At 40.3% G+C, this 287242-nt stretch overlaps 9 protein-coding genes, 3 long non-coding RNA genes and 1 other non-coding gene across 24 annotated transcripts; 8 read left to right on the forward strand and 5 right to left on the reverse strand.

The window, feature by feature from the left end:
* Window positions 1–8888: 8888 nt before the first annotated feature.
* On the forward strand, window positions 8889–21893 carry LOC101485335 (ras-related protein Rab-37). The gene is made up of 9 exons (XM_004569706.5): window positions 8889–9247; window positions 16026–16136; window positions 17195–17236; window positions 17391–17457; window positions 17542–17594; window positions 17685–17750; window positions 18467–18523; window positions 18610–18686; window positions 19163–21893. The coding sequence occupies exons 1-9, from the start codon at window positions 9092–9094 to the stop codon at window positions 19266–19268; spliced, it is 735 nt and encodes a 244-aa protein (XP_004569763.1). The 5' UTR covers window positions 8889–9091; the 3' UTR covers window positions 19269–21893.
* Window positions 21894–23223: 1330 nt separating this feature from the next.
* nherf1a (NHERF family PDZ scaffold protein 1a) lies at window positions 23224–45378 on the forward strand. Of its 2 annotated transcripts, XM_004569705.6 has the most exons (6): window positions 23229–23930; window positions 35617–35787; window positions 41432–41585; window positions 41701–41732; window positions 44338–44436; window positions 44523–45378. In XM_004569705.6, exons 1-6 carry the CDS (start codon window positions 23475–23477, stop codon window positions 44682–44684), a joined length of 1074 nt encoding a protein of 357 aa, XP_004569762.3. In that variant the 5' UTR covers window positions 23229–23474; the 3' UTR covers window positions 44685–45378. The 2 variants fall into 2 exon arrangements, with proteins under 2 accessions (XP_076743319.1, XP_004569762.3); XM_076887204.1 differs by lacking the exons at window positions 44338–44436; window positions 44523–45378 and adding an exon at window positions 41978–44329 and having other exon boundaries at window positions 23224–23930.
* On the reverse strand, window positions 39324–42279 carry LOC105941366 (uncharacterized). The gene is made up of 3 exons (XR_001167969.4): window positions 42240–42279; window positions 41069–41102; window positions 39324–40835 (listed from the first exon to the last, which is right to left on the reverse strand). It is a non-coding gene; the product is annotated as an uncharacterized LOC105941366 (long non-coding RNA).
* A 1865-nt stretch (window positions 45379–47243) lies between the features above and the next one.
* On the reverse strand, window positions 47244–104689 carry LOC101484206 (caskin-2). 4 transcript variants are annotated; one of them, XM_004569702.4, is made up of 22 exons: window positions 104620–104689; window positions 101345–101801; window positions 79068–79119; window positions 73780–73877; window positions 72460–72605; window positions 71602–71697; window positions 69174–69307; window positions 65269–65377; window positions 64930–65038; window positions 64709–64803; window positions 63573–63690; window positions 59979–60107; window positions 59632–59718; window positions 58716–58843; window positions 58459–58534; window positions 55832–55905; window positions 55634–55744; window positions 55133–55234; window positions 54898–55036; window positions 52425–54680; window positions 51911–52148; window positions 47244–49587 (listed from the first exon to the last, which is right to left on the reverse strand). In XM_004569702.4, exons 2-22 carry the CDS (start codon window positions 101436–101438, stop codon window positions 49491–49493), a joined length of 4488 nt encoding a protein of 1495 aa, XP_004569759.3. In that variant the 5' UTR covers window positions 101439–101801; window positions 104620–104689; the 3' UTR covers window positions 47244–49490. The 4 variants fall into 4 exon arrangements, with proteins under 4 accessions (XP_004569759.3, XP_076743320.1, XP_014267162.3 ...); XM_076887205.1 differs by lacking the exon at window positions 59979–60107; XM_014411676.3 differs by lacking the exon at window positions 59632–59718.
* A 1192-nt stretch (window positions 104690–105881) lies between these two features.
* On the forward strand, window positions 105882–115543 carry mettl9 (methyltransferase 9, His-X-His N1-histidine). Of its 6 annotated transcripts, none has more exons than XM_012924251.4 (6): window positions 105882–105962; window positions 108325–108480; window positions 109487–109677; window positions 109748–109957; window positions 114146–114330; window positions 114421–115543. In XM_012924251.4, exons 2-6 carry the CDS (start codon window positions 108391–108393, stop codon window positions 114645–114647), a joined length of 903 nt encoding a protein of 300 aa, XP_012779705.1. In that variant the 5' UTR covers window positions 105882–105962; window positions 108325–108390; the 3' UTR covers window positions 114648–115543. The 6 variants fall into 6 exon arrangements, with proteins under 6 accessions (XP_012779705.1, XP_012779707.1, XP_012779706.1 ...); XM_012924253.4 differs by having other exon boundaries at window positions 105932–105962; window positions 108347–108480; XM_012924252.4 differs by lacking the exon at window positions 105882–105962 and adding an exon at window positions 107990–108145.
* Window positions 115544–118178: 2635 nt separating this feature from the next.
* Window positions 118179–125124, forward strand: kdelr2b (KDEL endoplasmic reticulum protein retention receptor 2b). The gene is made up of 5 exons (XM_004569696.6): window positions 118179–118470; window positions 120455–120555; window positions 120787–120945; window positions 122973–123225; window positions 124082–125124. The coding sequence occupies exons 1-5, from the start codon at window positions 118380–118382 to the stop codon at window positions 124114–124116; spliced, it is 639 nt and encodes a 212-aa protein (XP_004569753.1). The 5' UTR covers window positions 118179–118379; the 3' UTR covers window positions 124117–125124.
* A 1583-nt stretch (window positions 125125–126707) lies between these two features.
* LOC101487620 (uncharacterized) lies at window positions 126708–134736 on the forward strand. 3 transcript variants are annotated; one of them, XM_012924257.3, is made up of 8 exons: window positions 126708–126954; window positions 128578–128780; window positions 130398–130499; window positions 130602–130697; window positions 130927–131037; window positions 131129–131252; window positions 131731–131745; window positions 134537–134736. In XM_012924257.3, exons 1-8 carry the CDS (start codon window positions 126903–126905, stop codon window positions 134620–134622), a joined length of 789 nt encoding a protein of 262 aa, XP_012779711.2. In that variant the 5' UTR covers window positions 126708–126902; the 3' UTR covers window positions 134623–134736. The 3 variants fall into 3 exon arrangements, with proteins under 3 accessions (XP_012779711.2, XP_076743323.1, XP_012779710.3); XM_076887208.1 differs by having other exon boundaries at window positions 128578–128626; window positions 128716–128780; window positions 131731–134736; XM_012924256.3 differs by having other exon boundaries at window positions 131731–134736.
* A 1544-nt stretch (window positions 134737–136280) lies between these two features.
* On the forward strand, window positions 136281–143666 carry LOC105941367 (uncharacterized). Its single transcript, XM_012924266.3, has 7 exons — window positions 136281–136447; window positions 137334–137536; window positions 138862–138963; window positions 139064–139150; window positions 139321–139431; window positions 139913–140036; window positions 140138–143666. The coding sequence occupies exons 1-7, from the start codon at window positions 136420–136422 to the stop codon at window positions 142204–142206; spliced, it is 2724 nt and encodes a 907-aa protein (XP_012779720.3). The 5' UTR covers window positions 136281–136419; the 3' UTR covers window positions 142207–143666.
* A 1566-nt stretch (window positions 143667–145232) lies between these two features.
* LOC143419939 (uncharacterized) lies at window positions 145233–147574 on the forward strand. Its single transcript, XR_013099965.1, has 3 exons — window positions 145233–146370; window positions 147031–147112; window positions 147291–147574. It is a non-coding gene; the product is annotated as an uncharacterized LOC143419939 (long non-coding RNA).
* A 1259-nt stretch (window positions 147575–148833) lies between these two features.
* On the reverse strand, window positions 148834–148906 carry trnar-ccu (transfer RNA arginine (anticodon CCU)). Its single transcript has one exon. It is a non-coding gene; the product is annotated as a tRNA-Arg (tRNA).
* A 259-nt stretch (window positions 148907–149165) lies between these two features.
* On the forward strand, window positions 149166–161682 carry wdr45b (WD repeat domain 45B). The gene is made up of 10 exons (XM_004569694.5): window positions 149166–149422; window positions 150463–150537; window positions 151964–152065; window positions 152552–152639; window positions 152912–153006; window positions 153279–153469; window positions 153577–153662; window positions 156154–156255; window positions 156387–156508; window positions 158569–161682. The coding sequence occupies exons 1-10, from the start codon at window positions 149356–149358 to the stop codon at window positions 158673–158675; spliced, it is 1035 nt and encodes a 344-aa protein (XP_004569751.1). The 5' UTR covers window positions 149166–149355; the 3' UTR covers window positions 158676–161682.
* Window positions 161683–162242: 560 nt separating this feature from the next.
* Window positions 162243–180098, reverse strand: foxk2a (forkhead box K2a). Its single transcript, XM_004569692.4, has 9 exons — window positions 179607–180098; window positions 178329–178523; window positions 178097–178238; window positions 177636–177782; window positions 169447–169640; window positions 169133–169335; window positions 168626–168883; window positions 168350–168547; window positions 162243–164672 (listed from the first exon to the last, which is right to left on the reverse strand). The coding sequence occupies exons 1-9, from the start codon at window positions 179900–179902 to the stop codon at window positions 164458–164460; spliced, it is 1848 nt and encodes a 615-aa protein (XP_004569749.1). The 5' UTR covers window positions 179903–180098; the 3' UTR covers window positions 162243–164457.
* An 83570-nt stretch (window positions 180099–263668) lies between these two features.
* Window positions 263669–266485, reverse strand: LOC143419940 (uncharacterized). The gene is made up of 4 exons (XR_013099966.1): window positions 266261–266485; window positions 265206–265348; window positions 264340–264504; window positions 263669–264262 (listed from the first exon to the last, which is right to left on the reverse strand). It is a non-coding gene; the product is annotated as an uncharacterized LOC143419940 (long non-coding RNA).
* Window positions 266486–287242: the final 20757 nt, after the last annotated feature.

Genomic DNA, 287242 nt, shown 5'->3' on the forward strand with positions numbered 1-287242 from the left:
AAAAAAAAAAAACTGCCCAGTAATTGAAATCAGCAGGAAACACAACTATGTAGGAAGACCATGGATAACTAAAGGACTACAAAATGCCAGCAAAAAAAAGAATACCCTATATCGAGAATTCATAAAAAAAGAGAACCATAGAAACTGAAAGGAGGTATAAAACTTACAAAAATAAATTAACTAATATAATGAGATCCTGTAAAAGAGAGTATTACATTAAAAGGTTAGAGCACAAAGATAACACAAGAGGTATATGGAATGTATTAAACAGTATTGTAGGGGTGGCAAGACAATGTGAAGGGGACCAAATGGAAAAAAACAACCACACGAGCCTTCAATTGTTTTCTAAGCTTTGAATATATTCTCTCTTTTTATGGTACAGAGGTTTTCCATCATGCTCACCAGCAACACATCAAAAAAATAACCACACAAGCCTCTCAACAAACCCCTCCTTAAATAGATGCTGGTCATACCATCACCAATAAAATGTAAAAGGTCTTCCCACCCACACAGCCCAGCTACAAAAGCCTATACAGTGAAATACTGCGGTTATTTTTGACACACCTCACAAATATCTGATTACAAAACACCCCCCAGCTAAGCAATATCCCAACTAACTAAATCAAATCAAACTGAAAATTCAACCCACTGTCCCCCCCGCTCTCATCAGATGGTTCAACTCCATTCAGGTGAACATCATTAGGCATAATCATGTGTGCACTCCATGACTAAGGCCTTCAGGAAGTTGACTTCAAGGGAGGGAGAGAGAGAGGTTAACGGACTTCAAAACAAAAACATAACAAAATCAAAACTTCCTATCAGACACTGTGAGTGCCTACATCACTTAGTGAGGGAGATGCTCCCAGGACCCTCACAAGTATAATAATAATAATAATAATAATAATGGATTGGATTTATATAGCGCTTTTCAAGGCACCCAAAGCGCTTTACAATGCCATTATTCATTCACTCTCACATTCACACACTGGTGGAGGCAGCTACAGTCAAAAATGAATCAAGGAATAATGATTACCCTGGGTACTTTATAGAAGGGACAAGAAGTATTAATAACATGAAAGAGATAGTAAATGGTTTTAATGTATTCTTCGTAAACATAGGGCCAAAACTGGCAGAAGAAATAAAGGTTGATGGAACAGAAAGGGACACTGGTGAAAATATTGAAAGGAATAGAATAGTGTTGTAGTGCTATTTTGGGTTTTTTGGTTTTTTGTGGGGGGGGGGGGGTTTCCATAACTTGTGAATCTGCAAATTTACACATTCTGTATTTTTCATATGAAAGAAACTATACTGTGGCGGGGCTTGCTTATTTCTTGTTTTTGATTTATGTATGTTTTGTTTTGTTTTGCTTTACTTTTATTTCATAAGTTGTTTGTTTAATTTAAGACTAAAAGAAAATTAAATGAATGAGAGGTAAAACTTGAGGGGGTACAACATTAAAGTCAGGCTCAAGTCCTTGAAGGAGTATGTCCTTAATATGATAAGGTTTCAGGAAAAGTGGGTCTGGGCCACATGACAACAACCCACAACATATATCACTCCTAGTGAAGAAGTACCTCCAGTGAACATTAGCAAACGGCCTGCACGAAGCAAATAGACTAAATGATTGACAATGATTATGGTTATGGAGGCTAGTATTTTTGGGAGTGGTAACTTTTTGTGAAATAATTTTGCTACTGTGCGCAAAGTAATCTGTTCTCCATGTACTTTGATTTAAGCCCACGATGGTCCAAATTGAACAAATCATGGTGTAAACCAGTCATTGATGCACCAACTTTTGCTGACCTACAGAAAATGGTTTTGTTTGTTTGGGGGAGGGGGAGGTTTCATTCTTATGGGAAAGCATTTTATTAGCAGAGCAGGTGGTGTTTTTTTAAATTACTGATTTAATCTAATAAGTGAACACAATGCTGCAGTCATTAGCGCCCTCATTTCACAGCAAGAACCTTCTAGACTCAAACCTTAACCAGGGCTTTGCTGTGTGGAGTTTGCATGCTGCCCCTTTGGGGATACTCTGACGTAATTAGTGAGACTAAATTGGCCCTATTGTGTACTCTGTGTCATACTCAGTGTCTGCTGCAATAGCCCTCCCCATAACTGGATAAGCAATTTAAAAAATTAAGCCAGAATGATCTCCCACCACCAGTATCATTTCCTGCACAGTCCTTCAATAACTGATGAATTTATTCCCTCAATGGCACTTTGACATCACCAAGCATTTTTAAATCCAGTGGCAAACCATATAAATAACAACAACAACAACAACAACAACAACAACAACAATAATAATAATAATAATAATAATAATAATAATAATAATCCATCCATCCATTTTCATCCGCTTTGTCCGGGGCCGGGTCGCGGGGGCAGCAGCCTAAGCAAAGAGGCCCAGACCTCCCTCTCCCCAGCCACCTCCTCCAGCTTATCCGGGGGAATACCAAGGCGTTCCCAGGCCAGCCGAGAGATATAATCTCTCCAGCGTGTCCTGGGTCTGCCCCGGGGCCTCCTCCCGGTGGGACATGCCTGGAACACCTCACCCAGGAGGCGCCCAGGGGGCATCCTTATCAGATGCCCGAACCACCTCAGCTGGCTCCTTTCGATGTGGAGCACCAGCAGCTCTACTCTGAGCCCCTCCCGGATGGCCGAACTTCTCACCCTATCTCTAAGGGAGAGGCCAGCCACCCTTCGGAGGAAGCTCATTTCTGCCGCTTGTATCCGCGATCTCGTTCTTTCGGTCACTACCCACAGCTCGTGGCCATAGGTGAGGGTAGGGACGTAGATCGACCGGTAAATTGAGAGCTTCGCTTTTACACTCAGCTCCCTCTTCACGACGGACCGGTGCAGCGTCCGCATTACTGCAGCTGCAGCCCCAATCCGTCTGTCGATCTCCGGCTCCCTTCTCCCATCACTCGCGAACAAGACCCCGAGATACTTGAACTCCTCCACTTGGGGCAGGAACTCATCCCTAATAATAATAATAATAATAATAATAATAATAATAATAATAATAATAATAATAATAATAATAACACATGATAATGTACAAAATAAATGTGCATCTATATCACACAGACTGTACAAACTGTTATAAATATGGACAATGCAACTTAGCACAACCAGTTTACTTTTTTTCTTCTTTTAGCTGCTCCCTTTAGGAGTCACCACAGTAGATCATCTGCCTCCATTTCTGTCACACCAACCCTGCAAGTCCTCCTCACTACATCTATTAACTTTTACTGAGGTCTTCCTCCTCCATATTCAACATCTGTTGGCCAGTAGATCCACTGTCTTCTCTGTGCACATGTCCAAACCATGTGAACCTTGCCTTATTAACTCTGCCACCTTCAGTTCTGGCTCTTGTTATTTGTGTCTTTTTGTTAATTTCACCATCTCCAAACCAAACCAGATAATCTGAGTCACAGCAGATGACTCAGATCTCACCCTATTCTTGCACTGACTTCTGTCACACCAGTCTTCTGCATATTCTCCTTTTTTACATCCATGCAATTTCTATGTGGTCTTGGCAGCTCCAACATTAAAATAAGACCCAGATTTCAATAACAACAATAATAACTGAGCTTATTATTATGTAAGCTTATGTAAACTCTCTTGCTTAAATAATTTGCTCTGGGATAAATAAAATATTCTGATTCTGATTAATTATTGTTTTAGCCCATTTACAGACTTACAAGCACCTACGCATAATCCACCTAATCAAACCCATGTGCAGTCATAAACATATATAAACAATTCAATACTTAATTTACAGGAGAGTAAGAAAACAGGAACTAATGAAACAATGCATTGTCCTCATACTTTTAATATTTGTTTCTAAATCTTATAAAAGAAGATATTTCCTCCATTATATTAAAAACATTGTTCAGTTTTAAGGTTGGACTCACTACACCCACAACTAGAGCTTTGTCTGGTGTAGCCAAGTGGTAGAAGGCTTCCACTTTGGTGGTCTCAGGATCTCATCTGTACTTTTTGCAGATTACGTGCCCTCCAGCTCGTACTGGGATTGTTTGCAGCTGAGTTTTACTCATTTGCCAAGACCCGTTATTCCTTCACATAAAAGCCAGCTGCCATTATGACCCGGTTATGGGCACTTCCTGGGTAGGGTGTTCTGGGCATACTCAACACTCATTGGAGGACAGCCCAATGATCATTTTTTGAATTGATTATCCCATATCTTGCTTAGCTCTGCACCTTCATATCCTACATTTCATTTTTAACCACATAAGTGCTTCACTAATCACATGAAGGGGCTTATCTGGCTCTAACTGAAGATTTGTCCACACACTCATGCAATCTTGTGTATGCTCCACAGCAATGTACACAAGGCTTGGTACTTAAACTGCACACGGGCATAAAAGATCTCTTTTTGTTTATATACATTGGCATTTACAATGCAAAGACTTTTCATCTTAATTTTTTTATTTAAAAAAAAATCTTTACAGATAAATAAATATCATGTTCTGTGCCAGATCAGTTGTGAATAATCTGGATTAATCAGGAAAACAGTTTGTCTCTTGAGTTTTTAAATGAGTTAAACAGGAACAGCTGTATTTTAGAGGTTTCTGAACAAGTGAGCGTAATGTGTGGTCCACTGAACAGGAGCTGGAATGCTGTCGTATGAGACAATGTGTGACGAAACATTTCTCCCACTGAAAACACTACATCCAGATGAACAGAATCAACCTTTTGGTATCCACTGCTTACTCTGACAATGCACCAGAGAAGTTTACTTTTCAAAGCATAGCACTGTATATGTATTTGGATTTAAAGTATAGATGATCCTCCTAATAAAGAGTCTTACAGTTTCTGAATACCCAAAGTTCAGGTCAGTATGGACCATTCTCAATATATGTAAAAACATGCAAGTTTCAAAGTGCATCTTTGAGATGCTCTGTGGTTTTTTATTTCTATGGTAAATGTTTGATCTAGTTAAAGATCAAACATGCATTCATACCTTCCTCTCAAATGGAACTAACAGTCACTGGTGAACTCAGAACAGTTACTATTTGGAAACTGATGTTAAAGGAATAGACAATTCTGACAATGACAAAGTCATTCACATCATTAAGGAATGTACTGCTTGAGTCATGGTCATTATCATGAGAATACTCGAGAATCAGAGAGCTCAATCAGCAGTCTCAAAGCATAAGTACTCACTTCCCACAACTCCTTTCCTTTCTCTGATGGCTCTGTTGTCGATCTACCAGCTGCAAAAGATGGAAAGTGCCCTCATGTTGTGGCTTGATGAAGAGCCTCCTCAAACAGCATAATCCTTGAGGCCTGTGCAGTACGTGGAAGTTGGCCTCTGGAGCCTTGCATATGATTGACTCTGCCATTGTGTGTCTTCAGCTGTCCTTCCAAGTGTGGTTTGACAGGTGAATATCCAATGACTGCTCATCTGTCAGACGCCCTATTGTAATGCCACCACTGGACTCTGGAGTGACAAATCACGCTTCTCTGTCTTGCAGTCTGGGGAATGAGTCTGGGTTTGGCGGTTGTCAAAAGAACGGTACTTGTGTAAAGTTTGGTGGAAGTGGGAATATGATGTAAGGTTGTTTTCAGGAGCTGGCCTCGACCCCTTAGTTCCAGTGAAGGGAATTCTTAATGCTTCAGCACACCTAGACACTTTGGACAGTTTCGTGCTCCCAACTTTGAGGGAACAGTTTGGGGATAGTGCCTGTATTCCAACATATAGACACGGATAAGCAGGTTTGATGTGGAAGAACTTGACTGGACTGCACAGAATCCTTTGTGATGTTCAACAGCAGGTCAGATTTGCTGTTAGACCCCACTTCCAGTCTTTATGCTAAGTGAGGCTAATTATCTCCAGCTCATCTCGTCATGGCAGCCTATACGGTCAAAGTACCGGCCGATCATGCTCTAGATCTGTCTCTGCCTGTCCTCCTTATGAAAAAGCTCTTGGAAAGACATTGGTGGGAAATGTCCATCTAAGTGATAGTTATTTGGTATCCTGATGATGAACAGCCTTCTAGGAAGCTCGGTTTGACACACACAGACTATCCTTACCTTGGTCCAATAGTTCTCAAGTTCTGGGCAGCATTGTGCCCATTGTTGGCAATGCCGATCAAAGAATGCCTGCTGTTTTGGTGGGGAAGATATTCAAGAGAAGGCAGATTTAACAAAGTTATTACGAAGTAATGGCTTGATTTGGACCCACAGTGGTGAGTTTGTTTTACTCGTTATCTACTCACTCTTCACCAGATAAATTTTTATTTGTCTATACACCTACAATTTAGACAGTGCTAACCTCCTAAGCCCTAATCTAAGGCCCAATTGAATAACCTCTGTCTTATTTCATAAGACAAGCTAAATAATTAATAGCAGTGTAAATGGACTGAGTCTTATATAGCCCTTCTCTACTCTCCCAGAGTACTCAAAGCGCTGTAAACAACATGCCTCATTCACCCAATCACAAGAACTTGCTTATATACTTAAGTGCAATCTAACCAACATTCACACTCCTATTGGAGAGCAACTTGGGGTTAGTATCTTGCCCAAGGATATTTGGCATGTAGCCTGGGGAAGCCAAGGATCAAACCACCAGCCTTCCAGTCAGTGGCTGATCTGCTCTACCACCTGAGCTACAGCCACCCCGGTGGTAGTTGGTACTCCTTACTGTGTACTCCTGTCTTCTATATGGTCTAAGCCTGCAACAGAGAGGTTCTTTTCTATAGATGACCACCACCATCATCAGGATCACCAAACAAAACACTACAAAGAGGTTTAGGACAGAGACAGAACAACAAGCTGTTACTGTTTCAGCTGTTTCAAGCTGCACATATAATATAGTTCATGCAGTGAACACAGCCATTTGGTACAACCAAGTTATTTACAATTCCTAAATATTGAACCTACAGACTTCTGCTTGTAAATTTTACTTGACCCAGTTCTCTTCATTTTTATTTAAAGATTTTGTGTTTTCATAAATGTATTAGCAGTACATCTCACAGTACTTGATTTAAATTATAAGCCAAAATAATTGAAAGCATTAAAAGAAACCCACTGCTATGTAAACGCGTAATATAGAAGAAGGATTATATTACTGTATTAATGTATTGTTACCTTAAACTTTTTAATGTTATACACAGTGATGCCAAAGCAACTTCAACTCAGAACAAGTAATTGCTCTCTGTTGATGTCAGGGAAAATTCAACTATTAATGAATCCATGTTACTCTGTTATGTTAATGCCTGAGTGTTGCAATGTGCTATTAAAAAGGCTCACGCATAAATGTCAACAACAGAGACAGCTTGTCATCTGACAGTAAATACTGTTTTGTGTTCTGCATATCATACGGGTCAGCTGTTCCACACTTCAGTTTCATACGGTGGAACAGTTTGTAATGAACCTTATGCGAAGTATAATAGCGAAGTTCTATGGTCTCACATCTGTCCGCTCCCTGGTGTTGCCGACTAAATCTAAGCTTGACATCACTTCCACTTTCCCGCACTGTCAAGCTGTTTGTGACATCCCTGGTCTAGTCCAATCATCTTCTCCCGGCCTTTTTCAGGCCAATCAGCATTCGTGCCACATACTTTGAATCTGTCATTCTCCTTTGCAGATGCCTTCATGCAGCCCACCCCCTCCTCATCACCACCTCTCATCACTTAGGTTCCATCTAAGCCACTGTCTTCATCTCCACCACCAGCGTCTAGACTCTGGGGGGTCCTCCTCTAATCCCTATCACACCTGGGGTTCTGTTCCACTGAGTCAGGCCATTGGAGTCTAACCACCAAATATCTCTATCTTTATTCTCTACATCAATAAATCATGTTCATTCTTTCTAATGGCCTCTCCTTATTGAAATAATAAAGCCCTCCTCTGGATAAATTACACAGAACCTTTTGCACTGTGCCCATTGATTATATCAGAAAAATTAGCCCTTAAATCAAAAGCATATTGATTCTCCTTTATTCTCCTCTCATGCTGTTTTCAGAGGGAAACATATGTTGAAACCTGAATTTACACTGGATTATTTGGCTAGTAGGCCTTCCACTCCCTTCCTTACATTTCCCCTTCAGGTCTGCTGAATTTTGAGCTGCTAATATGTGCAGCTCTGGGCAGAATGCTGTTTATTTCTAAAGTGAACTGGCTCCATCTTTGTAAATAAATTATAGTGCATTATTAGTAGATCTCAGTGTGATATTGCAGAAAATTTGCAATATGCAGTATCACAATAATTTGCCCTGCCTGTTGTGATCCAATTGACCAACTCATTTCCTCCTCCCTAGGATTTCTATAAATGCAATAACAGTCACTGAACTGAATAATCCTAAAGCCTACAATACAAAAACAAACATTATTAATTGATTATAATTAACCTTATAGATTTATGTTCTTCAGGGCAGACAACATCCTAACAAGTAGGGTTTTTTTCATGAACTCAGGGACATCACAATGAATTATGGCATTTTTCGCCTCTCCTTTCATAAGGGATGAAAGGAAATGAATGAATAATAATAACACTAATAATAATAATTTTCAACTACTTTAACAGAATTTCCCAAATGAAACATTTGTTATCTTATCCTGTCTCATTGTTATTTCTACTAAAACAACTATAATTAAACGGAACATACATTCGTCTCCGTTTTTTAATATCATAGTATAATATCATTGTTTTGGAAATATACACAGAGATCCAAAGCACTGGGTAAAATAAATGATGTCGAACTTTATAGATCGAATATCTGAACTCTTGAAAGAAAAACCACCACAACAAAAAAAAGTGACAGCCATTCAATCCTTCTCGGTCCATCCTCTGACCACTCATGCAGCGTGATGTGCGTGAATCACGACATACCATCATGTGGAGTGATGTAGGCAGAAGCCCACAGACTGTGATTCACTGTAAAGGAGGAGCCAGTTAAACAGCGTGGACTGTCGGAGAAGAGAGGAGGAGAGAAGAAAGCGAGCTGAGGGCTGTGAGACGACGAGTCGGCTGAAGCGAGAGTGCGAGGTTTACCAGCTTTTTATTTCCTCCGGAACCCTCGACGCTGTCATAAAGAAGCCTGTGAAGTGAAGGACTCTCAGGATGGAGCGGATGGAGTCAATGGAGCCGATCTCGGCATACTACACCACGGATTACCCGGAGATCCAACCAGACAGTACTTACGGATCCAAAGAGACAACCGAGAGCCAGGCAATGACTCCACCACCTCCAACATATGACGAGGAGTTGGTGCACAAGGTACGACCATATGGTCATCATGATACAACAACAGGTTTCATAGCCAGGAGCACTTTTATGCACTTACTTGCTGCGCGTTTTTTTCACGTGATTTTGCTTCTTGTTTATTTCTTCTTGTTTATTACTGGTGAAATGTGAGGAAACGTTTCTAAACCCCGCAGCATCCCGGTCCTTGACCGGATTTGCGCTCACGTGGTGCTGATTTACATTCAGATGCAATTTATAGTTGGTCTGTTTCCAGCCCTAATGTGTGTCAAATCACTTAATTCCTTCTGAGATGAGCTGTCAGCTTACAAGAAGGTCCCCCTTCACATATGAGCCGATTACTTCCTGCTGTCAGGGCAGGAAAGCTTTAAAAGAGGTCACTTTCTTTGAAAAAATGTCTTAACCAAACGCCAAATTCCCAAAGCAATCCTCACATTTAGGTGTTGATCACCAAAAAGTGCTGTAGAATAAAATTACATTTCAAACTCAAATTTTAGTTGACAAGTACACTTTCAGTTTCTCCTTACTGCGACCCAAAGCTCAAATAACCCATAAATACAACAGTAAATACACTAATTTATTTCTGACACCTTAAATTCCATAACTCAAACACACTAAAATACACAAACACACTAAAATGTCAGAGTGAATGTGATCCTGTTTTGACTGTTGTCACAAAAACTGTACAATATAGCCATTTGTCATTCAAAAAGCTTAATTGCGCTCGCAGCAAGCAGTTAAGTTACATTAATGTCTGGATTTAAAGAGAACCACTGAATCCTTCCTGGTGCTCCCATTTGACCTCACTGTTGATGGAACAAAGATAAAAGAGGAGCTCCCTTTAGGCTTCAGTGAAATGTCACATTGTATTTCAGAGCTGTGTTGCAGAAACCATTTCCCTTCAGTCTGGAGGAGTCATGTCATTCAAATGGCATATCTTTCTTCTGATAAGCATCTGGCCTCCAGCCTGCTATGTTCTAATTTCTCTCTTTTTAGATATAGCAACTGAGCAGAATTAGCACATCAATACTCTGATTCAACTGATAAGACATAAACTTTAAAATAAAACTATCCGGTAAAGTCAAAAATGTATTCCCTTTAACTAGCTGCCTTTAATTGCCTTAGAAATTTATTATAATCTTGCTACTTATTTATTTATGTTTGCACTCATAAATGTCCCAGATCATTGGGTGCACCCTTGGTTTAGGTTCAGGGTTATTGGCAAGGTTAGGCATACACTTATTTTTAAGTTTATAGAGAGAGTCTCTGGGAAATTAACAGAATCAAATTCACTTCATCTCTCTGAAGTCTAAAGGCATGTGTATGTGTCATCTTAGTGTGGAATGTGATTGGTTGGGACCAAAATGCAGACCCTAAAGGAAGGTAGAATTAAACATGAAATGAATTAGAGCAGGCCGGGCCCTGCCATTGACTGACCTAGGTGGAAGCACTGCTGCAGCACACAAAGCATTGATATCTCCACCAAGCTGGGTGCAGAGGTGGTGATGGACAGCATTACGGAGGACCAGGCTTACTCTTTGAAGATGGCGGGCTCAGACAAAGCCTATCTTTTAAATGCAATTCAGAGTTTCCTTACATAGACTTGGGCTGGGAAGCAGCCGATTATTGTTCAAACAACACAATTATAATTTGTGAAATTGAAAATGAAATAACTTTTTTATTTTATATATATTTAATATTTTTATTTTATGAAAAGTCTGGATGTACCTCTTTACCATTCTCATGCATGTGCACACACATGCACATGTGGTCTGCGTCACTGCCATAACAAATACATTCTGTGCACTGCCAGCTATAAGACCTTATGCAGAAACGTTTGTGATTTTCCTAGTAATTTCAAATGAATTTCAATCATAAAAAAGGTTGTGAATACTTGTGTAAAAAGATATTTTAAGTATTTAAGTTTTAATAAATTTACTCCCAAACACTCCAAAAACCATCATCACTGTCATGGGGTGGATTTTGTGTGTAGATTTACTCGGCATTGTTTGGCTGTAAAGGGCTAAGGAATGCAGTGCGAGTCTTCACAAAGATAGATGCAATTCTAACATGTGACTGTTATATCAGCTCACACATATACACACCACACACAGACTTGTAGTGTCAGGGAAGCAGGTGCACTGAAAGGGGTCATATTCTAAGAATACACCGTGTTCTTTGTGTCTAAATCAAGAAGAGTAATTTCAAGTGAACTTGAAAAAGTCAGTCTTGCCTTTTTGCCCTTCCTTTGCCAATATAAATAATAAAGGGACTAAAAAAGGTTTATCCTATCTTTTGTACTCACTCTTCTCAGGCTTTCACTCTGCCTTACTTTTTCCTCCCAGGAGGAGTTCTAATTACACAACAAAAAAGGCTCTTTTTAAGAGCTCGTTGGTGAGGCCAGTACTTACTCATGAAGCTGAAATGGTTACAGTTGCTTTGTGGATTCCGTTCTGTTATTAATTCTCCCTTCAATACTCACAGTTGTCCCAGATGACATTTTTAATAAAGTCAACCTAATACTGCTTTTGTAATATTTTTGGAAAGATTAGCTTAGAGACATCTTTACAGACAGAGTGGTTTTGTATTTTTTCTTACTGCCAATATTTCACATTAATACCCACAAAAACATTGCATTCTTTTGTATCTCGCAGTGGTTTCCTGTTTTTTCCATTCTCTCCATGGCCCTCATCCAAAAGACACATTTTTAAAGCTGCAAAGCACTTTTTTTTTTCTTTTTTTTTTCATTTTAAAAAAGTCTGTAAGTGTAGTAAAACCATGGTAGCTACCTGTCCACCACAAAAAAGCAGACATCACTATCAACTAGCTGGTTGAGTGTTTAGCTAAATAGCAGCAGACCAAAACAGAACTAAAAAGGTGGATACAGGACTTTAATTTGTCTAAAAAAAACAAACACTTGGTCTTACAGATTGCAGGGCACATTGACTTTTAGTATTGGAAACAGTGACTTTATCGCCTGTTGTTCTGTGGTTTCAAACCCCAGCTGTGCAGTATATCAAAGCTTAAATCAGTGGCAATTTGGAAACTGTCAAGCTAAATTACATTCTGGTCAATACTGCACATGCTCCAGGAAGAGAAAAGTGACATTTCAGAGAACTGTATCACTCTAAATTCACCACATCCCCTAATGCTGTTACTCCAACGACTTGTAAAAAGACATCCCATGCTTATTGCCTCAGTAACCTCCACAGAAGCTCATACTGAGGCTAGAAAGGAAATTTGCAGGCACTTAGCAATCTGCCTGTGAACCACAGAGATGAGAGAAATCTAATTCTTCTTTCTCTCGCGCACTACAACACATATACACAATATACATCATCAGTGTGTAATTCCCAAACATCTGTGGTGCATTCGCCTCATTACCTCCTGTCTCTAGAGGGGTTTCATGAGACAGTCTCACTTCTCGGCTAACTACAATTTAGTAGCATCACCATATGTACGTGTGTAGTGAGTACAATGAGTATGTTTTTTTTTTTCTCAGCACTAATTCCATCTTCACATGTACACATGGAGGCATTATGTTACACACTCTCAGTTATGTCCAGTAAAGAGGGAAGTGATACAGCTGAATCACAGCAGGATCAGATCAAAATATTTAAATAAATTATTGTCTTCAGATTTAGATGCAGTCAGTGGCTTATGTGATCACAGACTGCATGTAAAAGACAGATGTATCTTCCACATCCCAAAAAGTTAATTCTGTTCATCTGGACGTGGCGTTTTCAGTGGGAGAAACATTTCCTCACTCATCCAAGTGACTTCTTCAGTCTCAGCTGACTGCAGATTTCCCCAACTTTATAAACAGTACATGTGCATAATGACCGAAACTAGAATCAATGGTGAAAAATGGACTGTCAGGTCAGTTTCTTGATCGTTAATGTGATCAACAACCACTGATCAAAAACCATTGATTAATGGCCATGAGTACCATTCACAGAGAGTTGGGGAATGGCTGCAATCACAGCATTATAAGATGGTCAAAGATGTACCCTTAGGCACCCTCTTCAATTCAGAGATATCTGTATCTGTGGGGATGGTGTTCGCTCTGCGTTGTACCATCCTGATGACACCCAGTTTGTGCTTCAGTGGATGAAGCAGAAGCACAAGCCTTAAATAATGATCCGTAAGCGTAGGTTTATAGTACACATCAACTTTCAAATGTCCCCATTACTGATGGAAATCTCACAGTCTAAGAAGGCTAACCTGTCATTTTTCATATCATCTGTGGTGAGCCTGAAATAATTTTTCTACTGAGTTAATGTGATCAGTGAAATGTGGTATATCCAGTACACCACTTCCTATGTCCCTACGAAGTAGTGTACTGGCAGATGTTAGAAAGTTTGACCTGCAGTCTTACCAACAGCCATCAGGAGTAGACTTCCACTCTTTAGAAAAAGAGCCCTAATCAGGCACCAACTGGGTACCTGGTTATCAGCACCTGGAGTACCAGAAACTCAAAATAAGAGTCAATAGCAGAATAATCTGTTTGACGTTGGCAGAGAAGATTTGGTTTTTGATGTACACAACCCACACACTCAACTCTGCTACTCAAAATGCATATGCATTTTTTGTGGCACTATTTAAGGAGAAATAAACAGATTTTTCAAAGCTATCAAATTTATTGCCTAAAAGCATTATTACATCAAAGAAAAACCAGATACAAATTTCCTTAGGTTTATGCTGTGAGTTTTACTGTGCGGCTCCCCACCTTTCAGGACACAGTAAACTGGAAAAGCAGAATACATGTAAAGCCTCTCTGTACAAGGTGTATTTCAAAGGAAGAATAAGGAAGTGAATTTGCTGGTGACTCCTGAGTAAAGCTGATATGAAAATTCACTGGATGACTGATGAGGCAGTATCCATATTTAATCCAGCACACTGGGATGTAACTCTTTTCTAAAAATCCTCCATATGCTGAAATCAAATGAGGCTACAAAAGCTGCTTTAGCTTCTCAGCTCTAATCCTTTCCTCCATTCCCCCCACTTCTTTTATTTATCCCTGATCATTCATAAAGCCTTGAGGCAAAATTGAGTTCAACCACTGCCTGGTTTATCTGATGAGTGTCATGCCTTCACTTTTTTCTTGATTTGTCTTAGTTCTTTACAAACTGCTCATCATCAGATCAAGTTCAAGTTCAAGAACTTTATGCATTCTATCCCAATTTATGAACCTTTTTCTATTAGTTTAGCATGCCAGAAAACTCACCTGCTATTATTAAAGCAGCACTGAAAAACTCAGCGCTTTAACCCCTGGGCCATTTGTCATTCAGTGCAATTTTAAGGCAGGCCTACTTGTGCATATCTGACCAAGAGCGATAATCACATTTACTGTCTTTTCACACAATATTTGGCCACAATGACAATGAGTACTCCTGAGTTTTATCAAGACAGGACTGGTTGAAAGTTTTGTTGCCTTTTTAAGACCACTTTATTACATTTCCATGGTTACTATTACTAGACATCAAGTGAAGACCACTTCTGACAGCACATCTGCATTTGAATCATAAAGCAACTGTAGTGGATGCTCCAGCCCAGTAGCTCTTCTAGTATTCTACCCCAGTGATTAACGGCCACTGCAGCTAATTAGTGCATAAAATACATTACTGAATGTGTATTAAGGTGAAATCTAAGAGTGTGAAGATGAAGGTTCTTTCATGAGAGTTAATGAATGGAAGTCTATTTTTTATGCCTAACTTTCTTTCTATAAACATAATTAAGATTTTTATTGTCTCAACCTGCCACTCTATAAAATGCATTTGGGTGTAAATGAAGAACTACCCTGGTGCCACAGAGAGGAAAGAATGTGAATTTGGCAAAGAACAAAGATTGGCATTGATTTCGGCACTGAGTTTCTTAAAGATGGCATTTCCTTTGCCTTGCAAAGGGTTACCAAAATATTTACATATATTTTATTCAAAACTTATATGTAGCCAATATACCCTAACCTATGCTTAAAAAATTTAGGTTTAGCCTTTCTGCGATTTTTAAAGCTTTCAAGAACAAACGTTCAAACACAGGTCTTTTCATTGCCTGTCTTTACAATCTACAATCCTTTTAGTTGTCTCTTCCTAAACATAACCACATAATGATTGAAGAAATCCATCATTCTTGTGGCTTACTGCATTATTTACTGCATTTTTCTTCTGGCAATAATATTTATAATATATTTCACTACAGGATAAAATGAAGTCATTTGGCTGTCACAAGATAAAAGCCACATAGCCTGCATCAAAACTCCCAGATCACTCCTTGAAGAGAGCAGAGAACAGCTTGACTGTGTCGCACTTACTTAATCTGCCACAGTTAAAGGACACTTTGTGGGTGTGGAGGTGGTGGGTACCCTGGTGTGACTGAAATTAAAGCGCAGTAGACAATGAAATATTGACTGATGGTCCTGGTGACTAAGTTGGATGTGTGAATGCTGCCTTTCATTGATTCCATTGTCTTGAAGGTTATCTCCTCTGGCTTGTGAGTCATGCGGTAATAGTGGTACACTGCCAAGCTCTTAGAAAAGAAAATGTCGGTGCTGCTTGGAAACAGAATTGTCGACCATGACACAGATGTTGACTCACAACTGAAAATTATGAAATGATTGCAAGCATTCAACCATAAAGAGATTTTCAAGGCCAATTGAGACTGCAGCCAGGCTACTTCCTGCTGCTCCCGTATCACTAGGGGTCACCACAGCTTACTCTGTGCCTCTACCATATACTTAGACCATATATATAGAGGTAAGAAATTTAACTGTGGGATTTTATGTGTTTTCCTACAGACAATCCTGGTTGGGGACAGTGGTGTGGGGAAGACATCTCTGCTGGTGCAGTTTGATCAGGGCAAGTTCATCCCTGGCTCATTCTCTGCCACAGTGGGCATCGGATTCACAGTGAGTGCTTGGAACAATTTTTTTTTTTTATGAAATTGGACTGGCTTTTATTTATCCATGGTTTTAGATTTGCCTCTGGCATTTCAGACATTAGCAGTGTGGGAGGAGGCAACCTAAGTGTCATTGTGTGAGAGGTGGGGTACACCTTGGACAGGTCACCAGTCTGTCTCCGTTTTATATATATATGCAGATTATACAACTTATATGTATAATCTGCAAATGAATACTTTCCATCCTCTTTAGAGTTTGCTCATTTCGATAAAAAGCTGATGATTCACATTTGCCACTCAGTGCCATTAAAATCAATGCAGAAGAGAGGTTGTAATGAGCACAGGCAGTAGCTAGTGTGACGTCACTCACTGGTTTGTAAGTTCTTATTATCAAGCCTCAAGATGACCCTTTCTGTCTTGGTGTTTTGAAACCAGATGTGATGAGAAAGGGATGGTTCTCATTGGCTAATGACTTGTGATTGAAAAGTAATTCACCGGGAGTATCCTCCTTTGTGAAACTTATCACTTGATTGATGAAAATTTACAAAATGGGCCAAGCAGATTATTCAATATAGGACGTCAGGGCCAGGGAAACATTTCCTTACAGTCATTGGACTTAGATGTGTTTTTGCACCTACATGTTTCACTTTCCAAGCCTTAAAGCTACATCTATCTTTAATACTATCTACATTAATGACATGAGAATGTAATTAGAACCACCCCGCTGAAATCTTAAATGGTGAAATTTAGAAATATTTTTTAAAACAATTCTGAAGTTTGCAACGATTTAATATAGTATTAAATGAAGCAAGTGGGAGGGTTTTCTTTCCCATAAGTTTTTATACGTTGTGACTTCTTTTTGCAACATGAGTCACCCCCTGCTGACCATTAAAAGGAATGGAGGTTTGAGGTAGTTGTACATTGCCTCTCTCACTAAACATATATTTCAAAATCTGAAGAAATAAAGCCACAACTATCGACAAACATAGATAACTTGTCTTTGTACTTTGCATTTTTAATTTGTTCTACTAGCTGCTCGTACTGTTCTTCTGTTTCTACCTCTCTCAGAATAAAGTGGTGACTGTGGATAACGTAAAGGTCAAACTGCAGGTCAGTAAGTAAATCAGTTCCAGTGCAAAGTTGATGTGCTTACACAATAGCACTCTATTTTTAGAGTAGTGGCTGGTTTCCTCTTGGGCATCACCATTATAAGTGAAAATAAGAAGTAGCCAAGTGGAAACAGGCCAGTTCTTTTCTGTTTCAGATATGGGACACAGCAGGACAGGAAAGGTTCAGAAGCGTGACACATGCGTATTACAGAGATGCACACGGTGAGGCGATACAAACCCTAATCCATATCACAGCATCACAGGTGTTACACTGGCACTCAATTTTTGTTGGTTCTCTTTCCAAAGCTTTGCTCCTTTTGTATGACATCACCAGCAAATCATCTTTTGACAACATTAGGGTAAGTCTGTGTTTGTACCCTGGGAAAATATGAAAATGTGCTACAGTTAAAGATTTATTTATGAGTGTGTTTGTATGTCTCTTGCTTCAGGCTTGGTTAACAGAGATCCACGAGTATGCACAGAGCAATGTAGTCATCATGTTGCTGGGCAACAAGGTAAGAGGAAATTGTTTGAGAAGCTTAGCATGTGGAGCAAAAAGTGCAAAAGAAGGATATGATCTGTGCTGAAGACAGAGCAGTTTCTGGATCAGGGCATTTTGTAAAGATAATGTAAACGAGTTATAAAAGAGTTAGAGCAAAGTGATAGTGCTGCTTTGGGTTCAAGTGTCGGGTTTAAGTATATGTAACAATATGAATGCAATGATAAAAATGTGAGTGGCGCCACATCGTAGGTAGCTTAGTAATAATAACATTTTTAAAAGCTATATATAACATATATGATGCTGTATCACATTTTGTTATATATTAAATTTACAAGTCCTCACAAAAAACAGTGTAAATTTAATCAAATGTACAGTCGCTGCACTACTTCAATCACTATGCGTGTATAAAAGTATCTGAACTACCAGCAAACTACTACAAACGTGTTAGACTATTAGTTTTATTACATGATCTACTCTTCAACATTGAATAGTGGTAGCAAACACTGAAAATTCCACAAGATATGTTTTCCTTTAGAAATATCCTGATTGATCTTGTATATTATGAAGTCTAAAAATGTAAATACTCATACCTGTGCATGGTTTTGTTCAGCTTTAAAAAAAAATAGCTGTATCAAGATGTACATTGTTTTTTTTACTTAATAGTTTAAATGTGTTTATTTTTCTGCACCAAGTCTTTCCTAAAATCCTAAACTAATGTGTGTTTATCAGGCCGACATGAGCAGTGACCGAGCGATCAGGAGAGATGAAGGAGAGAGGCTGGCCAGAGTGAGTATTTTATTTACTTCCATAAAAACAGAACTGATAGCGTTTAATCTGCTACTTACTGTGTTGTGCTCTCTTTGTGTGTTCAGGAGTACTCAGTTCCTTTCATGGAGACAAGTGCCAAGACAGGGGTCAATGTAGATCTGGCCTTCACTGCTGTGGCCAAGTATGACACAGATGCCACACAGTAGCTTTTGAACAGTCCATAAACTATAGATGTGTATGATCTGAAATGGTCCTTGTTTGAGCCAACAAGAAGTCATGTAATGGGACTAAACAAAGATAAATTATTATCATTTGCTTTGCTTTTCTTCTTCTGCCACTAATTTCATTTTCATATGACAGCAGCAAAGTTGTTACTACTGAATTTGAGATTGTTTTTTCACATCGCTCAATTTTATCTCACATCTTTGCTGAACATAGTATATATTTTCAGAAAATTCCAGGATTCATTATAAAGAAATGTTTCAATTCCCTTAGTACTATATAATTTAACGTATTTATTGCAAGGGATTTATTCTTAAGTAGTCCACTACTATTTTCATGATGCTATCTGTGTTTTCTTACCACAATCCTCTGCAGTAGAATAATTCTATCAATATCAGTGTTATCTTCTAAAATATGCCTTGTTCTGTTCTTCAGGGAGTTGAAGCATCGGGCCATCCAGCATCCCAGTGAACCCAAGTTCCAGATTCATGAATATATTGAGGCACAGAAGGAGAAGTCAGGTTGCTGCAGCTACTTTTAAAACTTATCTCCCAACTCTTCCTCCTCCCATAGCTCTGGGCGAACAGACTGTCAGAGACACATTACTGAGTGGGAGGAAGCCCTGTATCTCACTGCTGCTCACAAAATGTTACACTGCCATTCATTCAAGACTAAAAGCCAAACGTACATCAGTGGATTAACCATGCTACAGACCCACACAAATTTTCTTTAGCTGAATACCTCCAACTCTCCAGACGTCAGTTTGCACTACTGATGCTTTCTAAAGTACATTCAAGGAAAGAGTAGTTATTTATTTGATATGTTAAAAAAAAATTCCTGAGGGAATATTTTGTAACTTAGATGATCAATATTAGTCTCTTGTATTTGTTTGTTTTTTTTTTTAATGCAATTGCAGTCAAGAGTTAGTAAATCTGGAGGCAGGAGCAAACAGCTAGCCTGACCCTGTCACAAACCACCTACAACTCCATAACATAGTTTTCTCATTTGTTTAACATGAACCATGCTAACAGACAGTGTATCCTAGCCTGTTAGCATGAGAACTTTTACTAATTTTGATTAAGCGCAGTGCAACCGATGCTAAAGGAGCCTTTCATTTAGAGAATATTTGGTTATAAATCCAATTAAAAACCTTTTCATGACATTTACATGCATCTTCTATTTTTAAAATTGTATTTATTTATTTATTTATTTGTAAGTAATTATAATAAATTATAATTATCTATATAAAATGTATTTTCTCTTGGTGAAGTTATATGATTCATGTGTCTTTGGAACAGTTATTTTTGTTAATATTTTCTGTTGTTTCCTCACATGTGGACGGTAAGGCGCTAGGCTGGTTAGCGCTTTTGCCTCACAACAACAAGGTTACTGGTTTAAGCCCTGGTTGGGATCATTGTGTGTAGAGTTTGCATGTTCTCCCTGTGCCTGTGATGATTTTTCTCATGCATATTGGGTTAACTGGTGTTTCTAAATGAACTGTAGACCGTATGTAAGGAACTTAAACTACTTGGAGCATGTAGAATAAACATTGGCATGCAGAGCAATGCATCTGTGAACTGTGTCTCTGGGAGAAGGATTACTGTGAAGAGCGAACATTCGATACTAAGTACTTGAGTTGTTGTCTGTTATTTAAGGAGGCGTTATGTACATACAGCATGAGTTGAATAATTTTATATGGTGTTATACTGTGCAAAAGTCTTGGGTCATCCTTGTAATAGTTGCAGCATCTCTTGGGGGGGGGGGGTGTCAAACCAAGTGCTCCATTGTCTGTTTTTCTATCCAGGTGTGCTTTTATTGTACATAAAGTGTGTTTGGGATCATTGTCATGCTGAAGAATTAGGCCATTATCAATCTGCTGCTTGCCCGATGGTATTGAATGTTAGTTCAAATTCTGACCATACTTATCTGCATCCGTAATTTGATCAAGTTTTGACAATATCCCCAACATCACTGGGTGAAACACAGCCTCAAACCATGAAAAGGTCTCCACTTACAGATGGCTGTTGAAACTCAACCTCTACTGGCAACTCATTGAGCCAAATTTGAATTTATCACTGCATAAGACCTGTTAGCACTGATTTTCACTCAAGTTCTTGTGTAATTTGGCACAGGTAAGCCTTTTCTCCCTGTTCCCATTCCTTAACAAGAGCCTCTTGACAGCCATCTTTCCACTGAGACCATTTCAGCACTGTAAGATCTAATGAGATGACAGTATTTAAAAAAATTATGCAAACTTGTTGCCTTAGAGAAACTAATTACAGTTTATTTAAGATATACGCAGTACTTTGAATAATCAGATTTTTCTGAGAATGAATTAATGAAAAAGTCAACTGATGAATATGTCAGTTGAAATAAATAATTCGTTTTTAGCACTTTATATAGTTTGTTTTTGCTCTACAGGCCAATTAAAAGCTCAGTTGCACATGCACGCTGAACATGCATTTGAAAGTGCCTCCATTTTTATTTTTGTATAAGAATACACTAATATGAACAGTAAATTTGGGTAATCAGTTTTTAAATGCTCAGGGCTGAATTTAGATCCTCCAACAGATATTTTCACAAAGCTGCATTACATTTTTTGGTTCCTCCTCTCCTGGCAGTAGCATGTATCTTAATGCTACACTGTGTTATTTGCTAACGCTGTAAGAGACATTCTGTACAGAGCATACAGGAGTTTTACCAAAACCTTTGAAATCTGAAATAAAAGAGTGGGAGTACAAGTTTTTATTGACCAGAAAACCATAATGAGCTGAAGAATGCCAAACTGCTACGTAAAGAAGAGGGGAAGTAGTGAGTGGTATTTCTCTCTGTGTCTGTCCCTCCAGGTTACACATTTTAAATAACACGAGTTAATACATTAAGGAAAGGTTGCTTTTGTGACATTTGTTTTGGACAGTAGTCTACAATGCTCTTCTGCAAATATTACTGCTTGATGAGTGTATGTTTGCTGTGTTACTAAGTTTGGACAGGTTTGATATACTTCTAAATTATTCAGATTGTGGTCAGCAGACCTTTTGTCTATTGAGCAGCTGTTTTGTTTTGACAACACCACTGCCACAAGCAGTGTTTTATGTGCTGTATGCTGGATAAAAATAAATAAATAATTTTTACCTGCAGGGGTGCTCTCTTACCTGCAGACAACCACCATAGCCGCAATGGTGTGTGTGTGTGTGTGTGTGTGTGTGTGTGTGTGTGTGTGTGTGTGTGTGTGTGTGTGTGTGTGTGAGAGATTACCATACCCCCGATGGTAATTGGTTGCAGTAAGTCACAACGAGCAAGGACAGATGGACTGAACCAATAATTTACAAAAACTAACGTCATTACTTTGATCTGTTTGTCAGAATCACCATCTAGTGCAGGTGCACAGTTGTAAAAACCCAACAGGAATTAAAAAAAAAGAAACTAATTTCCTGTTTGTAGGCCTGGCCTTCAAAATAATAGCATGGGTTGTCTAACAGTCATCGTAGCCGTTCTAGTACAGCTAAAATAATCTACTCACTAAATTCAGTCCAGATCAAATGAAACATAAACTCCACCTGTTAAGCAGATGGACTTAAGAGAAGAAATTTTGTTGAGAAAGTAGGATAATTACTTTAAACTTTCAGACTTATCAAGTATGTGATGAAACCATCCTGTTCCAAATTTCATCTCATAGTATTTTATTAAATATCTGAATTTATGCTGTTAAAGCATTTCAAGTAACTAAGCTAGGTCATTTTTGTGGGGTCCCATTTTATCTCATATTGCAAGGTTTCATTGATTATTTACTTATTTATTTATCATTTTTATATCATGTATAATTTCATATCGTACAATTTTCTTAAAATTTGATTGGACATTATGTGAGGTTTGGTTAGACCATATGATTTTTATATTTTAAATACTGTGACTGAATATTGTATGGGCTATATAACAGTAAAACTATCCAATCAGGCTGGTTTACTCTAAACATTTAAAATGCTCAATTTGTATAAAGACATGTAACAGTTTTCTAACACCACTTTTTAAAATTATGATATGTCCCTGTACTAGAAAAATACAGGTTCAATAATACATTTATTAAGGTAGTGTGTTTGACTGTACAGATAAAGTCTTAAAGGAAATAACAGTATCATTCTGTATTATGTATTTTCTTTTGACCAGCTGACTGCTAGAGGTACATTTGATTTTATTTTTTTAAGCATGCCTCTTATTTTTTGTGAACATTAAAAACGAACCACTCTAAGGACTAAACATATACTTGCAGTTATCTGGTCTTTGAAAAATGCAATGTATTACCCTGCCTACTAAAATATGTATCTGATTATTATTATTATTAGTAATAATAATAATAATAATAATAATAATAATAATAATAATAATAATAATAATAAAGAAGAATGATGATGGTTTACGCTATGTGTTTTATTTTGAAAATTTGATGGCGGATGTTCATTTGAATGCGTTAACTTGACTCGTGGTAGAGCCACTGAAGACGGGACCGTGTTAGGTTGGAGTCGGAAAAAAAACCCCAGACGTTGCAACATAGTGCACAGGGGTGGATCTGTGAAACGAGTCAAAAGGCAACATTAGCAGCGGAAATCTCACTGAGACTTAGTTCAACGGAAGTAGAACTGTAGCAAAGTCACTGTGCGCAACAGGTGTCAGTTTCTTTTCGTAAGCTCACTGTTTGAAAGTTGTTTGAATAGGGGGGCTAAAAGTTTTCGTTGGTTAACAAAACGCCAACATGTCAAAACTTCGACCCAGGCTTTGTGTGTTGGAGAAAGGACCCAGCGGGTATGGGTTCCACCTGCACGGAGAGAAGGGCAAGATCGGGCAGTTCATCAGGCTCGTGGAGTCCGACACTCCCGCCTCCGAGGCCGGGCTCCTGGCTGGAGACCGATTGATGTTCGTGAATGGGGAGAACGTAGAGGGGGACAGTCATCAGCAAGTGGTCGCCAAGATACGGGCAACCTCTGGGGCTTTAGAGCTTATTGTGGTGGACCCCGAGACCTCGGAGCTGCTGAAAAAACACAACCTACAATGTCGGAAAGAATTCGTCACAGAAGGAATTCCCATACCAGGCAGTGACAGCGACTCAGACCGCGGGGACACTCAGAGCAACGGCACCCCTGCCCCGCTTGAGAACGGGGATTCTTCCTCGGAGAGATCCGAGAGGCATAGTGTCAGCTCAAGCAACAAGGTACAGTAAAGCGCAGAAACTCACTTAAGTGAGTACTAAACTTTATTTAATGTACCCTGAACTTTCCTTTCTTTTTTAAAGTGTTGTTTTTAGTTTTTTCTTTTCTAATTAAACCCACACTGGTAGACACGTGGAATTGTAAGGTCGAACGTCAAAATGGTCAGCTGTTAATTTCTTGACTAGGAGTGAGTTGTATTTCTTGTATCATTATTATTATTATTCATTACTCCATTAATCTTAAAGGTTGTTTTTGGCATAGTTTTAGTTCATGAAAATACATGAAAGTATATGCACTGCTATCTATGACAAAGATGTGGCACACTGCGGTAATAACGGGTGTCTGCTCAACAGAATGTTAGTGTATCAGATCCTGTCTGCTTTCTGTACTGAATTTCTTGTCAGGTTTGTCCAGGAAATGTGTCACAATTGATACATTCTGAGAATGAGCGTGTCTTTTTTTTTTTTTTCATTTTTAATATTATCTAAAATGATCTCACTGAGAGCTGAGACTGCTGTGAATGTGGTTATTACTCAAACACTCAAAATATTAAGGTATGTTAGAGGTTTTGTGACGTCATTTGGTGCAATGGTAATGTTCAGGGACCTGTCAACGTAACTGGTGGAGTACTATGACATGTTTTCTTTCATTTGTTCACCACAATCATGCCTCTTTGTAAGGCAGAGCATTTTCTGTCAGTTATGAAAGCATTTTATAAGGTTATGGTTTGAAGCGGTCACAAACATGGCAAGAATTTGTTTGCTATGTAACTGTTTAGCCAGTGCAAAGTCTGGACCCAGATTTAAATGTTGTGTAAGAGCATTGCAAAATAGCCTGGAGGTGTGTTAAGCTGTGTTCAGGTCTCAGAATGGAGAGCGGTTTTTATTAAGGATTCTCAGGAAAAAGTGGATTTATTTTATTTTATTTCCAGAGCAAGTGGAAAATGTGTTTACTATAAGCAGGTTGAAAGTTATAAAGAGGGGGGGACTTACAAAACAAGTGTGTTTTCATGTTTTCTGCTACTCAATGAATAATTAATTACTTTTAAAACAAGTTCTTTGTTTCTCACACAATAAGGCCTAGTCAGAGGCTAGCCTCATGAAGCCCAGAACACCCGGTTCACGTAGGAAGAGACTAGCATCACTATAGAACTTATTCTTCATTCAAACTTCATCTTTGAGCTGACTGACCGAAGCGACTACTTGTGGAAACAAAGGACATTGCTGACTGTGGCGTAATCTGGTGAGAAATACATAAACAGTTACATAAGCAACCAGAGCACGGAATGTCCATCCTAACTAAAGTGAGTTGATATTTTGCACAGCAATAACTGCTAGCTGTTCTAACTTTTTTATATGGAAATGCAGTAGTAGCAGTGTTAGCTAATCTCACTCGTGGCCACCTATGACAAATAGCTATGACAAATAGCTAATGCTACACTGTACAATTTTAAAAAAAAATGATTTAAATAGATAACGGATTAGCTGTCCAAACTCAGAGGCGAAGCTCAGTTAGAGGACCATTACGTCAAGCGCTCATTGAGCTAATGTTTGTAAAGCTAGCTCTTGGGCTACGTAACATTAGGTTAAGAGCTAGATGTTGCTGGCCTTGACTATCGGATTTCTGAGTCTTGTGTTTTGCATGGTGCAGCCACTGCCACCATAATTGTAATCATCTGGCAGAAACCCTGTCAATTTGATATTCTTGTGTAAATTCTTACTTATTGCCTGTTTGTTAAAGTGAGCTTCCAAATGTACTTTTCCTTTTTGCTTGTGTAATACCACTGGTTATCTGTTATCACAAAAGCATTCATTGCACCCATTTGTTATAACATAGTTTCTAATCTTTGGACTTGGCAAGGATTTAAGAAGTTACTCCAGTGGCCCTCTAAATCATTATTGTTAAAGTTGCAAAAGTATCTCATTCATCAAACATACAGCATTTCTACATTCCATGTGAACCAAGTTCCCACCTTTTGCTGTGCTTCTATTTAACTGGAATTTTTATCTGCCTGTATCTTTGCCCCTTGACTTTACACTACGTGTAAAGTGTGTATTGGCTTGTCTGTATTGCTACAAACCATCAGCGAAATTCCTGCCTGATGGGAAACTTGGCAGAGCTTTTCTGATTGTGTGATATTGGCCATTCAGTGGGATACACTTGGGTAGCCTTGCTTGTGGTGAAACGATACATGATTTCAGTTTTCCTAAAATTCCATGACATACTTGGATATCTTCTTCTTGTTCTGCAAATATTTTTTTTTCATGTCACATAAAAGCACAAACTAAGTGAGCATGTTAGCATGTACCATTCGAGCTTCCAGAGTCTTCACACTACACTGAGGTTGTCTGTTGGTCACCATAGAGATCCCCGGCAGCAAAAAGAGGCTTTGTCCACAGTGATTGCCTGTGGAGAACAAGGCTTTGAGTAGACATTTAAGTCATTTCTGAGGGAAAATGCAGGTGGATGTAATCACACATAGACTTTATTTTGTGTGCATTGAAAAGTTCATGTATTCCTCTGCGCCTACTGAAGATTATAGTTTTCTTCTCATTGTTTTATTAGTGCTACAACCCTGAGTCTGTTAATAGGTGGATTTTTGAACTTTCACTGAACCATTTATAGGAGTGTGAGTGTTGCATGGTGAGTAGATTATGAGATAATGAGCTCAAAGTCTATGATATTTCTGCTGCAGTTTAAACGTCGACCAACAAACAATATATTCTCATACTGATATAACTGTGATAGGCATATGGGTGTTTTACCACTTACTAATTTTATTATCTCCACTCGATAGGTAATCTCTCTTGTGTAATGACTGTTGAGGTCATTTTATCAAACAAAAAAATGACAAACAGGACAAATGCAAAGTACTGGAGACAGTAGATAAAATTATGTACATGCAAAGATGTATATATAAAAATACAAGAATGGAGTGGAAAGGATTGCACAGTACATTACTGGAAATCCCTCTGCAACCTGAAGGCTCTGTATACCTGCTGTGTTGGTTACTTTGCACAGACATAGTCATCACATAGCCACATCAATTTAGCCTATGGCTATGGCTATTTATTCTCAGAGTTTTGGCACAGGTAGACACTTTTTCTGCAGTTGGTCAGTACTTGGGTTGAATACCTGAGTACTCAACAATACTGCAACAATACTGCAACATCAGCACCCAGGAGAAGTCTAAGAAATTGTCACATTTTAGTTTGTTGTTTTTTTTTAATGGTTTTTCCAAAGTCTTTTCAGGTTGTTGCAAAATCCCCCTCTGTATAATCTCCGACTCTCTAAGCTTCTGTGCTAATATTTCATTAAAATGGCAACAACAACCAACTCAGTCGTAAAAATGATTGATAGCTACTAATAGCCAAGCTGCCTATCAACTTCAGTTGAAAGGGATGGGTAGGACTTAGGATATTTATACCCATCTATTGCTGGAACTGCACATAGTAAACTACCTTTTCTATTGTCTAAGTAGATTTTTGAGGAATTAATAGTGTGGATGGTAGAAATCGTTTGGACCTCTCAGCAGTGATCATGTAATGCATCAAATGGGTCCCACGTATTGCAAGTTATAGCTTGCAGAACATAGAAAACATCTCGAGGAGTGTGTAGTATTTTGATTCTCCTTGTACAGAGTGTATGCTAAAGTTATAAATTTGTGATTGGGACCAGAATTTGAATACTTTGCCATGGGGAGCAATTTTCTCTCAGAGGATTCTTTGTATGGACTGCCGTCCAAAACAAACTCCATTAAACTGCTGTTGGTATCATCTGACTGAGCACATTCCCAAAGTTTACAAAATACTGTGTTTATTATCCAAGCTTCTCTCCTTCATTCGTAACATTGAAGAACATGGAGACAACCATTCACTTTAGGCGTTTTAGGCTATTTAAGGACCTTCCAAAGTAGAGGAGACTTTCAGCCTCTGTCATCATTTTGTTGGCTCAGGCTGTGGATGAACTGTATAGTTAAGCTGTCTGGAGAAAGCCTTTTATATCCACTGCTCAGGCTTTTTGGTATTACAGAGATTATAATTACATTTGTTGCAACCAATTAGGAAAGCATCTTTGATATCTCTCCCTCTTTTCAACTCTGAGTGGATTGATACTTTGGTACATATGGGCTCCTGTGTCACCAAGCTGTGGGCTCAGCCTGTTTTCAGCTCTGATCAGTCAGCAGTAGCTAAATTGGGCATTCAGTATGACAAAACAGACTGAGTGTGCACATAGACCAAAACATGCTTGAACTGAAATATGTTGCTACTGCTTATCTGTATCTGGTTGATGGTGGCATGCGGCTTAACAAAGTAATGCTTCTCCCAACCACCTCCATCAGCTCCTGGTAGGATGTGGTAATTCTTCCATAAATCCCTGGGCCCTCCTCAGAGCATCCTTCTAATGGGATATTTCAGGAAAACCACAAATGGGTTCACAAGGTATTCTGCCGGCTCCACCTCAGCCAAATAATAAAATTAGCACAGAAGAACTTCATTTGCTCGCCTATCTAACAAAGAGGAAGAACAATTGGCTCAACTAACTCAAAGACTTCTAGTTCCTCTCCAAGCTCTTGCAAAAACTCACGAGCTACTCTGAAGGCCTCAGTTAGCATGTTACATGTTAAAATTAATAGAAATCCGGTTGTTAAGTGATGACGTGATGAATCCTATTTCCGGGCCTAAAGTAGTCTGCGTTTAATATGGCTTTTGTGTTGTTAACATGTTTAATGTTTTGTATTTTCTTCTATTTAATCTCAAAAAGCTCCTAAAACAGTCAGTGATCACTGTTGACCTCCCTCGGCTTTTATTACCGCTAATCATTTATTTAAGCTCAGTTTTTAAAACCTTAGGATGTAACTACAGCCCAGCCCATGCAGCAGTATATGAATGACTAACCTCGTATTGTGGATGGATTATCTCAGTTGTTCTCCTGGCTGAAGTTTGGTCCTTTTACAGCATCCTGGAAGTGATAACAAAGCTGTACGTTTTAATTTGTTTCCAAAACCCCGCAGTCAGGACATGCTATATTGTATTTAGATAGAAGCTAGCGAGCTAACTTCCTGCTAACCTCTAACTCCGTTAAATGTCATAAATTCCGTTTTCATGGATGCCTGGATGTTGAACTCAATTGTTACACCTGGTAGAGCAGAACGCTGATCATTTTATTAAAGATGAAAGACTTTAGACAGTTTTTCAATTCTCAGTAATGCCATATGATCGTTTGATATATGGACCTGCAGCGGAGTTTAGGCCCAGACACGGCTAGTGACGTCAGACTGAACAACCGGATAGAAAAAGACTGGACAAGTGGCTCTTTTGGAAGAATTCCCAGGACAGAAAGCTTCTTTCTAAAAAATATAGCAGCACAGGTTAGCATATAAACAACTGTAGGTGGCTTAGACCAGGGGTGTCGAACTCCCGGCCTTCAAGGGCCATGTTATGCAGGTTTTAGATCTCACCCTGGGTCAACACACCTGAATCAAATGATTAGTTCATTACCAGGCCCCTGAACTTCAAGACATGTTGAGGAGGTCATTTAGCCATTTGAATCAGCTGTGTTGGATCAAGGACACATCTAAAACCTGCAGGACACCGGCCCTCGAGGCCTGGAGTTACCCACCCCTGTGGTAGAGACGGATGATTTAGGCTTGTTTTGTAGCAACAGAAGTGGTACCCAGCAGTCACTGGGTGACCATGAACTCCCAAAAAGGTATTGAATCACGGGGTGTAGTTTTTCACAGGACTAAATAGAATCCAATCAAAGGTTTCTTTTTTTTATAGGACTGTATATGTAATGTTTTTGTTTTTAATTCCTGTGAGCTCATTTTGATATCATGCTACCATGTAAAGCTAAGCAAGTTAGTTCAATAGCCACTAGAGAAAATAAGTAAAGGACATACTTGGTCTTGACAAAAACAACAGTTTCAGTAGCGGATTTTCTAAATATAAACATACAACCAGAGCAAATGTGTGTTCATATACACACAGACTGACACAGACAGCGGGTTCCTCTGCAGAGTTGTTCGGGTGTTGGGGTGGAACAGGCGAAGAAACCACTTCCTGCCCTTTTAGCTAGTTGCTATAGTGCTGAAACATCACTGTTTGTTTTTTGTCTCAGCCGATTAATGATAACCATAAAGCTGTGTACAAAGGCATATATGTTTGGTTTTGATTATGTAAGCAAATAAGCTTGTCAGGCAAAACTAAATATTAGTGCATATATCAGGAAGTAAAGTCAGTTTGTGGCTGAGCAGTTTGAAATAACTGGATATCAGGCACTAAAGCACTGACTCCTTTTTCTAAAGTGCACAAACATAGACTGTAAACGCCTTTGAAATCCTACCCCCTAAGCTACAGCATAGTCTCACATGCACTTCTCTAGGAATATAACTACATGTCAGGTCAGCGTAGCCCACAGCTTCTGTGGCTAATTGGCCTTTTCAGTACTGTTGATTTCTACTTTAATTTCCAGATAATTTTTTGGCACTGTTTTTGAATTTTAACAATCATCCTCAATATAAGTAATAATAATCATAGCATCAATATAAGGATTCACAAATGTCATCAAATTCCTGTAGGAAGATTGTTGAAACTGGAGGTAATGGACCAAAGAAGACCAAAGATGTGGTAAACCTTGGGGGATAAATGTGTTTGCCTCCAAAAAAACCCCAAATAAACCACAGCAAAGACTGGAGACCCAGACTGGGAAAAAGTCCCATGTTTTTTTGTTTTTTATGTGCTGACACGACATGTAGAACACCAGGACGTGACCACAAGGTAAGTAAGTTGTAACGTACCACCACAAGCACAAGTGCTGGCAACAACATAGACCACTAATGTTGGTTACATTGTAACCACAGAAGTTTAAATCCTGGTTAAATCAGTTATTTAACTCTGGCTGTTAGCAGAGGTAAGAGGGGCTGTTGGTTACATAATACTGACAAACCTGGTATGTACAGTTCTGCAGAAACAGGTTAGTGCAGTTCAGAATTTCCATTTACACCCTGTTCGAGGAGTAGCTTTTATCTGTGTGGCATAGATGGTCATAAAGTTTTCACATCACTCACTCCCTCAGTACAAGGTCCTCCCAGCTGTCATTATGATGAGGTTAAAGCACAGGATTTGATGTTTAACTATAGTCAGCTGTAAAACCATTAACCTTTGATATTGAACAAGCTTAGAGAATGTTTATCATGGCTGCTCCATGCCTCTTGTACCATCACACCAACGCTGGGTAATCCTACGTTTACGCTGCAGCTGCTTATGGCAGATCACACACCAGATATTTTTTCTATGCAGGCACAAAATTAGATTATATCACAAGTAACATGTGCAGATGAAACATGCACACTGATACCAACCAGTACAGTGCATACCCCCTGTCAATCAGCAACACAATACAGCCAACCAATTAAGCTTAGAGATATTGATGATATTGATGCCTGTTGGTCACATTTAATATTGTTTTCCTTGTTGTCTGAGATTTGTTAGCATGGATTACATTTCTTTAAATCTAAAAATTGTATGATTTTAATGCTGCCAGTGTACTTAAAGTAAATGGACTGATTCTTATATAGCGCTTTTCTACTCTCACGGAGTACTCAAAGCGCTCTATACCTGCTCAGTACATAACATGTGTAATGAAGTTATGCATGGATGTATTATGCAAATTATGATTGAGTTTACAAGGCACAGTAGATGCTTATGTTAGTTGGGTTGAGGCATCTAAACATTACAAGTAGCCTGCTGGCTAACGTAAATAGTAGCTGATGGACGCAACTTTGGTTTTTCTCCTTTAGTGTTAAGAAATTGGAAAAAAATTGCCTAAGCTTTTCTATGATGTGGAAACCCCTTTTTAATGGTTCGCTAATGAATAATGAAAATGCATCCTGATTGGTTAGCATCAGTGTGTGTAAAAAGGGCACTGCTGGACTTTACCCAGCACTTTTATTATCATACAAATCTCACTGTCACTGCAGTGTGAGTGTGTACGTGTCTGTGCGAATTTGCTGATGCTGTATTTCCTGCACATGAAACAAAATCATCTGAAAAGTTGAGTCGGACTCAATGCACTCAAGAAATCAGACAAAAGCTGAGGGAGTTCATAACATGACATTCTCTGTGCTTCTCATATATTTTTCTGTCTATATTTACTCAGTTCCCTGCTTTAGCAAACAGTCTCCAGCCTGTTCATACAGAGAGGGAGAAAACAGTGCAGAGACACCTGCTGACCTGCTTGCTAACAGACCCAGTAGTTTGAAAACAATACAATGATGAGGATTTTACTCATTCCAGGCACAAAGTGTCCAATCCAATTTTGAGTCTAATCTAAAGGAAAGCTAGCCTGGCTTTGAGTTTCTGCTCTCCGTCCTCCATTTCCCTGCTGAGTGTTGTCACCACGCCTAGACTTTGGGCTTTTGGGGCCTCTTAGAGTCCAGTTTGACAGAAACAGCAGGGCTGTATTAAACATTTAGGAACAAAAAGTGGTCTGACGACAAACACATGCCTGGCTTGTGAAGTCAAAGCCTGTGTTTCTCTTCCCCTCGCTGTGAAGAGTCACTGATGTCAACAGAGAGACTGAAGTATGAGGGCTGGCAGTCTATTCCTGGTCACCTGCTGTGCTGCTCTGCCATAGGTTGATTCTCAGGCTCACCTATGGTGCAGTAAACAGATTAAACTGTGCACTGTTTCTACCAGCTAGTCTAGTACCTGATATATACCTGCAGTTGCCTGCTGTTTGAAATGAGACTGATGTGATGTTTGTGAATATTGCCCTGTTATTTAGGCAAATAGAATATATCCATGTCAGTGTCTGAAAATTACCCATTGTCAATTTGGTGCTCACAGAATATTCATAAAATGCAGCTTTGTTTGGTTTTTGCAAATATATTTTCAACTAATATGCCAGTTTTGCCTTTTGTAAATATTCAGTTTCCTGTTTATCTAATAAGGCAACAATTGTAGCTTCCCCTCGAGCAATAACTTGAATCATTATTTTAAAATCAAACTATGTGCCATATCAGCCAGCTGATTTGTTATCTGATTGTTGCAGCTCTAGGTGGTACTTATAACCAAAGGTGTGATTCTGCCTTTGTGATATAACCGTTGCTCGCAGCATTCCTTTGGTGTAACTTTCCACCTCAGTTACTTTGTCATCCTTATCATCATTAACAGACTGTGTCATAAATGTGTGATTCCATCCAAAGGTTGCACCTGACTATCGCCTCAACCCATCATTTTTCAGCAATCATCAACCGGCCTGATTTCAGGTCATTCATTCCTCAGAGACTTTGGTTCATGTTGACATGTTACCAGTTAATACAGTTGCTGAAGATTTGCATGGTGCAAATATGCCGTTTCACCACATCCCAAAGGTGCTCAATTGTAACTTGTTTTGTTTGAGCTTGAGGTTTCTGACAAGGCACAATATCCTGCTAGAAGCCTCAGAAGATTCAGTTCAATTCAACTTAATTTATTTAGCTCCAAAGCACAACAACAGTCACCTCAGGGTAGGGCTGGGCGATATATCGAGTTTTTTAAAAATATCGAGATATGAATTTTGGGTCATATCGCCCAGCCCTACCTCAGGGTGCTTTATATTGTAAGATAAACACCCTACAATAATACGGAGCACTCGCTTGGTGACAGTGGGAAGGAAAAACTCTCTTTTTAAAAAGAAATCTCCAGTATAACCACACTCAGGCAGGGCTATCCACTGCGACTGGTTGGAGGTTGGGCGATGAAACAAAAGCCAGAGATAAATAATAAATCTTCATTACATTCGCAGTAACATGTAAAGACACAAGAGTGAAAAGAGGTGAGTGAAGAAGGAACACTTGGTACAAACTAGGCCTATTGCAGCATAACAAAAGGAGGCTTCAGGGTCACATGATCCAGCCCTAACTATACACTATAACTGTTTATCTAAGAATAAAGTTTTAATCTTAATTTTTAAAGTAGAGCCATGTCTGTCTCCCAAATTCTGGTGCTACAGAAGAAGGGCCTGAAAGCTGAAGGCTCTGCCTCCCATTCTACTTTTAATTACTCTTGGAACAACCAGAAAAGCTGCAGTCTGAGAGCCAAGTGCTGTTATTATTGATCATGGTGATGTGATTTTATGAGGTCTCCAAGATAAGATGGGGCCTCATTATTCGAGACTTTGTATGTGAGTATTTTATGTTTTATTTGCATCACAAATAACAAAATGGAGTCTGTTAGATAGATATGATTCAAAGTGCTGTGGCGGAGTATCTTTAAGACCTACACATGCTCTGTTCTCTGTAATAAAATATCATCAGTATCAAAGTCTCTACTGAGGTGCAAGGATGGGGGCACTGTGGTCACGAAGGGGTGGACATGGCCAGCAACAGTTCTAAATTAGAATAATTTAGTTGAAGTTTAAATTAAGTATATAAAAGATTTTCTTAATTAATATGTTGGTATTGTGGCCTATGCTATAATTAGGACTTTGAAAATGAAATAAATAAGTAATAAAAAAAAGTCTATATACAAATGTTCTGTTAATTAAGTTTACTAACAGTGAATGTTTAGAAGAGAGAAAGTGAGGTATTAGAAAATCTGTAATCATTTCCAAGAGCCTTGTAATAAAGATAAAGTTCATGATGTCAGCACAGGAGCACATGTGTGATTACAGTATTATAAGAACATATGTTGGATTAAACACTTAACTAGGCACAGGTCACAGCAGGATTAGCCTGAGCAGCAGAGCCAGGATGCTGCTGCTTCATTCGGTTACCCATCTTACCTCATTATATACATGAACATTTAATGTACTTGACGTTATTTGAAGAAGCTTCATGTCTACAATATGTTAATAGGGACTTTGCATGATGTCCAAACCTTGCAGCGTAGAACAAACATGTAGGAACTGTTGATGTGGCATCTCAGGTTGACATAAGACATAAACCTCGTCACACACTCTAATCACAAATAGATGATTTCCTGCATTCTGCTTTTACTGATTCACTGCAAAGAATAACGAGATTTAAGAGTGTCACCCGTGTGCTAGACTGATGTACAGTTTCAATAAAAAATTAAGTCCGAATTCTAAAATAATATATAAAAAAGAATTGGCATTGTACTAAATGTTAAAATGTGATATCATTATTTATTTATATCAAGTTGTGCAGCGGTGGAGCTGTGACTAGCACTGTTGCCTCACAGCAGCAAGGTCCTGGGTTTGATCTTTCTGTGCATGCTCTCCACATGTTTGCGTGGGTTCTCTCTAGCTTCCTCCCACAGTCCAAAGAGATGTAGTTAGTGGGGCCGGGTTAGTTGGTGTTTCTAATAAGCGGATGATAGTACATGACTTTGAGAATGTGCTAGAAATGGTACCATTTTTATTTTTTTTGATAATTTTATCATTGTAATGTTGTTTTTTAGTTTTTATCAGTATCTCCTAACTTTCTGTTTTGAGTCATGACCTGTGATTGTTTTGATTTAAATAGTCTTAAATATAAAGTATTATGTTAAATACTTTGTGTCTTGCTCCGAGTATTATAATTATGGTTTCTTCATAACTGTGACAGGTTTATATTTAAAATTAGAAGAACAGATTAATAATTTTGACGAAGCACCGATGTGTATGAATATGTATGTTATGAGAGTAAAATGTTACACTTTAGGCTGAACTCTCACACTGAGTTTCATGTGTGATCCTGTGTAGGAGGAGAGAGATGGGCGCCGGCCTCGTCTCTGCCGCTTGAAAAAGGGCCCCGGTGGCTACGGCTTTAACCTGCACACCGAGAAGTCAAGACCAGGCCAGTTCATCAGAGCTGTGGATGAGGACTCTCCAGCACACAGCGCCGGCCTCAGGCCGCAGGATAAGATCATCCAGGTACACACTCACTTTTTCAGATATCCCTGTGCTTTGACAGCAGCTGCTGTTGATAAACAACACCCATTACGACAAGAGATGATGGCACAGTTCAGTATTGTGGCCATTGCTTTTTTTCACCTGTCGTTAAAAACGTCACACAATAAGAAACCAAATATGTTGTTATTATTGTTATTATTATTTTTTAAAATATTATTATTATTATTATTATTATTATTATTATTGTTAAATAGCAACAATAACCAAGAAGATCAAAGACAATTATGTTTGAAAATTAGTGTGAAACTTTGTGATCAAAGTTGGATTTTATTACTGAGTGTAAGGAAAGACGATATAAGAAGAAGAAGAAGAAAACAATGTGACATTCAAAGAATATTGAAAATAATACTGAGGGAAGTATAACATTAGGGGAAGAAAGATTTTTGACATGATTCAGTAAAGGACTAGATGTTACAATCCCAGACAATGCATTGCTTTTAATGGAGAAAATCTTGAGGGATGGCTGTTATGAGGAAAGCAGCCCAGAAACTTTACCAGCAGCGTACATTGTTGTGTGCCTCAACTTTTGTTCTTTTACCCAACCTAACCTGCCATTTTCCCTGGTTAGGGTTAGGGATTAGAAATCAGATCCAAATTGTTCAAATGTGGGACACATCATCAGTAGTGGACCTTGGATTCATCAGGTGTTTCGGCCATTATCACTAGACACCCTCATACAAGGAGGCTCTGCCAGGGTTGATCAGACCCTGGAGTGTGTCACTGGTTTATGTTAAAATTGTTTTTGTCTTCTTCTTTCTCCTGTTTAATTTTCTACAGTTTATTCTATCTATTCACTGCAACTGAGAAATACTTACCTCTTTAGCATTTATGGAGCCTCGTTTCTTCAAAGAGACAGAAAAGGTGACAGAGAGGAGTAAGACAAGTAAGATAAGATAGGAGAGAGCAGAAAGGAGAGCCGGAAGGGGGCGCCCGATCTGGCTTCCCACACCTCCCCACCGGATCAGGCTGTACGCTCTACCTCCCCACTGCCTCCCAGAAAAGGGGAGAAGAGCAGAGGGGAGAAGAGCGGAACATTTTTCAGTCTTCTTTTTAGTTTTACTACCATGAGGTTAACTGCACAGTCCCCAGGAGGCCCTGAGACTGTAGCAGTCAACCACCAAAAATTCTAATGTTATGTTTTACCCTTTCGACGCCCTCTGTTGTGGCAGGCCCACCACCAGTCGATCAATCCTTGGCATGTGTATCGCGGTTAGCTGACTGCCTTAGATGCCCAAGTGATGTCAGCCCGTTTTAGCCATAGCCAGTGACTGGTCCTCTCAGCAGTGTTAGCTAGTTCTCTTATAGCCTGCCGTTGTGCCTGTCCTCTGATCCAAATCTCTCTAAGAACTTTTGCTGTTGTACTGGCAACAAAGCCCCTGCACCCCACTTCCACCGGGCGCACCTTGATCTTCCAGCCTCTGTCCTCTGCCTCAGCTGCCAAGTTGGCATACCGCAGCTTCTTACGCTCAATTGCTTCCTCCCATGGTACCATCAGCTCAATGACATACGCAAGTTTATGGGAGTTAGACCAAAGGACGAGGTCTGGTCGCAGAGTTGTTGTTACGATCTCTGTAGGAAAAATTTGCCTCTGATCCAAGTCCACTTGCATTTGCCAATCCCTGGCAACCTTCAGCGGGCCCAGGTCTGGGGTTGAGGGGTTCGACCTCGGCTCGTCTCCCTCCCGGACAAATGCTGATGAAAATTGACGGTCCTCTTGCTTCGTGAAGGGTTGAGCGTTGATGGATTTCCTTTTGCGCTCAACTTTCTCAGCCAGACACCTGAGAACCTGGTTGTGTCTCCATGTGTATCTGCCCTGAGTAAGGCTAGTCCTTCAACCAACCAAGATATGCTTGAGTGTGGCTGGGACTGTACACAGGAGGTAGGCTGGGTCCTTTCCAAACCACATCTGCAGATTTATTGGGGAAGGTAGCACATCGTACGTGGCTCGGATGATGAAACTTAGTCTATTAGACTTCATTCCCCAGATTTCACTCCATGAGTTTCCTCTTTTCAACACTCTCCCAATTCATCCAGCGACCCTGCTTGGCCAGCGCTACGGCTCTAGCATGTCTGACTGTTTCCTCCTGTCGTCGCACCTCCTCCACTACTTTCGACATTCGGTTACAGATGCCTGTTGTCACCGAGGTGTTACTGCTCCAAGACCGAATCCTCCTCTGCCCTTTTGGATGTGACCCACCACGTCACGATGTCGAAGAGGAGATTTGGCCTGTAGCACAGATGTGGCTGGGTCGACTTCCTCCCCGTTGCTAGAGTGGGAGCAGTACCTCTCATTATGGGGTCCCGGCAGTCTGTGAGTGACATCTCAAGCTTCACTTTTGCACATTTAAACTCCTCTACCAGGCTAGGGATAGGCAATGCCAGTATCCCGTCGCTATAGAGTGCAACGCTGCTGAGACATTTGGGAAGTCCAAGCCACAATAATTTTGGTGCAAAATTAAAACACCAGTAAGCTCAGAAAGTTAAAGGTATTCTACGTAATTGTAGGATTTGCAGTCAAAAACTTAAATTGATAAATTGTGATAAAGCTCTTTGAGATGGCATATTAGGAAAAGTCTGAAAACAAATTCTTAAGGAGAACCAGTCACAGTCACAACCGCAGATTAAAAGGGCTCGTTTTATGGTTTAAAAGTGCCAAACACAGCAACAGTTGCCTTAAGGTGACTATAATGAAAGTTAAACAACTTTCGTGTGTGTGTGTGTGTGTGTGTGTGTGTGTGTGTGTGTGTGCGCGCGCTGTGTTAGCCATATATATATCAGCTGTAATCCTATTACTTCAGTGTGAAAATGAGAAACTGAATGAAATATTAGCAGAAGCCGAACTATTAAGAAGCTTCTTTGTTTACATGTGGTGTAAAGGAGAAATCGGTATTCTCTGCCTCATTAAGTGTGTGGGAGAGACAATAATCCTTTAGAGTTAATCTGCTTAACATGTCTGTCGGCTGAATTAGAAGCTTTCAAACTGTCCACTCGGGCTTCTCCCATGCATGGGAGAGAAAGGCTACATTTGGGATATTGTAAAGATTTAAAAGCTGAATTTTAGTGTAATTTGAGTCTTGTGGGCAGTCCTGGAAGTTCATGTCAAGGTTCTGAAGCAGGGTGTTCTGTACCATCTCCTGATGTTCCAGTGTGGGAGCTGGTGAAACTTCTCCGATTTTCCTCCCACAAAAATTCCTCAGTGACTTATCTCCCTGGGTGCTTAATCAGTTTCAACTCTGGGAGTATTCTAGTACAACACTCCTCGTAGTATGACACAATATTAGCCATCACCAGTGCCATTAATCTCCTTCAGGGTGTCCATTCCATTGTCATGACAGTTCACTGACTTGATATGTAGTCCTCTGTGTGAATGGGCAGTGACAGCCTACAGACAATGGATCTGAGTATTTCCATTTGTCCAAAGAAACTCTTTGCCAAAGTAAGCCGGTTAACTTACTGTTAGATGAATGCAAGAAAAAGGAATGATGCTCTCCACCATGTGTTAAATATCCTGATTCGTTTTATTCAGTTTTATTTATGTGGCTCCAATTTCACAATAGCACTCATCTAAAGATATGTATATATTCTCCCAATATTAGAGACAGAACACCAGCAATCAGTCTCCTTTTACCAATAACTTGGCAATTGTGGGGAGGAAGAACCCTCTTTCCATGTTAAGCGACCTGCACCAAAAAACTTCTTAGAGAATGTAACAAGTGACTGGGGCGATGAAGAGAAATATAAAGAAAATAAGTGCATAGATTTCCAAACCAAGAAATATGCTTTTAACATAGTCATGCTCAACAAAAAGAAGTTGTTTAAAGCATCTACCCTACGTTCTACCAACACACTCTCTTGGGCACTTCAGAGATTTTGCGACATTGTCAGTGATGACATAAAATGGTTGGTACTAACTGCTATGCACTCACAGGGAGTTCTGATCGCAGAATGAGGTAAACCAATCAGTTTGTTTAGTTAGTTAAATAAACAGTAGCTTTTCATTCTGCTTTGTTAGTATTACCAATATCTTTGATAACAGACAATAGTAAAAGCTCACACACAATCTAGGTAAACACGTACATGTTTCAGATTTTTGCTAAACTATAATAAAGGGTTCGTTTTCATGCTGGTTTTAGTAACTGCATCAGCTGGCTAAATTCTGTCGCTGTCATTGAGCACGCCAAGTCAAGTTGAAACATTCTGTCATTAGAAGTAAATCAAGAGTAATAAAAAGTGAGTAATAATGTTGTACTAATAAAGAATGAGCATGGTAAAAATTGGATACTGAAACTGAAAGTTAAATCGAATTCATATATGCATCGTACTCATTGAATCATTGAATAAAGAACTTTAAAAAAAAAAAAAAAATTTAAAATAAATAACATGTTTGGAATCAAAGAATGCCACATCGTTTGATGGAAGTAAAAAATTAACTTACTTCAAAGCTGAATTATAGACACCCTGAAAATCCAAGTGTAAAAATGATGTGGCAGGCTAGTATAGTTTGCTGAAATTTCATTGCAGCAACTTAGAATGGTACTCAGTAGTTTGTGCTTGTATGCATGCCTGACAACATAAGGACATGCTCCGAATGAAGAGATGGATGTTGTCCTGCAGGATGTCCTCCGAGATCTGGACCAGAGCTCCTGGACTCTCTAAGATGCAACCTGGCGGCGTCGGATGGATCCAAATATAATATCCCAGAGTTGTTCTATTGGGTCTATTGGTCAGGCGAACATGGGGGCCAGTCAGTGGTTGGGTATGAACATCCCGCACACAGGATGTTGGGCACAAACACTTCGCATGAACATTCTGTCCGAATAGTCTGTGCACAGAATGTTGGAACCTTGCATCTACTGCATCGCTGTAGCATCTGACGGTCGGTCCAAGGATTTCATCCCAATACCTAATAGCAGTCAGGGTGCCGTTGCCTGGCCTGTAGAGAGGTCTTTGCATCCCTGCAGGGATATGCTTCCCCAGACCGTCACTGACCCTCCATCAAATCACTCGTGCTGAATGACATTAAAGGAAACATTCTCAGTGACTTATCCAGACACTTCTAAGTTTGTCACATGTGCTTAGGGTGAACCTCTCTCTCATCTGTAAAAAGCACAGTGGGGGGACCTGCCAGTTCTAGTATTCTATGGCAAATCCATAGTCCACCATACCAGACAGTTAACACAGGGCTAAGGACGCTGGGTTCTGTCTGTCTCCTGGAACGTCCTCAGAGACACAGCAAACCTACCTGTGAAACAGCCGAGCGTCAATCCAAGTGTAACCTTCAATAACAGAAAATTAGAGAGCAACAATTTTACACTCAGATCATTTCTGCTTCCCTTTGGTTATACAGTCACTATTTATTCAGTCTTTGTGTTTAAGTTGGACACAATAAAATGTTTCTGCTTATTTACTGATTTATAACACGTAAAAATCATGATCAAAAATACAAAGATAAGGTTGTTCTCCAAACCGTTAACTGAGAAAATAATAAGCAGGCTTTAGTAAAATGGGCCATGCTATAACTTTCGGTCTCTGGAGGGAAACATTGAAAATGGATCATTTTAGAATTTAAGAACTTTTTCCTAAGTTTCTCCTGTTGTCTCTTCAGGTTAATGGTATGTCTGTGGCTGGGATGCAGCACTCAGAGGTGGTGGCAGCCATAAAGGCCGGAGGAGACGAGACTAGGCTACTGGTGGTTGACATTGAGGCAGAGGAATTCTTCCAGAAATGCAATGTTATGCCCACTGAGGAACACATCAGTGGTACCACACTTTTTACTATGTTTCCTTAATATTTAGAAGTACAAAACATAATACTGAGGAAAATTATTTGAAACAGAGTGAAACGAGGACTTTTCTGTTTTGTTTGTTGTTGAAGGACCTCTTCCAGAGCCAATGGCAGAAAACAAGGTAAGGACCCCTTGCATGCGTACACACACAGACAATGCTAATACATTTTGTTCTCACCACTAGATGCCCTTTAAAAGGCTATTTTTTCTACATTTACCAAAATAACGGATCATTATCACAGTTAAACAACCTAAAGAACAGTAAGAAAGTGTCGTCTACTTCAAAATTCTGACTACAAACTAATGAATGAAACCAGTGAGCATGTGACTCAAAGTTATTAATGTTTGTCAATCATTCCAAACTAGACAGTTTGGAGTCACACCAGTCACACCCCCAAGGATGCTGTTTTGAAGGAAGGTTCAGAGGAGGTTGCAGATTGTTACCATCATGGGCTCATCCGGTCAGGATGAGAATGAACAGTCAGTAATCACTTGCAGGGTTTTTTGTTTTATTAAATAATGAGCAAAAGGAAAGACACACATGGACTCTATCTCTGAAAGGAAATAAAGTATGATTTAAGTAACTCAAAATAATACATGAACTCAGAAGACTTGAACAGAAACTCACCTCAGCTGCCGCCCCATGTGGCAGTGAAGAAAGAGTGAGCTGTAGGTGAGTGCAGTCCTTATATAACGAGTTACAGGTGAGTTCAATTAAGGGCAAGCACCACACCCAATCAAAGGTGAGGAAAAGAAACAAGGTGCATCTAGTGAAGTGAGTGTGCTGAGTGGTGAGCCTTTACAAAAGATGCTGTCTTTGAGGTCTACTATCTACCTGATTATAGCATAATGTTGAAAGTGATCATCATCACACAAACCATTAGGACCAAAGCTGAAAGAAAAATCACATACACATAATGTTATAAACAAAATATATTTAGTACTTCATGGAAGTAAACTGGCACTGTGCAGGGGTTCATATATTTGATGGCAAGTGAAAGCTTGCTGGTTTGAATCCAGTGGCAGAGACATTTTTGGGGTTGCATCTGGCATGAAAATCTGCCAACTGAAAATAGCCCCCTAGTGGCTGTCTGTGGTCCTACACTTTAAGATGCTTTTGCATTGAGTTCCATTTAAAGCTCTGATTGTTTCTTCTTTGTCCCATCATGATTTGCATTACTTCAATTATGCATGCTACTTTGTACATGTCTGTATTCATAGTAGGGTTATTTTAAAGGATTTTGAATTTCCACATTAAATTGATCACGGTCGTTGCATTGACATTAATATTAACGAGTCTTCTGCAATTGAAGAGATAACATTAAGCAGCCCGAGAGAGTGAAGCAGGATGCAACTGTGTGACATATACTTAAGTAACAAATGTCACATAAAGAGTTCAAAATGTAGCAGACTCACTTCTCCTCAGCCTGAGAAAACCAGTGCAATGCCCCTTTAATTAGCACAGGCTCAGTCATCAAAATAAACACCACCCACTACGTCTATACACACGCACACACACACACCCAGTGACAACATGGGAATTGTGGATTGGCCCCTCTAGTGACATTGTGGCTGACCTCTTCACCATGGCAACAGGAGTAGAAGATCATGGGATTGCAGTGGCTTTAATTTGAGGATTATGCTAATGAGCAGCATTCACACACTCTCGCATACAGCCAGACTTCTGTAGTGAACAATCAGTCATTCACCAGCTGTTATATAACATGGCGGCATGAATCCATACCCTGACCTCTGACCTCCAGTGTGCCTTTTATCATCAGGTGGCCAATAGTCCTGCTTAGATATTCAGTAACTTAAAAGGCTTTTAAGTGGCATTAGTGCAAATGGAATACTATTAGAGGCGTCTGATGAAGACACCTTACAGCAGAGGGCTCATGCTCGTGTGCAGCATGGGGCTGGGGTTATTTTTAGAGAAACAGCTGCTTCCACACTGGAGGCCAAATTTTCATAGATGAGGTGAGTTCCACACTGCATATCAGATAGGAGCAGGGCTATGTGCCGATCCCTGAACGGTCTGCTCAGAGAGAGGACTGCTCACACTGAGCCTCTGAATGACCAGCCCCCCCTGCTGGTGACACTCCCCTCTCTCTGCCTGCACATTTGGTCTTGATAATTAAAAAGAAATGTTTGTGTGACTCTCGTAGAAGAAATACACCACGTCTGTGTTCTTGTACTTCGCTTCAGATTGTTTGATGTAAAAACACAGACTGTCTTATATAGCACTTTCCTACTCTCCCACAGTACTCAAAGCGCTCTATACAGCATTCACCCATGCACACAAGCACTGTCTTCTATGTTTTAAAGTGCTTTATATCTACCATTCTCACTCCAATGGATGCATCAGAGAGCAACCTGGGGTTAATATTTTGCCCAAGGACATTTGGCTTACAGACACCACCAACTGTCCGATCAGCAGATGACCTGCTCTACCTCCTGAGCTACAGGTGTTGGACTCTAACATTGAATGAGCTTTTATTTTTGCTTTTTTGGTGAAGTTTCCTTTCTCTGGAAATTCAGAAAGGCTTCTAATGAGCAGCTAGTTGAAATGAGCTACCGCTAAACTTTGAGTTTCCACTGGGTTTTAAAAGAGTCTAGTTCTGCATAATCGAAATGTTCATGTCCTTTGAAGCTGAGATGCTTTCCGGATGGTGTTTTGTACTTTGGATGAATTGACCCTTTTGAATGTGTGTTGTGTGTTTTGGCAGATAAATGCAAAGCCTAAAGTATCTGCGAGCTCTTCCGCCTCCAGTGCCTCTTCCAGCAGCTCCCTACCAGCAGCAACAAACAACTCCTCGCCTTCAGAGGTACTGTCTCCATGCCACTGAAAGATTTGGAATAGTTTTAAAGCTCAGAGAAAAACGAACTTGTTTGAATATATGTGTGTTTCTAGATTGAAAGGGCTTCGAGGTCAGAACCGGCCCCAGCCATTGACAACCTGGGTCTTGCCTTGACAGTAGCTCAGGCCAAAGAAAGAGCCCAGCAGAAGCGTGGCGCCAAGAAGGCCCCGGCCATGGACTGGAGCAAGAGGAATGAACTGTTTAGCAACTTATAAACACCACGGGCGTCCTCATGTCCTCCAGGTGGTTCTGTACTGCCATCCAGAGGCCAATCCAGAGAAATAATCAACCCACGCTCTGAGTGAAAAATAATGTGGCATCAAGCTTATTTTAAACTCCCATGTTAAACAGTATTATATGATGATTTGTTTGTTTTAATTTAGGGTTTCTGTGACTTCTTAACTTTTGAATGACGTTTGAAATGTCAGCATCACACACAGAAATGAATGTTAATAATATATCAAGAAGAGAACTAGCAGTGTGCACTTTCTCATACGAAAAGGAGCGTGAAAGGAATTTTGGGGCATAGGAACGAGAAATTATTGATTATTTTTGAGTCGTGATTTTAAATCTGAACATTTTAGAAAGAATGTAGCACCTCTGTCTACTCTTCTTTACCTTGTTTTTTTTTTCAGTCTTAATTTGTGATTCAAACGAGATTATTATTTTTCTTTTTAATGTGGCTTTTGATAAATTTGTATATACACACAAATGTATTCTCAAGGAAAAGAAATGTTCTGTGTTTTGTTGATTCTGCTGAAGTCTGTTCAATTTTAAAGCTGCATCTTTTGGCTCGAGCGTCACTTACACACTTTCACTCCAATGGAAATATACAGAATGTACTGATGGCTCTGTGCTGTAGAATGTCTTAATGAACATTGATAAACATAGCATATCAATAAAATGGAACCCAGTCTGGTTTTTAATGCACATGATCAACCTTGAAAACACTGATCTGAAAGCAGCGTTCCTGAAATTCCTGTTATAACTGAGGATCCAATGCTACTTGGGGTGATGAACCTGTGCTTGGTGAAGTTTTACCTGTTTTATACTCAGTGCACAGTCTGGTGCTCCGTCAGATCAGTCCAAAAATTCCCTTTTTAATGGAAAATGTCATGAGGTGAAAGAAGAATGTGAAGGAGAATCCATAAGCACTGAGGCAAAGCACGGTGAAAGAATGTGATTGCACTTATACTAAGCTGCTTTATAATGTGACAGCAGATGTTGGTGTTGCAGATGTCCAACAAAGCACATCTTAGATATTTCATCTTTATGTCTTCAGTCTGTCGTGGTGAAGAGAGAGCAGAGTGTAAAAGCAAAGCTCTCGATTTACTACGTCCCTATCCTCACCTATGGTCACCAGCTGTGGGCAGTGACCGAAAGAACGATATCGCGGATACAAGCGGCAGAAATGAGCTTCCTCCGAAGGGTGGCCTCTCTGGTCCTCACTGTGTTTTATACAGGCTGTGAAAGCATACGCAGATCAGTGGGAATCACTTAATTCCTGAGGTAGTGGGATGTACTAGGTTTTACACGTCTGTTCATCTCTGTCTGTATTTACCACATTTGTAGAGTACTAAGGAGCCGACTATGAAGCAAGTTTAACAGGAGCACTCAGAGAGAAGGGCTATCCTAAAACGTTGATGTTCCACAATTTTATATTACAACGTGCTGACGTCAGCCTGTTATGGACTCATAGTGATGTCACAGGACGCTGTTGTCAACTTTGACTTTGGGCAAATGCTAGCTGTGCATAACATTGGAACTGGAATGTGCATGTATTTAGCTGGTGGTGCAAAAAAATCTATAAATGTATCTGCACTTGATTTGAATATTCTGCCAAGTCTATTTTGAACTGCTAAAATTGCATCTACTGGGGAAAAAACACATAGTTTAGATTTGCCGATAAACTAAAACAATGTCTCCGCCTCTATTAGGCTATGGGACAATAACCTTTAATGTTTAAATGTATCCAGTTTCAGAGCTCTAATGTGCAGCCATTACCTTAAACATCAACAAAAGCACACTCAATGTTTCAATGATTCATTTGAAATAAAGTGTTTATTTTACTGCTCAGTGAGCTGAGCTGCAATGATCTATTTTTATTCCTAACTGCCCATTATTCTGTTGTTTGATATTCTTTTTAATCCATTCTAACAACATCCTCTGATTCAGTCACTGATTGGAGGAGGCAGAACTCAGAGATCATTTTGTGCAGAGGAGTCAAATGATGCATATAATGAACCTTTTCATGGTGATTCCCATCATATCCAATCAGGGTTTTTGTTTGTTTTATTAAGCCTCTTGGCCACAGAAAAATAACATAATGGTGGAGAAAGACAACAGTGGTAATAATTGTGTCTTTACCCAACAATATAAAGGGATATGAGGTGACTGTTGTGTGAACTGCCTTGTAAGTTCACACTCCCTTTATTGCTAACAGCCAAACTATATTACCTACATATATTACTGTTATCACCATATCAACTTTTTATGGTGATGATGTACTTACAGCTGCTTCTACAGCCCCAAAAGAAAAAAATATTACATATTCCTTCAATTATCTTATGCAAATTAAAGCCATTTGATGTGACTGAACACAAAAAGCTGCTAAATGTACAGAGAGGAGGTTATGGATCAGCTGTAAACTGTAAACAATGTATGCATCAACTATATGGCACATCAAAAGCTCTGAATGAGAATGGCAAAAACAAATGAAAAATCTTGAAATAGTAATGCATATTTTATATTGACAAGCAAAACAACAGCACCCGGTCAGTACAAATCCCTTTAATTATTTCTGGTTTGACACAGAATTCAGAAGGAAACATTAATAAACAAAACAGAAGATCGAAACCACAGAGAAAAAAGCTGTTGCATGAATTTGAACATGCTTGGTATCTTAAAAAATGTAAAAACATGCCAGCTTCCATTAACCAGATCTTCCCAGAAAAGGTTTGGGAGAGAGATTCGACTCCATTTTTAAAATGAAGGCGTGCAGAGGAGTAAAAGAAGGAAGCCTAAAGATGGCTGAAGGTAATGACTTTTCTAAAAGAGCCCAATTAAAAAAAGAATGGCTCAAAAACAGATATTCCACTGGATAGTAAGCGAAGTATTGAGTCATGCAACAGCTTTTTTTTAAAAAGAGAATTTTAAAGTGAATTGGTACAGGAGTAACTGTCAGTGCTACAATAGATTTAGCATCTGCTGACAAATGTCTTCAGTGCAGCAGGAACAAGCGAAGAACAAAAATCCAAAGTGAAGTTCTTATCAAACTTTGCTGGTTATTTACAGTTATGAGACTGGTCCCTGCTCTCTACGGAGGCTGAAGTATGCCAGAGTAATTTAACTGATACAAAACTCAAAGTAATCATTTTCTCAATTTACAACTCAGTTCTACAAATCAAACCAGTTTGATCCCACAAACTAAGTCTTCTATTTTCTTCTTTAACAACAAACAGTTTCTCCGGCCCCGGCTGAGCAGGTGAGTGAGCTGGTGGTGGACGCGGAGGTTGCTCAGCGGCCCTCCTCCGGGGAGCAGGAATGGGTGCAGGCACCAGCATGCACCAGCTGCTTCCACCTGAGGAGTGGGCACGGGTGTGGAGGCAGACGGCATCCTGGCTGGCCTCACCCTGGGGACCGGAGCAGATCGGACACCTGCCACTCCCATACAGCTGTGGTGCGCCGGCAGCGGTGTTGGCCAGGAATGGAGCCGAGCCGCCAGAATCATAATCACGTGCACTCGGTCTGGTCCTGCAGTTCATCCACTTCTCAGCGCGACACCGCCGCCTGCTCCCTCCGTGTGGCCACCAGCTCAGCCACCATTTGGGCCAGCCCCTCCCCTGCCCCGCCACAGAGTGTTTGTGACATATTTTGTGAGCCTATACTGCATTCAAAGACCTATAAGAGTGTAAGACAAAAGCAACTAATTGCTAAATGTTGTCAGAAATCTGGCACATAAAACCTCTGTGGGATTTAGTCTGAACACTGCTGGAACAACATTTAACACTGAACGAAAAAAATGGGAACAGGAAATGCTAAACGACTGATTGTGAAATTAAAATGGGAGAGACAATGTTCTAAAAAATTTAAAGCCTCTTAAAAATTTGATGTCAAATTCACATCGAGTTTGTTCATTTAAATATATAATCAAATATATAACTATCAGTTAATACGCCAATTAAACATTTTGGCAGCAAATGAAGACTCCATGTTCAGTCACTCTGAGTTCATTAACATGTTGCCTTCCACGAAATGTTTTGGCCACTGCTGAAATGAAACAGCGTGCTGACGGTACCATACCAACCTGAGATGAGCTCTGTTACTAAATAACTTTAAAACCAATAAGCATCTGTTTTTACTGACAGTAACAGTGCTTTAAAGAACAACAACAACAAACACTTGTGTTAAAACAGGTCCACGCCAATCCATCGTACATTTATGAAATATAATTCTTTCCCTATATTAAACACTCATTTCCCCACGCTACAGACCATAAGCAGCAAAATATACATATTAGATCATCTTGCTAATATACAATAGAATGGGTTAAAGCAGCCAATAGGAACTCTTTTGGTTAAAAAACCCCCAACATATATAAGTATAAATATAATCACAGGTCAATATGTTAAGTATAAAGATATTTGACTACACACATAAACACGTGTCTGTATATACACAGGTTACATGGATACAATGGACTCTTATTCCCTTTTAGTGATACTGAAGATACTGAACAACATCGGGAAGCTCTTCTGGCGGCTGTTTGTACTCCCTCCAATAACTTTCCCAGGTGTGTGTCCTAAGGCGAAGTGCTCAAAAACAGAGGAAAAGCTGTGCAGGAAAGTCCTCAAATATTCACAAACTGATTGATCTTAAACCCCAGGAAGTGCTGAGCTCCACACTCTCTGTTCTTCCCAGCATCTAAGGTTCCCTCTGACCCCGTGCTCACTGTTTGGATTTCTGTCTGCTGCTCCCTTGAGACAGAAACTTTTTCTGTGTGCAGGACAGAAGTTGGGAGGTCACTCCAACATGGCGTCCAGTTGGTCGGCCAGGTCATCAAACATGTTGCCAATGTCATCCAGAATATTGCCTGCTGCCTTCACTGTGGTGCCCCCACTAGGAAACAGATGGGACAATGTGAAGTAAAAAAAGAGTTAAGCTAACTGTCAAATTAACTGGTGATTCAGAACAGCTATGAATGTGAGACAAAGTGTTTGTATAGAGAAAAAAGCACTATATGAATGCATGGTATCGTGTAGCTTGTAGTCAAGCACTCTGGCATGCACAATCACAGAAGCTCCACTACAACCATGTCTGTCTAAAACAGACCAATCACTTTAAGGACATCTTAGCCCCTGTCCCCACATCAGGCATGTTTGCTTTCTTTCCTGTGAAGATCACTAAAGCTCCTCGGCGGTCCTGGAACAGGATTATCCATTTAACTGTTTGCTGATCCTCAAACATTAGCTTTTCTTGTTTCAGGAATTTTATGACACTGTAATATTTTCATCACAAGATTTAGCGTCAGACTGGCGTTGTGTCCAGGGTGTATAACACCTTTCACCCCATGGTTGCTGGGATATGCTTCCTGTGACCCTGATAAGGATAAGTAGAAGAGAATGGATGAATAAATAGGTGGAAAATATATTCTTCTACGAGCGGTTGTGACATTATAACACGTGGGTCTGCAACAAAGCTAGCACGTCAAGGAAGCTTGTGTTTGTATTTGTGTAGCTATAGCTAGCTCTCAAGGCTGAGTATTAGTGATTATGGCTAAAACTAGACCCTCGGGAATGCTGCTGTATTCATTTCCTCAGCATGCCCTCAGTACTGAGCTGGGTGAGGCACTGAAACAGCTTGGCCATGGATGGCGGAGCTAGCTTGTCTGCTCCACAATCATTCATGGCCACTGCCTTGTGCAGTGACTAGGCCTTGCAGACAGATTTGTCATCAGCATTTGAGTTAATTTTCTCAGCCTGACATTTGAAATGCTAAATTTAAATGAGTCTGGTCTCCCTTTCAGGCTGACTGAGACCACTCATGGTGTAAGACTTCTTTCCACATGCTGACCTTATGATGGCAAATAGTGTGTACTTCAGAGATAAACCCAACTATAGTAAAGTGGTTCTGCGCCTTAACCCAGCCTCTGTGCCTAAGGTTAGGGAGTCTACCTATTGTTACCTCGCTCTCAGGCTATAAGCCCCTGCCATCTGCTGATGAGAACGAGAGGCGGCTTAATTCGCTGTGGCCTGTCTGAGAATTATGCATTTATGTAGACAGAAATAAGGGAATTGTAAAAAGCAATCAGCTCTCTGTGTTCCAGGCTCCTTGGCACATAGGGAAGCCTATACCAGCTGTCACAGTGGGTGGTAGACGATATTGTGATGGCATATGAATGCCAGGGATAGCAACCTCCTGCGCACCTGCGTGCACATTCTACCTCATGGGCCCTTTTTAAGGGTGTTTCTTGGCAGGAGCATCTGTGCAGCTGCTAGTTGGAAATTTCTACATACATCTGTTAGGTTTTACTGCCTTAACATTAACCTTCACTGGCACACTCAGTGCTTACTGTGGGCTCTTAAATTTGTGTGAGGTGGTGCTCTTCCTGGGTGGAGAAGTTATAGTGTTTGGACCATGCAATCTCAGAGGGGTCTACATCTACCATAGTGAGCTACCAAGAGAGGTTTGACAGACAACCTTGGCTACTATCATAACTTTGCAAACTGAGTTTGGCTCATTGCAGCGCCCATTTGCATGGACATCAGGAAGAACTACTTTGGGTATGGGTTCAAGGGCTGTTTTAAAGGGGGTCATGCCAAAGGGCGCTTTTCAAAGTGGAATACCAAGCGAGGTTTGAAAGAGAACCAGGTTTACTCTAGTAACCTCTCTTTTCATCAGTGTGGAGCAACAAATAACTAGAGAACTAAACAAAGGACAAAGTTAATGCTCGAGGACCTTCACTGAATTCTGCAGATGTTTTTGGCATTTTCCCTGTTGCTAAATTTAGAGTTAGCATGAGCAGTGCAGTGCCAACTACACTGAGACTACATGTTTCTATCAGTGATAACATTTGGCCTTCTCTCAATTTTAGAAACTTGAAAAAAAGAGGGCAGGTGCTAAAACAAAGAAGACAAAAGAAAAACTGAAAAAGAAATTTTGTTTTGTTTTTTTCTTTGGAGATTCATGATTTCAAGTTTTCCACAGGTTATATAGACTGACAACAGTAAAGCTTGTAGACGGTGTCCTCACTAGGGACTTTAGTTACAGCCCAGCAGCTGATCTGTCAGATCTGCTGCATGTTCACAAGGAACAGTTCAAACAACCAGTGCAAACCAACGGTTACCGCGGTACCACAGCTCAGCAATCAGTATGAAGAGCACAATATTATCATTCCAGGTAAAGCACACCACCCCAACTACACCAATACAATACTTCTTACCCGTCCACATTGCTCCCCTGTGCCAGTTTGGTCTCCACTACTTTGAGAGCAGCTTCCAGTGATGTACTAGTTTGCTCTAGTTTCTTCTGGGCCAGCATCTCCACACTGGCCACACCAGGCGGAGTTACCCATCCTTTTCCTGGCTGACTGGGTAGTGCCGAGGGTGGGCAGCAAGAGTTCAGCAATGGTGACGGTGGAGCAGCAAAGGCAACACTTTGAGCCATGCTGAGATTCGGACCTGAGGAACAATAAATATTATGTAACCATCAAAAAGAAGCTCGCTGTTAGGAAACAAGTTTAACCTCTTAACATCCACCAGATCACTGGTCGCCCATCTAGAATTGGTGTAGGGACTGGATTATGTTTACACCCGGCCATTTTTATAGCAACTTTAAAAGCTTTAACAAGAAAACCGTCATGCCAAAATTAATCTGAAAGAGTGGATTTGAAAATGTGGCTAAAACAAAAGCCAACTGATGGCCTTGTTGGTATTATATCTTCTTTTCATTGTTACCTGCTGTTGCTGCATAGGTGTTCTGAGGGAGTCTTGACACAGCGACGGCTTTCTGTGGACTCTCAGGTTCGGACGTGAAGGTCTGTCTGTGTTTCGCAGGTTTTGGACTGGACATACAAGTCTGAATGTACATGTTGCTTTTCAGCTTTGGGGAGACTGTGTGAATCTGTACGCTCGTGAGGTTAGGGATGGCTGTTTGTCCACTTGGTTGCAATGGCGAAACAGTTTTTTGAGGAGTTGTTGGTTTGCTGTTGGGGGTTTGTTTGAGGGGACTGGGAGGTTTTGAGGACACTGGAGGCTTTGGGCCTTTGCCCATTGATCCTATCCTCTGGAAAACATTGTGTGGCCTCTGAGCTTCATCGTCACTCAGTGTACTGATGTTATTTTGCATGTGGAGGCTGTTGGGTTCTGGGTGCTTGTTGTTTCTGTGTGGGGTGCTAACCTCTTCAGGAGTGGACGCGTCTTTGTCTTTGGGTTTGTGCCGTCTTTTCACCGTGTCAGACTCCTTTAGATTGAACTCTGGGAGTTCAAGGCTGTCTGGGGTCTGCACCGCCTCTGAAGGAGTTTTAACTTCAGCACCCGGCTGACTAATGACTGCTATCCTGGGTCGCTGTTTGATAGTCAGGTTGCCTTCTTCAGCAAACGGTAGATGGTCCTTGGACCTGTGCTTGGGAGATGCAGCAGCACTCTTTGATATATGTTCAGTTTTCTTTGCTTTCACTTCCTCACCAGAGTCTCTCTCTGTACTTCTACCTCTTTGTCTATTGAAGTCTCCTTCTGTCCTTTCACTTCCTACCCTCCTAAGGCCCCCGAGACCCAAGGCTGGGACAGGTTTGGAGTGCTGAGTGATGGTGTGAGAAGGAAATCCACGTGGGATCGGTGAGGAAACAGGGCTGAATGCAGGTGAAACAGGGAGGTGGGCTGGTGGTATATCTATTCTTCTAGATGGGCTACTGCTGCTGCTGCCTTCAAGCCTGGCTGCGATACTCCTCACACTGCCTGCACTCTCCATCTCTACCCCTTCCTTCACCTCTGGCTCCACTCCTTGGTGGTTTCCTGGTTGACACACACGGGTGTCGTTTACCGAGCTCATCCTCTTAGGTGGGGGTGGAGGTGGACCTTTGCGTCGAGAGCGCACAGCAAAGGAGTGGCTACGGTTGATGTGACGTTGGGCCCCTAGAGGACTTGCATGGCCACATCCCGGCCTGCGTGACATGGTGGCATAAGATGGCATGACCGCAGAGGAAGCAGAGGTACAAGGGGAAGTGGGATTGTCGTCTTCATCTGGCTCACCATCTGACAGAGCATAGCGATTCAGGCTTTGCGAGCGCTTCTTTTGTGGGCCTTTTTGAGTTTCATTGGCTGGGCCCTGTACAAGTAAGGGCCCCAGCAGCGGGACAGCCCCAGGCAGTGGCTTGGAAAGTAGTCGTGGAGCCCCACTGACTACTTCTGCTTGAGCTTGGATATAACTGAAAGCCTTCTGTGTCGGAGAAGCTTGCGGGGATGGTGAAGATGGGGAGGAGGGTGGGTGTTGTTGAGGCTGATAAGGGCGGTTAGGAGACTGGAAGTGTTTGGCTTTAGGTGGGACAGCTGGGTAGGCAAAGCGGGGCATCTTGCTGGGGGTCAGTGGAGGTGTGAGAGGGGAGAAGGGGATTTTATTTGGGATAGCAGATTGACTCTGATACACCCATGACTCACTGGGTCTCTGTCTACTTCTGCCTCCAGGACTGCTTCTTCCACTCTTCACCTCCTCCCCTGCTCCACTACTTAAACTCTCCTCAGACCGGCTCGATGTCCTGGCTGAAGACAGTACGGCCTGCTGATCCTGACAATGAGCCAAATTTACATTTCCAGAGTTCCCAGATTTCCCTGAGCCCCGCGAACGCATGCCAATGCTCTCTTGACTGACTGACATGGCAGTCCCACCTGCAGCAGAGGACACACCTTTAATGCTGAACATCTCAGCGGGACCTCCACCCGCCTTTCCCATCATTGCACTCTGTAGCTCCACGCTTAGCTCGCTGTCCTGGAAGGAAAGGAGGGCTCTGGGAGTACGAGGGGAGGAGCAACAGTCATTGGATGGAGTGTCAGCGTGTGCCTGAGCATTGTGTGTCGGCGCGTGTTCGATAACCACCAGCTCGAGAGCAGCAGGCAGCTTTCGTCTGAGAGTTTCGCCTCCGGTTCTGTCGGCATGGTTACGAGAGCGATGCAGGTCACACAGTCTCTTCACTGCTAACATTAGTTTCTTCTGATGACCTGAAACACACAGATTTATTTATTTATTACAGAGCTCAAAAAGATTTAATAAAAGTGATCAAACATTCCCCTTCTGTGCTTTGACAATGTCACAAGCAGTCACAGCACACAAAAGATTCAGTTTCAAAGCCTATGAGGCAGAGTACACCCCGGACCAGTCACCGATCAGAGAAGTTATTAGCAGAAGTTATTATAGAAAATTATAGAAATTCCTCACCCAGTTTAGTAATGCCTATCTCCTGCAGGTCCTCCCAGGTGATGTCCTTGACAATGGCAATGGAGTCATAGCCATTGTCACACAATCTTTTCTGGTACTGAGGCAATCCAATCACACTCAGCCATTCCCCCAGGTCCGACTGAACACGACAACACAGACAAAATTTACAATGGCTGCAAGAGCCAGCTGTTTACATGATGTATATGGCAAATAAGAGGGAGGACTGATTTCTCACAGGAATGTAATCTGGGAGCCACTCAGGAATGCTCAGCTTGCTAATCTCCATCGATATCTTCTTCCTGTGGCCTGGTTTGGTCACTCCGATAGCTGTAAGATCCTGAAGAATATCCACGCAAATAATGAGTGAATCATTAACATAACCAACAAATGAAAGAATCAACAACAAATCAATTAAATAACTGTACTTTAGCCAAGAGAAATCATTTTTTCATCTGTAAAAAAAGAGTGTAAAAAAAGAGTGCTTTAGTTGCAGTCATGTCAAGTTTTCAATGGACTTCTTAAACCTTTTTTTTTTAAACATACATATCAGGCTCAGAGGGTTTCAGGCTGAAATGGAACCTATTCATTTTCATATTACTTCACAAAACAGTCATCCCAAGGTTTTATGTAAAAAAAGAAGAAGCAAAAAACAAACACAACTTTAAAGTACAAAGAACAAAGAAAAGTCTAACGGCATAGAGCTAAAAATGCTGAAAATTGTAACATAAATACACACCTCGGGGGTCATTCTGCTGATGGTGGGTACATCATATCCTGCACTGATGAAGCTGGACGTGTACTGCTCGAGCTGGAACCCACACAGCCACTGGTAGATAGCTTCTGAATCCTAACGACAGAGAGGAGATTCATTTCCAAAACCTCTGTGTGTAGAAAACATTTACGCAAACTTGGACAACTCTAAAACTCAGCTCACCTTGCCTTCCAAAAGCTGTTCAGGCCTCACAAAGTCTTTCTGAGGAGTGCCGTTAACCTGTTGGCGGGAACCACCTAAAAAACACACACAATTAATCCTGTGGGATGTGTTTTGTGATGAGTGCGTGGAGGAAGACAGACACTGGAGGAAAAACAAGACGAACCCAAAAAAAGACAGCCATGTTTTCAAAGTAACAAGATTCTGCTTTGTGACAGCAAGAGATCAATCCGGTCTGCATTAGTTGAGTCATGTTAAATCGTTCTTTTCCAAGCAGCTGTGTGACTGAGTGGGGCCGTCACGTCTCTCCGGGTGAGTGAAGCTGTGCCATCTACCAGATCTCATACACCCCTCACTCATCTTATTTACAGTCATTATATACTCAGATCTCAGAGGAACGATACTTTGTTGCCAACTGCTCCAATTTCACTTCTCTTCTTGCCCAAGGCTGAGTCTTTTTTTTCCACTCTTCTAGTCCTTTCTCACAACAACATTTGATCTTTTCATTTCTCAATAACTTTTATTTAAGACCTCTTACAGACACGCAGATACACCTTGTAACAGGGCAATAAGTAATATAAGACACTGCACTGTCAAGATGTTCCTGGGAGATGAGTTAACTTATTCAGCATGATAATCACCCATCAAAACAACGCAGTCGTGCTTCTTGCGACATGCTCTTTGTACAAGATGGAAAGAGATGAGGAATTTGTGTCATTGTACTGTGGAAAAGTACAACTACAATTCAAATACAGTCAGTTACATTTCTAGGTTAGTGATCGCCCATCAAATCAAGAATGGTTTTAAAGGTGGAGGCAACTGACATTTTTTTTTCTCTCCTCAGCCTTTCTGACTGTTTTTCACTAGTTTTGCATTTGGATAGGAATAGAGGTTGTGCAGGTAGTCCAACTCAATACATGCTATTGCCAGAAGGTTTGCTGTGTCTCCCGGCATAGTCTCAAGAGCATGGAGGAGATTACAGCAGACGGGCAGTCACTGTAGGAGAGCTAGACAGGGCTGTAGGTCCTTAACCCATAAGCAAGATTGGTATCTCCAGGCTTCCTGAAGGGCTTTCACGTGTTTTCCAGTCTTTGCACCCAACTATTTCCAACTGTTTGATTTTTTTAAGCCACTTAAGTCTGACCACGACTCATTCAAGTACAGCATAAGAGGAACTCAGTGATCAAATGTAAAACAGTTTTTCATCTTATTATTTATTTATCTTTTATCTGCCCACAACAGACAACAAGCAAAGAAAGAAAGGTTGAAATATTGACAATAACTATCAGACTGTGGCAAAAACACAATTTCTTTCCCATTTCTTTAGCTGAATCTATCAAAAATGTCGAAGATAACAAAGTTTGGCAGGCATAAAATTATATTTCTGCACCAATAAGGTGATTCCCAATGAAATATTAACCAAAAATTTGGAATGCAGTGGGTCCTTTAAAACAGGATCGAACCCTTTCTCCTCTGACAAAACGTCAAACATCATGTCAAATTATAACAACGGTCTTACCCCTGAGAAAAAACGAGAGCCGGAGAGCTCCTGATGTCTCACACTTCATCCTTCCCTCCACCTATCCTTCGTGCAGGGCAGACATCAGCTCCTCTTCCCTGTCTTCCTTCCTCTTTCTCAGGCATTTAACAGATGTCTTTTGCTCCTGATGCTCCCTGTCTCCTCCCTCTTCTCCTGCACTTTAACCCCCCCTTCCGATTCACCCTGAGGTCAACGGGAATTCTCTGCTTCTTTGAGTGTTAACATTTGAAAAGCCTTATCTCAGCAGAATGAACTTAAGTTCTGAAAATACTGTAAACATGCAATCCTGCACCTGCCATTATACCTGACAGCAGAGCACATTTCTCCAGGCCTTTAGTGTTTCTTGTGAAGTAGTGATCTGGGCTTTTATGGCTTGCGTAGATGAAAGAAGATGCTGGTTTTATTGGCTTCAGTGGTGAAGTAAAGTATGGTAAGCATTTACTGTCCCCCTCCATCTCATTTCCTTTCAGACCATCAACAAAAACAGCAGAACAATGCTCTATGATCCCTGCACACAGCAGCCCCGTGGTTTCTAAAGATACAACCCTTTTATGGTTGAAAGATTCATAGGCCAGTATTAAGTAGATAAAGAAACACATTATAACATTCTTCTGTAAAAGAAGAATCGGGTGGCTGTAGCTCAGGAGGTAGAGCCACCCCCGATCTACTGATCGGAAGGTTGGTGGTTCGATCCCTGGCTCCTCCAGTCTGCACGTCAAGTATCCTTGGGCAAGATACTAACCCCAGGTTGCTCTCTGATGCATCCATCGTGTGAATGTACCTAGAAAGCACTATGTATAGAGAAAGTGCTCGTGAGAATGGGTGTGATTGGGTGAATGTGGCATGTTGCATACAGCGCTTTGAGTACTCCGGGAGAGTAGAAAAGCGCTATATAAGAATCAGTCCATTTACCATCTACCATTTAAAAGGTCAGGTAAAACAACTGGACTGAAAAAGCAGCCAACCCGCAAAAGAAAAACTCTGAAAGACCTTCAGAAAGTCTGGGACCTTGGAAGAATCACAGCTAACAGAATTATTATTATTGTCAAACAGAGTCACCGAATGAAACATCTGTCATCTTCTTACTAACCTGTGGATCCATCAACCTGTGTGCTGTGGTCCACTCCTATAACGCGGTCCCTTGATTCGCCAGCAGAGGGAGCCAGCTGCACACACAAAACAAAGGCGTACTCAACGATAGAGAAAAGTACTTTAGTGCATTACTGACATCCTCCACACTTTGTTCATTTCTGTTACTATTAGTGAAACTGTCTGCTGTCGACATATGAAGCAGAGCATCTCCTTGTTTTTTAGTGTCCACCTTGGTTGTCTCTGTGCATATCTGACCTTGCCAGCGTCATTGTTGTGGCAGCAATGAATCCCATTCTGTTTGTGGCCGCTCTCTGAGCTCTGACCACTCCCTGCACTGCGGCTGCTACCAACACTGCCGGCGCTGCCGACACTGTTTCTGTCACCTGAGAAGAGCAAAGAAAGCAAAACAGAGAGAGATGACAGACTGACAGGAGACCTGTGGAGTGTCTGAGTTAGGAGACAATTGTAGCCGGCAGTTTATAGGTTATATATTTATATGTGCTGCCTACTGTACTAAAAATAAGTAAATAAATAAATACATAAAAACTATTAAGTCCTATTTATTACTGAAGGATTTATTGCCTCACCATACAGATTGAATCGATGCAAGGTGTTTGTTAGTAAGTTGTTTTATGCTAAGCAAGGCTAATCACGCTCTGCCACTAGCTCCATATTTAACAAAAAGATGCTAATATCAAGCTTCTTATGTATGTAAAGAATTTTCAACGTTTATGAAATTATTAAAACATTATGTTTTAGTGGAATCGACATTCTCTCTGTTCAGGAAATAACTGAATATATATTACATAGTAGAAGAAAAACATTAATATGTTTGCGGAGATTCTCAGAGAATAAGAGGAAGCTCCAACATGCTTAAAAGAAGAAGAACTTAAAAAGAGACCTTCATGCTGCTCCCTCATAGTAATGTCCTGCTGCAAGAGAACTGGTTATGGTTGCTGGATTGTTAGATGTGTATAAAGCAGAGGGTGGGATTTGAAGGGTTAGCATGGTAAGGTCAAAACTCTGGTATATAAAAGGATAAAACAGGAATAAGCTTCTTTAAAAAGACCCAGTTTATCAAAAATGTGGTGACTTGACTGGTCTACAAGTTCACCGGCGATTGGGGTTTCGGTGGGTGGGGTATTAGGGGTTTAGGACCACACACTCTTACCAGTGGGAGAGCTCCTGAGGACCCAGATTTCCTGAGTGGGGCTAGCAGAACTAGCTGGGGTTGAGAGCTGACTGCCCAATGGAGCACCTAATAAACACACACACTTTAGACAAACGTTCACGGTACACTCTGCCTACTGCAGAACCGGAGCTGGGACTGGATCTATCAAGCTGACACAGCATCAGGGAAAGTTTTTTCATCAAGAAAAAACTGGGATTGGGGTGCTGTTTGGGAGCATATGGACAGAAACATTCCTGTCCAACAATCCTTGCCTTGCCTGGGATAACGTGAATCCACCGCAGGTGGTAAAACAGGGAAAAGGTTGGTGAGTGCATCTGTGTGTGTACCTGCAGGGTCATAGCCAAGGATGTATAAGTCATCAGTCTGAGGGGCAGGGCCGTGACTCGAAGGAGGAGCTCCGGACACAAAGTGTTGTCGTTTGCAAGGCATTGAAGCTTGGCGGAAGAGCGTGCCTCCTACGGCCAGGGAGACAGGTTTGGTTTGAGGTGGACATGCATGAGTGAGGGAAAGCAGATAATGCACATGCGTGTTCGGTGGCAGTTTGAAATGCATGCACAGGCATCGAAAGCCCTTTAACCATGCAATGAAGAGCTATGAATATCATCAACTTTAACATTTGTCTCCGTCATGTATTCTTTTTCATTGAGTACATGGAACAACAACTAAAAACAGACAGATCCCCTCTCGGTAAATCCCCTCTACAGTTACATAACAGGCTGCTGAATGGAAGTTTAAGATCACCAAAGACACTGAGAAGGCTTACTCTTCCTTAGTGTGGTATTGGTCTCTGTTTGCTGACATCACTGACATTATCACAGAGCTCAGACACACTATTGCACAGGTGCACACAACCTGCTGAGTTTGCCTCATAAGCAAAGAGCCCATCACCAACTTTGAGGCGAACTCTCTTCTTTCGTCTCTTTCCTCAAGCATGAGCAGTCTCACACACACACGCCCACACACACAGAATACCCCGATGTAGGCTGTGAAGGCTTTAACACTGAGCTGACACTTTGCAATCTGGCCATAGTAATCCTATTAATGTGTTTCTCCGTGAGACTGTCGTGTGTGTGTGTGTGTGTGTGGACTGGCTTGTTGAAGACACAGAAGTGTGCACTCATGTCTGGAGCTGTTTTTGGAGCCCTGACTGTGCTGGTCTCTCTGTGCTAGAAAGTCGGGGGTTTTACAGCTGCAAACAAGTGAGGAGCTCATATTCACAGGGATTAAATTTGTTGATTTACAAGCATGCTGAATTCTCCAGCGGCCATGTCTGCAAACATGATAGATCCTGCTCGTGTACAAGTGTGGAGATATTTTGGTAGCCCAGATATATAAGAGTCGTCATGGGTCAAATTAGGTGTTATCAACACCAAAATACAGTTGTCTGAATTCATGTCCACAATAAATGTGTTTGCCCAGGCTGGTGGTACTTCAGGGGTCCGTTCTTCGTACCTCGCTTACTACATCCAAGATCAAATCATCGCGCTAACTTTGAGATCGCTATCCCGGTTCTCCGAACACACCTGTTGTTGACGATTAGTATAGCTGGATGAAGTAATGTGAGATCACTGGGTGTCGTAAAAGGGGCTACGCATCGATAGTAGAAACATTGATCGGCAACCCTTTGATTGGTCGGCGAAAATGTCGAAGGAGCGCGCTCGGTATTTTTCAGTAGCAGAGCAGGAACTCTTGATTGAGGGATTTCAGGAGTTTCAGAGTTTAATTAAAACGCAAGGGAACACTGCAAAGGCTGCAAAAGCAAGGAGAGAGGGCTGGCAGGAAGTTGCTGACAAATTAAACTGGTAAGTAATTTAATAATAACAATAATAATGGATTGGGTTTATATAGCGCTTTTCAAGGCACCCAAAGCGCTTTACAATACTACTATTCATTCACTCTCACATTCACACACTGGTGGAGGCAGCTACAGTTGTAGCCACAGCTGCCCTGGGGCAGACTGACAGAAGCCAGGCTGCCATATTGCGCCATCGGCCCCTCTGGCCAACACCAGTAGGCGGTAGGGTAAATTCATTATATTATATTACATTATATATTATATTATAATATGTTATATTATATCCTCTTTCACATTAGAGCCACAAAACAGGACCCACTAGAACATGGGAACAGGTAAAAGTGAAATATAAGAATATTCCACAGAATGGTAATATTTATCACTTATATTGCTTTTAGTCTCTTGGAAAGAGACCCTGAAATAATCTGTTTGTTTGTTTATAACAGCAACCAAGAAAAGGGCAGAGCAACAAAAAGACAGGTGGTGGTCCTGCACCCCCTTGTCAACAAGTTGGTTAAGTAAATAATACCCTCACGGGAAAATCGACATCTCTCTATGAGCACACTGTCGCGCTGAGCTAAAGGATCCTGTCTGTCCCGCAATATACGCTGAATCTGAAAACTCTCCTTATCAATCTTGCACCTTCCGCAATGGGTGGCTCGCGTAAACGGACAGGACATGGCTGCAACAGACTTCCCAAATCCACCTTCGCTTTTATAGCCGTGGTCTCTCATCTTGATTACACAAAGTAATTTGCAATTGCTACTCTGAAATATGAATTACATCTGTAATAATCACATACATGTAATAGAATGTTAATAGTACATTTCCCTTTTTTAGGAAATGACCTGTATGTATCTGTGTGAAATCAATAAAAGGATCAAGTGCTGCATTATCTTTAGTTACATTGATGTTATTTATTTATGGTGAAACAGTGGTGGAATATCGCTGTTGCTTTCGTATAAATGAAGCGGACATACCTGCGTGGCCGCGATCTAATCCTGTTTACATAAAGTAAACCTGCTCCCGAGCAGATTTACGCTTACGGCTCTGTTGCTATGGCAGCAAGTCCCGGATGAGCTTCGGGGAACCGAACGATCCAAGATCACGCGAAATCGTCAACAATCTAATCCAGCTAACCTACTTAGCGAGGTACGAAGAACGGGCCCCTGGACTACAAAAATAAACAAGTAAACAAATAAATAAATATGAAACTTGACAGATATTTTCATGTCTCAGATAATTATATGAATATGAGACCTGGCACTTCCTCTTATTTCTCAGCAGTATTTCTGAGCCCTTTTAGTATGTTTTAGTTCACTGGGGTTTTTTTGTTTGTTTGTTTTTTTAACATTTTGTAAAACTATTGGGAATTTCTATTGAAATGACACAAATTAAATGAAAAAGGTAGGCTTGGTATTTCATGTGAAATTGTACAGTGCACATGTACACTGTTCAAAAAAATTAAAGGAATACTCTGAAAACACATCAGCTCTCAACAGTGAAAGAAAATCATGCTGTATGTCTACACTGATATGAAATGGGTAATGTGTTAGCAATTAAGGGATGGCACATAGTTTGATGGAAATGTTCTTGTTAAAAGGGGGGTTTTCCTTTCCACTGTCGCCAAACAGCCGCTGTATAAATAAAACTAAATTGAACTGAATTGAAGTTGAATTCAAATGAAAATGATTATCCAGATGTTGTTAAGCATCCATTTAAGCACATAGGATAGCTTAGTGTTCTAGAGGATCTCCTCCCAGATGTGGACCAAAGCATCACTGAGCTCCTGGACCATCTGAGGTGCAACCTGGCGGCGTTGGATGGATCGAAGATAATATCCCAGCAAAGAGACACAGCAAACCTTGTGGCAATGGCATGTATTGAGTTGGACTGGACTGGATACAGGTTGCCATGTACACAAAATTCAAAGTATGCCACTGTAAACTGAAGATGCAAACCAAGGTGCCGTCCTCTCTGTTCACCGTCTTGCTAACTGGATAACTCTACAACTACTGAGAGGAGCACAACTATAATACTTGCATAAATATTCTGGAGTGTATTAATGTTAATTATTAATAAGGTAACTGATGTTTATGCAGGTGTGAATAAGCTATTTATTTACCTGCTCTTTTGCTGAGGACCTCCACCACTGAAGGGGGGAAAAAGCCCACCCGGTCTGTCCCCCGCTGGGTGTCATGGATGTGACCTTTCCACCGGCCGTCTGAGTGCTGCTCCAGGACCTGTCAGCAAGAAGCCATGAGAACACTTCATTACAAATGGCATTAGTCTTGGTATACTTCACAGTCCCAGCAATTGATACAGTTATATGAACACTATGGGCGTTGATTAAAACAAAAAAATGCTATGTGTTAGCAAAAATACAATAGCTTTAAGCATGCATGTTGTGTGCGACACCCACAGGCATGCACTTAAGTCCATAATGAGTGGGCCAGTAGGCTGGAAATACACTATCTATTCATTGTGAGTATTAGCAAAGCGCCTCGAGAGAAGAAAAACAAACACCTCTGCTTTCTGGCAGAGTAAGAGACAACAGCATACAAGTTCAAACACAACTCTCAGATGTCCCTATGACTCACATAAATATATCAAAATACACAGCAGAGAGCACATAAAGACATGAACACACGAATTAGAGCAAACTGTGATAATGATGCTGATAATGAGAGACACAGCAGCAGCAAGTTTGTGCCTGTTCCTCTGCTGTGGTCTCCTGCTTTGGAGTACATGAAATTACCCTGAAACATACCACACAAATCCGAACAACAAGGCTTCACTATAACTTCACCTAACAACTTCATCTCATTTTCTCATCTCAATCAAGCCGATTCCGATGTTTGTGTTGGCTCTTCTTTGTAAGAATTATATATGTCAGCATATACAAACAAAAAAACACTTTTCTTGAAATTTTTAGAATAAAATAAATGATTCAACTTCTCTTCTTTAAACAATTTGCAAAATCTTACCAAACAGAAACTGCTGCTACTGATTGATAAAAACAAATGTCGGCTACATTTTTGTTCAGTAGGTTTTTAAATTCATTAAATAAGGAAATCTTCTCCTTTCATAATTTTCCCAGGCAATGAATAATAATGACTGTTTTAAATGTGATATTAGGGATTTTCAAATTAATTTCATTTAATTACATTTTTCTATAAACAAGGACAATGAAAATAATGAACAAAAACAATATGACAACCATAAAACAACATTTTGAGACTTTTACACACAAAACAGTACCATGATCAGATCTCCCGCCCGCAGGTTAAGTGCAGTGGGATCATGGAGATTCCAGTAGTCCTTCACTGCTCTAACTTGAAGGGAGCTTGATGCTTCTGCAAAAAAAAGAAAGAAAGAAAGAAAGAAAGAAAAAGACACCTGATCACATTTCTAAACCAGAGAAGCCAAATTACCCAAATGTATCAGTGCAACATCAAGACACCATTTCATGAGCTACCGACCTCTCAGCAGCTGTTTGATTTCCCTGCTGGCTGTGGAAGTGGTGAACTGATTGACAATGTCCAAAGCCGTCTGGTTGTAGGTGTTGCGCATGTTCACGTTGATGCCCGCCTAGACACACACACACATACAGATCGTAAAACGGCTACGTGGGAGTCGGACTTTTAAAAACAAACCCTCCCTTAAATTCCAATCTGCTTTATTAAAGAATAATACTGAGCAGGTGAAAACATAGTGTGATGTTTCCGTGAAGAGTCTTTATGTTGACACTTGTTGTAAAAAAGCAGCCTTCCACATGGCTCATAAGGCTAACAGATACAATGTTTCTCTTCTTTCCTTACGTCAAGGAGCAGCCGTACTACATCCGTTTTGCCATAGAGGGCAGCCTCGTGCAAAGACGTCCCCGCTTTGGTGGCTCTGTTAATGTCAATGCCAGCTTTGAGGAGCAACCTAGGAAGTCCAATCAGAAACACCGTGTTAGTGTGCAGGTGTGTGCAGACATCTGCAGCAATTTATGAAGTCATATAGTCACAGTCAGCAATTGCAAATTTAATTGGGTTGACGTCTGGACTTTAACTGGGTCATGGCAAAACCTTGATTCTTTTTGTTTCTGTTTTTGTTTTCAGCTGTTCTGTGTGCTTAGGCCACACATCTTACTCCACCTACAGCATCTCAATTGGTTTGAGGTCTGAACTTTGACTCTAGAAAAATTTGGTATACAGAAGGCATGGGTTGGCATGACAACCCTTCCATACAAGTCCATCTTGTTCAGTTTAATAGATAACTATCATATCTGATATCATATCTCACAGTACAATAATATTGAATGGGTTGCATTGTTGTATTTTGTCATGTTTCTCAGGTCTTTGTCTGAATTTCTACGAACATTATTGCTAAGGATTGTCTTATTGCATTGGAGTCACACTGGGTTAAATATGTACACTTGGGTTTTAAGGGGTATTTATTATTTTCTTCTTTTTTTTGGGTTGTATGGAAGCCCCAAACGCAATTTCATTGTTCTTGACAATGACAATAAATAAATAAATACTAAATACTAAATACTAAACTGTACTATCAGGAACTTTAATATTTAGCATGCTAACTGAGGCCGGTAGTGTCTAAGAGTACATCTTTTGCAGTTTCTCTGACCATTGGGGAACCTTAGGGTAAATTTGCTCCCTCTCCTGGGAAGACTGTGGTATTTTTTTTGATAATATTATAAGTGGTGACACCTCCTGATGATCAATTAAACAAGTGCATTTGAGTAGCAGCACCTGGCTGCTACTTATTCTCTTATCCTCACCATTACTGCTTAGCTTTTTGCAAGACTGAACACAGTCCTTTAAACTCAAAAATGTTGCAACTTATGAGCAAAAAATGTTTGTAATTATTCTATCAAAAGTAGACATTTATGGAATATGGAATAAAGGTGCAGCAACAAAATTATTTTATTTTTGATCTTTTTTTTAATCACATACTTTAAGAACATTCATGAAATGTTTTAATGAATAGAACCTTAAATAATTATCTAACAGCTTATTAAAAATAATTTAAAACATTTCCTTGTGAGTGTAGAGTTTTTAAACCAAATGCTGCAGATAGTACTGACAGGAGAAATACCAAGTTGTAATTTGTGAGGATAAAAGGTTCCTATTGTAATCTTCTTGCACCACTTTTAACCTTGATGGTATGAAATCTTGAGAGGGCTGAATGTCTGAAAACCTTCACAGAGTTTAGACTTTTCTGTCCTCCATAGAAATGTTATTCTCAGATACTCCATTCAATTTACACTGTACACAGTACAGAATGTGCTAGAGCAAAGATTCTGAACATGAGGTGTCATGATCAGAAATGATCTCTGAATGAATTGCTAAAGCGTAGTTTCTAACACAGGCAGATGTATATGATACTAAAACAACAGAAAGTTCCCATCTTTCCAGGCACAAAGTCATATCCTGTTTGCATAAAGCTCCTCCAGTTATTGCAAAAAGGGAGAAGTTACAAATACATTTGCAGCTTAGGTATGGCAGTCTTTGAAGTGCCATAAATCCCTTAGTATCATATTCCAAATTCTGCTGTGTAAATTCTGAATAAACTTATGCGGTTGTCAGTGAAGTGTAGGAGTGTGTGTGTGTGTGTGTTATTTTTCAGTTCATGTTTGTGTTGAGCATAGGCTTCTCTGCTACCAAGGATATCGCAGTATGACATTTTTGTATCATGCACAAACTTCCACCAGTATTATCACGGGCGGTATGATGTTGTACGGACTTATTACTAAGTATTCACTTTCAACTCCAGGAGAGGGGGAGATGGATGGTGTTGCATGAGATATTTAATAATTTAGACGGGATGGGAATAGTTGGCAGCATGTCTAAAACAGCGGGATGGGATTACATGGCAAAGACATTTTTAGGCTGAAACAGGCTGAAAGTGCAAAGTCGATTGGGATTAAACCTCATAGTACAATGTTTTCTTTTTGGTGCTGGACAGATTGTTACAAAGTTACAGAATTAATTCAAATGGTAACAGTTCTTGTTCAGTCTTGACACATGCTCGAACATCCACGTAAAGAAATCCCAGAAAGTTGATTCTGTTCATTTGGACATAGCGCTTTCAGTGGGAGAAGCGTTTTGTGACTCATCTGAGCTAGCACCATTGCTTAACAATGGGCCGTGAGGTCAGTTTCATGATTGTTAATATCCAAAATGTCATGACCACTGATCACTGGCTATGAGTACCATTCACAGAGAGGATATGACTGCAATAACAGCATTTTAAGCGATAAGAGGGTTGCTTCCCTACCCTTCAGGTCAGAGAATGTCACTCCACTGGGAGACTTTACCGCTCACGTGGAGGCCAGTGAAATCTGGAGGGGCGTGACTGGCAGGACTGGTCAGTCTAATCTGAACTCAAGTGGTGTTCTGTTATTGGACTTCTGTGTTAAGTTTACCCATTACAGTTTGCCTACAATAAACACCATGTTAAAGAAGCAGCATTTATAAGGTGAAGGTCATTTTGCATCCTTTTTTTTAAATGATGCCAGCAGCAGCAGAATTATAGTACAGTAGTAGTGACAGTAGTTTTATTATTTCCTTTAGGGGACCTCCCCAAGGGATTAATAAAGTTCTATTCTTTTGCACAGCATAAGTGCAAAAGTAGTTTAGGCAGTTTTTTTCTTTTGATTATCCAAAGTGAGGTCTTGGGGCAGTAGCAGAAGCGGGGGAAGACTTCCCTCAACCCAGCCAGCTCCTCCAGTTTATCTGGGGAAATGTCGGTGCATTCTCAAGCCAGCTGAGAGATATAATCTCTCCAGCGTGTGCTAGGTCTACCCCGCGTCCTCCTTCCAGTAGGACAATCCTGGCTGGAACACCTTACCCAGGAGGCAAACAGCTGGCTCCTTCAATGTGGAGGAGTAGCAGGTCTACTCTGAGCCCTTCCTGAATGACTGATTGGCTCACCCTGTGTTGAGGAAGAGTCCATCCACCCTTCGGAAAAAGTATTTCTGCCACTTGTATCTGCAGTCTTATTCTTGGCCTTTTAAAGAACTAACAATAATAGAGTTAACAAAAAAAAGAGACAGAGATCAACACTTTTATGGCCCTTCTCTACAACGATGCTCCAGCAGAAAACTGCTCCATCAGAATTGGGCATCAATTAAAATGTGAAACAATTAGATTAAATGACTAGTGTGCCTGGTACTGACTAGTGACAATATTGACAATTAGTCATCTAGTCGCCTAATAAAATATTTTCTACTTGGGCTCAAGCTTTTAAACCAGCTGTGTAGCTGCACCGGTAATTCCCATCCCCTGTTTGCGCTTCCTGTCATGTGGAGTGCAGCTAGCGATTGTTCTAGTGACATTCGTTGGAATGATTCAGGGTGCGAATCTCCTGTAGCGTACTTAATGGTGTGTTTTTGCCTGCAGTGGGCCTGCTTTCTATTTCCCATGACTGTAAATACTAGTTCTTTAACTAGTGGGCATAAGTATCAGTTCAACAACAACTTTGTAGCTAAACTATTCGTGCATACTATACGTATTTTATATTCCTTTGAAAATTAAGAGTTTATTTTTTCAATTTTAAGGGCTGAACTACAACAGTGTGCAAATGCTGGCTGTGAACGCAGATGCTCAGACTGTCAATCAAAGGAAAAGCAATGCCTGGATATTGAATCCAGAATCCACTGTGTTACATGATACTGTATCATAATGTTTAACATTTAATGCCACTCTGAGCTGCTGTTTACTTGATGATGTCTTTGTGTCCATTCCTGGCTGCTAGGTGGAGTGGGGTGGTGGAGGGAGAGTCCAGGCTGCCGTTTCCTCTTTCTCCTTCTAACAGGGCTGCAACCATATTACTGCTCAGCAGTAACTGAGTCACCTAACAAAAAAATTGAGATGAAATAGCTGAATCAGGACAGGAATTACAGCCTTAGTAACACACACACATATATATATATATATATGTATATATGCTAAAAATATATATTGACGTATTAGAGTGTAAATGGTGACTTATATATAGGGTTAAACGAGCACAGAGGCTTATCCACTACTCAGCAGTCGTCTAAAGATACCACAGCCTCTGCATACACCCACAAATACTGTGTGACAAAAAACAGCCCAAAGCTTACGATTTTCTTTCATAGCCAAACTGCAAACTCAGAGCAGACGAGCGAACGTTTAACAAGCATGGGAAGTGTGCGTCTGTCTAATTCTTAATAACAGAGCCAGCTATACATCTCACAGCTGGGCTTATCCACTGATGTGGCAGAGGCACTGCAATATGCAATCTCTTCACAAAGTCTAAAAGGAGCTACTGAAGCCTCTTCTGCTTTCACAGAAATGAGCTCGATTTAGCTCAGCCTTGTTGTCTCAGCAAAGGTTTGTGTTAGGCCATTCACATTAAAATAAAAAAAAAGCATGAAAAACACGTGTTCTCATATGCAAACAACTGGATTGCACATATGAAGAAAACCTATATACATCTCACTAAAGGGCTAACTTTAGTACTCTTTTTGTTTAAAAAATAACCCCGGGGTTCCTGTGACCTTTGTAAAACATCAATAAATAAACTGTTTCCATCAAGTTTCTTCCACTTATCCAATTCAGGGTTGCAGAGGGGGTGGGGCCTATACTAGGCGTCATAATGTGAGAGGCGGGGTACAACTCGAGCACCTTCTAGTCTGTCACTATAACACAGAGACCACCATTCAGCTGATTCATTCGAAACCAGGACCTTCTTGCTGTGAGGCGACACTGCTGACCATCGCACCACTGTTCCACCCTCATTCAGTTAGATTAAACTCAATTAAAAGGTCAACATTAAAAGAAATTACATATATTATTTGGACTATGATGGTACACGACATTAAAGTGAAACTAACTGAACTGGAACTAAACAGACTCTTGGAGCTGAAGGCTGTTCATGGTTATTGAACATTACTCCCGCTGCCTCTCTCGTTGTCTCTCCTATTTGTACTTTCATTTTTTTTTCTTTACATCAGTTAACAGGTAGTGTAACGTAAGTGCATGGGCCTCTACTGTGAAGTTGCTAATGGAGCAGTCATAGACTGCATATGAAAGATGGGCTTAACTTATGGCTCAGAAAACTGGGGCATTTTAAACTTCAGTTCCTTCTAACAGCCACTAAGGGTCATCTGTAGGTTTCATGAATAACTTCAGGTGTATGGAGCTCCTCACCACCTTCGATCTTTCGAATGAGTTTAAGGTCTCGAGGTCTTACTAAATGAAACATGTCCACATTATGGTCCACATTAGAGCGCAGAGAAGTGCACAAAAAGCATAGACATGTCTACTTTGTAAATAATACCATATAAACAGGCAACAGACCTCGATTTTAAAGTCAGATCTACCGGCACTGTGGTTTTAATAAGCTAGCGTGCTGGGGAGAAAGCGATCGGTGAAGTCACAGTGTCTACATCCATCTGTCACCTGAGCAAGTGACATTACTGTAATAACTATGGATATAGAAAATGACCCACATTATATAGAAAATAACCCACATTATAACCCACATCATGGGGCGATCGTGGCTCAAGAGTTGGGAGTTCGCCTTGTAATCGGAAGGTTGCCGGTTTGAGCCCCGGCTTGGACAGTCTCGGTCTTTGAGACACTTCACACGTTGCCTACTGGTGGTGGTCAGAGGGCCCGGTGGCGCCAGTATCCGGCAGCCTCGCCTCTGTCAGTGCGCCCAGGGTGGCTGTGGCTACAATGTAGCTGCCATCACCAGTGTGTGAATGACTGGATGTGTAAAGCGCTTTTGGGTTCTTAGGGACTAGTAAAGCGCTATACATTGATTTTTAACTTTTTTTTGCCAGCTGTAAAAACGACTGAACATTTAACAACTACAGTATTTCTCTTAAAAAACGTTCATTTTCAAACTTTGAGACTTTTTCAGGCTTTTTTTGACCTGCAGCAACCCTGTGCTGAGTACATATCATGATCTCAGAAATTATTTTATTACTTAAAATAAAGTAATGGATAATTTTCATTTTGAGCAGATGTGTGAACTTTTCATGTGATGTCATAATCAGTTTTAATCCAGGGAATATTTTGGTTTATAAGCAAATACCTGCAGAAAAAACAACCTCATTCTTATTTTGGAAAAGAAGACATCAAAGATATGGAACTTCCACAAAAATCTTTTCATACCTTCAGTCTGCCAAACTCACAGGCCAAATCTAGTGGTGTCTTCTTAGCCTTGTTCATGAAGCAGGGATTAGACTGATGCTGCAGCAACATCTCAGACTGAGAGCCAAGAAGAGGGAGAGAATGTAAAATTAGTGCAATCAACTAATATATTACGCACTCATGGCCCAACTCGTGGCTCAAGAGTTGGGTGTTCGTCTTGTAATCAGAAGGTTGCCGGTTTGAGCCCCGGCTCGGACAGTCTCAGTTGTTGTGTCCTTGGGCAAGACACTTCACCTACTGGTGATGGCCAGAGGGGCCGATGGCGCGATATGGCAGCCTCGCTTCTGTCAGTCTGCCCCAGGGCAGCTGTGGCTACAACTGTAGCTGCCTCCACCAGTGTGTGAATGTGAGAGTGAATGGATAGTGGTATTGTACAGCGCTTTGAGGGTCCCGAAAAGCGCTATATAAATGCAATCCATTATTATTATTATTTTTACTTGCTTTCACATGTCAGTCTTCCCAACATGCTCATTAATGTGTGTGTGTGTGTGTGTTTGTCTGAACGAACATAAAACAGGTCGGGTGCAGCCTCGGTGTTCTAAAGAGGTCAGGCATGGGTAGGGGTTGTATGACGTAACAAGTTCTGTATGTGCACGGTATACGCAACTGTCATTTCAAACATTCCAGCAAGCACGTAGAAAGGAATATTCGTCGTTACTGCCTGTAGGCTCTTTAATGGTATGCATTAATGGTATTACTGCTATTGTTGCTGGACAATACCAGCTGAGGCACAAAAGGGGATCGATTTCAGTGAAATGGGAGGACAGGTAAAACCTTGGAACTTTGCCTTTAGCCTCTGGTGTTTGTCTGCTTACTCACCACCTCATAGTGTCCGTACTGTGCAGAGAGATGCAATGGTATCTGTCCATCATTGGAAGGGGAGTTGACTGCAGCGCCGGCTCTCAGCAACAATAGAACAGAGTCAGCTTTACCCTGCCACGCTGCGTAGTGGAGGGGACGCATGCCTAAACGTGGAAATGAGAAAGGTAAGAAGAGGTTAGGAGGCAAGAATAAAAAAGCAATCGTTTTAAAATGTTATTAGATACAGGGACTGCTACTTAGGCATGACCTCTTAAAATGAAAAATTATTTTATTTCATAATAACTATCAGTAATACACATATACTAAGGCTGTCACTGTTATTTTTGTAGGCTCGCGCACCACCTCCCTCCACTTGAATTATCATCCAGATCATTATGCAATCATATCTTTTGACAAACTAAGGCATACATTTAATTGGAATATGCTTTTTATTGTAACTGTTCCTCACAAACACTTATTGAAATAATGATGATGATAAGAAAGTGGATTTACATTCTGTTTACTGGAGGAGTCCACATTAGAAGTTAAACACATGGAAAGAAGATCTGAAAACTGAATTCTCAGCTAAAGGTTGGAAATTAGTCAGTGCTGCAGTTCATACTCAGATGTGGTTAATGTGTTAAAGTTAACTTCTAATGACAATATAACAGTAGTAAGTGTACAGAGGCTGGAGCAACAGTTTTTGTTTCACAGTACAGAAAGACTAAAGCTTTTTCATATTTGAGAAGATATTTTCATGTCCCATAAGATCCAGCACTATCTGTAATTAATGATTTGGAAGTATTATGCCATGTTGAATAAGGAGAGCAGTTTTATTGTTTGTTTGTCTTTCACTTCCTGTTGTTTTCTGGTTAGGTGAATTTGTTTGATTTTGTTTGTTTGTCTGATTAGGATATAGAGCTATTCTGTTTCCATGCACTGGCTGTCAATAATGCCCAAAGGAGGGTTGACGCCCCCTGCTGAGGCCAGTGGATACAACAAAACTGAAAAGCTGGCAGGACATGCTTCAAGAGCTCTACACACCTCTGGTTTCAGGAGCCAAGCTGCCAAATTCAACTGTATGTGTTCCACTTGGAGTCTGAGGATATCTACATTAGCACTGCAGCCACTTCAAAGTGAATCATATTTATTCATATGGGTCAAATTTATTTTCAGCTGAGAGTGTCAGAAAACTTGTGAAGAGGTTTCATGCTCAATTTAACCTCAACTGACTTCTTCATCATGAACATTTGGGATTTCCCCCCCCCCCCCCCCTAAATTGTGGGTTTGCGTGGTGACACTGGGTTAACCGGCAAAGCTGTTCCGCCATCATGATACCGTTTATGTCCTTGATATCCACCGTGGCCTGGGCCTCCAGCAGCAGAGACAGCAGCTCGATGGTCCCCGTTAGAGCTGCATGATGCAGGGCCGAGAAGCTGCGAGAGGAGACAGAGGAAAAACATGAAGACAAGACAGATCAAGAGTAGGGACAGGTGAGGGCATGAGAGAGTTAGAAATCATCCTGTTGCCTTTACAGTGAGACCTTTTGCAAAAAAACAGTAAACTGATGTGTATGTGTGTGGTCACATCAAACCTGATCTAATTCTGATAAAGTGGGTGTGACGGTTTATGTGTGTGTATAATTTGAAAATGTGTGAGTGTGTTTGTTCATCACAGCTTCAGAGATAAAATCTAAAGTGTTTGTCTCTGGGTGTCTGTCAGGTCACGATATAGATGACTAAGGGAGAAATTAAAGACATAAATTCTTTGGTGATGAGTTTTGCTTTTTCTGGGGGGACAGAAACACAGTGAACACTCCACAGTTGAAGCTGTGACACACTCGTCTGACATGGGGATTAAATATCTGCTTCATTCATGCTTTCAGGTGATTTGTCACAGCCTGATGCAGTCATTGCGAAACAAAACTTACGTAGTCACAACAGATAATTTTTTACCGATACCTCACATTAAGCAACAGGTTCATGCAGATCTGACACACAGCTTCCTGGCACACAAAGTGACCCACAGACTTTCATGTCAAAAGGTTGAACTTTACATCATTAAAAGGCAGAAAATGTCCAGGTTTCAAAACGTTCAGTTCAGAACAAATAGATGACCTATGTCCCATCTTCTATCCAAGATGTGTATTTAGAAACATCGATATAAACTATTATTATAAACTATAATATATACATTCCTTTGATCCAGAGTTATTAGGTACAGTTAGCTTTAAAGAGGCCAGGTACACCAAAAAAAGAAAACAAGACGAAACTTGAGTTGTAAGGTCTTTTAGAGTTTAGACCAGACCCGAAGCTCCAACTGTATCTGCAGACTGTGAGATGGCGTATCTTATCACTCACATTATTCAGATGTCTCCTCAGCACACATATACCACCATTTATTCTTTCACATTCCTGTCTACTCATCTTGAGTCATCAGTTACGGTGACTTTCTACAAACACGTCTGAAAATGTCCTCCTGGGATAATTTTGACTTGGTGACAGCAGACGATTTGTTCACCTTCTGCACTCGTCTTGTCGCAGTCGTGCATGTTTGATTTCAGCACCCCTATTGTATGTCGCCTCCCACACACTGAACTGACCTTGCATGTAGACACACGCAGCGGGTCTAAGTCAACACAGAATCACATCACACGTAGACTGAGACTCAGACTGCAGTCTGGAAAGGGAGATTCTTTGCGTGTTTTAAGGCCTACTGAAATAAAACTACAAAAGTACATCTGAAGGGAAAAACAGTAAACGTCTTACATAAAATGTGCATTCTTGAAGCATATCTACACAGGATGAACAGAAGAGCCAAACTGAATCAAAAGCGGTTACTTTATACCAAAAAATCTAAATAATAAAAGAGTACAATACTGACTCACAGCTGCCCTAATGGGAGCAGTTTATTTGTCTGCAAATGTATTCAAACAAGACTAAAACATATGTAACCAACCAACACTGGCTGATCACAGAAGTATAACCAGGCAACACGTGGACACAGTGGAGCACGGACATCATTTCATATTTTCATATTCTTTTTGCTTAAAGATGACATAGAAATAGGCCTTAAAAATATCTACACAGTGCAGTCAGGACAGTGGTGCAACAATGGCACCGCGTCTTCCAGCTCCATGAAAGCCAATTCTGAATGCTACATCATAAGAAGTTAGGCTAATGTTGGCACCATTGTCCTATCTATACTATTTGGAACACGGCTCATCAGGTAGCAAAGATGCTTTATTTCTCTGCCTTCATAACTTCCTGCTGCCTCAGCCACACTAAAGGAAAAAAAGCTGGTAACCATCATGGGACCATGAAAAGTGATTGCATTTAAGTTTGGCTGTCTGGGATCACCTGTAACTAGTTACAACGATTAACTGGTCACCCAGAGAGCATGCAGCACCCTCAACCCCTGGGACAGCAGTTTAGGTCACAAGGTGACTGCAAAGGTAACCTGTCTCCAAACTATCTCGGTTGGACAGCTTGCCAACACACTGCGATCAGTCACTGTGCCAAGGAGCAACTCGTCTGCTCCATCATTTATTTCTCCAAGTCGAGACACAATGAGTTACTAATGTTTGTGGCATTCAATTTTGTATAAATTACACTAAGTTTAACACAGAAAAGCACTCAGAAAACCTTATTGTGCATCTCATATGTGAGTAAATGCCGCTAAGTGTTCGTTAAAATTCAAGGGGAGATCAAATGTATCAAAACAAATGCATAATCCGCTGGATGGCTCAAATCTGTAAGTGCATTGCCAAAAGTTTTGGTTCTGTCTCTTACTCTTTACTCAACTCTCAATTCTCACTCAGAGTGTTTTGAGCCAAACTCCACATATTCCTTCTCTGCAATAATACTTAAAATGAAGATAAGATTTTTCATTGAAACAGAGCAGAACTGAGCTAAACAGAGCAAGCTGAAGAAGAGAGGAGGCAAATCCCAAAACACAATGATATAGTACACCTTGTTTTCCTTTCTTTTCCAATGTTTTAGGCTTTTAGTTTCATTTATACACAGAGATCAGCACACAATGAAAGCAGCTTTGTGTGTCTTTTCTCAGCAGTGCACACACACAAAGCAACATTCACATTTCTTTCCCTTCCCTTCCTCAATAGGTGCTAGTGCATAACAAATATCTCTTGCTGGAATAATGTCTGAATGTTAAGTTAAAGATTAGCCAAATCAATATGGGCAATATTCCCTGTCCTATTCTTTCCTGTTCAGACACTCAACAGTAAATGCAACAACACAAACGGTTTAATATATAGAATCATCCCTATAGTACTGTTTAGTGAGTTGTGCCACTTAACTTCAATAATTAACACCGACAGGTGTCCAACTTGGTAGATGACACAGGATGCAAACTAACATGTCACCCTATGTACTCTATATGTCGCTCTATAACATGTCACTCTATGTACTCTATATGTCGCTCTATAACATGTCACTCTATGTACTCTATATGTCGCTCTATAACATGTCACTCTATGTACTCTATATGTCCCTCTATAACATGTCACCCTATGTACTCTATGTGTCGCTCTATAACATGTCACTCTATGTACTCTATATGTCCCTCTATAACATGTCACCCTATGTACTCTATATGTCGCTCTATAACATGTCACTCTATGTACTCTATATGTCGCTCTATAACATGTCACTCTATGTACTCTATATGTCCCTCTATAACATGTCACTCTATGTACTCTATATGTCCCTCTATAACATGTCACCCTATGTACTCTATATGTCCCTCTATAACATGTCACCCTATGTACTCTATATGTCCCTCTATAACATGTCACTCTATGTACTCTATATGTCCCTCTATAACATGTCACCCTATGTACTCTATATGTCCCTCTATAACATGTCACCCTATGTACTCTATATGTCCCTCTATAACATGTCACTCTATGTACTCTATATGTCCCTCTATAACATGTCACTCTATGTACTCTATATGTCCCTCTATAACATGTCACTCTATGTACTCTATATGTCCCTCTATAACATGTCACCCTATGTACTCTATATGTCCCTCTATAACATGTCACTCTATGTACTCTATATGTCCCTCTATAACATGTCACCCTATGTACTCTATATGTCCCTCTATAACATGTCACCCTATGTACTCTATATGTCCCTCTATAACATGTCACTCTATGTACTCTATATGTCCCTCTATAACATGTCACCCTATGTACTCTATATGTCCCTCTATAACATGTCACCCTATGTACTCTATATGTCCCTCTATAACATGTCACTCTATGTACTCTATATATCGCTCTATAACATGTCACTCTATGTACTCTATATGTCCCTCTATAACATGTCACTCTATGTACTCTATATGTCCCTCTATAACATGTCACCCTATGTACTCTATATGTCGCTCTATAACATGTCACTCTTCTTTCAGTATCCTGCTCTGTTTGCACACTATCTGTACGCTAAATTTAACAACTGTATTGTACTCTGCTCTGTAGCTATTGTCCATGATGTAAACATGTAAAAATTGTGTTTTCTGTTCTGTGTCCTGTTCTTTTTGTGTATGCGTGTTTTTTTGCTGCTGATACAACCAAATTTCCCCTTGTGGGACAATTAAAGGATTATTCTATTCTATCTACTCTATTCTACCTCCAGACATATATGCATGAGACCTCCCCTCCAAAAAAACATGAAAATGAAAATAAATAAATAATAAATAAATAAATGTTTTGTGTCAGTCAGCATCTCATACATGTCACCAATGACACATAGATTTCATGTTAATATGGAGGAATAGTAATAAAGCAACTCGTGCTCCACCTCAGTCTCAGTTCTCAGAGCAACACAGTCCCCGGCATTTTCAGAGTTCATCCTTCTATCATAAACATATTCAGTTTTCCTCAGCCTCTTCTTATTGTTTTCATTTTTAGTTTGTCAATACGCTGACAGTGGCAAGCCTGCCCCTGGCTCTGTACCGCACTGCAGCTGTGATGCAAACAGAAACAGTGAGCAACAGATTTGAGGTTTTTCACATTTAATTATGGTACATTTAGTTGGTACTTATATGCAATAAACATATTGCATATAAGTGCCAACTTAACCCTATTCATTCATAAGCTGATAATCCATCTTAACACAGTTTTATTTCTGATTCATCGCCATCATGATGCACCAAAGTCACTTTGAAGGCAGCAACTGAATAGGAGCGGTCTCAGACCTGATGCAACCACTTCGACTGGATATGGTTGCAATAATGTTGCTCGGTGGTCTCCAGTCACTGTTTTCCGTAGAGTGTCTGTAGCCTTAAACTGCAGGAATAAAGGTAACATCTTCTATAAACCTCTGAAAGAAGTCAGAATGAATCTAAGTGAATATAAAGAATCATTTTACTCCAAGCTCTAACAGACATTATCGGAAAACAAAGAGTGAGGTAAAAACTGAAGGACACTCTGTCAGCACATGCGTGTGATTCTACTGTGAGTCATTCTGTGAAGACTGAACACAATCTGCACATCAATCAAGAAACAATGACTCTTCCATTGCATTCCACTGACTCAGCTTCGTGTTCATCTCTCGCTGAGACGCACATAAACACGTACACACATGCACGCCTCTTACCCATCTGAGTCTTGGTAGTTGATGTTGAGCCTCTTGGTAGAGCCCAGCAGCTCTGGAAAAAGACAGACATGGACAAAATGACAAGAGGGTCAAAAACAGGTCATTGCCGACATATTTGATTCTATTTGTTTTTATTCAGAGCGCTCTGCCAATCCCTCAAACCTGTGTGTGCCTTCAAAATGTTTCTCTTTCCTCTGCACTTCTCTCTGTCGTCACTCCCTTTATCAAACAACGTGACATCCCTGACAGGATGGAGAGCTTTCCTCGCCTCCCGTTGCCTCACCCTTCCCCATCTCACAGCGAGTCTGACACCCTCACAGCAGCCAAATGATTCAACCTTGCAGAAATGTATGATTTGCCCTCATTTACATCGGCATCTTATCACAGCTCTTTAAAATTGAGAGTGACAGCTTAAAAAACTCGAGCATGCACGGATAAAAGATATACTTGGTGCAAATATACCAGTTCAGTCTTCCTAACTGACTACAGGTTGTTGTTGTTTTGTTCCCCACTCTCCTCGGAAGAGACAGTGCTTCTTATTCCATGTCTCACTCATTCATTCAGCACTCCAAGACAGACTACACTGCAATGATCTTTTGTCTTGCAATCATCCTGACTCACAACAACTGAGGTGAACTCAAATTGAAGAGTAGTTGCCAACAAACAGGTTTAGCGGTTATGAAATAAATACATTTTATTCAGGAACCTTTAAAAAGTTTGATAAAATATCAAAGTCAGACCTTTCAGTGTGACAGAACTAAATCTTGTACGTGCATATTTCTCTTTTCTTTAACTATCCAACTCACATCTTACATCATCCCAATGCTTCACTCCACCCTTAATGCCACATTTTAACTAATACCAAACTACACTCCGATAGCAAATATAATCCATCTTCAGCATCTAAAAAGAAATGAAAATGCTCCTCACATAGCTCTATTGTTTCTCATCCTACAGCAGAGACTGGCAAAGTAAAGGCTCCACTGTCTACCAAGGACCCACACAGGAACCAGATTACCAGGCCCTCTAAATCAGCACCATTCATCTGAGTCAATTCCTTTCATTGTGTTTTCCCACACAGGTGTGGAAAATCACATGTGACTGTGTGTGTGTGTGTGTCTGTAGAGGTGTGCAGAAGTGTGGAAAACTTGTTGCACTTGTAGAAACACAAAATTTTGCACAACTCTGTTGCATTTTGCACAACTCTGTTGCTTGTGGAGCTCGCACACAAGAATTTCACTCACATGTGCTGTACCAATGTACCTGCACATGTGATGTGACAATAAAAGTGATTTGATTTGATTTGAAACACTGCCAGCATCAACTCAACAGTCCACTGTTTCTACAGCTATGATTACAGCTGACATGTTGATCATTGCAAACTGTGACATCCACCCTTGCTGCAACCATTTTTATTAGTGCTTGAGCCAAATAGCAGACTGCAGACGGATGGATAACAGGTTTCATCGCTTTAAAAAATGGCCGCATTGTTGATGAACACGGTATAGATTAGGGATGTGTGCGACAACACAATTAATCGTTGTTATCACTATTCGGTACCAGACGTACAAGTCGTTTAGTGTAACTGTTAACATTTTAATTGTGATTAATGGTTTCAAATGCCTTTGTCTGAGTTTTTGACATTGTCCTATTCAAGGTTCACAAATGTAACTCAGTGTCTGAGTGTTTCTTAGACGAGCTGGTTAGCCTCATTTTTTTCCTCATGTAGTCGACTAAGAAATTAGTTGCCAGGAACATCCCCAGGTCTGAAAACTGAACCCAAGGAAGTGCATTTGGACTTGACCTCAAAATTCTTTAACTTTTTGGTAGGCCACTGTTCACCACTGTTACAAGGTTTCTCCATTTGTGGATAATGGCTTTTATCGTGGTTCGCTGGAGTCTGGCCACTGCTACCCCTCAGCCTCCTAAACGATAGACCTATGGAGCAATGATTAAATATTATTTCTGTCTTTCTTTCTGATATATTGATTTTCCAGTCCACAAAAGTCATCAAGAGAAAATGACTTGGATTTAGATTTTTAAAGTGACACGATCCTGTAATGACTCGTGTGTAAAACTTAAGTTCGTTAATGATCCAATTTAACCTTTACAGACTTATGCGGGTCAATTTGGGTAACTTCTAGGAAACTTCAGTGAATTCAGTGGATAAATTAGAAATTCTCACTTCATGTGAGGAAATCAGTAAGAGTGTTTGAACACTTGTGCATAGAGAATAAATACAGTCACGCCTAACGTTGCTGTGTTCATTTTACAGCAGTTCCAGGCCTTTTGTAGAGCTGATGTTGCTGAAGACATACATAAAAACAAGAGTCCAAAGACACAAAAAGGCACATTGATAATTAGACAGAGGGGCTGGGCTCAGTGCCAAAGCGGGGTCTGAGATGTCCCAGCCACCAGGAAAGAACAGAGCCTTTCAGGAGTTCTAGTTACAACATGAGTTGGAATTCCTAACATAGCACGCCCACCATGAAATCCTACATGTTAGCTCTCTATGAACTGTGGCCTCCCGACTTTTCTGCCCTAGCTCTTTATCTCTTTACACAAAAGCAGCAAGGGCCTCCTTTTCACATTAGCATACATCCAATTAGCAGCATCTTGACTCAACGTCATTCCTAAGAGTTGGTAACAAGGGATGTAGTAAATCTCTAATATTGTGTTTTCTTGCAGAGATGGAGAAATGACGGGGTCTGCTCTCCTCTGAAAGCTGATGTGTATAGACCAAATGAAAAGATTAAACACTAAGATATGAGACGATGTTGATGTGAACACTCTCTGCCAGAACAAAGAGCCAAAAAAAAAACCCCAACCCACAGTGCTGTGTTTTGATAGCATCACCAGATGCATTAGCAGTTTGCAAAACTACTGTTGCTCAAGCATCCCGGACAGAAAAAACGGATCTCGACTCTGATGTGGAGAGAATGCAGATGAAGGAAGAGGAACAATCAGAAGAGATGAGATGAGCAGGAGGAGAAATGAGTTTCAGGTAATATGAGGGGGAAGTTTCTTTTTAGTGTATATGTATGTGTGAGGTGAAAGAAAACATGTAAATGAGTTGTGGAAAGTCTTGCTGCAAGATCAGACGAGTACGGCTGTGAACCCTCTTCATGTTGGGAAAAACCTGCTGGAAATATATAAATTAAAAAGAAAGAGCAGAAAAAAAGCTGGCCTGCTTATTTTTGTCTCCTTCAACAAGACTGGAGCTGACAGAGATCCGTGTTGGTTTAGTTTATACAGCTGCAAAACTCTGTTTAAAATGGCTTTGATCATCATCTACTTGCGTAAAAAATAAATGCATAAAGCCAAAATACACACTTGTGTATAAAGGCCTACTGTTTATCTCTGTCTCTATGCTGGCACGAGATAACTCGTTGATGGCAACAACCAGAACCTTCATTTAAAAAAATTACTAAAATGCTGCAGTTTTCCTCCAGGTCCCAAGAGTATGTCATTATACACTACACTGTCTATGAGCTACACACATTAGCAATATAAAAGATGGAAGCATGAAGTCATCCACTGATTTCTTAAATCCCATTTTGAAGCCTTGATATTAGCATTTTCACCATCTCTGCTCCATAAAAGTAGACTTGAGGAAGCAGCGCGTCTGACTGCAAAACCGCAAGCTCACTGGGTAATGACTTGTGATCGAAAAATAATTATTCATTGAGCCAATGAAACACAGTATGACCAAGACTTCTAAAACAGACAATTTTGTAGTCAATATGACCCACAAGCAAATCCCATAAACTCAATAGGAAAGAGTACATTTGTATTGCCAAATGGTGGCCTTCAGATAGAATAAAGATTTGAGGGATGTTCGCATTGGCTTAATTCTTCTCACTTGGAAATAACATCATGTTTTATGCTGTTTGTTGCCATTTTGTACACTGTACAAGAAAATAGCAAGTACTGCTACCTAACTAATTAGTTTTTCTTCATTTTTACATTTTAAGCAAGCAGCAGCAAGTACTAAGGTGCAACTCTGCAATGTAATATGTCAGATAGCCAATTATGTAATTTGTAGTGTCTGTATTTTCAGTATGATATCAGAAAGACAGAAAAGTCTTTTAAATGCCTTTTGACAAAAACATAGCATTAATCCCAGTGTTTACTTGCAAGCTAGTCTCTTTGGAATGTCATTATAGTTTTCCCTCTATATCTGGAAAACAGTCCATGGACTTATCCCACAGAATATGCAAACCCAATTACGCCCTAACAGACTTCTCATTTACAACAGCAGAGAAGGACACTTGATTTAGGAGTTGTGGGCTGGGACAACCGCCCCCACCATGGGTTGTGGTAAAGACCTCATCAAGGGAAACACTTATCTGAGGAGCACATCCATCTAAGTGCACTGATTACTGAGAGAGTAAATACAGTCCCTCAAACCAAACCACCAAGGGAGAGCAGAGACTAACCCTGCTTTACTCTGGCTCCATAATGTATGTATGCATAAAGGCAAAAAAGCTGAAAAAAGCTTTATTTTTTGACACAACAGTGACAAAATATGATGCAGTACTGCAACTTAAACCACCCAAAAGTACAGTCATTCAAATAAACTCATCTTTAAACACTTGTACTTTTCATAGATGTGTGGCCTTGTTTGTGGATAAAAATTTAAAATACAAGATGGTAGAAAAAATGACGATGGCGGTAGATAATATATTAGAGTGTGTAACAATAGAAATTAGTATGGGAAAAGAGAAAAATGTCATTGTAAGCTGTATATATAGAACACCAGGTTCTAATATTGAAATTTTTAAGGAGTGGGTAGATAAAACATTCATTAGGACAAATCAAAAAGTCATGTTCATTTGTGGGGATTTTAACATAGATCTACTAAATCCAAACAAGCAGAGAGCGACAGAGGAATTTATTAATACAATGTATAGCTTGGGACTTTTTCCAGTGATCACTAAGCCCAGCAGGATTACAGCACAGTCGGCAACCCTAATAGACAATATATTTACTAATGAAATAGAAAATAGAACCATAAGTGGTCTCCTAATTAATGACATCAGTGATCATCTACCTGTTTTTATAGTGTATAACAGCAATTACAGGAAGGTTAAACAGCAAAACACAATAAAATATGCTGTATAAGGAAAAAAATATTGATAAAGCTTATGAGATTTTTTTAGGAAAATTTAAACTGTTATATAATAGTCATTGCCCAGTAAAGAAATATAGTAAAAAACAAAAATATGCAGAGTGCCCATGGATTACAAAAGGATTGCAAAATGCATGTAAGAAGAAAAATACCTTATACAGAGAATTTATATTGAACAGAAGTACAGAAGCTGAAAATAAATACAAGAAATATAAAAATAAATTAACGAGTATTTTAAGGTCATGTAAAAAGGAATACTATGAAAAATTACTGATTATGAATAAAAATAATATTAAAGGGATCTGGAAAACATTAAATACCATCATCAAAAAGGGCTCGGGGCAGGCAGACTATCCTTCGTATTTCGCAAATAATGATAGAAATATTACTAATATGAGAGATGTGGTAAATGAGTTCAATAAATTCTTTGTAAGTGTTGGGCCAGACTTGGCTGAAACAATTCCTGATATAACAGATTCTGTAGAGAAAGAAACTAGACTCATTGACCGCAATCCTCATTCAATGTTCTTAACGGTGGTGGAAGAAATGGAAATCATTGATATTGTTGGGAAATCACAAACAAAAAACTCTACAGACTCTGACGACATTGATATGGAAATCGTTAAGAGAGTGATAGAGGGCATTTCCAAACCCTTAACACACATTTGCAATTTGTCCTTACAAACTGGTACATTCCCAAAACAAATGAAAACAGCTAAAGTCAAAGTCAAAGTCAAAGTCAAAGTCAACTTTATTTGTCGATTCTGCCACATGTACAGGACATACGGAGAATAGAAATTGCGTTACTCTTCACTCCCTAGATAAATAGCAAATGAACATTTAAATATATTTAAATATAAAAGTGATTAAAAAATGCAAGTAAAATAATTAAAAAGTAAAAATTTAAATAAATACAATTTTACATATAACAAGAAAGCTATATAATATACAATATAATGGGTAAAGTAACACCACTGTTTAAAAATGGTGACAGACACCAATTCACAAATTATAGGCCTGTCTCTCTACTTTCTCAATTTTCAAAAATACTGGAAAAAGTCTTTAGTAATAGACTTGACAAATTTATAGATAAACACAAAATAATAATGGATAGTCAGTATGGTTTCAGATCAAATAGATCAACATCATTGGCATTAATGGAACTGATCGAAAATATCACCAACAATATAGATAAAAGACAATGTATAGTTAGTGTATTCATTGACCTAAAAAAAGCTTTTGACACAATTAATCATGACATATTACTTGATAAACTGGAGTACTACGGCATTAGAGGAGTGGTGTTAGAATGGGTAAAGAGTTATTTGAGAGACAGGCAGCAATTTGTGAAAATTGGTGAATATCAATCAGAGTGTATGGACATTGTTTGTGGAGTTCCGCAGGGGTCAGTATTGGGACCAAAGCTGTTTATCCTCTATATCAATGATATATGCAGAACATCAGATATACTACAGTTTATTCTATTTGCAGATGATACAAATATTTTTTGTACTGGAGAGAACTTACAGCAGCTTTTGGAAATTGTCACACAAGAAATGATTAAACTGAAAACATGGTTTGATAGAAATAAGCTATCATTAAATTTGGAAAAAACTACATTTATGTTATTCGGAAATTGTAAAAAAGATGCAGGAGCAAAATTATTAGTAAACAATGTTGAAATAGAGCAAGTTTCGGATACAAAATTTCTGGGTGTGATAATAGACAACAAAATCTGCTGGAAACCTCACATAAAGCATATACAAGCCAAACTGTCAAGAAGCATCTCCGTACTAAGTAAAGTTAAATATTTTTTGCCTTCCAAATCACTCCGGGTACTTTATTGTTCACTTATATTGCCATATTTGGAATACTGTGTGGAAATTTGGGGAAACACATATAAAACTGCACTTCAACCAATATGTAAAATTAAAAAAAAAGTAATCAGGATGATTAATAAAGCAGGATTTAGAGACCATACTAACATCATGTTTTTGAAATTAAAAATACTGAAGTTTATGGATCTTATAAAATATAAAACTGCAAAAATTATGTACAAGGCCAGATACAATATGTTACCAGGAAATATACAGAGGATGTTCTATGACAGAGAAGGAGACTATGAATTGAGGGGGAAATTGAATCTAAGGATTCTTAAAGCACGGTCAAAGGTTAAAACCTTTTGTGTCACTATTTATGGGGTAAAACTGTGGAATAGTTTTACTATAGATCTACAGCAATGCTCAGGAATTAGTAAGTTCATGAAAATACTTCGAAAACTGATTTTGGAAGAATATGATACCGATAAAGATGATCACCCATTGTATGTATAAAAATATCAAATTATATCCAAATTATATCAATCACGGTAGCCAAGTTTATATAGGTTCTCCTCGTGTATCGTGTGGAGTATGTGATGATGGGAATTAGGTGAATTATGTGGGATCAATAAGATGTTGAGCAGGGGTAGGAATTAATAAGTATGTTCATACTTCTTCCTACTCCTTTTCAGACCAAACATTGTTACATTATGTCAGACGATTTTGTTTTATTTCATTATATATTTTTTGTTTATCTGAACACATACGTGTGTGTGTGTGTATATCTACATATATATTCGTATCTGTAAATGAAAATATATGTAGTGTGTATATATTGTTTTTTGTTTTATATGTCTGAAACAAATAAAGATACAATACAATACAATACAATACAATAGATGAGGAACTTGCATATTTTTACTTGAATTGAATTCCTGGCGGCGCAGTTTCTCTTCTAGACTGTTCCCCTACTATTGCTGGGATAAATACACTTACCAGTTACACACCAGAGGATCGCTGTAGTAAAATGATGCTATCAGCAAGTGGAAAAGTTGAATCTTTCTGCCATATTGTTCAAAACTCTTTCCAAAGTTATTACTAGTTTCACCTCAGATTTTACTAAATATCCTCATTCAGCTTGACATTTCATTCAATTTGAAACTTCAAATTTGGAATTGACCAAAGTGTCACTGTGTGTCCATTTAATATGCCTCAGAGAACAGCAGCTTGTCAGGTGTAATAAGGTATAATCCTGCAAAGGCATAGCTCCACAGCCCAGCATGTAATGCATATTAATGCAGCTGGCTGAGCAGAGGAATATACATCTGCCTGCACAGACAAACAAGCCCTACAGCAAGAGCACCATGAGTCTTTAAATACATAACTGAGTGGCAGCCAAATGGGGTTTCCTAGCAGACTAACACCTGCAACAGAACACCTTTTGTTTTACCCCCAGTTGTGCAGGGACGCAATGTAGCACATGAGCTGTGAATGAAAATGAGAACTGCATGTTCAAGTGAGTTGCAGAGCTTACTAAAACTACTCATTAAAGACAGGACCGTAAACAGCACACGGCACACACCCGAGGGCATGCACATACACCAAACTTGCAAAGTGACACACTTTGGCTTCATCAATTCTTTATCAATTGCTCCAGCGCTGTATCGCTTGCTATAAGAATAAGCGCTTGAACTGGGTCTTGAGAAAAACCCTTAATATCAAAACAGCTCCGGGCTGCATTATCCAATAAATTTGCTCCATTGTTAAAAATGAAGAAAGTAATCTCCCATGGTGCTGCTGGCAACTAGGTCAGACACACTCAATATTCTCTGCCAATAAGCCAGTATGGAAATGAAACAGATCTGTTGTGCAGCGTGCACATGAACCAGTGTGAATGTACACAGGAGACATGCGCACAGCTGTACATTTCATATTACATAACATGTCAACCTTGCACCCTAGCAACTAAACACTTTACATACCATTCAAATCATGTTTACCCAAGTCACTTTGCTGCCCCTCCTTCATTTTTCATGCATTCTTCCACAATTATAAGACCCGAAGCTCTGTTAGACTGTTTTAAAAATAACAAAAATATTGGTCTTGGAGGAATGATTACTTCCTGGGTGTACTTTGGTAGTACTTTTGTATTCTCTAGTGAATCACCATACTCTGAGATCAGGTTTTAAGGTTTGAATTACCTCTGAATGACAAAACGTCATCTTGTTTTGAACCAAACACAGTGAATTTCTTGTTCACTTGTGAGAAGCACATAAGTAAACACTAGCATTACGAGTACATTGTGTACCTATCTGCTTGGGTGGAATAGAAAAAACCCATAATCAGTACCTATGCTTTGAAAGAGGCTATAATTTTTGTGAAAATGAACCTGATAGCTATACAAATATATCCAGCACAATACGCTTTAAATGTAACTTTAAAGGAATTGATCCAATACACAGGCGATGGACAAGTGTGCTCTCAGACATACATAACTGCTGTATGTGGTTAGGTGTGTGTCCCCCACATGGCTTGTGGCAAACTGCAAACGGGACTTCTTATGGTTTTCTGTTAACAATGGCTTTCTTCTTGCCACTCTTCCATAAAGGCCAACTTTGTGCAGTGCACGACTAATAGTTGTCCTATGGACAGATTCCCCCACCTGAGCTGTAGATCTCTGCAGCTCGTCCAGAGTCACCGTGGGCCTCTTGGCTGCATTTCTGATCAGCGCTCTCCTTGTTCGGCCTGTGAGTTTAGGTGGACGGCCTTGTCTTGGTAGGTTTACAGTTGTGCCATACTCCTTCCATTTCTGAAAGATCGCTTGAACAGTGCTCCGTGGGATGTTCAAGGCTTGGGAAATCTTTTTGTAGCCTAAGCCTGCTTTAAATTTCTCAATAGCTTTATCCCTGACCTGTCTGGTGTGTTCTTTGGACTTCATGGTGTTGTTGCTCCCAATATTCTCTTAGACAACCTCTGAGGCCGTCACAGGGCAGTTATGGAGCTGTTTTGCAAAGAAGAATGGGCAAGGATTTCAGTCTCTAGATGTGCAAAGCTGGTAGAGACAGACCCTAAAAGACTGGCAGCTGTAACTGCAGCAAAAGGTGGTTCTACAAAGTACTGACTCAGGGGGCTGAATAATTACGCACACCCCACTTTGCATTTATTTATTTGTAAAAAATGTTTGGAATCATGTATGATTTTCGTTCCACTTCTCACGTGTGCACCCCTTTGTGTTGGTCTTTCACCTGGAATTCCAATAAAATTGATTCATGTTTGTGGCTGTAATGTGACAAAATGTGGAAAAGTTCAAGGGGCCGAATACTTTTGCAAGCCACTGTAGTAATCTCTGGATTGTAGGGGGAAATTGTTCCTTGGACATGCTAAAAGGATGCAGGAGCAGTGGCTTAATTTCAGTTAAAATAGGTCAGTGGACATTCTTGCTCCTTGTGCTATGGTTTGGGTTCAGTTAACAACCCTATATAAGGTATATGATATTTCATTTCCATGAAGTACCATAATTTAGCCACTAATACAGAATGCTAATACATTACACCTCTCTAAATTATCAGTCTGGTTACACAAACACATCACGGCAATCACAGATTATTTTCTCTCTTATGAAAGCAACGATTGCAACCGGCCTCCCATATCAATGGCGCAGCCACGACTAGAAGGATTTTACAAAGCAACATTATTTAAGTAATGTAATCTTGTTTACATAGGATAAATCTGCTTCCTAGTAAGGTTGACCTTCCGGATATGTTGCTCTGACAGCCAATCCAACAACTGTTTCAAAGTAGCAAGAAGCTGGGATCACACCGACAATTTAATCCAGCTAAAACGTTAATCCACAAATGGAGAACAGATATACCACTGAAGAGGCAAAGGAAGAGCCACATACCAGGATTGAAACACCTCTTAATAACAAAAAACATTATGATAGATCGACTAAGGAGACATTCCTTTCTCTTTCTTTTGTCTTCACTGAGTGGCGAGGCAGTCATTCCAAATACTAGAGGAAATATGAGACCGGTCACCAAAAGTTCACCAGCCTGGAAAACTTTTGTGTATTGCTTGCACAACTTGTGCTGGCTCATAACCTCATAATCAGCTCTTTGATGATGTGGAGTTGTCTAAGGAGTCTGCTGTGTGCACCCGTTTTTGCAAATCGTATTTATTTTTTAATTGTATGCTCTATATTTGGTTTATTTCATTTGTACTTGGGTTACAGCCTCGAAGGTAACTTACCTGGGTCATTTGTTGTGTATTTACTGTTATCAAGCAAAGACACAAAGTACAGTTTGAATGACTCATCTTCCACCAGCTGTTTGCTCACTCCACTTTCAAAATCGTGCCAGCAGCACAGCCTTGAGGCTTTTTCCAATCCAGCTGCTGAGGTGTAAAAAACAAAAATCAATTGACCATGAGCTACTGACCCCCTCCACTAAGTTAACTATCAAATGATTATTGAACTTGCAGCTACAGCTACATGAAGCCCGACTCTACTACACAGATGGAAAAGCTGTAATATTTCTTTCTAGCTTAAGAAGAGAGTTCAGTTTGTCCTCTCTGCAAATTAGGCATAAGATCCCAAACTCTTCTTTTAGGACACAAACCAGGACAGAAGCTACAACACCACGGACTGCTCTAATCAAACAAAACGTAACAGCCATGACACAAACCCCATCATCCATACTAATTAACTGACATTTTATTTGCTTTGATATTAATCAATATATCAAATAAGCACAGAAGGCATGGGAAAAATTACTATTTCATATGACCTGAATTGCATTTGCAAGCTTAGAGGTAACCTGACTAAAACACAAATGTATCTAAGCTACAATGTGACGCTCACGTTACTATCTCTGCTTCGAGTGCCTATGTAAATATCTTTAAAACAGTTATCAGCATTATTATTATAAAGAAGCGAATCATCTCCACATTCAACTACAGGCAAATATAGAAACAACGTGGGGAAAAGAGTTTTTGACAGCCACTCAAAGCATTTAAGGCACTGGAATAAAGGGATAAAGTTCTAATAATGTTACACTTTAAGTCTCACATCGTAGAAACCTCACATCCTTCTGCATCCTTGTTGGGCTGTTGAGAATCCAGAATTTGAAAAACAACTAAAATGAAAACCTAAAAACATCAGATCCGCTTGTTCTTTCCATGTCACAGATGCCTAACATAGACACACTGATCTGTTCATCCAAGACACTGTTATCCTGTTATCCTGGCAGTTCTTCTTACAATGAACAGAGTACAAAGTCAGCACAGGATGGGATTTTTATTTGCATTCAAATCAGCGGAAGAGACATGAAGAGTTGCAAATGATAAAATGTAAATGAATGTGTTAAAAAGAGAAAAGAATGAGAAAATGAGAGGATCAAAGCAACATAAACAGCGTCTCCTGCTGATGCTCATTAGCTACAAGATGCATTTGGAAAGTATGCTCCTCGTCCATACACGTTCCAGTAAATAAACACTGAAACACCTCCATGTCAGACAATCACATGTCCTTGTCTATACAAGCACGCAAGTAATTCCACAAAGTCAAACTACGCTGCCTACAGATACAGATTTGTTCTCTTTCATTGCATCACAGATTCATATCCAAACACAAGAAAACTGTTCCAGGGCATGTGGAGGCAGCGACACCGTAGCCACAATCTGAATGCCACAATCATTCACCTGCCTGACTGGCAGCTTGTTCTTTTTAGCAAGAAATACATAATAGACCTGAAGATAGCCCTGAAGATGAGTTCCAATTCCAACTATGTGTTGCCTGGAGCATGTAATAAAAGCCTAGTTGTGCTAGATTAAGTGGTGCTGTCTATTGGAACCACACACATGCTACTTAATTACTTTAGTAATTAAATAGCAATCCTAGACAGGCTATCCCATCTGTCAGGGAAGGAAAGGGGTCAGGATTAATGTGTGTAGAAGAGTAGGTGAACTCCAGAGCTTGTCACACACTACTTGGCTGCCACCCAGCTGTCTGGGTAATAAAGTAGAAGACTGATTAGCCCAGTTAGCCGGTTAGCTAATGGGCTAACTACAGCACCCTGCTGCTGAAGACTCAAAACTAATGAGACGGGACAAAAGTTAAAGAAGTGAAATGCATTCATGTGCTACTACTGGATACTCAAGAACACAGCACACATGTGGCAGTCTGCACAAAGACACTTAATTGCATGCAGACACAGACACTTAGATTCGTTCAAGTCTAACAGACTTCTAATCTGACATTTAGCCAGATGGGTTATCCCTAAATCAAGGTACAGGGATGAGGGAAGTGTAAGTGGGGGTTGTTTTTAGAAAAGACAAGCTGAAACCAAGACTTTTATAGCTAAGCATTAGGTTTGGATTCTTCTGACTTAACTTTGGCATGCTAGAGACATTTCTTGACATACGCACTACACTTCTTTACAATACCTCTAGCAGGAATTATTACATAAAGGTTGTCTGAGCAGGTTTTTGCATAGATCTTAGTTGTAGCTATGGAAATTATTGTTCATCTTAAAATAGATCTAACTCTATAAGGGTTGTAGCAATGCTAGAGTTTCCAACTTGATGCCGAAACCCAGGAAATACTCGATATTCATTAGCATTTTTAAGGAAAATTCTGACACCATCCTTGTCATTTTTTGAAAAAGTTACATTTTTAATTTTCATCTAATTTAAGACTACATTTTAGAAAGATAGGACTCCGGAGAACAGCAAGTGAGAACGTCTGTAGTGACTGAAAACCCCTCTCTGCTAACTGGACAAATGGAAACCTGTTCACCTGGGGTGTCCAACTCCAGGCCTCAAGGGCCAGTGTCCTGCAGGTTTTAGATGTGTCGTTGATCCAAAACAGCTGGTTTAAATGGTTAAATGAGCTCCTCAATATGTTTTGAAGTTCTGCAGAGGCCTGGTAATGTCTAACCATCTGATTCAGGTGTGTTGACCCAGGGTGAGATCTAAAACCTGCGTACACAGATGGACAAATTTCTGGTACCATAAATTACACTTCAGTTTGCAGCCCTTCACGTCCTCAACCCTGCTCCTCAGGCCTGAACGACTAACATTTAACTATGAACTAACTTCTGATAACTGTGTTGTGCAAATTATTATCTAATCCTACGTTCACTTTTGGTAGCCTTTAGTATTTAGAGTTTTTTGACTGGTGTTTTAGGTATTTTCACACCTAACCTTTGCAGTTAAATATTGTAGTTAAATGTTAGGGTTAGATTGATCTGTACATCTGTAGGTTTAACTTTGTATGTAAAGAGCCAGTTTGACTGTAAACCAGCCCAGAACAAAAAAGAAAACATGTCAAAATGAGATGCAATACTACCAACAGACCTTAAAATAAGACCACAGTATTGACACAATACTTAATGAGACTATACTGTAGGTTTGCTGTGTGATGTGAAAGATGTGAAATCCCCACATTTGTTTAGAAAACTAGTGTTTAGAAATTATATAGTTTTGTAGAAAGGTCATTAATGATTAATCAGTAGGAAGCCTGGTATGAAGTGTGAACTTCTTTTTGTAGTATGAGCAGAATTTTTGAGCAAGCACCCAATCAGAAAGCCCAATTTCTTGCAATAAATTTCACTGTGCTTTTCCGCAGCAGAGAAACAAGTGGTCTCGTTAGCAGCCATAAAAATCTTACAAATCTTACAAATCTCAGTGGAGCGCACATAACTCACAAAATGTCACTGTTTTTATAGTTTTGTGTTAAAAAGTAGTTTGTGTAAAGTGGCAAACTTTCTATACTTCCACCTTCTAAAACATCAAGAATCACAACTTTCTTTAAAATGTAGTTTGTGCAATATTGTCTGATCTTATTTAGAGTACACTGAAAAAGATTAGATCATTTTTCAATAGCTTTTCAGCAATGTAGCTCACAAGCTATTTCTCAGCTTACCTTGACTTGTGCTCTAATACACTAATATGCTTAAAACAGCTAATGTGTAGACAATATTTTTTGATTGATATTTATTTCCACCTTTTGTTACATGGAATTGTTTTAATAAAATAAAAAGTGACATGTTTAAAAGTCTTTTAGTGTTTCATCAAATTGATTCTGAACATTTAGCCCATGAAAAAGAAAAGCGACTCATCAAATAAACACAGACCTCCAAAGAAGTCAACGTACACATTAAGGCAAGCCTTTTATACCACAAATAATAATAATCACAAATATTATTATTTTGGTCAACTCTTATCTTAGCTATGTGTTAACACTGTTAAAACTTAACGAACTTCATGTAATTTTTTGAACATCAGTCTTTTTACAATGGAATTCTTTCAACTTTAAATAACTGAAACACACAAAAAAACAGCTAACCCCACTAACCCACAGCCCCCATTATGGGTGAAGACGGCCCAGTTAGCAGCCTTGGGAGAGCTGACCGCAAACTGTTACACACTGCACAGAGAGGACCATGTCAGAGAACCTCTGTGATCATGAGCAAGTGCAATTAAATTTTACTTTTTCTACATACAGTGGGGCAAAAAAGTATTTAGTCAGCCATCGATTGTGCAAGTTCCCCCACTTAAAATGATGACAGAGGTCAGTAATTTGCACCAGAGGTACACTTCAACTGTGAGAGACAGAATGTGAAAAAAAAATCCATGAATCCACATGGTAGGATTTGTAAAGAATTTATTCGTAAATTAGGGTGGAAAATAAGTATTTGGTCACCTCAAACAAGGAAAATCTCTGGCTCTCACAGACCTGTAACGTCTTCTGTAAGAAGCTTTTCTGTCCCCCACTCGTTACCTGTATGAATGGCACCTGTTTGAACTCATCATCTGTATAAAAGACACCTGTCCACAGCCTCAAACAGTCAGACTCCAAACGCCGCCATGGCCAAGACCAAAGAGCTTTCGAAGGACACCAGGAAAAGTATTGTAGACCTGCACCAGACTGGGAAGAGTGAATCTACAATAGGCAAGCAGCTTGGTGTGAAAAAATCAACTGTGGGAGCAATCATCAGAAAATGGAAGACATACAAGACCACTGATAATCTCCCTCGATCTGGGGCTCCACGCAAGATCTCATCCCGTGGGGTCAAAATGATCATGAGAACGGTGAGCAAAGATCCCAGAACCACACGGGGGGACCTGGTGAATGACCTGCAGAGAGCTGGGACCAAAGTAACAAAGGTCACCATCAGTAACACACTACAACGGCAGGGAATCAAATCCCGCAGTGCCAGACGTGTTCCGCTGCTGAAGCCAGTGCATGTCCAGGCCCGTCTGAAGTTTGCCAGAGAGCACATGGATGATACAGCAGAGGATTGGGAGAATGTCATGTGGTCAGATGAAACCAAAGTAGAACTTTTTGGTATAAACTCAACTCGTCGTGTTTGGAGGAAGAAGAATACTGAGTTGCATCCCAAGAACACCATACCTACTGTGAAGCATGGGGGTGGAAACATCATGCTATGGGGCTGTTTTTCTGCCAAGGGGACAGGACGACTGATCCGTGTTAAGGACAGAATGAATGGGGCCATGTATCGTGAGATTTTGAGCCAAAACCTCCTTCCATCAGTGAGAACTTTGAAGATGAAACGAGGCTGGGTCTTCCAACATGACAATGATCCAAAACACACCGCCAAAGGAGTGGCTCCGTAAGAACCATTTGAAAGTCCTGGAGTGGCCTAGCCAGTCTCCAGACCTCAACCCCATAGAAAATCTGTGGCGGGAGTTGAAAGTCCGTGTTGCTCGGCGACAGCCCCAAAACATCACTGCTCTCGAGAAGATCTGCATGGAGGAATGGGCCAAAATACCAGCTACTGTGTGTGCAAACCTGGTAAAGACCTATAGTAAACGTTTGACCTCTGTTATTGCCAACAAAGGTTATGTTACAAAGTATTGAGTTGTATTTTTGTTATTGACCAAATACTTATTTTCCACCCTGATTTACCAATAAATTCTTTACAAATCCTACCATGTGGATTCATGGATTTTTTTTTCACATTCTGTCTCTCACAGTTGAAGTGTACCTCTGGTGCAAATTACTGACCTCTGTCATCATTTTAGTTGGGGGAACTTGCACAATCGGTGGCTGACTAAATACTTCTTTGCCCCACTGTAGATCTTGTTGACCGAAGGCTCTTTAAACATCTTGGCTTGAGCTGAACAAGTCGGAACCATGCTGTTGGACAAACTCAATTTTACACCAATGATCTTTTTTTTCATTATTATGTATAAGGTCTAAATCTATATTAATGTACCCGTGACAGGTCTATACCAATATAGTCAGTGTGTGGAGATTTTTGACCACATGCCTGCCAAAGAACAATCCACCCAACCTCACCTTGGTGATAAATATATATATATATATTCTAGGGTAAATATATAAATATAGGTTTCACTCTAAGATATAATGGTGGTATAATTTATTGCTGATATTTGGAGATTATTAGCTAAACTAGGGCTGGTCAATTAATCAAAAATGAGTGAAAAACAACCTCTAATTAACATAATCCTGCAACTTGCAGACTTTTTTTGGCATAATATCTGCTGGGTGAGCTATCAGTATATTATATACACATCTAAAAGTGCATGCAATAGCACAGTACCGGTATACTCTTTTGCCTTTGTGTTGCTGCTCTTTGCCCAACTATAACCTTGTATTTAGTACTTGTGACAAAAGGGTGGGCTGGACCAAGGGTCAAGATAAAAGCAAGCATGTGTTACAATGAAAGACATTATAATCATGGAGGCCTGTGAAAAACCTCTAGTAATAATTTCCAGGGTGAGGCAAACAACACCCACATAAAAATGACTTTACGGGTCAAGCTGTGAATCTGAGTTGCTACCCACAGCCTACAGCCTTCTGTGTATCTATATACACTTTGCTTGCAACAGCTAAGCAAAAAGAAAACGGCTGTGGTGATTCCAGCTAAATTGACTGAGCACCTAACCTGAAGTCAGCAGATGGCTGATCGAGAGAAGAAACCTCCCTTCTCAGCTCATCATCCATCAAGACAGCCACAGTGCCATCGCTAATCCCCTTCAGGACAAGCCCTCACTGGCAGAGGTCCCTAAACCCAGCACTGAGAGAGATAACGCTGAGAGTAATGCTCATATTCAGACTTTTAACATATTTGACAAATGTTTTGAGATGAATCTTTGAATTTAAAAAAATTGAATCTAGTTAAATACCCACTAATAAACAGTTATAGCAGTAGCTGAGGCTGAGAGGCTGGGACACACAGCTCACAGAGGCAATAAAGCTATTATAATATCCTTAGCAGCAGATTACTGTAATTTGTTTCAAAACAGCACTGCTTTTCAGTCGCAACTTACTTAAAAGACATGATGCTTGTTTTGAGCTTCAGTGTTATTTGCACCAGGTCATTATTACCTCGTATGTGTATCGCTAACTAACTCTGAAAAGATATGTAAACAGAACAGCTTTAAAGCAGGATTCAGGTTTCAGCGAGGTCTGTGTGGAGGGCAGGGTGTAACAGCATCACAATATGAAAAACTCCTCACTCAAACTGTTTGGTCAACTAGCTGTCAGCTTCAAAGTGATGCACGACAAGCAAATTAATTCCAGTGTAGGCACAGCTTAAGTTGTACCTGTGTGCCCATTTTGGTCGCCAAACTCCTAAAGAATAACCAAAAGGAGAGAAGAGGAGACATCCTCCTGCACTGTTACAAACTAAGCACTTATCTCTTTGCTGAAAAGCAGACAGTTTATCCATTCTCCCTGTTTTGTCTTTCACTGTATGTCAGGTGCTGTTGCGTTAGTTTGTGTACAAGCTGAGGCTCGTTTGATCTGTGCAAAGGGGAAAAAAATTACACTTGTTGCATCTTAGTTGTGGTCCATTATTTTGAAAACTGTAGTGTTTAGTCCCTTTGCTTTTAGACAGAAATCTGACTCCATTGAGGCGCCAGAGCTCATCACACCCACCCATCTGTGTTTCTACCAGATGTATCACAGTGTGTTTTGGAACAATCCCATGATCAGTTCTCTGCTTTGCATCCATTTCTTTTACAAAAGCATTTTTAGGCTGCAGGGAGAAGTAAAAGTGAGACACAGGAACAGCACAGCTCCTACTGTGTCTTACAGTCAGATGAAGGATGGAAAATAACAGTCTAAATATAAAGTAAAAATGGCCAACTATATCTCAGAATTGCTACATTTGGTAAAAACAATAATCTCATAATTTTAGAGGGAATTAATATGATTGTCAAAAAGATCACATTGTACCCAGTATTTACTGGGTACAATTTAATTTTCTTTAATTAATTTTTTTTAAATGTTTCAAATGTTTAAAAAGGGAAAACAAGGAACACCATAAATGATAAAATAATAATGATAATCATAATAATGAAGACATCCAACCACCTCTGGCCAGGTTACCGGAATAAATCCAACTTTAGCCTTGATAAGATATATTTTGCTGCTGCAGACAAGTATAGAAGATGGAGAGAAGGACTTACAACAAACTGCACCACAAAAGTCTATATTTTGGAGATATTCCTCTCCATCATTAATATGATGGAGAGGAATATCTATTATACTGCATTAGGTATGCAGTGTGACAAATTTCACCAATGGTAAATGAACAAGTTCCTTTATAGTGCCTTTCTACTCTATCTGAGCAATCAAAGCGCTTTACACAACTTGCCTCATACATCCATTCGCACAAGCACTTTTCTCTACACTCTTCTATCTAACATTCACACACATTCATACTCAGATGGATGCATCAGAGAGCAACTTGGGGTTATTATCTTGCCCACAGATATTTGCCATGCAGACTGGAGCAGACAGGGATCGAACCACCAACCAGTTTGTAGGTGACCTGCTCTACCACCTTAGCTTCAGCCACCCAAGCAATTGTCAAACTTTTTGAAACTTGAATTCCAGCAGAAATGACCATTTTAATAAGGTTTATAGCAATATGTTTAAGTATTTTAGCATGAAACCTGAGTGCCTCTGATGATCCCCTGATTTACTATCCAGCACCAATGGCAACTATCTAATCTAGTATTATCATAGGGAGTTTCAAAGCAGGTCACTAAGAATTCAGATTGATTTGTTCATATCGATAAGCAGTTGTGTAAATGTTAGCTAATTCAGGTCAACATCAGAGAGCTCCCTGCTGCTCCAGGGATCTGCGTAGCTGCTGTCAGACAGTGGAGGCTCTGACAAAAATGACAAACAACTCCATCACTGATATTAAATTGTGAGTCCTGATCCCAGCAAACACAATTTTCAGTCCACTGGTGCAACAGATACACACTTTGTTGAACAGCAATATCACACTCGTGCTCTTATTGTGCTGGTGGAAAGCATAAAAGTGTGCAAATTCTCCCATCAGGTCTAGTACAGCCTGAAGTTTTACTTAGCACACAAGCAAATGAGTAATGAGAGTATTTTTTTTTCACTACACAAAACCAGAGGATATGCTGCAAAGAATACACGACACTAATACATTTGTAAAGCCTAACTGTGCTTAAAAAAAGCATATACCAAATTAAATATTGCACATTAAAACATACTGTTAACATGGATATAAAAAGGTAATTAATTTGATCAATTTAATTCTACTTTTTATAGATTTACACCTCTGTTAATATACATATTTCTATGCATTCATACATTTGTTTGTCTTCTTTATATATTTTTGTGTCCTTATATAGAGTAGATTGCTTGTTGAACACTTATTCAGTATTTTAGCTAACACTTTACATATGTACAACTTCAGTTTGAAATTTGTAACTGCACATGTAGTTTAACGTGGAGTTTCTAAAAATTACATGAATACTTTCTTTCTCTGATGTCAGTTTAAATGCTGGATTGCTTTCACCTTTTTTTAAATACAAGAAATGAAAGAGTTGCCTCGACATGGACTGCCACATTCAGTCAAAGGAGTGTGCTGTTGCTTTATTGCTGCTGTTGTCTTTAAAATATTAATAGAGATGTTGCTGACAAAAGCTGTCCCGCTGTTTGCATCTTTTTGCTTTCACTCTCTGTGAACCCTCGCTCTCCCCTCCTCTCTAAATTAACCCCATGTTCATCTCATCAATGCAGGCAACTTGAGCAACTTTGCAACTTTCACCTAATTTTGCAACTTTTCAAACCCCTTTCGCTAAAAAAAAACCCATCTACTATTTTCAATCATCCCCCACGAGCACATGGTCGTTTTTAATGCCGGCAAACATCAATCGGCAGCTGAGTTGAAAGGGCACTTGAATTTTTCTCAGGGTGGTATTTATACACATATATATAGCATCTACAGATATAGCATCTACAGCTGGCATCACAGAATTTAACCATATACTAAATTGTCATAGAATTTGCAGTTAAAATAAGTTAATTGCAGTTCATTTAAATGCAACTGATTTCAGCATTGCAGGGTAGCTGCTTTGAAATGACTGGTTAACAGTTTAGCCTACATGGGCTGCTTGTATGTAACCATTTCATACTTCATAGCAAAAACAGAAAAATGTAAATGAACATCCACAGTTTTGTATTTTGCTCCAAAGCTGCATTTTGATAACAGATGCAGCACTTGCTACAGGCCACCCTCGCTGGTCGTTTAGAAAACAGCAGAGAACATTACTCATTCACTTTCCCCTGCTGCACTGCCTCAGCCAGTCTAACAGTCGCTGGTTTTTCATGAACAGAAATACACACCAGCACAAAGACAGACAATATCACTTTTAATATTCTCTACAAAGCAATGCTCGCTGCCTGTGTAGTGTGCAAAGTGTATAACAGGCTTTTTCCTGACAGCCACAGCTTTGTTCCCAGCACTCGTCACTGAACAGCCAACCATCCTGATGAAAGCCCAGAGCAGATAACGCCATGAACAGAGGCAGCTTCAGCTTCACAGTCTGTTTGGCCTCTACTCTCCCCAGACGTGGATAAGGGAGAACCCTGTCATTTAAAACAATGCAACTATAAAGAGAGCTTGCTTGTCGGCCAATTCAAATCTAAGCAGATAAGACTCAAAGAAAGCCCCGTAAACCCCACAAAGCAAGAGGCAGGAGCTGCTGGGGTCTGCATTTAGGAGATTAGCTCGTGTTGTGCCGCAGTTTGAATCCACTTAGTTTCAAATTGTCCCCAAACTAAATGCCAGAGGGAGGGCCACGCTTTGTGGTCTGCTGCTGAACTTGATCCTGTGATTATCACAAAGAGACTCCACTTGGTTTAGTAAGCAACAACACTGATGGCAGGAACTCCGCCATTGCTATCTCAGTTGGATTTCACAGTGTAAACAATATATATTCCCAGGCTCTGAGCAAAGAACAAACACAATAGTCATACAAAAGCAATCCCCCACCCTTTCCATACTTACTGCTTTTATTGCACTTGACTTTAGAGAGAAGCTTGTGAGCCAGCAGGAGATCTCCACTCTTCACGGCCACCAGCAGATCCTGTTCTTTTCCCATGATTACAGACCTAACCACAGACACACAAACTGATCGCAGGCAGCCGCCAAGGCTTTTTTGTCTTGTCTTTTCAGCTACAGGTAGCTGCTAATTCCCAGCAATGAGGTGAGGCGGGTGAATGCAGGACTGAGCAGCATCTAGAGGGAACAGCGCATCAGGTGAGGTGGTCAAGGACGTCTTCTTCCTCTTGTCACTAATGTTTATTTCCATTATCTCTGATCGCTGTTTGGCTTCCTGATGATGACCTTGATTTGAAGTTACAGTAAGCTCTGTAGCAGTTTTACTTGCTCGCAGGACTGAGCATAATGTTCACAGTCTGTTTTTGACAAACTGGAAGCAGCTGCAACCCAACCTGCCATGACACTGCCAAGTAGAAGCAAAGGAAAGAAAGAACAGAATGAAATCACTTTGAGTTCACAGTAACTTTAAAAAAAATACAGCCAGTGAAAAGAGCATTACCACACAGTCCCAAAAAATGCACCGTTTCATATTAAAAACGGTCAATTATCAACAGCTTTCTGACATTGTTCTGTAGAAACCATCAGCAGTCGGGCCGATTCCCCCAGCCAGTGACACTGAACCACTGAAGAAGAGGATGAGCAGACTCGTATCATGGATGTTTTATAACACAGATGTTTACGGTAGTGCCACAGAGTATGCATTACATCTAAACAGACTGTCAAAGTCAAGCAGTGTCTACACCGGAGTTATATCCATGTTTTCGTTTTCCACCTATTATCTATTTCCAGGTTGTAGGTGCAGCATTCTGAGCAGAGAAGCCCAGACTTCTCTCTCCCAGGTACCTGCTCCAGCTTCTATGGGGCCATGCTAGCTGAGAGACATAATCTTTTCCAGTCTAACCAGGTCTACCTCAGGGTCTCCTCCCAGTTCAACCTCAGGGTCTCCTCCCAGTTCAACGTGCCTGAAACACCTTACCAAGCAAGGAGCCTAGGTCATGGGAGGGCTTGCTGTAGCTGGAGGCTGCTGTAGGTTTGTTAAAGGCTTGTTGGAGATGTAGGTTATTGTAGGTGGAGGGCTTGGCAAACCTTGTAGGGGGTGATGAACTCCACAGTAAACCAGTCCAAGGCAAGGTGATGCATAGGAATCTTTTGAGTCATGCTTAAAGTTTTGCCTTTCATTACATGCGTGAATTAGGTAAAACTGGAAAACCACAGCTATTCACCCCAAATAGCCAGTAATACAAGGATGAGTAGAACAGGTAGCTGGAAATGAGTTAAAGCAACATATTTTCCCAATTTAGCATGAGAACCTACCAACACTTACTTTTCTCCAAGCCCTTTCCTCTCCTGTCTCTATAGAAATTCTGATCTGAACGATACAATCTGAGCTGCCCTCAAACAGCATCAGTAATATTGTCCTCCTTTTCCAACTGCTCATCACATCAAGAGAGAATTCATGGTCTCTGGGAAATCTAGCTGATGGATTTTTTTTTCCCTTAGTTGAAATATTATGACTTGTGTGAAAATGTATTTACCTCTTTGGAGACTATAAAAGTCCAGTGATGTGGCACAACAGATAAACATCAATGAAAACTTAAAAAAGCGCTAAAAGTGCTCAGCTTATACAGGTATCATGATAAGTTAGTAAGCATTTTGTGAAACCTAATAAACAATGGCACCATTATTTGATATCCTTTAATATAAAACAATTATCAAGCTCTAATTGAAGAAAGTTGTCTAATTCAACAGGCAAATAAAATGCAATCCCTTCCAAGAAATCAATAAGCAAATTTTCAGTAGTTAAATACAGTCAAGAATAAGCAAGTGACTTAAACTTGACCCAGCATTTGTTTGTTTTCTTTGATCCAGGAAGCCAGGTCCCTCTGGAGTGTGCAACTAATCTCCAACTCTTCCCGTGCAGCAACATGGTCTCCGTTCACTGATAACATCCCCCTGACCTTTAAGAGGAAGCATCTTTTCAGTGAAGCAATGCCAGGCATTCTGCCAGCTTACGTTATTGGGAGAAAAAGTTGTGTTTTTCTCTCTGAGAAAAAGCAGCAGGCAGAGCCACTTCAGAACCAATTTGTTCAAAATCACAGATGTGCGGGTTAGCAAGTGCAGACTAGGGGGACACAAAGTGACCATACAATTGATCTCAGGGAAACATAGAGACAGCCTCCCTGGGTTTCTACACTTACCACTGAGGCAGATTAAACAGGGTTTTTCACAGAGTCAAACAGTGTCCAATTAGATTCTGTCTGTATGCAAAACAAAACAATCTGAGTCTGGAGGAGGCTGTCTTGGATGAAATAGTGCTCTGCAGGCACGATGTCCACCTAGTTCAGCTATTCTGCTGCAGACTTCTAGGTGATGATGCAGCAGGGTAGCCCAGCAATAGATGCCAATGCACATGGTTTAAAACTAGCCATGCACCTCTACACGCAGAAACAACTGCACAGCCCATCACTAACATGAGCAATGCAGAATGTAAACAAGAAAGTCAAAATTGGCATGTTGGCCTAAAGTGGATAGAGAGCTTACTTCAGTAGGGTTACACTGTAGTTGATCGTGGATGACCAAAGTGATAAGTGACAAATCCTTGAGTTGCACTACACTGTACGAGAAATTCTTCAGTCTAATATAGTCTAATATACTACATGTATATGTTGTAGACCTAATTTTCTCTGCAATATTCAGCTCAATAGCAAGCAGACCAAACCTCTATTCTTCACTGGGACAATTTCATTTACATCCCACTGCAGCAAACGGACGAATGCAATATACAAAAAACTGAGAACTTTATGAAATCAAAACATCGGCATCTCATCAACATCACAAATCTATAACACCCTCTTCCACCACCGTGAAGCACAGATGGATGGAAAAAGCCCTGAAAGTTGGTGATTTATGAAAACAAGGTCCTTGCCGACCAGGGAAATTTACTGGAAAACGCCAATAGCTCGTTCAAAGTTATCGTACATTTTCAGCTGTTTGCCTGTAAGTGAAAAAAACATGATCATGCGACTTGTGAACGCATTTCATTGGGACTGCCGTCTGCTCTCATCGTTCAAATCTAGTTCGCCAAGTTACCAATCTCAACTATCAAGGTGTCCCAACTACTGTCCTTCCTACTATAATCCTGTCGTATTTCTATTAACCGAGTCCGTCTCTTTTTAGTCTGTTCACAATGAACAGGTTTAAAGAAGGGAAAAGGTTCTCACCTGCTCAACTACGGCGGTGTAATAGGATAGCTCACAACCGAGCAAGAAGAGCGCTCAGGGTAGCGCGAGACGGACTTACAGCGTTAAGAGACCCGCGAACACTGACACAACTTCTGGTAGAAACTTTCAAAGTAAAGTTGCGCAACAAGTCTTGGATTCTTGCTTGTCAAACTTCCTTTGTTTTTTGCTTGTTTTCAATATCAGATGGCACAGAGTTATGTTCGGACCGGAAAATTCAACGTCAGTTTCTGACGCCACTGAGCAATAACCCTTGGATTGTCTGACTTCCACTTCTATATGATTTTATTATGAAGGGAAAATTACACAACTCGATCTAGCGTCCTTCTTCGGTTTGGTTAACTTAACGGAGGTGAGTAACCAGCCTACTGTATGACCATCATATTGAAACAAAAGTTGTTTTTTATTAATAATTATGAAAACTAAATATTATTACTATTATTTCAAAGCAAAGTTCTCGCTACTAAGGAGCCATTTCCCCCATTTATATACTTTAATTGCTTATTTTAGCCATAGTTGTTTTTGTTTGTTTTGTTTTTCTTGACGAATTTAAATTTGACTGTTTGTGTGATGGCAGTGTGAGTTAAATCCTCAGACCATTTTTAGTCAGTATTAAGTAAGTCTTGTTAGAAGCTTATTTCCCTCAGTGGACCCTGCTGGTGAGAAGAGTGAGCGAGAGCTAGCAGAGCAGTGATGTAGTAGCGACATCTGCTGATGAAACACTGCTACTAACATTACTCCTAGTCAAATCCAAGGCAGCGCGATTTTCTGTTACCTCGCGTTTACAGTCTTGTATAAAAGTCCATTTCGGCCATTAAAAAGAAAAACCAAATCCAGAAATGTTAAAAACCAAAAAAGTTAGTCATGATTTATAGAAATTATCATGATTTGACTTGCATGTTAAAAGGATCAGCTAAAATGATCAGCGTTTTTAAAAATAAAACTATCATTATGAAATCACAAAGGTAAATGGTGAGAGTTTTGAAAAACTGAAAAGAAAATGAAGGTATGACAAATTGTTTAAAATTATGAGGGGAAAATCTAAGTGATGAGACAAAACATGCAGATGAGAAGATAGAATGGCAAATTGTGAGATGAAAAGAGGAGCTAGAAAGTTATAAAGCATAAGGTCAAAATAAGACGAGAAAAATTATCACATAAGAAGTCAAAGGCATCAAGTGGTCTTCAGACAACAGGTTCGGTCAACCACGCCCACTTTTTCTCTGCTCATTAGCCCCGGAAATAAATAGCTGTAGTAGTAGACTTTGAGATTCATTTACTTCTGTAGGTGCAGGTAACGCCTCATCTCTTCGCGCGCCGTCGGGGTATGTAACACATGCTGCGTTTTCAAAGTCCGTGTAATTCCTTGGCATTCACTGCTGTAGAAATGTCTCCCAGAGAGCCTGTTGGTTGCGTTTGTCTATGTCGAGGAAAGGTGTGCACACTTCCCTTTCTGTTAATTTAAGTGTGACATTGTACTATACTTTAATGTTATATAGAATATAGTCTTTAATAAAAATTAAAATGTAACATTTTTTCACAACAAAGAAGGCTTCCACTGCTACTTCTCTTGGGTTCTAGTTACATTTTTATTTATAAGATTTTCGTTTTTTATCTAAACGATATAAATGTAAATGAGTGACAGCTTCCAGCAGTTTTTAGCTTTGGAAAGGAGACATTTGAAGATCAAATTCAAAAAGGTTGCTTTTGAGCTTTGTTTTTAAAAGCCCTGAGTGAATTCATCTGGGATATCTTTCACAATGTCACTATTTGAACTATTCTTAGTGGAGTTTGTTTTTGTGTGCACGGCCTTGTTAGGATTATCATGCAGTATTCCCTTTGGGAAAGAAACAGGCTAGAGATGAACATAAACTCTTTATTTCCAAGGTCAGTCACTGGGAACCATGCAGACTGATTTGAGGAATGTGACTCATCTTGCTGGCTGTTCTAACCATGCAAAGCATGAAAAGTTCTCCTGAGCAGCAAAACAGGACATAGTGCAGTTGTGTTTCAATTATTTGAAACCTAAAGTAAGAAAAACTCATTCAAACAATGTCTAGACAGACTTTTATACAGAATTCTGTGAGATGCTTCTCTCAGCAAGACAAATGAAATTAAAGTAAAGCTTCTCACAACTTTGAGCCACTGCAGAAGAATGACAAACTGATGCTAAATGACCCAAAAAATTTTTTTTACATCGTTAGCATTTTAGAGGTAATCTGGTGAAGAGTGTTTTCTTGCAGAAATTTTTTTGCACATATTTTATGAATTATGACATGATGCCCAAGTTGATTCAATCAGTTAATCAAAGTTTCTCCACGGCTGTCTGTTACCCACAGCAAGACTTCTCGTGTATTGTATATTGCTGAAACTCTAATAGAGTTTGAGACGCCACAAGAGGGAACGTGAGACTCATTTTAGTTCAGTGGATGAATTGTTGGCATTAAAGTTTTAATTCTAAAAAATTTAATTGTCCCATATTGCTTTAGATTCTTTCAGTGCCCCATTTTGCTTTTGCAGTCTTATCTGAAACTGAGGCCTTGCAACATTGCATTGTCTTCATATTTCGTATAATCAATGCCAACTAAAAAAAGACAGAAATAGCCACTGTGTTGTTGTGCATTTGATTTTGATCCAGAAGTAACTGTATTTGGACAAAATTGTGTACTATTTAGATGCCTGCTAGCTTGGTTGGAAAAATTCACATATTTGCTCATTGGTGAAAGTAACCGACAAAAATAATTTATTTATTTATTTATATTTTTTTAGACCTTGCTAGATTTCTAGAGGAAACATTCCTAGAGTCGAACAGCCTTTATATCAGACCATAAACATGCTCCTGTTTATGGGCGGAGGGTGACTCTGTCAAAAGACTGCAGGATACCAGGAGTCTGTGGAAAACTGGCCCCGCGTTCCCTTGCTCTGACCTCTTTAAACATTCCCATTTGAGACTGGTTTCTACTTCCAGGCTGTTGAATAAAATGCAGTGCATTTACACATTTCTAGTCTTATAGTACAGAAGCATATCCAGGGTTTGTTCATTGGTCAGCCATTTGTTAGCAAGTGAGCATGCTCTTGTTTCTCGGTCAGATCAAACCTTCCATCACGCCTGGCTGCACAGTGCCAAGACTACAGCGAACACTGGCTCAAAGCTTAAAAATTGAACTTCACTAACAGGTGATGTCATGTAGCCGTGGTTTGGGGAGGAAACTACTGGAAAACGTTTACATATTGCAGGAAATGATTCACGGGCGCGTTAAATAAATGCTGAGTTTTAAATAATGAGGTGATAGGTGCTGGAAACGGGTTTTTTAGGTTTGGCACGTCTAATGGACACGCCTAAGCATAGGGTGGCGGTAAAGCGCGCATAAGCGGTTTAAACGCCTCCAATAAAGCCAAAAGAAGACAAAGCATTGACTTAGATGGCACTGAGTTAAATGTAATAAGCTGACAGTGGGATTAAGTACATGGTAACAGGCCTTGTTGAATCCTCCGCTTGCCCCCGCAGGTTAGTTTGCCGTCGTGTAACCGGACACATGCCTCTGCGTGCTGCTTTGCAAGTGGCTGCTGTTCGCCTCTTTAACACCATCTAATATTAACCGCGGCACTCTGGCCACTTTGCCTCTTCTCTCTCGGTTTCTGTCATCTCTTCTGCTCAAGACTTTATTCATTATGTGTCCTCTGCAGCTGAGGAAGTTGCTCTTTGTAGGGTGGGTCGTAGGTTACGTCGCCTTTCTGCTCTCAATCAAGAGGATGTGGACCGGGAAGTACATCCGAAATCCGGTTGTCCGCTCTCTCCTGGTGAACATGCTGAGCGACCTGGATACGATAGACGTTACAAAGGTAGGTTACCTGCGAATGGTCCTTGTCACGACTGCGGGGGTTCTGTAAAGGGTAAAACGAGGCTTTGTGAAATACTGAAAAGTTGGAATCAATTGTGCAGATGTTGGACTAAAAAGTGATCGTTTGCCAAAGTGATTTCCAGCCCAAAGATTATTGCCTGTATTTAAGCTGCTGATCTATAATATGTGAACAGGATGTCAAGGAAGTTTCTCGTGGGTATGACAGGGTAATTTTGAGCCACGAACTACATTCCTGTCACAATGTAGACATATGTGCGTTTTTGGCAAAGTGACTTTTATATATAGCGCTTATGTATCAGCTCAAGTGTCACTGACATCAAAAATGTCTGTTTTTGTTTTGTAAAGGGAGATCTGGCTATTTCAACACATACAACAGTTTTATAAACATATGAACTGCATTGATTTAAAATGTAGGTGCACTAACACAGTCATAAATATACTTGCAAAACAGGTCATTTCTTCATTTTATATACAACTTCTTCATAAATCTTGTTATGCCCAGCATATTCACCAGTATAGGCAAATGTATAAAGTATACATTGAAAACATCAGAAATCACTTGGCACAACACCGGGGTTGTATCGGTGGATGACTTGTAAGTGTTGCGCAATTATAAACAGGGCGAATAATATGGTTGTGGTGCTTGAAAGGAAAAAAACTGACTGTTGATAATAATCTTACTGTAATGAACAATGTGTTCTGAAGCAGAACATGTTCCTTCATTTAACATGCACACACCCCCCACTTACTGCACATCTTGCAAATAAAATGTAGTGTAACACTACTGGAACAACAAGATCTCCAGCAAATCAGCCCAAAGCAAGGTTAGCATGTTCACTCAGCAGGGTTGGTGTTGAATGAGAACTCAGAATGTGTATGACTGTGACTTATCCTCAATGCTCACTTGATTGTATTCAGCAACTGTATGTTTTCTGTACTTTTCAGCTGTGCCTTATTATTTCATATTTTCTCTAAAACTTGTTTAGTGGTACAGGTGCAACCCTGACCAACTGGAAGAATCACTGCAGCCACTGTTTATCCAAAACCAGCTGGATGCGGACACCAGGGCTTTTGTGGAACAGAGTGAAGAGAAGTCTACGTATCTCTTCACCCAAATCTATTATTCTCTCGTCTCAACTGTCCTCAGCCCGCTGGTATCGCGTACCTCCATTAATGGGTGAGTTCTTTACACACTAGTCTTCCTTTCACCTGTAGTCCATCTTTGCCTGACTTGCGCTCCCTCTTAGGTTTCTGGGTCGCGGCTCTATGTTCGTGTTTTCCAAGAACCAGTTCCAGCAGCTTATGCGGATCGAGCCAGACTGGGTGGCTGACAGACTATTGGACCTCGGCGCGGGGGATGGTGGTGTTACAAAGGTGATGGCACCACATTTCACGGAGGTCTATGTAACTGAAGTGTCATTGACCATGAAAAGGCGTCTCCGCAAGAAGAAATTCAAGTAAGTGTGGGATTTTTGTTTTGTTAAACTAAATGAAAGTTCTGGGTGATCTTGGATGGCGGATGTAGCAGGTGGTGGTGCAGACGTAGCTCCGACTTTCAAACGGTCACGATTAAAACCAGAGATATATAAAACAACTGATGGAAGGGTAATTGTAGAGGATGAACTACTTAATTTCCTTGCTGTAAAAATCAAAACTTTAAGTCAGGATGAAATTGTGTTGTTGGCCACGAACACATTTGAATCCGAGGGGATTGAAGCCTCCAAGAAAGTTTTGTTTGAGCTCTGCCCCACTACCTCACAGCGGTGCGTTGGATATAAAGGACAGCATAAAGACGCCAACAATATTAAACTCTGTCTTAAAGTGCTGAATGAGTGTGGGGAGAATATCCCAAGATTTGTATCTCATCACCTGGATGATTTGCCGCCTGTTACATACTCCAGCATGGATGTGTGTTGTCTACTACGGCGAATGGACCAGCTGTGTGCTGAGGTGGGTGCTTTAAAACATGTAGTTAAACTACAGGCGGATGTCTGCGAGCAAGTTATGACCAATGCTGTGGAGGTCGACCAACGTGTGACTGCTCTTGAGTGTCGGCCTGAGGTACCGGCTGAGCCTGTTACGCTGAATGCTCAGGGGTCGGGGACCGCTTCCCACTTTCCCCTGGGGAAACACGCAGAGGAGCGGTGGGGGAGTCGAAGTAAAGGCGGCCCGCGTGAAAGGCAGGAAGCCAGAGCTTTGGCTGCTTCAAGGACTGGGACAAGCACAGTGTCAGCATTTTGCCCGGAGATGTTGCTATGTGGTCAAGATCGGGCTCCGACGACAGCCTCAGGTCGTAATATGGAAACTACAGCAACAACGGAGGATCCCGTTGAGACAGTGCTTTCTACATGCTCCCCACAATGGAGTAAAGTTGTGAAAAATGGCAAGCCTCGTCTCAAGCTGGAGAAGGTTAATTCGGGTTCAGGAATGCATGCTGCTACCACTGGACACAATAAGAGGCCTGGACCTGTATCGATTATCGGCACTGGAGCTGTGAGTACAATCAGAACTGTGCAAACTAAATTGGTGAGCGTGTTTGCCACTAAATTTGCCCTGGATGTAGATGCAGAAACTCTTGCTCTGTATTTGAGAGAGAAACTCAAAAGAGATGTGACCTGTCAAAAAATTGCTACTAAACGTAGCAGGTTCGGCTCTTTCAAGGTTACTGCTGAACGTAATGATGTAGGTGAAATGTACAATCCTGAACTCTGGCCTGAAGGGGCTCTGGTCCGGCGTTTTTATGAACCTCGTAAGCCCGGTACGGTTGTGCCAAGCTCAGTGGATCCAGCAGGGGAGATAACTGCGATACCAACGTATTAACATGAAGATGTCTATTAGGATATTATCATACAACTGTCGTGGTCTACGTTTGGGACCGAGTGCAGGGGACAAAGCTCGACGGATTGTTGTGGACAGTCTGCTTGCAGAATGTGACATTTTATGCTTGCAGGAGACATGGTTGTCCAAACAGGACCTGGGAAAACTTAACTGTCTAAATGCAAGTTTTTTGGGAGTGGGGGAATCAACAACTGATCTCAGCACAGCCATAGTCAGAGGCAGAATACCTGGAGGGGTTGCTGTGCTTTGGGACAAAAAAAATAGACCCTGTGATAAAGCCCATTAGACTGGATGTAGACTGGTGTATTGGTATACAATAGTAGTTTTATCATTCTTAATATTTATACTCCCTATGAATCTTGTCAAAATGAGCAAGAATACCTCAGTAGGCTGGCTTTTATTAATGCATTTATTCAAGACAACGATACTTACAGCATATATGTTTTGGGTGATTTTAATGCTGATCTCACAGACAGCAGTTCTCAGTTTGCTAAACACTTAACTCACTTTTGTCAAGTTAATAATCTTATCTTGTCTACCAAAGTGTTACTGCCTGCAGATGGCTATACATAAGTGAAGCCTGGCATAGTACATCATGGCTGGACCACTGTATCTGTACAGCTGATGGACATGCAGCTTTAGCAAACATGACTATTAGGTATGAGGTAACTGTGTCAGATCATATACCTTTTGGTTTTACTGTGAATTTGGAACAAATGCCAGCAACAACTGGAAACAATATTGCTAATATTGCTACCAGTGTAAAATTAGACTGGTCAGCATGTAGTGAAGATGATTTCTTAGCTTATCATAGTAATACCGATATACATCTGAACAACATTTCTTTGCCCAAAGAAGCTATTTTGTGCAAAGATGTCAACTGTAAGAAAGCTCTGCATAAACATTTACTCTGCTCAATGTATGATGATATAGTGACTGCTCTGTATAAAAGTGGTACACTGCTTGATAAACAATATAAGCATAAGAAACCTAACATCAGACCTGGCTGGAAAGAACATGTATCCATGTACCATGATGAAGCTCGCATAGCTTATAAATGTTGGGCCATGGCTGGAAGACCTAAACAAGGCCCAGAATTTGAACAGAAAAAATGTGCGAATGCCAGATATAAGTACGCTGTTCGCTTTATAACTAAAAATGAGCAAATGCTGAGAGCAGATTCTTTGGCCAGGAAAATGCTGTGTAATAATATGGCAGATTTTTGGAAAGAGGTGAAAGCTCTTAATAACTGTAAACCATCTCTACCATCAACTGTTGAAGGTGTTTCTGGGGCAGATAACATTGCAGCATTATGGAGACAGCATTACAGTGCATTGTTTAACTGTATAAAAAGTGATCCATATGAGGACAATTTTGACATGAGTAATGACACAATAAGTGTAAGGACACATGAAGTATATGAAGCCATTCATAGGTTGTCTGATGATAAATCCTCTGGTTTGGATCACATCACTGCAGAACATTTAAAACATGTAGCACTCTGTTTCACTGGGTTTATGATTCATGGCATATTACCAGACTCAATGCTGTGTATTTTACTGGTACCAGTTATGAAGGACAAAGCTGCAAAAGTGAGCTGTTTGGATAATTACAGGCCAATTGCACTAGCCAGTATTTTATCTAAGGTGTTAGAAAGAATCTTGTTTGACAGAGTTAGTGTGTTCATCTCTTCTCTGGATAATCAGTTTGGCTTCAAACCAAAGCACAGCACTGACATGTGCATATATGCACTCAAGGAAATGGTTAGTTTGTATAGGGCTAAAAATTCATCTGTCCTCATGTGTTTCATTGATGCCTCTAAGCCTTTTGATCGAGTGAACCACAGAAAACTTTTTGATAAAATGAAGAGACGGGGAGTTCCTCAGTATATCGTGAGGATTCTCTCCTACTGGTACGCTCATCAGAACATGCAGGTTAAATGGGGAAGCAGTATTTCTGCCCCCTTTGGTGTCAGCAATGGTGTTAGACGGGGTGGGATTTTGTCTCCAATTTTATTTAATTTGTATGTTGATGATTTGTCCATACAGCTGAGAGCCTGTAACACTGGGTGTATATTAGGTAAAACATTGATAAATTATCTTATGTATGCAGATGACCTGGTTGTTTTTAGTCCAAGCAGTGCTGGGTTACAGGATCTTCTTAATGTCTGTACTGAATATGGTGTGCAATATGACATTGAGTACAATGCTGCTAAAAGTGCTGTTTTGATATGTAGAACCAAGCAGGATAAACAGCTAAATTTCCCTTTGTTTAAACTGGCACAAAAAACTCTTGAAGTTCATAAAAAGGTGAAATACCTGCCAGCCAGATGTTTGTAGCTGTGGGTGTTTGGACTTTTAAAGCACTTTTAAGAAAGCTAATGTTCAATTTTAGAGAACGACTGGATTGTTCGAGTAACAGTATAATTTTAGCACTTACAGATCCAACAGTGAGTGGTTCCCGTTACTCCAGTCTGAGAAAGCACTGGTTAAAGTGTTTGTGTATTTATTGATTTATTTTAAGTAATTGTGTTTTATGTATATTATGGTTTTGTATTTTTACAAATGCATGCATATATATATATATATATATATATATATATATATATATATATATATATATATATATATATATATATATATATATATATATTAATGGTTTATACCTTGTGTTTGGGGGGGGGGGGGGGGGGGTGTGTTTTGTCTTGTTTTTATGGACATGAAGTCTGCCAATAAAGATTGAATTGAATTGGATGATCTCTTGTAACTGAATGCTTATTTCTCCTGCTAAATTCCTGTTGATATCAGACTGCTGGGTATAGATGCGTGGCAGGAGACAGGCTTTAAGTATGACGTGATCAGCTGTTTGAACCTTCTCGACCGCTGCGACGATCCCCTGCATCTCCTGAAGGACATCCGACAATCACTGGTTCCAGGGACGGGAAGACTCATCGTGGCTGCTGTGATTCCTTTCCAACCTTGGCTAGAAATCGGTCAGTTGAAAATAAATGCTGCTTGTATGTTATGCTCTGTAACCATTTTCTGTCCAGATAAAGCAGCCTCTTTTTGTCTCTCTTCCCCAGGAGGGAGATGGGAGCGTCCCAGGGAATACATAAAAATTCAAGGCAAGACTTGGGAGGAGCAAGTAAACAGTCTTACAAATGAGGTTTTCCGAAAGGTGGGGTTTGAGGTGGAGTCCTTCACCCGATTGCCATACCTCTGCGAAGGGGACATAGCAAGAGATTACTACCTTCTTGATGATGCAGTTTTTGTTCTAAAGTCCTCAGATGATCAAGTGGCTGCTCCATGAGTACTACAAGCACAGAGTATGTAGTTATATTTTCATGAGCATTCTTGAATCGCAGTGTTTGACTTTTTTAGAAGTGGCGAGTCGGGTGTGAAGCTCAGGTAACATAGTTTCAATGTTCACCAGCCATCTTGTTTAGTGAGACCTCTACCCAAAAATCTGGAAGGCATTTGGCCTATAAGAAAATGCCACTAATGGACTCTGATGTCATAACTCTTACACAACCAACAAAACATGAGATTTTTTTTTTGTCGTTACCTGTGCTCACTGGAAGTATCATTCTGTATTGATGCAGAGGACCCTCTTGAGATGGTGTTTAACTGGACCCTTATTTTTCCCAACAAATTTTCTACCCAATATCAGACAGTGAAGATGGTGCAAGTGAAAGAAAGGCATTTAAACACCCATTTTGTAGCCAGTTCATTATAATTTTACAATAACTTGAAGCAGAACTTTTAAAGTGAGCCCATGGAATTCCAGCTTCAATGACCACAAAAAGAATATTGTAGACTGTTCAAAGCTAGTTCTTTTCTTTCTTTCTTTTTCTTTTTTTAATGAAAATAGATTAAAGCTTTATTCTTTGACAATAACATCTAAATCTTTAATTCTTGATATAAAATACCTGTTGGTGCTAGTAGATGTAACTATGATATAAATGGACAAGGCCTTAGTTACCGCATTGACTTGTAAACTACTGGTTTTACTATTCCAAGCAATGCTGTAGCAGCAAGCCCTGCATTTATGGCTGTTTATGAATTAAACTTTGTCTCTCAATGTTATGGCCTGAATCTATGCTGCTCAAATAATGGTGCAGAATGAATTTTTTTGGGGGGGGGGAAATGTGCCACACATAATGCAGTCTAAGTGTTTGTTCTAAATAAAATACACTTTTGAGCATTTCTTGGCTTAATTTTATTTTTGTCATGCTGCAGTGACGTTCCTGTAAGATAATATTTGCCTCAAAGAAATTTGACAATCTGTACCTTCAACAAATTCAATACTAGTGTATCCCAAGCCTAGTCTTCTGTGAGAACTATAAATGTATGCACTGCTTCCAAACAGCAGATTCAAACTTAGTCCAGCTATCAGATTATCCCCTACTCTTAATAGATCTCTGTGGGTTTTTTTTTTTTTTTATTTATTTGCTCTTGTGGTCTCAAAGGTTTTATACATATTTCAAAGATTGGCAAGTAGGCATTACTTGAATATTTTAAGGATTATCTTTGATTTGATGTATATTTAAGAAATGCATTTCTGCTCTTGCTTGTTACCAGACTCCAACGTACTGCTTGCCATTAAGTCTCATGTTGTACCTGTTTAAAAGGTTGGTCAGGGTTTGCAAAATGGAGCAGCGAAAGCACAATGAGCATATGGGGTCATATAATGGGGTGTTTATGTTTCACTAACAAGTTTTGGGGGACTTGGCAAGGACTGCTTAAAGTTGGTACGTGAGTATGGGCAGATGGCTGATTACAGGAACCACCTGAGAGTCAACCTCTGCTGCAGACGAAACAGGATTGCCTCTAAAAATCTGCAAATAAGCTCTTCAGTTTCTGGAATTAATGTTTGGAGAGAACTTACTCCCAAATTGTGTAAATGTAGTTAAACCTTCTTCTCAATATGTATAAAAAATACTTATTCTGTGTCGTAGCAATATGTAGAGTTAAATTCTGTTTTATAAGGAGAATTTAACTACACATCAGAATCATCTTTATTTGGGCAAATTTGTGCAAACAAACAAGGAATTTGACTCCAGTAGGTATAGCCAATAAATATGAGAAGATTAAAAAGAAAAATACAAGTTACAGAAAATCTTAAACTATGCAAAATATAACGAATTACAACTAGGCTATAAATAGGATGAACATAGTACCACCTGAATGAAACTGGATATTAAAGTAAAATTTAACTCCACGTACCGTATTTCCCGGACTACAAAGCGCACCTGAATATTAGCCGCACAAGCTAAAATCAGGGGAAAATCCTGTTTTGTACATACATTAGCCGCACCTGACTAAAAGCCGCAGGTGTTTCAATGTTGACTTATCATATGTAAGAGAATATGCACAAAGGGAATTGTCAGGAAAGAGATGGCTGTTTGGAGACACACCCCTTTTATTAATATTTTGAAAAACAAGTTATGGGTACATATTTGCACATGTAGTACATAACAGTAACCTACAGCACACCAGAAAAATAGATTCGGACTACCTTTTAGGCTCAGGTGCAGTGACACGGCTTTAACAAGAAGAAAAGTCAGTCATTCACCATCTTTCTCTTCTTCCTGCGCTCTAAAACCACCAAAGTCCTCTTCTCCAGTGTCGGAAACGAACAGGCTCAGGATGGCTTCGTCATCCACTCTCCGCTTCTCTCCTTCGTTGTCACTTTCAAAACCAAAGAAATCCTCGTTGTCAGTGTCAGAGTCGAACACCCTCAGAAGGGCCGTGGCGGTGTCCTCCTCTCCATCATGCAGCAGTCCAGCCCTTCAAAATCCGTTGGTGATCGTGGATCTTTTCCACGCTGTCAGAATCCACCGGTGGAGTTGGGCATAACTTGCTTTTCGCAAGTTTATCGCCGCTCGTCATCCACGCCTCCCGCTGAATGCGTAGCGCTACTTTGAAGTTTGTTTTTCGCGCTACTTCGTATGGCACTACGTTGCCTGGCGGACGGACATGTGACTAACATACCACTCTTTAGTGATGGGACGTTCTGTATCGAGGCTTCGGAGCGTGTGTCGAGTAATGGAGGGGGCGTTTCCGCGAAGCGCGTATCGAGGCTTGCTTCATTTATGGGAGGAGCTGAAAATGATGACGTCCGAAGCCTCGCTGCCCGGCTGTACCACGTGACTGGTTCATGAAGCGGTTCGAACTTTGCCGCAAATAATCATTTTCCATACTGCCAGCATAAATATACACAGTATACTGCCATCACTACACTATAGGTGTTTTACACACTCCTTTTGTTGTTGACATTTACAGGCTGTGTGCAAAATGCCACACTCTTCAAATTCATGCCAGCTATTATTTTTACGTCCAGTAGGTGTCCTGCTAGAGCAAATGAAGCTTCATGAAGCTTCGCGTTGGGGTGAACCAATTGGATGAAAAGCTTCAGTGCTTCATGGGGCTTCATCTGCCCATCACTACCACTCTTGAACCCCGATCCTTCCGCCAGGCAACGTAGTGCCGTACAACAGCGGAACAAACAAAACAAATCGTCTTACGATATCACAAAAATCATGGAAAATCCATAGAAAAGCCGCACCTGACTAAAAGCCGCAGGGTTCAAAGCTTGTGCAAAAAGTAGCGGCTTATAGCCCGACAATTACGGTATTTACACGTGTCTTAGTAAAGGATAGACGCTGATTTCCTGGTTCGTTTCCTTGACCATTGCAACTGGGAAAATGGAAACTTGTATTTACTTTCTTTTTTCGTAGAACTTCAAGGCAACGTTTTCTCCAGCATAGTTTATGCAAATTACCAATCGCTCTGTCCTGATTGGCTGGGACCAAGAGAGTTTCCCGTCTTGCATTGGATACTGCGGTCTTGGCCACGTCCCCAAGCCACGTCGCGCTTGACTCGCCATTTTCCCATCTTCTGGACCCAGAAACCGTTTATTCTAACATCACAGTGTCATTCAGCGCTGTCGGATAGGAAAAAAAAAAAACCGTTGCCGGAGACAGGCAGAGTTCTTCAGAGAATCTAGAATCGCCCTGCTACTTGCCGCGTTCCTGCAAACATGAATATTTTCAGGCTAACCGGCGACCTCTCCCACTTAGCAGCTATCATCATCCTGCTGCTAAAAATATGGAAAACCAGGTCTTGTGCCGGTGAGTAGCCAAAGTCTTTAACTTAAGAGTTTAAGCGAACCTTAGTAGGCACAGCATGTGTCCTCTCGTGTAATTAGCAGTTTGAGGAGAAGTGAAAGCTGTCCACCGTGGAACTTATCTGTAGTTAGTTGGAACTCATTAGCCAGCTTTTGGCTAATGTTAGCTAGCTGGCTAGTAGTCCTGTCCATTTCAAGCGGTATGTTTTGTCATCAAGTAATGACAACCACTCCCGCGGCTGTCACTGTGCCTTTTAAGAATAGGACCCTGAAACTTGTTATGTGGTTCTGTCATCAGTTGTGCTACTAGCTTGTCTTGACAGTCCATTTGGCCCCAAACTAGCGTTAGATGGGGGACCTGAGGGCCACAGTACTTGATAGTTTGGCTTCGTCATTTCACCTGATTGACACTAAGCTAGTTCCACGTTTCAGCCTTACTGTTCCTGTGACTTGCTTTACTACAGCCTGGTATGACCTCTCTGACGTGGCAGCATCGAGTGCTCCCGAGTCTGCACATGCAAAGTCGGTGACTGGGTGAATGTTTTTGCTTGCAAGTCCAGCAGGTCTTTGAGGGAAAAGTAAATTCCTGCATTCTGTGAAACTTTGTTTTTCCTGTTATTGCTGTGGCCAAAGGTTAGGTTGCTATCACTGCAAGGGAGCCATACCTAGATTAAACCACACAATGGTGTGTGAGAGTGTAAAGGCGAACAAAACGAATAATTGACTTTGAAGTGCTAACAAGGTTTGGATCACCTGGTGTCCTTAGAGGACTGTTGAATTCATTAATGGGTTACAAACAATGTAATTTGATTACAAGTTGAGCAAGCAAGTAAAGCAGTTGCATAATAGCCTGTGTTTTTTAATGTAGAGAAGTGCAAGTAAGCCATTGCATCTGTTAATTAATTGACATTTATTAACAGATCATGAACAGCAAGCAATGCATTTTTTAAAGTGCACACTCTAACATAAAGTCTTATTGCATGTGTCTTGATGCATGCTCAATCATCCAGGTAAAGAAATCCCAAAAAATCGATTATGTTCATGTGGTGCTAGTTTTGGTCAATATGCAAATGTAGTGTTTGTAAGGTTAGGGAAACCTGCAGTCAGCTGAGACTGAAGAAGTCACTTGGATGAATGACAAAACGTTTCTCCCACTGAAAACACTACGTTTAGATGAACAGAATCAACTTTTTGGTATTGCATGTTTTTCAATTCAAGTTGAATCTATAATTCACATGAGTTGTCTGTGTGTAGACCAGATTGGACATTTGGTGGACTAGTTCTGCCCCCCCAGACATCTCTGCCTTAGGCTTATTTGTTCCTGCAAATCAAAGTACTTCTGAGTGATTGCCTTTATCCCTTTACATCCTAATGGGAGTGGCTGCTTTAACAATACTTAAAGAAGCAGAAATAAATTGAAATGACTCACAAACAGTGGACCAGTAAAGGTGATAAAACTTTCAAATGAAACTTGATAAAGGAGCCATAATTGAATAAAACAATACATGAATATCAGGAAGTACAAAACCTCAGATAATTACACAAGTTTTTAGTTTAGTTTTAAACAATTATGTTGTTGGAGCACACTTAATGGGAGTAGCAGAACATACAACGTTAGATTGTTCCAAGCAGCTTCACAATTTGTGTTTCCATGGGGGAATACTCTGGTGGCTTTTTCCAGAGCTCTGATTATGTACAACTTCAAAAACAAGCATTTAACGTTTAAAATCAACTCACTGGAAGATTTCTGTTATTAGTGAGTAATAGTAGTGCAGCTATTTGAGCATGAATGAGGTGGAAAAACTCTTGGCCTTTATAGTATCAGATGATTTAAAAAAAAAAAAAAAAAAAAAACAGGTTTTGTCACATGACAACATACCAGATACTTGTTCCAATTATATAATATCCTCTGCTCCTATACTAACCATATAATAGGGAGTAAAACATTATAATGTTAAGTTTAAAATACTTTGTGCTGTCTTTCACAGGTATTTCGGGAAAGAGTCAGATCTTGTTTGCCTTGGTGTTCACCACTCGATACCTTGACCTGCTCACATCGTTCATCTCTCTCTACAACACCACCATGAAGGTAAGATCCTGCCCCCTTCTCATCATCACATCCTGCAGCATTTTCCATCCAAGCAATGAACACAGTGTGGGCGTAACCGGTACACCAGGCCCAACATGTCAGTGTTTGCTAAACGATACAGCTGCCAAATAATTTGTGGTAGGCTTGTACGAGGTGTCCATGCTGCACAACTGCAAGTACCTCAGGCCATTAGGTCACGAGAGTCTTAATGCTTTCCCATTTATATTTCAGATCATCTACATCGGATGTTCATACGCCACTGTGTACCTGATCTACATGAAGTTCAAGGCAACTTATGATGGAAACCATGACACGTTCAGAGTGGAGTTCCTGGTCGTCCCTGTTGGTGGCCTGGCTTTCCTGGTTAACCATGACTTCTCTCCTCTGGAGGTCAGACATTCAAACACACAGCCAGGGCTGCTCTATGATAAAATAAAATTCATGACTATATTGTTAAATCTTGAAATGACTGTTATTAGACACAACTACTCAAAGACTCCAAAAAAGAATAGATAATGTAAAAAAAGAAGAAGCGAGGAGAAATTGGTATGCAAGTTATGGAAGACAAAAGAGGGCTGTCATCTAGATTGATTCCTACTATGACAGGCTCTCTGCAGCACCTATAAGCCAACTATCTAAGAGCAGTCGATCTTTCATGCTGCTTCTGTGTTGTCATAGTGCCATAGATGGTAGTGTCGAACTATTAACAGAGCAGCAGGTATGGGAATCCTCATGTGCTGAACAGCAACATGGTGCTTCAAGTAGAGCAGGGCGATACGTCCAAAAATATTTATCACGATATACATTTGAAAATTTGCAATAACGATATAACTGACACTAGACAAAATACTTTACAACTCCAAAACTTTATTAGTGCAAAAAAAAAACATCAATGTATTTTCACTTAAACAAGCAGCTGTTTAATGTGAATTAAAGTTATATAAAAAATTAACAGTGCAAATGCAAATTCCTCGCTGACAGTTTAACCAAAAGGCATTTCCAGTGGAAATTGGCCGACATATCCTCAGCATAACCATGTGTAATATCCACAAAACTTAAAAAGAGGTCATACACACACGATACGGTAATATTATGTTGAAGCACAGTACGTATCACTCCGCCAGGCTCCTGACTACGTTAGCTGTAATGCTCCAACAATCCATCAAGCAGTGCGGGTTCGTAGCTCAGCAAAGTCGTACTAAAACATTTGACAGGTTTTGAAGCGCCGTTTACATAAAATCATTTCGAGGTCAGTAAACACAACCAGAATTCATAAGGCACACGGGATTATAAGGGGCACTGTCGACTTTCAGAAAAATCAAAGGATTGATTTTAAGTGTGCCGTATTTTCCAAACAACACTTTAATAACGAGGGCCCGCTAGCATGCGCTACCAAAAATAGTGCTTTGCTTTGTATCTGATGGACGAAAGCTAAACCAGTTCCACACCACTGAAGTTGCAGCATTTTTACAAACCAGTTCTGGTTCATCCGTTTCATTCAACGATTTGCTTTCGCCGCAATGCTTTTTCCGACGTGTGCGTATGAAAACAAAGGCACTGCGCATGCGCGTTTTACCCATAGTCTATTGCGATATTTCATTTTTCTATCGTTGCCCAAAATTATACCAGTATTACCGTGAACGGTATGATATAACCCAGCTTCAAGTTTCCATCATTGTGGTGGAGCTCTGTTTAAAACTTCTCAAAGGCAGCCGTGTTGGGTGCTGTTTATGGCTCGGAAAGTTTCTTGGCTTTAATTCAGCGTTCAGAGTTAATGACATATTTCATAACTGGAAACAAATGTGCACTTTTCTACCTGATGTGGGTCGCTGTATGCTGCATTACCATCATTCACTAGGCTACGTTTTTTGCATCTTATACCACGGACATGGAGGAAACGGAGTATGCCTCCTTCAAAGCCTAGATCACGTGCGTTATCCGTGACTGACATGTAGCCCAACTTAGGTCCAAACAAAGTTGTTTTCAAAATCTTTGGGAGAGAAAATCATAACTGAAACCAAAGTCTGAGGAATCACCCAGCACTTCATTCTATAGAGGGAACAGGATGCACATACATGTTAAACTCAGTCACGTGAGACAGCTGCCATGCAGCATGCATGCACCAGTGCAGACTTACTATGAAAAAAGGGTTATGTTTCAGTTTGATTTCTTTTACCGTGCCTCTGGCTGGTTTGTTTACATGTGCATGCTTTCTTTTTTCATGTATTTGCAACACACTGACTTGCAGAGTGTGTTTGTGAGCTTGATTTTCAGTCCAGGAAAATCACTTTAACATTTGCCCAAGTACTCACAGTTATGCCCGCCATTCAACACTGGCAAACATGATAAAATCTCTGTATGTAAATTTAAAACACACATCACTGCTAACACTCTGCCATCCATTTCCTCCACCTCAGATCCTGTGGACATTTTCTATCTACTTGGAGTCAGTGGCCATCCTACCTCAGCTCTTCATGATCAGTAAGACGGGAGAAGCTGAGACCATCACCACCCACTACCTGTTCTTCCTGGGTCTGTACAGAGCTCTCTACCTCATCAACTGGATATGGAGGTTCTACTTTGAGGGGTTCTTTGATATGATTGCCATCGTTGCTGGAGTGGTGCAGACCATCCTCTACTGCGACTTCTTCTATTTGTATGTAACAAAAGGTGAGTGCTGCTGCATTTTTCATTTCATTTTTTTAATTAAATATATATTTGTTCAAACCAAAGTTGAAAATCTCTTTAATGGTAGCAGTGCAGATATGTTGTAACTTGTTTCAAGGACAAAGCAAACATGAGCACAAGATTAGATTCTCCAATCTGAACATTTTGTTTTTACTGTGTGTAGTGTTTTGTTTTTTTTCTTTGGGTTTTTTTTTTTCATCATTTGCAATCCTAAACTTTTAAGGTTTGTCCATAAATTGATGTCATTGAGTTCATAACTGTCTTGTTTACAAAAGAGTATCAGGAAGAGATGCATTGTCATATCAACTACTGCATCACTATAATGAAAAATTCAGAAACGCCCTCGATGCTTCATCATTTATTGAGTTTTTAATATGAGTTTAAGACGACTTCCTTTTTCTTTTCTCACTGGTGACATCACAAACAACACAACCAATGCAGTGGCCATAAACCAGGCTTTACACTCATGTTTCAGAGCACACTGGACAGTACATATAGTCACTCCACCATCTTGTGGTAGAAACTGGTGTTCATCAAAATAATAGGTCGACTTCAGCTGATGTCTCTTAAACACAGTGCATAGACATTTGGATATAAATAGCAGTGGCTTCTTCACATCCCTTTGATTGCTTTAAATAATTCAGGTATAATAAGTTCCCTTTAACTACACTGATGTTAAAACAAATGTTGATGAAATAGTTTTCATATAAGTTTTGGTGTTCAAGTCTCAGGCAGCAAAAACACTAAACTGAAAAAAATCAATCCATCAGTGTGTCTTCTTGTGATGAATGCTCCCTGTCTAATATGTTTAACATAAATCTGTCCTGTCTGGTTTCAGTACTGAAAGGAAAGAAGCTGAGTCTGCCAGCCTAAGTGCCAAAGAAGAGTGTTTTGGCAGACTCAAATCGGGCAATTGGAGGGGAGGAGGAGGGGCAGCAGACACCTCTGACAGCCCCATTCCCCCAATATCAGCAGTCACTTCCTCCTCTTCCCCTCCCACCAGTGTAAGATGCCTGAGACAGAGAGCTAGCAGGAGCCACTGGCTGATCCAGAATCAGTGGAATTGGAACACCTTCAGCAGCTGCTCCTTGGCCTGCAGATTTCTGTTTGATGCATCTTGCCTTAACTTTTTTTATTACTCTGTATAACGGAAGGGGAAAAAAAGCGAGAAATGTTTTCTACATAAAATGTGTGATCTGGAGATTCGACACATCGATGGAGCTCGGGAGATAAAATTGCCTGTGATTTGGCACTGTATGATATAGAAGCAGACTTCTTGTGGTGGGATATTATTGAGCATTTTTAATAGTATTTGCAATCAAAATAAAATCTCTTTGTTCTTGTTTTTGTTTTTTTCTAAATCTGACTGAGGCGGCTTGTATTGAATCCCATAACTTTGATTCTGCCGTTCTGTTTTTGGCCAGTATGCATTCCCATTTGTAATGACTGCTGCTCATGCCTTTTGGTGGAAAAAAAAAAATAGTAGTAGATGCCATAAATAGTTCTTTTTCAAAATCAAAGCAACTCTGAAGGTAACTTTAGAATATATTTTGGTTCAAATGCTGTCAGAAATGATGGGCATTAGATCCTCAGTGTATTCTCCGTCGCCATATGAAGCACTGTCCATATTAGGAGTAAACAAACGTGTGAAGAAAGTCAGTGAACTCACCGTTAATTGCTTTCGTTTAAAGTGACCGATGCCACCTGTAATTATACATCATTTCAAATGGTTCCTTTTATATGTTTGAGATGCATAAACTCACTGGTTATGTGCTGTGTGTGAAGTCCCACTGCAGAGGTCTTTTTTTTTCCTTTTAGCTGCAAATGTATTTATTTTTTAATCTTCCTGCTGGTTTCCAATAAACAGTCTGTAGAAAGTTCTACCTGTTGTGCATAATTTGACCCTAAGAAAGGAATCTCCCTATTGGATTTGGAAAGAGACTGCGGCAGTATCCTATGAAGTTATATTGGTTTCTGATAGAGTTTTCATGCTCATCATTCTCAAGTTCTCTTTTTCATTTCTCACCAGAGCTCTTGCATGATATTACCACCACTAATAAAAGCTTTGTGGGAAACATTTGTCTTAGTACTGTGATTCCACTCAAGTTTTGCTCCTATGACGTTACACGTGACGGTCAGATTTATTACTTTTTTTTTATCCGCTGATGCAGAAAGTCTAATAAGCTCATCGCATTTTCATATATACTGGAATTTCCCTTTTTGGTGTCAGTATTCCACCCATGTTGGGGGGCACACACCAGTGTACTCCTAGTATCCCAAGCCCTGATGAATGGGGAACTTTGCCTCAGGAAGTGCATCTGATATAAATTAAGCATGCAAATAATACAGAATGAGATTTCCATTCATACCGGATTGGTTAAGGCCCAGTTTAACAACGAGTGCTTTTACTGCTGGTCAAAACTGTGCTGCTGTTGGCAGAAGACAAAAGATGGAAGGCATGCTAAGGGGCAGTGAGAGAGAAGGAAAGCAGTAGAGGTGAGAGGACGCATTTAAATGTAGAGACTATGACTGGTAAAGACAGAGTGCTGGCTAGTATCATAGAGTGAAGGAAGACTGGACACATATATCCTGGTATGCATTGTCTTGGTGAAAAATTCAAGAAACACCTGGATGAGAGCACAAGTTGCTCTAAAACCTGTATGTACTTATATTATAGGGTACATATGGAGACAACAGAGACAAGACATAAGTTTGCAGGGAAAACATATAAAGACAGACAACCATTCAAACCTACAGCCAATTTAGAATTACCAAACAACCTAACCCATGTGTTTGGACTGGAGAAGGAAGTTGCTAACCACTACACCACGGACTATTTGTTTTTAAAAAAAATACTTAAATAAAATGCAGACAATAATGCATTCTTAAGCATGATACTATTCCAAACTGCAGATTTATAGACATATTTTCATTAAATGTGGTGCGTGAACAGACTGCTGATTCTACTGTTTGCTCAATCATTCGCTAGATTAATGAATTTTTTAACCAACCAATCAGCGAAAAATGCATTAACCTTTTTGTGCTTTTTTATATTATTATTATTATATTATTTACATATTTTTTATTTATAGACTATAGAACATTTAAAAAACAGAAGCTAACTCAAAGTGCTTTAGAGACAGACACATTTAAATTATAAGTCTCCAAAAAACAAAGAAAATAAAAGCAGAGGGGTGAGTTTTGTTCTGTTAATTACTGTAGAAAGAAAAATCATAGTGATTTAGTGATCATTAAAAGAAGAAAAAAAATGCAAATTGATTATTATTCTTTTCATAACTGCTCTATCCTATATAAGTGGCCTTTATAGTAACGGCAATACTTGCCCTGTATTTGCTTGGTATCAGACTAATACCCGATTTTGAAGTATCGCACGGCACTAGCTGTTACATGTTGACGGGGCTGGATTATATGACGAGTGTGCTCGGAACCATCGATTTGAGCCACCCGGAACAAAAACGTCGTCGGACCAAGCTTTTTTCTTTCCCCCCATTTTTAAGTCGCGTTGGTTTTAGTCATTGTCATGAATAACAAGTGACGTTTTTAACGTGTCTGACGAAGAAAGGAGAAGTAGTAGAAAAGAAAGGACACCCCCCTATATTTATAGCTAATTTCTGATTGTGTGCGATCGAGTGCAGTGGATGAACAGGATGGAAAATGATATTTCAGAAGGGAAATCTACTAACTCTTCAGGTAAGTTTTCCTAGCATCACTGTAAAGAGTTGGTTTTTAGTCAGACAGTCTGAATAACAAGCTGCTTATGTGGCATTTTAACGGAGGAGATATTTCACAAACGCTGATGAGTAGTAATAAAACATTGGGGGTTTAGTGTCGAATAAAAATAGCACAGTTATGAGTAACACTGCCTGCATTTTCTTGAATAGGCACTTTATGCAAATACGTGCAACATCTAACATAGGCACTGTCTACAAATGAATTTGGTATTAGTTGTAGTACCGAATTCAATTAAAGTGAACGCTTTCATTTAAAGTGGTCTCTGCTTCCGTTCTTGATGCCAGGGATTCCATAACATGTTGGAGATGTTTGTCGTGGGTTCTTTTGACTTAATCTAAATGCACTGTGGTGGAAATTTTGCAACAAACTTATAAACGGTTACAATGGACCATGTACCAGCTTTCATAGGAAGAGAGGCAGTCTACACCTTGGGCAGGTTTCCAATCTATTGCAGGGCTAACACAGAGAGATGGACAAGCAATCACGCTCAAATTCACACCTATGGCCAGTTTACTGTAGAATCACCAGTTAACCTAACTTGGATGCCTTTGGACTGTGGGAGGAAGCAGACGTATCAGGAGAGAGCCAACACAACCATGGGGAGAACATAGAAAGGCCCCAACTGGCTGGTTGATTTGAACCCACGACCTTCTTGCTGTGAGGCTGCGATGCTACCATCTGTCATGAGCATTATAAATACTTGCATTCTTAAATGTGACACTCTGACCAAAACTCATTTGATCATAAAGTAATAGTAGACTACAGTATGTTGTATTTTTCAATTGTGAGTAGATTTCAAACAGATGTATAGATTTGATTTAATGTTGTATGGTAAATGATAAATGGCCTGTATTTGTATAGCGCTTTACTAGTCCCTAAGGACCCCAAAGCGCTTTACACATCCAGTCATCCACCCACTCACACACTCATTCACACACAGGTGATGGCAAGCTACAATGTAGCCACAGCCACCCTGGGGTGCACTGACAGAGGCGAGGTATGTCAACAGTTCATTACTGGCCAGCCTACTGAGTACTACAGATGTCTGTGTATTGTGCAGGCAACGGGTAGAACATGCCTCAACTGACCAGTGGATTCCTTCTTGCTATTAGGCGATGGGGCTAAACACCACCATATATATATGAGTTTATTAAATATGTATATGCGACTGCTTCGCTATGAAAGGATCAAGGAACACAAAGCAAAAGAGCAAAACAATATTTTGGCCCTGCAGTTTAGTAAATCCCATGTTCATGAAACTCATTGTCAGAAAATTTGCACAATAAACCAGGAACTAGTTTATGGGCCAAATGACATATTTTAGTTTAGTAGTAGTAGTAATAATAATAATAATAACAACAATATTAGTCAAAACAGTCAGTTTTAATGAGTTATTCATTTACAAAACAGACGATGAGCAGCATTTGGAGCAAGGTCACCACTAAACAATATACAAACAATTGGACAGCTGTGTTAAGCCAAGTATTTGTGTCTGGGTTTAAGTTATGGTTCATTTTATGGATATTGATAATAAAACATTTATCCCCGATGTTAAAATGACCCACTTCTGTTCACATTCAGGTGCAACACTCTCCCTCACTGCCCTGCGCCTCCTGGTCCCACCACTTCGGTTGGTCTCCGCAGCCGTCTGGCAGACCATCCAGCAAAAAGTTATAGCTGATTACGGGATGCTTGAGGAGTTTGTGTCTATGGTTACAGACATTCTTCCAGAGCTGCTCACCAGCCGCCAGCGGACTGAACTCAGCCTGGGCCTCAGAGCACGGGTGAGTTTATCAGCATCTGCAAATTAAGTCATTGTAGATTTGATGGATTTGTACTTTTTTGCCTTCATCATAATTGTCTTTTACGTCGATAAGAGCTTTGCACGCCTTTTGTTCTCTTATTCTTTGGCAACCAGCTTCACGAGGACTGGAGCATTTCCAACATCCAACAGTTGGCTGCTTTTCCATCCTTCTGTGCTCTGACACAGAATGTCAGTTGGTTCTAGGTCATTTGATTGGGTGGCCATCACCACTCCTCCTACATCCTTCCTTTTGGGAACCACACACTAAGATACCATCTGTTCACCTTCTCTGTGTCTCAGAAGACATTGTATCCACAGTCAACATTGTCACACTTGGATTATGCAGTCCAAAATCCAGATTTCCACTAATCCACTAGTCCAATTAGATCCAATTTTTTCAGGCATTCTGCCGCAAACACAGCCATGTTTCTACTTCTCAAACCTTTAATCTTTAAGTAGATAACTCTAATATGGTTGTAGAATTAATCTACTTCCTAGCTTCCTGTAATTAAATGATCAAAAAGCATAAGAAAATCTAGCACTCCCTAAATCACCACCTGAAGATGTGTCTGCATATACCAGTCACAAAGCGCCACGCATTGTGAAGTTTCCTGAATACACTTGACTAAGGGCATTTAGATCAAGTGATGTTACCCAAGAACCATTACAATAAGTGTAGAGTGCAGAGCAGTGTCTGGATCTCAAAGAATTCACCCATTGCAGTATGGTGAATACAGAGGCCAAGAAAAACAGTGGTTGACAATGTGAATCGTTCAACATCAACGTGAATGTCCATAAAATCGTGCCTGTACAGAGTGCCGGCGTATCCATCAAGCTCACAAAACACGCAGTGAAATCACCAACACGGTAGCATTCCATTTGGTAAAAGACAATGGGCTGATATTTATATAGCACTTGTGCAGATAACAAACAAAGTCTTAAATTCGTGCACACACGTATGCTTCAGTGTAGGCATCAGAGGCAACTTGGCTTCATGCTTTGGTGATGCAAAGATTTACACATTAGCGGGAAAGTCCCCTCAATCTGAATGTGAAAGTAGCGTCTACGTGACAGTGCTGTAGAACAGTTTTGTCTACAGTCAATGAATAGTTGTGATTAATAACTGTGATGATCTTAACATTGAGAATATTAATAATTAATTAGTTGTGCCGTTCAGCAATTAAGCCACTAAGGTGAAATACTATACCAAGCATGACTAGAAACTTCCACACAAAACCAAAACAAAGTTTGGCTGATCCCCTCTGGACTTATTTCAGTGTTGGTGCTTTTTTTACATTTCCACGTGGAAGTCTCATTTCTGCTCTGGATCTTCCCTGATCTGTCTAACCCGTTTTCTTTTATGGAAAATGGTTGAAAAGACAAAAGTGAGTGGGACAGGTTGTGCTACCTGTTTGTATTGCTGATAAAAGCCGTGCATGCTGGCAAACAATGCAGGTTACTGTTGAATAATCCTTTCTCAGGTCTCTCAGGACCTTACAGTCTCATTTATGATGATTTAGGTTGCCCAACACCTTGAAAATTGAAATAGTGATCGTTCATGTCACTCTATTAAACATCAGTTTCTTTGCGCTCTCAGCTGATCCTGGAGTTATACCAGCGTGAAGCTCCTGCTGACTTTGAGATCATCCAGCCACACTTGGACAGGATGCAAGTGCTCATCAATGCATGGCTAGTGGAGGTGATTTCATTGGTTTTTGTTTTCTGTTATCGTGACAGTATAATTTAGATTCCCAAAACAGCTTATTATCATTATTAATTGTTATTATTATGAATTATGCAGGCTGGTGGTACTAATGTAGAACTGCCACAATCAAACTTTGTGGATCTTGTAAAGAACTTGCAGAATGATGCTGAAGAAAGAGAGCACTTCTTTCAGGTCTGTATTTGTTTTTTCACTGCTTTTTTGCATCCTAGATAATAATACCATAAAAGTGTTATTATTTTATTATCAAAGCTGGAGTACTTTCATTTTCAAGTAGTAGTAGTGGTAAAGTAGTCTAGTATGTGTAAAGGTGTATTTTTGAGTTTACTAAAAGCGCCAGGTGCAGTGATATTTCTGTATGTTTTGGACGTTCATGGTGTGCTTTCTTGTTTGTGCTTCTCAGAATGTTTTCCCTGTAGAGTTTGGTCCTGCATATGATGAAACACTTCACACTTTGATGTGCCTGTTTTTATCCAGATTTGAAAAGATTCTTCATCTTCAGTCATTCCAGCAGGTACACAAAAGTGCTACTCAACATTACCCAATTATATTTTAAGCTAGATTAACAAATGTTAACGCCGCTCTTTCTTTTTCATTTTCAAAAGGTTGCCTCCATGTTTGGTGAAGCTTCTTCTGCTCTCAAGGACTGCATGCAGTTGGTGTCTCAGTGTGAAGAGCTCAAAACTCTGCTGCAGTATCAAAAACACCTTAGCCAACTAGATCATATAGGTAAGTAGTTACAGATTTTCTACTCTTAGCTCCGTATCCCTGATTTAGCCATCTCAGGCACATGGCTCTGGCTGTGAGCGCTAAAGGCCCCGCCCACTTGCAGTTTGCAAGGACAGCTAATCGGAGGAAAGTTACCCTAAAGGTCTGTTGAGTAGCTAAAACAACTTGTTTCAGATAGCAGATTCACTGCGAGGCTGAAACAAAGGACCAGTATAAGACAAATAAGGATTATTTTGAACTGTGAACCATGCAAAGCTACTCTAGTAGAGTCTGACGTTAAAAATGTGGAGCTGATTTTTAATCGGTCCACTTTAATGATGTGTATTTGGCTTGTGGGATTGCTGCTTTGTGGTCAAAAAAATAAATCCAATGTTCTCAGATTAGTATGACGTGTGCAATAATGTAATAATGAATGGCACTTGGGTGTTGAGCTCTGTTCTTGTTCACTGTTATATGACACCTTTTTTTGTCTTTTCAGATAGTTCTCTGGACGGTGAGTGGATCATTTCAGCTCTAAACCTTCCCTGTGTAGAAAAAACAGAAACGCTTAAAACACAAGCAAAGGGCAGCATTTTGGATGAATTGTTATTTTCATCAGATTTGGAAAAGGAATCACTGGCTCCAGAACAGCAGACGTGTGAGACCAATGATGGTAAAAGTGATTGGACTCCTGAGCACAATGGAACACAGTTGCCTTTAGGAGATTCAACAAAACATGCCGAAAATGTAAATCTTCAAAGTCAGACAGATGGTTCTTGTTGCCTAATCAAAGAGTGCCACGTTCGTCTAAGAAGACTTGACCTGCCACTGTCTTTACAGTCTCGACCTGTGAGATCAAACAGAGGCCTAAGAATGAAAAAGATTCTCCAAGAGGTGAAAGGGCAACTTTGTGGAGAGGCCCTACCTGCTGACAAATCTATTTCCACGAAAGCAAAACAGTTCGAGAGGGTTTCTCAAATGCTGTCAGACAATGAGGATTCAGGCAAAGACTCCTCATACATGGCTCCCATCAGTACTTGCAGTGAAGATGACTCCTGGTCTTACTACTCGGATAAGGACTCTAGTCATAACACTGTTAGTAGAAGTCCCAGTGTAACTGATTCATGGTCTCACTACTCAGACGATGAGTCTTCAATTGTGAGTCCTGTTAACAGTTTCCCTGAAAGTGGTTCAGTTTGTAGCAGCTCAGATGAGGACCCTTCGTTCCTGGGTCCTAAAGATGTGTCAGATTCTAGCAGAAATCGGGGCACTGCTGGCATAAAGCATAGCTCTACCAAACACACTCGTTTAATCCAGTGCTTTATCTGCAAAGAGCATGTCAACACAAACCTGAGAACTCACATGAAAACCCACTTTCCCACCAATGACTACGCGTGCCCTCGATGCGATAGCAGGTTTAAACTCCTATCCTCTCTGAAGAAGCACTTGAATAAGACTTGTTATGAATATGCTCAGCAGCATGTAGATCCAGGGAATCCAGATGAAGTCAAGAATCTTTACAAATGTGACATATGCCAAGAGGCGTTCAAGTACAAAGTTGCTCTGCAAAAGCATACGCTGACCCACAACGAGCTCTACTGCAACGTATGCAGAAAGGTCCTTCGAGATGCTGCAACGCTGGCAAGGCACAAAGTTTCACACACTCCATTTCAGTGCAACCGCTGCGACAAGTCTTTCAGTCTTTTCAAGCCCTTACTCAAACATTACGAAAACATCCATAAAGTCAGCAGACCATTCAAATGCAGCCATTGCCCCAAAACTCTCCCCAGGCTGCGATTTTTAATCATACATGAATGGCACCACACAGGCCACCTGCCGTTCCGGTGTTCTCATTGCAGCCTGAGATTCAAATGTGATTCTGAGCTCATGTACCACGAGAGGGTCCACACCAGAGAGAAACCCTATCTGTGTGCAGAGTGCGGCAAGACGTTCGCCCAAAAGTCCAACATGTTGCGCCACCTGCACTTCATCCACAGCGAGTCTCGAAATGAGAAGAAGCACTCTTGCTCTCAGTGCGAGAAGTCCTTTAAAGAGAAAGGAGCGCTGAAAAAGCACCAGAGGAGCAAACACTTACACGAGTTGTTCCGTAATCCATGTCCGACCTGCGGGAAGATGCTTTCGGCATCAACGATGAAAAGGCATAAATTAATCCACACTGGAGAAAGACCTTTCAAATGCACTGTGCCTGAATGCGAAAAGTACTACAGATCAACCTCGGAGGTTAAGAAACACATTCTCATGCACCATACCACAGAAAGGCCGTATAAATGTGACATCTGTGGAAAGGGGTTTGTAAAAATGTGGTATCTCAATGTACATGCTCGAATACATTCGGGAGAAAAACCATTTGTTTGCCATATCTGCGGCAAGGCCTTCCTAAAGGCCTACAGCATGTTCAGGCACAAAAGACTTCTACATACATTTGTTACACATTAACTACGTGACACAGGAATGCTTGATTGGTTAAGGAAAGTAGCTTCTTGGTGTGAATGCGCATTGAATCTGAATTCTGTCTAATGGGCAGCAAGGAGCAGATGTTGCAAAAGCTGGCAAAATAATTCCCTATTTACTATTTAAAGTATGTATGTTTTCATTTGAACCACTTGTCTACCAAGAGTGAGCGATGACAGAGGTCACTGCCACAGGAAACCAACCAACTGGACAAAAAAAAGAGAGAGAGAGAAAGAATCAAAACATGTCCAGCTAACTTTGTAACCACTTTGAGAACCCTCCAAATGCTTGTTCAGGGGTAAAGTTAGCAGTACGTTTTAGGTTATTGTTAGGCACTTAGATGCTTAAACCTCAGGTAAAAAGTGTGTGAATACACTGATGCCAGTGAATTACCTCACAAAGATACCTAGACAAATGTCTGCTTTGTGCTACACAGAAAGAGGAGCACACAGATTCAAATAGTCTACGATGAAACTGAAAAAGTAGTGGTTCCAGCATGTAAAATACTTACAGTCCCACAGTTAAATGTACTATCTCTGTGTGGGGCACAGGCTGCGGTGACTGTTGTCTAAGTCAGCAGCTGACAGTACAATGAAAAAAACAAACAAACACTGTAAACACAATAAAAATGCAGGACACATACTGGAGGTGAACGAGTTCAGCTCGGTGTATAAAGATCTTTGTCTTCTCCCAACTTCAATTCATATGAAGAATTACCATATTTGTTTCATGTGTACTTTGTATTTAGCAGTGTAATTTTTTTAACTATTTAGTTTGTTTGATTTTACATCATATGTTTTGTTCTTTTTCATGTTGTGTATAATGTGTTTTAGGCACGAAGCAGAAAAGTGAGCAGCATTCAGCTTCTTCTGTGGATCATTTTCATCTGTTTTTTTTTATCAAAAAATTAAAATGGTGAAGCTTTCACTTAAAATAGTGATCTTTCATTTTGTGGGGCTTTGCTCATGTTTTTGGGTTTTTTTGTATTTGAAAATTGGTAAACCCCAAGATTACAATAAACTACTTAAATGTACATGCGAAAATGATTGCATGATTTTTTATTAAGAGGAAGAAACTCTTTAGTGTAGAAATAAAAGAAGGAAGGAAAGACAACGGTACAAAGTGTTATAGTGAAGAGCAAGTTGATAATAATGTGCTTGCCTCTTCTTCTTTCAGCTAATATTAGGATCAGGGCAGGCTTGGGTCATTTTTCTTTCTTTCTATTTTCTAAACTCTTAACACGATGTTTAGACAGTGTGTATATTGAGGACTTAATCAGATAGACCTGTACCTCAGGGAGAAGGTACAGGTCTATACAGGCCAGAACATCCAGACTGGCCAACAGCCTGTATCCACAGGCTGTGAGGCTCCTGAACTCTCTGCCCCCCTCTCACGGATAATAACCATATCCAACTTCTTAATAGCAATGAACTAGTCTGCATTGGTGCATCATATCTTTATTCTCTTCCCCCTCCTGCCCCCCCCCCCCCCCCCCCCCCCTCTTTCTTAAATAGATAACTATCATATCTGATATCATATCTCACAGTACAATAATATTGAATGGGTTGCATTGTTGTATTTTGTCATGTTTCTCAGGTCTTTGTCTGAATTTCTACGAACATTATTGCTAAGGATTGTCTTATTGCATTGGAGTCACACTGGGTTAAATATGTACACTTGGGTTTTAAGGGGTATTTATTATTTTCTTCTTTTTTTGGGGTTGTATGGAAGCCCCAAACGCAATTTCATTGTTCTTGACAATGACAATAAATAAATAAATACTAAATAACTATAAAAAACTAAGTATCCCTTTCAATTAGCCTCATCTTTTTTTGAATCTTTTCATTGAGCCATCATTTTTCACTAATTTAGACATCCATAATGCATTTAATTTAGTACACATAAAATAATGTGAATTCTATGCTTCTTCGGTAGGTAAAAAGGGAGGAAAGGCTAAGGTGTCAGACCATATGGAGTAATCCAAATTTGAAACCTTTGGTCCAAACTGTCATTAATTTGTAAAAGTCAGGAGAGAGGTACAACAGTTAATGTCTAATGCCCTCTGTCCTGGTTAGGGGTGGCATTGCACCCAGTAGCGTTGGAGATCTTGATAAAATTGATGGAATTCTAAATGCAGAAAACTACTGTCAGATCACTGTCACAAATACACACACACACTACACATGGACACTCTGAGTCATGGATTTGCATTCCTAGACCCCTGATCCCATTATTGAAGATGTGGGATCACCTTTACAGAGAACAGAAGAAAACGCAGCTAGCATCCAAAGAAGAGCTTTGGAATGTTCTTCAAGAAGCCTGGAGAACCATTCCTGAAGACTACTAAAAGAAATTAGTGGAAAGCTTGCTTAGTTCACGCTTTGTTAAGGAATTAAACATGGCCATACCAAAGTTGCTCCTGCACCTATTTCGCAATTTTATTAGCCATACAGAAACAAAGGGGAGTGGAGATCGAAAGGCCAAAAGCACAGTAAAATAAAATGTAAAAAAAAAAACGCGATGCGGAACGAATAACAGGACTATTTCCCGTTGTCGGACAGTTATTGTAGATGGAACGAAAGGCAACAGTTGACGCACAAAGATCAGTTGTGTGACTTCGCTTTCTGGCTTCCAACCCATTTAAAACCGTTACTTTGACTTCGGTCACAGTATTACATGTTCTCTGACTGTAATGTAACTGCAGACAGCTCGCAGCATGGACGGAGGTGTCTCCGAGTTACCTGGTGAGTTTAAATGCTTGTATACAATTTTGTTTGGCTAGGCCGCAATCTAGCCCGCGCGCGGGAATAGCATTGCTAAAGCCGTAGCGGTCGTTATTATTATATTATTATTTTACTAAAGAGTTGTGTCTAAAAAAATACAAACTGCTTCTACTTTTTACTAGCCTGGAAACACGTTGCTGGACTTAATTCTTTAACTCAGCGTTTGTGAGTATTAGTTATCCATAGTGCTTAGATAATGCTAGGCTAGGCTAGGAAAAGTCATTGACAGCAATTCACTCGTTGAAGTGAATCCGCCTGTTTTGAGTAAATCTGATTCATGTATTTGCTTTGGGGGTTTTGGGTGGGAGGGGAAGGGGATATGCAAACATATTAGCAACGTATGCAAGCAGTTATACTGTTAAACATTCAAATTGATATGTAACAGTGGCTCAATAGTAGATTACGGAAATGAAAGTAGCAGGCACATCCGCTTTATCCGGAGCTCGGCATTTAAGCGTTTTGTTGTTGCTTTTGTTTTTGTTTTTGTTTGTGTTTTTCTGTGAAGAATAACTCCGCTTTAATGTTACGTGAGACCTTAGTTTTGTTATCGGTAATAATGGCCATTCGAGCCAAAATAAAACATTTTATTTTAATCCTGCTGGTAAGTTCGTGATGGGATTTTTTTGTGTGAAAAACTTCACAAAATTTTGATTTGGTATACTATGCATGAATCTCCTTTCTCTTTTGGAACCAATATAAAGACGGTGACTAAATAAAGGGAATTTAGTTTGTGGTCATCACTCCATTGACAACTTAAATGGGAAAGTCTGTGTTGTTGGCCTGTCTTCACTCTCACTGCGTATTGCCTTTCAAGCACTTTTTTTTAAAAATGCCTTTTTCCTTGCAGGCCCCTCTCTTCCCCTCTCTGCTCTGCGGCTCCTGGTCTCACCAATTCGGCTGGTTTCTGCAGCCATCTGGCAGACTGTGGAGCAGAAGGTTGTGTCAGACTATGGGCTGCTTGAGGAGTTTGTGTTTATGGTCACAGAAATTGTTCCTCAGCTTCTCTCTACGAGGCAGCGCGCTGAACTCGTCTTGGGACTCAGAGCACGAGTGAGTTGGCAGAATCTAGGTGCTCCGCATGGCGCTCCAGCATGTTACTAATACATGTATTTTGTCACTTGTTTGTTTAGCAGCTTAACATACATTTTAATTACATACTCCTTGGGTGACAGTAGGTGGGTTAGTGTGTTGTTTGAAGCTGAAGACTCATCTGATCAACAATTGTGGCTTTTAAACAGAAAAAAGCCTTTGATGTATGCAGTAGGGCTGAATGATAAATTGGGTTTTAATTTTAATTGCAGCAGTTACTATAAACAATTCTTCTTCTTAGTTTGTTTAATCCAAACCTCAAAAGGCGGAACCCACTAAGTTGAGAAAGAATGATAGTTATCCTTTAGAGAGATTAATGGTTGCCTGCAGCTGCCTTTGTCGTTATCTTAAAGCTGTCACAGTCTTTGTTTTGACTCACTCACTGAGAGTATGGCTGTGTCCCAATTAAGAGACCGCACGCTTGAAGTACGTGCACTACGTACGGTGCGTACTGTAAGTACGAGAAGTGCGGAAGTGAGAGGCTTGTGAAATGGGACGGTCTAGCCTTCGTCGTGCTGTTCAGGTTGCCTAGCAACCATGATACTAACCGCAAGAAACGTTACATACAGCATTGTGTGACATAAATGAAGGAGAAACAATGTTTTGTTGGTCATTCATTTTTGTCATGACATCACTTTGATTAGTTGAGTATCTGAGGCTGAGACCACGGGACTGTAAAACATGATTGTTTGGCTTCATTTCTGTACTGAACAGTAATTTCAAGATTAGTTAGTAAATAACAATATATATATATATATATATATATATATATATATATATATATATATATATATATATATATATATATATACACACACATATACATGCACATATACATGCATGCATGCATGCATGTAAAGTTATTTATTTCATATTCTGTATAGTTTTTCATATTTATATCCTGTCCATATCCTGTCCATATCCTGTACTCACTACAGCCTGTACATACTTATAGTTATAGAATATTCACAACATACTTCATACCGTGTACATTATAACATAATAGACCCATTTCTGTAATATACTTACATATCTATATTATTGCTAATATATATTGTAATATATCTATATCACTAAGCACTTCTGGATGGATGCAAACTGCATTTCGTTGCCCTGTACCTGTGCATGTGCAATGACAATAAAGTTGAATTCTATTCTATTCTATTCTAAATAAAAGAAGAAGTTGAATGTTAAACATGAAGCATTTCCTGAGATTCATTATAGAACACAGAGTGAATGGAATGCATCTTTTCTCTTAACTGTTCGCTTATTAATGGTGATTGCAGTTGATCCTGGAGCTGTGTCGTTCTGATGACACTGCGGACCTGCAGGTTATTCAACCACATCTCGACCGGATGCAGAAGCTCAGATCACTGTGGAGCGTGGAGGTGGGTGAAAACCTTTTTTTGTGTCTGTGACGTTTAGTATTCCTCGTTAAAATCTGAAGTTCCACGATGACCTCTTCTGTTTTAAATTCTTTACTTGTAGAATGCTGAACCGGTGTCAGACTCTCATTTCATGGGCCTAGTCCAAAATCTGCTGAGAGATCCCGAAGAGAGAAGAAATTTCTTCATTGTGAGTTAAAACTGAATACGGAGACAATGTGATTGATTGGTGGCAGGTCCTTGTTAATATGATCCCTTTTGAGGAAAAAATAAAATAAAATTGTACGTTTGTATTTGTTGCTTTGAGCAAATGGTTTTTGTAATTTGGCTCTATATAAATAAAACTGAATTGTGTTGTAGGATGTTTTCCCTGGAGACTTTGGTCCCACATATGACAAAGCAATCCAGACATTGATGTGGTTGTTTCTGTCAAGACTGGAAAAGCTTCTTCCAACCAAAACTCTCCAACAGGTAAATGTAATGTCTAATATTGAGCAAAGAGCATTTCTCCTTGTAGTATTAGTTTTTTTTAGCATTGTTAGTTGTTTTTGTTACCTTTTTTGTGATCTCTTGCATTCAGTTTGCAGCTCTGAGTAGTGAAAGGCTGTACACATACAATTCAACTCATTTGCAAAAATACTTCATTTTACTTTAATTTATTTGTTATAATAGGTCTATCATCACACAGACAAAGTCCATCTTCACTGTCTGTCATGGCTGCTGGTGATGGTACTTTTCCTTCTCTTGCTATGCAGCCTCAGGGAGCTTAGAGAAGTGACTTTACAAACAGTTCTGTTCCAGGGTTATGTTAGACTGACCCTCCAGCTTATAGTAGGTCTACAGAGCAAAACAAGAATATGAACAAAAAAATAAGAATTGTGTCAAAAGTTTAGAAACTGCAGAGCTTTTGACTCTTATGATTGTTATTTTACTTAAGCCTTTGTTTCATCAGATTGCCTCTCTGCTCAACGACACCTCATCTGTTCTGAATGAATGCATTGGGGCTTTCTCTCAGCCTCAGGAGCTCAAAGTCTTGCTTGACAATCAAAAAGATCTCACCCAATTAGAGGACATTGGTGAGTTGAATATTTTAAAACATGGGATCAGTTCTCAACATGTTGTTTTGTTTTTTTCCCCAGAATCTGTTTTATTCATTCATGATTCTTGTTCCTTTCAGAGTCTTTCATCGTTGACAGTGGCATTTTGTCTGCCCTGTGTCTCCCTCCTGTGGAAAGAGTTGTGATTGTCAATGAGCAAACTGAAACGGATGCAGAGAGCAGTCTCGTGTATACTGTCTGCACAGAGATGGAAGTGGAATCTGAGAACAAAGAGGTGTATGTGGAGGGAACTGGGAACTCTGAGGAGTGTGTGCAACCTGAGTGGTTTGGCCTCACTGGTGAGGTAAAACCAGAAATTGATGCAGTGGTAGTTATGGATACTGTGGAAGGCACTGAGGCCAGCGAAAGCGAAATGGCAGAGGACCGCAATGACAACCAATCAGGAACACTGATCATCGGCGAGGATGGCCAGGTGACTGTGCTGGATGGTGTGGAGAAGAAGCCAAACAGACGTGGGAGAAAAAAGAAACGTCCTGTAGATGAAGACTTTGAACCGGAAAGTGCAGTGGCGGGCAAAAAAGAAACACCAGAAAGTGACGCACTGTTAGAAAGATCAGTGCGTAAGAACAGAGGGCTCAAGATGAAACGGTACTTATCACAGTGGAGGAAATCTGGGAAGACACCGGGCTCCAGTACGACCAGCAGTGGACCCAAAAAGTTTGCCGGGCCCCAAGGTCCAGCCAAAAGCAACGACTTGGATGAGAGAACCTGTAAAGTCTGCAGCAAGGTGGTGAGTCATGCCAAGTTCTTGCAGCGACACATGAGTCAGCACTCCGAGGAGCTGCCCATTACATGTCCTTCATGCAAGAAGCTTTACAAGAGCTTACGTTCCTTGCAGCAGCACAGATGTGCAAGCATGACAAAGGCAAAGGCTGTTAGGAAAGCCAAGGAGCAAGACACCCCAGCAGACGAAGGCGAACAGTCATCAAGCGGGGTTCCTTGCGACGACACAAATGAAGAGCAGCCAGTTGACAATACCACCCAGGATCCTGATTACTCTCCCCCTGCAGAGAGGGCTTCCAAAGAACCAGGGCAGAAGAGCCCTGAAGAACAGAAGAGTGTGTTAGAGGGTCCATTCTACTGTCCTCACTGCAGTGTCGAGTTCAAGTGCAAACAAACATTTAGGTTCCATTTAAGAAACATTTGCTACAATGAGCAGCAGGTTGATCCTGAGAAGCCTGATGATGTTAAGCATTGTTTCAGGTGTGATGAATGCGACAAGGCGTTCAGATACAAATCAACTTTGGATTCCCACAAACAGACTCACAACCCGCTCTACTGTGAGGTGTGTATGAAACTGGTACGTGACTCAGAAGCATTGGCCATGCACAAAGAATCCCACACACCTTTTCAGTGTAACCGCTGTGAGGAGAACTTCCCAGTGTTCAAGGCCCTTCATAAGCACTACATCGACGTCCACAACCCCACCGAGCCATTTACCTGCTCCCACTGTCAGACTACATTTGCCAGTTTGAAGCGTTTCATTAGACACGAGTGGAAGCACACGGGTTACCAACCATTTCAGTGCTCCCATTGTAGTAAAAGATTCCGTTCATACTCTGACCTTGTGGAGCACCAGAAAAAACACACTAAGGCATACCCATTCCTGTGCTGGGAGTGCGGCAAGAAATTCCGGCATGGCATCACGCTGACGAGACATGTGGAGCGTGTGCATCACTCTGGCGAACCCGTGACTGAAAAACCTACGCCGATCTTTACCTGCCCTCAGTGCGGGAAGACGTTCACTTCAAGAAGGTGCCTCCTGAAGCACGACAATTTTCATCACAAGGGGCTGCGCTTCCCGTGTGAGCACTGTGGGAAGGGCTTCTTTGGCAAGGACGCGTTGGTGAGGCACACTTTGATACACACGGGCGAAAGGCCTTTCAAGTGCGACGACTGCGACAAGTCATTTAGATCTGCAGCAGAATTAAAGATACACAGGAGATACCACACTGGAGAAAGGCCATTTAAGTGCAACATCTGTGAAAAGGGCTTTGTTCAATCTTGCTTTCTTACTTTACACATGCGAACCCACACTGGAGAACGGCCATATGTTTGTGCAGTGTGCAATAAGGGGTTTTCAAGCCTGCATGGCTTAAAACGACACAGGAGACTTGTTCATGCATAGATCATTGTGACATAATACATATTTCCAAAAGGATTTTTAGCATAACCAGCCCATGTTGAAGGATGTTGGTGTTAGGTGTAGACCAGAACTTTGCAAAGAGTGAAGAGCTGATGATTTGACCTATCACTGAAAGGACACCTTTGTTGATGCTGACGAAGAGATGGACTAAGTTTTCCAGTTGAAGGACATTTTCTGTAAACTATCAGCCTTATTGTTCTTCCTATGACTGGCACAGCTTTGGATTGCTAGAATGTGTGTAATTGCGTTGTGCATTATGAAAATGCATTATGAAAATGTAACTTGTATTTTTTACAGAGACATTTGTTGTTCTACATAAGATTTGTATGTATAAATGGGATGACCCTTAAAGGTCCCATATTATATTTCTTTTGTTGCCTCTTTATTCCTGGTTTTGAGCTCTGCTTTAGCAAGTGCAGCTTTAAGATGAATTAGAAATGCAGTTGCCTATGCACGTTTCAGGGGAAGGAAACACAGACACCCACACCCAATCACTGTTTATTTGTTAACTCTTTCTTTCTTTTCTCACATTTTCTAATATTCTGCTATCGCTGTTTTCCCCCACATAGCTGTGACCTGTGTTTGTTCAAACCAAACTGATATTCGGATTAGCGACTCACCATGCTAATGTGATTTTTTTTTTTTTTTTTTTTTTTTTCCCCCCTCCTCATTTTGTAGTGGTGACATGCGAACAGAATATAAAAGTAAGCCAGTGAGTGTTTAGGTATCACACAGGGTTAGGTTACTAGGTTATTTGGAGGCTTACTTGTCACACAACCCTCACACAACATCACATCACACAACATCACATCACACAACACAGCTTTTCGTTTACAGCTGTTTAACATATTAAAACAAACACAAAAGTCACACAAAATAACCTCTGGCGGCTGCGATATAGATCAGGAGTTTGCATTCTTTGAGGAAAAATTACTGTTTGTCAGCAGTCTTGTGGCTTTTGACTGAGAGCACAAATTTTTTTCAGTTCTTTGTCAGTAGGGGCTGTCAAACAAGTAGTCTTCATTAAAATTGAAATGGGTCTCTTTGTTGGGTTAGTCCATGTTGATATTCCTGTTTGGATCACCAACCTGGAACTGTGCTGACAGCCTATGGTTTAGTACATCAGACGACCTAATGCTAGAAGACTAGGCTACAATGACTGCTGTGAAAATCATGCAGTGAACATCAGAGCATCTACATCAACCTACATTTACAATGTAGGCAACATTCTGTCCTTTCACTAACTTTGAAATAAACTGGCTACTGGAAAAAATTCTTATAGCTTGTAAAGCTAAGAGGTTGTGAGATTGCTAGACAAATAGCAGTAGTTACATTTTCACAGCTTTGATTTTACACCTCCATGATTATAAAAATGTTTCCACTGAAAGTGGGTTTCATGGGACCTTTGATTATGTTTTTCTGTAATAAATTGAACCTTTGATTCCAAGTGTCAGTTATTTAACACAAGTAATTTCAATATCATATCATCTAGTAATACGATGGGGTTTTCCCCCCATCGTATTACTAGATGGCCAAAGATGCAGGTGAATCCCAGTCAGGAACACCCAACTTCAGAGTCTTAACAATGTTACATTAACTTCACTGTCTGCTGCATCTTTTCAGTTAGTTCATTTCTGATGTATAAAATGCAAATTGTAAGTTGTTTTGCCCCAAATCCAGCAAACAACCGGTCCATGTGGTTAAAAACACCAGTGCAGCTATCTGGCCAGTCAGTCCGTAATGCTGGTGACTTGTTCATCTTTGTTGTATAGCAATAACACGGTGGATTGTGATGGATCGGTGGTTTCTCGTAAACGTAGGAGAGTTTTTATTAGAATGTTATGAATTTTACAAGTGACTGCATTGTAAACCACAAAAGTTTTATAAGCACAGTTTGAGATAAACTTAGACAACCAACAGTCAACCAAAGATAGATAAGTGAAATAAGGTTTTTGTATCATAATCTAAAGGTTTTAAAATTTTAGATGACCTAAAAAATTAAAAGCTGCATCAGGCATATGTCTGCTTTCAGCTGCTCTGTTTAGGAAGCCTTCATCGTGACGTGTCCAGAGGATGCTAAGAACAGGTCACAGCAGCTCTCTTGATGTCCTCCTTTACAACATCCATGAATCTCCTGTGTGGTCTTTCTTCAAAAAGGATTTTGCTGCAGCACTCGTAGGAGAGTAGCCTTTAATGGTTAGTTGCCAGCTAATTTGAAAAATGCTGACACAATCAGAAATAATCAGAATCAGAATACTTTATTAATCCCGAAGGAAATTAGGGTTACAGCAGGCAGCACGCTTATGGCGCATGCGCACTTACAAAGGAACCTTCTGACCAAGTTTACACAAACATCACATTGGGGAGACATGTCAGAAAGGTAGGCTGATAGGAAAAAAACGAAAATGCATAACATGAGGTAAGAGGAGGAGAAAAAAAGACTCCACTCAGACTGAGCTCCTACTGGGAGAACAGTTTGATAACAGAAAAAACACCTCAGCACAAAAAGCACATGACTATCAATACACCATAGAAACACAAGACAAGCAACAGGGGCGGGTAAAGGGTAAGAGAGCCGGTGTAGACAGCGCATCCGGTCCTGCAGCATGTCTGCGCTGGTCCAGTTGACTGCCATCTTCCCCGGTAGGGCACAAGCATCGAAGGCGTTTGGAAAGGGAGGGGGGATCAGTGTGTGCATATCAGTGTATATGTATGTGTGTGTGTGTCCAGAGTTCAGCTGAGACAGTGTCTTTCGCCCCGACAGGCTAAGTAAACAGTCTTCCAGCCAACCCAGGTGTCCTTGCATGGACATGGGGTTTGAACAGCCGGTTCCGCTTCCTTAATTCTTCGATAAGCCAGGGCCAAGCCAGCTCCGATCCGCCAGAACCCTGTTATCATGGTTCCGAACAGGTAGATATCTTCAGCAGTCAGGCTCACCCGAGCCCAGACTTCTCGTTGAGAAGGGGTGTCAATTGCATTCAGAGACCAGTTGATCAAATCCAAATCCATAATTCCTCTGTTAGGTTTTAGAGAACAGACTGTGAGAGAGTGTTCCAGGGAAAAGTAATACAAAAAAAACCACGAGACCAGACAAGGACATAAAAGGCTAAGCAGGGAAGCTAAAGGAGAGGAGGAGAGGAGAAAAAGTGCGACAGCCTTTGCTGAGAGCCAAAGACGAATGTCTTATGATAACAGTCATAAATTAGCATTACTACTATTTGTAAATAAAACATTTTAATATGTGACTAGCTAGCTATCAACTTTACCATGTTTGTTGCATTTATGAAATTAGAAAACCTAAATAATTACAATTATTTAACAGAATTTGGAAATGGCAGAATAAAATAGCTATTAGCAAATTCAGGATTACTAAACTAACTTGGTTTTAAGCATTTAGAACATTTTAGAGAATGTAAAGGATTGCTGGCAAAAATAATAAAATTAAAATTTTAAGATTTCTATGTCCATATGGGACCACTGCACTGGAATAATTGCTCTTTGGTATTTTTTTATATTTTTTTATCTTATGTTACCTAGAAGTCAGTGCAGTGATAAATCATCAAAAATGCCAAACTAAAAGAAGGTGGTATATCTAGATATTTCAAAGGTGAGTATAAGTGACCCTAATCTAATAAACAAGATAAAAGAGAATCATATTCCACACATGGCTTCCACGGGAGTTGTGAAGAAAACTAAGCTGGCTACGGTAACTCGATAGACACGACCAGAGCATCAGGTTTACATGTAAAGTCAATGTAAAAGCAGATTTGCGTCGCGAAAACGCAAAAACGCTTGAAACGCGCGTCACAGCAGTGCGTCTGGCGCGTTTGACTCGCGAATAAAACCACGCGCCTCAGTTTTTGTGTTGCATTTTGTGCATACGCGGGTATCGCGTCTACCGCTCGAGTTGGAAAAATCTGAACTCCAGCGTCAATTCGCGCCGCGACAACCCATCAGGAGCCTGGTGATGTGGCTCTGACCTAGGTCAAAGGTGCAGATCCAGCCAAAGCCCTTCATACTTCATTCAGTATGGAGGAAAGGCTAATCAACCACCCGGAGCTGTATGACACCAGCTGCTTTCTGTACCGAGACAGGAATATAAAGGACGAGCTTGGAGGAAGATATGTGAAGAGATCGGGCAACCTGGTAAGTTCATTCATTTGTCTTTAGAAATTTTTCACTGAGCCGGGGAAGCCGCACAAAAGCTAGCAAGCCACCGCTATTTTCCCACTGATGTACAAATGCTGTTCTGCTCTTATGCATGTTGTCATATAGGAATATATTTTGTTTATTAATAAACAGCACACAGTGGTCCCGCTGTTCACCCGTCACTGCTTCGCTTTTTCGCTGATTTTTTTTTGCACAGTACAGCATTGCATTCTGCAGCCTGATTGACAAATCTCCTCCATGTCGTGTCTCCTGCGCTTGCCAAATTTATCATGTTTGGTTTTGATAACCATCACGTCCAATAGAAAAAACAGCACAAAAACACCCATAACTATGACCTTCATTCGGAAATAGACACCTGCACCGCGAGGGAAAAAGGCGCACGAAAGTGGTGGGCAGATGAAGACAAAATGCGGCATAATAATACTTTTACGTTTTGCAATCTACAAAGGTTTGCACTTTGAGAATCAACTTGTGAGAACTGTGACTAATGTTCGTGTGTGGAAAAAAGTGTATAAAGTGCGTGGCCAGGGGCTAGTTATTCTGAGAACCCCTGCTGCAATAAAGGAGGGACCACTGTATATACTTTCTCTATGATTATTGTATTCAACCTGTTAACATTTAATACTGTATTGATAGAACCAACTGATTCTGCAGCAGAGCATCCCCTGTTGCTTCTCCTGGCTCCCCAGTCCCTGAGCTCCTGCTGCTGCACCCACAGGTATGTACAGCAAGCACTGATAGCTCTTTACTCTGTGGGATTGCCTGTGATCACCTTTACTAAATATCTACAACCAATCTGATTAGATCCTGTTTTTTTTTTGGTTTTTTTTTCAATGTTGAAAATGAAAATCTAGTAGCAGCCTTCTCATTTCTTTGTGTTTTGTGCTGTTTTACAGGCCCACAGAGGAGGACAGCTCTGAGGCGGATGAGGGACGGGTCCCAGGACGGTCCATCGGTGGTGGAGCTGGCCATCCTGGTGTCCCTGAAGAGTCCACACCAGTCTCCAATGGAGCATTTCCTCCTCAGCCTTGTTCCTGCTCTGGAGATCAGCTGGTCCTTTTTATTCCTGTCTCTCTGTAAATACTTATATTTTATATATTTATGTTTAATGATTTTCTGTTTGAGAATTTTAATATTATTTCAAATAAATTTTTATAATGACTGATGTCTCAGTTCTACTACACAGCAAATGTTGGCACACGACTTGACACATGTAGAATTTATTTCATATTATACTAATGACAAAATATACTAATACAGTGGGATGCAAAAAGTTTGGGCAACCTTGTTAATAGACATTATTTTCCTGTATAAATCGTTGGTTGTTACAATAAAACAATGTCAATCAGGTAGGAATGAAGTAAGACATTAATAGAAATAAAGAGTTGTATGTTGACATGTAGACCTTTCCTTGCTTAAATCATTGTTAATATTTTTGAAAAATTAACCCGTGATAAGACAGCTTATCATGATACAATATGCTGGATAGAACCACATAGCTAAAAGTGAACCAAACTGTTCACAATTTTATCTAGCTCTCAGTTTTAAGAAAGGCTGGTGACCCCTGTTATAGAGTCTGAGAGCTGCGGGGATTATATACAAATTTTCAACTATACCAGAATTAAACCAGGTCTAAATAAACAAAAAGGAGTGAGTATCACTACAAAGATTAACCCACAATGGTCCTCATACCACAGTTTGATATCAGGAAACACCGAGAGCATACACTGATATGACACCACAGCCATGCTATCATTGCAAACACTGATAACAGCATAAATCGAATTAAATCGGGACTTTATGAGTCTAGTATCACTAGAAATATTATAAACAGTCGTCTCCATACCACAGTTTGATATCAGGAAACACCGAGAGCATACACTGATATGACACCACAGCCATGCTATCATTGCAAACACTGATAACAGCATACATCGAATTAAATCGGGACTTGATGAGTCTAGTATCACTAGAAATATTATAAACAGTCGTCTCCATACCACAGTTTGCTATCAGTAAACTCCGATGGCATTCACTGATAGCATACCACATCCATGTTAGCAGTGTATAAACAATAGTTTAGCATTTATTAGCACAAGTATCAATAAAGGACTGCCATACCGTGCAGATGGACAGGCGCTCTGCAGCTGCAGCTCCTGGAGCAAATGCTGTCATTTAGGGCGTCTGGCGCGTTTTTGTTCACGTACTATCGGCGTTTGGTGTGAACATAACTGAACACTGATGACGTTTTATTTTTGCTGTATTTATATATTCATGTTTCACTTCGAGAACTGCCACATTAGGCTATGTAATGCTACAGTTCCCTATTAAATAAAGATGAGCGACCCTCCAGGATTCCGCTGATCATAAACCAGCAGTTGTGTTGGTCTAAATTTCAAGTTTTCTACCAAGTCTTACTAAATTCATTTTAAAATACATCACCCCAGATGGGACTCGAACCCACAATCCCTGGCTTAGGAGGCCAGTGCCTTATCCATTAGGCCACTGGGGCTATATCGGCGGTAGGTTGTTATATGATTTCTAATACAATATTTTAATGCACTATCGTGACGATAAATACAGATTAAACCGTGGTGCTTGGTATATATTACGTATAACTGTAGGGCAATAGAATGGGATGGGATTACATATTGATGGACTTTCCCTTGGATCTTAAAAACGTGCTTATTAGTTAAGTCGGAAAGCAACATTTAGTAAAAACGAAGTTTTTGCAATTATTTCAGCATTTGCTCTCGTCTCTTGAATGCGCTAGCGGATGGTGCAAACCCTCTTTGATCTCCCGACTGGTGACAGCGCTTCCTGAGAAGGAACCAGCCTCGTTTGTTTTCCTCCTCCCTATTCAGCACAGTCAGGAGGAATGGTAGCCAGTTAGCTTCTCAGACAGCAGCTGTTGGATTAACTTGTTACCGCTGTTTGGCATTCGGTTGTTCTGTCACAATAATGAATTTACTGCCTTCAAATCCGCACGGGAATGGACTCCTCTATGCTGGATTTAACCAGGATCATGGTATGAAGCGTCGTGGTGGGGGGTTTGTCCTCCCAAACGTGATTTGGGAGCATCGTTGATGCTAATCTATCACTACTAAGCCAGCGTCTTCAAATATAAAACCTAAAATAACAACTGCAGTTTTTCACGTTCACATATTGTAGTCCATTGTGAAAATATGGCTACGTGCTCTCTCTTCTTGAAACATTAACTTTAAGCGCTCAACGTTAATACTAGCTTAGGCTAACCTATCCGAAAAATAGTTAGCGTTTTTGTTTTCAGCTAACCAGTTATCGAGTCTTAATTAGAAACTAGAAAAATTGGTACAGACATGATAAAAAATGGTCGAATTCTATAACGAGGAAATTAACTAACTGATTTGTATTTAAACTTAGCACAAATGCTAATATAAGCTAAGTTTTTATCGCACTAGTCATTACTGTGACCACAACGGGTGTCAGCAAGTGTTAGCTAAGCAATGCTAACAGCTCCCTTCGGTAAATGAACGTTAAACCGACATTAATGCACCTTAATTGCATAATTTTATGTTAGCTTTCCCGGTGATCAGTTTTTCGTTATGACTGTCCATTTTCTAAAATACAGATAACATGTTGTTCATTTGTAGTTTACGTTAAATCGACATTTTCCTAGCTCCCCACCCACCAACGTTTACACAGGCCGTAAAGTTGGAGTGTGATTCTATCATAACCTTTTGTTAAAGTTACTCGTCAGCCACATTTGTGAAGATTGAAGTTAACTTATTGTTACTACACTATGGGGCCATGGCACTAAACGTCACTGTCGTCGTTGTCAACATATGATGCGGCAGTTTCATATGAATTCCAGAAGAGATCCAAACACTTTCTATATAAGGGCTGCACTTGTCTATGCATCTCATTCTTCCCAGTGTCCTCATGTAGTGCGTTCTCATTACTGTAAATCTTGAGATGACCTGATATTGTAAAGTCATTTACGAGAACCACATTGTATGGCAACAACAGTGGATTAATCTTGTGTTCATCTTGTGATTTCTGCTGTTTGACCTCGGTGTCTCTCTACAGGATGCTTTGCCTGCGGTATGGAGAATGGATTTCGTGTGTACAACACGGATCCTCTCAAAGAGAAGGAGAAACAAGGTAACATGACTGCAAAGATTGGTCATATTTTTTGTTGGTAGGGATTTTACGCCTCAGACTTTGTAAATACTATTTTCTACAGTCACTGGTTTGCTCACATACTAGATAATGGATTAGAAGAAGCAGTGTGGAAATATTAAACCATTTTAAAAAGAAGTCAGTGACAGGAAAACAGTCTTTGAAAAGAAATTCCACAAGAATTCCTTGATTTAGTTTAATTTGAAGAGGACAAATATAATAAAAATGGACTAACACTAACAATGGGCATACTTGTCTGTTCACGTGAATGGATAAGCACCCATACTTTGTTAGAAATATTAAAAAGTATCATACTTATATATGAGTATAAGTGCTGCCTTTCCAGTAAAATCCTCTACCATCATGGGCTGCAGCTGGTGACAGTAGCCCCCCTTCAGTTTTTGCAGTTCTTGATGGACATTCCTTGTGAAAGTGGATTGTCGGCTGCAGTCAAAGACTGTGGAGTTGGAGTCTATCTGATTGCAAGACTCAAGACAGTTGAGTGAAAATGAGGACCACCAAAAAAGCACCCTGAAAAGCCTGGATAGGAAGGACAGGAACTGGCTGTCTAGCAGCAAGTGACCCTAAAATAAGAGTGAGGGCATTGTCCAGTATCAGAGTACTCTTGGGGAGCCTTCTTTATAGCTGGGTAACACACCCTACTAAAGTCCATGTGTGGGGAAACCCAGAGATCTTTACATACAGCTGTCTGCATGAGAAGGCACATTGAGTGATGATATATTTTTACTTGATTTAAATAATTTTCTTAGTACATAATAAATCATAAGATATGCTTTATCACAGAAGTTGGTAATTTCCTGTGTTACAGCAGTAAAAACAACACAAAAAAGCCAAACAATATATAGCTCAATAAAATAAGATAAGATAAGATAACCTTTATTAGTCCCACACGTGGGAAATTTGTTTTGTCACAGCAGGAAGTGGACAGTGCAAAAGTTATGACGCAAAAATTAGAATACAATAAGAATAAATACAGTACACAGCTGTACAGAATAGAATAAAATAATATACTATATACGAATGTAAATGATGAATACCATACAGTGTAGAGTTCAGTGATTTAAAACAAAGGCAAAATAATTGTTAGAACTTGGCGGATGCTGCTCACAGGAAGTCAGTGTTGTAACTGCATTGCAAGTCCTGAAACATGGAGGACATTTCACCCAGCACATGGCTAAGACAGCATGTGACCAAGCACATGACCTGCACTTCTTTAAACTCAAATTTAACTGCTTTAGGTCTGCAGTCTCTCCTTTCTCTGAGCTAACCCACAGTTAAGAGACTGCAAGCAGTGCAGTTTTTTGTTTGTTTTTTTCTTTTTACCTACTACTGTCACTTACTGTATTTTACAGTATTTTACATTACTGCCCATTAATGTCATTTTCAGAATTCCTCGAGGGTGGGGTTGGCCACGTCGAGATGCTGTTCAGGTGTAATTATTTAGCACTAGTGGGAGGAGGCAAGAAACCCAAGTACCCAACTAACAAAGGTATGTTTTGTCAGCTTTGTTTGCTTTACTGTCAATACTGGATTTAAATCAGTCCTGTAATCTGACAAATGATCACTTTTAGATATTAAGAAAGATTCTTTTTTTTTCTGTCATACACAGTGAGAATCTCACCTGTTTGCTATTTGTACTAAAAGCCACAGATTATAAATGCATACATTCACCTGTCCACTCTGCAGCTTTTGTTCCAAAGGGTGTTAACTATGGATTTCAGTGGGATGTTGCTGTTAGTACTTAAAGTAATGTTTTGAGAAATTACAATGGAAAAGAAGCAAAACACATCAGTTTGGTGGGATATCTCCAGGTCCAAGGCAGATAACCCTTTGTTTTACTTTTCCACCATACTTTCACATTTTGCACAGTATGACTAAGGTCTGTTAAATGCTGTATATGTTGCAACACTAAAATGCCACTTCCTGTAGAACATGCAGTATGTTTTATATATGTGACGGCTTTTTTGTTCTCCAGTGATGATCTGGGATGACCTGAAGAAGAAGACTGTCATTGAGATTGAGTTTTCAACAGAAGTAAAAGCAGTGAAACTTCGACGTGACAGGTAGCTCAGTTATTATTGCAGCAGTTTCTAATGATTTTGTTTCTCTTTTTTGTATTCTGATCTTTTTGTTTGCTGATAGCGTGGTTGTTTTTATTCACACTCCATTTTAAAAAAAGAGTAAATGAATAAAATAAAGGATCTTAACATCAGTGAGACAGGCTGATAAAGATTTAAATCCAAAAAATGAACTCTTAAATTTTGTTTTTCCTTTTTTTTGGCATTACTTAATAGTTTACATTTTTGCTTGTGTGTCGGTTGTCCCTGGTTCTTAGGATTGTGGTGGTCCTTGACTCAATGATCAAAGTGTTCACCTTTACCCACAACCCACATCAGCTACATGTGTTTGAGACCTGCTACAATCCCAAAGGTCAGTTTACCCTTTGAATAAAACTGTGACTTGCTCAAGCTATTAAACCATGCTGATTCTTTGGAAACGTATTAATCACCAAAACTGTAGTCCCAAATGTTCTACTGCTCTGGTCAAAAGAATAAGTGAAAAAAAAACTGAGCTCAGTGGCTAAAAATGTTCCTTTTGTTTAAGAGCAACAAATCTTTTTTTTTTTTTTTTTGTGGAAGTACTGTTCTTCAGGTGTGTGACATTTTCAACACTTGCTCGCTTTCTCTCCTTGTCCTCCTCAGGTCTGTGTGTGCTGTGTCCGAACAGCAACAACTCTCTGTTGGCCTTTCCTGGGACGCATTCAGGCCACGTACAGATTGTGGACCTTGCCAACACAGAGAAGCCTCCAGTTGACATCCCTGCCCATGAGGGGGCACTGTGCTGCATAGCGCTCAACCTTCAGGGCACAAGAATAGCTACTGCATCAGAGAAAGTACGGACTTTAGAAAATTAAGTAAAGTAGTAGTAAAGGGACACTCCTTCAGTTGTGTATTTTGCTGTATTTCTTACTAACCTGTGTTCTGTGTTATATTTCCACAGGGGACACTCATTAGAATTTTTGACACATCTGCAGGTCAGCTCATACAGGAGCTAAGACGAGGCTCACAGGCAGCTAACATTTACTGGTAAGTGCTTAGCACAATGCTAACAGCATGAGAAACATGTCAAAATGATTAAATAATAAGTTAGCAAGCTAGCTCTGTCAATGTGGAGGGCTAGTTGCTCTACTCTGAGTTCCTGTTGAATGGCTGAACGTCTTACCCTATCTTTAAGTCAAAGACCAGCCACCCTTCAGAGAAAGCTAATATTTGCTGCTTGTATCAACAGTCTCATTCTGTGTGTAGGAACATAGACTAACCAATAAATCGACAACTTTGATTTTATGCTCAGCTTTTTGTTTATCACAGCGGACCACTACAATCTGTCTTTCAATCTCCCACTTCCCTCACTCGTGAACAAGGCGCCAAGATACTTAAGATACTTAAGTCCTCCACAGGCAGCCGCTTGTCCTTGGCCCAGACAGGGCACTCCACCCTTTTTTGGCTGAGAACCATAACCTCAGATTTGGAAGTGTTAATTTTCCTTCCTGTCGCTTTACACTCTCCTGTGAACCGCCGTAGTGCTAGCTGGAGGTTAGCTCGAGGCTTAGAGAACCATGTCATCTGTAAAATGTAGAGATGTGATACTGAGCCCACTAAAGTTGTCTGCAACCTGGCTATGCTAGAAATTCTGTCCATAAAAATTATGAAAAGAATCAGAGAAAAAAGGCAGCTCTTGTCGAGGTCCAGCCACCCGCTGGGAATAAGTCCAGCTTGGACTTAACAATGTGGACCAAGCCTTCATTGTAACTGTACAGTTATTCAATTCAATTCAATAAAACTTTATTGATCCTGAAGGTTGACCCCGAAGGAAATTGGGTTAAGGCTGCCGACCTTTGCCAGCGCCGACTTACCCTTCTGACCATACATACATTACACAAACATCACATGGGGAAGACAGGTCAGAGAGGTATAACAATGGAAAATGCACCACATGAGGAAAGATAAGGAGAAAAAAATAACTCCCCCCAGACTGAGCTCCAACAGGGAGATCAGTTTGAGAACAGAAAAAAAGACACCTCTGCACATAGCACATGAAAAAAACTCTTAATACACCAAAGAAACACATGACAAGCAACAGGGGTGGGTAAAGGGTTAGAGACAGCCGAATTAGACAGTACATCCGGGCCTGCAGCCTGTGCGCTGGTCTCCTTGATCCACCGTCAGCATCGGAAGGGAATAAGCGTCGAAGGCGTTTGGAAAGGGAGGGGGGATGAGTGTGTGCATATCAGTGTATATGTATGTGTGCGTGTCCAGAGTTCAGCTGAGACAGTGTCCTTCGCCCTGCTAGGCTAAGTAAACAGTCTTCCAGCCAACCCAGGTGGCCTTGCATGGAATGGGAAGGAACAGACTCAACACAGTCGTTATCAGAGTGTTGTTGTTCAGCTCCAGCCTTGAGACCGCCGCTGGCGCCGAGAGGGTCTCCGCATGAAGTGATGATGGTTTTTACTTTAGTGCGAACAACTCATATGAATTTCAAAGCTGTTCTAACAGTCCAACACTGGTCTCTCAATCTCCCGTTGGAGAGCCGCGAGCTTTCTATGATGTTATCCAAACTTGCGTTCCGTGATGTTGTCGTTCTTTTTGCTCAAAGAGCAGGTTCTGAGAACTCACGACCGCAGTGCACTTCCCCAAGATGTGATCGAATTTGCGCTCAAAGGTGTTATTCGAGCTAGACCCTCCAGATGTAATCCAGTTTTTCACTCAGAGGTCTTGTTCTGAGTATTCACGGCAGCCGTGCGTTCTCCAAGATCTTCTCCGTGCTGCACTCAATGAGCCCATTTTGAGAAACTCACGCCTCTTCCCATCATTTCAATCCCAGCGGGCAGCCTTGTGGGGTTTGAACAGCCGGTTCCGCTTCCTTAATTCTTCGATAAGCCAGGGCCAAGCCAGCTCCGATCCGCCAGAACCCTGTTATCATGGTTCCGAATAGGTAGATATCTTCAGCAGTCAGCCTCACCCGAGCCCAGACTTCTCGTTGAGAAGGGGTGTCAATTGAGCCGAGCCGAGGTACCCATCACTGCCTGTTGCCTTTTAATGAATTCAGCTCCAGACTGGAACGCAGCTCCTGTTCAAGAGACTGGTTCTAGGGTCCTAGCTTGAGTTGAACACTGAATATTATCTAGCCAGTGCCTTTCACCCTGACACACTGCCTCAAGTTCCTTTCCCACCAAAAGGTGAGGTTCCTTGTCCTAGCCCAGCCTCTATAGCCAGGGATTGGACTGAACAGGGCACCTGACAATATGCAGAATGGGCAGTATGGTCCCTCCTGCTGGTGATGAGTCTACAGGAGGGATTCCCATATAATTTGGTCTTAGGAAGAAATCAGGGTATGGGCTGTACTGTTTTGAAAGCTTTAACTATATCTTTCAGTGCCTGTCTAGCAAAGCTTTAATGGAATGTACTTACTGTGTCGCACACTCATTAATAGAGCAACCAGTTTGCAGGTTTTACTTTGTCCCTCTGTGTATCTGAGTCACTGAAAGTGTGTTATTTTCTTGGTCTACTGTCTTTTCAGCATTAATTTTAATCAGGACGCGTCCCTCATCTGTGTGTCCAGTGACCATGGCACAGTGCACATATTTGCTGCAGAGGACCCAAAAAGGAACAAACAGTCAAGGTTGGTCTTTGCTTAAGTGTTTCTTTTTTCTGAACTTGGATGATGAGAAGAATCTGTTGCGTAGTAATTAAATCCGATGCAGTGTTATAAACATAAAGCCTAAAACACCCTGTTTATCTTTGTCTCTGCAGCTTGGCCTCAGCCAGCTTCCTGCCTAAATATTTCAGCTCTAAGTGGAGCTTCTCCAAGTTCCAGGTCCCCTCAGGCTCTCCCTGTGTGTGTGCCTTTGGAACAGAGCCCAATGCCGTCATAGGTAGGTTCCAGACACATGTGATATTTTCTGTAATGTCCAACTCATCGTCTGATCATGTAACAGTGTTTGACAGTTGCAGACGAGGACAGAATTATTACCCCAACCTGTTAAACAGAGTGAATGCTTTCTAACAGCTTTTCCAAACACCCTAGTTTGATCTGGATGTTTGCATTTTTCTACTTTGCACACAGAAACAAGAATATTCAGTTTTGCTCCTGACTGCTTCAGGTTTTCTTTCAAAATCTTCACATATCCTTTTTTCTTCATGATTCCTTCTACCTTGTTAGATTCCCAGTTCCAGATGCACTGAAGCATCCCCAATACCTCCACCGTGTTTCACTCTGTGGGGCAGTGCTCCATAGGTTAGATGCCTCTTCCTTGTTTCTCCAAACATAAGCAGCGTCTCTGTGGCCACAAAGCTCTAGTTTAATATCATCTGACCAGCAGAATGGGGAGGGATGGCACTGATTTTAGTCTGTTTTACACAGCAACTCTGGATGGCTATAACAAAATATCGTCTTAAAATGTATTTTTATTGTAGCTAGCTTATTGTCTCTCTATATCTTTCTTTTAAAAACATTTTAGTTTATGTTCTGGACTTCTCTCTTTTCCTCCTCACACTCAGCTCCAGACACGTTAACATTTCCTCATAGATTGTAGTTCCACAAATGACTTCAGCTCTAAGCGTTTCAGCTAAGGCTCAAGTGCTGCTCTCATTAAAAAACAGCTTGATTACACACATGTTGTTTCATGGCTTAATCCATGGATGAAAAACTTGCTTTAAGTGTTTGGTTCTTTTATCTTCAACTGTCAAAACAAAGCCCATAGCATCATAATGGATATTCAGGGTGCCCTGAAGATCATGGTTCCACAAGAACAGCTGAAGACTCTGCCTCAGTTCTACTTTTGGAAATTCTAGGACCCATATGTCAGCCTGCAGTCTAAAAGTGAAGTGCTATACTGGGTTTATTTACTAATATACGATGAAATCTGTGCTATATGATTGGTGGGGCTGATCGTTCAAGACTCTGTGTGTGAGGAATAAGATGAACAAAAATGGGTGTCTTGGACAGTTTGCTATGATTTTATTTCATGTTGTGTCCTAATTGCCTAAACCTGATGTTGCGTTTGAGAGAGCTCATTAGATCACAACAAACGTTTGAATTTATTGGTCTTTTCTCACTCTTGTGAGATTGACTTGTATGGGCACAAAGCGCACAATCAGTCACTGAGTTTTAGTTGTACTGCTGCTTCTCTGGCTCTCTTCCATGGTGTGTCTTTGTCCCGTCTTCCTTCCTTCACCCCAAGCTGGTCATGGTAGATGGCCGCACCTCCATGAGCCTGGTTTTTCTGGAGGTTTCTTCCTGTTTAAAGGGAGTTTTTCCTTCCCACTGTTGGCAAAGCGCTCGCTAATAGGGGGTCATATGATCGTTGGGGTTTTCTCTGCTTCCTCTGTATTATTGTAGAGTCTTTACATAACATAAGTTATAGATGCTGTCATTTTACACATTTTAGTTTTGCCTATTTTTGCCTCTTTTCCACTAGAACCCACTCAACTCTGTTCTGCTTGTTTGTAGCTTTCAATTACAATTGAACACCACCTTGAGTCGTTATGGCAAGGCAGACTATTTTCTTCATTGCCAGGTTTAAAAGTGGCAGGTTTGATTCTTGTGATGGAGGCACTCTCATGACTCATTCAGTGACATCACTACTAGGTACCTGGTAAGGTGCTACCACCTAATGGAAAACCCTAAAAGCCAAGTAGAGTCAAGTAAATAGGCCTTTGTGAATTTGGTACCCATCAGCTATTCACCTTCTCTTCCTGGAAACTAGCTAGTGCCTGATTCACTGAGGAGCAGTGTTTGGTCATGTCTGACTTTTGTTGTGATTTGGCGCTATATAAATAAAATTGAATTGAATAGTCTGTCAATCATGAAAAAGCAATATTTTGTAATTTTTATAACTTCCTAATCTGATGTAGTACCATGTGGTGAATTCTGTGTGTGGTATTGGTACAAACACTCATTTTTAATTTTTTTCTCCTTCTCCTCAATTTATAGCTATTTGTGCTGATGGCAGCTACTACAAGTTTCTGTTCAACCAAAAAGGAGAGTGTTCCAGAGATGTGTATGCCCAGTTCCTGGAGATGACCGATGAGAAAATATGACCTTTGACCTCTCTTCAGACTTCCTATTAAACAACCTGTTTTGTTTTTCTCTACAGTCTTTTTATTTTCAAGGCAGTTAGAGAAGTTTTTTGTTTCACTTCTCGCTATCTTGACAGACTCTGTAAAAAGAGCATTAAATGACGGGAGAACAAGGAAAAAGAAAAAAGGAATTTTTTGGGGTGGGAGGGGGCCTCTATGGAAAGGTGGTTGGCTGGAGGTATGAACAGTGATTCAGATTTCATCGACCTGCACTGAGGGACACGGACGATTTCCTCCTAAACAAAACACAAGGGGAATATAAAAGACAAAGTTATTTTTTGAAAGGACAACTTGCCGCTTTTTAAGACGTCTTCCGAGGAATTTACAAAGGATGGATATTTTTAATCACACAGATGATTCTGATAGTTAGAATGAGAATTTAGAGATTTTTGTCAACTAACACCACCTGACCTAACAATAGGGAGTGCCTCTGAAACTGGAGAGAATCTGTATGTGTGCACATATTGTTGTCTCATATATATCAAGTATTTGTGTATACTAGTGTACCATACTAAGCGTTTAAAAGCAGGATCAGAATGAAGATGACTGTTTTTCTTCACTTTGGTCTTAATTATCTGCAGAAACATCTACAGCCCCAAACAGAATGCCACCTTAGTATTACTAAATTTTCTTGTAGACATTGTATATACACAACCTGCCAGACAGAACTTCTACTCACAAACTGTACAGAATAGTAGCAAAAGAAATCACTCGTCCTTGACATTGTGCAATACATAATTTCCTTAATTATTATTTTTTGTTTTGTTTTGCAGATTTTTTTTATATTTGCCTGATCAACACAGCTTAAAGAATTTGGCATATTTGTAAATAGTTATCTACCTTCTTGTTGAGTGAAGAGTGATACATGTCTGTATGGTAAATGTGAAGCTACAGAACACAGCTGGTTAGCTTTAGCTTAGCATAAGGTCTGGATGAAGGTGTCTAAGTCTGTCAATCAGTGCTTTTCAGTTTGTTTAAACAAAAGGGTAAAAATAACACATTTTGTCACTGTTACTTACACCACTTTGGTTAGTAGTAGTAGTTTTGTTGCCATAGGAACATATTGACATGTCAGCTTTGTTGACTGATTGTAGCAAACGACATGACATTTTTTTAATGGCACTAATTTTTCACAAATGGAAAGAAGGAAAATTATTGGTTGTTATTAAAAGAGTTTAAAAGAGTTTCCCGAGCACTAAAGGTAAAAACAAAAGTTCCAGCAAAATTGATACTTTCTCAGTTGGTTTGGCCCACATTTTGCACTTTGACAATAAATACATTTAGTTCTTGTTACAAACTCAAAAAGAGGATGACAGAAGACTAGTTGACTGTAATTTCTCTATATAGAAACTAGCAGAGTTTTTCCTGTTTAAACTTATGCTAATTTAAGGTAACTGGCTTCTAGTCTTAGCATCCCATTTACCCGATAGATAATGAAGCCTTGGCATTCAAGTGACTCAGCATTATCTCCACATTTTGATTATTTATTTATTTATTTAATTTGTTCAGTTTGTGAAAGCAAAGTCCTTTTTCTTTTCTTTTTTTTCAAAGTGGGAGTTCAGTGAAAAGAGTAATACTCTTAAGTCTGTACGGTGAATCAAAAGCTTTGGCTGGTAGCAGTTTAGCTAAGTAAAGCAGAAAGAGTGGAAATAATTAGCACAGCTTTGTTGAAAAGTAAAACAAGTCACTAACCAGCCCTTCTAATAAACACCTTCTAGTTCAGTAATTGAGGTCATGAAACAACTTTAAGTGTTCAAATAGAAAATTTATTTTTGCATGTGTATAATATAAAAAAGAAAAAGCTAACTAGCTGCTAGCCTTAGTTTTCTGTTTACCTCTAGAATATTCAAATCTCTTTGCAAAAAATCCACATTTACCAAAATGCTGAAATGTTAAAAGTGAATGTTGAGTGAATGTTTCTGCCACAACAGGGAGCTTAATAGCCAAACAAATATATTTCCTTAATAAATAACAAAAAAAAGTTTGCTAGCAGCAGCTGAGATCAACTGTAACATTTAAAATTTGCTTTAAGAATGCACTTGTATTCAATATTCAGCCCAGTATGATTAATCAGAAATGTCCCTAAAGATCACCAGGTTATTTTTGGTAAAAGTAACTTCACCTCTTCACTCTGAAGCTAATTCAGCTAATGCAAAGTGAAGTGCTGTGTTGTTTGTTGGGCCATAAATTCAAATTCAAATTTTATTTGTCACGTACACAGTCATACACAGTACGATATGTAGTGAAATGCTTGGACAACTGCTCGTGACCTAAAGAAAACAAAAAAGGAAAAGGCTATGAATAAGATAGGAAATAAATATGAAAAATTAAAAAGGGTAAATTTAACTAGGAAGGAATAAAATATAAATTAAGGTTAAAAATGAAATAACTGTACAACACAAATTAGAATGAAGGGTAAGATCTCACTCGGCCAGCTCGGATCCGGAGTTAAAAACTTCGAATTGTGAGTACATTGTATACCAATAGAAACAAGAGTGTCACTGTCATACCTAATGTACCCAATGGTGATGATTTTGCCGATTTAGAAACGCTGAAAACTAACTTAAAAAACAAAGATAAAGAAAAAGTGGTCGGAGCAGTCGTGACGGCAGCCGACCTCTTTCATTCATTCATAAATGGGACATCTCAGTGTGGATCCAACTCGGTTGAACTTGTATAAGCCACGCTGTTAATGGGTGCTGTTTTCCCCCCTCTCTCTCCATTTGTCAGCTGCTTGACAACATTTTGTTGATTCATTGCAAAATTTACATCACGTGTGTCACTTTTTGGGTCGCATTGTACTTTTGTAGGTGTAACGCTGAATATACACGGGACTTGGCGGGTACTGACTACAGGAGGGATGCTGCACAAACTGAAAAGCCAACCTGCTTCTTACACACGCAGAATGATTGTAAAACCTGCATTTAAATTTGTGAATAAAATTTTTAAAATTTTTCAGTTATAATAATGTGCTGTTTCATGCCTACTGTGACGTGGAAACCACATGTAACACACTGAATCTGTGTAACTGTTGACTGTCTTACTGCTGTTTTTAATCACATCAGCACTGGCCCTGCAGCTAACTAATATTTTAAGGATACATTTGGTAACAAGATCAGCATTTTGGGCACAAAATTTACTAAAAAGTGTGCGAATTGGAAAGTCATAGAAGTATGGATACATTTTAAAAATTGTGTAACTTGAAGCTTTGAATAATGGCCAGAGCAGAGGTTGCACTACAAAGGCAACTTTGTGTCAAACTAATCCCTATAGTATGATAAAGTTAAGTATTTAAATTGCCTGGCAACATGACCTGGAGCTACACCACTGAATCTGCCATTTTTTATTTCACTTCTGGAGCAATAACTTCTTACAGTTATGTCCTGCTAAAGCTACTGCAGCCATGTTTCTCATAAACAAATGGAAGCTTTAACTACACATGAAGTAATCATTTACAGTTGGCATCAAGTGTGTGTTGCTGCATGCTGATTGGCACGGTTACCCCTAAAAACAGGGAAGTCTTCAGTGTTTCATTTCAACTAAGATGTTTTATTGATAATGCATTTGTCAAAACAAAAACAATAGTTCCAAATAAATATTTTTGTCGTTCAGTTGAGTTCACTGCTTTTCACTGAGAGCTATCATAGTAGCAACCGCTGCTATGGTCCTGGCTCAACTGCAGTGAATGCCCCCACTTTCTTAGCCATATATGGTCACTTTTGGCTCCAGAAAATATAGATCTGGCTAAAATATTAAACTGTAGTCTTCAAAGTAAATACCAATGCATTACATCAGAACGGGCATGTCCATCCTTCATATTCAGTCAAAAATGCATAAACTGCACTTGCTGTGTAAAGCTCTAAGCACTACCAAAACAAGCCCTCCTACGCTTGATCAATACACCAGAAACAACTGTACCTGTGACTTTGTTAAACTTCCTTTTAATCACATTTCAATGCATCCAATTCATAATTAAGAGAATGTCCTAAATTTGAATGCTATGGTTGACTGATTGGAATTTTCTTAAAATATCTTTACAGTTCAACCAACTGTAAATTTAAGGGTTTCTACAGGTGATCCAGTATACCTGTACACCTTTTCATAAACATAAATGTCACATTCAGACTGGAAATGTGTGAGCCAGTGTGTTTGTTCCTTTAGGAAAACTGTAAAAGGACATTTCCACTGCCTTCCTTGGACAATTTAATGTGAGGAATGCTTTCTGAAGCCTTTAACAAAACTTAACATGCCTCACCTCCACCCCAGATGTCCCCATCGTTCCATCAAAAATTTTAAAAAACTGAGACTGAGTTTGCATCATTTGCCCAGCAGAAAAGGCGTTTACTCAAAGAAATACAAACTAGGAGATTGTGTTTTAAATAAATTTATAAAAAAAAAAAAAGAAAAAAAAAAGAAGCATTTTTCCACTGAAGCAGAACAAACACCTATCACTTGCTTTTCTTTGTGTAACATAGAATACAATCTGAATAGACTTTTTTTAGTAGCCTGAAAGGAGTAAAAGAATCCAGCCAACAGACTGCCAACTTCAACACAAAGGTAACAAAAAACAGCCAATAATGACAGGAAAACAAAACAAAGGAAAACTAGAAATATACAAATTAAAAAATGCAATTTAAAAAAAAAAGAAAAAAGAAGAAAGAACTAGAGGTTAAGTGCAGCACTGGTCAGAATCAGTGTAGATCCAGTCAAAATTTTCTTCAGTTCCATAGTCGGATAATCTGCTCAGGTACATTGTTTCTAGAACCATAACATGCAAGCTCAATGAAGCATACGGTCAAATACACATGGGAATATATTTTTAACTCTTAGGCTATTTGTAAAATATGAAAATTCTGTAGATGTACAGTGATTAAAGGAATTTAATTTGCATGAATGAGCAGAAAAACAGGCATTAACTCCATAGTGTTTTCAATAAAAGGAAAAAAAAATTGGAGACTACATTCATTTCACCGAACAGAGCCCACATACAAAAACAGCAATATTAAAAAAAATAAATTATTAAAAAAAACAAACAAACAAAAAGAAAAATAATGTTGTAATGACGCCACTTATAGCTTTAGTTATCTTATTACTAGATAGTATCTGTGCCTCGGGAAATGGAGAAAGACTCAAAATATCCAAAGATACACTTGTACAACAGAATACTGCATATCTACTCACAACTGGGTTAGCTAGGTCGACATGGAGGCTAGCTGCCGAAGATGGGAATGTCCACACGTACACACACACACTTCCCCTTGTGGAATACACTACTGGTGAGATCACTTGTTTGCTGTTTCTATCTGACACACAGTTAAGCGCTTGTCTGTAATGCTACCAGGATAAGACTCCTTGTCTTCTTTGGGTGAGTTTTGGGACTCATTGTTGCTAAAATACAAAAAAAAGAAAGAAAAAAAAAAGCCTCTTTTTTTCCTTTAATGTGGATTTTCAAATCTTTTTTCCTTTCTGTGCTTCCTCTCGCCATCTGGGTCTCAAACATTGGGCATTTACAGTCGTCAGTAACTCTCTCAATTCCATTTTTAGGTTTGGTCTTTTAGTTTTTGCATCACGTTTCGTGGTCGGAAATACATGGAGGAGAGGTCGAGAAGAGTTTGCACATTCTGTAGTCCTTCGCTTTTTGGCACCTTGGAGTAAGATAATGACACCAGGTCAGATGTGTGGCTCAATGCGTACAGGAGAGCAGGGGTCAGGATGCAGATGGGAGCCGTTGGGAGCGGGCGGGCTACTTGTCGCCGACCTGCTCACTGACCCCTCCTTCTCCCGCTCTGTCCGTGGTGCCGTTGTTGCGGTTGGCAGCCGCTGCTTCGTTCTCCTCTTCCTCCATTTTCACCCTCTTTGTCTCAGGCTGGTCTTGCAGTTCTCCGTTCTGCCTTTTAGTGGGGAGGGAAGCTGAGGCTGAAGCGTGAGTTGCCAGGAGATGCAGAGGGTTTGCAACAGCTGGTGGGAAAGAAGAGAAGATGAATAAGGTTCAATATGGAGTGTTATAGTCCTGTATTTCAAATTAGTTTAGGAACTTCCAAAACAAACTGAAGCCATCAAGAATGTGAAGAAACAACTGCTGGACTTAACATCCAAAACATCTATGCTGAGGAGATATCAGCTCTGGTTAATACAGGCCTGCACTGTACTTTACTACAATAAAAATGCAATACCAATTCCTACCACAAGGTGGTACAAATAATACATGTAGCATTCACACTGGCTAGAACCCAAAATGAGAAGAGGAAGACATGATCGAGGCAGAAGGAGCACTGATACTGATGTGGAAGGTATCACCAAACAATGGCAGAAGCTCCTGAAAGGCGACTCTTATCACCACTTCTAGAAGGAGTCAAGCTCAGAGAGTTACACAGAGAGAAAATGATCCAAACTAGGACCAAGACAAAGAATGAATTTCCAATGTTCCTTGTACTCTGGTAAGATCAGAGCTATTAATAATAATGATAATAACAATAATACTTCCCAAGTAGTAACAGCTCATCAACGCCCCAGAGTTATGCAAACTGTCAGAATCCTTGTAGCACAGTAGCAGCACTCTTTCACTTTAGTTTAGTAATAACCCCTGACAGGAGCCTCAAACTCGCAGGACCTCAACACCTTCTTTGAGCTTCAAACCTTCTTTGCTCGGTTTGAAGCCACCCCTCCCCCACAGCCCTTGTCAAGTATGCCAATGACAACACTATGGTTCAGCTCATCTCTGATGGAGATGAGACGGTGTACAGGGTGAAGGTAGAGAACTTGTCCCACTGGTGCTCAGAAAACAACCTGACACTGAACGTCCTTAAAACAAAAGAACTCATAATGGACTTCAGGAGGCACAGACAGGTCCACTCCCCTCTCACTATAAATAGAGAACAGGTGGAATCTGTCTCCACCTTCAGGTTTCTTTATCATCACCCTGTTAAAGAAGGCCCACCAGCAGCTGCACTTCATCTGTGTCCCGAGGAACGACAACCTGGACCAGAAGCTGCTGCTGGCCTTCTACCGCTCCTCAGTAGAGCTCTCCATTGAGAACAGGAAGGCTGTGCAGCGGGTAATTAACACCACCCCCCAAAAAACAAAAACAAAAAAAAAAAAATCACTGGCTGTCCTCTGCCACCACTGGAGGCCATCACCTCCTGTCTTAAGAAAAGCATTACTACCACCACCTGTTTGACCTGTTGCCCTCTGGTCAGGGACTCAGGTCAGTGAGGTCCCCCACCTCCAGACTCACAAACAGCCTCTTCTCCTGGGCCAATCAGACTGTTAACAAACACTAAAGTGCTTTACAAACCTGAACATTACAGCTAACAGCTAGATTTCCCCATTTCAGCGCAGCTAGCCAGACAGCCAACAGCCACTTACTGCTAGAGACACAGACAGTGGGCAGTATGTTCTCGGCTTTAACATAAAACTCATTGTTGCAGCCTAGGGCAGCACAAAAGTGACCCCTTCAAACTGATTTCTAGTTTTAGTGTCGTTATTTTACTCCCAGTAATTGATTCTGTCACTGGTTAGCTAACATAAACTAATGTAAGCCTATTAGCTGCAACTAACCAAACAGTCACATGACGTCATGCTGACAGAACATGGCGCTAAACATGTTTATAAAACTTTAAGCCTTATTTCTTAAACCCAGCTTCACAGACAGAGTTACATCTATGTCAGAGAGCAGAGCTCCATGATGATAATTAGCCTGTATGTGTGTATTGTTTCATGTCCTATTTCACAGTAAATGCGCTCTTTATTTATTAGAACCACTTCCACTAATTCCATAATGCTCCATTTATATTAATTAGATTTCCATTAATTACATTTTTTGGATGGTAGCTCTTGTTCGTTGTAGTCTCTTTATTAATAGGTTCTAAGCTATATTTCACCTCGCGATCTGTAATGCAGTTATCGAAATCATTTGTAAAATGAACAAATAATCTTAAATACTCACTAAAACTTACAACTGGTAAAATTAGTTGAAAAATTTAAAAAGTTAACTTTTTCACTGTTATATGCAGGATGGTCTCAAAATCTTCCCGTGATATCGTTGAAAAGTATTGTTACAGCTTCATAATAACTAGTGAGAGGTGACAGGCAGGGTACAAGGAAGCATGTTGACAAATCTATCATGATGCCATCCCTGCAAAAACCCAGTAGAGTTACCAATTAACCCAACATGCGTGTCTTTGAGGTGCACTAGAGCATACCGACAATTACAAAAGCCAGGCATGTACAACAGCAACGGAAATGACCCTGCTGGTTAACGTTGGTTGTAAAACATGTCAAACTGAAGTGGACTCACATTAGTCACAAGGTAAGAGAGACTGTAGATCATTGAAGCTAGGTTATATGGCAATGTTTGGAGATCCTCAACATAGCATCTCCATCTTCTGGCTACATAAGGTTTACATCACTACGATTGCAATATATACAGCAAGGTGCTCAAACATGCCTTCAGATCATTTACTTCAAATGGAACAAGTGTGAATCTGTGTTGTTTTTGAGTCAGCATGTTCATATAATAATTTGTGCTCCAATTCTACTTACAAGCACCATAATTAGCAGAGATCTTTGTATACCATTGGTATCAATATAGACCTAAACTCAATCTGATCATTTACTTTACAGGGAGGATTGCTGCAATCGTTTCTACTATGCATGTTTCTCCAGTACAGGCTGAGATGATTGAAATCTCAGTGGCATACTACAGAAGTAGTTGTTAGGTAGGTGTTAATGATGGTGATTAACTTTCTCTGTTAAGCTGGGCTTTTTGCTTTGGGCTCTATGCACCCTGATAAAAAGAGGCATTACTGTCATGTGATTATTCTTCTCCGAACAAATGATCCAGGTGAGTGAGTCTTATTCCAACCAGACAGTATCAGATCAGCATAATAAAATGATGATAAACATCATCAACAACCTATAAACTACCTAGAAAGAAAAAGTGGATTTGGTGCACAGAGCTATAAAATAACCTTTTTAAAATAACTGAAGGTGAATGTTATGAAGGTTATTCTCCTAAAGCCCAATAAAGGAGAGGTGTGGAAAACTGCTTTTGTTTGGTGGCAGATCAAAGAGAAATCAATTGAATTGATTGAACAGCTATCCTTGGTAACAAATTGCCTCCAAATACAACTAAGCAATTTTCTAATCTGTATCCTACTACCTGCAATTCCAGCAATTTAAAATGAGACCTACTGGTAGATTACCATCAAGTATAAACAACATATACACCTTTTCATCATCACAAACTGATTACATGAATTCCAGTGAATGCACAGTTGTGCTTGAGGTACAGCTTAACAACTTGCACATATAAAATGTATTTGTCCAACACAGACACATGCTGACCATAAAAGAATTTGTTTAAACCAAAGCTCTGAACATAGCCTGCTCTCAACCAGGTTATTTGTTAAGAATAAGTTACCAGTCAGTCTCAGATATGAAGCATCAGGAGACATGACAAGGAATGGTGGAAGAAGCACTCAGATACTTAGGACTAATGGTAGAGGCAGGCCTTTATTCCTATTTTCACCTGGTTTCTAGTTCAAACCTTCACTTCCACCAACCATGCTGTAGGTTTTTTAAAACTGGCCTTTATTAATGAAGTGCTGGTTTGACTGTGTGTGTGTCCGACTCACCTGTGCTAGCGGCAGTACTAATGGGGACCAGATGGGTCCCATTCTGTGTGATGGCCTTTATTGGGAGTTGGTGCTGACCGAGCGGAGCTTGTTGCACGATGGTAACCGTAGTCAGAGGAGCAGCTTGAGAGCTCTGGATGATACGACTGACTCCACCTATGGAGGAGGCTGTAATGGATGGGACCGGCTCCACTTTTACTGCACACAAAAATATCAAAAATTAGACATGCTCATAGAATCAAAAACAAACCAAAACAACAACAAAAAGAGCACCACCTTTGATCTCCTTGTGCTCTCCGCTTCCATTCTCCTGAGGTTCGCTGCTCACTGCAGAAGCAGGCTGTCCACCAACAGTTGCCATGGTGACAGCTGGGATCTGGTGAACAACATGCACAGTCTGCATGACAGGGGCAGAGCTAACTGTAGTCGTAACAATGGCTGGTGTGGCCATGGCATAGGTCACAGGCTTCATGGTCGTTTGAGGCATCTGGCGCTGCACAGCGATCAATACTGGCTGATTGCTGAGAGGGGAGCCTGTCAAACGGTGTGATAAAGGTTAAAGCAGATGTCATTCACTCAGATAAAGATGTGCAGGAGCACACAAACACTGTACACTGTCACAGAAAAGGGTTTAATATGGGGTGGTGGTGGTACTGCAGTCTTTTTTGTCACGAAAAACTGAAAAATGTGAATGCATCTGTTAAGGCCCACATGTGATCACTCTGCACACACTAGATGTTATATGGTTCATAAAAAGGTAAAAACCTAAACCCAATGTTTTACCTGGGGAGTTCTGTGCAAAGCGGGCCTCTTGGATGACGGCGAGTTTGGGCTGGATTGTTGTGGCTTGGGTTGGGGCTGGTGGTGGAGTTGGCTCTGGCTCCATGGGGACTGGGGAGCCCTCTCTGGACAGGCTGTCTGGGGTCTGGACCCCACTAGAGTGGGCTGACAGTGCCCCAGTGTGGCTTGGAGAAGCTGGAGCACTCCTGGAAAAGTAAAAGTAAAGTACAGTTTTCATCCCAGCCATAAAAAACACACTATATAACTGTACAGGAAACTTTTTACAGTCATGTATGCGTAGCATCAAGATGCTTTACCTGGAGGACAATGGCCCCACAGGGGTCCTGAAGCAGGGCACACCCCTGGGCCTGCGCTTCCTGAAGGCTTGTTCTATCAGCTTGCCTTCAGAGGCGGGGTCGATCCTCCAGAATGAGCCTTTACCTGGTTCTTCCTGAGACCGAGCCACTTTGATGAAATACCGGTTCAGAGACAGGTTGTGGCGAATTGAATTCTACAGAATCAAAATTAAATAAAATTAAGAACTTTAATTAAACTGAAGATTTTGTTGGGGTATCCATGTTTGATAATGCATAACACGCCCATGTTGTTGTACAGGATGATTTTAGCTTGGTGTAAACTGCAATTAGATTTTCCATTTTATTGCGACAGTAACACAGTTTTTAGTCACTTTGAGGCGCATTTGTCAAACCTCACCCATGTGTGTAAATATCAGCATTTTACTGTTAAATCCTGCATCCTGTCAATGAAAAAAAAAAGTCACTCAGTCAAAGTTCAGAGCATAAATTAGATCCATGTATTAAATCAACTGGGGCATCTTCATACAATAGAAATCAGAGGTGTACTTTCAGCTTTAGACAACACAATACAACAAAACCCCCAAACATGCCTCTCGTGTTCATTAACACTGAGGACATAGCCATACTCTGTATGAGCGCTTCATTGTTCCTCCTAGTTCATTGTCTTGTAACGTCTGAGCAGAAAAGCTGCAGCATCTGGCTCTCAATGCTAATTAAAACACACTAGTATGCTGCAGACGACAGGTAACAGCGGAAGACACGTCAACATAAAAAGACACGCGTTTGTAACTGTTTGTATAAGAGTACTGTGTTGTATTGAACTGAACATCAGTGAAAATACATTTAAATTAGGTGAATGACACCCGTTGCCTCCCTTTTAAATGCACCCCTGCATGTTGCTGCTCTCACCAGTGCAGGAGACTGAGGACAGCTGTTGTTAGCTTGCAACATAGATTGCTTGTTTAGTTTAACAGAAATCTGATGTGAACTATTTTCACATCGCCTTGATTTTCACTTTGTCTTAATTCAGTGACGTTATAGTACAGCCTCTTTGCCCTTTGTCACATGTGTTTTAGAGAGGAAAGGCTGAGCTCAACCATGAACTACACTCAGTGGCGGTCGTAGCCTGTTTTGCTGCCCCCCCCACAAAACATATTAAGGATTGTACATTAACATAAAACTGTTGTCGAAATTCACCACACACACACACACACACACACACACACACACACACACACGAAGAGAGAGAGAGTATGCATTGTATGCAAACGGCTACCAAACAGCCATCATAATTCGTCATACAATGAGAACAGGACAAATCAACAATTGACAAGGACTAATTAATATTAAAATCTGTAACATAATGTTTGGAGTTTAGTCTGTTACTATTTTTACCATTTCTTTTTGGAGCAACTGTAACCCACATAATTTCCTTAGGGATTAATAAAGTATTCTGATTCTGATTGTTTCAGGATGACCTGCCATTATCCAATGACACATCTACTTACCTGCATCTTTCGCTCGTTTCTCCTCCTCTTCTCTTTTTTCTAAACTGAGCACCAGATGGCTTTGAACTTTTCTTGTCCATCTTCCATTGGTTTTAGTTTTGCACTCCAGTATGAACACCCATCCCTCAACCCGAGGATCACCACAGCATAACCTAACAGACCTACACCTTAGTTCACAGATTCACTTTGTCTAAGGTGTATTTCTGGGATTTCACACAACCCAGGATTCAAATCATGAATACATAATTTACAACATTATGAATGAAATGTGCTCTGTTTGGAAGCAGCCGCCCCCCTCCCCTTTTGACGGGTTGTGTGTGAGACTTTAAATCATCAAACCGTAAATTATAAATTTTAAATTGTTATTGATCCCTTTACCCCGAGTCCTAAAGCGTATATTTATTTTCTTACTGTTCTTATATTTATTGTTTGTTTACTTGCACTGCTGTAACTGGAGCCTCGTCGTCTCGTCTCTACATACTGGACTGTGTGTAGCGGAGGTGACAATAAAGTTTACTTTGACTTCAGCAGCGAGCAGGCGCACCGAGGGCTCTCGCGCTCACTTTTCCAGAATAGAATTTCGAAAAAACATCGGTGCAAATTATAAGTCTGTATCATAATGTCTGGTGTTTTCGTGTTTGTTGTTTTGTTTTTCCATCCATTTGCTTCCGCTTCTCCTTTTCAGGGGCGCTGGAGCCTATCCCAGCTGTCATGGGGTGAGAGGCGCGGTACACCCTGGACAGGTCGCCAGTCTGTCGCAGGGCCAACACACAGAGACAGACAACCATTCGCACTCACTTTCACTCGCACATTCACACCTAGTGGCAATTTGGATTATCCGATTAACCTATCCCCACAAGCTGCATGTCTTTGGACAGTGGAGCCGGAGTACCCGGAGGGAACCCACGCAAACACGGGGAGAACATGCAAACTCCACACAGAAAGACCCCGGCCTGATGGTGGAATTGAACTCAGGACCTTCTTGCTGTGCGGCAACAGTGCTAACCACCAGCACGGTGGTTAGCACCATGCCGCCCAAGGTGTTTTGTTTTTATTTTGCGAGTTGGTTATTAGATGCTGCTCCAGCCAGCCAGAGAATCCCCCGCCGCCACGCCCTCTCCTCCCTGTGCCGCAAGCAGCAGGCGCACCTCGCAAACGAAGGGCACCCTTACTCCCAGCAAATGGGCGATAGAAAACCGATCGGTGCCTGTGCCATTCCCAATATGCGCTGGCTGATATCGGGGCAGCATGAGTACGAGCAATTTTTTTTTTTTTGCCGATGCCCGTGATGCCGCCCCGGGCAACCGCCTGTGTCGCCCGAATCAAAAACCACTACTGACTATACTGCTGATAGCCTGAACTTCACTGATGTTCTCAACCTTGTTGTCAGGGAAACCAATGCTAAATCTGGGCTAAATCTTATAACACACATGCTCATAAGCACATTTTACAAATCCTCATCCCGCAACATTAGTCGGCAACATCTCTTTATTTCTGCACCCCCCAACAACACACCAAAAACAAAACAGAAACCATTTATTAGTCAGGGTTTGCTTCACCCAGTTTACAGGTTCACTTACTAACTGTGATTAGTGGAAACACCGTCACTGGCCTGAATGAGCTAACAGCTGGCCATCTAACTTCGCCTGGGGCATCAGGTCATTGGTTGTATTGAACACTGCTTCCATTCCCCAACAGTTATACAAGGTTTGCTGGGATTCTCAGCAATGTGTACATTTTAAAAAGGGATACATTTCACTTTTCAAAATGTACACATTGCTGAGGCCCTAAAACAAGAAATATTTGAAACTGAATCAAACAGAACTACTAGATGAAGAAAGTAGACCGGTGTACTGGGAGGCTAGGTGTAAGAGAAAGCAAAAGGCCTTCTGTTATTTGTATGTGAGTCTGGAGACTAAGGAAGGACAAAAGGACTAGTACTGGCTAGGCAGAGAGATACAGCTGGAAAGGATGTGCAGCAGACTGGGATGATTAGGGATACAAATGGAATGAGATGTAAATGTAATTAACAAGTGAAGACGTAGAGAGTACTTTGTGGAGCTCATGAATGTAGAAAATGAGAGAGAGTAGGACAGATCGAGCAAAGTTAATGAATCAGAGAGTGTGTAGCGGTGAAGAGGAAGTGAGGGCAGTTAGAAAGAGGACAAAGAGTGGGAAAGCAGTTGGTCCAGATGGCATACCTGTGGAGGTATGCAGCTCTGCCAAGTCAACTTCCCTCTAAGAGAGAGGGAAGTTGACTTTTCAACCAGACTGACGTTTAACACAATTCTGGAGAGAGAGGATTGCCCGAGCAATGGAGAAGACGTGTACTGGTACCGATTGTGATGTGCTACTACAGAGAGATAAAGCTGAACCATAAAGCTATGGGAAAGAGATGCTGAAACTAGGTGCGAAGAGTGAGCAGAAGTACAGCTTTAAGCTAAGAAAGTAAACTACAGATGCAAGGTTGGCTTTGAGAGTGCTGATAGAGAAGTACACAGAACGCCAGAATAAGTCACATTGTGTCTTTGTGGATCTAGAGAAAGCATATGATAGGGTTTCAAGAGAGGAACTGTGGTACTACATGAGGAAGTTGGGGGTGGCTGAAAAGTATACAGGGTGGTACAAGACACGTATGAGGACAACATCAGGGATTAGCTCTGAGCCCTTTCCTGTTATCAATGGTAATAGACAGAAGATGAGAATCGATAAACAGATAAGGAGGCAGGAGTCCCAATTGACTATAGTCTCAATTGACTATAGTCTCAATTGACTATAGTCTCAATTGACTATAGTCTCAATTGACTATAGTCTCAATTGACTATAGTCAATTGAGACTATAGTTTGCAGATGACATTGTTATCTGTAGTGAAAAGTCACTAGAAGGGATGTGAATGAGCTACACAGGTGGAAATGTGAACGTGCAAAGAGCAGAGGTAATGCAGACAAAGGGGTTTCATACCTTTGATCAACCATCCAAAGCAACAGACAATGCAGAAGACAGGTGAAGGAGAGTGCAGGCATGCTGGGGTGGATGAAAAGGAATATCAGGTATGATTTGTGAATGAAGGATAGCAGCAAAAGTGAAAGGGAAGTGAAAACCACTATGATGTATGGTTTCAGATGAAGACACTAACAAAAAGACCAAGGAATTGTTGGAGGTGGCAGAGCTGCAGATATTAAGATTTTCACTGGGAATGACCAGAATGGACAAGATTAGAAATGAATACTTCAGGCAGACAGCTCAGGTTGAGTGGTTTGGAGGAAACAACTGGAGAGACAAGGCTGAGCTGTATTTAGCATGTGCAGAGGAGGGATAGTGAATATACTGGACAAAGGATGTTGAAAATGGAACTGCCAGGCAGAAGGAAAAGAGGAAGACCACAGAGAAGATTCGTGGATGTAGTGACGGAGGGTTGGTTTGACAGAGGAGATACTAGAGAGTAAGATGAAGCCAGATAAGATGTTTTGTGGACCTGGAAATAAGAATAACAGATCCTGCGAGATAATTACATTAAAACTATGGCCCTTTCCATTTACAAACATTATGGGGGTAGAATAACACAAATACAATAAAATAATGAAGTTCAGATGTCTATATTGTGTATATGCAGCTTGTTAAGCTAGATCTTAGTGAAACCACTGAATGAAGCGGCAGCTATGCATCAGATAGTGATGGATATGTGGGTATAGAGCAGGGCGATATGGCCAAAAATATTTATCACGATATATATTTGAAAATTTGCGATAACGATATAACTGACGATATAATTAATGCGAGACAAAATACAACTCCACAACATTACTAGCGCAAAAAGACAACCTTCCATTTATTTTCACTTAAACAAGAAGCTGGTTTTTATGTACATTAAAGCTTTATAAAAATGTAACAGTGCAAATGCAAATTCCTTGCTGAAAGTTTAACCAAAAGGCATTTCCAGTAGAAATGGGCTGACATATCCTGAGCATAACCATGTATAATATCCACTGAAGTTAAAAAGAGGTGCTTTGCAACATTAAACTGCAGTGTGCAGTACGTATTTTTCGGACCATAAAGTGCACGGGATTATAAGGCACATTAAGCAAAACAAAGCAGTCAGATAAATCAAACTTTATTAAACTCATTCTTCTTGCTTCCTCCACTTCTGTACCATTGATTCATTAATGTTGAATTCTCTGGCAGCTGCTCTATTCCCATGTTGTTGCAGTATATTAATGACTAACCTCGTATTGTGGATGGATTATCTCAGTTGTTCTCCTGACTGAAGTTTGGTCCGTTTACAGTATCCTGCCATGCGATTGCATTTGTCTCTAACCATGAGGAACCTTCACGTTAACTTTTATAAGTGGAAAAGTGTTAGTGTTCGTCCTCCAGCTTCACTGTTTATGTTATGCTAACATAGCTGTGTCGCTAGCGATCACGTAGCACATCATTATATACCAGCTAGCCCAACTTCAGTAACCCTACAAACATCACTGCTGTTTAGTTTCCTGTCTTCATTTATGTTGGAAGTGATAGCAGAGCTGTACGTTTGAATTTTTTCAGAAATCTCTCAGTCAGAACATGCAATATCATGCTTAGGTAACTAGCGAAACTAGCGAGCTAACTTCCGCTAGCTTCCTGCTAACTTCTAACTCCGTTAAATGTAATAACTTTAGTTTTCATGGATGCCTGGAAGTTAAACTTCATAGTTACACCTGGTAAAGCAGCAATGCTGATCGTTTTATTAAAGATGAAAGAATTTAGACAGTTTTTAACTCTAAGTGATGCTGCAGTGTTGTTTGACCTGAAGCATACAGAGCTTAGGACCCAGATTATTCCCAGATTTAAGAGCATCTTAGTCCGACAAATATGACAATAACAACGGCCGCTTGCATGTTCTGCAAAAAAATGTGCTTTGTTGTGTATCTGACGGACAAACACCAAACCAGTTCCACATCACTGAAGTTGCACCATTTTTACAAACCAATTCTGGTTCATCTGTTTCACTCAACAATCGGCCATGTGCGTATGAAAACAAAGGCACTGCGCGTGCGCGTTTTACTCCCATTCTATCGCGATATTTCATTTTCCTATCGTTGCCTAACATTATACCGGTATTACCGTGAACGGTATAATATGGCCCAGCCCTATGTGGGTATTATTTTCACGATTTAGAAAATGTATACATGTTATTATACTTTATTCTAATCCACTCCTAATTCTCTCTAACACTACTGAAACTGCAGGTACTAGAAGGCACACTAAGAATACCTGTTTGAAGTGAAATTTTTTTTATTAGACTTGGGACCGTAAGCTTTACTGTGTAAATGGATCCAGTTTAACAGTTCAGAGCTCTAATGTGCAGGTGTCACATTATTAAGAAACAGCAACACAGAGCACAAACAGCAATAAAATGATTAACTGGAATTAAAATGTTTATTTTCCTGCTCTGTGCACTAAATCGCCAGATTTTCTGCCATTATTAATCATGTGTCCTTTTTACAGGAGTGTTGCATTTTACCGGTGTATTTTCTATGTTCGTTATGGTTCGTTATGGATTTTTAATCAGCATTTGACAATCTCTCTGAAGTAGGTGGCACTCATAGGGACTATTATCTGTGGATAATAGTCATATCTGTGAAATGCCCCCTTTAGATTGGTTACATGCTGCCAAGACCATCTTTCATGTGATTACACAGGTGATAAGGGTAGGTTCCAGATAGGAACGATACCCTAGGGATGTTGAACTCGCTTCATACTATAGGGTCAAGTGCTCCACAGCTAAAGCACATGGTAAAAGTGGACTTTATGGCAGACCCTCCGAATTAAATGAGAACACAGTAAGACAAAGTGTGAAAGTGTGTTTCCCCTCTGTGTTTCATCCCCATTTCCTTCTTATTTCAACAAATGAAAAATAGCTGCCCTAATTTATCACACACAATTTCCAACAGTGACCTCCTGAGATTCATCCAGAACTCAAATGGTTTAGAAGAAAAACATCCTGACATCATGGTGAAGCTGTGAACAGTGAATAATCTAATAATAAATGTCTGCTGAAATGAAAGCTCAGCTCCAATTTCACTTTATGATGCCCAAGTATAGTAACAATACAGTTATTTTGTTGCTTAGAATGTTTTGCTTGATGGTTAAGCAAAAACTGCTTTTTGTTTATTCTATGCAGGTTAATCATCAGAATGCCAAAAGTCATTGGTGAAAACATGTAGCTCCTTGGTGAACAAACTATAAGATCTGGTATAACACTCATGCACTTGCACACCCTAACTGAATGTCAGGCAAACTACCCACGCTTACCAATGCTGAGAAAGGAAAATAATTGCAATCTTGAGTGACTGATATGTGGAAGCTCAATAATGGGGCTCACTCTCCACGACAAACAGGGATGCTTCCCTACTGCATCTGGTCCTCCATCACTGGGTCATGCTGTGGGGGACAGACTATCCATCTGTACCTCACAATTACATAAATGTATTCTGTTTTAACTTAAACCCTTGTATTTCATTTCTAACTATTCTGAACTACAGTGGTTTAGCTGGAATGGTGAATAAATAAGTTTATGAAGCTCTTCAGCCAATAATTAGATTAAAAAAAACAAACTGTTACCAACTCAAGTCTGTATTACTATTCAATCGCAAGCACACCATTATTACTAGTATTATCAGTATTATAACCAAACTGACCTGCCAGCCTTTGTCTGCTGTTCTGTAGTAGGGGTAGTTCTTGGTGATGTGGGTGTATATTCCGTTCAGTGTTAGCTGTTTGTCCGGAGCCATGGTGATAGCTTGAACTATTAGCTGTGCATATGAATATGGAGGTTTGGAGTCATCCTGCAGGAGACATAAAGTGAAGTTTATTACACAGGAAATGTGTGTCAAAAGCACACATATGCACACTGACACAGAGGGTTTGTACTCTAAAGTCTATGCTGCTACTGCAAACATTGGGCAATTTTTAGACTTCAATGAGTAACAGTGATATTCAGAGTCCTCAAATCCACTGAGACTTCTCTGAAGTCTGCTGCCTTCATCACGCACGGTTCTTCTCAGACATTTAGTCTGAATCCATTTCGAAATCAAGCAGATAGACTAACTGTAAGCACTCACCCCTTCCTGCCCTGTTCACATTATGCATTTCCTCTCACCTTTGGACTGTCTTCACCTGAGGCCTCCTTGTCGTTTTCTGATTGGGAGCTGTCTCCTATAAGATCGGAGGTCAGAATGCGAGATGTCCTGTAGCTGGACAGTCCTGCCCCACGTGGACTTGATGGGCAAGAATTTGCTGCACTGTGAAAGATATTTAAAATGTGTCTTGATTTGAGATGGGAAAAAAGCCACAGTTTTCTAATCTGCTTACATACAACTAAGCAGTCCTACCTGATGGTTCCAGTAGGTGAAGGCAGCGGGCTCATGAGGTGTGCAATGTTGTCAGGAATGTTGATGGTCAGGGGGGAAATCTGGGGCTGGACAGGCTTGATCGGTGATTCTGGCACGTTCCTTGGCTCTTTCTTGTCATTGGACAGGGCTGTGAACGTTATTTTTATACTTGTGCTGGGAAAGCGGAAACAACACCTAAGAGAAGGAGAAAAGAACCAAAAAACTATTATACTATTTAAATGTGTGAAATAATTCTGCCAGTCAATCAAGTGCTTATTACAATGTTACTGCTCAGACCAGCTGGTGACAAGCAGGCCAAGGAGGTCCAACTACTGTGATTCAGTTTCACACTGTTTAAATAGGGACATCCTCCATTATATAACAGCTCGTGTCTAACATGAATAGCTTCCAGTGCATGGTTACATTCATACCCATAGATTTTTTTTAATGTAAGCACATGAGCAGCACTGAGACAAATAATGACAGAGCAAAGGTTGGGAACATGAAGTCAAGCAAGTACTTAACTTGCCAACTTTAACTATGCACCTGGCGCTGGAACACTGCATCATGAGTAAAACTAGTGTATAATAACTCTTTACCAGCCTTTTATTGTGAGGGAAAATACTGTAGCCTGTTCTGTATTATGTCAGAAACACCACCCACGCAAGTTTAATAGTTAGCCTGTGTTCCTGACATGGGAGAGACAGCTGTTGAGGGTTATAGCCCCAAACAAGAATTTTTTCGCTTTGTGAAATTCCAACGTAATTCTACTATAATTCGGCCATTTTGATGTTTCATACACATAGCTATTAGTACAAGCCAGCACTATGAACGTTATCAAATTTTAGGCTGTGCCAAGCCTCTCTGTAATTAGGCATATCCAAAACACGTGATACATATAAACAAATGCAACAATGAAGTAGAATACTAGCATCCACATGACGCACCGACTCTTAGCTGAATTATGACTATCTGACGTCTCACTGACGTAAGCAGCTCGCTAAACACAAGCCGAATAAACCAGCAATAAATAATCAGCGGTTATGAGTCGGTTCAGTGCGCTTCCAGTAGTTACCTCTGCCATTATCGTGCATATCTGCGTGTCGGTTGACCATTTTTTCCTTTCGTCACACACACACACGAGCTGCACGTACCAGCTTAGTGTTGCTTGTCAGAGCACGTGCAACACCGCAGCGGGACAACAAAACAACAACACACGATTCCAGAAATAACTCGATTTTCCCCGCACTTTAAGCAAACTGGGAATATCAATCTTACATTCGCGGAAGCTGTAAAGGTGGAGCCCCTCTTCTCTGGAACACCCCATCAACAAACACCCCGTTTTTTCCAAGGCATCGGAGGTAGAATTCCCCCGTGCCGGTGCCATCTTCTCCTGCGGTAAATATTTCTAGGTGCCGGCGGGAGATGAAGCTGGAGTGTCCCATGCTGACGTCCACGGAGCCCTGCGAAGAGTTCCGGCCGATGGTCACGGACTTTTTCTTCATGAGATACTCGAATTCTCGGCCCTCCAGCCGGGCTACCGCCAACCCTGACATCCCGCTTACCACCGCCATCTTCTAAGATATCTGAAGGGGATTTAGAAATCTGTCTTAAGCGAAAATATATAAACAGTTGCAGGGAACCAAATAATTTTTTTAGGGGGACGGGTTGTGAAATAGAGGGGAACCCAATTTTATACTGTGGAGAATTTAGCTAGGAACGTGCCAGCCCGGGGACACAGCGGCTCCGACCCACCGCCGTGATGAAGAGGAAAAAAAAGGCGTACCGACCAATCAAAAACGGCCAAACGGACGGAAGTACTGTGACAGACAATCTTTTCAACCAATGGGAAAGCAGGTTTTATAGACACAAGCGTGGCGTTTACCAATGACAACAATAATAAAAATAGCCGTATAAAATAGGGCTCGGTTGCGGCGCAGGCTGACACGCAGATGGACGGAGAGATGGAAAATGCGGCGCAGGAGGGGAGTCTAATGTACATACAAGCTGTGTCCCAAAAATGTCTAATGTTCGTCCTTATTTATATTTTATAAACTAACAGAACCTAATGAAGACAGTGTCTTATATTTAATACTAAATTTTCTGCCTCCCGAAATCTCACATTCATAAATCCAGAATAACACATTTGACGCCAAATTACAATTTTTTTCTTTCTTTCTTTTTTTCATAGTCAATTGTGCACTAACTATCTAATCTATGTATACATTGTTCACCTGGCCAGAAACGAGATTCTTGCTTTGGCTGCCAAGATTTGGCTTTCTGTAGCCAAAAGTCAGCATGTTATGACAAGTTATCAGTACACTTGATTAACTAGTTGCATACATAAACTATACAGGTGCAATGTCTTGTGCATGCTCTCTCATCCAGGTAAGTAAATCCTGAAAGGTTGATTCTGTTCACCTGGATGTGGGAGAAACATTTCATCACTCATCCAAGTGACAACACCTACAGGCCAGTGAAAACTCAGTGGTCTCAATTTGCATATTAATGATCAAGGAACTGACCTCACAGCCCATTGTTCATTCAGTGTTCTAGTTTCAGTCATTGTGCAAATGTACTGTTTATAAGGTTGTGGAAACCTGCAGTCAGCTGGCACTGAAGAAGTCACGTTTCTCCCACTGAAAACGCTACGTCCAGATGAACAGAATCAACTTTTTGGGATATACAGGTGCAACACAGAGACACACCTACTAATTAGTCCTAAATAAAACAATACTCATTTGGTACAAAGGGGCTCAAAACATTCCAAGAAAATATTCTCCACACCATTTCCTTAACCACTGATGTACACAATGGTTCAGGCAGGGTAAATCCATGCTTGAGTTGCAGTTGAGACTTATCAAATCAGACAACATTTTTCCGGCCTTCTGTTGTCCAATTATGGAGAGCCTCTGTGAACTGTAGCCTCAGATTCCTGTTCTTAGGGCTGACAGGAGTGTTGCTAGATGTGGTCTTCTGCTGCTGTTGGTTTCACAAGTTGTGGATTAATGGATGCTTTTCTGCTTGCCTTGGTTTAATTGAGTAGTTAATTGAATTACTGTTGTCATCTATCAGCTAGAAGTAGTCTGGCAACTGCCCTTGGACTTAGTATCTACAAGGTATTTTCTCCTAGAGTTAATGGATTTTTTCTCTTTAGAAGACCATTCTCTGTACACCCAAGAGATGATTGTGCTGGAAAGTCCCAGTAATAATAATAATAATGGATACTTTATTGATCCCCATGGGGAAATTACTTGTTTTTCCTCTGCATTTGACCCATTCACTCAGTGAAGCAGTGGGCAGCCCACTAAGCAGGCGCCCGGGGAGCAGTGTGTAGGGACGGTACCTTGCTCAGGGGTACCTCAGGGTAGCCGTTAAGTGGATTCGAACCGCCGACCTTCCGATCATGGGGTGACCACTTTACCTACTGAGCTATCCCTGCCCCCAGTAGTGCAGTCGATCTGGCACCAACAGCTATGCCACATTCCAAATTACTTAAATCATCCTTCTTTCCTGTTCTTATATCTTATATTAATGAGAATGGGAAATGGTAAACATAATAATAAAAAGTAGACATATTCTACACATAGGAGATTTTTTAAAAAGCAGTAAAGACTTGGTTACATTTATTGCTGCATAATTCCAGTTCCATGCAGTAATTTACCAGACCAGGGTTTCTGTGCATCAGGTTAGTTTACTAACTGTAGTACAGCAGCTACCACGCTGTGAGGACAGAGTCTGTATATGAAGATCATGTTAAATAATGCATGTAAAATCACTCATTCTGTGTAGACACTGCCACAGACGTAGACTGGTTTAGACAGGGGCCTAGCACCACAAGCTGTTAGACGTCTGATGCTAGTATGTGCACGTTCTTTGAGATGTCATCAATATTCAAAAAAATGTACTGCCCTGAGAAAGGCCATGCACCATGCTACACGTGTTCTTTCACAATGACGTAATCAGTTTGAACTGAGTAATCCAAGAGTAATGCAAGAATCCAAGAGTAATGCACCGTTCACGAGGTTTATGAGTAACATTTGGAACTATAGATTTTGAACCTACAAATACTTTCCTCTCAAAGCCAGATGTGACATTAAGTCAAAGCTGGCTTTCAGACTTTTGAACTTAACACAAATATATTAAATTCAGACCATACATATATAAAAAAAATCAAAGGGACAAGAAACAGACAAAAGAACAGAACAGAAAACAAATTTCTGATAATGTCAGATAAAACCAAACAGAGCACATTCTTGAAAGCTGAGACGTTAGGGGAGCTGGTAAATTGCGAGATTTATGATTTAACCACTCTTTTACTGGTATGTGGAAATAAAAAAATAGCAATTTTTCTGCTTAAAAGGTTCAGGATCAACTGGGTGATCCAAAACTCACTGATCTTGACGCTAACCTGGTTTCTTGGGGTCTTCAAACAAAATGAGAATGATATTAGCCAAGCTAGATCCAATCAGCTATAATGACTTGTCCCTGTAATGCTCTAAAAGTTAAAACTAGAATTTTAAAATGGAACCTAAATCTGATTGGTAGCCAGTGCAGTGACTTTACAACAGGGGTCATATGAGCTCCCTTGTTCGATTGGGTCAGTAGCCTCGCTGCAGAGTTTTGAACAACCTGTAGACAAGCTAGCCCTTTATTGTTTAGACAAGTAAACAGGCTGTTACAGTAGTCGAGTCTTGTAGAGACAAAAGCATGTATTATCATCTCGAGTTCACTTGTTGACACGATGGATCTAAGTTTTGAAATGTTCCTCAAGTGAAAAAGCAGGTTCTTACTATGATCAGATTATGCTAAAGGAGGACTTAACATACTCTTCTTATTATCAAGTTGTCAACATTAATTGATTCCTTCCACAAGAATTGGAACAGCATGGGCGTCACCATTTACAGCCCCCAAATACTGGTAATCTGTGTAAAATTCAAAACAAGACAAAACACATTTAATTCACAATAGAAGCAATAGAAAACATGTCACATGTATAAACTTGTGAGAAAAATATATTATTCCAACAATAGTAAGCTAATGTTTGGGAACTGACGAGACCAGTTGCTGGTAGCTTCTCAACAGTCTTAACAGTGTCTTCTTTGCCTTATTTTCGGTTTCATGATGGGCCAGATATTTTTATTTGGACTCTGGGCAGATCAGGACCCAGATTCTACGAGGAAACCATGCTATTGAACTAGATGTGGTTTATCACCGTCTAGCTGATACATGGAAGGCCTTCCTTTAAATCTTCTAAATAGGAGCAAACCTTAAAACGTACCTACCTTTAAGCACTGATGGTTCCTTTCCAAATGTGCGAGGTGAAGAAAGTAGGCTAGCAGAATAAATTTGAATTACCACGTTTAATTTGCTTTATTTCTACCACAGAACTTTTATGCAAGGACTCCAGTCAGGGAACTTTCTAGGGGGAAAAAGGTGATGCAGACCGCTTGGCATCTCTCACACGTTTGTGCATTACTGTTTCGATACCTCAACTTTGGCAACAATTGAGTTTTTCTTTTCCACTGTTGCCAAATGCTTGCTCAGAGTACAAGTCTTCTGTTTTTAGGGGTTTTATAAAACCGAATGGAAGTGAATTGAATTAGGCTTTTTGGATTTAGAGGTGATATTGGATTGACATTTGTTTGGAGTGCTAATGCCAGCTAAACTTTGTTAGTGGCATTTTCATCAACCAGATTAATGCCACAAGTAATAATTGTATAAGGACAAAGTTTTGGCTCATAATCACAACATACTGACCAAACTGATGAACATGTGCATCACCTTAAGTTGTCCTGCAATATACATCCTCAAATTTTAAAGTGTAAAATGGTTCATGTGTCTTCATTTTCACCAGAATTAGGTTTTTATGTTTGTGATCTGGTAAAAATTCAACCAACAATCAATTGTGGCAGCTGTGGCTACAACTGTAGCTGCCTCCACCAGTGTGTGAATGTGAGAGTGAATGAATAGTGGAATTGTACAGCGTTTTGGGGGCCCCGAAATGCGCTATATGCAATCCATATAAATGCAATCCATTAATAATAATAATAACAATAATTATTATTATTGTTATATGTCCACATGTGTGTGCTACATGTGTATGGGGTATCAGTCACAGCAGGTAGTGTAACATAAGTCAAGTGCTGCCACCTGGTGGATTTATATGGTGATGCTGCAACATCTGAGGCGTCTTTATATGATGAGTGCTCAGGAAGTGTATGCCTGCATATCTCTTAATCATATCAGCTTATCAGCTGTATAAAAGAGAGCAGGTAGGTAGATTCATACAAGGCGTAGAAATGCTCTATATGACTATAGGTCTGGAAGTGCAATATTAATCAGTGTCCTGAAATATTTATCCCCACAAATACTAAGACCAGTATGTTTCTGTGCATCTGTAAAGGAAAAGATGAGGATGTTCTTGGCTCAGTCTATATCAACACATCTTATGCACAAAGGTTACTTTTTATTAATATTATCATGAGTGATTTTTAAAGTAGTAACTGATTTATTAATCTTCAATCTTTGCTAATATCATGTTTTAGAAAGCACTAAATAGCTTGCAATAGAATCATTGTAAAAAGTAGCATAGGTGTAAACTGACAGTAAAGACTGCTTTGTAACTACTGTAGTTATAAAAAAGGAGAAACAAACAAAAACCTTCCACAAACAAGCTTTATTTTACAACTCAGTAAAGAGTTCAGATGAAAGTTAAATAGTGTAATCCTTCAGTTTTAATGACTGACTTTTCACTTTGGTTTTTTCTTCTTTCTTTCCACAGAATCCAGACTAATGAAGTATTTTCTAGTGATGTAGAACCTCATTAACGTATTGAGGACCCTGCACCAATGCAGTGAAAGAGAAACTTTGATAAATTAGGTCCTGGAGCCAGGAGTTAATTTACAGGAAACACAGCTGAACAATTTTTGGAATTAATTTTGAATGTGTACAGCAAAATGGACTTTCATATCAGGTTATACTGATTGGATTCAAGCAGCTGTAGTTGGTAAAGAAATAGCTGCAATGCAATATTCATTAAAGAGTACGACTATTTGAAGAAGACTTAGTCTGAAATTTTAATTGGATTTACACTTCACAAGACACCTGGTTGCTTTTGGACTTCTGTGGACCAGGAACAATACCAGATATAATAATATTATTAACTGGGAAATGCAGTTGCATTGTGGGTGGGTGGGATTTATTGCAGAGCGCTTATAATAAAAGCAAACATCATTTCAATGTGTGCGCCTGTTTTTGTGTCTCTATGTCCTCGTGTCTGTGTTTTACTGTTGCTACCTAAGTGTGTTCTCATCCTCTAATGTGTCTTTATGTGTGTCACTCGTGCTGTGGGGACAAATCGGTCAAACAGGACCAGCTTCATAATGTAAATTGTTAGATTGGAGGGTACTGAATGTAACATAAGAGTCAGGATAAGTGTGAAATTAGTATAGGTAGATGTTATGTCTTTGGTTCCCTTTTTCTGCCACACAAAAGTCCAGTCATACAGCTGACTTAAATGTCCACCACTAAATAAAATCAAAATGAAATGATGCACAGCAAGCATCTACACTACCCTTACTAACACGTAGTCTAGAGCTAACATTTATTTCTATATATTTTGCAGAGGCAGACTTTCCTGTAATATTTGAAACCAGCCTTGATCAGTAGATCTCCAGACTTTCTGAAGATCTTTTAAGAAATTTTCTTTGAATATTGGATATCAAGAAGAAGTGGCAGGCGTGGAAAAAAATGAAACTTAAACCTAGCTTCATCAGAACTGGTGTCATGTTTAAGAAAAGGCTGAAGGGGTGGCTCAGGGGGTTGGGAAGCGTATCTGTAACCAGAAGGTCGCTGGTTCGATCCCCGGGCTCTCTGTCCTGGTCGTTGTGTCCTTGGGCAAGACACTTTACCCTACCGCCTACTGGTGTTGGCCAGAGGGGCCGATGGTGCGATATGGCAGCCTCGCCTCTGTCAGTCTGCAGCTGTGGCTACAACCGTAGCTTGTCTCCACCAGTTTGTGAATGTGAGAGTGAATGAATAGTGGCATTGTAAAGCGCTTTGGGTGCCTTGAAAAGTGCTATATAAATCCAATCCATTATTATTAATAATGAATGGAAAAAGTACTGTGAGATTTTGAGCCACTGTTTTGAAGGAAGGAAGGTTCAGGGCTGAAGCAATCAGCATCATGGGCTCATCCGGTTAGAATAAGAAAAAGCAGCCATCTAATTCAGAATTATTCTCAGTGTTCTCCTTTTATGTGTGACAGGTGAGTGCAATCAAGGACAAGCACCACACCCAATCAAAGGTGAGAGAACTAAACAAGGTGCATCTGGTGAAGTGAGTGGGTGTGCTGGGATGTGCTAAAAGGTGGGTCTCTACAACAGCCACCATGCAATGCCATCAGGAAACCATGTAATTGGCAATGATTCTAAACCCACTGCTAATGCAATACAAGCATACCTGAATAGAAAAACACTATCACCATATTTAAAGCAGTTTGTGACTGTTGTGATCTCAGTACTTCTTCATTGGTAGAAAAACTAGATATTCATTAACAAAAATAGTTTAATAATTTAAACAAAGCAAAAATGAAGAAGAAGCAAAAATGTGAAGAAAACTAAATTAAATTCCTTAATTTGTACAAAAAACAAATGATATAATAAATATGGGACACCCTTGGTCTTAGCTTCAAAGTGAACTTTCTGTTCTCTGTGCTACGTTGATTGTGCTGCAGAACAGTTCACAGATACCATCAAATCGTCAAGAGATAAGGTTTCCAAAATTGTAAATCTGCCTTTCATTAAACAAAACCTTTTACTGTTCTACAATGCTAAAGTGCAGTTACATTTTACTTAAGCAAAATCTTTGTCACTCAAAGTCTGGTCACCCAGGTGCTATTCCGAGCACAGGCACAAATCTGATTAAAAACAATGTTATAAGTTATTTCAAAAATCCTCGAAAATTATCTTTGCTAAATGGCCTGTATTTGTATAGCGCTTTTACTAGTCCCGCCTAGGGACCCCAAAGCGCTTTACACAGCCAGTCACCCACCCATTCACACACTGGTGGAGGCAGCTACAGTTGTAGCCACAGCTGCCCTGGGGCAGACTGACAGAAGCGAGGCTGCCATATTGCGCCATCGGCCCTTCTGGCCATCACCAGTAGGCGGTAGGTGAAGTGTCTTGCCCAAGGACACAACGACCGAGACTGTCTGAGCCGGGGCTCGAACCGGCAACCTTCCGATTACAAGGCGTAATTTTATCAAATTTATTTATCAAATATAAATTATGTAAATTTTGCTTTACCATTTCAAACTTAAAAAACATGAATTTGTTGGTCATTTTTAGTTTATCCAGCCAAGCTTATACAGTGTTGAGGGTTCTGACGATCCAGCTGTCAATCTACAGTTGACAGTTCACTCTTCCTCCAATAATATTGGTCAGATTTTAGTAAAACTTGCACACAATGATCACCTAAGGGGTCAACCAAGTTTTGCTTCAGGTCAAGGTCATATTGATTGTTTTACAATTACTTTTCCATTTTCACTAGAATCATTATTACTGCTAGAATTTTTTCAGATTTTGATGTTTGGTGATGCATCATGAGCTAGATGAGCTGCTACATTGTTGCTGTTCTCGTATGATTAAAAACAGCTATTTCTTGTCAAAGAAGCTAATTAGTTAGAGAAGATACAGTTAGAATATATAATATATTATAACCATGTTCACAGTCCACATCCACATGAAAACAAAATCTAGATTTAAAAATCAGTAAATATAGGATGTCTATTTTTAAAATATAAGAAACATAAGATAAAGCTATGGAATACCAACATATTTCAGACACAGTAGCTTTAAATGATTTATTTCCAACTTCCTTAACATTTTGTTTGTTGATGTTGTATTTTCCTGTCATATTCCTAAAGTTTTTCCAAAGGTCAATCTGCTACAATACACCTGTTCACATTCAGTTAATTTTTGTTAATGAAGTGAAATGTAGGACAAACTGTAAGCAAGTAGAATACTATTATATTTCAGTGAACTTAAAGGAAGTTCATTGTATTTAAATATAGCTTAACACCGCCCATAAATAACTAGACCTGTCAGCAGGATATAAAGAAACAATGATTGCACAGTATTGTGTTCAATCGAGCCAGTGTTATCAGTTGAACTATGGCTGGGCCGTGTATGTGTGCAACACCAATGTAAAGTAGGTTAACCATGCCTGGTTAACATTAGAACACATCTTTATTTACCTTGGTGACTTGGAAATAGCAAAACCTCCTGAGGAAATGGTCGTAGGGCTAAAAAGAAATATGAAAAGTCAAAGCACAAATTTGAAAATGTCTCAGCTCACTAACGAGGGAAACACTGGCCCTGATAATGCAAGTTTTAGTTTAAATTTGGAGGATAGTACCATTAAAAAAGTACCATTAAACGCCATTATTGGACTTTGGACTGCAAGACTGCTTGACATCAAATGAGAACAGTATGAATTGTTGGCATGCCTGACTGCAACACAACACTACATTAGAACGTAATCACTTTAGCCTTTGTCACCACTGCACTGAGGCAAACAGTGTCAGTTGACCCAGGCCAAACTTAGGTGTGTTTGCATGTGGGTGCTGGCCGGGCATTGTTCAGCAGGCAGACAACAGGTAACTGAGACACATGTTAGGTGTGAGGTGGAACCTGAAGCCCCAGAGACACAAGAAGACAGACAGACACAAAGTGAGATTGCAACACCTTAGAATCACATGTCAACCATCTCTACAGTAATTTTCCTGGACCTGTCTGAGCAACGAGGCTAAAGTTATGAATTAGTAATGAAATGCTGACACATTCCCAAAGACTTCCCTTGTGAGAGACTAAATGACTGCGTGGGATTGCTCCTTGAAAAACAACAGCTATATCAAAAGAGATTATGAGTTGGAAACAGGGATTGTGCAAAGATTAACGAGGCACTGTAGCTTCATTTCGAAATCCATTATTTTGTTCAACATGTCATTTCATCACATGTACTTGATAACAGTTTAGTGTTGCAGTGCTATTCTTGTTGTCAGTATTGTAAGCCTGGGGATTATTGTGGTGATAAGCTTAGACTGTTAATAAGGTGTATGACAGAGAAACAAGTTGTACCTCATTCCTGGTAAAGATTACGTCAGAATACATATTTCTAAACAACCTCTGTTCAAAAGTTTGACTCCACCATATGTGTAAGGATGCAGATGTGTGGGACTACTGAAAAATGTTTCCTGTCTTTTCTCCTCACACAAACAAATTCTTGTAAAATGAGAGCACACTTGCCCCAGTAACTAATAGACCCAGTTTGGCTGGTTTCTGTTAAATGGGTTGTGTGACCAATTCTTAGATTTCACAACAAGAAAATCACCACAGAGACTAATCACGAGCACAAGCCTTAGAAGGAAATCAGTGGGGACAAAGGAACAACATGAATAATCTCATCAGGATGTAAATGAAGTAGAAATGTGCAAATAGAGGACAGTCTCCTGATTTCCAGGTCAGAGTGAGGAAACACATTTAACATCCCAAAAATTTGATGAAATAAATGAAACACTATTTAAAACAGAAACAAAACAATCAAAACAGGATCATGTTACGCTGGAGAATCAGAGAAGAGCTAGAATAAGCACAACCACAGTGCACCCAAACACTTACTTGCAGGATTTTTCCAGGGGTCTAAAAACATGGCATTCAAGGGCCCACAAGAAATCTGAATATTTAATCAGAGATGAATATAGTGTCAAAAACACTGGGCATGAATTTCAGGCTCTGTGCCCACATTTAGATGTACTACACAAAAAGTGGCACTGATAAAGAGTTTGAACATAGTATGTATTGAATAACTGTTGGAAACAAATCCATTGTCCCTAATTAGTAATAGTACAAAAATTTTATGATCAAAAATATTTAAAAATACTATTTATGCAGAATCATATATATTAGATTACTGGATCATAATTACTGATTGAGTAACACTTATCAAACTTTAAGCTGGATTTGATTTACTTTGATTCTTCTGGATAGTTTGATCTGTAATAACACATTATCATCAATTAATGGATTTATATTTTAAAATCTGCAAAATGATAATCTAAACCTTTAAAGTTAATGATATAGAGCACTAACGGATTAAAAAAAATTGGTTAAAGTAGAAATCGCCACAACACAAAAATAAAGCTGAAGTACATTATAACTATATTTCAGTAAAGTACATTCTGACACTGGCTGCTAGTTGTTCTTCTGTAGTAGTTTAAGCCTGCTGGTATTGGGACTGGATTGAGGGTGGGGGACCGAAGTGATCCCCCTCTGGACATGTCCCTGATCAGAAGGTGATAAGACGTTACCATGTCACTGTCTTAATGTAAGAAACCAAACAGCGTAAAAAACAAAAACAAAAAAAACCCCAAACAAACATGCAAAATCACAAGAACCAAAATGAGAACAAAGTTAGGTAAAGTAAAACAAGCAACACAAGGAAGTATTAACCAACCACAACAATAAAGCATACAGCATTGTGATTTGCACTTTTCTTTTAGTCTCTTCTCTCTTGCTAATGTTACTTTGGGAATGTCTTACATGCTGATGTGCAGCTGCTGAGTTTAAGGTGCTCAGCATACAGGGAGCATTTCAGGTCAAGGTTCCATCTCTTTTGTTGGTGAATCAAATATCCACCTATGAGATTGTGATGAAGCTCAGAATTTTCACCCTACAGAATATAGAGATGTTTATTAAAGGAAAATTATTCTCGACTACATAATGCTTTAAATGTGAAGATCTGCACCTGAAGCTTTAGCGCCGATTCCATGGTCCAACATCACCATCCAGAAATCTGCTTTGTGCTTCTAATTATGACACAAATGGAGAATCTCAGTGATGTAATAGGTCTTCCACTGGTACCTCTAGGTTTCCAAGATACCAGAAGATCCACAACACCAGGCTGAGGAACATGAGAAGTGGCCCAGAGAAGACAAAGAAATCCCAGAAGTCGAGGGGAGTGAAAATGCCAAAGAAGAAGAGGACAAAGCCTACTGCATCCAGGAGACAGCAACAAAGAAAAACACCAGGCAGCGTCCAACAATGATGAGAGAAAAAAATAGACATACAGAGCAGAAGGTGAACTCAAAAAAAGGAGAGGATCAGACATAAGCAGTCATCCATGAAGATAACCAGGCAATGACTACGTTCAAATACACTTTATTGAAAAAATAATTGACATCTGTCATGAAAACAGAGCACAAAAAAAAAAAAAGAAAAAACAAAAAGACTATGTCCAAGACTTTTTCTTCCAATGTGCACAGCCCGTCTCCTTAATGTGGATGTGGGGCTCTTCCCTGATTAAGAAACTGTCTCCCCTATTTAATAATATATTTTTTAAAAATGACATCGGCTCAGGTTTTTCAGTTTGTTGGAGTTTTCGGAACGTGGCTCAGGCACGGTGAAGGAGCGAGAACCACCCTTCAAAACAATGGGAAAGTCGGTCATCACCTGTAAAGAAGAAGAGGAGATGAGGCTTTTATTTACTGGCCGAGTTGAGAACCAGATTAAATTAAAGTATCAATTGCAACTGACTTTCAGAACATGGTAATAGGATATTACCATTATTTAACTAAGAGCCAAGTTAATTGTATAAATATTTTTTTCATGATCGGAATGTGAATATAAATTTTAAATAATAAACTAACATAAATAACTGATTATTATCTGCTATTTAACCCCCAAGAAAAGAAACGAAAAATACATAAAAATACATTAACCTTTGAAAGAACTAGATGTTTACTACAAACAAAGAAACAAAAGAAACAAAGAAACAGTGAATCCATTCAGCATTATTAGCCTACTATAGCAACAAGTACATGCACGGCTCAACACCAAATCCTGATCCTAACTGCTAATGGCAGGATTAATGTATGTTATGAAATATCTTGTTTGCAGTTTAAGGTCCACAGTGTAATATCAAATCTAACTGATAAACACATTACACGCTGACTCATTATATAAAGAATAGGTGGTTGCTACAAAAGCAATGTTATCCTTAGGTGGAGGCGTGTGATCACTGGTGTACAGTGATAAACACGGGTAATATAATGTGCCTTCAGTCAGAACTGTGGGCAGTGAGTTCAGTGATACTGAGGTCAGTGATACTGAGGTCTGCATCGTGACTCCGCCCAAACACACCTGTGTTTTTTAAAAAAAATCTTCAACCAAACCAGCTGTGAAACTTTTACTGACTCCAAGTAAAGTATACTGTTCAGTATACTGAACTTTTACTTCAGTATACTGAACTTTTAGTTCAGTATACTGAAGTAAAAAGACAAGTGTACGATTAAAGGGGGCTTGGTTTAATTACAAAAAGAATAGATTTAGATGAATGAAATTTAAAATGCAATAAAGACATGCAATGAAGCATGTCAAATTAAAAGAATATTATCTAAACATAACTGACTGCAGTTTAGTGAGGGAGTAACATAGTTTTCAGTAGCTATGATTTATAATTAACCTGTGATGGCTGGTCTTTTTCCCCCCAATTACAGCTGGATGTTTGTCTGAAAAATACTTTTCTAAAGAGTAAATATCTTATTTATCAAAAGTCTAATTTAATAAACATCAAGTCTTGATTTTTAAAATTGTCAGCTTCCTGGCTTTTACATTTTTAAATAAACTGTAAAACCCTTTTTATGTCATTGTATAAATGTTGGATAAAATAGAAGACTTTTATTGAAAAAAAGTTTATGCTTATGTGGGCTCAGTCTATGTTTTGGGAGCTGAGCCTCACTGACTAAACAAACTTTTCTTCATTGAATTTTTCTTTTCTGGGCCTGGGCTAGGTTTAATCCATGTATGGAAAAACTGCTTTAAGATTTAGTACCAGAAACCTTGTAAATGTAGAAAAATATAAACTCCAGTGGAGGTATACCGACTCTTGTGTTGAATTTCCAGAAACATGGGACGTGACCTTAGTTTAGTGTCTCAGTGCTTGCTTGTCTTACATCAAACGCAGTAAAGTCAGAGTACAGAACACAGCCTTATTGTTGCGAATATAGTGTTTGCTTTTGTGACCACAGCATTTGTCACATTTCCATATCTCAAGATCATTAGTCAAGTTAGGTAATGTAGGACTCTGGCTAGGAGCCATTAGAGTTAACTACATGGAACTACTGGATGGGCAAAGGCAGATTCGTATATGATCCCTGCTCGTTTTCTGTGGCCGGGTGCCCAACCATACCTACAACCACCCACCCACCGATCTACCGCACTCCATTTCACTGGATCAAAAGTGCTGCTTTGTTCCATTAAAATGCAATTGCTCGTTTTGGCCCAAAGGTCTGGCTTGCCAGCCAGTTACAAGCAAACTGACAGCTAAAATAATAACTGTGAAGGTGAGTAGAAATGGTCAGGCTCATTAATTAAAAGCTGCCACAGGCCACTGAAGATCTTTTTACAGCAGCTAGGAAAAGAAAAGAAAAAACCCCTCAATCTATTATTACAGTTATTCATGCGCTGAGTGCTGAGAAAGGTCCTGGAAAGCTACTCTTTGGAGGAGCTGGTGTTGAGCTCCACTCTTTGGCAGAGCTCTAATCTGAGGGCACCCATTCCTCCCCTTTCCCTGTGGGTGACATCTGAGGGTAGTGTGATGTAAAATATCTGATAATTATAACTGGGGTGACGGCAGTTCGAGTGGGTTGCCATGTCATTATGTAAGACAATGTGGATGCCAACATCACTGATGAAAGAGTTAATGCTGTGGCAGTGAGCAGCTAACAGCAAGCAAAACAACAGCAAAGTGGCAGGAAGGGTGAAAGCAGGGCAACGTGCTGAATATTTATGACTTTCAATTAGAATTGTTTTTGGGTTCCACACAGTCTGGGGATCATTCATTTTTCAGTTTGCTTTAACTTTTACAGAATGTAACAGGTTACAGTGTCAGGAGATTCAGTAGGTTAGGGAGGGAGCGAATGAGTTTTCAAAGTCTCCGCAACACTGAACAAGTTCCAATAATAGACTCAAGACAGAAAGGACGCGAATAAGGCCTCTGGTTTGCTGTTGGGTGAAATACGCACCATGATCTGTCAGAGCAGCCTCTCTGGTTTGCAATCCTGTGCCTGCAGACCCACATCTGAGCTCCTCAGCACCCCCAGCTCCATGTTTTTGTATGCTAGGGATGCGCACTCAGTCCCTCCATCAAAGCCTTTGTTGTCATGGCCGGACAAGACTAAGTTGCCACCTTCCCACATAACCCGAGGCGGCGCAGACGCACGCACAGTGCCGCTCATCTCTTTCCCGTTCCCCATGCTTTTCTTCTTGAAGTCATCTGCTTCCATGGGCTTCTTGCCGCTCACGGACAGCCTCTCGGACAGTTTCCTGGCCCAGTACCTTAAGTTGATGGAGTTTGTCCTGTCAGCCGAGTAAAGCTGTACGTTTCCCGTGTACCACAGTACCCACCACACTAAGCTGAGAAAAATGATGAGTGAGCCCGTGTAGATGAGGAAATCTCCATAGAAGCGGCCGTCCAGCTTAAGGTTTCCGAAAATCCCGACCAACAGTACAATCAGACCAATAACGTCAAAAATGAGGGCGAGGAAGAATAACGGCGGGCAGTTCCCCACGAAGCTGCGATCCATCCCAGAGCAGAGTCAAGAACCGGGCGCAGAGTAACTCAAACAACTTGTTCTTCAGCACGCACATTTCCACACTCTTACACCTGTGCGGTGATCAACTGCGCAAACCCCGCCCTGATTCCACGTCACTGACTCGAAAGCGTAGCTTGTGCTTAATGCCACTTTTAGATGCACAGTGTAAATTTCCATACCTGGTCGTCTGGAGACAATGGAAATAAGACCTACATCGGGATGAAAGGGTCATTTCATCCAAGCTGCAAGTTCAGCTGTCCAGTGATTGTCAGGTGGATTTAACCTGAACACGCTGCTGCTTAGATTTATAAAACATATTTTTTGTATCTGTGTGTTTCATTATTTATGTTGTGCACGTTTAGTCTGGTGTGTTATCTGCACAATTTAATTGTGTAACACCACCGTCATCCGATTTGAAACGTCTTATTAATATAAAAAATAGTTATCTAAGCATTAAAGCTCTGAAATATGTCACATTCACTGATTTTTATTGAATTATATGCCCTATAACAGTCACCAACCCCCGGGCCTCGGACCAGTACCGGTCCGTGAGTCGTTACCGGGCCGCGAGAGTTGAGGCTCAGGTGTGAAATGTATGGTTTTCAGGGTTTTTATCGGTTTTCAGGTTATTTTGTTATCGTTTTTATCGTTAACTCGGTTTTCCTGGGTCTTTTCACGTGTGTTATGAATAAATATTTTTTTCGGTATCGGTATAGTTTAATCTTGTTGTATTTATCCTCGACACCTTAAAGGCTGGTTCGTGGAAATATTGTCGGGCATAAACCAGTTCGTGGCGCAAAAAAGGTTGAGGACCGCTGCCCTAGGAGACAAAAATCATGTTTTAAATAAAATATGCTTTCTTGTGTACAGCAACATATTTGTAGAGTGCAACATATCTCAGGTTTGATTTGAGAACGTTTCTGTGTGAATTATACACAAAATAACGTTTTTTTTTTAGGAAGAAACATGTGTTAGTTAAAGTTAAATGCATTATGCTGTATTAGCTTTGAAAAATCTTATCATAATGAGCTCAATATCAAAAGTTGGTGACTTAATGTTAACAAATCTACACTTTTCATATAGTGTAGTTCAAAGTGATCGCTGAGAAGTCTGATCAAAACCAAACCTTTAATAAATGCTGACAAATAGGGCTGTTCGATATAACGATATATATCAGATGACGATATAAAAACGTCTATCGTTTCATTTTACGCTATCATTTGTTTCGTGGTGTCACAAAATAAACTGTTTAAGACAATATTTTTTCATCGTTTTGATGGTCAATGCAGTGGCTATATTAATTTCTTAAAGTTCTCTCTTTCTCTTACATTTTATATAACCACACTACAGATGGACAAGCACCTGTTTTTATGCGTTGTCATTAGCAACAACTACGGTAACGCCATCGCGTGTCCGCTTGTTTATGTTCCACATAAACCTTTCACAATAAAGCTCAAGATGCTGTTGTGACTTTTCAAAATAAACTAAATCACGTGAAAGAGCAGATTATTTACGGATGAGAATTAAAAAGAGCCGCCAGGTGCTAAAAAATAAACCTTAGACTCAAACGTTAGAACAGGCTTTTCCCCGCAGCACGCCATATGATAAATACTCACAAAGAAAACGGCGGCCTTTAAAATGTATAGTTTCATGCATCAGTTAAAACACTGGACTCCAGATGACGCGCAGCTGGAAACACTTCAGGCAAGACGAGCTGCCCGAGATTCACAGAATTTACAGAAAATGTTACATTTTTGTGATTTATATCGTTATCGGGACGATCGAATTCTTATATCGGGATATGAGATTTTGGTCATATCGCACAGCCCTACTGACAAATAACTTAAAATGAAATAGAAAGATAAAACATAGAAATAAAAAGTAAAGGAAAATGTGAACTCAACCCCAGTTTGACCCTACTGGTCATTGAGCAGCTCCACTGAAGCCGCTGGGGTGGGGTGTGATGTCTGGGTGACATTAAAGGCTTTGCTAAAGGGCACCTCAGAGGTAGTAATAAAAGAAAAGTGAGTATTTTGTGCTTTTCCCCAATCTTTTCCACTGAATGGGTGGAGTATTATAACATTTTGGAGTACACCACATTTGTGTCCTTTTAACATCACATTAAGGATAGTACAGGCTGCATAATGCAGGGACCAAACCTCACTTTAAATATTAAAATGAAGAAGTCAGTTTTACTTTGCTGTGCAGGCATTTCCTATTACTGAAGCTACTGAGTGCTAATCAAGGAAAACGCTGTGAGTGAGGTCTGAAATGCCACATGAAACAACAATAACATAAAATCCTCTTTACTTCTTTGGTTGTATTTCATCTCTTTTCTGGATAAACTGTGCGCAGTCATTTTGCCCCAATACTTCACGCAGTGCTTGAAGGTATAAATATTCTCCTCCTCAGTAGACCCCAGACCCCTCTGCTGTTCTTTGGGTTGGGCTCATTGAAACTGCAACCTAGTCACACTATGAATGATTTCATGAATTATTAAGCTCCCTGATTAACTGAGAGGCGCAGCACATTACATGGATTTCCTTCAGTGAAGTCCTTCATGGCTCAAAATAATTCCTTTGCCATATGCAAAGCATCTGCTAGAGAAAATTACACGAGCATAGGAGTGAAAAGGGGCTGATCATGTTGTTTTCCTAACAGCTTGCAGGTGATTGCAGTTACAGTCTAACCTGCTTAGTAGGCAGGGCTGTATGTTTATGAGTGTATACTGACAGTGAGTAAGAGTAAGACTGACACAGAGGACATGTAGAGAAAATCCCCCCTATTTCATGCGTCTCTGTATATATAAATCCAGCTGCTAGAGGGCACCAGTCATCTTCAAATCACAGGCGCACCTACATGAAGCACTGCAATGGAGGCAGACTGCAAAGACCAATCAGCAGTGCCAAAGTAAAAGATCTGGAAAAGTGACAATTTTTACAAGGAAATTTAAAATGAAATGACTTTGAAGTAAATAGAAAATTAATTCTTGCACATGCGATGCAAAGGTTGCACATCAGGGTGCATGCAGATGAAGATATGTACAAATTAGTACTTTAGATCATTGATTCTGAGCTGCCTAAAAAGCCTAAAAAGGTGGAGCTACAGAGAAAACATGGTACTGCACATGTGGAGACACATCAAAATATGTTCCTAAGATTACATTTTTAAGTCTGCGTGAATGCACTGCAGTGCAGTGGCCTCTGGAATAACGTACTGCCAGATAACGTCGGTGAGATGGAGCAGGTCAGAATTTCTTCAATTATTAGTTAGCATATGGTGATAAATATTTGACATTTGTTATCATATGAGAAGTTAAAGACATGTAATTATTTAAAGCTTCACTTGTCATGATTTTTATATCACCAGTACCTCAAAATCACAGGATGTCTGAAATCTCTGCTCTCCTTCCACTGGAGTGATGCTGCAGCAGGAGCCTGTACAGATCTTGCACTTTCCTTTTTCAGTACAAAAAAAAGACCGGACAGTGTTAGCAGCTATCTGATGATGCATAGCTGTTAGCTTAAGAATAAAACACAGTAGCTCAGTGGTTAGCACTGTCTCATAGCAGAGTGGCTCCTTCTGCATGTTTCACATATAAAATGTGCTGAAAGTGTCCAAAAATCCTTGCGTGAATTATTCCTTTACAAACAAACGACATGCTTGGTTAATGTTGCCTGACTTCACCAAGGACATTCTCACAATCTGAGGAACTTCACTCTCTCATTAAATAAAGGTTCAAAAAATTAGACTTTGCAGGTCAGACTTTATTCAGTAAATGTTATTTTTGCTAATTTACTGGGTCCTAACAGCAGGTTGTTCTTCCAAAAAGAAAATCTGTCAGAATTGTAAAAAAACAACAACAACAAAAACAAATTTAGTGAAATGAGAAGCAGTGTATGCACGGTTTTCCATCCATCCATCCATCCGCTTCCACTGCATTGCCGGGATTCTGGAGGCTATCCCAGTTGTCATATGGCAATAAAAAAAAACAGTGACCAGTATTTAAAATGACTACTTATGTCAGGAATTTGTTTATATACAACTCTCTTAACATCCCATCACACCATTTCAGTCACTTTGAGGTCTGGACTGAAAGTCTTTGCTTGCGTTTTGGCATTATTGTCCTGCTGCATGACCTGTTTCCACCAAGGGCTTACATTTGACTCTAGAAAATGGTGGGATACAGAGGAATTCATGGTCAACTCAGTGACTTCAAGGTGCCCAGGCCCTGTAGCCAATGCATCTATCAGAGTATGAGTGTGTGTCTAAATGTTAGACAAGGTGCTGAAGTGTAGAAAAGCAAACATACAAAAAACTCCAACTTGCATGAATGTGTGTGTGATTGGGTAAATGAGGTGTGTTGGTAACAAGTACTTTGAGTCAATGATTCAATAATGTGAATCATGTTCAGGCACTCATGAAAAGTTAAAGTTATCAGTAAATTAGCTAGCACATAACTCTTGCTTCTTGCTTGGACTTGGATACAAAACCATCCAAACATGGATAAAAGATAAGAATATAAATAAATAAGAAAACAAAGACATGCGCTTATAACATTTAACAAACACTGACAAAAACACACAAACACATTTAGTGAAACATAAATTAGTAGTAAAGCTGATTCAGACACCACATTAGGAAGTGGTGTTATACCCTGACACCGCTGTTTACATGTATTTGTGCAGTATCTATACAATACACTGATGAAAAAAATATATTTAGTAAGCTACATTTCTTCCAGTTGGTCAGTCACTGAGTCTCTTCATGTGATTTTATTTGCAGTTTATGTAAAAGGAAATATCTGTAAAGTGTAATTTTACTGGTACACATGAATACGAGTCAGATCAATACAAATAAAAAACACTGATTTTAAAGAGCAAGTACAAGAAAAAAACAAAACGGTCTTTTGACTGGCAAACCCCAGGGTAGTCAAAAGAGATGAAAACAAGAAAATAAGAATCTTTAAAAATAATGCCTGCGAGAGTGAAAACAGCCTGAACTTGTTTTTCTCCACTCTGCATAAAAGCTGTGTAAAGAGCAACATGCTCACATTCCACTTTGATGTGAAACAATTTGATTGATGTTGTTGTCTCGAAAGTTCTCTTAGTTTGTCGTGAGTATGCAAGGGGTACACCGAGCGGAGGATGAGGTACATGCTTTACAAACCAACACTGTTGTGATTGAATTATAGTGTAAAACCAATCAGGAAAGATGTGTAGCACATAAATACTTTATGTGTGACACGGTGTGATTGGAGAGTTAAAGCTTTTTCTCTCTTTGAACGACTTCTGGAAGTAAAGTAGCTGGACCGGTATTAAATAATTGAAAGTTGGAAGGTAATTGAGGACGTAGATCAATAATATCAAGGGGGCTATTGTCACCCAGCTGCTTCCGAAAGTTATAGCTCAGTGATGAAGAATCTGGAGATGAAGGCTGACAGAGAAGAAGAAGGAGGACATCAAAGGCAGCAATGAGATCTAAAACTGTAACAAATGGGAGCCATTTGCCATTCCTGTCTGTCTCATCTGAGCCTCTGGATGTGGCAGGTGGTTTGGCTGCTTCACATTTCAAAATGTCAGCTCTCTGTGCTTAGAAATGGGGATCTTTCCAGGAAGGCTGACGGCTTCCCGGGCCCTGATTTCCCAGAGGATTGGAGTCTCGACATGCATGGGTGTCTGTGAGCGTTTAAACGTCAATCCCCCCCCCACACGCCCACCCATCCAGCTTCCCAAAAAGCACCCAGCTCTCTATTACATTCTCCTCTATTCTCTTCCTCCTCGATCAAGCATGCTTCGTTTCTGCTTCTCATCACCTGTTGGGAATGTAAAAAGGGAGCCATTTGACTTTTGAGGAACTTGGGGGATTAAACAGAGTAATTTCATTAAATGTTTACACGGCTTTAGCCACTGAGGGATGTGGAGTCGATGAAGCAGGGGGTTTCAAATCTGAGGCGGTATCTTTTCCCCACCTGGGGTACAAAATTGGAAGGCTGCATTAAAACTGATAGTGTGTTTCAGGAGAGCAGTTACTTTTCTTACCTGTTTATCCCTGAGGGGCTCAATGTGGAGCTCTTCTTTCAACCCACTCTCACAAATACGCGGTCACCCACACATGTGAACACACACATTTTTTTCTCCCCACACGATGCACTTGGATTCTATTAAATTCTTACACTGTTCTTAAAGCCTATCATCTATTGCGTGACCACTATGTATTCTAAGTTGAAGCTAAATAAACTTAACATGCGCAGTCAGTGACAACCTTCCACTGAAAGACAAAATGTGAGTCTTTGACCTGGTGGATGTGGAGATTAAACTAATCCTAAAGTCAAATCCTCCATTCTTGGTAATATTGTGCTCTCGGTGAAACTCTTCAGCTCAAAAAGACAAAAGTAGATTAATGAGTTCTAACATTTTTGTTCTTTCAACTCAGCAGCCAGCAGTACGACTGACAGCTGAATCACATTCTGTCTGTGGAAAAAGCACTCTTTGATCATGGGAAATTTGGACTATGTACTTCTTTAGTTTGTAGTTGTATAAAGTAGTTATTAGTATTTTTTCCACAGGTGTTTTTTTTAAATTTCACTTCACTGTCTTTTCCTTATATGACAGTTAAACTGAAGTTATATTCAATACTTGGCATCATTCAGCATTATAGAGAAATGTGTGAGGTGGTTGCAGAAGTTGCAGTAATTTGCAGTAACAGCAGATGGAGATGTTTTATTTCAAGCCAACATGAAATTAATCACAGGAAGGTTTTGAAACAGACATTATTAACACATTTACATGTAATTACATATTAGCCGCCTAGCTCAATTGTTTCTGGCGAATAAGGACCCTGGAATGTACTTCATACATTTAATGCTCTCCTTACTGACTCCTTGGCTTTAAACATATTGTCAATGCAACTTTTGCATGCATGCACATATCACGCTTTAAAGAGGCAGAGCATGAAATTGACACAGTGGACTGGTTGGGACGTGGGTGTCTCTTGCACACTGATACTGGGTTGGACAGCTAAGTGTGACTCGACCTCAGAGGGAGGAATTGCCGCACAGCTCCTCCTGGACTCAGTAGATGAAAAAACCCCCACAGAAAACCCACTAACCAGTGCCCAGCATTGCAGGATACTTTGTGTGCTAACACATAATCATACTGTCACGTGTAATTGAAAAGCAATTAGTTGAAAGCTTTATTAACTGGATACAGCTTATATATGTACACCCCAAGGCATCAGTACTTACAAATGGAATAATGGGGCCTTCTTTTGAACTAGATAGAGGAACCAGACAGGGGGATCCCCTCTCCCCACTCCTTTTTGCTCTGGCCCTTGAGCCGCTCGCAGTGACTATTCGTAGGGAGCCCAATTATCCAGGTGTTAGTATAGGGAGAGACTGTCATAAACTGTTGTTGTATGCCCATGATATTTTGCTTTTTATATCAGACCCAGAAAAGTCGTTAAAGTCCTTGCAGCTATTTCTGGTTACAAGGTGAATTGGACCAAATCAGAGGCTCTTCCGTTAACTAGTTGTGTCATAGGTCATTTTTTAAACCGGTATGTTTTCCTGGCCTCAGAAGGGCATTAAGTATTTAGGCATTACCTTCACGCCTCATCTGTCAGACCTGATAAAGATACATTTTGAACCTTTACTCAGCGATATGAGAATTAATGTTGATCGTTGGTCTCAGATGTATCTCTCAATGTGGGGAAAGGTAAATGTAATTAAAATGGTATGTACACCTAAGTTCAATTATTTGATGCAGGCTCTACCAATTCATGTTCCTTTGAAATACATCAAACAATTTGACCAGCTTTGCAAAGCATTTATATGGAGTAATAAAAAGCCTAGACTGAATTTGAGAAAATTGCAGAAACCAGTGGACAGAGGTGGGTTAGGGATGCCCAATCTACTTTTATATCATTATGCTTTTTCTCAACGGCATTTGGCACATTGGTTTTTACCCCCTGAGAAAGCGCCTCCTTGGTTCTCCATTGAAAGTACTGCCTGCTCGCCATTCACACCATTATATAGCTTATCAACTAATCTGTCTCCCCACATCCAATCACATCCGGTATTTTCTCATTTGAAAGAAGTATGGAAAAGAATGTCCAAGTTATTCAAATTTGACCCACATCTCAACCAATCTGCTGGTATTTGGTATAATCCCAAACTTTCTGTCGCCAAATTACCCTTTTTTTGGAAGCTCTGGTTCCAGAGAGGAATCATAGTGCTGGGAGATCTTTACGAAAACAGTATATTTAAATCATTTAGAAAACTTGCAGAAGAATTTGATTTACCTTGGCAGGAATTTTGGAAATACCTGCAATTAAGACATTTGATGGTAAACACATTTGGCTCATCCACAAAGCTCCCTTTAATCTGCGACTTTCTGGAGGAAATCAAAACAATCTTCAGGCGTGGACAAGAGGCATCAGCTTATTACAAAATGCTTTTATTAGCTTCTGATCCTAACACACTGTCCCTCAAAAGAACGTGGGAAATGGACTTAAAGCTCAGCTTTACAGTGGAGGAATGGCATCCTCAGGAATCTGAAAAAAATGTCACGTGAACTGTGTTCAAGATTGGTTCAATTTAAGATTTTAAATAGAGTTTACTGGACACCCTCACAGTTGCACAGGGTGGGTCTAGTGACTGACTATGCATGCTGGAAGTGCCAGCAGGATAGTGGTACACTTTTACATTTGCTTTGGTGGTGCTCCAAAGTCCAAGATTATTGGATTCATATTCACACTGTAGTAGAGAAGGTTGTAGGCCAAGGCCAAGTCATTTACCCATTCCTCTTGCTCATTGGGTACAATCCGCTATTATGCTGGGGAGGAAGCTGTTGGTGAAAGAGTGGAAGGCCTCATCGACTCCTACCTTCTCTCAATGGTACATTTCTTTGGGACAAGTGGCAGCTTACGAAAGATTATCATATAGGCCGCTAAATAGACTGGATGATTATAATGATAAATGGGCCAATTACCTTTCATATACAGGTTAGTGACGTATCCGGCTAAAGTAGTTAAGGTTGGACTGAATATGATACCTGTAATTGGGTCTATGTGAAATATTGGCATCAGTGTGTATTTACGTTATTTTGGATTTTGTTTTTTTGGATGAGAATATGTATTGATTCTTAATTTGTTTTGTTGTTGTGACTGGGAATGTCCATTCTGTTATCTTCTGTTTTGTTTGTTTGTTTTTTAAATATTAAAATCGAATAAAGTTTGAGTCATAAAAAAAAGAAAAGCCATTAGTTGATGAGCATGTGGTGCCACAGTCAGACCTTCCCCTCACCATTTAGGCTACATCCACACGTACATGGCTATTTTTTAAGACGTGAATTTTCTGTTTTTGTTTTAAAAAATATCTCCGTCCACAAGGAAATGTAAAAACAATGTCAGGTAAGGATATCACCCTAAATGCATAGAAATCCTGACCTATCAGAAGCTTGCAAACAATAACATGGCATATAGTCTGATTTCAAAAAAGGAGATAAAGGAGCGCACCTCTGATGCTGCAAAGCAATTTTTTTTTTCCACATGTGGTTGAAAGCCCAAAACACACCAGAGACATCAGCATGGGAATTCACAAACCAATTGGTGATGTCACAATTGTCATGTCTCTCTTTTATAATATGGTCTGACAAAGCTTATCCTGTTCCCTTTGGTTCTTATATCAGCGTAGCTCGAGTTGTTAGGGCTACACATAAGCACACTGGTTGCTGAAATGTAAGCTGAGCTTATTGTTTCTGTCGATCTGCAGGGTCCACGACTTGTATACAGGAATGTATCAGCTCTCTGATACTCCAAACCTCTGGTCCTATGAATCTTACCCAGCAGGTAATGCAGAGTTCAAATGGAGCTGATGTGGGCAAGGGGACTCGCCCGGTCAAATCAGGTCAAATCAGTCCCACCTGTTAATGGTAGCTCCCCCACTGATCACAGCACTTGTAATTTCTGGGCTTAATTTTAGAGGCCTGGACAGTAGACCCCAAGGGAATGTTGTAATTAAAGTGCGAGAGTAACCTGTAAGAGCTATTTGCACTTATAAAAAAATAATACTCAGAATATTACCTTTACTATTTTGCAAAAGGTTAAAAAGTTGATGTCCACAATTAAATACTTAAGACTTAAATTGTAGGAAATTGAAAGCGATTGAAAGGAATATGAAAGCAGCTGATGTAAACCAAAATCCTCCTGAATTCTCTAAAATGGGAGAAAAGACAAAAATATAGATATGTATTTATAACACTGTATCTCTTCTTCACTTAACTTTTATTTAGGTTTGTTTATTTATTTAATACAACTTATTCTTATAAATCAAATATTTTATAATACAGATACCCGGAAATCAGCGGCACACACACACACACACACACACACACACACACACACACACACACACACACACACACACACACACACACACACCAAGGTCAGACTGTACAGCTCTCAGCGGGGCCTGTTATTAGAATCATTGCATAGATGATATTTTCTTATTTATTAGATGAGTAAAACTTACACCTACTCATGTTGATCAGTATAGTAATTAACTATCAGCAAAATCACATATGAACTATGGTGTTGGGTTCTGTGTTCACCCATTAAAACCCCCTACTTCATTTAAAAGCATGTATAATGATGGTTCTTCTCACATTCCTCCAGTCAGTCATACACTAAACTACCAAGGTTGAAGCTGGATCTCACACACACACACACACACACACACACACACACACACACACACACACACACATACACACACACAAAATTCAGACATCAGAACAATAATTTTTACTATTAAAACTACAATTCCTATTTATATATTGATCAAACTTTGGTATACCTTTGATTTAAAAATAAAAACCCTTTATTATTAGAAAATAGACAAAGGCTCTGTTTTAGCACTCTGATCAATTTTAATCACATAAGGCTGGATGTTAAGATCTTTTACCCCCTCTCAGCTGTGATGATGAGGGGCGGCCAGGAGGGACTTCACTCTGTCTCGACCCCACGTCACCTGACACTGTCAAAACATTGAGCTGAAAGATGCTTGAAAATTCTGTTGACCTAAGAAAATAACTACAATATTCATTTGACAGTTAATTTTGGATTCAACACTTTCACTGCCAGTTTAAACGTTATACATAAAATATTTAGATCATACACATAAAAAGAGTTTTTCAACTGCCTGTACTGAGGCTGATGGCATCACTGAGTGAGAACCATAACAGTAATCTTGCAGGGTAGAGAACCAAGACAATGAGCTGAAAGATGCTTCTTAAAAGCACTCCAGGGCTAGGCTACACTGAAGAGATGAATGATTCTCTTTGCATTCATAACTATGAATGCCAACTTTCACATTAGTCTGTCCCATTACAAATACTGATCAGCACCACCTGAACATTAGTAAAGACATTTACTTACATTTTTACTCAGTGTATGCTTCCCACCTACTGCATTTACACACAGTATACATTCAACATCTCTCTCTGAAGTCAAAGGTCATGTCCGATCTGCTGTTGTCCAAAGAGATCTGCCCAACAAGCTGTTTTTAACTGTCAGCCATCTCCTATATCCACTTTAACACAGCCCTGGAAAACTGACACGGAAAGTAGTGACGTCAACGGCATCTCTCTGCCTCCACCTCTACCCTCCTCTCTGAGTGGTATTGTCTTCACCCTGGTCATATAAATCAGTCTGCAAAAGCATGAGGAGGAATAAAAGAGGGATAGGGAGGGAGGGAACAGAGGAAGATGAAGTGGAGGAGAAAAAAAGAGAAACAAGTCTTATGGCCAAACTGTCCTTTCAAGGTCATCACGGCATTTGGGTTTGTGTGAGGAGAATGGGACTCGGTGAAATGAGAAAACACGTCGTATGTGTCATTTTCTCCAAAGCAATTTGTTTTTAATCTCTGCATTAATTCAGGACTTCTGTTAATTACATCTCTTACAGGAACATGACAAGAATTTCAGCCTGATCTTATCGTAAAATATAGATGACCAAATTTCATGGTGTTGCATGATTTTGATCGGATCGCCCTACATTGAAGAGCTGTCAGAGCATCACTAGGAAGTTCATTACTGAGGCTCTTTTCCATTAGAAAAAACTGTATTTTAAAAAATTATACCCTGTCAATAAGTTGTTTCTTGCCTTGTAGATGTTTTTGAGGGTTTTTCAACATTATCTGCAGTGGGCGACTGTGTTTATACTTCTTTAGAATGTCAGTTTAATTTAGTTTAATTCTATTCTATTCTATTCTTATGATGCAAAACCACAACTGTCATCTCAAAGTGCTTTATGTTGTAAGGTAAAGACCATCCATCCATCCATCCATCCATCCATCCATCCATCCATCCATCCATCCATCCATCCATCCATCCATCCAGCCACCCACCTAATTGCAGCAAATTATTGTGATGCCATCCATAACTGCAGGGTGATCTTCTAAAGGTACAGCCAGTTCACTTCAGTTCATCTGTGGGGAACATGAGCAAATTTTTCAGCATCACTCTGTTTCTAATAGGGATGGGTACCGGTATCCGGTGCCATAATGGCACCGGTTCTGACGTAAACGGTAGTAACCAGACCGAAAAGCAGCGCGCATTTCGGTGCTTTATTTCGGTGCTTTATTTCGGTGCTTTATTTCGGTGCTTTTTTTTCCCTGAGATGTCACACACTTTGGATTCTAGCCAATCATTTTACCTTTGCAAGCGTAGTAGGCGGGCCCAGGTACGTACGTTCTTTTAGAGCAGAGCTACAGATTAAAAACGCCCAAGGCAAAGCAGTCAAGGTCTGGCTGTACTTCACAGCAAAAGATGCAAACTCAGCAGCCTGCAACAAGTGCTTTAAGCTGATACTGTGATACTGTGCAAAGGAGGTAACACCTCAAATCTGATGAAACACCTGGCGACGCATAGCGTTTTTTTAAAAGCCTAGAAAAGCGCCGTATTTGATAGCTTGCTGCAAGACCTCACACCGAGCACATCTACTGCGGGTGTGGTGCCTGTTATCTGACCCAGAGTTAGCAACATGAACCCGAAGAGGAGAGTCCTGGCCCCTAGCCCTGCCAGTGAAGCAGAAATGATGACGGCTGATGATGGCAGCAGCAGCAGCCGTTCTTCTCTGCGTGAGTAGCTTAATGTTGTTCGTGTGTAATTTACGCTGACTAGGCTAACCACGTTATTACATTAATGCATGTAAGGTGAACTAGCAAACATCATCATAGCTACATGCGGCTGTCTTCTTGTTTGATGGCAGATACTTCCTTCACCCTGGCTAAAAAGGCTAAAATGACCAAAGAAAAACTGGATAAAAGCTGAGAGGTTTTAGGACAAAGTTTGTGTTTTTCCATTGATTAAACACTGCTTCCAGCCAAGAGTGATACCATATATGCCCCATAGCTGCAGAGAAGACTAACATTGTTATCTTTTTACAAAAAAAAAAACAAAAAACAGCTAAACATGAGAGGTTTTTGGACAAAGTTTGTGTTCTTCATTCTTTAAGCACCAGTTTGAGCACCGTTTAAGCACTGGCACAGTTTCAAAAGTACCGGTTTGGCACCGGTATCGGATAAAACCTAAACGATACCCATCCCTAATTTCTAATTTTAGAGATACTGGGCAAACACAAAGAAACAGCCCTACTTATTTAACATTGGCATTGAAAAACATATCCTGGTCAGAAATATTAACAAGATTCCTCACAATGTCATGTGACACTGTGTGTGGCAGGCAAAGTGTGGACCCAAATGCAGGACTCAGAAGCAGAGCTGAACTCAAAATACAGGTTTATTGCTGGACTTACAGAAAACCAGATACAGAGAGCGTAAACTAGGGAGATACTTGGACTTTCCCAACTACACAGGAAACACCAAACATACAGGAAACAAGAGGGAGAACACAGCATTTACCCAAAGAAGGGCTTTTATACACAGAACAAGAAAGAGCAGAGCATACACACCTGGGGAACACAGCTGCACAGTTGGACACCATAGAGACAGCTAGCATTTTAAGGAGAACATGTGGCTAAATATGTTGCTCAAGGAATGTAATTTCATGCACGTCCTATGTCCCCTAATACCCTATGACTTGTTCTTTGTACCTGTACTTGATTTTCTTTTATGATTAAAAGCGATTTCCTGATTATGATTGCCTCATTCAAAATTCGTGATAACTAATTTTGTCAAACCATTTCTTTATTTTATTAATTTTGTTACTGTAAATTCTCATGCAAACCCAAGAAATTAGTATCATTAGCAATTTACTCAAACTTCAGTAAATCCTACCCATTATGTAAATCATTGATGTACCTAATAAATAGTTTTGACGCCTGGGAGATGGCACACATGTTGTCCAAACATACATATATGTGGTTAATGCACAAGATTTCTCTGTCAAAGGGGAGGCGTTCAGCATTTACAGCAAAATATTTTTTTTAACTTCCCATTTATCAGAAAAAAATTTATATTAGTGTCATATCTGTATATTGAATACACAGCTAAATTTAGGTTTTACATTTTTAGCAATTAATTAATACTCAGTGATTCCAGATAAACTTGTCAAACAGAGGATAGTTCATTAATGAATTCTCACTCGCAAGTTGTTGTTTATTGGTCACTCACATCAAATTTGAACACACCAAGTACTCGCCAGGCATTAGTTTTCAGTTTTACATCTTGTGTGAAAAAAGATAATGTTGAGCAGGTGGGTTGGGAGTAGCATATACCACAGGACTTCCTTCCCGAAGAGTTTTTGGTTGCATTTCTCCCCCTGAGTTATTACTTTTTGCTGTTTTGCTAGGCTATACTTGATGGCACCATGGTATACAAGTTTCACAACTGAGAAGCAAATCTCACAACTTGAAAGCCATCTTGAAGTCCTTATCTAAATAAATAAGGAAATGAACTATAACTTGAATTTTAATAGTAACTGAGACATAAAAAATTTGTTGAATCACCAGTTAAATCCAATAAAACTTTGTCAGAAGTTTGACAACTTGGACTAATTAACGTTTCAGAAGCCACCACCAAGTTAAAGTCCTATTTTGCTAGCACAGTTTCATAGCATTATGACTTCCCTTACTGTGTTTCAATGTAACAGCATGCTACACTCACACCATTCAACCATTTCAACTGCTGAGAGGTTCTTTCTGGAATATCTTACCTAGATATTTTTCTTTATAAATATCAGAGATATACATGGCTGATATTTAATATTATTGGCTACTAAATGTCAGCTATTGGCGCTCTGCTATTGGACAAATATTTTACTAAGAAAGTGATTTGTCAGTCACAAGGTAGGATGGCCCTAAAGCACACCCTGTCTTGACACCACTGGGGTCCATACAAGTGAATATCCTATAATCAATAAGACTTGAAATGACTAAGAAAAGATCACCAGGAAAGTTTTAAAAAGAATGCATTTTTAACTTCCTGCATTGCTTCAATGATCAGACATGAAAGTGTCCATCTTTTCTATGCAGTCTGTGGGTTATGTATGTACATGTAAGTGATCATACTGTGAGCTCTCACACTGACTGCACAGGGGCAGGGGTATTAAAGACACTCACAGTATCAGTGCCGAACACAAGAGATACACTGACAATTGAAAACTATCTAAAGAAGACATCTCTGAAGAAGACTGCATCTCCCTGCTGCTCCCCCTAAACCTCAATTTGTCCCCCCCAAAATAAAAATAATCCTAATGTTGCTAAACTTCACAACAGTTTTCTTTTGCCTGGAACGCAGTTAACACCCTTACCCCTCTCCCACAGGAGTGCTCTTGTGTGCACTCCCATGATGAACTGTTGCCAGATTACAATCTGCCGCCTTCAATAAACTCATTAAACTGACAACAGTTGCTTGAATCTACAATTTGATCCAAACTTTGATTTCAGGAAACCACTGATTTACCCCTTTAACAGAATGAACAGGAGAAATGTAAATGCAAAGAAAATGTCAGGGCCAATCAGGGCCAACGGGGTGGATCACCTGGACCAAACAGCCCTTCCATACTATGGAGGGGCTCTTGTGGTTGATATTTTCCAACCAGACTTGAATTAAGATTTACTATATGGGGAAAAAAACACAATATGGTAATTAGCGATTTATTTGATTGCCCCTATTTCATGAGTAATCAGCCTTAATAGACAGATTTCTGTACAGTGGCGAAATGGCTCTTATAGAGTGACATAATTTTGGCTGTGTCAATCTTATATACAGTTTACATCTTGTTTTACATTTTTTTTAGACATACAAAACTAAGTAAGGAAAGTTTTTTTTTTTTTTTTTTTTTAATTTGACCCTTTAACATTGTCACCATGGTCACAGCAATGAACAGTTGCCACAAAACCACAATTCATTTCATCAAATTAATGAGACATGGTCTTATTGTCTGGAAATTCATTTCTAAAGGGACATGCGCTGTGGTTATCTGAAATGCACTCATTTGAAAAATATAATGACTCCTTAAATCTGGGAGAGTGACATGATTTATAGTGGTTATTTTCTCAGCACAATATGCTCACAGCATCAGAATAAAAATCGCCCTTTACCCATGTCTGTCCAGTGCTCTGCCCCCCACACCACTGCCAGCCACTATTCATTTGTTTTCCCTATTAGTAATCCAATTATGCACACAGGCTCCTGCCACTGACGTAGCTGATCGTTTTTTAATCATATTAGGCCTTTCAATTCCTTCAATTGTTTGTTTCAAATCAGCTAGAAACATGGTCTCAGGGAGGACAGCGGAATGACACTTTGGCTAATAACTGATAAATGGAAAATCAACATGAAGCTTTTTGTACTGCTGCTTTAGCTTCTAGCCTCCTCTAGCTAACTGCTGCTAGCTCAATCACAAACTGTTTCCCAAAGGTTATACATGAGATGCCCAATAACTGAACCGCTGCTGTTGTCAATATTTAAATACTGATTTAGAGTCCTGGTGTAGACAGAAGCATAGAACTGGGCCTGGCGGGAGAGGAGGCTTTTGAATATACAATTTGGAAACTGTCAATATTCCCACACCTCCAAGGGAATTTGAAAACGGGAAATTGTGTGAAATGTTGACAAATAGATAATCAGTTAAAGGCTAGATAAAGTGAGCCTCACATGCCTCTCTGTCAGCAGAGATAAAAATCTGCAACTGTGGTCAAAGATAAGGGGAAATCTCATGTCCTCCCCATCTTCTTTTTCACAAACTCACCACTGGCATTCATTTTTCTCTCTTTTCAGTCTATAGTGCTCGCTGTCTTTCAGACTCTTCCTTCTGGGGCAAGCAGCTCTTTTATTCTATAGCCTGCTCTACATATGAGCAAAAAACATTATATCATTATATAACAGTGCTGTTCTGGAATGGTTTGGGGGTTTGTGGTAGAGGTGGATTTTAGTTTAGTCATATATATAACAGGTATATTTTAAATTAAGAGGGCCCTTGCACACCGGTGCGTTGAGCCACCCAACACCTACGTCCAGAAGACGGCGATGGAGATTACCATCTGGTGTAATCTCCATCTGATGCATATCAAGCGTGGAACCACCAGTTAAAATCTCATCTAAATCAATGAGGATGATAACCTACGGTGCATTTCCTCTTTCCACTAGGCAGCGCTCTAACAGTTGCTGACAGACGGCACAACAATCTGTTCGGGGCTCGACTCTCATCATGCCTGTGAAGTTTGGGAAAGAAAGGACAATGTGGCTTTTAGTTACAGCAGTTTTGTTCTTTGTGGCAAATGATTGAAACTCGCCGTGCCACCACAACCACACCGTTTCAAGAAACACCAAAAGCTTCACAATTTAACATCATCAAAGTCTTAAGATTCCACTCACCAAAGACCATGTCGATCTGATGAAACCCCTAGTAGGAGTTCATTAAAGTCCAAGAACTGAAAACTGCGAAAAATTTCCCAGAAATAACACGTTCCATTTAAAATGGCTGACTTCCTGTTGGATGGGGGATATTGCGCCAAGAGACTTTTTGAAATTTTGTAGGGGGCGCTGTGGCTCCATTTTTGGAATATTCCATGACGATGACCATGTAACAAGAAAGAATGATTGTTGGGTTTTGTATTATTGTAGGGTCTACCTTACAATATAAAGCGCCTTGAGGCGACTGTTGTTGTGATTTGACGCTATATAAATAAAACTGAATTGAATTGAATAGAAATTTTGGACAAAAAAAGGATTTTAATTTGGTAGAAATCCAGTGGGCCATTAAGCAAAGAAGCTATCAGTAAATGGTCATTACACAGTGCACTCGAGACACTGATTCTAGAACAATGTATTAAAACTTCAAAGATCACTTCTTTCACACCCAACTTGATGTAAAAGCGTAACATGTATATAACCTTTCCTCTCCAGCGATGGTTTACTGGTCTTTATTTTCTTTGCAGATTGTTTTTTTCTTTAAATTTATTTAGTTTTTGCAAATGATTCTGTAGAAAGCAACATCACCTATATTACGTGGTGGCTTATGTATTTAAGTAATGGATAGAAGCATTCTTATACCAACTGGACCGTTTCTGCTGTTGTTTCCTTCCTTTCCACTGTTGGGGTTCAGAATGCTAAGAGTTTTCTGGGCTTAGATTTGCTGAGCCTGCAGGCAATAATAAACTTCTGACATGTTTCCTCAGCTCAAATGCCACCTTTGGTGTCCTCTCTGTGTGACACAGGCTGTATTATCCTCACAACCGGCAAAAATGCCTCTGCAATCTTGGTGTTGGAAAAATTTCTCCTCCTGCCTTCTGTCTCATGCACTCTACACTTACACTGCACAAAATCACAAAGAACATCGACACTTGCAATGAATGTGCTAGAGTCTTTTCTGTACCCCGTGAGTGTTTGTATCCTATTCCCTAATAAGAAAATGCAGTCTAACCTAGTACAGAACTTCTAACAAGAGTATAGCAACACAGTTAGAGAATGTGCACTACAAGGAGTATACAAGTGTTTCTGGCTGTGGTCCCAGAAAGCTATTGATCATGGATGTTCTGTGCTATGAGTGTGTCTGCTGCTGGATTACTGCAGTGCTTATGTGCATCTGTTTGTCTGGCTGTGGACCAGATAAGGAAACAGACAGTGGAGCTTGAGCCGAGCTGGTAGCAATGACAGTGCAGCGTACAGTGAGCAGTCTGGAGGCGTTTCTGTCACTGATTCTTACAACCTTTGCAACAGCTTCTGACTGCTCATCTGTGGGCATCAGTACCAGCCAACACTAGATGGCGACAGTATTTCTACTAGTGAGCTTCACTTCTCATGCACATCGACATGAAGCGAAGAAAAAACAAAGTTTAGTTCAAATAATGATTTCTATGCAATAAACTAATCACACACTATTAACATGATTTTTGAATTTGCTTACATTAGTGCAAACTTGCCAGGTTATTTTCTTCTTTTACTTGTAACAAAGCAAAATCCTCATTTTGCACCCTGAGGATGCAGCACTTGGTGAAAGTCTGAACTATATACATAGAAGGGTCTCGAGAGCTAGTGATGAAGTGTCTTCTGTCACCATTAAACTGAAGGAGGAATGCAGGTGAAGCTCATAGTGCCAAGTTATGTGAAGCAGCGATATGCTATTGCCTGGCAACAATGATTCGGCCGGCATAATATGAAAATTGGATTGCAGGACTTGAGATGATGAGAATCTCTGTGTTCCCGCTATCACTGAGGTGTTACTGAACGTGTTTATGCTCTCAGCATCAGCATGCTTGTACTAACCAACAGAACAAATACTGCCATGCACACTCTGCTAAGTATCACTGTGATAATTTATGACCAAGAGGGGGCACAGGATATGTTTTTTAAGCATGTGTCTGTTTTCACATGGGAGAAGCTGTTAAAGGAGTGAAAGCGATGTGTGTGGGTTTAATGATTGGCAAAGGATCCCTGCTCTTACCTGATAGATATGACATCAGAGTAAAATGTGTTGTAAGTCCTTCTTTTGATATCTGCGGGCACCCTTGTTTGTCATTAGAAGGCACTAGAGAAGTAGCAGATCACTTTCCATGTATACATCAAAGCAAATGTAATGTCTTCAGTGGAACCCAGCGGCCAGAGTTAATGTGATTCTGATCTGAGTATGTGTGTGTGTGTTTGTGTGTGTTTGTGTATGTATGACAGGTAGGTTGATGTAGTGGGCGAGGGAGATGCCGTTGCACCAGACCTCTGTCTCTGTGTGCGACACAGGTCCAGTGTCATAGCCATGTCTCTGATGCTGCTGTCACATCCACACCCACATCCATAAAATTTGGAAGACTGTTCGTTACTCAGAGACTGGAGACTTAACTCATCAACAAGAAAGCGCAATTACCAATGGTCATATCCATGTTGTCCTGAGCTTGGAAATGGGTAGAGACGTTTGTGACATGAAAGGTGGGTGGCTGTGGCTCAGGGGGTGGAGCAGGCTGTCTAACAATGGGAAGGGTGGTGGTTTGTGTTGGTGCTTAGGTATAGGTCTAGTCTAAAACGTGTGTGAGATTGGGTGAAATACTCAGATTAGAAAAATTTACACAAGTCCATTTACTGTTTGCCTCAAACTCAACAGTACTGTAAAACAAACACAGTACTGTTCTCATTTTTATTGGATTTGAAAACACTGTTTTTAAAAAATAACTGCTATGATTTGAGAACTTAAGTACATTTCTATGGGGCCAGAAACACAAGCAGTCAGATAGTGAAGAAAATGGCTGAAAAGTTAATAGTTTAGCCAGACTGCATGATTTTATACATAAAACACAATCATGGTAAGAATGCAGAACCATGGTGATGGATGTTTCACAACTAAGACCGAGTCCAAGCTTCCACTGCGGTGCAGGCATTAGCAGCAAAGCACACGCAGCTATCTGTGCGACAGTAGACACAAATATGAATGGCACTTTCTGTTTTCAAAATCAGAGCACTGCAGTTGTCTTCAACATCAGTGTCAGGTCATTTTGTCCCATGCACAGTGGCAGATTGGATACAGCTTGAAAGTGATGACAGTTAATGATCACAGCACTGAGGCACATTATGCACATCCCAGGTCAAACTAACTAACCCATATTTTATTTACTATAGAACAGAGGAAATAGATCAAAGGTTTAAATTGATAAAATGTACCAATTTGAGAAAAATAATAGTTCATTTTTAATTTGTTGGCAGCAAAACATCTCAGAAAAGTTGGGACAGGCCATTCAGTGCGTCTACATTCTCTGTCTTTTAACAACAGTCTGTGAATGTCTAGGAACTGAGGAAACCAGTTGCTGACTTTTGGGAGAGTAATGTTATCCCATTCTTGACCCCATACCATCAGAGGTGAAGGCCTGCCTTGCCTGGATTCATTTTAAAAGAAATTTAGCCCAGAGAAGACAGCAACATTCCTGCATCATGTTCACATATGGCTACTGTTTTGGATGATCGAGTTTTGACCTGTATTTGTGGATGGCATAGCAAACTGTGTTTACAGACAGTGATTGTAGGAAGTTATTGTTTTCAATGCAGTGCCACCTTACAGCCTGAAAATTATTCTTAGATATTTTGGATCAGTTACTCTTCCAGCCTTCTTTTGGACTTGGATTTGTATTAGCTAGCTTTCAAATACTTTCAAAATGTACTAAGGCATGGTGCAGTCCAGGAAAGCCACTTAAATGCTTTGAGAAACTATGAATGGTGATTTTTGTCTCGCTCTCTCCACTTCTCTGTCATCTGACTGTCGGGCTGAGATCCTGGTGCAACAAAATTTACCAGTAAGGAAGACGTCTTGAAGCATTCTCAATCATCCAGGAAAGTAAATCTCCAAAAGTTGATTCTGTTCATCTGGACGTAGCGTTTTGTGGGAGAAACGTTTCGTCACTCATCCAAGTGACTTCTTCAGTCTCTATTTGACCTCCCAGCCCATTGTCCCTTCAGTGGGCTGTTTCAGTCATTATGCAAATGTATTGTTTATAAGATTTGGGGAAACCTGCAGTCAGCTGAGACTGAAGAAGTCACTTGGATGAGTGACGAAACGTTTCTCCCACAAAATGCTACATCCAGATGAACAGAATCAACTTTTGGAGACAGTAAGGAAGACAGTATGGACACCTGGACAGGAAGATCATAAACTTAAGGAAATATATGTTTTTGTATTCCCCTCCTGAAATCAATCCTGCATGCAATTAGCCCAATAGTCAGTTATTGTCAGTGTGCTAAAACCTTTAAGCAGTATATAAAAACTATTTCCAAATGAATTCATGATGAATTTATGGATGACCTCTTCTCTAAACAAACCAACAGTATTGATTCTCCTTTTGTTTGATTAATGAGTTCTTGGTGCTCTATTGGCCAACTGTTGGTTATTGTTTTCTGCCTGGAAATTCTGAGACAGTATTTTATTTCCAGACTGGCAAGGGAATTGTTTCGAGTGTCTGGACATAAGATATCATTATTATTTTGTGCCAGTGTATTTACAGTGTATTACAATTCTATAGTGATACAATGTATTACTTGTCACACCCCTGCTTACAAAGTAACCATTTTACTTTGTTAAAATGATCAAAATTTCAGCTTCTCCTATTCATCATTTACATGAAAATTTATGTTGCACTGTGGATTGATTTTGTGAAATGACTGGATAATTAGTTGAGGAGACATTTGGCAGAAGACTAAACAGACTTCTTCAAAAAATAATGTTACTTCACTGAGTGAGATATACCACCTTGATAGTACCTGACCTGTAAAAAAAAGCTTGTATTTTCTAACCTATATTTCTCATAAAATTAGATGCAAGCTGATGATTACAAAGACGATTAATGGGGTTGAGGGAATTGTACATCTAAATCAAACCATACCAAATTGTAGCTTGAAATGATGAAAATATAGTTGAGTTAGAGGCATTAGAAAATAAGGGTTTGTAGAAATGTCATACTTTTTACCCCTCTATGGCATGAGTTTTCATTTATTTGAGAGCTTGTTTGTCCCAGTTGAAATATCAGTTACAAAATAGGTTCCAAAATGTCACCGTTTTCTGTATATACTCATAGATTTTACTAGGAACAAGCAATTTATTCAGTTTTCATTTTTATTTTAATGAACATCAAATCAATTTTTATATAAGCAATTTCACTTATTAAGAGAAGAAACCTATCCAAACCTACCTTTACCTATGAAAAAAGTAATTAACTGTCATTTACCACGGTTTTATGAAAGCTGAATTTAAATTCAATAGCCACACCGAGGTCTAATTACTGTCAGTCCTGTTAAATCAAAGAGAAGTAGGCTAAAAGATCTCAAAAAGGCAACACTTCATGCCATGATCCAAACAAAGTCAAGCACAGATGAGAAGCAGTCATTGAAATTTTTCAGTCGAGAAAAGGCTTTGGGACTCCAGCGAACCACAAGGAGAGCCATGAATGGAGTAAACCTGGAAAAAGTGAACCTTCCCAGGAGTGGCTCACCTACCAAATTTGAACCAAGGGCACACCAGTGACTCAGATGGTTAGGACCTCACTGGCCTCAGTTAAGATCAGCACTCATGATTCAAAAGTAAGAAAAGGAGTGGACACAAAGGGAATCCATGCGAGAGTTCCAAGGTGAAAAACCACGCTGACCTCATACCACAGAGAGTGTGGTTATTAAGAAGACAGTGACGTGGCTACACATTTCACCTCTGCCATGTGTTATAGGCAGAGCGATGCAGGCAGGGAATCTCATTCTACTGCATCTGACCTCATGTCAGCTCCACTGAAGTGGGTGTCACCTCATTCAGAAATGAATCGCCGTTCTTGCCACAGGATTGTTGCTACCTCAAGAGTTTAATTGAGGCAGAAGGCTGTGTGAGTGAGAAATCTAAAGATGTAGAGAAAAGAACAGAGGAGAAGGAGGGAAAAACAAAGGGAAGGAAGAAAACAGAGGATGCAATGCAGAAGAATGAAGTGTTTAAAGGTGAAGGATCACATCAGACCCGTCTGTTTCATCTTAACAGTGACAGTGGCTTTGTTGAACCTTTAGACGCCAGAAAATAGACCGAGCCATTTATCTGTGTAAAGAATAGCACAGTGCAGATGAACAAATCTGTAAACCCTGATCTGAGGTCAGATGTTTCTCTGAATGGATGAGTCCAGGGGTGGGAGATTGGAAAAGCTTGTCCTCCATCCACTGTGTGACATGATGCAGCTGCTTCAGCAAATAATAAGGATAACTGCAGACATCAAAGTTTTTGTATTCTTAATAAAGAGTAGGCTATTTGCACGGCCCTGAGACAAGATTGTATCATCGTTTAAATTATCCCATTTAAGTAATAAAACAGGCAGAAGTGTCCTCCTTCCCTTTAAAAATTGAACAAAAATGTCAAATTATTTGTGAGATGAACAAGAAGAACATTACATTAGAACCTCACATTAGAATTGCCTGAGAGTTACATTTTTGGACATGCAAATAATAAAACACAAGAAATGTGAGAAACCAGAACTGATAAATATTTTATAAACATGTATTCTGTCAGGTTGGCTTTTAGTGCATCATCCTTTTAAAGGCAGACTGTTTTCAGCAAAAGATAGTGTTTTCACTCTCATGAGAGAAAGCTGCATGTTTACTTTATTTCCTTTTTATACTATATATTTTGCAAAATACTTTGCAAAGGAATGGTGTGCTATTTGCAGTCTTGTCACAAACATGTAGATTTAAGAGTCAGCTATTTTCTTTAAAAGCATCAGTGTATCCAACTCACTCCTAAACAATAATGCAAAGCTGCTATTTCCTGAACCAAAAATCATTGAATGTCTTGACTGCTCTGATTTGCATAAATGTGAATCAAAACCTGAATCAGTCACAATACTATATAAAGTAAAAAATTACATAAACCTGTACACTGAATGTAACACTCTAGTCGATCATAAAACAACAAAATTATGTACAGAGCAAGACAACATAAATTAGCCCAAAATATTCAAAAACAACATGCACTGAGAGAAAAAGACGATCAAGTTTATTAAACTGGTTGTAAGAACTAATAGTGTCATGGTCTGGGTGAGTCATGGTAATTTTCCACAGCATCTGCTCTCCTCCTCTGGGTGGAGCCCTTATTGCACCTCCCTGGATTCCCACCCGGTGGCAATCATCACCTGCAGTAAGACCAGCGCTCACAACTAGTCTTTGCCAGATTATCTGCTAACCCATGTTAGTTTGTGGCCTCACGTATCTCTTGTTTATCATAGTGTTTGTACTTACCTTGTTTTCGCTTATGTGGACACTGGTGTCTACTGTACTGCTGCTGTTGGTAAAAAACCCTCATTCATCGTACCATTCTCAGCTTCCTGACTCCCTGCACTTCGGGCTCACCTGGATCTCTGCCTCTCGCCTTCCCCTCCTGCAAGCAAGTCAGGCATCACAGTTTGATTACTGGACCTTTAAACTCACCATTCCTCTGGAAATCTCTGACCACTCTCCTCATCTGTTTCAGTGCCTTTGGTCAGCAACAGTTTCCCCCCCGTCAAGCTCCTGCACACAGCAGCCATAGTAACATAATACTGTTCGCGTTTACAGCCTTGGCCTTTCTAGTTTCCTAATCATTCAGCTCATGTTTAGTGTTTTTGACTTGGTTCATAGTCACAGCCTAGTTTATCTGTTATCTCTCATCATTGTAAAAAAAAAAGCTCTTTGTTCACTACGCTCCGAGCCTCCGGTTTTTGAATCTGCATTTGAGTCCACTTCTCTTCTCGGGCCGCTGAGCCCGAGAAGAGAAGTGGTACTATTTATATTGACAAATAGTAAATATTACAGCATTGCAGTCAAGAGAGTAACAATAGAATATAGAGGAAATGAAATCCAGTCCTGTCACTGTGTAAGTTCTACATAAAAAAACAAACAAACTTAAGTGAATATGACGATGATTTAACTCAATAAATAAATTGGCTTTTCTGTTCAGTTGAGTTCTTCCTCTGCTCCTCTGGATATGACTGTTGTCCATTATTACTGTTATGTGCACATATCTCCAAGCCTCCATAAGGCCTTTAGAAAGTTTAGTTTCTAAAGTTTAAAGACTTTATATGGACTTTTAGCCATCTATGCATGCAGATTTATTTACACATATTAAAAGGACACATTCACAAATCTATATAAAGACTTATTTATAGATTTACAAATCCGATTTTAGATTTGTAAATCTCTCTCTCTCATGCACACAGACACAGTTCTGCTAGAGCGTCATAGATGCTAAAATGGTTAACTATTCTACAAGCAGTTGGTAAAATATCAGCTTAGAAATCCAGCTGCCACATAGTTTGAATCCTTTAACTGTGGCAATTGAGAACATTTCTGTTGTCACTAAATGTGTGGCTTTATGGATCAGCAGGCATTCTGATGCAGCAACCTTTGTATTTCTGCATCAGAATGTCTGGTGCCAAATTGGTTTGAATAAGTGCTTTTGAAAATACATCATTAATAAATGTTTAAAACACATGTAAAAGATTTCATTATAATGAAATTATTTTGCCATTTTGAGTTACTGTTGAGTTACTTTTTAACTCACAGAGCAACTTGTGTTATTTTCTGTCGAACCAAATATTTTGTGTATCTGTAGATGTCGAGTACACGGGCCGATAAATGGAGAAACATACAGGTATGGTTAAGAGGAAAGATTCAAGTTCCAAAATCTATTTTTCACCTAGTAGCATCTCAACCTACTTATTAGTTTGCATTCCTTCATAAACAGCAATAAAGGCAACAAACTGAGAGTGTGTCATGAAACGCCAAACAAGAGGCAACGGGAACATGGGAGAGAGAGGGAAACAAACCAATTATAAGCAATTGATTTACTTCCAGGCGGACTTATGGGCGCCTTAGCTTGCCAGTCAGGTTCCAGGTAATTCAGGGGATTGCAACCATTGCCATGTACTTCAGTTATTGGAGCAATCCTATGTCAGCCTCCATGAGAGCTTATGGTAAGACAGGAATATTAATAAGAAGCTGTGGTTTTCAAAGACTGGAGCTTTTGAGCTCTTACGTTATCCAAAATGACACCTCTACCCCAATTCTGTAGTGCAAGGGGACCATTGGCAGACTGGATATAAAGAATATTTCTTCCTCTATGTTTCTGGGTGTATTCCTTTCAAAAATGCTGCATCACATATTTTTTAAATATATATTAAATCAACCTGGCACACATTCTAATCATTCATGTCAAGGACTTTTTCTTGGTGGGGTCTCTTAATTGTGAAAGGCTTAGTGGACCTCATTCTGCTCTCTTTGACAGCTGAACACTCCCATCGGGAAATGCATTATTATGCAGTTGTTCAGTTATACAGGCTGAAGGACGAGATCTGAAAGACGAAAGACAAAAGAGAAGCTTAGGTCCAGCGTGACCTACTTCACCCTAACTCAAACACATCCAGACACACCGTCTTGAAATTGTAACCGTCCCCCTTTTTCGCATTCCATCTTCATCTCGCAGACTTGTCCTATCACCTCTTGACTTTCTCCTCTTTCTTTAGTCCACCGCCCCCTCCGCTGACTCTTCAATCACAAGAGTTTGGCTGGCAGTGGGATCAAGCCACTGTGAGATGTATGAGCGTGAAAAAAAAATGGATGGCTAATTCAATCAAGTCTATTATTCCTAAGGCAGCGCCGTGTTATCAGTGGCACAGCAAAGGCGTTTTGATGCATTGCCTTCGTGCTCAGCCTCCCCCACTACCACACTACCACAGAAGTCTAAGTTGTTGTGGTCCTTTGAAGGTGGGGGTGGGAATGGGGAGGGTGGGGGGTGGTTCAGACTCACAGAGTTATCAGAGACCAGAGAGGGCTCGTTTTAGCTGCACACAAAAACACTAGAAAACTGCCATTGTAGAAGTAAGAAGTCAACTTTATGCCCCCCCCCCCCCCCCAAAAAAAACCACAACAAAAAAACAAAGCACAATAAACAAACAAACAAAAAAGAATGCTGTATATAAGAGTGTTTATACAGCATAAAACTTCGCAGCTGCGTTTGAAAGTACGAATGTTGGCTGGTACAGGAATCAGAATCTAGAGATCTCACTATACTATTAACTATTATTAAACTCTAAATATTCACCACTGACAGAATTTGTTATTAAGCTCTACAAGTTCTTGAGTCCTTATTTGTTCTGTTTTAAAACTTAGTTGGACCAGCCCCAATAAAATGGTATCGATGAGATCTACGAAGGGCGTATTCCATTTCTGACAGAAATGGATCCACAGTCTGTGGAATATTCCAGCTCACTGGTTTTCACAACAGTACGTTTGATGGATTCTTTTCCAAAGATGAAATATTTCAACTCACATGAACATGGATTCAATTATGTTTTCACCCAGTTATGACATAAACATGGTATGCAATCACACTGTGTGAAAACTTTGCATTTAGTGTGAACACACCATTACAGTTTGTTGCATTTCACTCAAATCAACAAAAGAATGCATTAAGTGGGAAAACAGGTGATGAGGGTATTTTAATCCAGTAGAGATCACTATGAAAATGAAGTTATTTATGTTTGTTAAAAGATATCCAGTACAAATTTCTTGCATTTTTATTAGAAACTAGTATTTACTGGTAAACATTTTAAGTCATAGTTATTGCCTGTCGTATGCCAAAATGCAGTAAGGCAGTAAAGCAAATCCTGCCATGGGAACTCATGGGGTCAGTTTCGGGTACAGGAACTGGAGCCACCGAGAGAGTGGAAAAACCCTAAAACAGGAAACAAACTAGTGCAAGACCATGACACTGCCATAAAGGTTAACCTTTAAATGAGGTCCTATCTCATTAAATATACACAAATTTTCATTTGATACACTAGGTGTGTATTTTAAACATTTTCATTTCACTCTTAGTGCAATACACATGGAAGCAAAAATCCTAAAATCTCAAAATGTTTTCACAAAACAACATGAACAATGAAAAACAGAGTGATTCTTTCACACTTTCAAAATGTTAAAAAACATTCAGTGAAATATGTTTGTCATCCATAGACACTCTACAGTTATTTAGGTGAACTACTTCTAGTTGAGACTGCAAACTCACCTGAGGGTCTTCTTGTTACACCCAGGAGAAATCCTTCTTTGCTTTATTGAGCTGCATCTTTAACTGTGTAAAAAGAGACACAAAACCTGTGACACAGTAACTACCTTCATTAGGAATAGAATATGCTGGTTGATCACCAGCTCGGATTTAGAAATCTTTGTCAATCAAAGCCTTTCAATACACAATGCTATGGAATGATTTAAAACTGTGTCATGTGCTTGGAAATTTAAGGTGAAATGAATATATATCGTAATGGTTGTGGATTTTGTCACAGGATTTAATTTGCGGATAGTATTATGTAACCCACAATATCAAGCATGCATTTATTGTTCTGTAAACTAAAATATTCTGAACATGGTGCATTAAATATTGTATTTGAAGAAGTGAGAGTTCAGTGGATTTAAACCATGAATAATAATACAACATGCATATGTATGGGTGACTCCATATCCTGGCTGCTGCGGAGCTGATGATGTTAACATTTTTCAAAAAATCTAGTTAGAGAGTGTTGACGGATACAGATCCTTTATGAAGTCAGTAATGCATCTCCAGCATATTGAGAAGCTGATTAACTTTTAATACTAGGTCAGTTGTTTCTTAACAGCAGTAATGTCTTGCACTGTATGTGCAGACATTGGCCTGATTATTCATACACCCACATTTCTTTTACATGAAGTATAGTTTGACATATTGTTGCCACTGTTTTATATATTTCTATATAATATAACCAAGGACTATCAAGATAAAACTCAATACTGATAATACAGATTGGCATGTCTTCAGGCAGCTTACCATGGAAGTGATAGATACCTTTTTTTTTTTTTGTGAAATATTGATATCACACGATGACAGGTCAGAGATATTTCAAGCTGCCCACCCTATCCACTTGGACTTCCAAGTCTAATGCCTGGAATCTGAAGGATCACAGTCACAGTGAGTAGAGCAGGGGTTCAGCAGGAAGACACAGTACTCTGGTTTTGAGGGCAAGGAAAAATACTCATACTACGTGTGGGCTTTTGGATACCAAGTCTTGTAGCACCTTGGTTCCTGTCTTGTAGCACCTTGGTTCCTGGAGGAACGTTGTTTCGCCTCACTGTGTATTTTTAAACTGTATATGGTTGAAGTGACAATAAAGTTGAACTTGAACTTGAACTTGAAGTTCAGGACCCGTCTGCATGAGGAGTATAATCTCACAGTTAAGCAACCAGTCTGGAAGGCACTGTTGTGTTAAATGCCAAGCCCTAATACATTTGTCACAGTCTGGCTGAGAAGCTGACTGTGTGGAGTGAGGAGGTGGACCCAAGTGCAGACACGTGAAGAGACAAAACTTGACGTAACAAAAAATGAGCCGTTTATTAAGGCTGGCAAAAATAATACAAACAAAGGGAGAGGGCGAAAACCAAACCTAAACTGGGTGAACTAAGGCTAAACATAAAAAAAACATGGAACGCGAACAAGAACATAGAAACCTGACATGAAATCCTGGCGTGATGTGGAAACAACGCAGGACAACAGACGATCAGACGAGGAATGAACAGAAACACACAGACTAAATGCACACTGGAGGTGATCAGGGGAAGTGGAAACACATGGGGAAACAGGAAGCATAATGGGATGCAACCATGGCAACATGAGCCTGACACAGAAGACGTAGACATGAAACACATGAAGGGTGAGGGAGACTTAAACACAGGAGGTGAAGACACAAGGGGAATCTAAGAAATAATGAACTATAACAACAACCTAAGCATAATAGAAATGAACTTAGATAATCTAATGAACTTAAACATAAACATAAAAATATAATACAAATTTAAAATGCTGGGTGAAATGATCCAGGATCATGACAGAATTTTCAAATAGAATTTCACATGAAATATTACAACAAACTGCAAAGATACTTAGACAGTTGGATATGTATATATGATCTGAATATATGATGGATAATTGGGAATTGTGTCTGAACTAAATGTAACTGTAATGCACCTACGCTACGCTGCTTAACAATGGTGGATGTTGTTGCTGTGGTGAAACTACAATATCATTAAGATGGACTACAAATCTATAAATATGGACCAATAAAGTGAAATGCTTGTTACAATTAGATTACTTGGGGATCACTGCGCAGGCAATTTCTTCAAAAGTTTTAATTCACAGCCCTCTACTGCCTGCTCCACCACACACCATGGCCTTCACACCCCCCTGTTACCTTTAATGATTTTGCCCTTTTCCCCTTCTTCCCCCCTTTGTTAATGTAGCAGGTTGAAAAAAGCTACATGTTTATTTTTGTAAGAAAACCAATTACCCCCTTATTTTTTGTTTATTATTGTGACTTATTTTGACATTGTTATGTGTTGTTATATTGGTTATATTTCATTATGCCAGTAGATGGTGCTCTTGCACTGCTGTGGAACTACCAGAGAGACTCTAGCTATAGGCTCTGCGCATGCGCAGCTCAGAAATAAATGAGCTCCGGCCTGAGCGAGACGCTAACTTCGGTGTCCTCTCTATTAATCCACAGTTTGCTCATATTTGGCTACGCAGTGCTCTCTAGCCTGTGTGCCGCTTGCTGCCGGTCCAGATTCCCCTAGGTCTGGTGCCGGTAACATTAACAATAATAAAAATAATAAACTAAAAATGAACCAAATGTGGAAGTGGACGATGCAATCATCTATATTCCACAGAGAGCTTATTTCCATCTTTGATAGTAATGGCTTCACAGTGAGTCTTTTATTTATCAAGTGCATTTAACACAGTCCAGTCTGCTGCTACTGAGAGAGAGATATCTCAGAAATTACTGACAGTCATCAGTCTGATTTGGTTGTGTGTAGTACAGGAGCTCTATAAGGAACTGTGCAATCTCTGTTTCTTTTCACCCTTTAAAATGAGAGTGTGTGAAAGTTAAACAATCTTGATTGGTTAACAGGAGAGGTAAAAGCAAAACTGCCTTTTGCATTCATAAATTGTTTTTATCTTAATGAAAACAAAATATGTCCTTCTCCCAGTTTGTCTAGGTCAGCCCTGTGCCGCCACTCCTCTATAATGGCTTCTCGTTCCTGTCCTACAGACGGATTTTAAGAATTGAAACATGCTTCAACATTGCATTGTTAAGGAGAAAAATGAGCAGAGCCCCATGGCTAGAGTCCAGAAATCCAAGTCCTTACTTTAGCAAGCCAAACGTTAATCATCAATCACTAAAGTGATTATTTCCAGTAAGAGGCAAGCTCACCTGTGTGCGTGTGTGGTATCACTCTGTCCTGTCTTGGGTGCTGTCTTCTCTCTTGTGGACATCAGGAAGAGTGGTCAAAGCTGTCATAATGATATTTAGGGCAAGATTTACAGTCTGATAGTATTATGTGGATAGTATTCGCATCCCCACATCCCCACTCTACCATCACACCCTAACAAAGACTCTCACACACAGCCCATTCTACCGCAGGACAGAGACATCTCCACCTTTCCCTCATCCATGCTAAAAGAAACTGATACGCCCACCAAGAACTTCAACATCCCAGCTTCAGTGTCACCAGCGCCTAGTGTCGCTGGGGTTTCCCCTGGCAGGGTGAGTCGTCCGTCCAGAGGATATGACCAAGTTTTGAGTCTCAGTGATGTGGCAGCTTTGTTTCCACGCAGAGAATTCAAGTTGCATGGTGGACAAATTTCAGATCTTGGCTCGGATATGTCCTACAGTAGTCTGTGCAAACAAATTGATGAGGGGTTACAAGAAGGGTTTACTGAGTGTGAAATAATCAGAACCGTGCTAAAGATAATGAAGCCTGGTACTCTCAAGGAAATGTTAACCAACAAAGATGATTTGACAGTTGATGGTTTGAAGAAACTTCTCCGCTCTCATATTCGAGACAAGAATAGCGCTGAACTCTTTCAAGAGCTAAGTAATGCTAAGCAGCAAGACAAAGAGAGTGCGCAGCAGTTTTTGTACAGGATTGTAGGGTTAAAACAGCGTGTACTATTTGAGTCACGACAGCCTGGTGCAGACTTTAGCTATGACAAAAAGCTTGTGCAGGGCACATTTCTTCACACACTTTATCAAGGGTTCAATGAAAAAAACAACTATGTGAGACAAGACCTCAAACCTTTTCTTAATGACTTGCAGGTTAGTGATGACTTTTTGCTTGAACAGATTACAAAGTCCACCAGTGAGGAAGCTGAGAGACTGAGGCGACTGGGTACAGCATCTAAAATCAGACCTGTGACTGTAAGTGCCGCTCAGCTTGCTAACACGGACTTGACTGAGCAAGCGAAGGTTAACACTGAGCTACAGGCTAACCGTGCAGCTATTAGAGAACTGACTGCCCAAGTGTCTTCATTGACCAGACAGCTAACTAAAGTGGTGAGCCAGACTGATAGTGTGGCATCTGGAGACTCCTGCTCGCCCCTGAACCACCCTCCAACACCTCCAGCTGAGAACCGGGGCAGATGTGGTGATTGTGTACAGCAAGGCAAAGTGAGCTGCCCCCACTGCTTTGCGTGTGGCCAGCCAGGACACCGGGCTATTGGCTGCCTGCGGTGTAAGGTGTCGGGAAACGGGGTGAGGTCACTGGAGAGGGGCTGCCAGTGACCGAACAAGCCGAGGAGTCCCAAGCACACACCAGTTTTGCTAAGACTTCAAGTGTGGTGAGATCAAATGTACCCAGTCCTGCACCACCAGCGAAACCCACTGCACAGCTTATTGGGAACAGATGTATGGTCTCATGTGCCATCAATGGAGTACCACTTAAGATGCTGCTTGATTCAGGGGCCCAAGTGACTATGTTATCAAGAGCATGGATAGAGAAAAACATCCCCCACATTAAGATCAAGCCACTTGAGTCCCTCCTTTCAGACCAGCCTCTGGAAATAGCGGCAGCTAATGGTACAGACGTTCCATTTGATGGTTGGGCAGACACGGAACTTCAAATTCAGAGTGTGAACTATGGGCATGTCGCCATACAAGTGCCAGTGCTTATCAGTCAGCACAACCTTAACTGTCCTATTTTAGGCAGCAACGTAATAGCTGAAATCCTAAAAACCAATAAAGAACAGAGAGGTGGGGCTGACCTTTCTGCGCTCCTCAAAGAAGCTTTAAGTGTCAGCAGCAGTGCAGTAGATGCTCTTGTTTCAGCACTTCAGATGCCCACCCCTGATGAAATAGATCCTGAGTGTAGTGTGAGAACAGGAAAAAAAGGTGTAATGATTCCTGCAGGACAGATTTGTGAAGTAAAGTGTAGAGTCAGAGAATGGCCAAGAGGTGGCCCACGACTCTTCCAACCAAATCTAGAGAGCAGCTGCCCTGAGGGTTTGGAGTTGTTCCCAGCTTTGGTAGATGTCCCCAGTGGGTTGACAAAAATTGTTAAGATTCCCATTCAGAATCCTACCAAACATGACATTTTTCTCTCCAAAAGAACAGTCTTAGGTACATTGGAAGAAGTGACTGAAGTAAAACCTGTCAAGTATCTCTCTGCTGACGCAGGGTCATCAGCCCATACAAATGTAAAAGTGTGTTCAGTTCAGCTAGGTAACGAAAAGCACCAGACAGAAGTCAATGAAGGTCAGAGATGGCATCCACCTGTTGATTTGTCCTACTTGACAGAGGATGAACAAAAGGTAGTTAGAGACATGTTGTATGAACAGTCAGATGTTTTTGCCCAAAGTGACTCTGACATTGGTTGCATCCCAAGCTTGCAGTTGAAAATTAATCTGAAAGACGATACACCTGTCCAGACATCCTACAATTCGGTCCCCAAACCTTTGTATAAAGAGGTAAAAGAATATGTTCAGAATTTGCTGGACAACGGCTGGATCAGAAAGTCCACATCACCCTACTCATCTCCGGTGGTGTGTGTCCGAAAGAAAGACAAAAGCTTACGCTTGTGTATTGACTTTCGGGGCCTTAACCGTAAAACCATTGCTGACCGCCACCCACTACCACGCATCCAAGACCTGCTGGATAATTTGGGGGGCTATTCATGGTTTTCAATACTCGACCAGGGTAGTGCGTACCACCAGGGCTTTGTTGATGAAAGCTCAAGACACCTGACAGCATTCAGCACGCCTTGGGGGTTGTACGAGTGGATCCGCCTCCCATTTGGCCTTACCAACGCCCCAGCAGCATTTCAGAGATGCATGGAGGGGGTCCTTGATGGTCTGAGGGATGAGTGCTGCTCACCATATTTAGATGATGTGCTTTGCTTTTCCAAAACTTTTCATGACCATGTTGATGATCTGAGGCGTGTGCTGTGCCGCCTGCGAGAGCATGGTGTGAAGCTACGTCCCAAAAAATGTGAACTGTTTAAGCGTCAGGTCAGGTATGTTGGGCGCTTGGTGACCAGTGAAGGTGTCCAGATAGACCCAAAAGATCTCGAAGCAGTGGAACATTTGAGAGACAGAGAGCCAAAGAACGTGGGAGAGGTCAGAGCACTCCTAGTGTTTCTAGGTTATTACAGGACGTTCATTCAGGACTTTTCTAGAATAGCAAGACCACTGTTTAAGCTTATTGAGAGTCCCAGTGATCCTAGCCTGCAATGTAGCTCAACTAGAGCCAAAATCAAGTTAAAGCGCACCAATGGTGGTCAGCTTCCTTCCAAAACACCAGTGCAATGGACAGCAGAACATCGTACTGTGGTGTCACGTCTGGTGGATATATTAACCAGTCCACCTGTCCTGGCTTACCCAGATTTCAGTTTGCCCTTTGTGCTACACACAGATGCATCAGATGAAGGCCTGCGGGCTGTGCTTTATCAGCAACAGGGGGAAAAGCTCTGTATCATTGCTTATGGTTCCAGGACACTCACACCTGCTGAGAAAAATTACCATCTCCATTCTGGCAAGCTTGAATTCCTTGCCCTGAAGTGGGCAATTTGTGATAAATTTAGGGATTACCTCTACTATGCACCCACTTTCACAGTGTACACAGATAATAATCCCCTCACATACATCTTGAGCACAGCAAAGTTAAACGCTGTGGGACATCGGTGGGTGGGCGAATTAGCTGACTTCCATTTCACTGTAAAGTATAGACCAGGCAAGTCCAACACAGACGCTGACACGCTCTCCCACTATCCATTGCCACTCCAGGAACACCTCATGGAGTATACTGAGACACTGTCCCCAGAAGTGGTTTCTGCAATCTGGCAAGGAGACAAAGCCATGAGAGACGGTGATGTACCATGGGTGGCTGCACTGCACTGTGTTGATGACACACCCCCTGAAGGTGCCCCTGTCATCACCCCAGAAAACATCAGGGCTGCGCAGAGGGAGGACCCCCCTATCTGTGAGGTGATAAATTTGAAAAAGAGTAGATGGAGTCCTAATAGTAAAGATAAGAGACAGCTAGGACAAGAGACACGTAGGCTAGTACATGAATGGAACAGACTTGTACTTGAGGAAGGAATACTGTACAGACAGACTGGACAAAGAAAACAGCTGATTCTACCCAGTAAGCTGAAGCAAACTGTACTGAAACACCTGCATGATGATATGGGACATGTTGGTGCTGACAAAGTCATTCAGTTAGCAAGGGAGAGGTTTTACTGGCCTTTTATGCAGCGTGAAATTGAGGACTATGTCATTCGCCAGTGCCCTTGTATCAAACAGAAACGGCCAAGTGTCCCAGAGAGAGCACCAATGGGCTCGATAACAACCAGTGCCCCCTTTGAACTCATTTCGGTTGACTATTTACATCTAGAACCAAATAAAGGTGGCTTTGAGTACATTTTAGTCTTGGTAGATCACTTTACCCGTTTTGCCCAAGCTTACCCGACTAAGAATAAATCTGGCAAAACAGCAGCTGAGAAAATCTTTCTTGACTTCATCCCGCGCTTCGGGTACCCTGAAAAGCTGCATCATGACCAAGGCCGGGAGTTTGAGAACAACCTTTTCCAAAGACTCAAACAGCTGGCAGGAATAGGCCACTCTCGAACAACCCCCTACCACCCACAGGGAAATCCTGTTGAGCGTCTAAATAGAACACTTCTACAAATGCTGCGGACTCTTCATGAGGAGAAAAAGGCAGAATGGAAGGATCACTTGCCCCATATAGTCCATGCATATAACTGCACAAGACATGAGGCAACGGGCTATTCACCTTTCTTCCTCCTTTATGGAAGAGCCCCACGCTTGCCTGTTGAGCTGCTTTTTGATTTAAAACCTGAAAAAGAGTCACAGTCCAGACAGGAGTATGCACAAAAGTGGGCTGCACGCATGCAGGAAGCCTATAAAATTGCTTCAGAAAACAGTGCAAAGTCCTCTGCAAAGGGGAAAAAGCATTATGATCAGCACATCAAAGGCATCGCACTGCAACCAGGAGATCGAGTGCTTGTCAGAAACCTCTCCGAGCGGGGTGGTCCAGGCAAACTCCGTGCCTACTGGGAAAAGAAAATTCACAGAGTTGTTGAGAAGATTGGAGATGGACCTGTATATAGGGTACAATCAGAAACAGGAGACAAAACCTTTCGTGTCCTGCATCGAAACCTCCTGCTGCTTGTGACTGATTTGCCGGTAGAGCAAGATCAGCAGGGACGTCAGAAAAGACAAACGCAAAGACTGGGAGAGACAAACCCCAATGAAACAGTGGAACATGAGTCTGATCATTCGGATGAAGAGGAAGGGTACACATACAGCCTGAGAACTATACCTGTGTATCAGTGGAGGAGAGTTAACCCCAAAAGGCCTCAGCCGAGACCACACAGTGAACTGAGAGCTGTAGCTCCTGAGTTTCAGCCAATAAGACACGAAATGGAATCAGTGGAAGTGCAGCAGGGAAGTGCAGTCCCACCAGCTGTATCTACAGAACCAGCAGATTTCCCAATGCCTGTTGTTTCATCACCAACTGTGGAAACCCAGGAGGAACCTGCAACTGAGGATCTTATGGAGGACACAGGGTCGGAGAGCTGTGTGGATAACAGGGACCCTGCCCCAGAGACACCAGAATGGGATGTGCCACCAATACGGAGGTCGACCAGAGCTGTGAAACCGAGAGAGGTTTTTACATATAGCCAAATGGGACAGCCTTCATATCAGCTCTGGAGACCTGGAGCAAACATGATGCTTGCGTTTGTTCCCTGCCACATGCCACTTTACCCAGCTGTTCCTGACTGTTATTACCCCACACCAGTATGGACATGTTAGACTGGTGACCAAAAGACCTTTTGACATTACTCCTGGAACTGTAATAGTTTTGACTATTAGACTTTAAAGACTTTGGGCAAACGCCATGAAGTGTGTTAGTTTGGTTCCAGATGTCCGGAGCCATCTCTTAAAGCAGGGGAGAGTGTAGCAGGTTGAAAAAAGCTACATGTTTATTTTTGTAAGAAAACCAATTACCCCCTTATTTTTTGTTTATTATTGTGACTTATTTTGACATTGTTATGTGTTGTTATATTGGTTATATTTCATTATGCCAGTAGATGGTGCTCTTGCACTGCTGTGGAACTACCAGAGAGACTCTAGCTATAGGCTCTGCGCATGCGCAGCTCAGAAATAAATGAGCTCCGGCCTGAGCAAGACGCTAACTTCGGTGTCCTCTCTATTAATCCACAGGTACTGACAAACAAACTTTGATGTTACCGAACTGGTTCTAAATGTCATGTAAGTTGAGTAACAACTGTTCGGCTATATTTTGAGATGAGAGTGATGATGTTGTTTTGTGGTATTTTGTTGTAATGAGTATTAGTGTATCATCGGCATAATGCTATAATGCTACGTAGCACTATAAGTATATGCTATGACAGTGGCAACCTGCGACTTCCGAAAATGTGTTGTAGTGTTTGTTTTAGTGTTAGCCAAGCAGTACTGAGTACATGTATTAAGAGGAAAGCTTTTTGTTGGTGAAACAACGTTGCAGTCGTCTGCCGCCATGTTATGTTGCGTTCAAGGGACGCCATGTTCAAAAGTAATAGCTTATATGGCGCGAATGTGGGGAAAGGTTGTGTGAATGTGGTATGTTGTTATGCTTTAACCGTGAGTGTTTTGTTTAAGTTGTGAGTATGTAAAGTCATTTTGAATTAGTTTGTATTTATTTTGCTTTTGAGAGAATGCTTTTTGTAACTTCATTTTTGTTTATGAACTCTGTTATTTTATGGGAAGAATGCATGGTCTAGTGTGATTTGTATTGTGTATATGTAGAGAAATAAATGAGCTCCGGCCTGAGCAAGACGCTAACTTCGGTGTCCTCTCTATTAATCCACAGTTTGCTCATATTTGGCTACGCAGTGCTCTCTAGCCTGTGTGCCGCTTGCTGCCGGTCCAGATTCCCCTAGGTCTGGTGCCGGTAACATTAACAATAATAAAAATAATAAACTAAAAATGAACCAAATGTGGAAGTGGATGATGCAATCATCTATATTCCACAGAGAGCTTATTTCCATCTTTGATAGTAATGGCTTCACAGTGAGTCTTTTATTTATCAAGTGCATTTAACACAGTCCAGTCTGCTGCTACTGAGAGAGAGATATCTCAGAAATTACTGACAGTCATCAGTCTGATTTGGTTGTGTGTAGTACAGGAGCTCTATAAGGAACTGTGCAATCTCTGTTTCTTTTCACCCTTTAAAATGAGAGTGTGTGAAAGTTAAACAATCTTGATTGGTTAACAGGAGAGGTAAAAGCAAAACTGCCTTTTGCATTCATAAATTGTTTTTATCTTAATGAAAACAAAATATGTCCTTCTCCCAGTTTGTCTAGGTCAGCCCTGTGCCACTCCTCCTCTATAATGGCTTCTCGTTCCTGTCCTACAGACGGATTTTAAGAATTAAAACATGCTTCAACATTGCATTGTTAAGGAGAAAAATGAGCAGAGCCCCATGGCTAGAGTCCAGAAATCCAAGTCCTTACTTTAGCAAGCCAAACGTTAATCATCAATCACTAAAGTGATTATTTCCAGTAAGAGGCAAGCTCACCTGTGTGCGTGTGTGGTATCACTCTGTCCTGTCTTGGGTGCTGTCTTCTCTCTTGTGGACATCAGGAAGAGTGGTCAAAGCTGTCATAATGATATTTAGGGCAAGATTTACAGTCTGTGCCAGCGGAAGATGTCTGATTACCAGGGTAAGACCAGTTCTATGAAAACTGAGAAATTCTCATCATCAGAAGTCTCCTCTCCTATGACCAGACTCAGAAGCTCCACCACCACATCTCACTTCAAATACAAAGTCTCCTGATCAGTTTTAATAGCCCCGGCCTCACACCAGGCATTCTCAATGTATTTCTTTTATGTGCCTATACAAGCAGGGGAATGTGGTGAAAAAACTCACCCAGTTTTCAGGACCTTGAGAAACTCTGGTAACCACACATTCTTCTTAGTGGTTTGATTCCTGGCTCCTCCAGTCTGCATGCCAAGTATCCTTGGGCAAGATACTAACCCTAAGTTGCTCTCTGATGCATGTGTATGAAGAAAGTCCTTGGGTCTAGGTGCGGTTTCCCCCTCTGGGGGCGAGGGTACCTGGATCTGGGGTATAGAGTATGTTTGGGGAGTGTGATTGTGTGTACAGTGTCCATTTGTGTCTGTCTCCACGTTGGGTGAGTGCCGAGTATTTGTCTGTGTGTGCATCAGGGTGTTTGTGTCTGTGTGTGCATGAGGGTGTTTGTGTCTGTGTGTGCCTGTTCGTCTGTGTCTATATGTCAGGTCAGGTCTTAGACTCCACCCCTCAGGCCCACCCTTCAGGAACATCTCAGGCCCTCCAAAATATGGAGGCCTATCTCTCCTCACCACACTCCCTGCCGGTGGCTGATGCCCTCAGATGTTGGTGCATTGGTGGTTCTTGGTGTCAGGGCCTGGGCGCTCAGGTATGTATCGGCTCACTCCCGGTGGCTGATTGACGGACCCCTTCTGGGGGGTGGGCAGCCCTCAGGCCTCTGGCCTGGGGCTCGGTCCACTCTGGCACAGCTGGCTGACGGCAGAGCCCGTGGACACGTCACTGCAGCCCCCTCTGGCTTCTGAGCCACGACTGCTGGGTGACCCCTCATCTGGGGCTCTCCTCAGCTCTTCCCAGGAGGGTGGCACAGTTGCCCCACTGATGGTCCTTCTTGGACTCTTGCACTCTGGGGGCCTCTGGATGTCTGGGGCCTGGATCTCCTTCCATGCCTGCTTCATACCCTGGGGGATGGGGCTATGGCTCCAAACCACCCCCTAGCAGACTGTTACATGGAGAAACCTTTTGAATACAAGCGCTCTCATCCACACAGGTGTGCACACAGGTGTACACATGGGTGTTCACAGACACAAAGTACACCTTTCTTGGCTGCTACCTCAAAGCACATTGTGCGCTGTTGGTCTTGCGTGTTGCACAATAACATTCAGTATTTAGTATTTACTGTTATTTACACTTAGCTAGATTATTGCGATGGTGTTGTTTATTATCTTGCTCTCTTTTTTGCTTGTTTTCTCTTCTTTTTTTCTTCTTTCACAGGTGATCCAGGAGATGTTTTTAAGTGTCCTCTCTCACTGTCCCTCTTCTCCTGTTTTTCTTTCCCTTCCTCTCTTTCTTTCTTTCTCCCTTTCCTATCACCCAGTCATGTCTGTCCCGTCTGTAACAACTGAAAATAAAGGTCAAACAAATTGACCAATATGGCATGGCCGTGATGACCCACTTGTTAAAGTAAATCCATTGGGCCTCTTTCTTGGCCTTCAGACAATAATTCTGATGGCTAAAGAACCAAACGGGACAGGCCGAAAAAAAAGAAAGAAAAAAAGAAGAAGAAAAAGTGCTTGTGTGATTGGGTGAATGTGGCATGTTGTATAGGGTGATTTGATTACTCCAGGAGAGTAGAAAAGCGCTATATAAGAATCAGTCCATTTACCATTCTTTATCAAAATCACTATGGGAAATTTGGCCCACTTCAGGACTGCATACTCCAAAGTCCATTACAACTTGACCCAGGAGGGCTGACACCTTACATCAGCGGTCCCCAACCTTTTTTGCGCCATGGACCGGTTTATGCCCGACAATATTTTCATGGACCGGCCTTTGTCGCGGATAAATACAACAAAATAAAACTAGTACCGGTACCGAAAAAAAATTTATTCATAACACACGTGAAAAGACCCAGGAAAACCGAGTAAACGATAAAAACGATAACAAAATTACGCTGAAAACTGATAAAAACCCTGAAAACCATACATTTCACACCTGAGCCTCAACTCTCGCGGCCCGGTACCAAACGACTCACGGACCGGTACCGGTCCGAGGCCCGGGGGTTGGGGACCGCTGCCTTACATCCAACTCAAAGGACAGCATTTAGCTAAGAAGCCAGTGAGTGCACAGTTACATCAATGCAATGAAACCTGAAACATTTGTGGGTAATGTCTAACAGCTAATAGCTAGTTAATAGTGCGGGTTGAAAAGCCAATTGGTCCAGTGTGAGAGCACCTCTAAAACTATGGATAAAACCCAGCGGTGGTTGACGGGCTTAAATGTAAACCTCAGGCAAAACAATTCCTTCATAAACTTCTGTCCAGTACTGTCTAGTTGTTGCATTACCAATGCCGAAATGACTGGCTGGCCATAGGTGACAGACCCAGTGTATTCTCCCCTAATGGTGTGCCTTTGTTTCTTACAAATAGAACAGGGGACAATGTGGTGTCATTTATATTGATATACATGCATGCGCCACTAGGCGGCAGTACTTACCGACTAAACAGGTAATGGAGAGCATTTCCAGAGCATTTCCAAAACATGATGGTGATGGAAGTGACAACCGGCCTTGCGTGAGTCATGTGCCACATGGACGACATCCTGGTCTGGGGATCCACGAAAGAGGAACACGACATGAGACTCCACGCTGTCCTCGACCGTGCTGAGAAGACGGGCGTCACCCTGAACATATCAAAATGTGAGTTTGGCAAAAGAGCAGTGAAATTCTTAGGATTCATTGTGTCATCTGAAGGCATGAGTCCTGACCCTGACAAAACTAGTACGGTACAGAATATGAAAGAGCCAAGCACCGTGAGTGAGCTTAGAAGCTTCTTAGGAATGGTGAATCAGCTGGGGAAATTCATCCCAAACCTCTCCGAAAAAGACAAATCACTGAGAGACTTGCTTTCAACTAAAACATGTGGTACTGGGGGCACGAGCAACAAAACGTGTTTAACAGTTTAAAACAAGAACTGTCATCCGCTCCAGTGCTACAGCTTTACGACCCAAACAAACCCCAAAAGATCTCAGCAGATGTCTCTTCATACGGGTTGGGGGCAGTTTTGCTACAGAAAGACAATGACGTGTGGTCACCAGTCGCGTATGCCTCACGATCATTGACACCCACAGAGCAGTGCTATGCTCAGCTGGTAAAAGAAGCGCTGGCGCTCACCTGGGCCTGTGAAAGATTCAGTGACTTTATTCTAGGGCTACACTTTGAGCTTGAGACCGACCATAAGCCACTCGTGAGCCTACTTGGAGGGCAAGCCTTGGATTTGCTTCCACCGCGGATACAGAGATTCCGCATGCACCTAATGAGGTATTCTTACACTATAAGGCACATTCCAGGCAAAAGCCTCACCACAGCAGACACGCTCTCACGGTTACCGCTGACACACAGTGTGATGCCCAGAGACAATGATCTTATGGAGGACACTGATATTTATGTTGACACAGTGCGGAGGGCTTTCCTACTAGCAGCAAATATCTTGCAGATCTCCGTGAGCAGCTACAGTCTGACAGCGTCTGTTCGCAAGTCATGAAGTTCTGTGCAGAGGGCTGGCCAGACAGGAACCAGCTGCAGGGAGTGGTAAAACACTACTGGTCAGAAAGAGCAGTTTTGAGTGTACACAATGGACTACTACTGCGAGGCACAAGGTTGGTCATACCTGCAAACATGCGGAATGCACTTTTGGACAAAATACACGAGGGTCACCAAGGTTAAGTATCGAGAAGGCGCCCGACAAGCAGTGTGGTGGCCAGGCTTAAGTAATCAGATCAGTGAACTTGTCCTTAAGTGCAAGCTGTGCATAGAGTCAATGTGAGGGAACCTCTTATGCCCACATGTTTACCTGAGAGGCCGTGGCAGAATTTAGGAGCTGATTTGTTCATACTAAAAGACAAAAACTATCTATTGGTAGTACATTATTTCTCGAGATATGTTGAGATTGCTCAACTCAGCCCAACTCGTTCAGCCAATGTGATGGTGCATTTAAAGTCAATATTTGCACGCCATGGGATACCTGAAACATTGATTACCGATAATGGCCCACAATTTGCATGTCAAGAAATGAAAGACTTTGCAAAGTACTACTGTTTTGAGCATGTCACCAGTAGTCCCAGGTACCCGCAGAGCAACGGCGAGGCGGAGAGAGGCGTCCAGACATTCAAAAATCTCCTCAAAAAAGCCAGCGATCCGTACAAAGCATTGCTGGCATACAGAACAACAACACTGGCGAATGGCTACAGCCCGGCTCAACTTCTCATGGGGCGCAGGCTTTGTACTACTTTACCAATGCTTCCTGAAACCTTAGAGCCATGTCTGTCTGATTTTCAGCAGATTTGTCATTCTGAGAGAGAAAAGGCTGAGACAAACCGAATGTTTTAACAAAAGACATAGAATAAGAAAGCTGGATAAATTGGTGCCAGGGCAACCAGTCTGGATCACGGATACAAAAACACAAGGCACAGTGACATCAGTCCAACTTACCGACTAAACAGGTAATGGGGGCAAGTAAACAGCACGAGAGCAAGCTGTATTAAAAAGATTGTTGTTGCTCCACGTTATCGCTTGAGCAGGAGTTTTATTCAAGAGCCCAACACAACAGACAAACTATTGCTCAAAGAGATTTTTTCCTGAGGAAAACAGGACGTTTTTGGCAATGCAAATTTATGTATGGACATCTGACAAAATCTGTACCACAGTTGATGAATGATTTTGGTTTGAGTCGGTCCAGTCTTTAATGCGCCATGAACATTTGATTTAAATTGATATACCTTTATTAGTCCCACAAGGGGAAATTTCATAAGGCTGCCGACCTATTGCACGCAATGGCGGTGCCATCTTACCCTCCGACCATACATACATTACACAAAACATCACATGGGGAAGACAGGTCAGAGAGGTATAACAATGGAAAATGCACCACATGAGGAAAGATAAGGAGAAAAAAATAACTCCCCCCAGACTGAGCTCCAACAGGGAGATCAGTTTGAGAACAGAAAAAGACACCTCTGCACATAGCACATGAAAAAAACTCTTAATACACCAAAGAAACACATGACAAGCAACAGGGGTGGGTAAAGGGTGAGAGACAGCCGAATTAGACAGTACATCCGGGCCTGCGTGCGCTGGTCTCCATGATCCACCGTCAGCATCGGAAGGGAATAAGCATCGAAGGCGTTTGGAAAGGGAGGGGGGATGAGTGTGTGCATATCAGTGTACAGTAAGAGGCTAAACAGGGAAGCTAAGGGAGAGGAGAAAAGTGCGACCGCCTTCATCAAGAGCAAGAGCAGTACAGAACATGTGTTGTACGTAATAAAATGAGATGCTAGGCCTCTCTAACATGCATGGGCAAATTATTCCATAATTTTGGAGCCACAATAGAGAAGGCCCTGTCCCCTCTGAGCTTCCTCCTGGATCTCGGTACCTCCAGGAGCAGCTGGTCAGCTGACCTGAGAGACCGACAGGGTATGTGGGGATGAAGAAGCTCAGAGAGGTAAGGCGGGGCAAGACTGTGAAGGCATTTAAAAACAAACATAAGAATTTTAAAATTAACTCTAAAAGACACAGGCAGCCAGTGCAGAGAGGCTAGCACGGGGGTTATATGCTCTCTTTTTGGAGTTCCTGTTAGGAGTCGTGCAGCCGCATTTTGAACCAGCTACAGACGTGAGAGCAATGACTGACTGACCCCCACATAAAGTGAGTTACAGTCGTCCAGGCGGGAAGAAATAAAAGCATGGATCACTGTTTCAAGGTGCTGTCTCGAAAGAAAAGATTTTACTCTTGCCAGTCGCCTTAAATGATAAAAACTGGACTTCACCACTGCTCTGATTTGGTTGTCCAATTTAAAATCACTGTCCAACTTAAAACCAAGGTCAGTAACAACAGGTTTAAAATAGACTTCCAGGGGTCCTAAAACAACAGAGGAGGACTCACAGGGACCACTGGGTCCAAACACCAACACTTCTGTTTTCTTTTCATTAAAATTTAAAAAGTTTAGAGCCAACCAAGCTTTAATGTCATCTAGACATGTCAAGAGAGGTTTTATGGAGATGCCATCCTTGTGTTTTAGTGGCAAATAAATTTGGCAGTCATCGGCATAACAATGAAATGAGATCCCATGCCTTCTAAGGATAGAACCCAGAGGCAATAGATACAGTGAAAAGAGCAGTGGCCCTAAAATTGAGCCCTGTGGGACGCCGCATGACAGAGGAGCAGAAGACGATTCGTAACCGAGAACGCTGACAGAGAAAGTTCTATCTGACAAATAAGACCTAAACCAATCAAGTACAGTGCCACCAATACCCGCTACATCATGTAATCGAGAAATTAGAATATTGTGGTCCACGGTGTCAAAGGCAGCAATTAGGTCAAGCAAGACAAGAACAACATGGTTACCAGAATCACGTGCCAGAAGGATGTCATTAAAAACCCTTAATAATGCAGATTCTGTGCTGTGAAGGGTTTTAAAACCTGATTGAAAAACCTCAAAGATTCCATTTTCATCTAGAAAATCTTTCAGTTGACCAAAAACAATTTTCTCTAAAACCTTGGAGACTAAAGGCAGCTTGGAAATAGGCCTATAGTTCGCTAAAACTGTGTGATCAAGGCCAGGTTTCTTAAGCAGTGGCTGTACTACTGCATGTTTGAAATTTGCAGGAACCACACCAGAAGACAGACTGCTGTTAATAATGTCAAGGACATACTGTTGTATACTAGGAAAAATTTCTTTAAAGAATTGTGGAGGGACAGGATCCCGTGGAGAACCTGTGGGCTTAATATGGCGAACCACATCCTCTAAAGTGGAGAGTGTCACAAGCTCAAACTGAGTGAAAACAGCAGCGCAAGGGACAGAGACAGAGGGGTCAGAGTCAGGAGCTGTGATAAGAGCCCTGGTGGTGACAACCTTTTCAATAAAAAAGTTCAGAAAATCATTGCAAATCTCAGGAGAAACTTCCAAACAGACATTCAAAGGAGTATTAAGAACAGTGTCAATGGTCCTAAATAACACACGTGGGTTATGACAGTTGGAAGAAATAATATTTGCAAAATATTCCCTTTTTGCCTCTTTAACAGTGTTCTGGTAGCGATGCCAGCAGTCTTTGAGAATTTGAAATGATACATGCAGTTTATCCTTTTTCCACCTCCGTTCTGCTCGACGACATTCCCTCTTAACAGCACGACTGCTCTCATTAAACCAAGGCTCAGGTTTAGCCTTAGGCTGCCTGGTTTTTAAAGGAGCCACAGAGTCCATGATTTTTTGACAGCAAGAATAAAACCAGGAATTTAGCTCTGCTGTATCAGAGGAAACAAAGTCAGAAGGGCCGCCGAGCTGATTAAAAGCAGCAGAAAACTGCGCAGCAGTGGCGGGGTTAATAACCCGACAGCACCGAGTAGCAGCTCCAGATTTAACTGCGGTATATGTCAAACCAACGTTGAATAACACAGGCATATGATCTGAGAGTGCACAGTCACAAATCTCCAAGTCAGTGACAGGCACACCATATGACAGAACAAGGTCCAGTGTGTGTCCGTGCTGATGTGTAGGGCCACGTACGGACTGTACCAGGCTAAAAGAGTCAATAAGGCTTAAAAAGTCCTTTACCAGTGGCTTATCAGGACAACATACATGTATATTAAAATCTCCAACAATAAGAACACTATCATAGTTGGGCATAATCCCAGCTAAAAAATCAGAAAAGTCGTTTATGAAGTTCTTATTGTATTTCGGGGGGCGATAGATGACAGCGCAGAAAACCGGGTTTGTACGACTCACCTCAAACGAGGTAAGTTCAAAGCTGGAGAACGAAGGCTGTAGAAAACACTGCTTACATTTAAAATCCTTTTTGTAGACAGTAACTGTGCCTCCACCTCTGCCTGATGTCCGTGGCTAGTTAAAATAGCAACAATCCACAGGTAAAAGTTCAGATATAGTACATTTAAACCACAGAAGTGCTTTAAAGACAGGTTTCTAAATACATGTTTCTAAATGTTAACTCATTATTTCTGTGAAGGTTCTCAGTCATCCAGGTCATCGTAGTCTAAGGAGCTTGGAAAGAAAAGCGTTTGGACTTCTTTAAGTTGCTTGAAGACGTTTCACCTCTCATCCAAGAAGCTTCTTCAGTTCTAAGGGTCAAATGGTGGAGAGTCCCAGATTTAAACCCAGTGGGAGTTTCCCCCCACAGAGGGGAACACACACATGTAAAGGAAGCACTTAAAACATGCGGTTATCCTAATTGGGTGTTTGTAAAGTCAGCAAAGATGCACAGAAAAGAAGATCAGACACCAGCTAGGGAGGATAAGAAAGACAGATGCAACAACATTGTCATCCCCTATGTAGCCGGTGTATCAGAGAAACTCGGGGGAAAACTTGGGGGAAATTCTCACCATATCTCAGCTGACATCTCACATCCAACTGCAAAGAGGACACCAGTCCTAGAAATCCTGCTGAGGGGACAGAAATGATTGAAGCCATCATGCGGGTCAAATGCAAACAGGGTCTTAATGAAACCACACATGCCTTGTGAAACAGCGCAATCTGCTTGTGAAATTTCTCCATGCAGTCTCATGACAGAAAAGTCAGAAATTAAACAGTTTCATTTAAGGTCCAGTTATTCTATAATCTGAATGGGAGACAGTATACTCTTGGTACTAAAACCCAATCTAGACAGGCTGTGTAATAACACCTGAATGTTTTTCTCCACGTCCTCTCTGCTGGAAGTGCGCATTAGAAAAACATCCAAATATGCCATTGTTGGGTCTGCGCTCCCACAGGCCCCGCTGGTTTAGAAACGTATTCCCGTTAACGAAACAAGGAAGCAAGACGAACAGCGATTTTACTTACGCAAGGGAAGGATCTCAGAGCAGCCCTTCTGCCCTTGTGTGCATGTGTAAGCACGTGTGTGTATGTATGCCTGTGCGAGAATGTGTGTGTGTGTGTGTGTGTGTATGCATGTGCGAGAATGTGTGTGTATGCATGTGAGTGTGTGTGTTTGTGGGTGTGTTTGTGTGACCTCCTGCTCACCAAAGGATCATCTCCCCCACCCTGTATATGGTTTAACCCCTCTAACGGTTTCACCATACACAAACACAGGTGAGGTCATAAAGGCAGGAAGTAAAACATCCTCACTAAATAAGAAACAGAACACTCACATAGGATGTGTCCCTATAAAACACTACAGCCTCCAACAGGCTGGGGTGGGCAATAGAAACAAAAGAATGATCATACAGTTTGAACTAAGACTTACAAATTTAAGTAACACAATGACAACATTTAACAATTTGACTCCAACAGCCATCACTCTGGCATATTTCACATCACAGCCCTGCCACCCACGAGGGGTTCAGGGCTGTTTCAAAACACTTGATGAATACCCTTCGGGGCAAGTACCTGCCCGGGTGGGAGGGTCTGATATTTGTATGCTATGCCCCGAAGAACCTGTGTTCAGAAATAAGCATCCTACAGATCTACTGATGTAAACCATTCATCCTGTCAAACAGATCAGAACAGCATATCTTGTGACAGCATTATGAATTTGTATTTCCTGAGATGAAAATTGAGAGAATATAAATTCAGTATGGGATCACCCTTACTTATTAAGAAATATCTGGAAAAGAAGCTTAGTATAATTTCTACTTCTGGTAAAACTTTTATTGCTCCTCAGTTTAAGAGAGATTACATTTTTCTCAGTCCGTGCAGCCACTGAAAACACAACACCGCACTGTTTCAAATGCTATAATCCTTGGTAACAGTGAACAAACAGGGATGGACTGTACATGTGTGCATTCTTCCACAAGCGGCAGTATTAAAGAGTACTGACGCTTGAAGTTGAAAACTCATGGAGCTGCACCTTCTTTGGGTACAAACTGACCTGCCCTTTATGATTTTTCCTTTGTTGAACACAGTGTGCCCTCAGCCTTACTCTTGACTATGACAGTGACCTTTTTATTGAAAAAACATGTAAAATGCTTTTGTGCTTTGAATGACGCCTACCTCTCCCTCTGAACTGAGCCCACTAGCAAAAAGAGGGAGTAAATAAATTGAAGAGCACTGAGGGAACTTGTGCTCCTTCAGTGTGTATCAGGAGAAAATTATTGGCTCTTACATCTTCCTCACTCTTGGGCGGAGGAAAGAACAGAGAAAGAGCTTCCCGAGTGCTCAGGGGAGAGATCTCCATGAGGGGTTTGCTGTGGTTTCAAAAAAGCAGGGCTGCTTTTGAGGCCACTAACACTCACTCAGTGCCTCTCTAGGATACAGCTTGGCATTGAATCTGGGGTCTTGCAGGGGCTGGGGTCTACAACCAATATGTGGGCATGTTTTGCACCCATAAAGATGATTAAGAGGACATGGGTTGATTCCCCCAAGATGGTCAACCCAGAACTAGTTGGGCGAGGGTGAGACGTGATGTCCATACCTCTTCTGCCACCAGTGTTCCTTTGAGAGGATCCAGTGCTGCTACACAAAGACATGCTCAGTTGATTCAAATCAATTCACTTTGCTTCACTTCAGTTCAGTTCGATTCAAATAAATTCCTTTCAAATCAAATTCAGGTTCATTAACGTAGTCACAACAGTTGCCTCAAGGGGATTAATGTTGTAAGATACAGATCGTAGTCCAATAATCATATAACCCCCTAACTTTAAAGTTTAACAGGGAAAAAAACTCTTTGGGAAATATTTACTTTTAAGGGAAAAGTTCTGTATTTTGTATATATACATTTGTGTTTTTTACATCTTCCTTACCCTTGGGTTAGGGTTGTTTTAGGGTCATCTTGAAAGAAAGGAAGATGTGAAATGTACAAATGAGATCTGACGTCAAATGTGACATGATATTAGGATACAAACTATAATGAGAAATTTAGAATTCCATATACCAGTATCATTTCCTAAATGTTGCCAAAACAAACAAAGCCAGTAGAATTTTAAAGATAAAAAACTGCATTTAACCCATTTACCCAGTGTGTAGGGACGGTACGTTGCTCCAGGGTATCTCAGGGCAGCCATTCAGTAGATTCGAACACCCAACCTTCTAATTATGGGGCAACCACTTTACCTACTGAGCTATCCCTGGACATTGACCTCATTTAAATTTGAAGAAGGGACCTGATATTGCCTATGTGTTGTCAAACAAACCAGTCAGAAACATAGTTTTTAATAGCTTAAAGGAGCATTATTATCACTTTGACCTTCAAACCAATCGATTGACCTTGAAGGAGAGGTCAGAGGTCAAATTTGACATGACATTTTAAATCTTTGTACATGTTCACAGTATACACCACACTTGTAAGAATCATAGTTTCTCATTTAAAAAGCGTTTTGTCAGGTTTTAACCAATAAATCAGTAAGTTGGTCTTGAAGTCTCTAGAAGATGGAAGCCAGATTTTAATGGTTTGTTAACATGACCACATTCTAGACCCCTACAAAGGTTTATCCGAATTAATTCAAAACTTTTCAAACCATTTTATTACAAATGTTGACATGACTATGCTTGGTGGAGGTAATAATATACTACTTTTTACAGTGAGCGGTTCACAATGTTTCAGATAATTGGTCCATAGAATGCAAGTGTGCTCACACCACAAATCATTTCAGTTTTTAAACTTCTCTTTAGTGTGAGACCCTTTACATATTGTGTTAAAGACACACAACAATTAATATATTATGGAATAATGAAACATCTGAAACTTAGAATATGCAAGGACTTTAATAAAAACTTGCATGGCATGACTTTAAATTTAGAAAGTGGCAATCATCCCACAGAAAGAATGAAAAAGAGAGAAAGGCCACATATGCAAAATATAAATGTAAAAAAGTTAATTCACTTTACTGAATAAAGTTACAGTTCTAATATTATGATTTCTCATCCCATCCCCTCCCAGCAGAGAAAACAGGATAAAACAGCTAGCCCAACTGCTGTGTTGGATGATGAACCATCAGGCTCCCCAGAACAACTAATTTGATGTGTAGAATCTTCCAGGTAGTCATGTCAGTGAAGAAAAATACTTCATACTTTCCTCACCAGTAAAGCCAGAATACTATCCAGCCCAGAGTGACACCTGTATCACGCCCTTCTTTCTCATAGAACAGAAAAACAGTAAAGTAAGCTTGACTGTGCAACACACCGAGCCTAAACGAATTCTCTCTTACAAAGAGCAGCAGGACGAGTAACAAATTAACACAATGTGAAATGGATGGATGTGAAAAGTACAATATGCAGCCGTGTGAAAAATAAAAACATGGAATTAAAACTGATCTTTTTTGACATATTAGAACAAGAAAACATCTTAACTGACAAGCTTCCTACACAAAAAGATTTTCTATTTGAACAACACCAACAGGAAAATAGTTTTTAATTTATTTAACAGAAAATATCTGTTGATGTAAAAACATTTGGTCCTCCTTGTGAAATTTCTCTGACATCAGCTTGCTGATCTTTGCTCCTTTTTTTGTAGTTGAGGAGACTCTATGTAAGCAGGTTAGTTATGAGACAACAGATGGAAACTTGAGGGTCATGTCATATCTTTGCTCTTCCTACGTCTGCATTCTTCTGGACAGAGATCTCAGATATTGTTTCTGGGAACTGGAGCCACTCACCCAGTGCTCCAATTAACATGGGAACCACTGTTGCCTTTACCTTCCACATTTCCTCTAGCTCCTCTCTCAGCTATTTGTATTTCTCAATCTTTTCCAGTTCCTTTTTCCTGATGGGTTGCTATCCTTGATGATGTTGCTATCCCTTGGTATAGCTACATCTATCATTACTGCCGTCTTTGTCTGCTTGTGCACCAGTACTATGTCCGGTTGACTAGCCATCACCAGTTTGTCCGTCTGTATCTGGAAGTCTCACTGGAATATAGCTTGGTCAGTTTCTCATTTTGACCTCGGGACTTCCAGGCACAGATGTTCCTGTATATTATTCTGGCCACTTGATTAGGCTGTTCCATGTATGCCCTACCACCTAGTGTCTTGTACCCTGTTGTTATGTGCTGGATTGTCTCAGGGGCATCGCTTGTTTGATGTGGTAGACCAGGTAAGACCAGACTTGGGCGATCGTGGCTCAAGAGTTGGGAGTTCGCCTTGTAATCGGAAGGTTGCTGGTTCGAGCCCCGGCTCGGACAGTCTCGGTCGTTGTGTCCTTGGGCAAGACACTTCACCCGTTGCCTACTGGTGGTGGTCAGAGGGCCTGGTGGCGCCAGTGTTCGGCGGCCTCGCCTCTGTCAGTGCGCCCCAGGGTGGCTGTGGCTACAATGTAGCTTGCCATCACCAGTGTGTGAATGTGTGTGTGGATGGGTGGATGACTGGATATGTAAAGCGCTTTGGGGTCCTTAGGGACTAGTAAAGTGCTATATAAATACAGGCCATTTACCATTTACCATTTCTATCGATCTTGTGCTTGGAACTTGTCCTGGTGCTGCCATGATTAGTGGCTCTGTGCTGACTTTCTATGGCATTATTTTTTGTGCCACTATCCTGAGCACACATAAAAAAAAATGTAAAAATATCGTAAAAGTTTATTTTGTGACCCAGAAAGAGTAATATTTCAAACTCCGCCACTCTGTGTTCCTCCACCACTGCCTCGTTTGAGTTTTCGACAAAATGGATTCTGAGATATTGCATTTTGTCATTTCGAGCTGATTGGAGACTAAAACAGCCAATCAGATTTTTTTTGCATCCAAGTCTGTGATTGGCTGGTTTTATGGCACCAATATAACGGCGTACAGAAAGAGTTGAACGCACATGGGCAGAAATGTTGAGAGCGCAAGCAACACATTGCGAGCGAGCGCAAATGCAAAAACTGAGCGAGAGGGGCTGCTATTGCGTGTGGATAATAGCAAACACTGAAATACATTTTTTGCACGCAGCAATGGATTTTGTTCACTCAAGCTTTTCTTCGCTCAAAATAAATTTCTCCTCAAAATGCAACACTTGCACCTGCAAATATTTTTTTACGTGCGCTCAGTTTTTTTTGCGTGCGCTCAGAATAGTGGCACAAAAAGAACGCCATATCTTTCAGTCCAGTTTAGTCCAGCTACTGGTAGGATTTCTGGATGTCGGCCCTTTCTTCTGTCTGACAGTGGTATACACTGGGCAGGGGCCCATCCCATCTATTATTGTTTTTCTCCTTGCTCCCCTTTTTTCCCGGGTTGCTTGTGCCTAAAGTATTCCCTAAGCATGTGGCCATCTTCCTGATGTACTCATGGGTGTTTGTTGTTTCTTAAGAACAACATTGGAAATGATATCTATTTCAATAGCGGGAGTTAAATTCTGGAATGAGTTAAAAAAAAAGAAATAAAGGTCATTGGTGATATAAACCAGTTTAAAAGAAAACTCAAAAATGAAATTTTAAATAAGTATAAGAATGAAGAGAATGCAATTAACCAAAGACAGCAGTCAAACTGATGTTTATTTTCTTCTTCAAATTAGCAAATCTAAATATAGTTTTAGTCGAACATGAGAAAATATTTTTTGTGATGTTATGTTCTAAGTTGAGGGCATTGTATACGTTTTTGTTGTTCAAATTTAGATGATGAGGATGTAAACCTGAGGGGGTAGGGCTAAATAAGTATATACTTCTGCCTAGTCCTTTTCAAACAACTGCATGGAAAGATTTTATGAAATGTTAAATGGCCTGTATTTGTATAGCGCTTTTACTAGTCCCCACTAGGGACCCCAAAGCACTTTACACACCCAGTCACACACTGGTGGAGGCAAGCTACAGTTGTAGCCACAGCTGTCCTGGGGCAGACTGACAGAAGCGAGGCTGCCATATCGCGCCATCGGCCCTTCTGGCCAAGTGTCTTGCACAAGGACACAACGACTGAGACTGTCCGAGCCGGGGCTCGAACCGGCAACCTTCCGATTACAAGGCGAACTCCCAACTCTTGAGCCACGATCGCCCATGTTGGTGAACGTATATGTTTGAAATAAAAATGAACTGAACTGAACTTTGTAGGTGTTTTGACACTCACTAGTCCTCAGGCTCCTTCTGTTCACTTAGTGTACAGTCTCAGTGTGCTGGACTGACAACTGGCAGGGCATAGGTGTTGATTGCCCAGATCTTGTTCTTCCCATTCACCTGACACCTCTCTGTAGGTATTTGGTAGTTGCGCCTTTCCTACCAGCTTCTTAATGATTCCCATTTGCCTGTGGAATTCCAAGGTACTTGTAGCTGTGCTCAGTGGTAGTGAGATGTTTTTGATGTATTCTTGCCAGTTCCTTAGCTTCTATGATGCCTGACAGGAGTTTCCATGCTGCTATTGGTCGATTATTGGCTTGTAGTTGGATGGAACCTGTCCATTCTGTGGACCTTTGGGAATCAGGACTCATCCAACTGGTTCATTTGTGGTGCTCATAGAGTGCAGTTAGCTTCTTTAGCTAATAGACGTGTGAATCATGTCAGGGGCTGGTGCTGTTCATCATGCTTGAGATTCTTTCTTGGATGTCTGCCATTATGATGGTTACTGGACCCTGCTGAGGGAGATTGCTGTGGTCTACTCTTAGATCCCCTATGCCACTTAGCATTGTTATTATCTGTTGCATCCTTGACCCATGTGCTCTTCCAGTATTGCGCCATCTCCAGCCCTGGTGGGGATTTCCCCATATTGTTCCTCTGCTCCTGAGTACACTTTGGATGGTTCAGAGGAAATATCTTATCTATTTGCCTGACTCCTCTCTCTCTATTATCCCTCTTCAGGTGGAGGCTTCTTGTAGCTGTTCATCTTGTAGCCAACCATCTCAGTGATCACTGTTGTCATGTCTTCAACAAACCAGTTGTTCTTGCGGCTTTGTACCATGTACTAAGAGGGTTGGGAAGATCATATCGCCCCCTGACCTGATGTTCTGGTACCTTGCCGGTTTTATTTACTGAGGATTATAATTAACTTCAATTAAATTAGAAATATTTATTTCTTTCCTATGTAACTTCTATGAGAGTATGTAAAGAGCCTGAAACAGAAACTCTGCCTAACCAATTTATTTTGGAAATACATATAATTATGTAGTTATACATAATTGATTTCAACAGTGTCATTAATGTGATAGAAAGCAATATGTTTTAATTTAATTGTATATGGTGGAGCTGCAAAATTGAGTGGGCTGAGTAGAACATTTCACAAGCCACAAAAAAGAGGGGGGGAGCCTAAACACATGTGTAGCTCCACTACTCAGGACCAGTACAACATCAATTCCAATAGAGACCCTACACATCTACCTAGGTTCAGAAGGATGTTTGGATTTAAGGACTCACAAAAGATGTTGTCTTGGAAGTGAACAACTCGGACCTTTATTGCCTCAGTACAACTCATAAACACATACAGTCACAGTCAACCTAGTTTGGACGCCAGTAGTGCTCTTTTAGGTGAAAAGATGTAAAATAAAATAAAATTATAAACTGAATTTAAAAGAGTTGTACTGGATTGTATTTAATGTTCATTGAGACCCAAACACCAGTGCTGTAAGCGAAGTGTCAGTGTGCAGACCCTATTGTCTACTACCTGGGTAGGACTAATAATGTGCAGGGCTCATCTGAAATCCAAGGAATGGCTTGACGCTGTTCTTCAGAGATTTTCCACAAGATTCTCCAGAATCCTTTTAAGCAGTTTAAAAAACAAACAAACAATCTACACAAAAAGTGCAGAATAATAAATTTCCATTCTGTCTTCTGTTCTTAACATAAGCTCTAAACTTCTTTCCCTCCAAAAAGGATATTATCAAAAATTATCTACCACGTATAACCAAATATTTAAGGGTTTAATATAAACAGAGCAAGTACTTATATTTGAATACTTCCCCCTGTCACGCTACGGCTAGGGGATTTGGCTAACTGCACTTAGCAGCTAGTATGACACCTAGCATCATAAATAAAACTTGTACCATTAGATCATTTATACACTTATACCAGAATATCAGGAACAACAAGATAAGTAAAACAATACAGCACATTCTTATACCTCTCAATTGTTTTTTCCCCAAAACGCTTTGGCGCTTAATCAGCTAGTAAAATACATCATCTAACTTAGCAGGTAGCTAACGAAAGCATGTAACTCCCTGGACAGATATTACTTTTCTTTGTGCTCAAAGTTCGGGGTCCAATAAAAAGTAGGTTTCATCAGCTGGTTAGTAGCACTGCATACCGAGATATATTTTTGTCACAAAACAAGTTTAACAACTCTGTTTTTCACATGGGTTACATGTGTGATAACACAATATAAAAGACAACACTGTCTAGACTGACAGGAACACAAGGACAATGAGGTGTGAAAAGAGAATGAAGCAACAATAAACGGCAGGACTAAATTGGGTTGCACAGGGCATGAATTGAGACTACAGACAGAAATAAAATAAACTAAAACATGGAAAAAACATCAGTGAATGAAGAAAAACCAAAAAATCAAAAGAACAACAAAACTGAGATGGAATGAGCAGTGACACAAGGGTTCATAAATGACATGAAAAAACATGTTGATGAGAGAGTGGTGCACAAAAGTGGAGAGAGGGGACAGTAAATAGACTCTTTCTATTTAAGACACGCTGTGCAGGAAACCATTTACCCTTGTATCCAAACTGTGTTTCAGGTGTGCCATTAATCACGGCTATAATGGAGAGTTGAGTCCTGTTCCTCTACACCCCCTCTCCAGACATCATGCACACAGTTATATCCTGTATGGTGGGTATGAGGCAGCAACCCTAGAGGTCACATTGGAGGGAACTAAAACAGTTTTAAAAGCAGATCAGATTTTAGCAAACAAACTGGTTTGCTATATTCAGCCATATTTCTCTGTCCACTGTGTGTGTATAGCAGCGCACAAGAGAGGAATTGTAGAGATTGATTTTTGGTTGGATTTCAGGGTAAAAGTAACCACTGAAGAACTACTTTATTTTCTTTGTAGAATGAATATGAAACAGTGCAGCTGAGCTCCTTCAAAGACTTTAGCATCTTCCCACATTTTTCAGAAAAACTATTACATTTATAGCTGAACTGAAAACTGAGTTCATTTTTTGGGGGAAAGAAATTCTACTAATAACTAAAATATTAACACTTTTGAGACTTTAAAGGCTCTCAGAAGACTTGCCATGTTAGATCAGTTAAATGACAGTTGGGGACTGATTGGAATTTTTTCTGTTGTATAACAAACAAATATGGATGAAAGATTGTATTTTTAAAAAGCCCTCAGTTTCACCAAGCATGATGTGGCTTGTATTAGGATATGCTCTCTTGTATGTGTTATACTTTTAAGTTTTGAAGAGTATCTGTCATGATGTTATGTGTTATTTCAACTCACATCAAATTGTTACATGATCAACCCTCAGCAAACAGTTACTAGTGTAATATATCTTAGGTTTCCCTCATAGTGCCACAACACAGTTTTGTTGGGTGGCAAATGTCAAAGTGACATCTAGATGAATGGAAGAACAGATGATTGATATTATTATCTTCACCTGTCAGTAGTTTTAATCATGTGGCTAATTAATTTTGAAAAAAAAAGAAAGATTAAAAGCACATTACAAATATTAAGAAATAGCAAGTTAGGCTAGTTACCTTCCAGTTTTACAGTGATAGACATGTGCACTAGGTACTGTGCATAAGTACTGAACACCACTGTTTAAAAGTAATGAAATTCATTTTAAGAAAAAACAATCAGGTACATTAGCAGGTTACCCAAAAAAGGTTTCTTCATTCTATTCCCAGTTTGTGCCTGGTATGTTTTCACATACTAGGCACAAAGTTAAGTTGGGTTATAAAGTTAGGTATTGGTAAAAGTCATCTACAGTTGAAGTACACCCTTTCTGCTTCCATAGGAATTAAGGGGCTAAGTAGCAGTCACATGCTGCTGATCAAATGCACTTTATTGACTGAATGTCAGGAAGTATGTTTGCTGGCATGGAACATTCAGGAGTATGTTAACACAATATCACAGTCTTAGGAGTGGAGCTAATTCACCCCATGATCAGACGCTGTAATGCTCAGAGAAACTGCAGAAAAACCAAGTGCTAGATCTCAAACCCAATGGGTAGCATGTTCATGACAGTATAATTAGAAAAAGCCTGAACAAGTATGGCTTGTCTCAAAGGGTTGCTGGGAGAAAGAGCCTGCTCTCTAAAATAAACATGGCAGCACAGCTTAGGCTTGTGAAGTCTCATTGAAACAAACCACAAGACTAGTGAAACAATATGCTTCGGACAAACAAGACAAAAGTGGAAAGGTTTTGACATAATGCACAGAGCCACTTTGACAAAATCATCATAAACTGTCTGATGGTTGAAGGGTGATATTCGACCTTGGAGTCACCGATTTAACCATGATGGCTGATGGCTCAGATTCTGTGAGGCCTTTTCTCCTAAATCTAAAGGTTGGCTGAAATTGGGTCATGCAACAGGAAAAAGTCAGTAATGATCAGTGATGTGATCGTACTCGGCTAACATTTGCATTTTTGGTCTTTGGCAGATCAAAAGATATTCCTGTAATGTGCCCTCTTGTCCCCCTGTGATACAAATCATGGCGCACAGTATATGTGGTAGGAAGTGAAAGAATACCGTGAGCGTTCAGATAAAAATGAACAACTAATCATCCACTAATAAATAACTTATATCAGCCTGCAAGCTATGCAGTCACTGGAATGGTTCTCATTCATAGCAGGCCATTTGAATTTCACCAGTAATGTTGTAAATAATCTGTGCTGTTATAGATATTGTCAGTGTCCTTGTATGAAAACTCACAACCCCTTCTATCTTTGTTACAATTTTCATCAAATATTCAACTCAAAACACCCACCAACTATGGATACTACTCAGTTTGGCTTTAAGGGACAGGGAAAATGAATGTGTTCCATTAAAAGAGAAATGTTTGGGTACAAGTGCTGCTGTCCTCATAAATATGAGACAAGTCTTGCTATGGCACAAAAAAGAATTAAAGAGTTGAAAGATTAATGTTTGACTTATCCAAAAGCAAATACTCTTTCAGGCTTGTGAGTGTTTAGTCTGTAGCAGCGATGCCTGTAAGAAAAACCTGGAGTCTATCCTTACTGGATGATGTTGCCTCCCACAGCGCAGAATTCCTTGCTCAGCAAGGTCAGGAGGCTCTCAGCATGGGGCTCCACAGTAGCAGTGCTTATGCAGTCAGCTGGAGATAATGGGGAGATTTTGGGGAGTGGACCTTCAACGTGACCCTGGAGGCGAGGTAGAAAAGTTGACTAAAATATGCATAAGCTGTCACTTATCACCTCCCTACCCCCACGATGAAAAAAAAAAAAGTGAGCGCTCCATTCAAATGAAGACTTATTTTTGCCCTTTAAAGCTCTAGATTGTGAAAAAGGCCTTAAGTGAAATGTAGGAACAAATCAAAGAATGCATGCACGCCGACCACCTCAGGAGCTCCTTTTAACAGATATCAAAGCAGAAAATCTGTCAATTTTGCTCTTTCATTGCTCTTTTTCACCATATGTAATCCCACATTAGATGTAAGAAGCACAAAAGAAGAAGTTTTCTGTGATGAGACATTATCTCCCTGCTGAATTGAGTGGGTGTTCTTCACATTTTTATAGTGTATACAGTACAGTCAGAATCATCTTAAGGATATCACTGGCAGCGCATACAGGAACATGGTGCTTTGAGCAGTCAGTAGGAGATCCAGTATAAACCAATCAAAACCATCTGCTAAATTCTGTGTGGTCCCCTTCAAGCTTGCAAAACAGCTTTGACCTCAGGGGCAAGGACATAGAACAGCGGGGTGTCTTTGGTTTGTGGCACAAGAACACAGCAGATCACTTGGATCCAGTGTGGTGTGGGCTGGAGTCTCCATGGATTAAGCTTCTTTCACTCTTCTTTCTCTGTCTGTTGTGGATGCTTATTGGATTTGGATCTAGGGAGTCTTAAGACCAAATCAACATTGCGGTCCTTTGGTGTGTTCCTAAACACATTTCTTAGCAGTTTTTGAAGATTTAAGACTTTTAAAGGCTTTAAAAAAAGTTACGCTGAATGAAAATTATGTCAAATCAAACAGTAACTGTAACACTTAACAAAACTGTAGAAAAACAATTTTCGATTGGTTTGTATCACACAGCAGGCCATTATGTCAGATAATTGCATCAAAATCCTTGAAAAGGTGCCAACAGCACAAACACAGTGGAGAGGTCCAGTTCATTTTCTGCTGGCAGAGAATGGATCTAACAAAAAAGACTGGCTGGCTGTGTCAGAACACCTGTCTGAGTGTCCACACCCCTAACTCAGGCACTGATTAATAAATTCATTCCACATTACACAGTTGTCACGAAGAGAGAAACTATAGAAGCACAAATAGTTTAAAGGAGTTTTGTCACTTCATTCCTTTTTATCATTTTTCATCACTGGAGGTTGCCACTTGATACAATTCAGCTTCCATATTCTTAGACTTTTAAAGAATTTTCAAAAATGTATTTCAAGATATTTTAACACTAAGTAAGACCCAATTTCGAGATGAAGAAAAGAATTTGAAAGGAAGTGTTCACTGGAATCCTGTTGTATTATCCATCTGCCATAGGGGTTGCTGTTGCTACAAAAGAGGAAGATGAGGGGCACTTGTGCAACAATTTCTAGGTGGGTGTCAAAGGATAATCCAGGTAAAAGTCAGGAACCATGATTTTCATGTAGATTTCAATAGATTATCAGTGTTATTCATCTGTCAGTGGTTTAAATGTTTTGGCTAACTGGTGTACTACCTAAGCTCAGAAGAATTTATGCATGCTACAAACTGTAACAAACATTTTGTTTATTGCATTGGCTCATTAAAATTGCCGTCTGCTGGTCCTGCATAGATTACATTAATAATTCATCAGTTTTCTGTATTTTCACAACCCTTTATGCATTTATAATGTATGTGTGCCTGCATGATGTTGTAGAGTGAAAAGTTTGCTGCAAAAAGGCCACCAAGTGCTTTTCCATTCTCAGACGTTATTGTTTGACATTCTGCTCTGAAAAGCAGTTTTGTTGGGATCCATTAGCACATTTTGTACCCTGCAGCTTTTAGAGCGATAACTGCCTTCAGTCACGGCTCCCACTGTGGTGCATTTAACTTATGTGCAAATAACCTACATGACTACACATGCACAGAGGTACACATACTTACAGATCCCCCCCTGACACACACAAACACACCTAGTAGGGGAAAGTAGGTGGGAGGTAGAGCTCAAAAAGGATGCAAGCTGGTGTTAGTTGTTATAGCCAGTCAAACCATGTTTTCCTCAACAGATTGCAAAGGGGGTAGGCAACACTGTCACTAGATTTCTTCATTGGAACACCACTTTACCCAAGACTTGTGTTGGTGGCTTATCATATTGCCACAACTTATCACTGAGTGATCAAATGTGTTGCACAAGAATTGAATGATTTGCAGTCTGCACAGTGTCAGCAAACCGCAGCGCTATTATTCCTACTCTTATTCCTACCACCTACCAGGTATGTCTACCTGGTAGATAGGGCATTTATTCAGTGACTGCTGATGAGGTAAAGGATGAAAATCTTCCCCAACCATGTTCAGTTTTTTTTTTCAATTGAACTTTATGAACTGGGAAAATAGGGAATGGTTTGGCCAGAAAATTTAGATGTAGTCTATTTTCTCTGTAGTGTTTGTTTTAGAATGATGGACTGCAAAATCCATCAGGAATAAAGAAAATTAGGACACAGCCTAAATCCAAAGTCTGAGACAATAATCCATATTATTTTCTCGCAATAATAGCATTTTCAGATTGATACTTTAATCAGATGGGAAAAATGTAAGAAAAGACCCTCAAATTGCATTATGTAGGGCCTAGGGATTTTAGTAGTGTCTTTTCTCGAATTTATTTCCATCCGGTCTTTAAGTTTGACGTCATTAGCCGTTTCCGGGTCCCAAATCCGCCTCAGATCCCAAAATCAAACGAACACTGCGGCATCATGGAGTTACAAACTGTCTAAAGTCTTTCATCTTTAATAAAATGATCAGTGTGGCTGCTCTACCAGGTGTAACAATTTAGTTTAATATCCAGGCATCCATGAAAACAGAATTTAATCAATTTAACAGAGTTAGAAGTTAGCAGGGAGTTAGCTCGCTAGTAATAATATTCATAATATATCATGTTTTGACTGAGGGATTTCTGAAAAAATAAAAATGTACAGCTCTGCTATCACTTCTGACATAAATGAAGAAATGAGACTAAACAGCAGTGACGTTTGTGGGGTTACTGAAGTTGGGCTAGCTAGTATATAGTGATGTGCTACTTGGTGGCTACCTACTGAAAACGCTACGTCCAGATGAACAGAATGAAAACTTGGGGATTTACTTACCTGGATAATTGAGCATGTATCAAGACTTGATGGCTAGCTACACCGCTATGGAGAGCATAATATAAACACATTAGCACAGTGAAGCTGGAGGATGAACGCTAACTTTTTTCCACTTGATGAAAGCTAACATGAGGGTTCCCGATGGTTAGGGACAAATGCAACTGCATGGCAGGATGCTGTAAACGGACCAAACCATAATACGAGGTTAATCATTAATTTACTGCTGCATAGCCTGGGCTGCAGTTACATCATAGGGTTTAAAAAACTGAGCTTTAAAATGATTAGTGGTAATAAAAACTCAGAGAGGTTGACAGTGATCACCCCACTTTTTTTTAGGGGATTGTTCGGATTAAATACAACAAGATACAAAGCATTAAAACATGTTAAAAACGCAACAGCCTTAATAAACGCAGAGCAGTTTGGACCCGGAAGCAGGGTTCATACACCATCACTTAAACACCGTAAAAGATAGTGAAAGATAGATAGAAGATTTTTTTTTTGTGTGTGTTTTTGTTCACTGACTTTTTAAAAAAGTAAATGTTTCATGTCAGTTTTGTGTCAATTGAATGCATGTCCCTCATTTCCTGAGGGGTCAGTACAGTGGATGGATTTTATGCTGGCTGCCCTTCTTGAACAACACGTTCTCACTCCTGAGGCGTAATATTTTATGCTAGGTGACAAATCGTCAACATGTTACACTTCCGGGCACCCAACACGTTCCTAAATGACGAGATCGGAAAAATTAGGAAATATGAGAACCGTTTGAAATAAATCCACACATACCCATTCATTTTCGCCAAATCGCTTTGGAAAACACTATTTCACGTCATTAAAGTGTTGGTTAAGGTTAGGAATAAGGTTATGGTTAGGGATGGAATACGTGGCTGGAATCTGTTTTACCGCGGGGCCGTCATTCTACTGTATTTCACCCCAGCCCGTTCTCACCCCCGGGGCGTAGCATACCGATGTTTTGTCATGACCCGTGGCGTTCCTGAGGAACGCGAAAGGTGTCCTTCCGCGTTGTTATGGTCCGCGCCGGGTTATGGCTGACTTCCAGTGGAATGACGGTCCCGCAGTGATAGATGTTCCAGCATTTATGAAATGCATTATGTGGTTTTTTTTAATACTAAAACCAACTTTTGGCTTAACAAGCTTAAAAGTTAAAATGTCTTCAAAGTCTGCCTCTTGTTAACACAGGAAACTGAGCAACAGGCCAGGTTTTTACTTATCCCTCTTTACAAAATCCTGTTTGACATTTTCTAAGAACAAAAGTATATTTGTTGGAGAACAGTACTTTAAGTGAGGCACTTATCTTTAAGCTTTGTTCCATGTTGGAATGGATCAGAAATGAACATAAAGGCTCTAGAGACACACTGCAGACTCAGTCCAGCAAAGCACAGCTCTTTAAAGTGGCTGTCCTGCACTTCCACCCTGCTCTAAGCTTCCCTGTGAGTCACCTGAACGCTTCTATTTATCACTGTCTTGCTGTTGCAGCAAAGTCATTCCTCAGGAGGACAAGAGGATATGTGAAAAATGCTTTTTGAAATTTGGGAAAGCAGTTGGCTGCTGTCTCACCTTACCTTTTGTATGTGTGTGTTTCTGAGTGGATCCTGAGCAGCAAATCGAACTGTGATTCTTGTTTCTCTACAATGTCAACATGCCATTTGTCCTCACATGATGCAAACTGCGTGTCGTCCAATGGCTTTGGCTGCCTATTTTTAAAACTGGAAATACTAGTGTTTTACAATTCATCAACTGGAGTTGGTCCACTACTGACATAAAAAAAACAAAAAACAAAAAAACAGGCAATTCAAATATATATTTAAATTCTGTGTCACATGGCAGGTGGAACCAAAGATCTAATTTGAACTAATCAGACCAAAGCACAGATTTCCACTGGTCTAATGTCCAGTCCTTGTGTTTCTTGGCCCAAACAAATCTCTTCTGCTTGTTGCTTTTCCTTAGTAGTGGCTTTTTAGCAGCCATTTGACCATAAAGGCCTTATTCGCACAGTCTCCTCTGAACAGTTGATGTAGAGATGTGTCTGCTAGTGGAACTGTGTGTCAATTTTCTGGGCTCTAATCTGAGGTGCTGTTAACTTGTGACTCGGATGAATTTATCCTCAGCAGCAGAGGTGACTCTTGGGCTTCCTTTCATGAGGCGGTCCTCATGTGAGCCAATTTTGTCAAAGCACTTGATGGTTTTTGCGACTGCGCTTGTGTCCTGTTTCTCTTCCAGTATTACTCCATCTCCAGCCATGGATGGTGGAGTTGCTGCAATTAAAGTTCAGAACAATGTGCTACCCTGCCACATCTGTGAATTGATAAGTTTAATTTCCATCAGTCTTTGCGGCATCCTTTCATTCCTAACACATTTCGCTCCAAGTCCATACCAGTTCAGGTATCCAGCATGATTTTTTTTTTATAGATCTGATGTGTTTTTCAAAGTGTTCCCTTAATTTTTGGAGTGCCTAAAAACTACAGTACTACAGTACATTCTTCAGACTAAGTATACATAGTTGCAGATGGACAGTTTTTGCACTTTAATTTTGTTTTTCACTGTATTTTTTCTGTTGCCGTTGGGTTGAGTTTAGCAATTTAATCATTCTGTTGAATTTTTGGGAAAGACCAAATTCCATCCAAATTCACATGGAATTAAAAATTCCATCAGCAACAATTCCATTTGTGGTAGTGATGACCTAATATGCATGCTGAAAAATGGTGCTGATGGGGTACTCTGGTAATTGATTATTACAAAGCAGATCAGCTGGAGAATAAAATTTATGTAAAGGAAAAAAAAAGTCCTTCTCAGTGCATTCCCACCTCAGAATAAAGCGAATTTATAGTATAGTAGATTTATAGTTAAGTGGAAACTGATATATTACAAATGTCCAGGTGTTCTGGGGCCTTTGTGATAGACTTTAAAGCAGTTCCTGTCCACCTGGAGACAGAGACTCAAATTGCACTGCTCACACTGCCAGGGAGTTTTTCTTTTTGCACAGTGCACTTTTCCTTCCTTGGGTGGCCATACTTGCCTTTGACTGTCCTTCACTGGTGCTTGTGGGGATAGGAAAATGGTTGGTCCACTCCCCCTATGTAGTAGTTGTAGTCAGCCACTGCTGTGGGCCTTGGCACAGGGACCCTCCAATGCTCACCATCTTCTCCTTTCTGCCATCGCGACACTGTGTCACCAGTGTAGACAGTGTGGGTGTTGCAGCAGATTGAAACTTCTCTGGTGTCCATCCACTTGACAAATAATACCTTATAGATCCCCTCTGTGATTTCTTTTAGTCAGGGCATTTTCTTGGGTGGATGCAACACCTTGCCTGTAGGTTGGTGCCACAAGCCCTAAATCCCTGCTGGCCAAAGTGATGGAAGAGGAGGGGTTTGTGTAGAAACTGTCACGGTATATGACGTAGCCAGAGCCAAGGTAGTACTTATTGATGAGGGATGTGACCACATCAAAGGAGAGCCCATTTCCCGAGGCCACTTCTGATTTGCCAGTGTACAGCTTGAAATCTATGGTGTACACATTTACATCAGCCAGTACAAAAAACTTGAGTCCCCATTTTGTTGGTTTGTCGCTCATATACTGTTTGATTCCCAGCCTGGCCTTTGTAGCAACCATCCTCTCATCTACAGAAATATTCTGCCTCGGATGACATGCTCCAGGTCCTCATCATTTCCAGCAGACGCCTGACCCGGTGGAGAGAGTCATAAGACACACTGCCTTTTTTCTTTTCACTTTTGACGTATTCAGCTGGATCGCTTATGTGAATATTGGTTGAGATGGCAAAAAACTGGCTCCTGGACATGATATTGGCAAGAAAAGGGAGGTTGAAAAATTGTCTTTGTCCTCCAAAAGTCTGAAACCTTTGGTTCTTTTTGGGATAAACCTTAGTGGCTGGGGGACCACATCAGGGTCTTCATAAGTTTTCCAACAAGAGCATGGTGACTGGCTGCGAACAGCATTCCCTCTGCCAGCGAATCTGACCCTTGATGAGACTCCTCTCCAATACAGAGGAGGATGTTGTTTGTACTGCAGAAACCAGCCTAAAAGATAGACATGCATTAGCTGTGAATTAAAGAAACTAAAAGTAAGGCAGATAATAATAAGAATAGGAATAATGATAAAATAGAGGCTAAAAACGAAAAGAATTCTAAAATAGCATAATAATAATGGAGATACATATACTGAATAAGTAGAAAAAACATTCATTGACAATTTAAACTAATAAAGTTACAGGCAATAATAAAAAAAAAAAAAAAATCACACAAAGCAGAAAATTTAGGTTTAGTAAAACTGTCATTTTCTTATGTTTGCAAAATTCATTACTTACTCTTGTTTAGATGGATCTGCTCCAGACGAACTTGGTTCGTCATCCAGGTCATTTTCCTCTTCTGTGAACCTCTTGGAAGGTTTTCTCTGTCTTTCTTGACATATTCTCTCAATATTCACTAAAACATGTTTCTAAATTCTGATGCTGTTGCTTCTCCTCACCCGTCTCTATCTGCTCCGTGCGTCATCAATACTTACCTGTAATTGAACCATGCTTGTGCATTCCAATGATGCACCGTAAAGTTTCCTAAGGCTCGTCTTCTCAGCTTTCAGTAGCTGTTTGAAATTTATCTCTAGCCCAAATGCTCGGGGAGTTATGGTAGTGCAAAGCGCACATGGTAAAATGTAGGTGGAGTTTTCCTTCTGTGTTCAGACAGGAATAGCTTGTGAATGCTTTGTGCTGTCGTAAAGCTCTGCGTCTCTTCTTTTCAAAACTGTTTGCATTTTCTCTATAGCATAAACCATGACGGAGTTACAGTCATTTAAAGTGCACTTGTAAAATGGGCCCGCCGGTGCACTCAGAAAAATAAAGGTGCCAACTGGAACCAAAAGTGGTTCTTTAGACTGATGCCATAGAAGAACCTTTTTTGGTGCCACAAAGAACCTTTCAAACAATGGTTCTTTGAAGAACCATTTCTTTCAGTGGTTCATTGAAGAACCTTTAAAGGTGCCCCAAAGAACCATCAAGAAATGGTTCTTTGGGGCACCTTTAATGGTTTTTCAAAGAACCTTTTTAAAAATGGTTCTTTAAAGAACCATTTTTAAAAAGGTCCTTCAAATGGTTCTTTAAAAGAACCATTTTAAAGAACCTTTTTTGAGTGGTTCTTTAAAAAACCATTTTAAATCTTTCAAAATAAAATGCATCATAAATTGAATTGAGTAGGGCAAAATAAATACTAGCACAGCATAGACATATATTTATGGTTTATTGTCATTTTGTAGTTACCAAAAGACAAAAAGGCATTTTAACCCTCAGCACAACATCACTACTAATACATGTCACATATTAGTGTTTTAAACAGTAATAATTAAATATATTTGCTATACTATAAATAAATATATATAAATACTATAGCTACAGATAACACAACAAATAATACATGTATTGTTTAATTAATAAAACATCAGAAAGTGATAAAACACATTAGAAATAGCAATAGCTTCATAACAGACCAATAAATCAACACATTTTCATCAGCAGATGTTTGCATGTTCAGTAAAAATATTTCAACAAGTTTATGATTAAAATGATCAATGAACTTCAGCCTTACGCTATGTAATGTACGTTTCATATTGTACTCATGGTCCTTTGTTAGTCCAGTTTAGGATAATGTCTCTGACGTATGTATCATATCAAATATATGTCATATCAAAACAAGCCCACACCTGCAGTTGTTTCAGTTTTTCACTGGTGTTTCCTGTCAGCTGGTCAACCTCACTCAGGCAGACATCCATATCAGCCAACCAAACGACAAGTTCCTCCCTTTGTGCTTCAAACCCCTCCCACTCTGAGACAAGGAGCTGAAAGAGAGAGAAAAGAGTCAATTATAAAGAAGAGAGAGAAGTGAAACCCTCCTCAGAAGGTCTGACTCGCATACCTGCAGTTGACCTGTGATGGACTCCTGTTTGGCGTTCACGTCATCCCTCGTTGTTGCCAACAGCCGAGTCTGCAGGGTGCCCTGGAAGAGCTGAGTTAATGTTCGACTCGTCCTGGTCAGGCTCTCCAGCTGGATGAGCCGAGGTCTCCCCTCTCACCGCTGCCTCTGAACACAGAAACACAAATTTCATCTGAAGCAGGAGGTGCAGATTTTTTGTGCTATTCTTTTCTAAATCCAGGCTAGATCATGTGGAGGTATTTGGAAAACTTTTTTGGCCAGTGGACGACTGTTGTCTTGCAGAAAGTCAAATCAAACATATGCGATACACAAGCAGTTCACAAGAACACATTATAAAAAATAAGTCCAGTTCTTGCCTGATTTCAAGTGAAATCTGCATCAAAACAGGGTGACAGAAGTAAAACGAGTGCACAAAGCCTCACTTTGTAAAAGCCTGCTATTACAGTTCTCCTCTATGCAGACGACTTTCCTGTTTTCAAGGCACAACTTGGATCTGCTGTACGAATCTTATGAATACACACTAAATGAAACAATAGTGTGCATGACTCCAGATTCTGATCCCTCATCCTAATATGGTCCCAACATAGCAACAGCAATAAAGCAAATGTTGAGGCTTCAAAATACAAAGTCCATAAACCAATGGCTGACATGGGTTTTATCATAAAGGTGATAAATATACAGATTTCAGTCTGTCTTAGAGATTTGATGTTCATTTACCTGCAGATGCACTATACGTACCTGCTCCATGGTTTTTCACAACATTTTGCACATCACTATTTAATACAGGAAGTAGGTGAACTAAAACAAGTCATCTTTCTTTGTGAGAGGACCATATTAATGAAACAAACCTCATCATAGGGAGCCCTAAAGATGCTCCTGCTGCTTCTCTTCCTCCTCATCCTAAGCTTCCTTCTCCTTGTCCTCGCCTTCCATCCAATTGTAATTCAACCTAATTGTGTTTCTCCCCCTCCTCTTCCTCATTTTGTTGGAGCTGTGAACACAATTAATGTGAATCTGGATTAATTTGTGCAAACAAGAAAAATCTACAGCTTTTTGGTCAGAGGTGCTCTTGTGATTTAAGCCGGGTAGAGTAGATTTATCTGTTGATGCTACCTGCTTCAGCTCTGGCTGCTGAGTGATATTTACACCCTGGCTGGATTACAAACTTTAACCATGTGCTGAACTTTGGCCCAGCGTTGATACCTCTTGTTAGTATAACGACCTCTTCTTAGCTTGTATGTATGATGGTGGATAAATGAAATATAAAAACAAATTAACTATATTACAAAAGAACATCTATCTTGGAAACATCAAATGACCGGAGCATAACTTGTCAACTAGTCCGAAACTAAGTTATGCAGGAACAGTCAAAGACACCTTCTCATGTCACATTTCTATTCATTTCTATATAATTTGATTAGACAATAAAGAGTTATCTAATCGAATTATTCATTCAAAACTCTTATGCATAGCTGCATTTTATACAGCTCATACAGAATTCAAAGTACAGGTTCATGTGAGTATTTAATGTACGGCTCAGATCTACAGAATTTCAGAGTTTCTAGAGCAGACACAGAGCTCACGTCACAACAGGCTTCAGGCGCCATTTTAGTGACTTTAACAATATATTAAATTTTAATTTCGGTCTAGCTGACATTAGGTTATGTACGCAGCACGCAATTGAACCACATATTTTAGAAGCCAAAGGTTCAAATTAGCTGGGAGCAGCTTCACTTAATTATAACAGTGGTTTTGTTAGGAAAACAGTTGGATACTAAATTGCGCTGACATCAACGGCTAACGTATCTAGCTAATCGCTACTGTTAGCACAACATTAACAGCAAGCTACAATGACGACTAACAAAAACAAAACAGTAATAAGGTTTTAATGAAAATGTTTTACCTTTTCTAACAGTCCCAGAATCCACAGCTTCAAAGTCCAGCAGGTACTGAAGACTGTTATCCGTTTCGCTGTCACCGTCCGTGAGGTTTTTTTTTCCCGAAAGGTCAAGGCCCGCCGCTCGCACACTCTGTCTGCGCATGCGCAGACCAACGACGGACCCCTCCGTCCGCTCCCGGGAGGTTATAGTATGACGTGTTCTGACGTCACTCTCTCTCTCCCTGTCATTTATTTGGCTCGAAACACATATTAACAAATTGCTCAGTGATGAACAACTACTCAGATCATTTACCTAAGCTGTGCTTTATCAAAACGAAGTGTGTGTTCATTACACTGACATTCTGTTCTGCAATTGTTATTTACTTGTATTTTATAATTTGACTTTACATACTGCTGGGTGGTTTGTAAAGTTTACAATAACTAGTATTATCATTATGCTATATTTTCAAAAATATATAATAATCTCAAAAGCAATGCCTTGGAGTAGAAAATAGTAATGCTTTATTAAAATTTAAAACTAAAGTACAGTATTTGAATGTGTGTATTGTGTCTACTGTTTGCAAATATTTCTAACTTTTATTTGAATATTCAGCTTCCTACCATCTTCTCTTAAAGGGTAATTGCCAAGTATCCCGCCCTCCCCCTTCGCACACACATGCACACAAAGAAAACACACAGTATAATTCACAGCCTCATTATAGTGAATAAATATTTATGCCATTTACACCATCAAACTTAGATTGCTAAGGATGAAGAACCTTTTGTTCTTTAAAGAACCATTTGTAATAGCTGAAGAACCATCCACAAAATAAAAAGGTTCTTTGACGTATGATGGTTCTTTAAAGAACCATGAAGACATCTGAAGAACCATTTAAGAACCATAATTTTTCTGAGTGTGGGCCCATTGTGGAAAAGAAGCATTAACAAAATTAGTTTCAAATCCAAGTTTTGTTTCTAGTGTGTTGTACAACTATCAAATTCAAAATATTGTAACGCATTTACATAGCAATCTAGTCATCACCAATCATAAAACCAAAATTAATTAGGTCCATAGATCTAATCTGTCTGCTCGCAGCAGCCTCAACATACTCTCCTCATTGTCAATTAACAGCAGTGGTGAATAAAAATAACAGAATAAAACAATGCAACAATGTATGCATGCTTTTTCCTTAAACCCAATACAGCTAATACATTCTCAACCAAAACACTTAACAAACAAGAATGTGAGTTTGGATAGCACCCGCTAACTACTTGCACAGTACCATCATTTGTTTTCCCAAGCGAACAAGATTAACATTTCGGCATGCCGGTTAGCGGCTATAACAGTTCATTTACTCGCCAGTGCAAAGCACTGTGTATTCACAAGAACTGCTTCAGGTCTCCAGATCTAGCAGCTAACGGAGCAGATACCATGCTGCATGTGGTTCACTGTTTCAGCAGCGACCACGTTCCTCTTACCTCGGAAGCAGCCTTACCAGCGTAACCAAACAGGAACAGTGAAGGCGGGACAACAAATACCAAATAAGTACATTGACCCCTTCAGCGCAAAATAACTAAGTTTTTATGCAATTAGAGTTTTGGTTTAGAGTTTCTCTCCAACTCTCTCCAACTCTCCCATTAATAATAATTCCAATAAACAATGTCTAGTTTCATGTTTGCTACTATGGTCTACATGTACCTCCTAAGGAGTTCCTTGTTTTATTATGCTTGAAACTGTAAGGACTGGTGGACTAAACAAAGGATGTTGGGAGAAGAGTTGCAAATGTAATTTCTGAAAGGATTCTGTAAATATCACTGACATTGCCACTGTTGCTATTGTGTCGGCAGTATTCGCAGTTTTGCTAAGCAAATTCTTTTGTGCAGCTTTAGAATTACCATGCCAACAGAGAAGGCAGAATTTAATGACGCATTCAATTAAACACTAAGAATAAAACTTGTGTTGAATGAGTCAGAGGACTGAAATCCTACTTGGTAACCTGATGTTTACATTGTTCTAAATATTGTTCAGCTATTAAGATGAAAAGTCACTGGGAAGGTAACTGGACTGATACATATATTGTAGTGTTCTAATCTTGCACTCTTAGCGCTCAAATCCCTCTTTATGACAAGTCATTCAGCCTTTCAATTCTATGCCTTAAAGCAGTATGTCTAGTATTCACACAGACATTCACACTACAATCGATTGATCAGGGACAAGTCAAACCACTTACCAACCTTGTGATTTGCAGAAGACTTACTCTACCTTCTGAATCACGCCAACCTCGTATCAAGCTACTCTGGCGGGGGTGTGGCCTGTAGAGTGGTCGCTGAGGCTGTTGCCACTGCTGTCAGGGGGGACTCAGACAGGCACTAGCTTGCCACCAACATTGAGTGGGTGCTTCTTGGGTGGCATGACGGTATACTGACATCCCCACAGATTGCCTGAACATAAAAGGCAACTGGACTTGACTGTGATGCTGAAAATAGGTGTGATTAAAAAAATCACACAGGAGCCATAGCTCTTGTAGTGTAGAAAGATGGGTCTATACGGTTCTGTGTCATCTTGTGCAAGGTACAACAAGGTCTTACAGTTTGGTGCTTATCCCATGCTCTAGCTCAACGAGCTAATTTTTTCACAATGCTGGATTTTGACCAAGAAGTATGTGGTTTGAAAGAGGCACAATATCTGGGGTTCCACTTGGGAGGTGTGCAAGCACACTTTCAGATGGTTTGACAAGAGCCAATGCATCCTGGCCGTCTCCAAAGACCAAAAGAGAGGTGAAGTGATTCTTGGACCTGTCTGATAATGTACCATTATTATCACCAGAATGGAATGGTGTGGTCTGCTGGAAAAACAGAAACTGAAAAGTCACTGCGGCATAAGAGTGTGATTAGTGTTTTTGTGTTGCAAGCATTGTAAATAAATGGACACTAACCCTGCAGTGCTGGCGATGTGAGCGTGGGTCATTGTCACAGTTACCATCTGCAGGGTTATGATCGAACACCTTTTAATCAAAATCCTGTTTAGATACAGTTATAGTTTTTGGAATAGCAGTCCTGTGCTGTACGAGAGGGTCCACAGGTTTAAACATTTGCATTATGTGTTTGGCTGAGGAGCCAATAGTGCAAAGCTGCAGGTCTGTATGTAAAAAATGTATCACACACCAATCATTCACAACAATGACTCTACCTGACTAATATTCTGTAGGTTTCTGCCTTTGGAGAAATAATGTGAGTCCTCTTGAGATATCATTTAGCATCTCGAACCAGGACATGGGGAGCTGATCCGCCTCCATGTTAATCTGTGAGCCTAAACGAATCTGGTTTGTTCTCTCAAACTTTCCATCAGATTGGGATCTCTTTGGAGGTTTCGAGCATGTGTCCATGCCTCAGGGTTTAAAGGTCTTTGAGTAGAAAACCGTTACATTAGACTCAGTTCATTTGTTACATTTCTAAGCAGCTTTTGCAGTATTGCAGGGTACATTGTCCCACTACAGGTGGCCACTGATATAGTGGAGTGGCTTGAGTGCCCTGTCTCTTGAAAGTTTTCACATCTCATTTGTTTTCTTCCTGTTTCTTTGTCAGTGCTTCGTAAGCATAAAAATACCCAAATCCCACAACAAGACCTTAGCTACTCTTCATAATGAGCACTTTTCCTCTGGATACTTGTGTACATGCTACTGTCCTGATCCAGAACTCTTGATTATTTTTCACTAATTGAGTCTACTTGTGACTTGACTGAGCTGGACCTATTATAGCTCTCCAAATTGGGACCTTTTGACTCTGCATTAAAACAAGAGTTATCAGAACTACTTAAGAGTCAAGCAGGGAGAGCTCAGTCACATTGGTGTCAGCATTCTGCCCACATGAGTGTTTCGGGCATTCATGCAGTCCAAACTAATTGATGTGTGTTATAGAACAGGATATGCTGATGTGCCAAAGTCATTAGCCAAAATGTGAGGAATAATCATTTTGTTTCAGGGCCATAGGCCAAAGCAAGGCAGGGAGAGAGAGTCCTCATTATGATTCTTCAGCCAGTGGAACCACAAAGTAAAGTAAGCTCACCTGGATGAATTCCAAAAGCTGCTCTTGGAAGTCAAGCTCTTCTTAGTTTATCAGACAGGCATCAATATCCTGCAGGCTGACTTCAATAGGTACACAGATCATTAACCAAGGTCCCAGGAGTGAGTTCAAATGAATTTACAATCAGTGTGATAAAATGTCTGAGAAACACACTATTTGCCATCTGTTTTTCTCAGTTGGTTCTTTTCAAATTGCATTTGGATCAGTATGACTGTAAAATATGTCTTTATATGGCTCTTACAAATTCAACTCCATATGTCTTGCCAGTGCATGTACTGATGTAAATCTACATTTTTGACTTTGCAAACTTCTTCCTCTCCACATTTAGCAAGCATTTACAGATCTCTCTTCTTTCCCATCATTCATTTAGTGTGAGTTAATATGACTGTACATACAGTAGGCTACAATACCTGAAAAATATAACCACTGTGGATTACCATAATCAGCTCTTACCCAATTGTGTGATACAACTGGGTTCAATTCACATGGCACTGTTGATTACATTACAGCAATTTTGTGACCCTTTTCCATTTGCACAATTTCTCTCATATGAAAAAGCCTTTAAGCTCTGTGAAAAATTGTCTTTGTGCTCCATGTTTTTATGCTGCCTAAACCAGGGAAAATTGGGTCATAGGGAAAAATATGAATGAAGCAGAGAAAAAGAGCTAATGCGGTTGCCAAGGAGTCTCTGTGACGTGCTGGCTGAGAGAGAAAAGCCACCATTCAGGAGGAGAAAGAAGTTTGACATGGAGGTAAGAGCGCCTTCAAAAGTAAGATCCAAGCTTCATAATTGTAGACCGTGAGGAACCGAGCACTTGAGTTCAGTAAGACACATCTGGCCTTGATTGTGTATAAACGTTTGGGATGAAAGGGCCAGTGGAGGCAATACACTGGGGCTGTTTATTGGGCCATTGCTAGCATGACCCACAAAGCAAAGTCTGTCTTTGCATCCATCCATACCAGCTGAGAGATTATCCTGGGTCTGATCCTGGCACGACATGCCCGAAATACTTTGTCCAGGAGGCATCCTAATCAGATGTCTGAACCACCTTGGCTGGCTCATTTTGATGAGCAGAGGCTCTATGGTAGCCATCCTTCAGAGAAAGCTCATCCCTGCCACGGTTTCATTCTGTCGCTACCCAGAACTCGTGACCATAGTTGAGGGTAGGGACATAGATGAACTGGTAAAAGCTTCACATTTATGCTGAACTCTTTCTTCACCAAACTGACATCAAGTATCTGCATCACTGCAGACATGGCTCCATCAGGCTTGTAGGCACTCATTTTTTTCTCGGTTGTAAACTGCTCCAGTTTAAGTTGGTGTCCAGTACCTAACATAACTACACCAAAAAAGCAGAGACAAGATTCTAAGGCTACCAAAATGGAAGATGGGAACAGGTCTGATGGTAATGCAGACCAAACTCTCAATGTGGTTGCTCATGGACTGAAGGCCTTGCAGCAATGGGCCAAACACGACATACCATGGAAGCACCTCCCACAGAAATTTCAAAGGGACGTGTTTGATAGCCTTATCGAAGTCCACAAACATGTAGACTGCTTAGACACCTACACTTGAGAATCCTTGTGATCAGTCGTGTTCTGTCAGGACAAGGCAAGGAGTGCTTGATTTGACAAAATGGATATACATTAAAATGTACCAAATTAAAGCAATCTCTCTCTTTATTCTCAGGCAGCGCTGTCATAAAGCTCCTCGCCTTTTAGTTAATATCTACATCCATCCTTTACATTACTGTTATCTTGCAGCTGCAGTTGTATAGTGTAGCTGAAAGCAGCACTTCTGTTAACCAAATAGAACGCTAGATCTTTCTGTGTTTTGAGGGCATGTCTATTTCCTGAGCTGGGCAAGCTAAGAGACTAGCAGCCGAGAGGCTGTGTTTTGTTGATAAATCAGCTGGTCTTTGACAGTAAACTGACATAAGACAAGCGAGTGAGGCAAGCTGCTGCTGGCTCAGCTTTGACTGCTCTGAGATCAGTTTTGATCATATGGAAAAAACTAATAATAGCAAACAAGCAAGCTTCAGTTATTTATAATCGTAACAGATGACTTTTGTCATGTTTAACGTGTGATATAGAGGAGATAAAATGTGGAAAAATTGTTAATAACTCCTCTAGCGTATTAGCAAGGAAAGCTCGGACTTTGTCCAGTCTAATAAAGCAGGCAAGTTGACCAGGTGCAGGGTCAGCACTACTTTCAGATCAGCATCTATGAGAATGCCACAAGTTTAACCAGCTACTTTCCCAACACTCCAGCTTCATTTTAAATTAATATTTGAATCCCCTCATAGATATAGACAGTTAACCATTTCACACATTGCTCAAGGCTTTTATTTCAGCTGATTTTTAAAATGACTGTTAATATATTTTTAAAACTTCGGCTCTTCGCAAGCACCTACACAGACAGCATGCTAATGCTAAGCTAACCAAGAACGCAGAGTGATGTTAAAGCTGAGTGAATGCTGACCCCAGCCAATTACTGATAAAATTAGGAGCCATTTGTGGTGTGGCCAGCCGCTGCTGAACTTCAACAGTTAACAAACTAATGCGCAATCAGGCTGCCGCCTCCGTTTCTACCTCTTCATTATTCTAAAAACTCACAGCAATGAAAATAAAAAACTGCAGAAAAAATTTTAAACGTACAGCTCTGCTGTCACTTCCAACATAAATTAAGACAGAAAACTAAACAGTAGTGACGTTTGTAGGGTTACTGAAGGTGGGCTAGCTGGCATATAATGATGTGCTACGTGGTGACTAGCTACACAGCTATGGTTAGCATAATATAAACACAGTGAAGCTGGAGGAGTTTTTTAGGGGTCCTCCACTTCCTGCCCCAAGTATGTCGGGGTTTTGTTCACGAGTGATGGGAGAAGGGAGCGGGAGATCGACAGACGGATTGGTGCAGCGGCTGCAGTGATGCGGATGCTGTACCAATCTGTTGTGGTGAAGAGAGAGCTGAGTGTAAAAGCGAAGCTCTCAATTTACCGGTCGATCTACGTCCCTACCCTCACCTATGGTCACGAGCTGTGGGTAGTGACCGAAAGAACGAGATAGCGAATATAAGTGGCGGAAATGGGCTTCCTCCGAAGGGTGGCTGGCCTTTCCCTTAGAGATAGGGTGAGAAATTCGGCCATTTGGGAGGGGCTCAGAGTAGAGCTGCTGCTCCTCCACATCGAAAGGGGCCAGTTGAGGTGGTTCGGGCATCTGACAAGTGTTAGGTTGAAATTGTTAAATGTTGCTGTTATTGTACTTAAATTTGTAAGCCTTGCCTTAAACTGTATGATCAGAGACATTCTTCAGTTTCTATTGTCCTCCCCAGCCTGTTGAATGGTGAGGGGGGCTATAGTGTAACTGTAACAGCCATCTGATAATCAGTTGTCTGCTTGATGTTTATTCAGCTGTGTAAAAACTTTAATCTCAGCCAAACCGATTTACTCAGGAACAAATAAAATACTGAAAAAAGCCAAACAATAACATTTTTAAGTTATCTAAGTGACTATACATCATGTTTAACCTGAGTAGCAAAAGACGGCGGTGGGTTTGAAAACCATCTGCCGGGAATCCGGTGTTCTCACGGGCTCTAATGAGCCTTGAACCCGGCTAGCTATCGAGACATCTCTGAAAACGCCGGAGCGATTTTGAAAATATGTGGTGTCTTGATAAACTGAGCAGATATTTAAAGTTTACACAGCAACATTCCCGCCTGAAAATATGTTAAAAGTTTATTTTGTGATCCAGAAAGAATAATAAGAGTAATATTAAAACTAAGTAGCTGCCGCCATTGTTGAAAACTGAGCTGGGCCGCGCTATGAATTCTGGGATAAGTTGGGCCACGAAGTATCCACCCGACCCATCCTTCAAATCTGGGGAAATGAAGGACGCATTTGTCGGCTGCATTTGTCGGAGTCTTCGAATTTGGATAGTCTTTGTCGTGTCGCTGTAACGTAATTGGCCTACAAATGTGGGCACAGGAGGATGCGGTTCCTGAATTTGGACACAGCTACGATACCGGACACTGCTTCTTCTTCTTCGGGGTTTAACGGCAGCTGGCATCCTTGTACATGCAGTGCTGCCATCTTCTGTTTCAGTCCGTTATTACACTCGTTACTACTTATTCCTGCATCTTTTGTGATCTTACAAAGCTTCAAATGACGCCTCGACTACTAAATTAGTCATTGACGATTTTGATAGTCGACGTAATCGTGACTAGTCGACTAATCGTGGCAGCCCTAATTAATACTAATTCAGAAAGCTGTAATGTTTTCAGCTCATTGTGTTAGTTCAGGTCTTAGATGTTGTCTTTTGTTATTAAATAATTTAAAAATATATCTTTCTACTACTCTGCACCTCATATCTGTGGAGGAATTTCTGTGTTTAATAAGGACGTAATAGGATTTGTTTCTTATACAAGTTCACTGTTCTCTTCAGTGTGCTTGGGCAATAAAAGCGCATTCTCTTTTGGACTTCTTTGTAAAAAAGATTTGTGTGCTGAGTGAATCTAACTTGAGTTGTGAGGTTAACTTTGGTAGAAGAACTAAAAGTGCCAATGCCATCTCCTCTCTGATGTGTGTCTGAAAAGTCTTTTCTAAGATGTAGTCTCTGGTGTCTTTGTCAAATTGTCTTTTCCTCACTCACATAATTTCTTGCTGTAATTCTACTTTTTCACACCACCTTTAAAAAAAAAAAGCCTTTCTTTTCTTTTCCTATAACTGGTGTTTTCACAAGTAGTGCAAGGATATTCTTTTGTCTTGAAATTAATCACTCAAGAAGACAGCATGTTTTTTTAAACGTGTTTAAGATATTTTGCAGCTTCTGGTACCAAGGTTGTAAAAGAACAAAACAAAACGGGAGCACAAACTGATTAAGGAAGGAGATAAAAACTGGATTGTTCTGCAAATTTCCCTGAAAATTCAAATATTATTTTGCATTTGGAAAAACCTAGCTACATAAAAATGCTACTCAGGTTATATCAAATAGAGAAAGTAGTGCAATGCCTTTTAACATCACGGTAAGCAGAGTGAAAATTTGAATGGAAATATAGCATGATTTTCAAATTGCTCATTGTGAAAAATAGTATATCTATATACCAAACTTCTGTCACGGCTGGGGCAGCCGCCGTGTGATGCGTGGGAAAGAGCTCAAAGGCAGCACTTACTGAGATGCGAGGGTGGTTTATTGGCAAAAACGGAACTTAGGATAAACTAAATTGGGAGAAACTAAACTATAGAACGGCAAACCTGAACACGAAGGGAGGACAGCAGGGAGAGCACACAGTGGATTCACAAAGAGTTTCCAGGAGAAGAACACTGAGAAACACAGACGACGCGACGATGAACACACTATAAATACACAGAGGGACACTGGGAAATCACACACAGGTGGGAGACACAGCTGGACCTGATTAACCTGACGAGACAGGGGAACACTAACACCAGGGATCAACAGAGGGAGCATCAACCCAGAAACCCAGCATCCAAAACCCCAAAACACAAACCATCCCAAAACAGTCCACAAATAATAATAATAATAATAATAATAATAATAATAATAATAATAATAATAATAATAATAATATACCAGACACAAAATCACCGAGTCCACGGACTCAGGACCATGACAACTTCAATATTTCATTAATAATCATCTCCCCAGTTTAATTAACTGTTATAGATAGTTTTGGTTATGGTTGTAGAGCCTGTAAGGTCTGGGTACTGTAGTCCTTCTCTTTGAATGGCCCTGCTATCACTGAGCAGAGATTGTCTGCAGTGGCTTGATAACTGGATGAATCCCTTTAATCTATTTTATGTACTCTTGATTTTCTCACAAAGACATTTATACTTCCTGTTTTATTCAGCAAATGAAAAGCTAGGTATAATTCTGTAGTTTTGTAGTCCAGGAGTGTAGCATTAAGAAAATAGAAGTGAGAATTTTATTTTAGTATCTTTGTTTGACTTTTTTAATGATAAAGACCATGATGTAATTGACAAATAACACAGAGTTGGTTGTGCATTTGAAGGAGTTCAGCTCTCTGCAACATGAATACAATATTCTTTAAAGCCACACACAAGTTCAGTTCTGGACATGCCCTACATGCTTTTTAGGGATTACTTAAATAGATTGCAGATGTGAAAGGCTCCTGTAAGAGTCTCTGCTCCCTATAATTTGAAATGAGTTTTATAAATTTAAGTAAAATAGCGGGGCTTCTATTAATCTGGGCGATTGTGGCTCAAGAGTTGGCAGTTTGTCTTGTAAGCGGAAGGTTGCCGGTTCGAGCCCCGACTCGGACAGTCTCGGTTGTTATGTCCTTGGGCAAGACACTTCACCTACCGCCTGCTGGTAATTGCCAGAGGGGCTGATGGCGCGATATGGCAGCCTCACCTCTGTCAGTCTACCCCAGGGCAGCTGTGGCTACAACTGTAGCTGCCTCCACTAGTGTCTGAATGTGAGAGTGAATGAGTAGTGGAATTGTAAAAGCGCTTTGAGGGTCTCGAAAAGCGCTATATAAATGCAATCCATTTTTAATCTAATGTTTATGGCACACGCTCCTCATAATCACAGTATCAGGGGTTCATCTCCCAAAGACTGCAAAACGTGCCCTTGAATGATGCTTGAGGTCAGCCCCCAGTTTAATCTCTGAATGACCTCTCATTCATTTTATTTTTTATTAAAGTGTCCTGCTAACATCATGCCCTGCCCAGAATTTGTCCAAAAACAGAAGGAAAGATCCCCAGTTTGGTACAAGACTTTCACTTTCTTTAGCGATTTTTCTTTTTGATAATGAAAAATGAATACCACTAACTGAAGCTGATATTTGCACTGCCTGTTCGGATATAAAGATTCGTCATTGGTTTGGAGTGCCAGGGAGAGCTGTTATCAGTGGTAGAGAAGTGGGACAGATGCCACGATGCAGGACATACGTGAGGTCAGTGAACTAGTAATGAGGTGTGCGCTAGGAGTGGTTCTGGGTGGGATTACATCAGAGATCAGCTCTGAGACCCTTCTTGCTTGCGGTGGTGGTGGTGATGGGCAGGTCGACAGGTGAGGTCTGAAAGGAGATTCCCTGGACTTTGCAGATGACATTGTGATCTGCAGTTAGCAGGTGGCTGTAAGCCTGGAGGGGTGGAGCTATGTTCTGGAAAGAGAAGGAATGAAAGTCAGTAGACGGAAGACTGAAAACATGTGTATGAATGACAAGGAGACAGGTGGAAAGATGGGCAGGCAAGGTGTAGAGATACTGGTAAAAGATAGAAGGTAAAATACCTGGGGTTAACAATCCAAAGTAACGGAGAATACACAAGAGAAGTGAAGAAGAGTGTGCGAGCAGAGTGGAGTGGCTGGACATGAGTGCCAGGAGTGATCTGTGACAGAAGGGGAGATTTGAGACCTGTTTTGATGTATGGTTTGGAGACAGTGGCACTAATAGAGAAGAGGCAGCTGGAGGTAGCGGTGTTTAAGATGCAAAGCTTTTGATTTAGAGTGACCGGGATGGAAAGAATAAGAAATGGATGTATCAGAGGTTCTGTTTGGAGACAAAATTAGAGCAGCAATGCTGGGACAGTTTAGACATATGCAGAGGAGGGATGGTGAATATGCTGGAAAAAGGATCTGCAGCTGAAAGACAGGAAGAAAACCTGCCTGGAATATTCATGGTTATAGTGAAGGAGGACATACAGAGGGTTGGTGTGACAGAGGAGAATGCTAAGAATAGAGTCAGGTGGAGGGAGATGTGCGTTAACCCCTAAAAAGTAGAAGATGATTAAAATGTCTGACAAAATGCATCTTACTGACAAGTCAAACTGATCTGAAGTGTGTTAGATTAATGTGTGGATGTTGAAAGTAGGTCTGGAGGATGCATGCTCTTATGGATGTGGAATACTAACAGTAACTTGATGGGTCCCTTTAATGGATCAGAATCTAGTAAATGTTTTGTGTTCTTCCATGCAACATACAGGTCAGCTGTAACACACGTATGTCAAGTGGAATAGTTTATAATAATGTAGCTCTCCAATGGATAAGCACGGCACTCCACAAGCTTTTTGTTTTATCCAGAGAATGTCTGCCTCAACCTGTATGTCCACATAATTTAAAAGTAATCAATAGTAAATAAAAAAGCTGCCTCTCCTTGATCTGAACTGCCATGCTGTTTCTGAGGAGTTGCACATGTGTAAAAAGCAATGCATGAAGAAATCTGTCTGTAGATTTCAGGAAATCATTTGTATAGAATAAATGTGCATAAACATGTTACATGTAAGTAACCTGATTTGAACATTTCATGTCACCTCTTGACATGGTAATGGGAGATCAAACTGGAAATAATCCAGCAAACGAGGTTGGTGTGATGTGTCATATGATAGTTTGCCACGAAGACATGGGAGGTTTCTGATTTACCTGTTTGGTCACTGGTTCTAGTTTATTCAATGAAGTGTCTCTAGGCAATGTACTAAACCATGAAATTAACCACAGTGTGTCATTGGTGTAGATAGATTAAATCACCGATAGTATTCCATTGCGGTTGGTGTCAGCTGAATGTTTTCCACATGATGACGATGGTGGATCAAAATCTGATGGTACTTTTCTGTGTTTATAATTGTTTTTAATTCCCAACACCACTGGCTGAAATACATCCCCAAACCACTATGTTTTACAGGTGGTCAAAACACTCAATGTTGTACCTCTCTCCCGACTCTCTTCACACAATAGTGATGACAGTTTCAGCAAAAAAAATTCACACTTAAATTCATCACTCCACAATAGTGATGGGATTTCCGACTCTTTTTAGAGAACCGGCTCTTTCAGCTCCGAACCGGCTCTTTAGGTTGTTTTATTGCTTTAAAACATCTATAATAATTGTAAACAATAAAGCTTGGTAGTCTGCGGATTTCACCTATCGTGGGTTATTTTTAGAACGTAATTCCCGCGATAAAAGAGGGATCACTGTACTTAGAATGAATCCATTAAAAATACTTATGCCCAAATAGCAAGGAGGTATCAAGCCGTCACTGCTGGCTGACTTCTGGCATGAAAAGACATATGTCATCCAGATATAGGCCAGACCTGGCATAGATGGCACTGTCTATGTGATGGCATGCCATATCTGTCTCGATTGTGGTTTGGGTTATGTGACCCAGGCTCATGAAAAACAGGTCTTCCCTGGATCCGGCATCAAGCTGGCACTTCTGACTGACCGGTGTCACGTCAGGGTGTATGTCAACCAGATGTGGGCCAGGTCTGACAATGATGGCACTATTTATGTTCCTAATTTGCTATTTTAGTTAGAAGACCCAAATGCCATGTTGCAATACTATACTGCTATGGTAGCCAACGTTTCAAATGCAGGTTTGACAGGTTTGTGAGTGTACACTTTATCCAAAACCTAGTGAGGGTTTACTCATCTTTGCCAGTGGGTGGCTATAACTCAGGAGGTAGAGCAGGGCACCTACTGATGACTTTTGCACTCTTTTGCATGTTCTGGCACATTTTCTTATTACATGGCTTGATTGAAGTACACATTAGGGCTGACATCTGGGGCCAGAGCTGAAACTGTTTGGGGCCAGGGCTGAAACTGTTCTGGGTCAGCACAGGGCCAGCAGTGTGTCTACAACTGGCCCGTGGCTGCACACAACTTACACATGGCCCACATACTGCAAAGAATGATGGCCCTTTGGTGGCCCAGATCAGGTTTGCCAGAGGTAGTCCACACATGGGCCAGCACAGGACCACTACTGTGTCTGCAACTGGCCTTGTGCTGGTCCATGTGTGGGCCACATCTGGCAAACCAGATCTGGGCCACTAGTAAAAAAATTGTTTTCATCCTCACATTGTATTAGAATTTATTTGCCAAGTCTGATTCCAGCAATTTTACATCCACTTCAAAGTAAATTTCACTGACAACAGCCTACTGACACTGAAGTGCAGAATATCTTCAAAAGCTAACTTCAATATTTCTATAATATAAGTGTGGATCACTGACTCTTCGACAGATGTTGATCTCTTTTCACAAAGTTTTAAAGCTTGCTTCAGAGTAATCAAAAGTGGATGCTTGTAATAGTCACAATTGCGTGGTGTCTCTTTAAGACAACCTAAGTTAATGTTTAGTCATGTTACAAGTATGTGCCACTACTCTCTGTAGAGTGTGGGAGAAACGTGCTTGCTCATGGACGTATGGACTGAGATGGACCTCATATCTTTACCTCCCTAAAGTAACGTTACGGGTTGTGTGAACACTGCTTGCTTCATGTATGATAAGACAACAGCTGTTCAATCGGGCCTTGTAAGGTTGGTGAAGGGTGTGTTTATTAAAGGACAAGCGCTGTGGAATTCCCAGTAAAAGTGTGGTTGTGAGTTTTTGACTGTCCTGCTGAGTGTTTCTGCCACCTCCTCTCAACCACTGAGTACAGCGGAAGTAAACAGTAGACTGACAGCCTACTCAGACAGCAAAACACACTGGTATGGATCTGGTCTGGAGCAAGGTTATTATCCTTAACGAAAACTAACGAAATAACGAAAACTAGAAGTGAAAAAATATTTTCGTTAACGGAAATAAAAATAAAAACAAAAAAAGGAAAACTAACTAAAACTGTAATGAGTGTTCACAAAACTAACTAAAATTAACTGAATTTATAGCAAAAATGTATTTAGTTTTCGTAGATGTGTGTGTGTCATACAATAGTCAAGGGTGAAAATGAAGTTTAGTTTCCAGATTTTTTCTTGCTGTGTCTCATTATGCCAGCAGGTGGCAGTACGTTAGTCAAGTCATCTGCGTTGCTGCTCTGTCCACGCGCAGAATCATGTCAGGAAAAGTCAGGAGAAAGCGCCAGAGTCCAATTTGGGATTACTTTGAATATGACTGTGTTTTGGATAAAGTGTCTTGTAGTGGAAAGAGACAAATTATGAGGGACATGTCTAAAGGGAAAAAAATCCCACAAACCTTAAAGTGCACTTGAAAAGTTCACACAAGAAGACTAACCTAGCTTACCTTGAGAAGGGAGCACACTCAACCCTCATCCCCAGTAAACAGAAGCTAACCCCAGGCAAGGCAGCGTGATGCATCCCGAGACAACAGGACTTGGATATCTACATAACTGTGTGAGTCAATTGCCTTCAAAAAGTTTATCAATTCACTTGAACCAAAATTACAAACACCCGGTGCTGCAAGAGTTAATAGTCTCATTGGGGCCAAGATATAAATTTTATAGTTGCCTGGTATCAATGGTTGTTCATCTGCCCTAATTTATTTATTTATTTAAAGAACCCATAGGTGGGAATGTGAGTTGTCTGTCTCTGCGTGTTAGCCCTGTGACAGACAGGCGACCTGTCCAGGGTGCAGGGTATGGTAGCTGGAATAGCAACATACCCAAGGATAAGCAGAAGAGCATGACTTCTCTACAGTTAGGTAGTTTTCTCTTTTCTGAACCTAAATATGCTTCGAAAGGACACCTAACACTGAGCATTTGGGTAGCAAGCCAGAGGGTGCAGAACTGTGACAGCAGGAAAAATGAAGGAAAGTAATTAAAATAAGCGAAAAAAGACAAGGGCGACAACTGACTGAGTGAAAGGAAGTGGTGCTAATATCTGGATTGTCTGTCAGCTGCAGGACTGTTCGGTTGGTAGTTTCATCACTGTTCTCAGAGGCTGATGAAAACAAGCAGTAACAAACAGTTGAAAAGCTAACAGCCTGGAAACAAAACACAGGTAGTTCCTTTTACTTTTTTCATTGTAGTGAGCCTACAGTACAAATGGAGTGTTATAAAAGCCTGAAATGAGTCAGGAATCTCACTGGCATCATCGTGCGAGCCATCAGTATAATAGACTGTCTGGATGCATTATGTGGGTGCATTATCTTCCTCTGGCAAGGGCCTAAGCTTGGACTGCATCCCTGAGCAGAGTGATTGAAAAGCAAGAGGAATCAGGAATGAGACAAGCAACCCCAACCAATAATATATGATAAAATACAGCAGCTTCACTATACTCAGTTGTCAGGAGGTGGGAGCAGGAGGGAAATTCTTTACAAGTGTGTGTAGAAATTGAGACTGAGAGGAAAAGCATGGAATGATTTAAGATGATAGAGTGAGCTGTTTGTAGGATGACAGTCTAAGATGATTTACGTGGCAGTGTAGCACCTTGTACATCCTACACACAGACTTTAACAGTGTCAGGCTAATATCAGGGGAGCGCATTTCTACATTGACATATACAAAGACTCTATCCTTGTCTAACTTTTCTGATGATAAAAGTAGAAGCCATTCCCCAACAACATTCTTGTTGTGAATAAGTTGTAGGGCTTTCTAATAACCTGTCTTGCAACAGTGGAAGTAATAGCACTGAACCTATGGACTGAGACAAGCAGCCATGTTATAATGAGGGATGGAATCACTCAGCCATACAGCACCACTCTTCCTGTTAGGATTCTTAAATTAAAGAAGCAAACGATGTGTGCAGCAAATTCTTGCCCCTAAATCTGAACAGCTACCTTTCTCTTAGTGGAATCGAACTCCTCTTTCTACCAACTCAGTTCTCATCTGCTCCACTGAATCTGCTCTGCTCTCAAAAAAGGGAAACAACTTTCTGTCTTTAGTGTATCATTGAAATGGAACTGTATTTGTCTATGGACCATTTTCATCAGCAAGGCAGAGCAGTTACTCTTACATTTCATCATTCTAAAATCTATGGCACTGCCATTTCTTCAAACTTTGGAATATTTACCTCCTTTACTTAAAGACTGTTGGGCTTGTTGAAGATATGGTAATTCAATTTCATATGGCACCTAAGACTACTAGAAAATTATGGACATTTGTGACCACCCATCAACTGAATTGAAGTGCAGATTAGAAACTATTAAAAAAGTTATGCCTTAGTGAAAATGGAATCTTTTTGGTTTGAAAAGGGTACTGTCACCATTTTAATCATCTATCAAGTTGATTAAAACCAGTGAATGTCACAGCTTTTTGGCACATTTTCTGACCACATTGCCCCTGACCAAGGTGGTGGGCGTTGACAGAGGTACAGTTGTAGTCAAAAGTTTTTATATACTCATCAAGAGGATGAATGTCATTGAAAGTTTTGACTTTTGGTGATTTCTTTGAAGTGTTCTTTGATCTTAGGGTAAATTTATTATACATTATTTGATGCACAAGTACGTATTTATTTTGGATTTTCACTAACTCACGTGTGGACAAAAGCTTTAAAATTATACATACACCACCACCACTTATATTTGATTAAATGTCAGTTAGCAATTTATACCTTTATCAAATGCTTTTAGTAGCCATCAACTAGCTTCTGAAATAATATTTACCCATTTTTTCAAAAACAGTGGCAGAGTTCATTTTAGTTGGTACTTTCCTGGTATGGACCTGGCTTTTAAGTGTAGTCTATAATCTTTCAAGACTTTTGAGGTTTGAGGCTTTGGAAAGGCTTTTCCAGAAGTTTAATGTTAAATTCAAATCTATTCAATTCAGTTTTATTTATGTAGTGCCAAATCACAACAACAGTTGCCTCAAGAGCCTTTATATCATAAGGTAAGGACCCTATAGGTGGGATGGGGAACTCCAGGCCTCAAGGGCTCTTGTCTTGCAGCTTTTAGATCTCACCCTGAGTCAACACTACTGAATCACATGATTAGTACATTACCAGGCCTCAGGAGAACTTCAAGACATGTTGAGGAGGTAATTTAACCATTTTAATCAGCTGTGTTGGATCAACACCACCATTCTCCCTTTGCTGGCCCGGTCCTGGGTCCTTGCGATTCCCAGACACCTTAATGCCCACCATTTGACCTCAGTAAATCACATGATAGGGCGGGGCTAGGTTGCACCCGTTTTCACATCTTGGCTTGTGTGATTAGGTAGAGGATCAATGGGGGTCCATGACCCTCTTGGGGACACTCCCATAGGGCTCTTAGAACTGAAGAAGCTGCTTGGATGAGAGGTGAAACCTCTTCAAGAATGTTAAAGAAGTCCAGAGGCTTTTCATTCCAAGTTCCTTAGACAGAAGACATGAAGAACATCTGTACATAATGAAGAGGAAAAAACAGCACTGATAAAACTGTAAAATCCTCCATATACTCCAAACCCCCAAAGAACAGACAGCAAAACTCTGTATAAGGTTGAGAGCAGTGGAAGGAATAAATAAGAAATCATTTGTTGCCGTAAAATATTGACCCCAAGACTACAGTATAAAACTACAACTAAAAGGTAACTCCTACAAACTTCAAACTGTAAGATATCTCTGTTGACCAGTCAACATAGTTCAATGTGCATAGATAATTTTGTCGTTACAGACAAAAAGGGGAGAAAAATGTGAGGAACATGTCTCAAACATTTCTTATCTTTTTTACTATAAGCCATGGTGTCCTCTGATGAAACAAAGTCTTTGGCCACACCTTTATAAGTGATTCCGAGCAACTGTAGCATACTTAACCTATACAGCGTAGCTGCCTCCTTGCAATGTTGAATGCAGGATGAGCTTGCACAACTTTAACTGTTGGATCTTCACTGATCCAGCACTGATTTGTTGGCATTTTGTCATACACATCCACACACTCACTATAATAGTGGAATCTGGTGATAATTGAACACGGTTGCTAACCAGCTCTCAGCTTTTGGTTGTTATATTCTGTGCCCCTGGTGCAACAGTGGCCCCTTTTCCAGCTTGAGCACCTCTTTAAGCTCGATGCCTTCTGAAGAATTTGAAGCAATCATATCTTCAGAAACTGTGAAACCGTGAGACAACCTTCCCCATATAAGTTGTAGCAATTTCAGGTTCATTGCCAAAATGCTACTTTAATAGAAACTTTTTTGTTCTTCTCTTCAATGCTGTGTTCAAAGGATTTAATGAATGTTTGATAGCATCAAACACTGGGATTTCCTGCATAGGCACAAAAGATAAACACTGCTACTGGATTAACAATGCAGTTATTTCATTTTGGCTTTTTTTTTTTACATTTCTGTGCTCATAACTGCTTAAAGCAGTTTCTGTAGCTTTCTGTAGCTTTGATAGGCTTTTCTACATTGGTAAGACCTTGACCAAGATATTGTCCATAAGTATAAAAAAATCGTGTCACAAAACAACCTGCTTTTATATTTAATCCTTTTTCTTTCCAGTTGTCCTTTTGCAAAATATGACTCCATAGCATCAGAAATCTTAGAAAAGTCACTTCTACTCATCTCCTGTGATCCTCACAAAACCTTAATTTCAGGTGTAATAACAGTGATGTGTGCTTCCATTTCCATCTGTTCATTTTTCCTCCACAGCTGCTCTTCTTCTAAAGCATGTTTATTCTTAAGCAGTTTTTGTTGAGCAGTAGGAAAAACCACCTCAGCTTCATGCTTTCTTTGAGCAGATGCAGTACTTGAAACTCTGGTACTTAAGCAAGAGAAACTTTGTTTGTTGTCAGATGTTGGGTTAATATCTGACTGAGGAGAGGAAATGTGATTTTGAGGCTCGATGTGGGAGATTTTCTCCTTTAATTCCATTCCATACTTACATAAACTGCCTAAATACACCCCCAAATCACCAAGATTGTTTCAAATCTTGATATACTCACAGCTCAATAACATCAAACAAACACACATCACCACACAGAAGAAGATCAACAACTCAACTTTATCAACAATCAACAATGATCACAACACTTTAACATCCACACAAACATTATCATTGCAGGATTCAACGGAGTGCAAGTTGGACGTGGAAGTGAATATTTTGACTGTTGACTAATACTGTAGTGACTACTTCTTTTAAGAAAAATACCTGAGAGGCTAAGTTTGGCTATTTACTGCTGTGCATTCAACAAAGTCCATTCTAAAGCCCACTTGCCATTGAGGATACTGATTTTATTAAAGCAAACAGGAACAGCAGAAAACATTACACTGGAATCAGTCAGTAAAGTAAGAGTAACAAGAAAGAAGTCTTATTCACCTTTGGACCTTACAATTAATAATAAGCAGAAAATCGCTATTTATCATGTGATGAAAGTGGCCTCGAGTATAACAGTGAGACAAAATAACTGAAAAAACAAAAAACAACAACTAAGGAAAATAATAAGTGATGAAATGTTTGTAAACTGAAAAATACAAATACATTGTACAGCAATGTTACTTTTTACTGTCTGCTATTCATCATTCACAATATCCCATTTCAAAAGTCATTAGGCCTGTAGATCCTGTGGAAACCATGGATACCAATCAATTTACAAACTTTCATGATAACTAATCTGCTAGTTTTTGTGTGCAACGCTAATTCAGTTGACTCTGTGTAGCAGGCAATTGCAGCACCACTGGTCTCTTTGCTTAATTCTGCACACTAACCTGTGGTCCTTAAGTCGAACTGTTAAAGGTTACCTTCACTGGGACATACATTATGAATGATGCCTACAGAAGTAAAAAGATAGTTTGATTCCTCTGGTTTATTTTGTTTTGGCTCCAAGGTGGTGAAAATACCACTAGACACATGCTGAATGTAAAATCTATCCAACATAGAGAATCAACTGAGGGCAGACTGCATGCTTTCATATTTTCTTAACCAACATAAACTCGAGAGGGTCAGTACTGGTGAAAGCTACAGGAACATACATACTATAGTCTAATTGCTTACTATTTCTTATTAATATTTTTATTCATATTGTTATTCTATTGCTTATGGTAGTAGAACTGGTTTTCTTATACCACGCAGAGTGAAATGGATACATATGATAAGCACAAAACAATACACACCTGAACACACTTTATCTAATAGAGTTACAAACACACTGGATAAATGTGTGCCTTGATGTGTGCTTCCTGCTTTTTTCTTTTGTTTTGAGAAATTACTTTTACTGGTAGCTGGGATAGGCTCAAGCCCCCACTGCAACCCTGACAAGCATAAGTGGAAGACAATGGATGGGTGGACTTTTTCTGTTACATTTTAGAG

This window comes from Maylandia zebra, linkage group LG8 (assembly GCF_041146795.1).
Source record: "Maylandia zebra isolate NMK-2024a linkage group LG8, Mzebra_GT3a, whole genome shotgun sequence".
NCBI classification, from domain to species: domain Eukaryota; kingdom Metazoa; phylum Chordata; class Actinopteri; order Cichliformes; family Cichlidae; genus Maylandia; species Maylandia zebra.

Excerpts from the sequence above, each read along its gene's own strand:
- LOC101485335 (XM_004569706.5), top strand. The coding sequence starts at position 9,092 with ATGGAGCGGATGGAGTCAATGGAGCCGATCTCGGCATACTACACCACG. Across the intron at positions 16,137-17,194 it reads CAGTGGGCATCGGATTCACA|AATAAAGTGGTGACTGTGGA; the intron begins GTGAGTGCTTGG and ends TACCTCTCTCAG. Across the intron at positions 17,458-17,541 it reads GTATTACAGAGATGCACACG|CTTTGCTCCTTTTGTATGAC; the intron begins GTGAGGCGATAC and ends CTCTTTCCAAAG.
- nherf1a (XM_004569705.6), top strand. The coding sequence starts at position 23,475 with ATGTCAAAACTTCGACCCAGGCTTTGTGTGTTGGAGAAAGGACCCAGC. Across the intron at positions 23,931-35,616 it reads GTGTCAGCTCAAGCAACAAG|GAGGAGAGAGATGGGCGCCG; the intron begins GTACAGTAAAGC and ends GATCCTGTGTAG. Across the intron at positions 41,733-44,337 it reads AGCCAATGGCAGAAAACAAG|ATAAATGCAAAGCCTAAAGT; the intron begins GTAAGGACCCCT and ends GTGTTTTGGCAG.
- LOC101484206 (XM_004569702.4), bottom strand. The coding sequence starts at position 101,438 with ATGGGAAAAGAACAGGATCTGCTGGTGGCCGTGAAGAGTGGAGATCTC. Across the intron at positions 58,535-58,715 it reads ACAACAATGACGCTGGCAAG|CTGGCTCCCTCTGCTGGCGA; the intron begins GTCAGATATGCA and ends TTGTGTGTGCAG. Across the intron at positions 55,235-55,633 it reads TCAGCAGAATGACCCCCGAG|GATCTTACAGCTATCGGAGT; the intron begins GTGTGTATTTAT and ends GATATTCTTCAG.
- mettl9 (XM_076887206.1), top strand. The coding sequence starts at position 108,310 with ATGTGTCCTCTGCAGCTGAGGAAGTTGCTCTTTGTAGGGTGGGTCGTA. Across the intron at positions 109,678-109,747 it reads TCGCGTACCTCCATTAATGG|GTTTCTGGGTCGCGGCTCTA; the intron begins GTGAGTTCTTTA and ends GCTCCCTCTTAG. Across the intron at positions 109,958-114,145 it reads CTCCGCAAGAAGAAATTCAA|ACTGCTGGGTATAGATGCGT; the intron begins GTAAGTGTGGGA and ends TGTTGATATCAG.
- kdelr2b (XM_004569696.6), top strand. The coding sequence starts at position 118,380 with ATGAATATTTTCAGGCTAACCGGCGACCTCTCCCACTTAGCAGCTATC. Across the intron at positions 118,471-120,454 it reads GAAAACCAGGTCTTGTGCCG|GTATTTCGGGAAAGAGTCAG; the intron begins GTGAGTAGCCAA and ends TGTCTTTCACAG. Across the intron at positions 123,226-124,081 it reads CTATTTGTATGTAACAAAAG|TACTGAAAGGAAAGAAGCTG; the intron begins GTGAGTGCTGCT and ends GTCTGGTTTCAG.
- LOC101487620 (XM_012924256.3), top strand. The coding sequence starts at position 126,903 with ATGAACAGGATGGAAAATGATATTTCAGAAGGGAAATCTACTAACTCT. Across the intron at positions 130,698-130,926 it reads AAAGAGAGCACTTCTTTCAG|AATGTTTTCCCTGTAGAGTT; the intron begins GTCTGTATTTGT and ends TGTGCTTCTCAG. Across the intron at positions 131,253-131,730 it reads TAGCCAACTAGATCATATAG|ATAGTTCTCTGGACGGTGAG; the intron begins GTAAGTAGTTAC and ends TTGTCTTTTCAG.
- LOC105941367 (XM_012924266.3), top strand. The coding sequence starts at position 136,420 with ATGGACGGAGGTGTCTCCGAGTTACCTG. Across the intron at positions 136,448-137,333 it reads AGGTGTCTCCGAGTTACCTG|GCCCCTCTCTTCCCCTCTCT; the intron begins GTGAGTTTAAAT and ends TTTTCCTTGCAG. Across the intron at positions 137,537-138,861 it reads TCTTGGGACTCAGAGCACGA|TTGATCCTGGAGCTGTGTCG; the intron begins GTGAGTTGGCAG and ends TGGTGATTGCAG.
- wdr45b (XM_004569694.5), top strand. The coding sequence starts at position 149,356 with ATGAATTTACTGCCTTCAAATCCGCACGGGAATGGACTCCTCTATGCT. Across the intron at positions 153,663-156,153 it reads CAGGCAGCTAACATTTACTG|CATTAATTTTAATCAGGACG; the intron begins GTAAGTGCTTAG and ends CTGTCTTTTCAG. Across the intron at positions 156,509-158,568 it reads AGAGCCCAATGCCGTCATAG|CTATTTGTGCTGATGGCAGC; the intron begins GTAGGTTCCAGA and ends CTCAATTTATAG.
- foxk2a (XM_004569692.4), bottom strand. The coding sequence starts at position 179,902 with ATGGCGGTGGTAAGCGGGATGTCAGGGTTGGCGGTAGCCCGGCTGGAG. Across the intron at positions 177,783-178,096 it reads CAGGTGAAGACAGTCCAAAG|GATGACTCCAAACCTCCATA; the intron begins GTGAGAGGAAAT and ends TGTCTCCTGCAG. Across the intron at positions 168,548-168,625 it reads AGAGCACAAGGAGATCAAAG|TAAAAGTGGAGCCGGTCCCA; the intron begins GTGGTGCTCTTT and ends TTTTGTGTGCAG.